Below are 288358 nucleotides of genomic sequence, written 5' to 3'. Positions count from 1 at the left end.
GAAGCCGCTAACGCAGCCATTTTTGCAACAAACTGGCAACTACACTTTAAAATTATTCATATACAATCATAATAATGGTTTTGAGGAAATCAACATGACCTTTTACTTATCTATACTTAATTTTCCAGAAACATAGATATGTTTATTTTGGCGATTGTGTTGTTAAACAAACACTGTTGACATTTTGCTATTAAATTGTGGACAAACCTTTTAAACCTCATTGAATGTCACTGAGAAGTTGCCCTCAAGCCTCGGTCTGAGTGACAACCTTCAACCTTTTGAACCTGATGAACAATTTAAACAAAATAATCCAGTTTCTCGCCGAGTGCTGTCTCAATCCTGACTCCAAGCCACTTGATGCCATCAGTACCTGTGAACAACGCTTGAAATCAGTGTCAGTTTAACCAAAGAGCTGAAGGTCACAGCAGGGAAGATGCTTCAGGGCAGATCAATTATCTTTTACATCATGGCAGTATGAGACTATTAAGATATTGTATCACTGTGTCAAGGGAGCATGATGAAGCGATAAATCACTCCTCCTTTGCAACCAGTGCATGTACATTTATTTGCATGTTTTATTCAGAAACTAACACGTTTTCCTGCTTAGGAATTTGACATCTTGGGCATTTGTTTCAGCCTTAGTCATCCTAAGAAAGAAAAAAAACTGCAGGTATTTTGTCAGGGTTTTCTTTTAAAGTACTTAATCCATAAATGCAGTCCTAATTATGCAACACAAGATGTCCCCCAGTGTGGATCAGAGGGCCAAACAAACCAAGGCCTCTGAAGTGATTGCCTGTAAATTGCAGTTTTGCAGTGCACCGTGTCTTGGGTGCCTTTCCTGAGCGGTAATTAGTGGGGTTAAAAAAAAAAATCAGTGACATGAAAAAGCCTACGCTAATTTGTGATTTAAGGGAGCTCTTTAAAAACAGTGTCTCAAATAGACACAGGCCTGTCTGTGCAGTCAGAAAGTCGGAAGGCTTAGTTATAGGTTTCCAGTACGAAATGTAATTTCCTCTGAAGAACAAACAGACTAAGGAACCGAAGGAGTCTTCTCTCTAGTGAGCTTTTTTTTCATGTGACATATTGAAGTCACATTGTCACAGCGCTACCAAGACAACTGCAGTAAGTCAGTAAGAAAAGGCTGACTGACACACGGGGAAGGAAAGACTGACATCCTTTAAAAGTGTCTGTACTGTCGGAAAAAGGTGTTACATCATTTGCTTTGCTTCGTCTGGGTGCAAAAGCACACAATCAAACACATCATACAATAAAATTCAATAAAAAATAATTATAGTTTTAGAATCCATTTATCAGCATTGTTAATAAACTGTGTGATGTTACCTGTGAGACGTTTGTATCAATCTTTTTCTTCCGCCCCAGCTGACAGAGCTGTGTAATAAGGCTCGTTTGCATTTACACATCAAAATCAATTCTCCTGATGAAAAACCCAGGAGAGGAGAGAGCACATGCTGCAAACCTGCCCCATTAAAATTTCATTTACTGCAGAGGTTCGGCACAAAAGGTTTGTAAACATCCTCACTTGTGCGGGGAGGCCGGTCTTTTGTTATGTTTAGGGCCGATGGAATAGGAACGATGAGCAGCCGCGGCAGTAATGGGAGAGAGAGCGGCTTTGTGCCTGAAATCATTCATGTGAAAATGAGATTAATGCTTTACTGCTGGACCGGTTTATTAACTGCTTTAACAGTAATTAAAATGTGTATTAAAGGTGCAGTATGTGAAAACTGTCCATCTGTTCAATTAATATTCAAAACAAATACGGGGGAGCATATCACAAGAGTAACTGCTAACTGCTGCTAACTGTAGCTGCCGTTAACAAGTTAGCCCTGTTAGCTGTTTAGTTTGCAGACTGGACTAGCTGGTTAGCATGCTAACTTCTGCAAAACAATACACAACAAAATATTTAGTGTATATCCTTGAAAAACGATGCAAGTTGGGTAGGTTGTTTTTCTACCTAAGCAATTGTTTTAAACGATTATAGATGCTCAAAGTTAGTGTAAATTAGGAAATAAAGAACTTTCGCCCGTTTGCCAGGTACCTGAATATTTCCTGAGAAAAACAAGTTAGTGATGGCGTTATCTAATTTGAATTTGGACCACGTAAGACCATGTGGACCCATTGTGTTTTCCAGCTAATAGGGGGAGTTACAGGTCATCCGCAGCCTTATTGTTGCATTAAACAATTTAGGTGAGAAAAATGAATAAATAATTCAGTGTGTGCTGACAGCTTAGGAAAAACATGCAGCGTATAATCTTTCAGAAGAGCCCAAAAACCATGCCTATACTGCAAATGGTTCAACAACAGCTCTGAATTTACTCTGGGCTGGACTAGGATAGGCGTTTTAGAATAAATTTACATACATTTTCAGGAATAGTAACAAGCAAAACTTAATATTACGAACAAAAAATAAAATTTCTGGAGGAAAAACTTGAGCAACCATTGTGCAGGAAAGTCTGCAGACATTATCACTGGTTGGTTTTTCATATAGAAATCTCTCCTTGTGCTGGTTCCTGCCCATCTGTGTGCACACAGTACATGTGTAAAAAATTAATATGGCCTGCACTCTCACAGTATTCTATGATAAAAAAAACACCCCTTTGGAAGCCATTATGTGCACATTTCCTTGAAAATTAACTGTAATAAATAGATATCCTAAGGAATTACAAAAAACATGTAGGAGAGGAGATGATGTACTGTGCTGCACAGTGTTGACATTGCGTAATTCATCCGTAGCCCTGTGACTTTCATTAGCAACTTTTCAGTAAACAGCTAACCACATGATAAAATGAGCTGGTCCTGCAGTGCTGTAAGTGCTGCCGGTGTTACATCCTTCAGCAGACATGCCTCGGGCGTGTTGGCCTGTCCATGACTCACGCCTGGGCTGTCAAAATGTCAACCAGTGTGATGAAATCGTCTGGAATTGATGTTATGCTGCATATAGAGGTGTCACAGAAGTAAGGGAAAAGGGTATGTAGCCAAATATGATCATGTAATTATAGGGAGACTGGCCGTTGACTGTTTAACACAAGAATTTGCACCAAAAACACTTTTAATTAACCATTTTATGGTCAACATCACAACTCTAAGAACAGCCATTTTAAGGCATCTAACAGTGCAGCTAGTGTAACTGGTTTAATGGTCATTACTCTTCTGAGAGCGATAGACTTTTAGAGTTATGTTCATAAAGCTTTGCTTTCTCTGCCCCATTCATAATTTATTCATATTTATCCTTCCTCATCCTTTTCTCCCAAAAGACCTCATTACGATCTTCACCTTTACTTTTATTACTGAAACGAAACAATTTGACTAAAACACTGCATTAATAATTAAAAAAATGACTCATGGGTGACGGCAGCAGAGCTCGAGGATGTAATTCACACACCGCAAGTACTCAACTTTTCAACGCAGAAAGAGTTACTCAAGATTCACTTTCACTTTTATTTTCCTCGGTTCACATCAGGAAACACTGTCCTGGATATTTAATTAACGGAGCGCAATTATTGTATTCTAATTCACGACTGAAAGAGTGTAGGAGCCAAAGGATTTGAGAAGGAAGTATGATAATTAAGTATTACATATTATAATTAGTCCTCACCTGCCTGTCTGGTAATAAGGACGATCCTGTATTACACAATAAATCAGCGCTGAATGCTTTTCATGGGCCATTTCGATCTTACGCAGGCCTGTCGGGTCCTATTGACTGTTGAATTGAGAAAGCGCCCCGCTGCTACAATAGTGATGCTAATAGTATTACAGTCCGGTATATAGAGAGCAAGCCTGCTATCATCCTGTTTCATGAATGCATAAACAACGGGGGCGCTTTATAATGACACCTGCATGTCATCATGTGTAACCGTACTTTCCATTCTTTGCTGCCTGTTCTCCTCTCTTGTCCAACACTACTTCACATGCAGTAATGACATTGGAGGGTACTTGCGGTGTTTATTAACTATCCAGCAACTAATGGATGGGCAGAGTTGGATTACCACATGGGAAAAGCAGGCAATGCAACAGAGCCTCAGAACAGCAGGGGCCCAAAAGCTCCAGGCGTGTAATGCATCAACTGTTTTTTGCTAATATACTGCACTAAAGGTGGGTCCTGCTTTGAAACTTAATCTCAGCGAAGAGGGGCTCTGTGTCAACACAGCTGAGGCAAGAAACATAGTCCACGTAAGTACACAAACACAGAAGCCTCAAGCTGCACAAGATCAATTTCATGCACCGTCGTGTTCTGAAAAGTGTCACCTGAGAATCCTAATGCAACACAAGCTCAATCTGCAGTCAGAGTGTTGCAGCCTGTGGGCACTACGGCATGAAACGACGAGAGAAAGCTGACCTCTTCTGTTTGGGTTCACTTCCATTCAGCCAACCACGGCTTACCAGTTTGATGCAGCTCTGGCTGAACGTGTCTGTATGCATTTGCATATTTATGACACTTTGTCACCTCTTCTCTTCTCTCCGTGTCTCTTTCTTTTTCTTTTCCCTCTGTGCAGTAGGAACACATTCCTCCACATATACCATGTGTGTATACATAAGGCTGCTGGTCCAGATAATATATCTGGACGTGTACAAAACACATTACTGACGTTTTGAGCATCTCACTCTCACAGGACGATGTTCCCTCTTGCCTCAAGACAGCCACCATCATCCCTGTGCCAAAAGTCTGCTGTGTCTAGACTTTACGACTACCGCCCTGTGGCACTCACCTCCATCCTGATTAAGTGTAAAACAAACTGGTTCTCCAGCACATCAAAGACGATTTCCCTGACAGCCTGGACCCTCGCCTGTATGCTTTCAGAACCAACAGATCCGTAGAGGATCTGTGCCATATCCACTGCCCTCCACTCAGTCTTCACACACCTTGAAAGTAACAGCTGCCTCAGAATGCTGTTTGACTTCAGCTCAGCATTCAATACAATCCTACCCATGAAACTGATTGAAAACTTAACACTCTGGGCTTGAACACCACACTCTGCAAATGGACATTAGACTTCCTCACAAGTAGACCCAAGACAGTTCAGATCGGCAGTCACACCTCCTCTACGTTAGCTCTCCACACCGGAGTTTCGTTTTACAACCCTGGTGTTGTCAGATGATAAATAAATGAACCTTGTAACCTTGTACTCCAGTCATGAGATCACTCTGATTATCTCTATATTGCCCCTTTAAGGGCTGACCATTGGTCCCTCCACCTGTGTGTAAGAGCGCAGGAATGAATATCTTTACTGAGGACACACGCTTGTGCCAATTAAACCAGGCGTTGTCATTTGCATACTTGCAAGGACCATGTCTTTGGTCTCAGAGTCAACAGCCTGATGTTGAGCAGGTAGTGTTCACCACGTTCACAATCTTAGTTAATGAAATGCATGCGGTACGTGTATCTGTTTACCAAACTGCATGGCAATCCAGTTATCGAGACATTTCACTTAAGACCACAAGTGACAACCTCATGGTGGCACGAGAGGAAGGATCAGGACAGGATCACTAAAATCCGGATCATGAATGTCTACACATTCCTGGCAATCCATCGAATAGTTGTTGAGATAATTAATTCTGGACAAAAGCAGTCGACAACCTGACATCAGCATCCCTAAAGCTTCACCGCCAGCACAGATAAAAATCAAGTTTAAATACCTTCACCCTGAGAGTCTCTAGCAGGTAAATCAAGCCGTGGGGATGGAGTGGGAATCGATAAAACTCAATAAGATCTTAATATAAAAATTGTGATGTTTATTTACATTTTTATTCCTGTTTATTACTGCTATTATCACAAATAGAACAGCACACGAGGGGGTTCTCGCTGGCTGTGCACAGCAGCATAAAGCACAATTTCTTGATGGAAAAAGCAGCAGTCGGTCAGCAGAGACAATGAAAGAGACATCAGAAGAAGCTGCCGGGAAGTTTGTGTTCCTAACAAAGTTTAAGGTGAAATTTATACAAGATACATAGAGACAAGATAATATATTTCAAGTTAGGGATAGATGGATGTTTGCTAATTAGTGAGGTCTTTTCTTTAGATCCTACATCAGACGATCAAAGACAGATCATGCAGAAACTCCTCAAAAGGAAAATAAAGCTGCCTCTTTTCTTCAACCAAATAATACAGTAAATTGAAAGTTATTAGCACGAGTGAGTGCATTTGACCACAGATGACCGCACGCAGACAAACTCCACTATTGTTCCTGGAATATCATCAAAGTCCGTCAGAAGTTTGGAGCCAAACATAAAGCTTGCCCCCCCCCGGCAAACATCAAAGCCCGGCGGAGGCTTTCATGCGGGGACATTACACCGCCACTCGCCTTTTGTTCATACATGTGCGTGCCCGTGATGAAAGGGGTGGCGCTGCTGCAGACAGGGACTGATCTGAGTCGTGCTTCCCCCCCCCCTCGCTGCCTGTAAACTCCTGTATCTTCATGGATCACTAAAATATTAATCAGGCCTCGAGCAACACCAGTAAGGCCACAAAAACACATACACACAGCGTCACATGTGAGTGCACACATGCACTCTGGACACACACACACATTGTTCAGAGCATGGGACTTGTATAATTTAGTGCTTCAGTGCTTTTGATATCTGGTGGCTGGATGGTTCACAGTGGAGCACTGAGCTTCAGTCACAGACATCACTTCCTCCCCAGGGACTGCAAAGGGAAACTGCAGACTACTGTTTTTCCTCTGCAGCTTACCGGAAGTCTATCATTCACACAAAAGACAGGGTCAGCTTTGGATCAGCGCGTTTCGCTTGGCTGTTCGATACACCGTCTGACATTACAGTTTTATGATCTGACCGGTAATTATTAGCACAATGGAGGCTGTCTGCCGTAACAAAGATAGATCTCAGCTCGTGGAGGCACGAGAAGCACAGGCGAGAGAGAGAGAGCAGATTTATGGAGCGCGATATTCTCATTTCGCTCGCAGCTGTTACACTTTCTGGGCTCGTGGTTTCCAAGACATGATTGAATTTGAATGTACACTGCCATACACAAAGGTCAGCGCCTGTTGTGTAAACATCTCATGTAAGCATTTTATCATCATGCATTGTTCAGCACCTACAGAGGCCCTTATATAGACCTATGGAGGAAACAACTTGACAGATTTTACATTTATGGTAACCCATTTTTTTCAAAAAGTCACAAAGAGGCCTCTTTTTTTCGCCTGAGTCTGGATGAAAGAATATGTGCACCGAGGAGGAACACATCGCTGGACAAGGAAGCAAGAAGAAGAAGAAAAAATATCAAGCAAAGTGCCAAAAAAGAAGATGCCAGCAGTTGTCAGGTTGGATGTTCTGAGCCGTGCTGAGCTGAGCCCACTAACTTTGAGCTCTGTCGCTGCACACGTCAGCTCATCCCAATCCAGGGTTTGTTATGAGGACAGCAGCAGGCACAGATTAAGATACTGTTCATGCCCTGCCTAGTTTTCACGGAGAGTTGGAGAAGTGCAGTCACACAAATCCTTGAACCTGTCAAATCAATACATGTATTTCTTTTTATGTTTCTCTGCAGCTGTGTTCTTTTCAGGGTACTATAATATCTGGATCAGAACAACACACAGCAGCAGCTAGAACCAATGGAACAATAAATAATGTAGATACTCTTCTAACACAAGTGTTAACCATAACAACTATTGATCCAGGTCCCCATTAACTAATTTTCCTCTGCTGGTGCTGAAGTTCCCACGGGAAACTGGATGGGATGTGCTAACAGCTGAATGAATTATTGAGGAGTCAGTTGGGCTAAATTCTGACCCAGTAAACCTGGCCGTAGCTGACTACTTTAACTTTGTCTTTTTTTGTAAATATATTGTCCTTTAGCCTACATTGCAATAAATCATTCCAGCAAACACTGACTGTAGGGCAGCATTTCAGTTGGGGATAAGGAGGTATTACACAACTTCAGCCTGACTGGGGTAAGCCCCTGCGAAAACACAAAGAGAGTATCATGAATGTGTACAATACGATGTGCTTCGGACTCAGATGAACATAAAGTAGTAGTAGTGATAAGAAGAGCATATAAACAAGCAGCACATACTGTAGTAAAACACGACCTTGAATGACACATATTGCAGGTATTGCACAACCAATGATAAGAAAACCATGAAGCTACTGATAATCTCCTGCCGCCTCAAGCAACATTATTTCATATTATTTTAATATTTCTGCAATCTAACCCAACACAGTACACACAGTAGAAATGTATAATTTATCTACTCACTCCGATGCAGATGGAAAATTGAGTGGAGCTTCACAGCAAAACCAGCGTTGCAGCATTCTCCTGAACAACTGAAGCAGCTGGGGACTCGTTTTAAAATGTAAAAAACAACTGAAAAAATATATATAAATGGCTCCATACAGTTTGTTCAGCGTGATCCAAGTTTATGGAGATCCCAAACTGATTTGAAAAGATATTATTTACACCCTAGACACGCGGTAGAGCCGGTGTTGCCACTTTGGACAGCATGGACGCTGACGCTTTTAGCTTAGCTTGGCTTTAAAAAAAGGGTAAACAACAACTTTGTCCAACCAGTTGGGAATATCTGGATTTCTGGAGACTTGGATTACATCGGACAAGCTGTACGGAGCCATTAGGGTTGATTTTTCCACGTTTTAAAACAAGTCCCCATCTACATCAGCTGTTCAGAAGAATGCTGCAACACTTTTTTCCCCCCTGTGAAGCTCCATAAATGTGTTGTGGACTAAAAAAAAAAAACTTGCACCTGACTTTCCATCAGCCTGAGGAGATAATGACTGAATTTTTTACTTATCCTTTAACTTCAGTGCTTATAAACATCGTTCATTTTGAGTGGGGAGCAGCACAAACACGGGCTGAATCATATAAACAAAACACGAATCCTCACAAAGTATGTGAAGTGTCAGGAGCGCACGGATCTTCGTGATGTCGTGTCGTGTCGTGTCCACCCACCCTCCCTGCACCTGTCTGTCCTCCCCCCCCGTCAATCTGTTTAATCGATCAGCCTTGGACGACCTGTGACACTAACTAGATTACCAATTCACACATCACTCGGCTCTCTGCAGGTCTAATGGGTCCTGACAGTAACAGAGCCTGAAGCCCTCCTCCCACGCTCCTTCTCCAGCCCACTCCTCTCTTTATCTAAGGCGCTCCTCCACTCCGATCCTCAGAGCAGCAGGCGTCCCGGTCAGCGCAGCTCTCTCCTGCCGCTGCGGAGAGGACGGGACTCGGTCGCCTTGTTGCCCACCACAGTTTCTTTGGATAACACCTTCCCATCGCCAACATGAGACTTATTTTGGTGTTTGTTGCGGTTGCGGCTTTGCTCACAGGTAGGTGAAAGAGAAAGAGTGCTGGGGATTTTTTTTTTCTCTCCCTTTCCTGCAAGAGTGCTGCAAGTTAGTGAGCGCAGTTCAGGACCACGGACAGAGACCGCTTTACTTAAAATACATGCAATCCCTCCAATGCAATGAGAAATCTTAACACTTTTTTTTCTTCTTTCTAATGCAGAAAATCTAGCGCTTCCAGTGGCAAAAGAAGGACAGAGAGAAGACGTGGTATGCTTTTAATTATGAAGTTTTAAAACAGCAGCTTGTGCAGAAATTGAAGCCAGAAAAACAGCAGGGATCAGCTTCATATTTAGGTTTTTTTTTTGTCTTGTTGCAGGTAACACGATGCTTGGTTGAAGTCTTGTCCAAAGCTCTCTCCAAACCGGACTCCCAGCTGGATCAGGAATGCAAAGAAATCCTCCAAGCAGGTTTGCAGCAGTGTGCATGGAGATAGTGAGCGAAGCATCTGTAGAGCGTTAAGGATGTTGTTGATGCAGCAAGACTATCTTGGCAATGATCTGGTGGCGTAGCGCTCTTAAGATCTTTATAGTTTTCATGTCACAGAGACTAATAAATACTCAGGAGACCCTTATCCTCCTTTACAGTACAGTACAGCAACTTTTATTGAGACCTAAATATCAAACAAGTGAGTCACAATTTTGATCTAGATGGGATTTGACCTAAAAGCTCAAGTCCAATAAGAAATCAATCCTTAGCTGTTCATAAGAGCTAGATTAAGTGGATCTTTACCCCCTTTTTGATCAAAAGAGCTACACGAAGTGGATCTTAACACCTCTTTTGATTATTCTTTTGTTCTGTCACAGGGGTTAAAAACGCTCCACTGGACAAGAAGACTACAGAGGGGACAGCGACTAATGGAGAGGTGGTCAGAGGTCACCCCGAGGGGACTGAGGCAAAGGGAGCAGACGTGAAAGACATCGAGGCTCTCCTGAAATCCGTTGAGGAAAAACGAGAAATCCCAGAAGACGAGCGCAGCCAAGAGTCCTGGAGTCTGGGTGACGAGAAGGAGAAGAGACACGACGACGAAGAGGATGAAGCAGAGCGGGAGAAGAGGAGCGGCTGGAGGCCTGGAAGACACCACCAACAACGGAAGCACAAACGAGGGGAAGAGGAAGAAGAAGAAGACAACGAGCGCAGTCAGGAGAGTTGGGGGCTAGAGAAGAGGAGATTAGGTGAAGAGGAAGAAGAGGAAGAAGACAAGGAGAAGAGGAACTGGAGACCCGGAAGATACCACCAAAGAAAACACAAACGAGATGAGGAAACTTTAGGAGATGAGAGGGAGGAGCCCGAGGAAGAACGTAGCCAAGAGTCCTGGGACATAGCCAAGAGGCATGGGAATGAGGGAAAGACCACGCATCGCTACCAACACAAGACAAAGCTTCACAAACGTGGCGAGGAGGATGAAGACGGCGAGCGAAGCCAGGAATATTGGGGTCTTGACGATGAGAGAGACAAGAGGGACTGGAGGGCTGGAAGGTACCACCAGAGGAGACACAAACGTGATGAAGAACTCGCAGAAGAAGCCAGGGAAGAACCAGATGAAGAACGCAGCCAGGAATCATGGGACTTTGATACTGGAAGAAACAAACGAGAGTGGAGGGCTGGTAGGTACCACCAGAGGAAACACAAACGTGATGAAGAGCTCTCAGAAGAACCAAGAGAAGAGCCCGATGAAGAACGCAGCCAGGAATCATGGGACTTTGATACTGGAAGAAACAAACGAGAGTGGAGGGCTGGAAGGTACCACCAGAGGAAACACAAACGTGATGAAGAGCTCTCAGAGGAAGCCAGAGAAGAGCCCGATGAAGAACGCAGCCAGGAATCATGGGACTTTGATACTGGAAGAGACAAAAGGGACTGGAGGGCCGGCAGGTACCACCAGAGGAGACACAAGCGTGATGAAGAGCTCTCCGAGGAAGCCAGAGAAGAACCTGATGAAGAACGCAGCCAGGAATCATGGGATTTTGATACTGGAAGAGACAAAAGAGACTGGAGGGCCGGCAGGTACCACCAGAGGAGACACAAGCGTGATGAAGAGCTCTCCGAGGAAGCCAGGGACGAACCGGATGAGGAACGCAGCCAGGAATATTGGGACTTTGATACTGGAAGAGACAAAAGAGAATGGAGGGCCGGCAGATACCACCAGAGGAGACACAAGCGTGACGAAGAGCTCTCCGAAGAAGCCAGAGAAGAACCAGACGAGGAACGCAGCCAGGAATATTGGGACTTTGATACTGGAAGAGACAAAAGAGAATGGAGGGCCGGCAGATACCACCAGAGGAAACACAAGCGTGACGAAGAGCTCTCAGAGGAACCCAGAGAAGAACCGGAAGAGGAACGCAGCCAGGAATCCTGGGGTTTGGACAAAAGAAACGGAAGAGAAGAGGAAGAAATAGAAAAGCGCTTATGGAAGCCAACACATAGATACCACCACAAAAAGAAATACCACAAGCGCAGCGGAGGCTCGTCAGAAGAAGAGGAAGAACAGAGGGGCGATTCAGGGGAATACGAAGAGGCGGCAAAGGACAGGACCGACGCTCTGAGGTACTCTATACTTTACCATATCTAACAACTTCTACTCTTCACTAGTTTGGTTGTATTCTGAAACCCGTTCAGTAACAAAAATGTACACAACAAGTGAAGAAAACCTTTGTAGATGTGCTGACATAGAAACAACTGGTACAACAGCATCTTCCTGGGGGCTGTTTTTCAGGTATCTGGCCGAGAAGCGCAATCCCTGGATTTTCAGAGGCTATTACCACCCTGCATGGTATAAAAGGGATTCAGATGAGAATGCTGCAACCTCAAATAAGGTAAGCAATATGATACACATGGTGCTTGTAGCTGTAGACTAGAGACTGGAAGAATCAACCTAACCATGCAGATTTAGGAAATATGATCTTGAAATCCAATTTTTCCTTTGGTAATTTGTGTATATCTCCTTAGCCTCTTTGCACATGTGTATGATGATATATCAATTAGTACTGACCCGACACCCTGAATTCTGCCTTTAATGTGTTCAGATGGACCAACTGGCCAAGTTGCTGAGCTACAAGATAAACCAGCTGGCAAACCACTCGAATCAAGAGGAGGCAAAGAGGAGCATGCAACAGAAAACACTCACTGCACAGGAGGTAAAAACTGATGATCGACACGAGGATCTATTTGTCATTTGTCATTTTCACTCTGTTAAACCTCTAACTAGACCACTGAACTGAATAGTCGATATGAGGGGGAATGCAATTCTGCTTGTTAGCAAAATCACCAAAATGCATCCCCCTCGTTAACCTGCCACCCCCTTCTCCATCCCCTAGTAGCAGAGGGAGCGCAGGGGCAGAGCGATTGTTTAGTTAAACATGTTAGTCTCGTCTGCCTGACCCACTGATCCTTTATCTGACTGAGGTTTGTGCAGAGTAGAATACATAACGTCGACCATAACTCTAAAATATCAGCAGCCTCATGGTGCAGTGTAATAATAAATCCTGTCCGTGATGCCGAAGTAGCAGACAGATTTATAATAACACCTTTTTCTCTCAGTCCTGCCCTCTGGTCAGTTTTGTCTTGGATCTATAATATCTTAAATACTCAATTTTATGCTATAATAATATATATACTCTGAAGAGGTGTGTCATCTTTATGATCAAAGTGACAAATAGCAAGGTGTAGTCATGGAAGAGCTCGAGGCATAGAGACACACTGCTGCCTGTAGTATTCCTGTAATGTTCCTATGAAATTTGAAAGTGCTGGTGAAAATACACAACCAGACCAAGCCGAGGCCAAAAAACACATGCAAATGTTAAAAACTACAGTCAGAATTCAAGAATCTGCGCTCAAAGATTCTTGAGAATAGATACATTTCTAAGTTTCATGTTTATTCTGCTGGTATTTCCATTTTTAAAAAAAAATCTTCCTCCATATATTCAGCTGACCCAGTAAAGCCATGAGGCACATCAAGCACCTCCACCACACTGGGGGGAAAAACAGCAGCAAGGCTCATTATGGAAATCTGTAGTCTACATGAAGATGTCAGGATTTAGCCTTCAGACCCACAGAGCAGGAGTGAATATGCATCAGTGCAAATGCACATCAAGAACTGTCCCTCACGAGCACGTCCCGATTACATGAAAACAAAATGGAGCCCGTGCAATCATGGGCAGTGACTCGTTTCTCAACTCTGGCACACATACAGTGAGTTTTACTGCCTTGCTCGAATCAGTTCTCCTTCGCAGCTCATCTTTCCAGCTCTCATTCTCTCCGCTTGTTTGTTTTTTCATTTGTGCCCTCCACACAAGCTTTTTTATGACTGCTGCAGTAATCACACCGAAGAACCTCATGATTATAGCCTCCCAGAGCAATCAAAGTCATAATATACCCATTGAAAGGAGAGCAATGGCCTGAAGAGACATAGTCTGAAGCAGAAAAACAAACCAGGAGGGAGGAGGCGGAGTGATTTATCCGTCCCGAAGGCTCCACAACTCAAGGAATAATAAAGAAATGTTTAACCCGAATTGCCAATTCAGCATATTTACACAGATTTTTGGGAGCAGCATGGGAAAACGAGGCTAATCTATAATTTAATCCCAATTTCTATTCCACACCTAGGGAATAACAGACTGTAACTGTTGGTATTTGGTTGCTGATGTGTAAATATTTCCTATTTTTCCAGGAGAAAGAGCTGCAGAACCTAGCGGCGATGGACATGGAGCTGCAGAAAATCGCTGCCAAATTGCATGACAACAATGCGTAACACTGGATGGACAGCATTTATTTTTGACTATCAGTGGATAAAAGCTGCTGTCTTACTGTATGTCTGCCAATTTAGTGTGCTTACAATGTTGAAAAAGACAAAAAAATAAGAAAAACCTTGGAGCCTTGCCAAAAACATTTTATCAACTTGTTTATCATGGTATTTGTGGTATTTTGATGTTATCAAATTAATCCGCATGGGAATGGTTTTGATGTTTATATATATACATTAAGAGAAACTATGAAAATAATATACATTTGAAACAAATGATTCATATAATTGTGTTCTGAAGAGTTTGTTCAATCTGCACTCAATAAAAAGGAGTTATTCTGGGACCAAACAATTTTCTCTTAAGTTATTTCTTGACAGGGAAAAAAAAGTGTTGCACACATCAGGTTGTTTAGTTTTTAGTTTTTTAATAGTGTGCAGATACAGATGCAACTGGATCATATAACAAATGGCACTTCCTGCAGGGATAATAACAAAAACAAGTTAGAACTGGATTAACTGCAAAAAATAAATGTTTCCCTCACCTGGTCTTGAGGCATAAAACACAAAAGCTGTCTCTTACTCTCAACACACAAAAGTTTATTTCAGCAGCTCCTTACATAACATGTACACCTAGGTCATACAGCCGAACTTACAGCTTACAGTTTACTCCTCAGCATCATGCCTTCACTGATCTAAATACACAAGACGGGGAGAAAATGTTCTGATGAATGCAAACCAGACACTCTGTCTCCCGTATTCCAGATGTGTCAACTCAGGTTAACAGAAAGAGAAGTTGATGCTGGAGGAAAAATCCCTATAAGCCACTGGTAATGTGCCCTTGATGCTTCAGTATTTCGTTCATCCTTCAGTGTCTGTCAGTTTCAGTCTCTTTGGTGCTGGTTCCTCGGCTCGCTGGGAGCCTGCAGGTTTGGCACGGTCCATGGCAACCGTTGTTCCTGAGAGGAGGTAGCCCCCGCCCCCGCTCATCAGCAGCAGAGGATGTGTCCTGTTAGGCAACACCTACAGACATGACACAGAAATACAGTCAGGAGACATTAACTCTACAGGAAGTGCTGGGGGAAAAATAACACATCGGTCCTGAGGGGAAGATCTCTGAGTATGCAAACACATTTTTTCAGTTGCTGCACAGTACATGGCTGTGAGAGAAGATAAAAAATGAGCAGTGAGAGAAAATAGTGGGAGTCTCTAATAATGGATCAAGGCAGAGACAGGTATCTAACTGCAAAGAATTGATGCTGCTCAGTGCAGAATACCGGCAACACGGTTCAGCCAATACAAAGTGAACTTAATTGACTTTCTTCCAGCAGTAAATGAAGTAATTACTTGGGGCTGAAACAATCAGTGGATTGATTAATCAGCAACAATTCTGATAATTGGTTTAATGGTTTAAGGCGAGCACAGATGCCAAACATTAGCTGGTTTCAGCTTCTAACTGCGACTATTTGCTGTTTTTCTAAGTTTTAAATAATTGCAAATTGGGGATATTGATGGTTAAACTACAGATGCTGGTCAGACACAGCAACTAATTACACCATCTCACCTTGAGATGAGGGAGTTTTGTCATGGCATTTATTTTTTAACACAATTGACATTTGAGAGACCAAAAGACAGACAGACGTTAATAAAAAATCTTTCAGAGCAATTTGGAAATGACTGTGATTTATGCCATTCCTTACTTTGCATTAAACCCACACTGATGAATCTTTCTGGCCGGCTGAACAAGGTGTGCCGATGCAGTGCCGCCTTATCAAGTTAATTTGGCAAACATGTTAGCAAAGAGTTGATAACAAGAGAACACAGAGCAACATTAGCATTTCTATGAAGCTGTGTCCGTGTTTACTCCCCATTTAGTCTCCAACTCCAGGGGAAAAATATCTGGCTCATTAGCTGCTAAATGCTCCGTTATATTCACCTGCAGGTAGTGTAAAGTGTATTGTTTTTGTATTTTTTCACTGAAAACAGCTGCCTGACACATATGAAAACAAAACTGATGAGAAAAGGAAGACGACAAGTCAATACAGGTAAGTTGTGGACCGAAAATCCAAAACAACGAGTTGAAAGACACCAAAACGAGACATGCAGATTTGGGTTATAAGTCTTCATGGGTTCGCTGTAAACGACACTTTTCAAATTACAAATAGTCAATCAATCCTTAATTTTGTTTGGGTTTGAGCATTGCTGGAAACACAACCTCGACAAAATATACGACAGAGATCTATTTGTTTTTAGAGATTCTAATGCGGAAATGTTTATATTATACCTTTAAATCTTACCTGATAATGTCTGAGCCAGGTGTCTGTGAGCCTGAGGCTGACCGCACCACCGTGTTCCTTGAGTTTAGTGTAGCACTCGATAAGAGGCTACAGAGATCGAGGGGGGAGAGATGAAAAAGGAGCGTTGAGAGGAGGACTGCAGAGTCAACAAGTCAACACACATAAACACACACACCGAGCACAATCATTTTTGCAACATAAGCACAACGGAGGTAATAAGTGAGGGACGTGATAGGCATTGTAACTCCTTGGCAGTGACAGGGATGTCCGCTGCAGTAATGCAATAGGGCCATTTCCCACTGGAACTCTGAGCAATAAAAACCTGTGTGCAGTGGCAGCTAATGAGGTATCTTTCTAAGACAACTAATAACGCTCATTCAGCGGGGAACATCAACAGTGTGGATGCCTGCTCTGCTTAATACAGACCATCATCGTTGATCTTACCTCTTTGTATTGGGAGTAGACTACAAAAGGCCTGGAAGGGGCGAGGAATGGGAGCAGGCCCATGAGGACTGGACACGGGTGAAAGCGACTGGCTATAACCAACCTGCATGTGAGAAACAAACAGATGATCAAACAAACCTGTCCAACAAGAAATCAATGTAAACCTAACACTTTGTTGTTGGAAATGTGTTGGTTGGCAGTATTGTAATTTATCTCATCAGCGATGCGAGTTATGAGCAGAAGGCTTCAGGATTTAGTACCTATTGTAGGCATTGATTTAATATTTTAAACAGCTGGATGAGAATCAGTAAAAGAGGTTGATTTAGGGCGGTCTGGAAAATTGTGTTCTGAGGTACTGTTTATGATATAGCTGCTATGATGTCGGAAAATCAATAGGCTAACCAGATCGATACTTGTGCTTCTGGCTCGGATGTCACCCTCACAACACTTCATCCATCAATCATAACAAAAGCTATAAAGCGATTCTTCATTTTATATGACGGGGAAACTGCAAAGCAATCGCTTTGTTCACCTTGAAAAGGGCACCACCATGTGCTAATCATCATCTGTGATGTCAGAGGATTTATTGTGACTTTTATGGACAGATTTTACAATAGTTTAGTCATTCATCAGTTTCTCATCCTTGTAGATCTATTTTAATTACTGTTGTTTACTATGGGCGCAATCCAGAACTGATATAGCAGAGACGGAGGAGAGAAGAGGCTGATGCTGAAGGTGGGGCACAGCGGTTGCACAGGAACAGAAATGTGAAAGCTGAAGCTGAATCTGACACCAACCCATCAGCATTCCTGCCTTCCAGCAGGGCAGCAGCGGCTGCCAGCTTCTTTCGTTTCTCCTCCAGCTTCACCAGTCTTTCCTGAGCCTAAAGAACAAAAACAAAATATAATAAATGACTCCTTCTTTCAGACTCAATTTTGATATTCCAGGCTGGCTTGTTCCTGTTACAAATACAGTATAAAGCCATGACAGTAAAACAAATACTGAAGATGACGTATGTACAGTTAGTAAATAGTGGGCATACTTTGGCTTCTCTGCGTTTCTCCTTCTCTTCTTTCTCCTGGTCATGGCTTCCATCAGCACCACTGCTCGTCTCCATGCTCTGCTCCTGTGGACTGCCCCGCTGCTCTGCCTCAGGCCTGTTTTGCCTCTCCTCTGCAGCCATGTTGGACTGTTTTACATCTGTAATGTTGAAGGACAGAATCTATATCAGAGGAAGGTCACAGAGTCATGATAAATTATTCATTTTATGTACTTCTGAATAAAAGCCTATGCACCTCCATTTAAGGTAAAAAAATATTGACAAAATGACAACCATCTTTTGCAAAACATTTGTGTAACCGGGAAATGTTTTGCTTTCTTTGGCATTTCGGCACCAGCCTGTAACTTCCTCTGGAAACAACAAGGCTATAAACATCTTGGAGACTTTCAATAATGAAAAAAGGCTAGCTCTACCAGTGCTGGGATCTTTGGCAGTGGTGTCCAGAGTGCCTGCCAGCAGAGCATTGACACGGCAGATGGGAAACCCATGCAGCATATCGTGAAAATGTGCAGGGAAGCCAAAGCTCTCCATACCCGCCCGGACAGGCTCGCCTCCTGGGTACATTTGGATCACTGAGCCATAGCCTGGATGAGGAGGAAAGAGTGGGTGATTACACAAAGGGCTGAGGAAAAAAAGGAAAATAGAAAAAGAAAATACACTCTTTGTATAGAACAAGCTAAAACCATTAAACATGGCAGAAGAGTTCACAGGACTGACGTACCCCCCATTCTCTCCATGACGGCTCCGAGCACGAGGCCAGCACAAGTATCAAACACCAGAACTTTGCTGCCAGCGTGGATGTTCGCCAGAGTCAACATCTGGGCGAGTGTGTCGTACCGCAGGTGGCTGCATCACACGAAAACATACACATCATCTTCTTCTACTCCATAAAAATACAACTTTCACAAACATTCTGTTAATCCATGTGCTGCCTCACCAGATCTTCCCTGGTTCCCGGCCGTGGTACATCATAGCAAGGATGCGACAGGACGGTCTTACAATCTTCACAGTATTTTCATACCTGGAAGGGCACAAGATGGGAACAACCGATAACATTAATTACAGCGCCCTACATTAATTTAAGTCTGCAAAGAGATTGTGGGTGTATCATCAAAAGTGACTCACTTCTTCTTTTTCTTCTTGATGTACTTATCCTGGGCGTACTCCGTCTTATCTTTGAACGTCGAGCTGTTATCTATGAGATGCTGGATGATTTCCTGTGGAGCGCATACACATGCTGTCACTAGTCTCTCTCCTGTTATACTTCAGCATTTTATCGGATGATTCAAAAAGATAAAGTTCCCATGACAGGACAAAAAACAACAATGCATTGGCCCATCTCTCAACACAATTAGTCTTCCCTTTCCAGCATGTGGCCCACTGGTTCCTACTAACGAAGTAAATCTCTTACAAAGGGTCACTTTTATTACTCAAACAGGACTTAACGGCGCATTTCTAGGGACTATTTTCAGCTGAGGATTAATAATAGTGAGTATTATTGGCCCCAGGGTAATAAAGGAACATAGCCCCAGTGCAATAATGTGGTTCATTTGTGTGTTTTTAGTAGTTTTTTGGCCTTGATGGACAATACTTGTCAGTAGGATCTATGCATTGTTGGATTTGCATGGAATATGATGACAATAACAAAAAAAACAATGAATCATAGATTATTGCCAGCATTATTCTTTCATAAACTTTCCCATTTATGTACGTAATTGCAAGATGACTGTGTACCTGACCCTTCAGACCTTGCTCTTTGAGGTCCTCAATGTTATCCCTGGTCAGTTTCTGGGATTTACCATCGTCTACAATGTTTCTGTTGTCTGTGCCCGCTTCTTTTGCATCTGGGAAAGGAAAGAGACGTAGAGAAGATAACTCAAAGTGAAAAATGAAACAGTAACAGGCTGTCAGTGGCCTTTCAGTTGGCTCACTGCATGCAGTCTGGAAATAAGAGAAATGCATCACACATCTAAATGCCTCTGGAGGCGCAGGAAGTGTCAGCTGTGTGACTCAAAACATGAATGGGACTGATCACAGCAGGTTGCACACCGGTGAAGCTGTCTGTGTTCTTGAGCTTCTGCGGCTGCAGGACCCCGGACACGATCTCAAATGTGGTGCTGTAAAAGTTTCCCACTGCTCCATCCAGGAAGAACCACTGCTTCTCAAAGATCACCTTCCTGTGAGTAGACAAGAGGGAAAATGTTTAGAGCCCTTCATTAGCCTCTGCAGGAGGTCCACTGTGTTAATGTCAGTGCCCAGACACAGAAATTATAATATATGAGAGGCATACAGTGGGACCTATGTGAAGCTAGTTAAAAGGTGTATTGCATGTACAGTTTCTGACTTACTTCTTCGGTTGAATCTGCACAGCTTTGAAGATATCTCCTCGTTTCAACACAACGTAGTCGCCTTGTTTAATCCTGTTCTGAGAGTCATCGTCTCCGTTGTCCGCCATTACAAAAGCAGATAAACCAGCTCGCAGGTTTGCTAAGAGCTGACTGTCAGCTCCGGAGAGTCTCCGCGGGCTCGTCGTCAACAAGGCACGGTTGAAAAAGGCACTTAACTACCCTGAAGTCACAGCAAAACACATGAAATTGCTGTTCCCACGTGTTAGCTTTCGTTTCCCTAGCTTCCTCAGGACGACTAAACGATCCCAGACTGTCGGAGCGCCCGGCTTCAACGTCGTCGTCTGTGATTGGTTGGGATGCGCGTCGCTGAGCTTGATGGCCAATGAACGCGACGTGCGATGACCGCGATGTAAAACAGTAGATTTCCGAATCATCGATTAAAGCGGACTCATCGGCAGATATACCTGCAGCAGAGAGGGGGCGCTAAAGCGAGGGAACCAATGAATATATATTGCTGTCTTATTATTTTATGCATGTTTTATAGGCTTCTAGGCTAAAACTGGGAAGTTGAGCTTTCCCTTATTTCATGTATGTGTGTATGAAATGTGCAGAGAGTATTCTCATTCTAGGTTTTATATTATTTGTGTCATTGAAACTCTTTTCTCATCATATTTCAGCATGTTTGCACATTTAATATCCCAGGATGACACATGTGACATCTTCACATAGGCTAGTGTATTCCTGTAAAGATCACACAGTCACAAAATATCACAAAATATACAAAGTGTTGAAGATTTTTTTATAAATTGAAACAAATCAGTGCCACATTTGATGATGATGACACGTTACTGAGCACTGCATTGTATTCAAGCTGGATTTTAGTATGTGTATGTAGTCATAAAAGAATAAATACACCGAGTCAGCCCAGCAACATGAAAGCTGATACTGCTGCTTTGCATTTCAACACTGTTAAAAGTTTAAAAGGGTGCGAACATGGCAGATGTGTGACTACGTCAACGCCCCGGCCTGGGTGGGTGCATCTCATTTCCCAGCATGGGCCCACAGTCTGGTGTTTTATAACTGCTTTTAAATGGTGTGCCAGCTCCACCTGCCCACCACTAGTGTACAGCAGTGTGGCAGTGAGGCGGCAGAAAGAGCACAAGAAAGCATCCTACACGGCACAAGACTCAGCAGGGTTTGGTCAAATTGAAATAAATGATGCAACCTGGGAGAAATCTGAAGTCACTAGAAGGTCTCGAGTACAATCAGACAGTAGGTCGTTCAGTCTTCAATCTTATTTTATACTGTAAAAATTCTATTAAACTCAGCTTTACTGTCATATTTAGTTGCTGCATTAAGCTTCATCAAAATAGTGACTGCAGGTTTAATATTTCAAATATCCTGAATTCAGTTCAGAACTCGGGCAGGTTGCAGTTTTATTTTACTGCTATTTAAATATAATTTAAGGGTTATGTACTCCCAATATGGAACAGATGTCAATACATAAAAAAAGACCAGTGGAGAGTAAAAAAATCAGCCTTTACAGCATCAGAATTGCAGCTGATCTGGAGCAGGTTTCCCAGCACTCAGAAGCTTTCAGTTTTTCCAAAAGCAGGCTGGAAGTCACATCAATCATGGATGAAGTCCTTCATGAATCCAAGACATGTTCAAAGGTTGCTGTATGTGCGTACCATACAGTATCTGTTACATTACGAAGCATCCCTGCCATTAACATGGACATAAAAAATTCCATGATTTCTGTCATTTGTGAAATTACATTTCATCACCATGAGCAGCAAAACAGATAAATGTAACAGTCAATGAAAACATTCATCTAATAAAAAAAGTGTGAAACAAGCTGTGAAATATAAAAAAAAAAAACTTTATTGATTTTTTACAAACATTTGTTCTGTTGGAAAAATCTTTTCACCTAAAAAAAAAAAGCTTAATTCTTACAAATATGTGCTCATTCCAAGTTTTCAAGAGAAAGGAAAATCTAGACTACATTGACAACATTATTTTCTTAGTGCAGTGTACATTGCTGTAACTGTTCACAGCAGGATATAGATGACAAAAATTATGCTATTGCTGTTGTTTGAGTGAAAAGTAGAAATTTCTCTGACCGTGATACAGCATTACAGTGTTCAGGGTTACCACTGCTACAGTAGGTTCATTCTGTGCTTTCACGCTGTAACATGTATGTAAATAAACAACAGATGTCCTTTTAAGAAGCACAGGCTTATATCTCCGCTCATTCTTGGCCTCCAGTGAGTTTGTGGAACAGGTCTTCGTCTAGCGTCTGGTTCTGGTCTTTGGATCTCGTGGAGAGGAAGATGTAACCTCCGATGAACTCGTGGACCACCTTGCAGTCGCAGCTCAAGCAGCAGAAGGCTATTGACACGTTCTGGTCGAACTCTATGGTCACCTGTAATTGCATAGAAAGGATTCATGTCTCTGAGGTAATGCTGACTGAGGAGACACCTGAAAAATCATCATCAATATGTGGCTCAACCATCACCTCACCTGTCTTATCTCCCAGTTAACATTCCACTGCTTCATGTTGGCAAACCTCCACGTGGTGACGGGCAGGCCGGTCGCTACGTCCAAACGAATCAGACGGTTGTACGAGATCCCCAGAATCTCGTCCTTCTTACCGCCTTTGAATCTGAAACACAAATAAAAGGACAACCTCCAAAATTACACGTTATAAAATATATTTAAACGTTCAAATATATATCACCAGTTGTATGTGTGTCATACCTCATTATTTGCACCGTACCTGACAATAAAGTAGTTCATACCGAACTCTGGAAGCGACTGCCAGGCCTGGATAAAGCGCATCTTGGCCTCCACTAGGGACAGCCGTGCTATGTTCTGATGGGCCTCCAGGATACGTGCTGTTAGCTTGAAACAGTCACCAGAGGCAGATTTAGCAAACATATTTAGTCATAACAGTGACGTGACTCTGATGGATGTTGGCAAAGTCTAGCATACTGCACGTAGCCCTTAAACAGACCTGTTTGGTCTTGTGCTTCTTGGCGTAGCGTGGGGAAACAAAACATTCAGCGTTCATCTCCATGGCGTCGAGGTCAGGAGCTGCCTGACCAGGAGGGGGCGCCAGGCTCTTCATCTGCAGGAAGGACTGGATGCTCTTCACTTCTGACTTGTACGAGCTGTAGGCCATCGTCTTGCCTTTGGAGGCCAGGATGCACGCAGCTTTCCACTTGGCGTATTGTGTCTCCTGCAGCAAAGGACATGACAGGACACAGTTACAGTAACATCCCAACACTTGTACAGGGAATTTAAAAAGAGGCGGGATTGCTGGGGACCAAGACGTGGGCCTTCTTACATTGTCACATCGGATGTACACCTCGTTCATCCCGTCAGCGACAGGTAGCAGGAGCTTGATGCCGAACTTCTTGTCTGTCACGTTGACATCGGGGACTACCTCACAACCTGGAGAGGAAGACACAGTGGTGATTTTAACCAAAGAAGTAGACACAACAGATCTGCCAATGTTATCACAGAATGAATCTAGAAATGCATTTTTGTCACCGACCTCGGAGGTGAAACTGCTCTATGGGTTCTCCGTTGGACGTCTCCTTGTTCTTGTAGTAGGAGATTGTGGTGTCCTTGAAAACAAACCAGTACTCTTTGTACGGCCGCAGTGTTAGTCTCTTCGGCCTGATTAGAGATTAAAAAAAGAGAAAACCATGTCATTGTTTTTTGCCTGAAATGCAGTTCATGACCTTATCTGAATAAAATACATTTTTCAAAAATAGCACAGGCTACTTATTGAATGTTTTTTCCTGTAATCAATTTTCAGATGACCTATAGGCCATTATACGTCTAAAAGTAACATGAATACACATAAAAAATCTGTATAGAGAACATATTTCGCTTGTCCCATAAATCACCTTCGAGGCTGCTACAAAATTGTCTTGCAAGCCACTAAATTAGGCTGATTTAAGGACACTAAACAGGCGAACGATTAAAGGTGTAAACATCAATTTCAGAGACAAATATTTGAGATTTTACTCCAGTTATTAGTGATCCTCATGTGATGACAATACAGGGTGAATAAAGTTGGGTTTACCTAAACAGACGGAGGGAATCTGCCAGCTCTGGAATGTCTGTAATGTCTTCCTGGGGGCGGGACAAACAACTGTCAATTATCCAGTGTCTTCTCCTGACATCACCATGTTAAGACATGCAATCATCGGAGGCCCACCTTAAAAAACAGGTGTTCTACTGTAACAGACCCGAAAACCCTTCAAATTACGGTTAACATCCACTCCAGTCCAAAAAATATGTTTACCAGAATTCTGTCCGTGAGTCCGCCTTCAAGTGTCACCTCCAAGTTGGACAGGGCGGCCTCTACTTCATCTATTTCGGGCTCGTTGGAGCGGTCCAGTGGTTCATTCGACACAGTCAGTTTACAAATGTGATACTGGGGGAGGGGTGGGAAAGGAAGCTATTAGTAATTAAAACATCAACGTGACTTTCATTATCGCGATGGTTAAATAGCTAGTTTCGCAAGCAACAAGCACGAGTCATTATGAAGTTCTCCGACATGACTTAAGAGGTTATGCAAGGCTGGCGTGAGTCAGAGGGAGGTTTGAGCACAGCCATGTGTGCCAGCCAATGTGTAGGTGAGCACAACACTGATCTGAATCACTGTCCCAACAGTTGCAAAATACAACTGCTGAGCGGATCAGACTGAAATTCAGACACAGAGAATGTCACAGCTGAAACTTTCCCACAGATATCAGGGTAATCATTCGTTCCTTAGAGCAAATCTGTCTGCTAAGGAGCTTTACTTCCTACCATACTGATTTTCCTGCTACTCAGTCTCTCTTCCTATTCCTATCTTTCTCTGTCCGTCCCTACGAGCCTCCCCTTCCAGTTTCCCCATGTCCTGACACGTCCTCGCATTGGATTAAGCCACCAAACCCCCCTCTCCCGAATGGATAATATTCTCGGCTCCACAAGACACACATAAACTGTACTTAAAACTAATTTTGGCCACATTAAACAGCCCCTTGGAGAACTGTGGTTGACGGTTGCTAGCCATTTTAAATCTTGATAATATACAATGAGTGCCATGAGTTAGTTTAGTTAAAAAATGCTTGCAAGTGCTAAAAATATAGCTTTTGGCTCAATATCTAACAGCTTTGAATGATGGAGTTTTATTATGCTGAGGATGCTGCTGTTAGCACTTGTCCAGAGATTACCAGTTACATTCATAATGGACTTTTGTAAAGTTATGATTAGGTGATACGGTGGCTTAGAGGTAAGCAGGAAAGTCTCACAGGGTTTTGAAATACCCCGCCTCCTTGGACAGGCTGACTGAGCTGATAAGAGGATATTTTAAAGACAGTTTTATTCATAGTATTTGTTCTGCAGTGCTGGAAGAAATGTACACGATGAAAATGCTTCTCTAAAAGTAAAAGTCCTGCGTTCAAAACCTTACTAAGATGTTTTTCTGATTAATATTTACGATGCATTAATGTTGCATTTTACTGCTGTAGATGTTGTATGGTTGAGTTCATTTAACTTCTTTATACTGGTGGGTAGTTTAATCTGTTTGTAGTGGAGCTGTAATGGTAGGACCACTTCCTGTATCTCTAGTCAATGCATTTTTCAGCTAAGCCGTGGGGTTTTAAATAGTTTATTTCAACTGAAAAAGATGAAATGATAATAATTTGCCAGACTGCCTCCGTTTACATGACTTAAAACCTAGCAATCGAGCTTCTTACCCTGAGCGTGATGTCAGAGGAAAATGGCCGCCGTATGAATATGGTCTATAGAGCCTTGTGAGTGCCTTTCTAGATCTAGAATAATGTGTCTGCTTAGCTGTGATGGCGCGTCGTTCACCTGTAACGAAGCAAACATCAGCATCTCCTCCTCAGTGCAGTCTATCTCCTCCAGCAGGATGGACCAGCGCGCTTGTTCATACAGTTGGGTTATTCTGACAGCGTCGTACTGAAACACAGATACAGAGGCACACTCGTATTTAATTCAAACCAAAGTCTGCCCTTTATGTTATTTCAGGGCGCTACAGGAAAAAAAGATACCTCACTTTTTTGGGTCTCTTACTTTAGGATTGAGGTCAAAGAAGACATTGTACTTGTAGCGCAGCAGTAGCTTGTCTTCATGCTGGATGTTCTGCTCCATGAGAGAACGAGACGAGTCCAACCACCTGTCAATCATAGCAACAACCGATCAGATGAGCTGTGGGTGGAAATATCGTCCAAATTATTAGGGTCTACATTTTTTTTTATCTACCCTGAATTGTTGATTGCTTTGTCAGTTAGTGAGAGCGGCTGGTACATCTTGGCTAACTCAGCAGGCGGCAGGTTTGGCAGGCATTCGGCTAGGGGGTTTTCTCCGAACCAAAGGCTCGTGGCGGACACCGGCATCCCGTTCTCTGGGTCATAGGTGGCCGTCATGGTCTTGCTGTACATTGGGCCTTGTGTGAGGAGAAAGGAAGATAAATTATTAAAATCAGATTTGTCAAAAAGGTAGTGTAGGAGGTGTGAGAGTAAAACAAAAAGAATAAAACCAAAAGAACATTTTCAAAGAAGAATCAACAGAGGAATTAAAAAGTTTGACAGGCTCATAAAAACAAAATAGCACATGGTGAAACTCAAAAGGTAATAACTGGGACGACATTAAAGGCAGAGATAAAAGGTCTTAAATTAGAGTGATTTTTAGGTTGATGTGGGATCCGAACTGGGTACTCGGTGTCAGAGCGAGAGAGTGAGTGTGAGGGAAACCTTGAAGAACACGGCAGCATACTGAACAATTCTTTCAGATCTCACTGATGAAAACTGTGGCCTGTCAGATCTCAGCAGCACTCCAATTAAATACGTCTCATTTCTTCTCCTCCTCATGCAGAGGTAACTCATGGAAATGACAAAGAAATCCCATCTAGGCTTGGACAATAATCTGAATTTATCGAATTTTTATACATTTTCTACCTGCCTAGATGAGAAAAGTCCAACCAACCCAATCAGCCCATAGCCCAAGTGCAGAAAACCAGAATCCTTAATTGGCCATAGTGTAATAGCTTAGAACAAACAACATGAGGAAGAAAATGTAAGTAACTGATGTATTAAAAACATGGCATTAATACATTTATCATTACAGTTATTATAATTTACATCATACTGACCCTGTTCACACTTTAAAATACGTATTGGGTAACTGGATCACAAGCGGAGAGTATAAACGACCACATGGTGATACAAAGCCACTGAATGAGGCTGATTTAAGGACACTACACTACTCCTTCACTAAAACCACTGCTAGGTTACACATTGCAAATAGTCGCTAATTAAATGTATAAAAATAAAATACAAAATACTGAGAAAATGTGTTTAATTAAAAGACAAGTAATAAATAGTTTATACATTTAAAAATAAATTCTATACAAACTAATATCTTTACATTTTAGCCATTTTGTAGCCTCGGTGTTGGTTGGATTTTGTTGGGCCAGTTGTTTCGTGTTATTTAGTTTATCATTCGAATAACTTGATGTCTACTTTATCTGTTCTTTTAACTCCTAATGTAGGATGCCACAAACAAAAACAAAAAGTCATGCATCAAATATCGTTCATAAAAGTAAATCAAATTCTATCTATCAAATAAATTAAATATATACTTTAATCCGTCAAATTAAACTAACTATGAATAAAATTGGACTTTTAACTGCGATTAGACGTCTTACCTTGCAATACCTCTTAGCAAGCACTCCAAACACAAAGCATCAATATTGCACCCAACAAATGTTATTATGGAGGCAGAAATTACAGCACAGCCAAGACGTGATTAATAACACTTCTTTTCATTATGTGACTGTTGGCCTCAATCTTCTGAGAGACGCCGCAGACTGCTTTCAAAACAAAATTAGGTGCTTCTGTGCTGTGAAATTTGATTTTAGCTCGATTGTTTCACCGTACCTGTGCCTCCTGGTCCCCCGCTAAGTAAATCGATGTCCCAGATGTCTTCTTGTGCTGAGTTCTTGTTCCTCTTCTTCTTCTTGGAGGGATCGTCCGGAGGCTTCAGCAGGGACAGTTCCTCTGATCTTCTGATGTCTGATGGAGTTAGCAGGAGACGGTGTGAGGGATCAGGAACAATATGGAAGGAAGGTTCGTTTGAAAGATCAAACGAGGATGTGTCCGTTTAAGACGCACTAAATCAGAACAAAAGCAGGAAGGACAAAAAGGAACACCGCAATCAGAAAAGGACTCACTGAGCACTCGACAGATCTCCGACACCGTCTTGAAGACCACGCTGGAGAAGCTGACGGTCATTTTGACGGTTTTCATATTGGGGAGCTGCAGCAGCAGGGGTTTGTGCTGGGGTGTGTAGCGCAGGTCAGCATCAGCCTGCGTGAGACATTAAGAGATAAGTTCACCCAAAGATGAAAAGTCTGTCATTGTCTACACACTCTACACACACTACACACAGCTTAAAAAAGGGTGTAAATAACGTCTTTTTAAATCAATTTGTTTATTTGTGAGTTTTTATTTATGCTATAAAACTCCAACTTCTGAAATTGCCGCAGTGCTCTGATTTAATCATATGAACCATACCTCTGTTCCTTTCTTAGGTTATTATGTTGATGTGGGTTATGACTTTTGTAATCTTAGCCAGGCGAGGAGGACTTCTCTGTCCCTTTATGTCAGCTTTATGCACATTTAGTACCACATGATAAATGTAAAAGTGACACATACAACGTAGGTGATGGATACAAAAATAGACAATAAGCCTATTGTTGGAGGGGAGTCTGCCACATAACATCCCACGGCTTTCGTACCCGTTTGTCCTGATCTTTTCCAACATGAATTTGGTCGTTATTGCTCTGTTAGCTGTAGAATATTCTTTGCACTTCTATATCTTTGGGCTTGAATTATAGACCCAAACAAAATAAATCAAATGATGGCTCTACCTCTCTTAAGGAGCTGCACACACACACACACAGAATTGAACTGCATTCAAATAGTTTTCGCCTTTGTTCCAATACTCTTCTTGGGACATTTTTAATTGTTTTATAATTATAACCTCTGACAGATGAGCATAATTTTACAAAATTGGATTAAATCACTTTGGCTGCTACATTTTACCTGAATTCCATACTTGTCCAACGTCCAATGGGTCTTGAGCAGCCAGCATTTCCTCTGTTCCCACCACAGGGCATGGTCTGACCAGTCCTGAGGAGCCTCTGCAGACACACAGATCAAGTAAATCATACTACAGCCACTATTACTGCCATGTTACTGTCCTATCTCAAGTTTAAAGGGTAGCTCTCACTCAAAGTTATGCACACAAACACTTCCTGTACCCACTGTCGTGTGGGCGGCTGAGCGTGATTAAAGTGGGGTTTTTATGAGTCTACCTGACATCATGTTTTGGTGCTGGGCTGGAATCCGTCTGTCGATGACAAGCGACTTAGTCATCTCACATGTCTCGCACTCTTTGAACCACCTTGCTAAAGTCGCCTTCGCATTATATTAGCTCTTCTGTTTTTATGGGCATCAGTAAAGAGATATCAGATGAGATCCCGGCTGAACTTTGGCCCCTCGGGCTACGCGAGCTGATGCATTGTGACGAAACAATGGCACCGCAGAGTAGAAAAATGCAGGGCAAACAAGGGTGTGGCTTGACTAAAAGACCTGTTGTGACGGCAGGGGGAGGTTGAGGCCCCGTAGTTAAAACAAAATGGAACGGATGTGCGCTTTCAACCAGGTAAACAAGCCACAAAGGAGTATTTAATTGGTAGAGGAAGAGAAAAGTAGCTGCAATGTGCAGAGGCAACTGAAATCTGTATTTTCTCATGGTTCCCTGTAGTTATAAACTCCTTCAAAGGGGTCACTACACGGGGTCAGCCCCCCTGAGACATTCTGAGGTTTAGTGCCTTGCCCAAGGGTACCGAAATGAGATGCTACACGCTGTTAATGCGATTCAGACAGTTCTGAGAAACTTACTGATCTTCTCCACCATCTTAAGCATGAGGCCTCCGATGTGCAAGTCCCCCTTCACCCTCAGCTTGAATTTCATGGACTCATCTAAATGTTTTTGGTCCACATGCACCGATAGCTCCCACGACGTTTCTCCATACTCTGCGGCTGTGATCATGGCCCTGTAAGAAAGAGACAAGAGGGGGAGACGGTGCACAGATTACGGACAGGATGCTCCAAAAATCGGCCATCGCAGAGGCAGAGACCTACTGCTATCTCTAATAAATGACATGGCAGGGGGGAATTTCACTAAAATATATTGTTGCTCTCTTTTGTTTGGAAGATTAGGAAACATCTGGGATGATAAGATGAGTCAGGGCGGATTAAGTGTTTCTCAACATCCTGTGGGAACATCCAAATTATCTCGGCTGGTAGTTAACAAACAAGGATCTCTCAGTGTTTATGTTCTGAGTGGCTCCAATGAGAGAGAAGGTTTTCACACCGCGTCTTTTCTGCAGCAACTCTGCAACGATACTGCAGCCCCTGAAGTATTCCTCTCAGCCTATACATTTTTAAACAAGATACCAGCGAACACACAGACTGGCAGATGCACTGGCTGGTAAAAAGAGACGCGACTGCAGTCGTAACGCAGCTTTATGGAAAGGCACAGATATGGTGGAGGGTTGCTGGGATTTTAATTATGAAAAAAGAGGGAATGGATGAAAGACAGGTAAGAAGAGCGGAGGAGGAGCAGGGAGGGGTACAGCTGAGGAATGTGTGACGAGCAGGGACACGACTCCGCTGCAGGAGAGACCGTGCAAAACAACAATCTCCACACACACTGCACCAGGCTTCCTTCACTCGCATCCCACCTCTGAAGTTGTGCTGCAAACAAAGAGACGCAAACATACACAAGCAACACATTGTCTAGACCGGGGCGATCAATAGAGATGTTTCATTTGTCCTGTGGCAGCCCAGTGGAAGTGTACACTGTGCGAAACTGTGTTGCCGCAAGGCTCGGTTTAATGAACACACTCTGCTTTCATTGTGCTGCTCCCCTCCCTGAGCAGCTGTAGGGTACGGTTAAAAAGTTTGAGCTTGCATATCTGCTGGCTTGTTGAGATGTGTTTTTTTAAGAGAGAGATATGAATTCACTCCGACAATGTTGCACAAAAACGTGATGGAAGGAGTGACGATGTGATTTGGGGTGGATTACAATATTTTCATACAGAATATGCAATATTTTAAAGATCTGTCATGTTTAAGCTCCTTAAAAAGTGGACGATGTGAATTGTATTTGGGGATTTTCATTCTTAACGTACAGATAAGCGTTCTGATTTTTTAAATTTCCAACCATAACTGCATGGAAAGAGTGTATTTATCCCTGGAGCAACTAGCAACTTAATGAAAAACACACCTACACACATAAGAGACAATGTCTAATAGCACTATTCATCTGTTCTTATTCATAGAGTCATTCTGATGAACAAAAAAAGAGACATAATGACAGTGATCCCTGTGACAAGACTACAGTATCAGGCCTTTGGTTGGAGCCATTAACACCACTGTAAAGCTGTATTATTAAGAGAAAACAGTACAGTGTCAGGCCCAGCTTTGGAGAACAGTAACAGCACAATAAAGCTCAAACAAATCAAACATTAACAGAGTTGCTGGGCCTACACTGTGCACAGTACAGCCACACAACAAGTCCCAACTGGACTCTCCTCATGATGTAAGCACAGAAGTCTGATTTACTCAAACCCATCTGCTGCTAATGACCCGTGAAACCCACAGTAACGTCAAAGTAAAGATATCTGAAGACAGCCTTACCTTCGTTCAACGTTGTCCGCAGGTGAGCTATATTCCTAGAAAATTTCTCGTGGAGAGGAATGAACCCGGAATGAGACTCCTGCGGGAATAAAACACGCCCAGTCACTTCAGACAGGTGTGGAGGAGGAGGTGGAGCAGCTCACACGACCCTCACCTGCGATGCTACCAGGCTAATGTGAGTTTGTGTTTGTGTGTCTTAATTGATCAAATGTCACAGAGCTGGTAAGTTGTAGTGAAATGTATTCAAATGACGACATTACAGCTGTCAGAGAAAACCTATAGTGGCCTCATGAGTACCCCAAAATTAAGCTAAGATAGCATAAGATAATGTTTATGCTATCTTAATGTAACATAGCAACTAGCTAATGTAACTTGGGAGGCATTAATTACTATTTTATATATGTATATATTTATGTATATAACTAAATACTATATATTTAGTTATATGTAACTAAATAGTAGTAAGCTAGCTGCTATGTTACATTAAGTTATCATAATGTTACAACACTTCAGGAGTGTTAGCATAAGCTAATGTTTATTGAAGGATCCAGAGTTTTTGTTTTTTTATTGACCCATACTGAGAATGAAGTGCCTTCCTAGATTGCTTGAATTTTCCTTAAAGAAAGTAACGAACAATACCTAATTAAACTAGCAGAAATAAACACAAGATGGCTCTGTATGTCAAAACACACAGTTACAATCTTTCAGATTAACTTCAGATACTTTCAAAGGCATATCAGGGTTGTTACTCCATTTTAAGTGGATGTAAAAAGACTGGCCTGCAACATGATGAATAATGGTTTACCTCAGATGAATCAGCCCACCTTCTTGATTGCCCACGCCTTGCCCAATGAGTAAATCAAGATGTGTCATCCCTCTTGTGTTTGTCTTTTTCACAATATGATATTGCCAGTTTATGAACCTACAATAATGCATCAGTAAACTTTGATGCCTAGCATTTTTATTGTTTGTACAGATGGTGTTCCTACGGACAAGCAGCCAGCCACTCTGAAGTGTAGCCAGTTTTGTATCTTTTAACATGTAGGTGTCTTTCTTCAGCAGCTTGTGCACGACTTGGACTTCTGTCACCGCTTGGTCATGGGGTGAGCCCATGTGTGAAGCCTGCCACCCCCTGGTTTGTATCTGTAAGATCATACAGTGTCTTGTTGCCTCGGCTGGTACTCGAGCAAAATACATAGTTATGACTAGATGTCGACAGCCTCATGTATTTAAATGGAAAACATCAATGAGATTTCATGATGCAGACAGAAGGTAAAGACTAAGTTACATTTTTAAGATAACTTTCTGTTTTTTAAATAAATGACATCCTCTGCCCACTTTCACCTTTAAATTGACTTAAAATGCAATGTATCAGTCATAGACTTTTGTCAGGCAAGTGCCTAAATTACATAAATTACTTTCTTTCACATGATTTAATTTTACGACGCACATCTCCACCGGGTGCGCATTAGCTCACACTCAATTTAATCTCCAATTTGTTTAAAAAGGAAAAATGGAGAGCGAAAAGAAGGTTTTACTCTTTGAAACGTCCATGATATTATGGCTGCCCCCTCTCAGTCACACAGTCCAAAAGTCTGTTATTTAAGTCTTGGTAGACGAATACATTTTTATTTGATTAGTCATTTTAAGGTCGTTTAATGGGCAATAAGCTATTAGTTATTAGTCATACTGGAAGTGGAAAATGATGTCATATCTCAGGCATCACAGTAATATTCAAAAATACTTTACTCTTTGTTCTGTTTGTGTTTAAGAGATCCCTCTGCATGATCGCAATGATCTGCAGAGATGCATTATTAAACAATTTGGTGCACTTTTCAGTTAAATCATCCAACTGATATGTAAAGGGGATCCTCGGACTGTTGGTGAACAGTTTACTCTTGAAGAGCCCTGTTGCTGCCACATAGTGGCGCCATTAGACCATACTGCAGCTGGAGGACAGAGAAACCTATGCTTTTTGAACCAGTTTTGAGAGAAAGGTGCTTCATGTCTTTGGCGTAGAAACGGGCCACTGTTTGCTGTAACTCTGTAGTTCTTTACATGTGTGTTTGGCATGGCACTGAGCCATAAAGGGGCTGTGATGGACAAATAGAAACAGGCAGGCACTGGAAACTAAAGCTTACACAATATAAAAATGCCCCTTAGAAGAACATGGTGATAACATCTCGGCGGATGTCTGGAGTGGTGTCTTCTTTTTGGATTGGATGATGTCACACTTTATTGATTAAGTGGGAAACTTGTGTCTTTATTTGTCCCATTCAGGGAAGCCAGATGCCAGAGTCAGCTGCAGGAGAACAGCCCTAGAATTGGTAAGGAGACTCAGCTGGGCTCTGCAGTTGAAGGACAGTTTCTTTGATCGCTCGATCATTTTGACCACACCCTACAGATTAAGTGTAATAAACATGCCTGTGAGCCCGTCGAAGCTCTCTGTTGCAGCTGAGTGTTTAGCGCTGGCACATGAGGTCGTCTTGAGTCCTTGTGTAAGAGAGGAAATGTAAATTCCATGACAAAAACAAACAAATAAACCCTGGCCCTCATAAACTGTGTCATTGGTGGACAGAGACATGGAAAATAACATCATCTGGACCTGTCAGGCCTGGATGGAGTACAGACAAAGTAACACCATGTCCATGTCATGACACCTGTGGTTCTAATGGCAACATAGTAAACACAGTCCAAGCTAAAGGAAGGGACAAATATCATCAGAGCTGTACTGCAGTGCCTGGGAGAATGATAAAATGTAGTCTTTGAGGAGTGATGAGGAGAGAGAAGGAAAAATTTTGGACTGTGGTTTTAGACACAATAAATTACATCGACTGCCTGAAGCGGGTCTGAACCTACTTGGAAGCGGGTGGGAAACAACATCTGTAGAAGCCTTCGCCGGCTTTCTGTATTTATGGAAAGAGAAACCTCCTGGTGACCTGGGAACACGCTTACCCAATTAGCAGCCTCGCCGACGGATCAAATGGAAGTGAAAACATTCACTGCCGTGACGGAGACGCATCACAATGCCCCATTCATGCTGCCGAGCCCCATGCTTTTGGGGTGAAGTGGTGTGTTTCGAGGGATGTAGTGGGAGTACTGAATGCAACAAGAAACTAACTTACCTCACCACCTTCTTTGACGTGTCGATGGAGGCCTCATTCATGACTTAATACGGCTTCGGAGGTAAACACCGTTCAAAGGTGTTGTTTTCATAAGGTTACCGACCACTGCTCACCTCGGCCTTCCACATCCCCTTCACCTCAGCCCCTACATCCCCTCGGACGCTCCCACCTCTACAACCCCACGAAACCTCGGCTCTTATCCTGAACTTGGACTGAGGGGGTCAGGAAGCCTGAGAAACGGCAGTGGAAGCTTTGGGAAACAAAAGCTACTCTGCCTTATGACCTGTAAAGTGTTACAGCTCTGATTCATTTTCACTCTTTGAGGTTATGCTTCAACAAATGATTATTTTCATTATGGATTAATCTGCAGATCAGTTTCAAGATTAATCGATTAATCATGTAGTCTGAACAATGTCAAAACATTTTGAAAACATACTTTCTCAGTTTCCTGGAGCCTAAAGTGATGTCTTGAAAGTCTCTACTTTGTCCAGCCAACAGTCCCGAACCCAAAGAATCTCATTTACTATCATAGAAGACAAAGAAAAGCAGCAAATCCTTGTGTTTCTTATTTTCTTTTCTGAAGAGAACAGATTTATTCTTAGGCCACTGACCTCCATAGCTGCCATGAAATTCCTCACCAGTTCAGATAGAAAAATAAAAGTCAAGAAAGGACAACCTGCACCTGGCAGGTTATTTGTTTTACAAATGTCAGTATAACAAGAAATTCTGCTGTGATGACAGCCAAGTAACCCAGGTGTGATGGTCAGAAGAGGATGTATGACTTAGAGGAAAGTGATTGACTAAATACAGGCTGTATGTGTTGATAACAGTGCCCGTATTTCTCTGAATATTACTGACCTTTCCTCAGATAGACTGTGCAGTCCTTGCACTGCAGCGAAGGCTCAGTATAAAGACTCTTTTATTTCTAAAATTAATTGTTTATTTATATGGGTGGAGCCATGGGTGCTTCAGTAAATGGCGTCTTACGTCCTCGCTTGTGGATGTTTCCATTGAAGCTTATAAAAATGCTACCAAGCCAGGGCTGATGCAATAAAAGTTCTCAATACAAAAAATGAAGTTTTTCACAAAATGATGAAGTTAAAACATGCAACAAAGTTCATGCATTTTCAATTAGCTTTAAACTTTCCACACAACACAGCCAAGACTGATATTCCCTTTTTTTTCTGTTCACCTCTGCCTGCATGGAAACATCTGATAGAAATAAAACTTTTCATGGTGTCAGGTCAGATAGCCATAAATACACGTTGTCAGCGCAGTGTGACCCTCACATCTAGAGGAGAGGCTGCTCTGAACTGCGGTTTGGAACAGGATATCACATGTTTAAATATTGCACTTCTTTCTGAAAAGTGGCTACTGTAAAACAACTTCCATTGCAGAGTATCGCTTTACCTGTCACCGGCAGTATTTCATCCCTTCGCTACCCAGAGACATAAAAGATATAGATGAACACAGCCATATGGATAGATGGTGATCATTCACCTCAGGCAGATTCCCTGCTAGTTCAAAATTGAAAGGAAGAAAAAAAAAACCTGATGAGTTCACTGTCCTTTTTGTTGGCAGAAGTTATAATGAAATGCTGTCCCTCAAGTCGAACTGTCTTTAGCTTTCCTTGTCAGTTTTAACAGGTGTGCATGAACGTTTGAAGCAGCTGCCATTTTTGTTCCTGTGTGAATATCAACGTGTTGAACAAATCCATATGCAGTGCTGTGACTTTTATGAGTTTTGTCAGAGCGCACAGAGACACAGTGGGAACACTGCCCATATTTTGTTCAAGATACAACACCGTTTTCTCTCGCAGGTCCTGTATGCAGAGAATGTCGGGTCTGGATGTGGCCACATGTAGGTGTTTAGACGCCATCTAGCCACGTCCTGTGCTGCAGAGCAACGTGGAAGAAACAACCCTTGACAGTGGCCTTGAAGTTGCCGTGACTAATCTCACAGGTACAGCGTAGGAGGAAGCGGGGCGTTGTGTTCCTTTCCTCCCCACATCAATTTGCCAACTGGTTGTGAATGGGTGCCATTTTGAAACATGCAAATGTGGGTAGCCTCTGCCTGTATCAGCTGATGCAGGTCAGTGTTGTTTTTGGCTGGGCCTTAAAGGCCCGAGGGGAGAAAAACGTACTGAGAGTTAGAAAAGGTCGCATAAACTCTAGCGGGATTACTTTACCAACACTTTCCATGGCTGAGATCCTGTGAATGGATCCATTGTGGGGTGGGTCTCTGCTCGCGGAAAGCAAACCCTGTCAGGATCCAGTTCATTAGCACCTAGTTTACTGTTTGAAGTTAGTTATTTATCCGGTGTCTAAAGGGGAACCCCGTTCAGACATATGCATGTGTGTCTGTGTGTATCCATGCGCAGGCATGTAATGTGTACTTGTACAAACGTACAGTACTCATAGGATCTACAGGGGGTTTCCAGAGCAAATTGCTCAAGAGCAAATAAAACTTTCCATGGCGCAATAAAATGTATGGAGAACGAACAGGAGGGACATTGGTGCTGCTCTGAAGGTGGGAAACAACCTTGAGAATTTGTTGAAAAAATATATACATAAGGGTTTGATATATATATGTTCTGACAGCCACTGACCTTGACTCTAAATAAAAAATAGCATCACAAGCATAGGAAGTTAGAAATGTTAAACAAAGTACAACTATATGACATTGTTATATTTTTCGAAAGTCACGCTTTTCTGAGAAACGATCAATGAGATTAGATTACATAATTGTAGCTTTTGAATATGAGATGGAATTGGTGTTAGTAAACAGTGCTTGAAACGCTGTTTACTTGTGGAATAACACCGAAGCAGCAGTGGTCCGTCCTCCTCTGAGTTATTCTACTGTATTTCAAACTATCAAGTTTGCCTGTGTGTTTTCTTTTTTCTTTTGTGATGTGTTTGTTCTTTGGAAGGCGTCCCTGGGCCTCTGGTCAGACAAAAGTGCCGCGTTGAGCAAAACCTCCACTCCACTTTTATGGTCTGTGTGGGCCGTCCTATTTGTACATGCTTAGAGCAAATTAGACCAGCAGCTGCGCATGGCCGTCCCATTCCATGTTGGCTTTTCATGATAAAAATATGCTTCGGTAAACCTCGCAGCTTGGATCCAGAAATACGCAGCCCGCTTCTTCTGGCACCGACACCTCTCCCTATTTACAATCAGCGCTTCCCTTTTCCGGCATGAAAAGAGAAAGACATAAAGAGACGGAGAGACAGAATAGAGGGGTGGGAGTAAATGAGAGGGGTGGAGAGAGAAAAAGAGAGGGAGGGGGTGCAGAAAAAAAAGAGAGGGACCACCTATGCAGATGTTTTCCACATGTAGAAGGAAAACAAGCTGCAGCAAGATGAGTATGAGGAGAGGGAAGAGAGAAGGCTGCACCTGTTGTGGGGTGATGATCTGGCCACGGGTGACATCAGCCCTCGTAACGTGTCATGCTGCTTGAGTCATTAACCAACTACAAGCCAGTGAAGGCTCTTTGTACTTATTTCAGAATGATATGCTCTCGATGTAGTTTGGAGATTTAAAGAAAAAAACAAAACATTTTTAATGTAGAGTGATTAAAGATCTTAGATTGTAAGCTACAAAATAAATTTAGCCTGTTTTGGTGTAATTATAATCTGTATGTTTCTCTAAAATCTTTAGAGTAGTACACTGAATTGAGATCACCTCTGTGTATCTGGACAGGACATTTACCGACATGAGGTGCACTTTACTTTTTTAATATTTAAATCAATATTACACACCTGCCCGCTTTCCACTGATCAGTCAAGTCTCCCTTCATGACTCGGGACAGTTGGGAAAAGCGGTGGGTAAATATAATTTCAGACAGTGTGACAGGAATAAGGAATAGTCCCCGCTCGGAATTGAGTTCTTAGGCTAATCATCCATGATTACGGCCTTGGAAGCCAAAACACACTCAATGTGAAAGAGGTTGTTTTCATCTGCATGCTACAGCAGCACGGCCGGCTGACAGAGTTACCTATTCTCCCGAGGGCTCTCACTCTCCTTCTGCCTCTGTTGGACCGGGCCTGCAGCAGGTCTCGTGGCCCTTGGGGACTGTCCTGGGAGACCTGGACAACATTGGCAGCATGCAGCTTAGAGGTGTCATTTCGCCGTGGTAAGCTATGGACAAAAGCATCTCTTGTTGTCGCAAGCTGTATGTGGTGCTGCTTTCCCAGCCCTGTGGAAAGGAAAGGACAGCCAATGACCAATGCCAAACAAACCTGCTCCAGCTCACCTGTGCAGTGAATGTGGAACTGAGTGACCCAGATCTGGATGGAAACCATTGCAAATATTTCCCAGCAAGGTCTGTGGAAGAAGCATTTAGCAGGGCCTCTCAGCAGGGAATTTAACTAACTGTAAATGACTCTGACTCCCTCCAGTTTGTGTCATCTGTTCCTGAGAAGTAGTAAACAGTCGGTTTGCCATCAAACCATCAGTGCATACCTCAACGCGATGCAAGGTGTGGATTGAAGTGTAATGAAAATTCAATGCCTGCCGCGATTTTGTGTTTATCTCACCTCCCGCTGAAGAATTTATTGCACGACAGAGTAAATAATGAGGATGACAATGTGATAAGAAGCAGAGTTGTTGTTGATGAGCAGTGAATCTGTTTATTGCCTTGTCTGTGCAGTGCTGCTGGCAAGTCAAACCTCTTTAGCCCAAACTACAGCTCAGTTTAGAAGCGTAAGCCATGCTGCAAATATTTGGCTTGGCCACAGAAATTGAATTATATTGGCACAGAAAGCCTAGAAATAAAAAACAGCAACCTTGGGAACAATTATGCAGAGTGAAACGTGGTTAAACCAAGTGCTACTGGTTTTCTTTTCCATCCAAGAGGGAAAAAAAGGAAAAGTCTAAGCAAAGTTTATCTCCCTTAATAAATATGTTGAAGCATATATCCTGGCAACGGAAGTAGAAGCTATAGCTCATTTTTGTAGTGTTGTATAGCTTCTTGGTGTTACATGCAGCCTTAAAAAATGAGCATATCTTCCAGCGAGTCCATTCAAGTGAACCCAAGGCTGTGGTGACTTGATGGTCCATTTCAACCACAGATAAAAAACCCAATAACAAACAGCATTTAATAGAGGTTTTGTCTGTTTTCTCAGAACATGTCATGCTCTGACAGTACAATAAATAGAATTTGAGATAAACAGCAATTATGTCTGCGTCCGCAATGAAATGATTAGAGGATGATTTATGCATCTGCTTAGATTGTCATTTCTTTTCTCTACTCACATTTATTGTACTGCGATAAAAGAGAGGCCAGCAGTATCGCAGGATATGGTTGATAACACAGATTACATTGCTATTACTCTATGTAATGGAATCATTCATTATAGTCGCACATTACTGCAATCTTGCATGTGGCAACTTTGTCGTGGCTCCGTAATGTTTTGCGCTGTTGAGTGTCCAATTTGATTAAATCGTCACCACCTCAAACAACCAACTGGCAAACAAGTAACTTCTTCTTTATTAGGAGAACCTCTGGACAGGATTCACAGGCTGAGTTGGAGAAATAAAGGATACACAACCATACAAATCAAACGTTGATGATATTATACCAACACTGTATGAGAAAATACTATAAACTCATTGTTGACTAGTTAGAATATAATAAACAGTATGTTTCTATGATGAACTTAAATGCGGTCGCTGGTGAATCTCCAAATACTAAAGGATAAATGCTAAACCCTTGTACAGAGATTTTAGGAGTCGTATTGTTTATTATTAGTATTATTCAGCTTGTCTCCCCACTTTTTCAGACCATTGCTTTTGTATTTTCCAATAACAATCTCATCTGTAAACAACTGTTTGAGTCTGCCAACTCTACTTGTAATGCTGCCCAAATAGAGACCAGAATTTTTCTTCAATATTATCTAACGATGGATTACATGAAATTGAAACGTCTAGAGTTAGATGTTTTTGGAAGGCTGATCTGCTGGCATTGAATTTAAGAATAATCCCAAGGACCGCTAAAGCATTGAGTGTTTCATTTGGATCACATTATGAATCCTTGAGCTCCACTCCCCCCTAACCACAGAAAATGGGGTTATTGGTTTTTATGATGGCCTCATCAGTCGGGCATTGACTGGGTCTTCGCTCATTAGCCATTGAAGCCCCACCTGCAGAACACAAGAAACACAAACTCCATTGCTCTCATTGACACAAACACTAATGCGGCTAGCCAGCTAACTAGCTAACCATCATGCAAACCTTTAAGCCAGCTTTGTTTGCTCACAGCTGAGGCTCAAAAGAAAGGCAGGACCGGTGCAGAAAAGGGCCAGCTTTGACAATTTTCACACAAAGGGAGCACTGTTGGCTAACAGTGAGCGGCCTGTTTCTGGGAGGTTTGCACTGTTCCTGGGGCCCATTTCATGGAACAGTTAGCAAGGCCAAAGGCAACCCATGGACTGGAGTGATAGTTAAGGCCTTCGGGGCCAAACCTGGGTCTGGCCCTCTGGCTCTACCCTCTGTCCCCCACCCAGTTCAGAGGCTTTAACAAAGCCGACTGGGGACGCTGGGTGCTGCAGGTGTCCGCTCATAAAGACCCACATCACATGGGCTGGTGGGCTGACTGACTGAGTTGGCATGTTTGGGTTATTTTTTTCCTCCTCACAGGTGTTGGGAAAATCAAGACAATAATGAAGGGACACACACTCAGTATAGGCTAGTTTATTAGTTGTAAAAATGATTTTGTGTTTTTATTTTTCACTTGTTTGATAAGCAGTCAGTGCTGTAGCATTCAGTCAGGTCATGCTGTTGATGTTTTTGTGTTACTATTACATGTCACAGATCTGTGTTTATTTATTAAGAATATAGTCAGCATCAGTGGTCTTGAGTGTCAAGGAAGGTGCGGTTGACTTATTCACGTTAGAGCAACAGTCCAGGCAATTATTAATTACCATTAAAAACCACCCCTCAGCTTAAACTGCCTGTACTTTCCATCCCTTGGACCTGGGCTTTGGCCAGATCATTAATTCCTTACTACCGCCCCTTCACATTGTCATTCTTTGACTGGATACTTCCTCCAGCTGCAAGGGCAATTGCAACAGCTATCGAAATGAACAGTCTCTGCCTTAGTTTGATTTAGCCTTAATGGGACGGACAGCCCAGAAATATGGCTTGCGTGGTGAGAAGGGGAAAGAGGAAGAAAGCATGCGAGTAAAGACGAGAGAGAGATTAATATCCAGGCTTCTCTCCTCCTGACCACAGAGTGGGCATAAAGAGCCCGGCGCCTCATTGATGTCAACCCTAGCTGTGCCTGTCCTGTAGTTTTCAGTTTGGTTTGGACAGAACAGGCGGCCTGGCCTACAGGGGTTGGGAGGACAGGGCCCAGGGTTTCCCACATCACTCAAGGGCCTCTGATAGGCGGTCACACAGGCTGGTAATGACAGGGGGAGAGATTTAGTATTAAAGTCTCCTCTGCTGCCTCCTCTGCTCCTGTCTGACGTCAGGCTGTTAAATACGGGGATGAGAGCATGGCATGGTGTATGGGGAAGGGAGTTAGACCTGTCTTAAGTATATGGCTTTGTGTGAGAGAAGCCTGGCTGGCTTCCCTTGGATTGTTGCTAAGGACACAAGCTGTATACAGCACAGGGGGAATTTAGGATCATAGTCAATCATTTAAGGGATTTGCATCTGCCATAAATATGAATTCAGTCAAGGTAAATGGTGATAAGATTGAAGGCGGAGGGAGTTCCATATACCAACATAGTGACTCATTCTAAGTGGTTTGTAATTCACTGGGTGGACTCTGGGTTAGCAATACAATAATGCCGGCCAAGACTACCAGTAAAATTATTCTTTGTAGTCCTGAGTTGTTCGGAAGTCCTGGCTCGCCATTTTTTCATATTTTTAACCACTATCCACATACAACACTGAGGGTTTTTCCCTGGTTATTTGTAGAGCATTCGAGTTCATGACTAATTAACTTGGAAAGGCAACTAGATGCCTGGATACTGTTTTGAAAATGTCATATACTCACAAGTAAAAGACCTCATTGTCTTTGCCAGTTTGCAAGTCAACCGTACAACCAATACCCAAAGCAGCGCAGCAACATTAAAGCAGCCGATTGCTGCACCTGCATCCACAGATCATCACACCATTGTGGCATTTAAAGAAAAGGCCTCAGTCAAACACGCCCCCTGACCTTCTCCAGCTAACATAAACTAATTAGGCTGGCTCTGAAAGGAATGGCCCGCCATTGGATTAATCAGCCTCCACAGATCTGGACCATGCAATTCTCCTCCGGCCAGCTCTCCCCACTAGAACCTCATTATCTCACGTTTTCAAAGGAGCGCCATGGCGAATAGCAGAAGGGACTGAAGGGATGGAGAAATGGAGGAGGTGGTGGTGCAGGAAGGGGCTTCCCCAGTTCCTCTCTTCTCACATCGGACTCAGAAAGGAAATGTCAAGCGTGAAGCTCTGAGAGTGGTCAGTACCGCTCAGTCCAGCAGGCAGCACAGAGGGGGCCTTTGTCCACCATCACTTAGCGCCAATTACAGCCCGTCAAAATAGTTTTTCTGCTGTGGGGCGACGTGTTAATGGGCCCGGAGTTGGGTGTGAGGAGCGACCTTGTCCACACACACCAACCAGGGGTCAGGGGTTAATAGGGCCCCTCTGATGTGGCGGATGAGATTTCTGCAACCTTTAGCTGGCGAGGGAATGCCGGGACAAAGCCTGTAGAATGTGATACAATTAGGCGGACAGCTACCCATCTTGAATGGAGTTGGTCCGTATGATGTGGGGATGGCTGCATTAGCCAGGAGCAGATGGGCAGCCGGACGCTAGCCAAACAGGTGCCGCGGAAGGTCAAAACCCCTCCCAAATGTGAAAGAGGGCCCAGGTGAGGACACAAACGCCAGCCAAACTCAGGGCTTTATTTGCAGCAATTAAAAATCCTGTTGAACAAATGACTCCTCTGGACACAATGAAGGTCTCTTTGTACTTGTGAAAAGGTCAGAGACCATCCAGTCTTCTGAAGCATTTCCCATCTCAATCCTGAACCCATGGAGCTGAAGCTTGGCTTAAACAGAGAACAGGGCCAATAAGCCTGCAGACCGCCCTCAGCCAAACTTGGAAGCTGTCTACTCTCCCATATGAGAAAGTGCACTTGGCACAATTGTCGTCTGACCTATAGTGTGTTTCCTGAGTAATCAGTGATTATCTGATATAAGATGAAAAAATGTCCTGGCAAAATTAAATGTTCATAACATTGAATAGTGCTACGTGTGCCTCGTCTGGGCATGTGAGCACAAAGCCAGGCCTCCGTTTACACCATAAGTGTGGGAACAGAACAAATGCCAAACTACCCATGGGCCCTTCGAAGGCCCACAACACTCTGCCAGAGAGAGCTGGAGTTTTTCAAAAAAATACCCTACACCACACTGAGCAAATCCAACCACATGCAAGCCTGTGGGAACTTGCGGATGACATCTATCCGCATATAAATATTCTCAAAATACTTTCTGGACTTTCTGGTGTGCAGATCGTTCCCCCCGAACCAATCCTCTTGGAAATAGTAGTGGTGATCTGGACCCCAGCTTCATCTACTTAATGTTGAAATAAAGGAGGTGATTGAACTCAGCCTCCAAATTGGATTTGTTTAATCTGCATCAAGTTTGAACATCCTGTGTAAACACAAGCGTGTGCAGATGCCGGAAACGCCACGGCTGGAAACGTAAATGCCCGTGGTTGACTTTGGCAGAGACTCAGAAGAGCAGAAGGGGGAATGGGGCATGAACAGAGGCTGGAGAACTTCCATTGTTACTAGAGGGTCAAAGGCTACTTCTTCAAGTGAAATGGTATAGATTAATTATGGGTGACACGGTGACGAGGTTTAAATAGAATTTTTATCATTTTGAATCATTAAAGATAAGCAAAATTCCTCAAATTGTTGTTGTTATTGTTATTATATAAAGTATATCTAGAGTGCTAGGTCTTATTAGACTCTGGGAACATAATCTGAAACTTCTCCCCATAACCTTTACAAGAAATTCTACTTTGGCAAATGATGTGGAAGCAAAATCGAATAAACACAAACATAATTAAGAGTTCATGTGTTCCAGTCAAACAACCCTTTGGTTAGACTCTCATTTCCTTAATAGCTTTGCAGCTGTATTTCACCCCTGCGTTAAGTCACAAATCATTGGCAACCAACGTTGTTTCTTTTGCCTTGTTTTCTCTCAGAGATAAGTGAGAATATGACTTTGCCTTGATAGGATTTATTTCCCTTACAGCAAAGGCAGCACCCCTTCAAGCCCAACTCATTAGGGAGTGTGTTTTGGGGAAGGGGGGAGGAGAAGTGAAGGTCACGAGAGGTTAATTCCAATCGCAATGCCTCCTTGAAGCAGCATGACAGCATGTCTCCTCTGCTCACAGATTGGATGAGTTCTTGGTGATCAGGCTGGCCTGATTACAACGTGTGGAAGATTGAGTCTCTCTCTAACACACACGCACACACACACACATGCATACACACACATGCATACACACACACGCACGCACACACTCACACACACTTTTCCTCCTCCTCCTGCATATGTATTGTGTTCATTATTTATTTGTACTATGTGTGCATGTTTGTTTACAGTGCTATACAATAAGTTTATTTGTGCAGAAATGGCTGTAACTAAAGGATTTGTGGTATTATCTCTGCCACAACAAAGACTTTTCCAATAAACCCAATTCCCAATTCTAAACCTAATTTGGATGTTTTGACAGTTTCACTGTTTTATGTGATTTATTACGTTAGATGTCTGGCAGGGATGATATGTGATTGTGCTGCCCTTGTTCCTGCTGTTGTCTTTTATTGTTTTCATCAACTCAAGCTGACGTTTTATGAGTTATCAAAGCACTACACCTTGATCTTGACGGAAGCAAAGAGAGCAAAGGGGAAGAATGAAAGAAAATCAGAAGAGATCAGAGGGACAAAAGGAGGGACCACAGAGTGGTGAAGACATAACAGCAAAGAAAAGAAAGAACGTTTGAGAAAAAGAGAGAAAGACTGTGAGACAAAATGAAAAATAAGAATGAAAGGAAGAAAAAAAGGAAACAAAGACAGGCGAGAAAGAGTGAGATGTGGGCCATTCATAAGCAGACTTCTCCAAGGGATCTCAGGCCAGCACACCTGCTACTATTCACTTCAGAGGAAATAGACACTCTGTGGAAGAGAGGCTCTTGGCCTCGGGACAAAACCGCTGCAGCGCCAAATTAGAAACAGGAAGGACTGTGGGTAAGGCTCAGATTAAAAACGCACTCCCCACATGGACTCAATATACTGCAGCCCTGATCCCGCTCTGGAAACCCAAAACCCAACTGCACTATTTTATGTCCCAGTCAACAGAACGCCCGCAGTTTGCACAGTGACAGTACAGAGATTCAGTCCAATGTCAACCCCTGAATGTTGGTAAACTGTGGCCATCTAAATGCTACCCATTCTAATGAGGAAAAGAAGTTTTATGTATACTTTATCAATTTCCGCAGTCTGTGGATACTTAATGATAGTGCTTCTTCACCAAGACTGCTTTGTCCTAAAGTCACGCCGGTATACTTTGTGTGAGTCCGGTCATGAGGATAATGTGGATGTCAAAGAAAACCAGAGTGGGCCCGGACCTTCCTTTTCTCTTGCAATGGCCCGCACAAGCTCACACTAAAGGAGAGGACGCAGCGCTGAGTTTCCCACAGAGAACCATTAGAACTGCTAATGTTGTCAACAGGCAGCTAGCAAGACCTAATGATCCATAACACACTCTTTCAAGGAGCAAAACTAGCAAGAGGTCTGTGAATGTACCAGAAAAGGAAATTAATATTGATATATATGACGGCTGCCTTCCTCGTGTGACCCTGCATTTCCTGCCTGTCCACGTGCGTACACATTCAATCTGAGGGAGAAGAGAGTAAAAAAAAAAAAAAAAAAAGTTGGTTTAGTAAAAAAAAAACAAAAAAAACATTACTTCTTACGGGCCAGGATAAAGGAAAAAAGTGTGCACTCATTCTCATACAATATTTCCATTTACTCATGGGCCTGTCCAAGTAATGTGTTCCCCTCAATCTATCATTTTCACTGCGGTCACTGATGGTAGAAAGGCCGACTGTAATTATTCCTACAGATATTGAGGACATCTAGAGGTTGTTTCTCCTCACTGGAAAACAGAACTACTCCTTTCTCATAAAGGTCAAGCTTTCATTACGTGTAGCTCAGTCAGGATACACAGAAGGATTCTTACCAGTAATTGAATGCACAGACACAAGGAGGCAACAAAAGGACATATTTATATCTAAGAAGGAGGCAAAGGAGAAAAAAAATCACAATAATCCATCTTTGGGACTGAGTCCATGTTCCATCTACCACTGTCCTCTTCCTCCCCCGTCTGTTTGATGTGCCTTTCCACTCAGAGCAAAGCTTTTGCCTCACGGAAGAGGTCATCACGAAAGCTATGAAGGGCGGCATTCACCGCAGGTCCGCTGACTGATGCTTGAGCCAGGCACGCTGATGGATGTACACACGTAAACACACACGCATGCATTACGCGCATTATGCCAGACGGGGAGTGTGCTTAGCAGCGCGGCTCCAAGAGGAAAACCTGCCATGACATCACCCAGGGGAGTGCAGGTGCAGGGCTGTGACAGGAAGTGAGTCACAGGAAGCTTGGTGAGGCAGACTTTGCCATGCCACTGACAGGCTGTGGGAGAGCGGGGTGAAGGAGTGTGACTTACACCTCCTAGCTGAGCTGGCTGGAGCCCTCAGGTTGTGGGACCTGCTCTTTATATAAACATGCTTCTCTCATCTCCCTGTGCAATCAGGTTGATGAAGAGTGCTTTTAAAATAACTGACGGGTACGGAAAAAGATTTTTTCCAATTGCCACTGGAGAAGCAGTGTTATAAAACAATATATAATATTTTCAGCTACTTTTTAACGATTGCACAATATTCAACATGTTATTACTCACTTTGGTGTAAAGCATTTGTACACAAGGCATCTGGTCAACAGGTTGTAATTGAGCATAGAGAATATTATTACCATCCAGCTGGTAATGTTTTCAGTTTGTGAGTCTGTGTGTGTCATTATTGCAAAATGTGCTCCTGATGATACCTTTTGTAGCAGAAACTAACACAGAAGCAGTTTTGAGTATTTCGCCAGGTGTTTATATTTGGAGTCGACTGATAAGGCTTTTTTCAGGGCCGATACCAATACTGATTATTAGAAATCAAGGAGACAAATTATATGTGGGACCGAAAATTTAAAACAAGCAGTGATGAAATAAACCTAAGTAGTAATTATTCAAGTACTGTTTTTAAGTACAATTTTCAGGTATTTTAGTAGGACTCAGGAGTACTTCAATTTTCTGTTACTTTTTACTTCCTTTCCACTACATTTATTTGATACATTCAGTTACTGGTTACTGTGCAGATTCAGATTATTCAGTGTTTATAAGCTATTAATTCTGACATGTTAACAATCAGAGCAATCTGACAGAAAAATTACAGATACTGATAATCGGAAAAATGCTGAATATCGGCATGATAATCGTCCAGGGCCGACAGTCTATCCACCCCTCGTCTATATTTCTATCTGTCTGTCCGTGGACACATCTTTGTTACCGTGATAGTGTCACAACTGTGTAAGATGCAGTCATGAAACTTTTGGTGATTGGTGTGGTACTCGGGTAATAGTGTAGTAATCACTACTGAGTGGGTCGGAATATGAACATGTTATTTTAACTTAAGTTAGTTTTATATAATTCCTACTCAGAATATTATATGGACTGGAAATATAAAAACAGCAGTACATGTTCAGCGGCTTGAGACTGTATGTATATAGATTTGACAATGAGCAAAATAAGTGTTTGCAAGCATTTCATCAGAATATTTCACAGGGATGGATGGATGGATGGATGGAGGGGATGGGAAGATGGAGGAGATGGATGGATAGAGGAGATGAGAAGATGGAGGAGATGGCTGGATGGAGGAGATGGTGCGTGTGTCCTTGACGATGGCAGTCCAGTGGTTTATACAAAGCTTATTACGCTAATGAGAAAAGTGTGGGGAATGGATTTGTCCCATACCACCCAGGCAAAGAGAGCCTGTTTCTCCTCTGGTGCACTGCATCTGGAAGTGGCCTCCTGGTAATCTGCTCTAAGTACAAAAGGTTCAGCACCAGCTTGTTCTCATAGACCACCAAGTGAGGCCCCGAACTCCATAACAGGTCTCCTTTCATAGCTGGGGATCAACTGATGCTTGGTGGACTGGGTCCCAGGCCTGGAGCTCCCCAAGGTGCCGCATCGACACTTTGCAACTCGGGACACTGATATTAGTGTAAGCATTCTGTAATCCCAAACCATGGAGACGTGTACCACGGTCATAAAGAAGTCAAACCTTCCTTATCTGTCTTATCTCCATTGCAACCAGCCAAGAGGGGGAGGAGGCTATGTTGTGTCACCCAGACAGCATTGCAGATGGGTTGTTGCCATCTACTGGTTAAGGACAAATAAAAGGTCATATGTTCATACAGTTATGAGTTCATCCAGCCTACAAAAAACATATTTGGAGACTACATGGAAGTTTTGTACTACTTGTGTACACTAGGTTGAAATATACGTGTTGTGTTTGAATGGAAAATAGGAGAAAAATATTTATTAAAACAAAAAAACTTGTCACAATCGTCTTGGATGGCACTAAGCCCAAGATGCAGCAATGATGCCCCTGCATAATAGTATCGGAAAACTTATTTTGCATGTGGGGAGTTGAACTATAATGGCTAAATCCCTTCAAATGGAAAGGTATCAGCTGATAGTTTGCTAGATCGGACATTCCTGTCGTTGTTTCCTTTGTAGATTTTGAACATTGTAACACGCAGATAGTGGAAAGGGGGGAGAAAGCTGCTTGAAATAGGAGCCCAATAGCAGGCCTACATCTGGTGAGCCAGACTGAATAATACAGACAGTGGTCATCAATTTTAAGACAAATATGCAGTGTGTTTTCTATCTCAGGTGATTAGGTAGAATGGTCAATATCCAGGCCATATGTGTGATACAAAAATAGAGATTTCTACGTGTATATATGAATGAGAGAGAGAGAGAGAGAGAGAGAGTGTGTGTGTGCTTGTGTGTGTGTGTTTCCGTTTCACACTGTAGCTATTTGGCATTATTCACTGTAAGCTTTTCGCCTGCTATCTGTCATCAGTTTTGAGCTTCCTTTTCTTTGTCAGCTCTGAACAAGAACATCACCGATTTGAAGTTGTATGCGTGGTAATGCGTGAGATTTACTGTGCCTGAGATTGACATTTATTTAACAGGCATGCTGGGGGATGTCATGTAGCTCCCTTTGATTGATCTCTTCACTTCCTGCTACAAAGATGGAGACCGCTCCCGTAACCACACAACCCCTTTCAAGCTCGGGGTGTAGGAGACGCCCTTCGGCAAGGTTCCAGGATCAGTCGGGTTCACCCCTCCCCCCAAACCTAACTGTAACCATCAGAGGAGTAAACACGACACTGACCTTAGATCAGTGTCTAGAGGCAAATCCATCCTAGAGCCTGTTTTAGAAGCCCATATGTGGTCCATATGGAACTCCTTCCTGTTTCCTCTGTGGAAAGTGCAAGGTACACATCCTGAAGTCCATTCCTATTTGATTACAGTATAAACGTTTAAAATAAAATGGAAAATGTATTATCTTATCCAATATTTTCTCTCACTCTACTTCATATTATTTCGTCTAATCAAAACAGTGAGAGAGAACAGGATAGGGAGAGTATTTCACACCGTGTCCAGATATCACAAGAAATGTGCAAGTTATTTACAGTCTTTGGATAAGAGATGAACAGCTCTGATGTTACAAGCTCGTTGCTCCTGCTGCTGCCCCCCATCGCCCATCGATAAAAAGTGTGTGGCTTGAGGTCTTTTCCATCCTCTAAGGTTTCATTACCTTGTTCTCAAGAGTATCATAATGGCAGACAGGCTTTTAACTCCACTATAGCTTAACTGCGAGACTATTCTACTGTGAGTATAAGGCTATATAATGGTCTCTTCCATTGAATCCCAGCCAGAGGTAATGATTTCAACATGTCACTCCAGGCAAACTGCGCTGTGATTGCATGGATGATTAGCTCTTACAGTAATGGTAGCAGCAGAACATATTTCAGGAGCAAGTAAGCGATTTTTTTTGCAGTGTTGCTGTCATTTCCTACATGCCTTTTTGTAATGTGAATGTACAAACACATTTGACAGTCAAAACTAGTGCATTTGTTTGGCTCACAGATATGTTTTTAACTCATGTGTGTTTGCATGTGCATTTATGTGCACGTGGAGAAATGAAAGGCTAAGATTGTATATATGTAAAAGTACTATCATGCGTGCAATCATGGAAAAGTAATTTCCATATTTGCTCTGCTCCTGAATCTGTGGACGCCCGTCTGTTTGATGTGTTCAGAGCTGCAGCACAGATGCCACAGTCTTAGCTATGCTGGACGTCATCTCACTGGCTGTTCTCAGAATTGAGAAAAAAAAAACACGATGTGCACCACCTCTAAAATTAGTGTGTGCAGCACATGAAGGAGAAAAGATCCAAAGTTAGAAAAGACTCTTAAGTGGCCAGTGTCTCTCTTCACTTCTCTACATTTTCGTGTCCCACCTTGGTACTGAGCCAGTTAAGATCTCCCATAGTGACTGAACCCTCTGTTTCATCAAAGATACACGGCACGCCACATACTTTCCAATTCTGGGCCAGCCAGAAATCTGGAAATCTGATTTTAAAACCCTTATGATTTGGGTTGTTTGGAGCTGCAGATAGTTTTGGTGTGGTTTTGCTGCGCACCAAACAAAACGAATGAGCCCTGCCACGCTAGTCGGTCCCAGCTTCCACTGTAATGCTCGTCAGTTGTGCGGCTGCTCTGTTGTGTGTTTGTGCGTAAACAAAGATGGCGAAGGACACCTTTAACAGATTTACCAGATGTTCATGGAGAAGGAAGGGGAAAATCTGTTTTTCGGAGAGTGACTTTGCAGAGGTCTGTGTAGCAGGTGAAGAGAATCCGTAGCCAAGAACACATATCTCACAGTTGTGCTTTTTATAACTAAATCATGGAATACGCAGTCACACACAGACAAAATTTTTAGCGATTCTTTCATGCCATAAAATAGATGGTTGGAGAGTCCATGTTCTGCATGAGCTGGATGAAAAATAATGGATTCTGAAACGCAAACATGTTCTCAGTCCCAACCAGTGGCTGACCACACTTGAAGTCGCTCGTCCACGATGACGTGATGAGCCTGGAAGTCAGTCCGTAATAGCAGAGATAATAGGTCCTTATTACTTTGACCCCTGACCCTGTTCTTAGTGAGATGTTTAGGAGTGGTCCCTGAGGAGCTGTCTGATACTAACGCGCCTCTAAAATGAGAAGCCCCAGAAGTCTGAGAAACAGTGGCCAACTCACAGTACAACTGGAAACCAATTCAGCTGGGATGGGGTGCAGGAGGGGAGTTTCAGCAGTGCTACCCATGTGTCACCCACCCTGGGAGCAGTATTTCCACCCAACCCAACGAAAGGTTTATGGACTTGAACTATAAAGGCAAACCACTAAATCTAACACTGTTTTAACACAGAAATTCCCCAAAAACTTTTTTGGGTTAGGCTTTTAGTGTTGATTTTGATCAAATGTTCATTAAGTGTGCCAGCAAAGTGACTTCCTCCTAAAGTCCATTAAAATTCTACTGCTACTGGCAGAGGTATGTGCAGCCCATGTGCGGGGTTGCGGTATGGTGGGGTCCACGGAGGAGAAATGGACACCAGATGGGACCAAGGGGGGTGGAGATGCGAGGTAAAATAAAATAACACATGCTGAAGATTGAAACTGAAATGTGGAAGGAGGGGGAGGAGAAACGTTTGTGTGTGTGTGTGTGTGTGTGTGTGTGTGTGTGTGTGTGTGTGTGTGTGTGTGCGTGTGCGTGTGTCAGGGTATAAAATAATTGGATAGTTGCATCATCTCGAGTAGACGGGTGCTTTACACCCTGAGAGGATAAGAATAGGTAAACAGATATGATCTGAGGCACATAAAAAAAAAGTGACATTTCAATGTTTTTTACTGCCTGTGAATAAAGTCTCACGGCTCCTTCTAAATGTTTTGATTTACATTTCCTATATAAGTAACAAGCGTATCTTTGTTCGATGCACATTTGTTTTTGAAGAGAGCCCACCAGGAAACCCTTGAATAGATGATTGAAAAAACAACCACGTTGGTTTTCCATGCAAGCGTACGCATGTGTCTGAGATTGAAAACCAACATTCCACGGTCCCAATGTGCGCTCACATAAAAAACATTCTATTTAGAGCATTTTGAGCTGCCTTGTGATCCCTCCAAACCCTTTCTAATGCAAACACAGCAGAAAACGCAGTCAGTCAAACTCCACAAAACTCTCCCTCTCTGTTTCTCTTCTCCCTCTCATTATCTGATCTGCTATTGTGGCTACACTATAAATTTTCATCTGTGTCTTTCTGGAGGAGCTTTAGTCATTTCAGTTTGGTCTAGATATCACGTTGTTTCCATTGAAAACATTGCATTATGAGGATATTGACTCAGGTGTTCATGCTTCCAACTGTCTTACTGCAACACATGATATATTTTGTTTTTTTTTCCAGCCAGCCATCCCCACTGTCTCTGTGAATAAAACATGACTCTTAAGCTGTTTTTGGTGTCAGTGTTCAGGTATTGTATGTTGCTGTTCATTATCTGCTGCTGTTGAGTAGTTTTGTCAAACATTCCTGTATTTTTCTTTTTTCTTCAGTGCCGAAAACATATCAGAGCCGTATGACTCAGAGACGACAAAGAAAGGCAGCCAAACTCTGAAGTGGGGAAGAATCTGTCTGAGCATGTGCAGTATGTGGACAGGTGCAGGTGTGTGTTTGTTTGTCTTTATTAATTAAAGTGCCAGTAGGCTCTTTTCTTGCGAATCTGTTGTTGTGTCTGTCTGCCACAGATTGCAGTCTTTTAGTCTCAAATCTCATTATAAAGTAAACCTTGTGCCCTGTCAGACTGTCCTCTGATGCCCTGCAGATCAACGTTTTCTCCTCTAATAATATCGGTTAGGAACAGAAAAAACAGGAGTTGGCTTGTAGACGAGCCTTCCCAGGGATCTTTGCAATAACATGTAATGCATGAAAACATGCTCTGGTGTTTTTCTAATCCTCCCATGGGAGTCTATCACATTTGTGAGCTTGTAACTTGTCACTCCCGTCCTATGACCCTACACCCTACTGCAGTTCATTACACCAGCAGCACCCTGACCCGGCTCTGTCAATTTCTTCTCTACGCTTCTGTTGTTGTTGGTTTCTAGTTACATTTACCAAAAGGGTTCAATGCTTGGTTTGCCATCAGAGTAGTGTGAGCTTCTTGTCATGTCTTCTATTTTCGCAGCTAATTTCTTTCAGAATTCGAAACTCTGTTATTCATGCCCGCCACACACGTTGGCCCCTGACAAAGACACATCAGCATTGGCTCGTTCACTGGAGTTGATCTCGGAAAATTGGAGTGACCACGTTTTTTTTCACGATAAATACACATTATTTATTTACAAATAAAGTGGTTATAATAGAAATAAATACAAAATAAAAATCTGAGCATTATACTTCATGTGGTATTGCACCCATTTTCGAAATGTACATCAGAAATACATTTTCAAAACCAGTAAAGGAATATTCCTCTGATTAAAATATTTATTTTTCCCAACTTTACGTAGACATAAATATATTCATATATAGTTTTTTTTTCTTCTTCCACAATAGCTCTGTTTTGTCTTTCTTTCATATAAATAAACGTCTTCATTGGGAAACCGGGTGTCCATAATAACCTCTGATGTCTCTTTCAGTCTCTCTTGCCCACTCTCCTTCTGTCAACAGCAATGTCAGTTTCTCACCGGCAGCCACATCCCTCCACCACCATATCCTGGTAGTTTTTCAGGATGACCTTCTCATATTCGTCCAGGTAGAGCAGGGAGATGGGGCTGAGGTCAGTGGGCACACAACAGGCTCTGGGGATGTTTGAGTTGACTGAGTTGACCAGCGTCTGAACAATGGCATGATTGGTAGAATTGAGGTGGTCTGCTAGGGGGAACGGACATTCCCCATGGCAATAAAAGGCGTGGTAGCCAGGGGGCGCCACTATCCACTCGTTCCACCCCACATCACTGAAGTCCACATACAGGGCATGCCTCTTGCAGCTGGCCTTGTGCTGGTGCTTCCTGCGTTGTTTGCGGAGCGCCGCCTGACGTTTTTCTCTTGTGTGGAGTACTGAGTCCCCACGGCCGTCATGGCCATACGTCACCAGCAAAGGCCGAGCCTGAGGCCACGAGTCCTGGTCCTGGTGCAGGGACCGGCTCACCCTGACGTGCCTACTTCGTCTCTGGGTATGCTCTCCATCCACCTTCCCATCCTCTGGATGAAGCACCTCCACCATGAAGCCATGGTTGTTGCCTTTCCCAGAGGTCCACTGAGATACAGCGGGGCTGACGTCAAAGCTCTCCCAGCGGCTCAAAGAGTCCTGCACTAGCCGTGTGTCCAGCAGTCGAGCCAGAGGCTCCCCACCATGAGTGGCAGGAGCTCCAAATAACTCAAAAATGTTGATACGATGGAAGCCACCAACATGGGCACTATCGCTGGTGCTGTTGTTTCTGGAGCTGTTGTTGTTGGGGGTTGCAGCTCCCATGACCTGATCCCTGTAGATACGTAGCTCTGCAGAGGTGATGAGCTCCTCATCAGGGATGGAAGTGAGGTTGAAGTAGAACTGCTGGGTTGTCTTGCCTTTCAGACTGGCCAGGGCCTCCATTGACTCTACAAGAGATAGCACAGAGACAAACAAAGTGTTAGAAGATTTTGAGTGTGAAATGCATGCTGAAAAAACAAAGAGCTTGTGCATGGTACAAGAATGAGACACAACATATATGATTAAAGTCTAGTTGGCTCCATTGGTTTGCTGTGAGCAGAGAAACATTGGCCAGGGATGGTTTCTCACATGCTTTCTCCAGCTCTATTTCTCTCACTCACACACATACAACCGCAGCCTTCTTTCTGTGCAGCCAGCCAAGCTGCCACGTGGTTATATTGGGCGGGTGTTTGCCATTGTCACACAGGCATAACATACACATCAACACTGTGCATGACTATTACTCACTATGCAAATTCTAACTACGTAATACTGTCATTAGTGTCATGCTCATAAATTTACCTGCTGAAATGTCAGAAGATGAAAGCAGAGCGCCGCCATCTATTGATAAGATCAGACACGCTAGATTGGCTGCCTTTGAATGGCACATTTGCCCTGAGAGGATTTGCTGCAGAGCACAATTCCCACAATAGGTGCACATGAAGAAAAGTTGTACCATATATTGAAATATCATTAAAGATCAGTAAGAACAAAGAGCAATATGGAAATCAATAGAAAATTGATTACCTTAAAGCTACCAAAAATGCCAACTGTTGCATTAACATTTACAGAGCCGGCCAGCTCTGATATACCACTTGTAAGTGTTGCAATCTGAGAAGTAATCATTCTTTCTTAAATTCATTACCAAGAAAAGACAAAGAATACTATTAATATCTTAAGTGCACAATGTTTGACATTGCATTATTAAATTAAAGTCTGGAGTCTGGAGATGCCATCGTCTCTAAAAGTGCATTTGAAACATCTATTATATTTGTCCTGAGGCATATGAAAGTCATCTATACAATACCAATGATCTTGATATATATATATCATTGGTATTTCCCTCTAAAGTGTAAAGTAAATGACAGAAATGTTAGTAAAAGCTGCAATTTTCTTTGAGGCAGCCCCGCTTTGAACTCTTACTTTATGAAGTTCATAGATGATGTATAGACACACGTTTTAATCTGTTTGGTGTGGTAAAATAAACACAAACTTTGAACTCTGCGCTGTTTCAAAGGAGGCATTTAGGAAATTCCACCATCTCATCCTAAACCTCCCTCCAGAGGCACAAAGACCTCAATTAGGCCTATCACTCCTCATTTGATGTGGGAAAGCCCCCTGTCTCTCGTTCCCTCTCCTCTGTCCCCAATCCCTCTTTCTTTCTTTCCTTCCTCAGCTCCCAAATCCCCTTCTCCCTCTGTTCTCTTAGCCTCAAATCCTCTTTTCTTTTTTTTCTCCTTCTCTGTCACTCCTTCTCTGTTTCTTTTCCGCAGCGGCGTTCTCACTCTCTCTGTCTTTCTCTCCTCCAGGAACGGCTGTGTGAACAAGTTGAGGCTTGTCAAAAACGTGTGAACCACAGATATGAGTGTATCAACATTCCTAATGTCTTTTTGCACCGCATGCCAAAACTTAAGATAAAGGCTAATGCCGGGTCATTCATCACAGACCTGTCTCTGGCAGCCACTTCCTGTGTAATAGTGGAAATGTTCTATTTGGCATGGAAAATGGTTATTTCTGAAAACTGATAGCAGTGAAACTAATTATCTTAGTGAAATTAATATCAGCAGGCAGATGTGATGAATGATTGTTGCTGTTTGCTTTGATGTGCTGCACTTACATCTGTAGATACATGCTTATTATATGGACTAGCCATCAATTGCACGTCTCCTGACATGGGAAGACTAACAACCCGGCAGCTCTGTTAGCATAGGATGAAAGAGCCAGGGGAGCATATGTAAACACAGTCTGAACACATTCGTAATGGCCGGTGGTGTCAAGGTGTGTGCTGGCCGGGTGCAGAGGTTTCCAGTAGTGGGCAGGAGGCAGTCACTCAGCTTGGCTGCCCAGGCCAGGCTTGTTTGTAGTGTGTCAGAGTAGCCACTGGGTGTCATTGCACTAGGCCTCTGGAGAGCACCCAAGCAACCACTCAACCACCCCTCTGACTCACCCCTGATGGAAACTTCCCCACTCAAACACTTAGGACTCTGTATAAGGACTCTGTGTAGAGCCCCTATGGACTCAGTCACTTGTATGTTGTAAAAACTGGAACATGGGCCAAAGGAACTCGAATGCTAGATACAGAGTTGCCATGTGTTTGAGAGTAAAAGTTACTTTTTTTGGTCATGCATAAATCATTTTAATATTCTGGCCAAATGCACCACTCTGTTGCCCAGCAGTCCAACCTCATATAAAAACAAAGTTATTTTTAAATTCCACCTGTTAGATTATTTTAGACAGTTTAAAATTAACCCACAGCATCTGTAACATCGAATAAACAACAAAGTGTACGACTGGTGAACTAATGCCCCTTTTCCAGGGTCTACGAACCTTCAGTGAGTGAGCCTTATTCATGTGAGCGGCACAAATGTTGCTTGGCAGTAAAATGAAATTAAACTGAAACACTGAATTCAACAATAAGCGCGTATCCAGCATATAAACTAAGTGAGCAATTATGGTGTTATTGGAATGTGCGTAATGGCGCACAGCGCGGAGAGAAGGGGTTGATTTGGAAAGAATAAGGAGCGCGGCCCCTCCTCTCCCCCCCGTACCAAGGACTAATTTCAGTCCTGTTAAAAATGACTCAGAATTCAGTCTGACACGATGACTTTGTCATAATGCGTGTTAGTCTAATGTCATGTCGTGTGTTATTGAAGTAACAGGGCGATGACTATCACCTGCGCAAAGGCACACCGCCCTTTATCCTGCTCCTGTGGTGCGTGTCTGGAAAAACTGTTTTCAGAGCCCACGCAAACACCATCAATTATTAAGAAACAAATTACCCCAGGGATACCACCGCCCCTTGATGTTTTTTGAAGCCTGTGACAGCTGCGCCAGGTCATGTTTGGTTAAAGGTTGCATCACTACTTGTACAAGATGTTGATTTAATTGTGCATGAGATGCTTGTTTGTAATTGTCTCACTGACTTTTGAAAAATCCCAAACATATTAAAGCGATACAAATAACTTGGACGCGTGTCACCTGTAAATGACTAACGCTCCATAAAACAGTGAAGACTCTGAAGTTCAGTCTTGACGCTCTGAGTCATGTTTAAATATAGGTTTGGGTTGTCTGAGGGAGCCCAGGAGCTCTCCGGCTGACAGGTAAAGGTATGTCACTAATACATACCTTCATGGTGAAAGCTTCTAATCGTGTTGGCCTTGCTGGCGGCTCTCTCTGCGTGCTTCCCCATGCTCTTGGGTCGTTTAGTGCTGTGGTCTCCGTTTGCTGAGTGCATGCGGTAAAGGTCCACCATGTACTGCGGCACCACGGCTTGCTTGCTCGGGGTCGGCCTGCGCCTCAGTCCAAACATATTGAGAAGCCGAAGCTCAAACTCGTTGAGGAAGCTCTCCGACTGCTGTGGGGTTTGCTTCCCAGATTCGCTGTACTTCCTCCGGCCGACCTCAGGGATAAGTCCCGTAGCACCTTCCAGCAACACCTGAGCGAGCAGCAGTACCATGAAAGAGCGGACCACGGCGACCATGATCAGTCAGTCCCTGTGGAGAAAGTTGGTTTTCTGTCAATACACTGGTGCTGAGGTATTGACATGTGGCAGACACAGCAGGGGCTTCACTGCAGCATTCCCCAAACTGTGTGTGTGATCCCCCCCATACAGTAGGAATGATTGAAGGGAGAGCAGGTTAAAAAGAGAAGACACCTCTTCACTTTGAAGCTGAACAAAAAAAAGGGGGGGTGGGCTGTGAGTAACAACCCTTCTGGCAATATAGCGTGTCTAAATGTAACAGAAGATTGATCTTAACATGAAGAGAAACATGAAGATATCAAGGTGAGGAAGTTGTGAAAGAGAAGCAAAAAAAAAAAAAAAAAAAGAAGGGGGAAGACAAATCAAAGACAGTTGTGGGGGAGGCTGCAGACATTAAGTCTCCAATTAGAAGAGATAAGAAATCATGTTTGGTGAAGTGATATGAGAAGACGTGCAAGTCTACGTGGGGCTGAAAGATCACAAGGAGCATGAAAGAATGTCAGGGAGAAGAGTTAGAAATGCAGAGCAGCGGCAGGAGAGGCAGTCAGACGCTGCTACAAGCGTCTATTTGCAGAGGCTTTGACGGTCATGTATAATCATAAGGGATAGAGTTACTTCAAGAGGCTCGCAGGTGTTAGATCTGACGTGCGTACCAGAAGCCAGATGTAGCCCGGGACAAGACATCAAAAAACATCAAAAACCTAAATATCATCGGAGCAGCACAGCCTCCAAAGAAACAACTTTTTCTTAAAACAGCATTTGTCTTCCTCGAGGTTCAAATGGGAACTTTTACGCACACACCCTATAAACATATATAGTGGGAGAACTGTCGATTCCCAGTTTGTAAAGTAAACGTTTCCCTCACGAAAAGATAATTTTCTACCTGTCGACATTATTAAGATTTGGCGCCTTTGTTAAAATAAAACACTTAAAACGTGCATCAGTTCTTATTTTTACCTGACGAGGAGGCGCTGTGTCCGGTCGTCGTTCCACCTTTGTGCTCCGATAAATTCCACATTAATTCGTGTTTAATCCACGCTGCTTCTCCTTGGGGGACCAAAGACAGCCCATGCCCTTCGCCGATCGCCTCTCGCACATATTCTCACCAGCTGCAAATTCGGGTTAAGTCTTGGTCAGCACGGAAAAGAAGAAGAAGGAGAAGGAGAAGAAGAAGGAAAAAAAAAATATGTTAAGTCTATGAGGAAGCGGGCTCGCGTAGGCAGGACCGATCTAAGTATAAAGCATCTTGGTTGAACATCTTCATAAAAAAAAGAGAGAGCAGTTCGCCGAGACAAAAAGTTGAGCGGAGCTGGCTTGAAGGGGAGATAAGCGCACTCAAGTGTCGCTCCTTGGACCTTGTTGCTTCGAGTTGGGGAGCGCGTCGCCTCTCCTCTGTGCGCCACAGCGTAGTGGTTGAATTGATTGGTGCCTTCTCTTCTCCCAGCCACTCTTTTTGTCGTACAGTGATGTCACCAAGGGGCTGTCAATCATTTGTCCACGATAAAGCACCTCCTGCGGACCTCTAACCCGGAGGCTCCAAACCTTTTCATGTCAAATAAACACACATTAGAGCCACGGACCCTCTTTTGATAAGATTTTCCCCTCCACAGGTAGATGTTTTGTTTTGTTCCAGGAGTTAAAACTATTAGAACATGCGCACAGTTTCCAATGTGAGAATAATCTTACAAATTTACATTATATTGAAATTAAATTATTCCACAAAATGCTGGAGACCCCCTCCTGAATGTTTTCAAACCATCCAGCATATATTTATATTCCCAAAAATCTCTATCCCCTATTACAAACAACTCTTTTCTCTTTGCATCTTTACACATCCTGGAAACTCACACCATTAAAATAGCTTAAAAAGTCAACATTTAAAAACCACACTGTTGCTTTTAGTTGTTGATTTTCCATACATAGGAATAGCAATCGTCTATTTACTTTAAAGTTTTTAAATAACATCAAAAAATGGCTTGTCGCACTCCCTATGTTGTGTAATATTTCCCGTGAATGTGACCGCAAAGAGCAGAAAACATGTCAACTCACGCTATTAATTGATCAAGGTGTTAATAGCCGGCTTAAACGTGTTTAGCTTTTGGATTAAGGGGCTGATAGATAATGGAACGACAATGTGTTGCTTTTGCGGTTTTAAAGGATTAGACCCTGTACATGTGTGTCTGACACCGGCGCTGATTTATCCATGCTTCATCCTGGATCAATCTTTTCATTTCATTCCAGTTCACAGCAGTTGATCAATATATGAGAGGCAGATTCAGGCTGCACACATTGCTCTCTCATATCTATGATACTGTGAGAGCCAAGTGAGAGAGTCTCATGAGACATCCATTTATCAAGAAGGCCATATTTTTTCACTTAGTTCAGCTAAAACTGGGCAAAACTTTCTCTTTAAGAGGCTGCTTTGGTCTGAAATGAAACGTGCACTTAATCTTCATGTACGTCAAATATTATGCATTTATGTTTGGAGAGTACCCGCTGTATTTGTACAGTACATGCTCTCAGTGGCACAAAAGTGTGAGAAAAACTTTTGCTGCATTGTTTTTTTTTAGCCTGTGGGGTGTAGTCAACAGCATTAACGTTTGGGTCATCTCCATAAGAAAAGCCCCCATTGATTCCCTCTAGTGACTTCCATTAGGTGATGATGGTGGGGCAGGCGGCTGTGTTTTGGCCAAAGCACCGGACCTGTTTTCTTCGCAGAGATGGCAATAGATTAAATCCCACAGAGATCACAAGATATCTTTGTCTCCTTCCAGGACAATAACATTTCATGAGGGATAATCCCAGATCATCCACTTAGCAATTAAAATACAGAGAGGCCCGTGGGTGCATGCCGTTACCTGAGTGGCAGTGTGTGCTGTTCCTTGGCCTTCCCCTCGCTGGATCCAAGCACTCATGATTTTACACTTTTTCGGTGGTAAATCTCTTTGTCTAATCTTTTTCCAATGAAGTTATTCCAGTCGGGTTCCTTTCATTCGTTTGTTCTTCCATTCACTCGTAAAGTCAAGGTGTGTGGAGAACATGTGCATTCATTCATAATACTTAGATCTGCTCTATTGTCATGTTAATCTGTTTGGCAGTGACAGTTAGGTCTCAGCTTTTTGCCAAAACACTACTTGGTGAGCGGAGTGCTCTAAAACCCAAACCAAGGTAAAAGCTGCTCGGCATTTAGATGCTTTAGATTTGGGGGATAAGGCCTCGCACAGTAAGCCGTGAGCATCTTTAATTACCCGAGTGAGAGGATTAGAAAAAGAGGGCTTTATCTGATGTTTTCTCCCTTTCTTTTTTCTTTCTGTATATATAAGTGTGTGCGGTGTGTATGAGTGGGCATATGAAGGTGTGTGTTTTGAGTGCACGTACATACACATCTTGGATTTGCCTTGGCGCAGCTTGTGTCAGGAATGTGTAGCCAAGGCTGTTGAGGGACTTCATCAGAGCGGTTTGAGATGATCATGCAGCTCTGATACCGTACATATCATTGTTTTGAGCCCGATACATCGCGCTTATCTAATCGCCGCCGCTGATCCAATTACCCTGCTGATTGAAAGGACAGCATCACAGAGCAATACGCTGGCAGCCAGAGAGGGCAGGTAGAGATATGCTATCTGCAGCACAAATGAACGACCTATGGAGGAGGGCTCTGAGAGGTTAAACTGTGACTCAGCCAGACAGCGACCACCACCATCACTGCAGTCATTATTTCCTTCCAGCAGGCATTTGTTTGTTCATGATAGCAGTAAATAGTCTCTGAAAGTTAAAGCATAAAACTCAAGGTCAAGACAGAGGTACTACACAGCCATCCGGCCCATTAGGACAGCGGTTTACAAACTTCTTTCAGGCAGTATTTCTAGATGTTCTGCTCTCTCAAACAACAGCTTATAGGAAGGGGAAATATTATTCAAGTGGAAATGCAGTTGTCAAAACAAGCGCATATGCTGCACAACGTTTCCCACACTTATGTTTAAGCTCAGTTCCATAATATTTCTGTAAGATATGTCATGCTCATTTTTTTTATGGTTGTGCAGCAGTGATTCAGTTTTCACAGATGCTGTTGCTACAGGAACTTAAAGCACCATTATGTGACTGTTTTACCACAAAGTAACAGCTTCAAAATCAATTCGATGGTGCCTCTTTCTTTTCCATTCCTGATCCTAAATGCCTGTTCTTGCACTAGCAGATACAGTCTCCTGCAAGAAGTACGAAATGCTTTACAGAACTACATCAAACACCATCGACTGTTGATCTTCAGCTAAGACGAAGCTAGCTCGGTATTCTTAGTAGATGCTTATCATTTTTCCAACCTATTACGCACTCAAGTGGGTCCCGTGAAATATGACAGCTACAGTAGCCTGGACAATAGCAATATACAGCTCTGAATTTGATGAATTCAATGTTTATCATACCACAAATGAAACAGTAATTAGAGGCCGCTGCAGGGAAGAGAAAGATCTTTATTGACTGATTAATTATGCCCTTTGTTTTCATGACTGAATAAACTAAATGACCTTAATGGACAACACAGTTTCATACCGTTTTACTTTTTGGCGGACCCTACCACCTTTCTAGCTCCAAACAGTGTTCTGGGGACCTTATCTTCCTCTGAGAACAGCTTGTTTATCCAGTTAATATAAAACAAAATTCAGACAAGGTTTTTTATTATGAAACACAAAGATCCTTGCCTATGTATTATATATTTTTGTAATCATTTTAAAAGTCAGATACCCTCGCTGGTATGTTCCATTCATCCTTCACCTTTGGGGGAAAATCATCTTCAGTAACCAAAAGAATAATATACAGTAAAACCACCATCATGTACTTTCCTTCAGCTAATAGATGTATCTTTTTCTTGTACGGAAACCCCCTTAAGGGAGAACAATGTGTAATACATAACACTTATACTTGCAAAAGTATAATGAATCTATTCAGGGGGAAATATTTGAGGTTATTTGAGGGAAATTAGGACAGAATGTGTTTTGTTGTTTTAATACGTAAATCCTGAGGAAGAGGAGAAGACATGGTTTATTGTCTTCTCGTACATGCTCATTTCTTTGCATGCCACAGTATGTGTACCGTGTGTGTGTCTGTGTGCGCATGTTGTGCTGGATGTGGACGGCGCGGCCTTCTCTTGTCATCACGTACATTCCAGGAGTCAGGGGGCAGACGAAGCCCTGAGATGACACTGCAGATCCAACTATTAGCCTTTCACCTGCTGTTAACAGCAACTTGGCTAGACACAGGGCCTGCATTCCTCTGCTTTGAGCCAGATGTAGTCTTAACACACAGTAACATACCTACAAGGAGATAATCTTCAGAGATGCGTGCTTGAAAACGAGGAGCGATCTGTTGCTGTGATTCACCTCTAATTCGACGCTTCGAGCAAAGCTGTCTTTTTAATTTGGAAAACCAGTAAAAACTTCATCAATCCACATGTGTCTGACAGCAGAAGCACGACTGGCGGGCTATGCCGAGCATGTGCACATGGTGCATGAAAGAGATTGTGGGGAAATGGGACACATTTCATATAGGTTGGTCCCAAAATGGAAACCCACCAAGGTCAGAGACGGCCAGCTAGAAAGCCAGAGTCAATATTTATGGATACTGAACATGTGGCACACTTCTCTACCCACTAATTTGAGCAACAAGTCCACCTCCAGATTATATGGCCTCGCTGAGATCACAAAAGAGGCTCCAAACCTTGCTCGCATGTTTCAAATATTGAGAAGCACGTTGAGGTTGGTCACTGACTAGAAGCTGTGCATAATTTAGCAAATTGGCACACTGTTTATTTGTTTGTGTTTTAATTTCCTGTGTAAACAGGGGAAAAGGGAGCTTTGATCAGGCAGTGAGGGCTGTTCCTTCTGTAGTTTGTAATTATCAGTATCATTGGTATATATATATCACTGTAATTATCATATTGTGAAATGACTTTTGGTCGGCTTTTTATGAAAACCAAAGGGGCAGAGTTCCATATTTAGATTCGAAATCATCTTGTTTTGTATCAGAAAACAAGTCACACATTGTCTTTTATTTATGAGGCACGTGTCTTTTGAAGTCGAAACCCATATTGTCGTTGTTTGTTCTCGCACATGCTAAACAGAGTGATGTCTGATGCCTCACGCTCCGGCTATATAACAGCGATAACACCGCACAGCTATAAAATCAGCGTGGAACATTTAGCTCCGTGCGGACCTCACACTTTAACAACTCACAATAGGAATCACATAAACACATGCTTCATTTAGTGAACTAGTTGGGATGAGAGGCAACTACTTCCATTTTAGAGGGAGAGAGAGAGAGAGAAAGAAGGAGACATAAATACAGGGATCTGCCCTTTGAATGCAGTTCCACTCATAAAGACACCATGCGTCACTCAATTATACGTCTGCATGATTAGAAGCTTGGGCTACATAAACAGCCAGCGTCAAGATTTACATTTTACCGCTTAAGCACAAGCAGCTGTTTACAGGCGAAGGAAGGAAGGCAAACACTTAGCAAGTATCTATACATGAGACGGGAATCGGGAGCTCGCACATCTTCAGCAAAGATGGTTCCAATTAATAGTTGTTTATGGAGATCTAATGCGATACGTGCGGGAATAGCTGATTGCTTTTTATGCTCTCAATGCTACTGCTTCTGGGTTTTAAACATGTTAATTAATATGTGTATGCAGCTGAGTTAAACAGTGTGGCAGTGTAAATTGAAGCCTTTTCCCGTGTAGTCGTTTAAAGGTTCAGGAAACCAAAAAGACAAATAGCAACATCCTGATAGAAGTGTTGTGACCTTCACAGGCAAACACAAACTGACAGCGTTTTCAATCACCGGCTGGATAAAATGAAAGAGCAACATTCTTCGTGTGCTTCATCTGCAGTGTCAAGCCATAAGCAATAAAAGGGCACTGTAGCTCCAAACGCTCTGCAACCATTTCAACAACACCTGATGAGATTAGACCTTTTGCATGACGTCAGAAATGGTTTGAATCTGGAGGTTTTATCATATGTGAGATACTGAGAAGGTTAGGCAGAGCATATCATTTAAGGTCAGTATGTTATGGCTAAATGAGGGCTTTTTTCGCATCACAGTAGGAGAAGATGTGTTTCGCTTTCTCTTTCTCCTCGTTACTGCCAATGAAGTGAAAATATCCCTAGTACACCCGATATCGGATAAAATAATCACATTTTTGGGGAGCATTTTACCATCTTTCAGCTTATTGTTCGGTTCGTTTTACCGCCCGCAACTTTACTGTTTTGATTCATTTTTATGGCTCTCATCAGTGTTGATTTCAGCAATTGCAGGCAGCTTTTCTCTGAGATGAAGTTCTGATGAACCCAGTGTAACCTCCTCTCTCAGCACTAACCAGCAACCAGACAAAGTTGACAACTACCTAGCGAGCAAAGTTGAGCATTTGGCTGCTAAATAGCAGGATATTTCACTAAGAAGCTGGAGGAGACCAAAACAGAGTGTATTTTCTACCTTTGTCAGATGGGTAGAAATACGGCTGAAATTGAATGTTAAAGTTGTTTCAAAACTGAAGCATGTATTTGAGGGATAAGTTTGCCCAGAAAATGAAAATTCGGTCATTATCTACTCACTCGCAAGCCGATGGAAAGTTTAAGGTTGAAGTTTTGTAGTTCACAAAATAATTTTGGGGCTATTTGAGCAAAACAGTGTTGCAGCATTACCCTAAACAACTGAAGCAGATGGAGACGTGCATTAAAATGTTAAAAAAAACAACAGAAGAAAACATTAAATGGCTCTTTACAGCTCAACCAGCATAATTCAAGTCTCTGGAAGCCCCTAAGATCTCAAATTGATTTGAAAAGACATTATTTACACCCTCAACGCGCAGCTACGGTAAAGATTTTGCCTTTAAAATGGGTATGAATAGCATCTTTTCAAATCTATTTGATTTTTGAAGAAAAGAAAAAAAGCCCCCATCTACTTCAGTTGTTTTGGAGAATGCTTTTGTGGACGACAAAACTTTCCATCTGCGTGAGTGTGAGTAGATAGTGACATAATATTTGGCTGAATTTATCCTTTAAAGTACAATTCGCTAACTAGATCGCTATATCAACTTAGAGGTCGATGATATGTCAGAGTTGTGTTCAAAGCTTTTTTCCGCTGACCCCAACTGACCAACAAAATCAGTTAATGCAGGTTTAAAGGCGAGATGAAAGAGACAGGAGCTGTTTGAAGCTAAGCTACACTGGTGTTGTTTGCAGATATAACAGCAGTAAATTACACGTTATCGCATGTTTGCTGTGCTGCTGTTAATGTTTTAGCCCAACTTTCTTTCAGTCATGAATACTGTGTTTTCTCTTTAAAGGCTCACCTCTAAGTAAGACAACAGAATAAATGTTATCCGTATTTGCTGACAAGGTGTGGTGAGCAAAAACTGTATTCATCTTTCGGTCTTTTTCTTTTCTTGCCCTTTATTTTAACACCTACACAGCTATTAGTCGCTCATTGCATTGCAGCTGCGGTGAACAAAAGCAATCCATGACACCTTTATTCAAATACATACAGCTGTAGCAAAATGCAAACACCGGCGTTCACATTGTTGAAGTTGGTCCGGAACAAACCCATATCATTGTCACATTTCATTATCATGGTGTCGTGCTGAGTCTGATCCCAGCCGTACAGCCCGGAGCGAGCAGAACAGCAGGGTTGTCTGACAGGGGGAGAGAGAAGGCTAGCAGGCTATAGGGAGGACCTGATTGTACTCTGGCATCCACAGAATGACATTATAGCTGTGTGGTTTCATGATAATAATAATCTTCAGAGCAGCTGTATAAACATTTAACTGACATCCACTCCCTGGGCATGCAGTATGTATCTTTAACTTCTACTAGGGCCAGTCTGATGCAACTATTCATATCTCCGCCCATCTTCTTCTCCCCCCCTTCTCTCTCTCTCTCTCTCTCTCTCTCTCTCTCTCTGTCTGCCTGAGATACATGATCCATGTTAGTATTTGCTGTAAATGTCAATGGAAAAATGAATGTTCACATCACATTAAGCTTTCAACGTTTGAAGGGAAAAGCACATCATGTTAGGAGAACGAGCTCGGCAGGGTGATTTACCGTGTGGACTCGCACAGAGCTGCGACAGTTGTCTTGTTTCATTCACTTTTTAAAAACTGGGAAACAGTTTTCAAGAAAATTTGGGACTCAACAGAGGCCAATAAATTTAGACAAACCCTTGCACTGGCCCCTCACAATGTAGCCTATTTCCTGGTAACATTTGTCTTAATTCGTGGCAGTTTGTGTAAATATTTATGTCACTAAACTAACTGTTCTGTATACAGTAAGCCCCCCAATCTTCCCTGGAATGTGATTTAATTGGCGGTTTCCTCTGTTTATCCTGTTTCATACGGTTATGGGCAAGTTTACTGTAATGAATAATCAGGTAGATAAAATGTGGCCTTAAATTAAAAGTCCCTCCTTAAAGGAAATCAAATGAAGGTTAATACCCGTTTCATGCCCCCTGTCTGTAATTCACATTCTCTCATCACATGCCAGATTACCATTATGTGTCATTTGTAATACAATAAACAGACTCCAGATGGCTTGGATTCTCTTGAATATACACAGAGCAACAGAAGCTATGGGGAGAGCTGCTGTATTTTTACTGTGTAGTCAGACAGCCAGGCCAGCTCTCTTTCAGAAGCTGGCATATTGTATCCTGAAAACGTGCTTACTCAGTCTCATAATGTGAGACAAGGAAATGAGGACGATGATTAAAAAAAGGTTCAGGGGTCTGAGATTAGCGTGTGTTTTGTCAGTTACAATAAGAGTAGATGACTAAGCCTGAACTAATGTAACCATATTGAGTAGTTTCTTTTCTGCACTGTTCTTCCTTGATATTTAACCGGCAGTGTAGTGAGCTATATCAAAGTAGTTTCCTTGTTCCTCACACATCTCTGACATGTTGCAGTGGTGCAGGCAGTGTAAACAAAAGGCAAGAAATGAGCGTTTTTTTCTGATCTCCCAATTCATCTTGGCTCCTGCCTTGTCATTGCACGCTGTGCTTTTTATATCCATACCGTGGAGCTCTGCCACGGCACCGCAAACAGACGTGTGTGAAGGCTGGTTCTTTTCCGAAACACACTTATAACATATGCATGACATATGAGATGTCAGCTGCATACTTACTTAAACACCTCTGTTATGATGGCTATCTCACATCCGACAGTGATTTATCTGTGATTATTTGGCCTCTCTGTGTTTGGGGCAGGGGACAAGGAAAAGACCACTCGTTCGGTTTATGCATGGATCATCGAGGAACACTGGGCCTCTTGTCAGTATGTCGAATTTTGCCCCAGAATGAAACATTATGTTTTTCTAACCTGGTTAAGTAATCACATTACCTAAGACTCCATAAAGTGGAACAAACAGTAGCATATAACCCTGACTTCGTTTTATGTGCCGTGAGTGACAGATTGGCTTTCATCAAAGAGGCAACCAAAGAAGTTATATAGTCATTTTGCTATGCTAAGAATACTAAATTGATCCTCATATGTAGAACATCTGGTGAAAAGCAATTTCCACCCAAGTGTTTTAGTATTTCCTCCTAATTAATTTCACATGTACATGACAAGAGTGGGCGGCCTCCCAGAACCCAGGCACAAAAGCCAGCTTTGTTTCACCTTAAGAAAATTCATCTATGGTTGCCGGTTAAGTTCTCGCTGCCGCTTTGACGCTTGAAATCAATGCTGAAAGCAGCATTTTGGAGAGAAAAGTCACATCTCAGTGGCATAGGGGGCTAAAGGTTTACATTTATGTTTGGTCAATTGGTGACTTGTGGATCGGGCGGCGCGTGTCAGGCAGAAGTGCGTTAAACAGGCGAGCGAGAGCAGGCACAGAGCCTGAAGAAGAGTGAGTGAGAAGTAAGTACTAAGCCACCAATCCAAGCCATAATGAAGGAGTGTGTGTTAAAAATGTAGAGTATTAGAGGCAGTTTTTGGATCCGTGGATGAAATTCTTGAAACTGCCTGTCTTGACTTAGAGCACCTTAAAGTAACAACTATGTCAAAGTGGTTGACAGAGAAATCCCCATTAAAATCACTTTTCAATTGATCTTCCAGATTTGAGTCAGCTTTACAAACAGCGCTGCCAAATATAACATCATGTCTTGGAGATGATCTCGAAGTAGATTAAGTAGTTTATATCATGTACATAACGACTGTCTGAGCGACAGGCGTCTCGGCCTGTGAAGGTGATTCTGTGAGACACAACACTTCTTGTTATTACTTGTCGGGATGACAAGTCAAAAGAGCTCCTTCAACATTGGTGTCGACAGATGAAAAAGTTGGCTTGATCAGATTAATCATTAAAGTGAGAGATATGAGCATACCGCAGCATTGTTTTTAACACCATCTTGATGCTGCTCAATCTGAGATGTCTGTTTGGATAGGGCGTCTGGGACCACCTGGATGAATCCAACTTTTGTTTGTCAAAACCGCACATTTCTCACCTGAAAGGTCTCTTCTTTACAACGGGTTTCCCCCCCTAGAGAGTCAGAGAGTCTGCTTTTCATCTACCCGAGCTCTTCATCTTGAGAGGAGATGTGATGCATGGCTACAGAAGAAATAACTGTCCAGAGGTTGCTCGCGGAGGTCTTGTCTGTACATAGGCGAACAAGAATGGGCGGTATTTACCCACACAGATGCAGAGGTGAGATACAAGCAGGTGTTTACAGGAATGTTTGAAGTTAAAGGGAGATGGTGTGTTGCGATTAGAGCCCTGAGTAAGTCGGACACTGTAGGTGTTTCTGCTTACAAGAGTCCTCATCCCTCCTTATCTTTTCATTTCTTCTTCCCATCTGCTATGCGTTTTGATAGCTAAGCTTGACTTTCAACTCAATTTGGCACTGGGGAAGCATGACATATTGCCATTCCGACCATATTCCTGCTATTTTATAGGACCGGTGACAGCAAAATAGCCGCTGTTTGCCTCCTGGGAAAGAATCCATCACACTAACCTCTCGATTCCTTGCTGTGTTTCTGTTTGTAGGATAAAGAGTTCGAGGATTTCTATTGTTCTGTAAGATCGCTTTTACCTCCTCTGTTTGCGGAGTTCAGCTGCTGCACCCAGCGCTGCGGCGGCCGCAGTGAAGAAGCCCTCCTTTCTATTGCAGCTTCAAAGCATTTTTCCCTGGGCGGCAGAGTTACAGGTTCTTTGTGGCATGGGTTATTTGTCAGAGGGTTTGGAGAGTGACTTGTTTCACTCTGTTCTCTGAAAAAAGGCCCGTGCGTGAGTGCTTGAGCAGTCTAAAGTTACAGCCATGAGCCCCAGTATTACAACCCGATGACTGACAGGAAAAATGGGGTGAGCTCTTTTGCTGGGCTCTAACAAAAACACCAATAAGAAGGAGAGGGAAACAACAGATTAGACTACTGATCTCAATCTGCTCTCCTTTGGTTATTGGGAAATAATAGCTCTGAAAAGGAAGTCATTTAAAAGGGCCTTTAATCAATTCCCCTTTGACGAGCAAGCGGCATGAAAGGCTTGAGCGAAAGGGAGAGCGTGCTTCTATAGTCTGAACGTTTCGGTGTGGGGGAAGTACGGGAGAGATGGGCTCTAATTTGTGTGCTCATGGTGTCCAGGCATCTCCAAAGCATTCGATCACCACCACAGCAGGCCTTGATGCCATGTGTGAGTGCAAATGCTTCCAAGGCTCCCTGGTGGTAAAATCACATTGCCAAAATGACCACCAACTCTAAATGAAACACTACCCCCTTTTTAAAAGGTCCCATTCAAAACCCAGTGGTTTTTTTTAAAAGGCGCATAAGGTAGCAATTTCCCTCAAATATGGCGTAGCCCAATAACTGCTGAAGTAACTGACACCATGTCAGGGCGAACGAAAGAATTTTTTTTTTTCACAATATGCGTGAAGCATTAGCTAGATCTAAGATAATAAAAAATGGTGGTAAGGAATGCTTTAATTGTATGAGTTGCACACAACTACATTCTTGCCATCACTGTAATTCTTCACCTCTTTTTGTTTTATAGAGTAGAAAGGTCCGTGTACAGAGTGAGCACTTTGTTCATTCCAAAGCATGCACAAATCTGTTTTAAGTTCAAGAGAGGAGGAACCCTTTAATTTAAACCCTAAAAATGAAGTCATTCATTCCCTGCTAAACTGCTCTGTGACCCATAAGGTTAGGTAAACAAGTGTCCCTTGCATTACTGTCAAAAAAGACCCAGCCCCTCGCTCTGCCGTGATGTAAACTCCCACTATCCTGTTATAGCTGCACGAGGAGAAACTGGAGGGATTGGCAAGAAGGGACGAAGAAATGTATTCATGTGGGCTTTTTTTAAAAATTTTGATGACAGAGGGAGGGAAAGTCAGTACCTGAGGCTGTTCTCAGGAAGGTGTCCTACAAGGAAAAACGTTGTCTTCTTCCAAAGCAGAAAACCGAGGAAGGGAGGACAGGCCACAATGCGCAGAGCCCAGCAGGCCTGCTCAGATCTATTACCAGCTCCAGCTCCAGCATGGGCTGGAATGTGAGGAATCCTACTGGGCTGGGGTTCTAGTGCAGGGGTCCAAACCTCACACTCATTTTCCCTTCACTTTTTAGTATTGTATTTGGATAGGTGATTGTAATGCAGCACGAACTACTACTATGGAGTGATAGTTCTGGGGATGGCTGCAGACAGAGTTGAGATATTGGTTTTACAAGAAACCTGTACTGAAACATCCTGAATATTGTAATATGTATTTTAAAGATTAAATAAAGAGACAAAGCACCTGTTTATTTAAAAAAAAAAAAAAAAAAAAATGAATGAACAGCAGCAGTTTTGGCATGACTAAGAATTCTACTCTGGATATTGCTAATGTGACACTAATTGCTTCTTAGCCTGTCAGAGGACAAGAGAGAGAAGAGACAGAAAGACAGAGGATGAGAGAAAAGGGGGAGAGAGAGTACCGGGTGCTGACTGAGGGCAGTAATGACTGCCAATGGAATGCCTATACCCATAATCCTCTCTGTCACCGCTGACAGATCCTCTTGACCTCTGAACTCCTGATGTAAGGAAGGGAAAAAAAGGAAGTCACAACTTAATAAAATTACCCGGTGGTTAGCGCTTGTTTCGGTGTGGCAGTTGTCTTTGGCTGATTCGACTGTTTACGTAGGTAAAAAATGTGTTCGCGACAATCTCAATATTCAATCTGAGAAGCTACGAGGTAGAGTTGAACCTTCTGCTGTTTTGGATATGCCCTTTGATTGTTGCTCTGCGCATGTGTTGGGTCAAAGGGCAAGAAATTTGTGACAAAATCAGTGAGTGTGAACACTGAGATACACGGAGGTGCTATATCACATATTCTAGCACTTTGAATCCAGATATTTCAGATAGCCATTTCTTCTCTGACATTGGCACTGCAGTGCTTTCCTGTGGTTTGCCTGCCAAATCACTCACACATTACACAAGTATCTGACAGTGTATGTGTGTGTGTGTGTGTGTGTGTTGGAGGCACACTGCGATCTATATTTCAGCAGGCGGGCTCGGTCTGAAGACGTGAGCCAAAGCTGTCAAAAGTTTGTCATCGATTCTCTCTGCCTTGTCATCAGTCTTATCTGATCGCACTGTGCTTCTCGCTCCATGCTCTCCTCCCTCGTGGCTAATGCAAACACAGAATCCCTGTGCTCAGGAAATTCTAGGGAGGGCCTACAGAGGGCCTCTTAAACAATTTGTGGGTTTCTGTGTAGTAGATGTGTGAATATATATATTTTCCTCGTGCTCTGCATACCAAGTTATAGTCATTTAACGTGATATAGGGCTGAAACTAATGATTATTTTCATTGGTTTTCTCGATTTTTTTATTAGATGTTTGGGCTATAAATTGTTATAATCTGTTGGTAAAAAATGTGGATCAGTGCTTCCCAGAGTCCAAGATGATGCCCTCAAATGTTTCAAACCCAAAAATATTCTGTTTATTGTCATAGAGGAGTGAAGAAACCAAAAAAAACCTCACATTTAAGAAGCTGAAATCAGAGAATGTTGACTTTTATTTTCTTAAAATATTACCTTAACCAATTATCTATTATCATAACAGGTGGTGATTAATTTAATAGTTGACAACTAATCGATTAATCCTTGCAGCTCTAAATAAATTAAAAATAAAAGTATTTGTTATGCAGCAGAATGGCGCCCACAGTGTCATATTAGAGGTATATTATTACTTTACTGTGCTCTCATACGCTATCAAACGTGCAATAAGCATAATTAATGTTAATCAAACAAGATTAAATGTGGCTTTTGTCGATCTATAAAAGCTGAAACTTTGTGAGATAAACTCAATAAACTGAATCATAGACAGACAGACCAACTTAGCTACATTAATAAACTGAAATTACATTAACACACACAGCACAAAGTGGTGCTTCTGGGGCTGAATGTAAAAGACACTGCTCAACCTGAAATTATAACTGTAGGCCAGTTTTGTGGATGTTAAGCAGAGTATTATAGTGAAACTCTTCCTGTTCCTCCTCCTCAATAGTTGCAGCTCTTACGTGATTTTATACTCTTTGTCATGTAATATTTGTCACTCCACTTTTTATGCAATCTTGATCATTTTAAAAATATTTCTTGAACAGAAAAAGAAATTTGTCATGTCTATTGCAGAATAGATACATGTGCTGCATTACATCACCTGTTTCTTGATTCATACAGTTTTGATGAGCCACATTAAGTCTAGTCACTCTTTATTTACATGTTCTCTACTAATATAATAGCTTCACATTCTTCTTCTATCATGTTTGACACTCAGTAGCATTGCCCTACCAACCCTGTGACTAAAGTGGGATATAACTCTTTTTCTTCTTCATCTGTAAACTCTGCAGCAGAGCAGCAACAGCTCCCATCTGCTGGGATGTAACAGTTTGCATGCAGGCGTACAGTATTACACTCGCACCGTGTGCATTTATTTATGAGGACAGTTGTGTCTTTATCATTCTTCTATGTTCATCCTACCGATCATACATGACTATAGGATGATATTATTGTGCACGGTTCTGTGTGTAAGCGTGTCATCATCATGTTTCTTCTCCTACTCTCTTCCTCCTCCTGAGTCTGCTGCACTGACAATTCGTTTGACAAACATGCAATCACCGTAGTTACAGACAGCCCCTTTAGTTAGGGTAGAGCTCAGTGTGAATTATGGTCGAGATGGAAACCTTTGAATTATGGGTAAGCTCTGAAGTGCCTCTTGTCCAGGGAAAGAAGAAGAGGAGGAGGAGGAGGAGGAGGAGGAGGAGGGATCTTTACAGACTTGCGCCACAGAAGAGTGCTGACAGAGGCCTGGCCCGGCAAACTGCAGCAGAACCAGAACAACAAGAGGCTAACCCAAACACGGACCAGTAGACCCGGAGAAACCCAGCCTGGGCAGGGTCAGACGGTGCATCTCACCGCGGACACAGTGAAGGAGGTTGACGGCGCGTAACCTCTCACCAGTCGATCCGCCATTTGCTCAAGCCAGCTCTGCGAACACACGCTTGGAAAACAGCATTGCCGGCATTCCTGCCTAATTGTACATTTGTCCTCTTTCAAAGGGAAGAAGTGTTAGGCCAGTTACAAAGAATCTTGGGATAGGGCGATAGGGCCAGCATCCGTCCCTAGCCTCCTGAGGGCTATTTAAAGGTACAGTAGGCTGTATTTTCCGCCGCACAGTGAGGCACCCACCCTTCCGCCTGGCTCCATATTGGAACCAGATGCTGCTGGATGCGAGGCCCCACTAATTTAAGTGGACAGGGCAGATGGAAGCGACTCGCCCTGCATGCATACCACCCCCTGTTGGCTTTCATGTGATGAAAAATCTCTGCAGTATGGCGGGGGAGGTCCACTCAGTGAAACACACATGCACTATACACACACACACGCACACATTAATACAGCATGAACACACATTGACAGACGCACATGCTCTTGTTCTTTCAGTAACCGTTGTACACAACCACAGAGACACAGAATCATAGCAACAAAACACACACACGCATGCACTCTGGAAGATACGTTGGGACTTTTTCAGAGAAAAGGGGATTATACACCATGAAATAGCAGGGTAATCCCGGAAATAATTTTGATGAAACTGAGCTGTGCTCCTTCCAAATGTCTATATTGACAAAAATACAGTCTGTGTCATAATTGAAAGCACAGAAAAGATACATTTTAGGATGGAGTCATTTTCCTAGATTTGATAAATTAATGTAAAAAAAACAAAAAAATCTGCACACTGCAAGCAAAGTTTGGACAGTCTCAGAAAATATGTGATATTGTTGGCAAGCACCGTACTTGAAATTTATATTACATTTCTTTCAAAATCTGAATAGGTCCAGAAAATTTGGGGCTAGCCTCAATAGAAAAACACCACCCACTAACTTACTTATTTCTCCTTCTTGTTTATACTCCAAACATTCAGCAAGTGCCGCAGCCTCCTCTCTCAGCCATGTGTTATGCTGAATATCCCCACGAGTTAGAGGAGAAGGACTAAAGCCCTGTCAGAAAAAAACGCTCATCACCTGGTAGGAAGACACTGATGCGGCGCTAAGCCTGCAACCCTATCCCGCCATAAATTACAACAGCACCTAGCAACCGTAAGAACTATTGTATCGTTCCTCGGAGTGTGCGTCCACGATTGTGTGCGTGTGTGCATGTGGTGTGAGTACATGCGTATATACGTACGTGTATGTCTGCATAAGAAATAGCCCTCCATAGTGTGTCCTTTGTCTGCCGAGGTGACAGGTAATTGAGTCAAAGAGGATGGAGGAATTATGGCTGGGAAGCAATTTGAAACGTTGCAAGGCTTTAGAGCCAAACCCTCACTGGTGGTTAATTGCTGTGTGACACAGACGCATGCAGCCCTTTTGCTGCGTGAAAGGAAAATGTAGTGCTTATATACATGAATGCTTTTTTTTTAAAAATAGGACATAGAAAAACTCAAATCCTTTTCATGTACATGAATAGTTTATACAAGAATAGTTTATCTAGTTTACTCTAGAAACTTTTTGTTTCTCTCTGCTCTTTTCTGTCATATATGATCTGGAATAACCACGGCATATGCATTAAGGTGACCAATCAACAAAGTTCCTCAGTTCTGACAGTCACTTGCACACACCCTTTGTCTCATCCCTCGGGATCATCTGGTGAATGTACACTAACTGTGAAGAGAAAACTTGCAGATTGGACAGGAAATTTCCTCTTTGATAGCGCGTGTTTGTTTAGCTGGACTCGGTTGACCTGTGTTGACCTATCTCCTCAAGCTCTGCGGTCCGCAGCCAGAGCCCTGCCTTGCACCCACAGCCATCCAGCAACAAAACAACATTTACTACGCTGCTTTATAACCCCACAAACGAAAGCATATTACAAATGTCTGTACATCGCATAGATTGATTTTCAGAACAAAGAGGGCTTGGTTGCTCTGAACTCAGGGAAGTAATTATATCTTTGGTCTCTCAAGTGCTCTTCAATCAGTGCTATACTTGAAGTTGATCTCCTCGGGTTCATCTATTTTTAGTATGTAGTATGACTAATTTTTGTCAAAAGATGAGGCAAAACTCGTCAGAATTTGGAAATACATCAGAGTAACGTGTTAAAGCTGTCTTGGTCTTGGTGATCCCGGCTTTCTGAGTTTTTGGCCATTGCCTGACCTTCAGGGCATTTTGATTTTTTGACAGCTCCGTTCAGTGCATATTAGATAAACATGTGTTGGGAATCCCCCGTCCAGGTGTACAGTAAATACGCCTATTCTGTGTGGAATTACTTGTGATTATCCGAACAAGATTCCTGCCCAAGCCCAACGCTGAGAAAATTAAGAAGGTGACTCATTCAGAATTTAATGCGCTGTGGCTGCTGAATCCTCGTGTTAAGGGTAAGGGCACCTTTCGATCCAAGAAATCCGAGCACAGCATTGACCCACGCACGCACACACACATATACATGCATTAAGGAACACACACAAACACAGAGGGGTTAAGGGGTTGCTTTGTTATCACGGAGGTGCCCTGTGGCTGTGATTAAGCGTTGTTTTCACTATCCCCCTGGTGTCCTAAAGCTTAGCTAGATGTCACAGCTATGGTAGGAATGCTCGAGCAGAGAGGCCAAGAAGGGGTCACAGCTAGGATGTAAACATCAACATTTTCTTTCTTGAAAGGATTTAGGCCCACTTGAAGGGAAAAAGCTCTACCACAGCACAAAGCCTGATCCCTAACTCCACACCTGGCCTTAGGCACAGACCTATGACCAGCTTACCTCCACCTAATCCTCCATTTAAAACCATTTGTGGGGCACAAAACTGACCTAAGATCAGCATCTTAGTGTGGCCTAAGCTTAGTCAGCACTGGGTTGTTGCTGCGTGTAGGGATTGGAAGAAGGACTTTAGCTCCAGATCGCTATCAGAGCAGACAGGAGTTTTACGCCCTCTCTGGAACTGTGCCATAGCGGGCCGTGCACAATAGACCCTTTGTGTATTGCTTGATTGGCAGATCTACTCATAACAAACACACTAAATGGTAAAGTCACAGTGGGAGGTGCAGGGGTCTTATGAATCCTGGTTTTCATTTAGACACAATGATGCCTTTTGCTTTGTCTCAAGATGACAGTTGTTAAAGGACAATTGGACAGTGTGTAACTTAAAGATGATTAGGGGAATGCCATATAGCCGAGCTACGACTCTGAAAACAATAAATGGCTGAAGAGACATAAAACATGTTTCTCTCTGTTTTATTTCCCTCCGGAAGAGAGCCCACTTCTCTCTTCCAGCTGTGTGTACATGGTTTGAATTAGCCCCTCCATCTCCCCAGAGGATGAGCTGTAATGATGCAAATTTAGGGCCCTTCTGACAAGACCTTGACACCTGATATGTTGGTCAACTCCCCGTTCCATGTTGGTTTTACCAATCCATAAATATTGACTCCGTAGGGACTGGTGTAAAGCAAAGAAAAAAGAAAAAAATGACAAAGAAAGACAGATTGGGTTAAATAGCCGGACTCAATTCTGTTGTAGTGTTACAGATCTGCAGCCCCATCTACTGTTGCGCCAGACAATAGGAGCAAAAGATGCCCAGAGGCACAGATGTCTGGGGTGAGTCTGTCTCTTAACCAAAGAAATATCCAGCTGCGAGGGAAGTGGTCAAAGGGAATGGCAATCGATTTTGGCCAGACATTTCTGACTTGTTTGTCATGTGTTGTTATTGTTCAGAACTACGCTGTAAAAACTCGATTTCAGTAGCTACATCTCTCTTTCTGTTTCTCCCTCATTTTCTTAGTCTCTCCCTCAAACATGTGACCGTGGTTATGCTAACACAGCATGGGATGTGAACCATTTTTAGGCTGCGGCCACAACCGTGGCATCTGCAACCCTTCCACCGGGCCTCATCTGGAAGTTGCAAAATCTGGATCCGTGTGGCGGATGGACATATTTAAGTAAATATTAAGAAAAGCAGGAGTTTTGTTTGCAAACCAAGCGTCTGATATTTCATGGCAACTTTAGTGAGTGTGTATTTAGTTTTTTCTTTGCTTGCAAGCACAATTATATAAATAAAACAACGCCATGACAGCTGCTACCATACAGACACCCTCATGCCTAACAGTGTGGCTGCCCGACAAAACAAAACCTGAACATTACTCCGTATCTGCATAGGCGTAAACTGCACAATTACTAGTATTTGTCAGCTGTTTTAAGTGGCTGTGTTGTTCCTTCTCTGATCATTCTGACATGCGGGTAATGAGTTCTTTCTGACAGAGTGAAACTGGCCCAGCTGCGGCTCTGCAGGTGAATGATGTCTTCTACTTCCTGGCTGTGAAAGGGCTCTGTGTGGTCCAAGTTTCTTTACATCATACCAAAAGGTGCACGCATCGGGGACCTGTCATCCGTGTTGCCATTTGATATTCAAGAATACTTAGTTGATTGTTGACATTACCAACTGACCTTTTTTTTGTTTTTAGTAGTGTGTGTGTGCGTGTGTGTGTGTGTGTGTGTATGCATGTTTAAAAGTGTGTGTGTAAAGCTTCTGTAGAGGTGTATAGTATCCACAGCTGTGAGGTAACTGCGCCCATAATCTGTCTCACCAGAACTGTGTAACCTGAGTTAGAGTGAGGTTAAGGGTCAGTTATTGAACTTGAATTACACTGGGAGAGGCCTCCCCCGGCCCCTCACCACCCCTCTCAGCCACCCTGTGGGGTTTGTTTGTTTTCTCTCCCAGTCTCTCCCAGAGCTTACCCAGTCCTCTGTAATGAGTATTTAATACACACCCTCAGACATGTTTACACTGCATGTAACAGCACTGGCCGTGTGATCTTGCAACACACTCAGACATGTGTGTCAAAGTATATGCTTGTGCATGTGTGTGTATGTATACATGCATGCATGCGTGTTCCCTTTCATTCCGACTCCCACCCTCTATTTTCCTCATTTCTGAAGTCTTTAGCCTGAGGGGAAGAACACCTGCCAGTTTTTTTCCCTCTTCAATCTCAGATAAGACAATAGAAGTAGTAGAGGTGTTTGGTTACACACAGCGAGGAATGAGACATATTAAAGCCTCCGCTGTCTCGCCCACAAGGTCGCTGCAACTCTCCAGGTGTGAATAATGTCAAGAAAACACATTTTTTGTGTCAGTGGAGTCAGGCTGGGGAGCAAAAGAGCTTCAGCGTTATGCTTTAAACTCATAATTTGACCTGAACCACAGGCCCTGGGCCCCCTCTGCAAGCTGTTAAGTTTTTAACATATCGTTTTTCACTGCACATGTTCCGTGTTATGTTAGTTACCAGGAATTTGGATTGAATGGACAATGAAGTTCCTGAACCTTGAGAGAAGGATTATTCTTAATCGTAAGCAGAGGAGAGCCACCAGGGAAACGTAAAGTTATGCCACAGCACTCTCTGTTGGTGAACGCGATGCACTGTCCCATTAGAAATCCTTGGAAGTCCCAGCACGGCTTTGGTCTTTTTATAGGCAAGAAACCACATCCCTGGTGTCTTTGAAGAGCTCGTATTCACTAAGTAGTAGTTAGGCCTGCCAGTACTTACTCACTATTTTATAAGTATGAGTGGTAGAGGAACTCTTTGAACTGAACCCATTTAGAATCCCAAGGCTGATGGTTTCATAATACAGAAGTAAATAGACTATAGTCACATAATTAGCAGGGATGCCCATGAATTACTGTTGAGGGTTTTCCCTTGCACAGGTGGATAATGATCACAGGATTTAATAACTGTCCCTGTAGTTCGTACTTTAAGTTGATTTTTGCACACATTCACACCTGGCTATAAACACACATCAGAATTCTTCTTGTGACACACACGTGGTCAGAGTCAGTGTGCACCAGAGGCTGTAGACACATACTCTGTCCAATTAATTATCAGAGGGGGGAAATTTTGCACTGAGCCATGCTGATGTCAGGTCTTTTAAACCACATCAAGAGCACACAGGAAAGAATTATATTCTGCCCATAAAATCTTCAATTATAGGCCAATTATAACCACATAAGTGTGACTTGAGCAGTGTCCAGGATTATAGAATATGAGGCTGCCACGTTAGACAGTTTACAAGGTTTTCAGTGACTCTAAGGTTCATATGAGAATGGGCAACATTTTTTATGTCTATACTTCATGGTTGTATTTCAATATCGTGTCATTAATAATTATAAATAAGGAATGCTCGATTGTAATCTTTATTTATTGATCCCAGGGGGAAATTCACAAGCTACCCAGCAGATAAATAAAGAAGTTAAGCCACCTTTACCAACTACATTTATGTGATGCACATATTATATTTTTTTTATTATGTGAGAAGGGATTATAACATTTCAATTCAGTTCAAACTTTCGTTTAAGCCTCGAAAATGATTCATGCAATGATGTGAAGATACGCAGAAATATATAAAATAAAAAACATTTCAATACTGAAAACAACCGTGAGAGTATTGATGTGAACACAAAAAATCAGAATCTCACACTCACCTTTCAGGTGCTCAGGTGATGGAGAAAGATAAGAGGACAGAAAAAGAGATAATTGTCAGTTGGATGAATGAACTCTGGATTACAAAATAATGAATATTATATGCATAAAGATAAGATTTAATTATTAAATTAGTGATAACATAGAGCTAAACAGGATTATCTTATGTAGGAGATAATTTTTAATTCAAGTCAGAAGCTCTTACTCGTGTTTTTCATTCACAGTGAACAGCCGTAGCTCAGGTGATGAAGAGAGATAAGAAAAGAGAAAAAAAAAGGTTAGTAATATGAATAATTCAGTATGCAGCTAGTTTAAAAATTGCTTTTTAAATATGTATCATCTGTAATAATTATTTTTCGTAATCTTGCCATTGCCATGTTTAAACTGTAGCCCAGAACAGACAAACCAAACAGTGGCTCTAGAAAAGGCCATTTGCGTTTTTTGTGTTTTTAGTGGCCACCGTAGAAGAGAGTGAGGCATGTGGTATTTCATTGGTTGCAATCTACAATCACACCACTAGATGCCACTAAATCCTACTCACTTAACCTTTAGTAAAGGGTTAGGCACCCCTGTTTTAGATTGTTATCAATGATTGCTCCAACAGGCGCCAAACTTCCTGTTTCTTCTGAAGTAGCCTGTTAACTCCCACAACAGCAAGTTTCCATTAAAATGTTAGATAAATATGTAATGTATATTTAAACAGGTGAACACTGACAGCAGTCTGTACAGAGATGAGCTTGAGATAAGGTGCCACCACGAGAGGATAAACCTTTTTGGTTTTTATAACATGTCCGTACCTGTGGCACCACCCTCAGGCCAAACAAAGAATCACAACGTTTTTTCTTAACTTCCTTCCTTCTGATATTTATTGTGAGTAATGATCATTACATCCTCCATCCTTTTGTTTGTCTTGTTAATCTAAAATGATGCTCAATTACTGACTGAAATAGTTTTATTTCACAGAACTGTTAACTGTTGATCTACATAACAAACAAAGGAGCATAATCAACCTTTTAAATGATAAATCATATCTACAGTAGGTATTGATAAATTAAATGTCTTAATTTCCTGTTAGCCTTGACATCATGTACCGTAGACCACTGTGACAACAAATGGTATCACAAATTGCACTGGCAGGGGACATCCAGAAGATGCTGCTCATGTATTACCTTGGTAGTTGGTGGTTCTGTTTGGGTTCATTGAGAGGACAATGCAGGCATCAACTTAAACAGACCCTTTGCCTTTCCCAGAGGCCGTGTTTATGTATTCATATACTGTAGTCCTCAATGTCACATCTCAAAGGCCTGATTCTAAAACAATTGCATTTTAAAATCATCAAAGGGATTTGACTGTGTGGTCGATAAAGAAATGTGTGTCATATCCTGTCACACCCAGCAAGCTCATTGGCAAAACACCACTGTATTGTTCTCACATTGAGCTGTGCCAACATAGAGGTCTGAATTTAGGAAGAAATTATCCTCATTTGAGCCACTAATGTTAATAATGGTTAGTTAGTTTAAACAGACATCTGGCCAAAATTGGTTTTACATAAATATATCCCCTGTAAACATCAAGCCTGCCTTGGCATCTTAAGCTGAATGACGCAAGTGAAATTAAAACACAGTTAATGGCATGCTGACTGTGCACCTTCAGAGAGATCTTGAGTTAATATTGATAATGAAAGCTCCAGCAGGCAGTCATTTGAGAACACTTGTTCCTCATCTTGTGCATGTAGAAACACTGCTGCACTGCTGTTCGTTCTCTCTTGTCGCTGCATATGAAGCAAATCACCCGTCTCACCTCCTCACCAATACCAGTTTAAAGGCCTGTTCATGGGGTGTGTGTTCTGCAACCTTAACTGGTCGACGGTCAGGATCAAGGTCAGTGCAGCGTGTTGGATATCTGGCGTGCGGACGACAGCGCCGTTGACCTCAAACTAATCTTGAATGCTACAGAGCCTTCGGGTCTTGTCTTGAATATAAAAAAGCTCATCAGCAAGTAGTCAGCCGACCGATGATGCTTCCTTCCATAAAAGTGGATGTTATCAATTTTGAACATGAGGATCACGCTTTTCGCTTGGCTATCTTCTCTCATGTAGAAATAAACTCAGAGATCCATCATCATTTACCATCATCTGGAAGTTGTGCAGATTTCGCTAAATTACTGTTTCATGAATATTAAGTATTCATGAAAGTCATCTCAGCTGTGACAATGCAGCACCAGTCTGGCAGGCAGTCACATCTGTCTGCGATCATCTCTAAGGGAAAACCTCTACAATCAGATAGATGAGGGCTGGAGAGTCCCTGTTATATAGTGCTCAATAAAAACTGAAATGGTGAGGACCTATCAATCTTCAGGTCCTGTCTTATAGGGATACCCAACATTTCACACTGCACAAAAAACTTTTAACATTTGGATTTTATTTTGAGTGGGAAAGGGTGCAGTCAGCAGTCATTCCCGGGTCAAATCACTCTGTAGTCGTCAGCTCCGATCGGCATTGATGGAAATGTGACACCCTGGTCACGCTAATTTTTGCCCCTTTTCCAGCGCGATTCTGGCTATTGATGCACCAGACAGTGGTGGGTAAATAGCCAGGAAATGTATTTATTGTTTTAACAGTCAATGGAGACAATGTGCGTCATTTGGTTGGCACTGAGATGGAAACACAGAGAGAAGAAAAAGATTTTAAAAAGTTAACCAACCAAAGCCTCCATGCTGCTTTCTAATGTTCCCTGTGTTCTGGCGCGTTCATGATGTTAAACGAGCCACACCAGAAAAAAGAAAAAAAACAGAAAGGCACACTTGTCTATCTGAAAGGAGTCAGTTTCCTTTTCTTAGGGTTTAAATAATGTTCCATGTCTAAGGGAGACAGGGGCATCTTGTCACTCATTCTCCATATCAAATCGAATAATAGATTCTTGTGCAGAAATTTACAATCAATAAATATGTATTTCTCACTGTAATATAGATTTATAAATGGTTGACTACAGAATGTGCATTTGTGACAAGTTGCCCCGTCACTGGGTAAGTAAATTGTCACATATTTTTCAACTAATAATAACATGTACATAAGTAAAGGCTTGCCACACTCGTTTTTTGCAGTTAAAAGTCTGATTTATCTAGATAGATGTTCTGAATACCAGGGCTCTATCAGTGTCAGTGCATGACAAAAGAGGAGCCCATGAAAGTGAATAAATGAACAAATAACAAATAAACAAATAGTCGTCTGTGGGTAAGAAAGATTGATAAGTCTATGGAGACCAAATGCAGTCTTACTAGAAAAACAAGTGTAAATAAATAGCATATTACAAAAAGCATATTTTTCAGCTCCAATTCAAAACAGAATAACAAACCAGACAAGCTCAGTATAGCTTACACTTTGTCACTGACACAGGCTACATAACCTAATCAGAGTCATCGGCATAGTTACAGTGCTGACGCAAATAAACTGTGACCCCTGCGGGACAAGCATCAGTTGCCCAATTGTTGCATTGGTTCTTGCTTTGCATGTTGTCTGTTGTGATGATTTGGCCTGAAAGCACCGAGACAACTTGGAATGACGTGTGCTAGTTCTAGCTATAAGACGGGCTAGCTTTAGTGTAGGACTTTGGTTTATATATCAAAATAAATAAATAAAACTCTACTCTGTTGAAAAACAATATAATTTAACATGCTTACTTATTAAAGTTGTATTACATAATAGGGCACTTTTCTGTAGGAAATGAAATAAATCTCTAGCTTTCTCTACTTTTCCTCTTCCAGGCGACAAGTAATAGCTCCAAAAGAGTGTTCCCCCTCCCCTGCCTCGGCTACTGCCGTCCAAGAACATGGTAAACCATAAATTATGACGTGTGTGTTGCTTTTGGTCTCCTAACAGAGGCGCATTCTGCTTTTTGAATAAATGCCTTCTTAACTCTAATTTCCGCCTCAAATCGTCCTGACGCATCACTGATTGCATTTTCTGTGGCAGCTTCCACATTTTATTCATTTCAACGAAAAAGGGGAAAAAGAAACACTCCACTCGCAGTTGGATGAATTCATTTGTAAAGCTCAGTGTGTGTCTGGATGAAGGTGTTAGGAAAGTGCTTTCATATACTGACAATCCAATTATATCTTCTTACTGTGGGCCTTTGTCTTTCATGCGAGATAGCTGTGTCTGATTTTGGAGTTAGTTGGAACCTCAAGGCTGATAGAAAGACGGATGGCAGATACCAAAGTCTGAGGCTTGAGGGATAACAATGAGTCATTTGCGGTATAAAAACATTTGTGTCTCCACATTAGTATGAGATTTTTTTGTGCTTTTGTGGTTCTTGCTTGAATAAGTGCTTCGACTTTGGAAATTTGACTCATCAGAAAATATTTTCTTTTAATGTGAAGAGTGATTTTTTTTAAATTTTCTCTCATGCCTTTGTATCTTTCCTCTCACTCTCTTGTATCCCTCTCTCACTCTCCGGAGCTGTCACCCAACTATGACTCTATTCAGGGCCTGGTCCCCAAACTGTCACTGTTAATCAATCATTAATGACAAGAGGCAAACTCAAACAAACTACAATTACAACTGACATGAAAAGTGCCAGTCACACTTTGACAGCTTTGACTAGTTTGACATGTCTGACGGTCAGCGCCGGGCCAGTGACTGACCACAAAGACCCACAGAGGGAAAACTGCTTAGAGGACTTGAACAGGCTGGAGTCCCTTTTTTGGCAGTGGCAGAAAATAAACAGTGTGGGTTGTACAAAGCCCGGAGGGACTCTATGTTTTATTTAATAAGAAAGTTGAATTCCAAAAAAGTCCTAAAGGCGATGACACACTCTTGACTCACAGAACTTTGACGAAGTTTAGTCATGAAGAAGTAAAAAGGCCCAAAGCCGCATGTGGGCACTGAAATGGAAATCATTGTCCATTCTGGCTGATGGGTGTCGACTGATTTCTTAAATTAAAGTTGCACCTGTTACCCTCCATACAATCATGAATATAATAGAACTGATTTGCCTTCTGATGAGGACGGATAGTTTACCTCAACATGGTGCCAAGATCGTAGCCGGGATTGAATAGATAACAAGGTTGTGTTTGCAAATGTAGCCACACTCAAAATATTTTTTTTTCACCTTTCACTCATGCTTATTCTTTCTCCCGTCATGATTACCTGAACATTTCACAGCCTTCTGGAAACACCAATTGAAGAATTCAATTGTGGTGGGCAAAATACAAAAGGGTATCTCCAACTAACTTTGTCACTCCCCACAAGAAGACATCTAGCTTATAACATCAGGGAGTGGGGAGTGACAGCAGTCGCTAATGATAGCATAGATTTCAGGTAATCTGTGTAGCAGGAGGTATGCAAGGAAGATGAATATGCGGAATAAAAAAGGTCATATCTCCGGTTCTGCTGTATAGATAGAAGTCTCTAGTGCACATGCTCTATGGGCCCCACAAAGCGGATCAGCTGGTCACTCCCTAAGCTAAGCTAGGTGCCTTTCTGTGAGGAGTGATGAGGTTTTCCATGTGAGCTGGCTGAGTGAAATCCCTATATTTCATTTTAGTCATTTGTTTTTGACTAAAAGCTGTCAATTCTAAAGATTTCTAGTATTAAAAATATCAGACTCACCCCTACAATCTCAACACAGGGCTCTTGTGGCTTGTGGTATTCTGCACACAAAGGAAAAATCATGATGAGATATGTGTATGTTGCAATTTAGACTTGAGGGTAGCATTTAGATTTTTCAATAACAACACCCAAACACAAAATTATACAGTTCATCACCCATGGAGAAAAACATTACCTTTTTGCAGGATGCATAAATAATAATTTCCCAAACCAGCAATAAGGAAACGTCACTGTGGCGCGCATGCACCTGCTCTGAATGTATGATCACTCAAAAGTTCTTCACTCCCTTAACGCCTCCATAATGGCTCGGACGCACGGCGGCGCTAGATCACTGTATCGATCCTGTCCCTGCATTGACTCGTCCAATATGAAACCAGACTGCAACTCATTCAAACCCCCCCCTTCTCTCACTCTCTCTCTCTCTCCCCCCCGTCTTCGCTTTTAGCTGCATGTCTCTCGGTCAGTCAGTCAGCCAGTTGTTAGTGGCCCCGGTCCGCTGCGCCTGCGTCCGCCTCCACAGCCTCTCCAAAGCCGAGACGCGCCACCGCCGCCGTCAATGCGGGCATGACATACTGGCAGCAGTAGTGTGGCTTCCGTCAGCCTGCTTTTAAGCAGATTACAGAAAGGAGCGGACGAGAAATAAGAGAGTGAAGTGACTCATTTCTGCCGCTGCCGTGCGTCGAGAAGAGTACATGAGTCAATGGCAGGGGCACAGCCTGGAGTTCATGCGCTGCAGCTCAAGCCGGTGTCCGTTCCCGAGAGCCTGAGAAAGGGCAACAAATTTATGAAATGGGATGATGTAAGTAACGACTTGAGAGACCGGCTGTGAATCTTCTTTATATTTCACTGGCGGATGATTTCTGCACGCTTTGTTTGCATGCATGTACCAGTAGGATGGTATTACACAATCTATAGACTACTAATGCAACAGTAGCCACTAGATTTAATTGTCAGTGGTGGAGACCGCGGCTGGCTGCATATGTCTGGTTAATGCTATGAAGAAATGCAGCAGCTATATATATATATATATATATATATATATATATATATATATATATATATATATATATGTATATGTGTATGTGTGTGTGTGTGTGTGTGTGTGTGTATGTGTGTATCGACATGTGCTTTGTTTACATTCCCCAATTTAGTGTGTCCGTGCGCGCGCGAGAGAGCGGCTGGCAGCTCCTGTGTGAGATCACTGCTCATTAAATCAAAGTAAACATTTGAATTAAGCTCGCCCCTCCCCCTTAACTGCAAACGTTTCTTTTCTTTTATCAATTAACTGCAATTAATTGGTGTATCCAGGGTCACCAGCAGGCTAGGGTTGAATATCGATTGTGCCTTTTTTTTTTTTTTTTTTGTGCTGTTTTGTTATCATCCGTGTGCCACTAACAGTCTGGCTTTAGTGACTTGACCTTGATTAAAATTGATTGCACGCTGCTGTGAAAACATAACAGTAGTAGCCTTTTTAAACAGGCTGCTATGGCGCACTGCACCTTCCCCACAAACAACAAATCAACACATGCCTGTGTGTAGGGAGAGAGAGAGACCATAAAGCTGTTGCATTTGAAATTGACTTTCAACTGAGTGACCTTATTTAACTTAATGGGTTATTTTCATCTCCTGTGCCGTCACCATAACAGCTCTCTGTATTCTGAAAAGGGACTTTCTCTGCTATTGGTTTCACACCTTTCTCCGCAGCCCGCCTCATTTGAATAACTGCATGCATGCCTCTGGTTTTCTCCAAACGTTTTATTGTTGTGCGCATTTGAATATGAGCACAGTCATGATTACTTTCATCCAGGGGATTGGGTTGCTCTTTTTTCCCCTCGGTGAAAATGTCACTACGTCTTGTGTGAAGGTGTTGATGGAGGAAGAATTGGAATCTGATTAAAGGAGCACTATGTAGTTTTGTCAGGATTTTAATCAGGAGAGAAAGAAACAAACTAAATCAACCAACTCTCTTTGTTTTCATGACTGAATAAAGTGAATAAACAAGCTGATCTTAAAGGACAACACAATTTCATACTGTTTTACTTTATATCTGGCGGACCCTGCCACCTTTCTAACTCCTAGCCTTATTTTCCTCTGAGAACAGCTTGTTTATTCGGTTATGGAATAAATAAATACTTCTGAGTTTGTATTATTACCTCATTATTATTGTAAATATTAAAAGTTCAACTATAGTTCTCCAAAACTACATAGTGCCCCTTTAAAGATCAAATTTTATGTAAATCTTATATTAGCAGAGGCACTAAGCCGAACTCTTATGACAGTATTATATGAGTGACATCTAAAAAAAAAAATGCACGTCACAGATACACTGTGAATTCATCGTGTTCACTGTGCTCAGGTGATTCAAGCACAGCACAGATGGCATCGGCGGCTGATGGTTATGAGAGTGTGAATGTGGTCACTACAGATGGCACAGAGGAAATTATGCACCCTTGTGGACCCACCACTCTGTCAATCATCAATCTCACGCTTAAATAAGAGAGCTTTGAGTTTCCTTAGCTAGTTATTACTAATGAGCGCTCACCCCTCCAGCTCTCGGGCTGGTATGTTGTGAGAGGGGGCAGTGCGAGGTCTGTTTCCCCTAACAGCCGTGTTTGTGTACTGTAGTTTGTACATGTGGGCCTATTTCCAGAAACCGAATGCCCACCAGGCCTTTCCTGTGAAAACACACACCCTGGACACACTGACGTGTGCAAAGATACTTTCTCTTGTTCATTTCCCGTGCACTCCTTCCTTCCTCTTTCCTCTCTGTATCATTCGTGGACAGAATCACCGAGGAGCACAGAGAGATAGTCGAGGGATTGTATAAAATAATTTCCTTCTTATCATGGATGTTGGGCTCCACTCTCAACACCAATTTGAATGTATATGAGCAGATATGAGCGAGATTTGGTCTCACTGCCGAACATTCAGTGCAGACGAAAAAAAAAGGTGTAAAGTTTTGTTTACTGTGTGAGGATGCTGTATGAACAAGAGCCAAAAGGTTTCTGGAGCAGACTGTCTGAAGTGGTGAAAAGAAGTGCTGAACAGTTCAACACACAGCGCTTGGTGGTTGACGGTTAAAAAAAGAATAGAATAGCAGTCAGAAAACCTCTCGAAATGTTTGTAAGAATCCTCCAAAGTCCCAGACCGCCTATGCACAGACGAGCGCATACACACCTTGTACTTTCGGACTGCTGCACTGGCTCACAAAATGCCTTGTTGTGGCTTAAAACATTGCATGGGTTGTGTCGTTCTTCATCAGTCAGTTCAAATGGCACATTCAGCACCCAGGAGGTGTCGTAATGCCGCTTTCTGTTAATAGAGAGTGGAGGATAGGCAAGCGTCCAAAGCCTCTAGGAAAGTGACCCTCTGTCTTAAAGATCACTGACAGCGACTGGCAAGATATGAAATATGTGAAATATGATGCTGTATCCTTGTAAATGGAGATTTTTTATAAGCTTACGCTTGTATCGGGCCCTTTCGGTGCGATGTATGCTGAATAAGATATTATCAGGCTCCACGGGGAGGCTAGAATCCCTTAAAAGTAGTCGAATATGTCATTATCATACAGAGCAGTAATATGCTGAGCTTGTCTCTAACACACCCCCTCCGGTAATAGCTCATGGTACAAACTCTTCACAAAAGAAAATGGCAACTTCTCCTGCCTGAGATCTGTTCCCTCAGGGTGTTTGCACTATCGCGAGTCAGTCACTAATCTCGCCTTAATTCAGCAAAAAGCAGGTCGTGCCGCCTAATGTCTTCCCCGCAAATAGTCAAATGACAATAAAAAGCACAAGCAGTAGCGCTCAGAGAATCACTGAGCTCTAATCCACGATGTTACACTGTAAGTACTTATGTTTTTCGAAAATGTGCCAGACCCAGGAGAAAATCTTCGCTAAGAGTCCATAATGGCTTAATGTGTTTGTAGTGGTGGCCGTGGAGAGTGCGGACATTAGGAAAGATGCCGCTGAAAATGACTGCTCTCACATCATTAGGCAGATTCCAACTGCTCCCAAGCCACCTTCTTTTCTTTCTTTCTTTCTTTCTTTCTTTCTTTCTTTCTTTCTTTCTTTCTTTCTTTCTGTCTTTCTGTCTTTCTGATTCAGTTTACTGGCGACACAATCAACTTACTGGAACACGATTAATACAGATCACTATCTTTTTCAAGCGTCAAGTTTTCAAGGGCTTACTGATGTCTTTGTGGGAGACGAGAAAGAGATATTAATATTGATATTAAAACAACTAAATTGGAGGAATTGGATTGCGGATTGTAACTTGAGTGGAGATCAGAGATATGGGGCTGCAGTTGGTATGAGATGATATATCTAAGGATGAGGCTTTTATCTTGCCCGCAGGCTATAACTCCTGTGCGAGCGTGCGTGTGTGTGTGTGTGTGTGTGTGTACTGCATGCGTTCATTGGTATGAGCTGCGTCTTTTGTCATTCAATCAAGCCTGCACAGATTGTGCAATCATGTGTACAAAACCCAAACGATTCCTCTAGTGTCCCTAATAGATTTCATGGGAATGGTGGGTTGCCATAGCAAAGGTTACTATTGCGAATGCTTCTGATGCGACATCGAACGAATCGGCCGCTTACTTCCCGCTCACCTACCTTTTTTCCTTCTCTTTCTGTCTGCCTTTTCAATTTCTCCTTGGGGTTCATGAAGGGCAGGATCTCAGTATTGGTCTCTAATGGAGCAGGTGGGCCAGGTTCCATAAACTGTGATTGTCTTTTTAAGACAGTATGAAATGATCTCAGAGTACGATCTTACCTAAGTCTCCCCTCAGACTCCTCCGCTACCCTTTCATGACACCCTATACTGGAAGTCACACGGGGTCGCGCTCAAATATGGCAGGCGTGCAGCAGATGCAGACCATTAGCTCAGTCTCCCATTGCAGTGATAGGGACATCATTAGAAGCCTCACGAAGACACTTTGAAGATTTTCTTGCTCTGCGCGGCAAATGCGGTTTCCATCTCTCTGATCTCACAGCCATGGCTGATTGAGGAGGACAATATGCTACTGTTCGGCTCAACCACGGCCACTGTGGACACAAAGCAAAGGCTCTTTCTTTTTATAGAAGCATCCAATAATATCTGCCGTTGCCATGTATGCCTCAGGGTCAAACTATGTGTGCGCGCATGTGTGTGTGTGAGGCTCGGAGCCGTCTGTATGTGGGAACTGTGGGAAAGCATTTGTCTGTTACAAGAGGGGGAAAATGAAAACATCAGCTGTGAATCAACCTGCAGTCATCTCAAATACACACACAAGCTGTTTGGTCATTTGTGGTGATGCCAGTTCATGGTGGGGAAAGTACCCTAGAAGGAAAGGATTGTGTACACGCTCACAACACAAACAGCACTTTTAATGTCATTTCGGATTCCGGCGTGCATGCAGTATTACAAAAACTGGGCTTTGATCCTGAGAAATGAATTAATTGGTTTTCCCAGAGCAAATTGTGCTGTACTCACAGAAGCACGCACTCATGTAAATACACAGACTCAGACGGGGATATGCAGACGTAAGCAGACACACACATTGACTCCAGATGTCTTTTTCTCTGTTCCCCTCCAGGATTCTACCACTGTGACCCCGGTGACTCTAACAGTCGACCCCAAAGGTTACTTCCTGTATTGGACCGACCAGAACAAGGTGAGTTACTGCATACCGACTCAACTGTTTTAGTGGCAGGACGCCTCGAAAGCCTGTACTTGAATAGCTCACCTGAAACTCTTATTGCAGTCCTAACCTTTTAATTCTTAGGATAAAAAATTACATACAAACCAGGTAGCCCAGATTTAAAGCTTATTAAGCAGCATGACAACACGCAGCGGTTTATACTCCTTTGAGCCCATCACATTAGCAGTAATCCTTCCCAGTTTTGAATCGTGAACATCAAATTAGCACAATGATATGCGGAAGATGATACAAGCTGTTCCACCTGGACAGTGTGCTTAGACATACAGTATTTGATTGTCCAACGCAGTGCACTGGCATATAGTTTGTTATATAATTTTACTCTGGCAAAAGTATCTGCATATTTCCCCCAGACCTGTCTGTGCCTGGAGCCACTGATGTGCTAATGCAGTAGTCTCATTGAAATGAACAAGGAAGCTTTAACTTTTCCGCGGTGCCATCGTCAGTCTGAATGCTCTTAGTGAATCGGGAAGGAAGTAAAAACCTAGACATTGGCATCCATCAACAGCACCAAGTACTTTCTGTTTCATTGTTGTCCATAGTGAAAATGAAAAATGCCTGTTTTTCTCGTTTTGTTTGGCGTGAATCCGAGTATCAACCGAGTGTGCATCTGTAGACACAATTGATAAAAATTAGAACGGGCCTTTGTGTTTACAGGCTTCATACAATTTAATCTTGCATCACAATGCGGGCCGTCTGTTAGAGAATTGATTTCTGTAATATTTGTATTGTGTCGCTACGGAATGGTACAGTGCTTCAGGCATATCAAAAACTGATATATTACCACTGCACAGGTATCATTTGTCCACACATTTCACAGACAGTTGCTTGAAGCTATCCAACTCAATCATGTACTACTGTAATTCTATGAGCCAGGACTCATTACCATCGCAAGTTTCACTATTATAATGCTGTGGTGACCATGTTAGCTGTTCCACTTGTCACAATCATCATAGTACACCAGTGATTTTTAATGAAGGACCAGAGGCTCTGTGGGGAGTTGGAAATGTCCTTAAATGTCCTGCCTTTGTTTTGCTGTCATATCATGTTTACATTACATGTTTATAACATGACTTTCATATCAGAAGGTGGAGGGGGTGGTGGTGGAGTTACAAGTGAGAAAGCTGCCAGTTGAGTGACAGTTGAGACTGCAACAACATTTGTAAACCTGACACCACTGGATACTTTTAAGGAGGCCTCGCGACAGTTTCAGCCTGCGACAAAACTGGGTGTTTTTAACAAGACCTCGGGACATCTCCAGCCTGTTTGTGGTAGCCACAGCAGGTATTTTAAGCCAAAACATGATCTTTAGCTAACCCTAACCAGGTGGCTCTTGTGCCTAAACCTAACCAGATCATGAGCACAGCCTTGTCACAATATAAAATAGAAAACTAAGCCTAAAGAAAAGTAAAGTTGCAACAAAAGGAAATGTCAAATTTCAACATGAGAAAATATATAAACAAATATATAGCAAGTACTTCAATTCAATAATAATAACAATTAAAAAACAGTATGTACAATATCCGTAATTTATATGAGATTGTCTACGTGTCATTCGTAGCCGTTGCCACTGACGCATCTTTCTGTCGTGATCTCAGTAGCACACCAGGGAGCCAGATTCTGAATTAAGCCGGTGAAAGAGCAGTGCTGGAGAAGAGACAGAAATCTGAACTGCTGCACCTGCAGTGCTTAACTTGACACCTGTGAGAATATTCCATAGTGCATTGTGCTGTTGTTCTCCTTCCCAGTTATGGCAAAGACTTTCATAACAACCCGGAAACAAGGTTGTGAAATTAAGATACTAGATGCTATCAGACTCATAACCTTGTCAAGCATGTGACTTCGTCTCAAGCCAACCTTGAAAGTATGTACATTATTTACAGAGCCTGGTCCTGTTTGGTGAAGTTGTTGTTTGCTTTTTCTTTTTTTTTGTACCCACAGCTTCAGTGCAAGTCAGCCTGTCTAGCTCCTCTATCCTTTAAAATCCAATCCAACTCCGAACAGCTCGACAGGCGTAATGTGTTCCTGTTCTATTTGTGTGTATAACTGTATCAGCAAAGGCAGTCAGAGGTAGACTAATTAATAGCTGCCATTGATTTTATGTTTGCCTAGATGAGGGTATTTCACTGCAGCCATAGCAGAGCACAGACAGGAGTGCTGACCGAGACTTTACCTCTGTGCACACACCTCGATACACACACGTACACATACAGGGTCATTTAGTAGTGTACCACTACTCCTGTTCGGTAAGAGAGACAGAGATTATGTTGGCAACCTGCTGCAAATTAATACACTCTATGTGGAGAAAGAGGAGATGTAGAGCTCTACTGAACAATCAATGAGATAAGAGACAGACGGACAGAAAAAAATAGAGAACCACCTCTAATGTCTGTCTGGCTCATGTGCGTGGAAAGGTGTATGTCTGTGGTCAGCGATAACAAGCACTGAGTGTGATTCACCAGTAAGAGAATTGAGAGAGGCTCTTTGGCATCAATTCGTCATTATTTCCTGCCTTTGTCATGAGGCGAGGATTTTGAATGATGAGACCCTTGTGCGTGTGTGTGTGTTTACGTGTGTGGGTGTCTGCTCTGTCTCTCAGCATTGAGAGCAGTCCCGCCGCACACATAATAACTCAGACTGATACCGAGCGCAGCCCCGGACGAAACTCTATTAGGGCATAAAAGACAGGCACCCGCTATATTCCTCAGTGCCACTGTCAACACAGATGTGTGTTTGCATGTGTTTATAAAAATGTCTTGTGTCATGTGCACATCTGTTCACCAGACCAATTTAAACATGCCATGATGCTGTGTCCAGTTGTTATGTGTGTTTGTTAGAGACTCGGCCTGATGGCCTGCAGAGTAAAAGCATTCCTCAGATTCTTCAGGAGCACAGCAGAACTGTACTGAGTGTGCCCACTGCGCTCACTTTCAAACACACATCGTCACTGATAAATACAGAGTTTACTGTTGGCCTTGGATCACTTTGACAGCACAGAAGCCTAATTTTATCTTTGAGGAGTTTTTTCCTCTAAGTCTATTCAATAAATAGCCTACATTTTTCTTAAAATGACTTACTGACTCTGTAAAATACCATTTTGAGGCTATTCAACGTGTGTCAGAGGTGAAGGCTGAAGTCACATGACTTTTCTGGAGTGTCGTGTATCTAATTTCTTTCGACTTTACTTTAAAAATCAAAACAGGACTTGCAGCTCTGCCTTCACTTTAACAATGAATTGTGCATTATGCTTTTTTTGTTTTTTTCCTTTCCTTTGGTGTGTTATATATGTTCTTGTGCAGGTAAAAGCTCTTGTAAGTTAAAATGGTCAAAGTCCGCAGCAACTGAAGCTCCTCTCTCCCACAGAAAACACTGCTCCTGAAACGCCTCGTCAGTAGTCCTGCCTTTAATTCTGTAACTTTGTGACATCACACTGCGTCACCATGTCACACAGTCGCAAAATTAATGCCAAGCGGCTAGTTTGGCACTTTAGATTCAGCTCTGTTGTTGTGAGCTGACCAATCAGAGCAGACTGGGTATTCGGAAGCAGGGGCCTTAAAGAGGACAGGAGGAGGGGGAGTGCAGTGCTGCAGCATGAGAAAACTGAACCAAAGCATGTAAACATATTCTCGTAGCAACCCAAAATAAAATGATGAACCTAAAAATGAGCACGTCTCCTTTAAAATGAAGAGCAAACCTGAAGACTTGAGGCTTGACTTTATGCTTACCTGACTTTGTATAGAGTATATTGGCGTGTGTGACTGAGACACTGAGACGAAGAGCGATAGGAGGACATTTCTGTTAATCCTGAGGTTTGGCTTTTCGATCTAGTCATGAGTTCGTCTGTCAGAGTCTGATCCAGCGGTGGATTCTAGCCATGTTTTAAGCTCATAAAGCCAGAGTTGAGTTTTGACAGCAGCAAAAAGTCAATGTCAGCTCTGTTTAGGCCTGATGTTCTTCGCCTCCTCTTTATAGATGGCCTTTTAGTTGATGACTCAAGACTTAAGGATTCCCCTCATTTAATCTTGATGCCTTTTTTTTTAGTCACAGTTAGTTTTCCTGAAAATATGGCCTCAACTTCAGTGAGATAGTATTCTGTAGAAGAACTTTAATAAGATACTTTCATTGATTCTTGATCGAGCCTGTCAGGGTCATCGAGGGGACTTAACAAACCGGAGCGGTTCATGAGACGAGCTAAGACGCCAAGGATCCAGAGATAAACTTAATTTGATTTTTTTCGCTTCCCTCCTCCTTCCACAGCTGGATGCTTGCCAAAACAGGAGTTTGAACAGTACCACTCTTGTTGAAGGTGGTTAGTATGTTTTGAGATAGTTGAAAGGCGTTACACAATCTCTCCTTTTTTTTTTTTTTCCTCTTTGGACAGAAACAGGTGCAAACTGTGATGCGAGCTCTGTCTCCATTTCTGCACATTGCTGTATTTTTAAACAGGCTGCTGATATGTAAACTCCTGCACTCGTAAATCTTCTGTGTTTGTATGTGTTTGGTTCAGAGTCCATTTGGCCGGCTTTTTTCTGTTTCTACGAGTGCTCTCCTTCACCTCGAAAGACCCGTTGTTTTGAATACACACATAAACACACGCACACGCACATTTAGACACAATGCGCACTTTCCCAGGAGGAGAAAATAGATTTGACAACAGCAGTGATAGTAAGTAGTAAAACAGAAATCATTGTAAATAAATGCCACCTTATGTTAACATATTACCATCCTACAATACATAAACAACTGCCTCTAAATGATGTTGGAGGAATTAACTGCATCTCTCAAGAGTATCACTGTGAATCGGCGAAAGTTAGTCTCACATTTCCATTAGCTATTAAATAACGCCTCTCTATTGTTGGGTAAGCATACAGGTGAGGCACTTTCCCTTTGTAGGAAAAGCACACACAGGTACAAGAAATTTGAATAATTGGATAGGTTCCTCGTTCAGAGCTTTGTAAAAACAAATAGGCAAGAGATGATATGAACATTTCTTGTCACGTTAATCCTGGCCAAAATAATTGTGACGATTCACGATATTATTCCGATAAAGAACAAAAATATGCTGAAAACTCTCCAAACTCTTGTCTTTTATTGCATCACAGATAGGACACACATCTTTCTTTGGTGAATATCCTTTTTAGAGAAAAACAATTTAACAATCTTAAATAATGTGATCATAAATCACACTGTCCCCCTTACGAAAGCCCTGGGTCGACTCTTAATTTCCCCGTGACAACAAGTTAAATTTAATTTGTTTTCTCGAGATCACAAGTTATTTATGGGTTAGGGTTGTTTTCCTGAGAGAACGAGATAATTTTCTTGAGATCGCGAGAAAACAAGCTTTGTTTAAGATAACGATATAAATGAATCCATTATAACAAGAAAACAACAGATTGTTCTCTGTTATCCCTCAAAGCATAATGTCTGTTAGATCAGCAGTGCCATGCCAGCATCTATACACGGCATCTTAACAAGGGCAGCAACTGATAACTGATAACTAAGCTGAAAATGTCAGATCAAGGAGTACCCATTATTAATGGTAAAAAGTAATTAAAAGTTAATTTGGTTTGCTTTGAAACTCCCAAACCCATCCCACAGAGCAGTGTGTATGTGATGGTCCACTCTTATGATAGTGACATAAACTAAGTTGGTTTTCTCGAGATTGCAAGAAAATAATCTCGTTATCTCGGGAAGGCAACACTTGATAACGACATTAATAAATTGATGATCTAGAGAAAATAAATATACCTCAGGTCGTTATATCGAAATAACATGTTTGACCCATGACCATGCTTCCCCCAGATTAACCCCCTGCATATATAAAAGATAAATACATGGTTTGAACCCCATTTCCCTGTCCTTCTTTACTTTGAAATCCACAGTATTGCCACATATTTCACTTAACTTTTCTGGGGGAGGCCAAGGTGACAAGTTTTCCCTTGTGGCAATTCAAAATAAATCACGGAGTCAATATAGGACTGTACCTTACCGAGCCAGATTCACGATTATACTGATAATGGAAATTGTCCGCGATCAATTTATCGCGTGTTTTCATCCTAATCCGCGATAAAATCTTATATCCTCTCATCGCTATGTTTCACTGACCTTAAAATGGGGAATTACATAGCTTTTGTTAAAAAAATAAATAATTTCCAACAATTTTGATTCAGTTTCAGTCATTTTTCTATATTTGTTTTGACAATTTATGGAGACAAAACGATGAATCAATTAATCTTGAAAGATTAATCGATAATGAAAACAATCGTTAGGTGCAGCTTTAAAGCATCTATAATGAGAGTATGATCTCCTACTCACTAAGGTTTAGCTTAGAAACGAGGAAATGGAAATAAATAGAAATAATCAACACCAGTGTGTCTCTGAGTTACTTGAAACAGTCCAACATTGTAGTGACATTACTCAACATTTCCACTCTTGACTACTTTACATATAACAGTAAACGGCGCCATTGAAGGACCCAGCTCATTTGAGTGTGCATGTCATGCTCCAAGTAACTAGCATGCATGAGCACGCCTAACTCAACACGCACACTGTTACATGTGTAGGCACCGGCGAACGGCAACATTCCTCTAATGTCCAGCCAGGAACAGGTGCATCTTTAGCAGGTTAAAAATAATTTTTACTCCTGTTGGTTGAGGCTGCTTTCAGTGGGAGGAGCTACTGAACACTGAGAGCTGGACTGACTCAGTCAAATTAACAGCCTTTTTGGTTTAGTTGCCATGCGACAGCACACACCTTGGAAATGTCACATTCTCTCTCAGCCCCCGCTCATATTCTGGAGAATGTTGCCGCTTTGAAACTGATATCATTGTTTCCGTGTGTGTGTGTGTGTGTGTGTGTGTGTGCATGTGTGTGTGTTCTCCTGAGCAGACTGGTTATAACAAAAGGTTAAATACATTCTCTCAGGAGATTTATGTTTCAGGAGCGTGCCAATTTCAGGACATTCACTGGACAAGCCCTCAGCATATGGCAGTGAATGATGTTCAGAGGTGAAAGGCAGTTCACCCCGGGCCAAAACCAGACTCGCGCTGTTGGCAGCTGGTGTGTGTGGGACATTTCTGAATGAGGCTCGAACTGACCTAATCCAGAGCATGAGTAAGGCTGTTTTGGGTTCATGTTAAACCCAATACACACTTTGATGCGCAAACACAAACACACACCCTCTTCTCTCCGTCATAGCAGAGTTCACACGTCTGTTTCCCCCAACGCAGCAATTTTCTGTGATTACCAAGGGCTGCTGCTCCTCCACCTCCGTCAGCGCTATGTGGTGGTGAGAGACGAGGCATAAATCTGCAGCCAATCTACTGAAAGTGAATTGTGACCTCTGCCAAGTTATAGCCTGGCACACAGACGCCCTATTTCATCTGGACCAGCACTGAGAGAAACAGACAGAGGGAAGAAAACAAGAAGAAGAAGATGAGGATGATCACGATGAGGAAAATTATTTATTTCATGTCGTCTTTGTTAGCTGTGGAATGGCATTAGTTCATTTACATAATGAGTAACTGTCATGCCACATTAGCATTTTTTGTGACATAATTTCATCCGACATTTCATTTTGATTGGTTTTTCAGAGATCAGACCGTTGCTGATGTAAAATTGCCGCACCATTGTTCAAAATAGCCAGCTGTGTTTCCAAACCACCCAACATGCGTGGCTTCACAATAATGATAGATGTGCAAAACGCATTATTAAAAATCCATAAAAAGGCAGAACTTGCAACTTTTTTTCTGATTTTAATGCATGGTATTATAACAGTGGATGTTATATTTCATTATGTGTGCAGTTTATCTTTTGTTGCACTTCCTTCTTCCAAATTGTCGAGCCCTTCAGTCAGCTGTTTTCGTCATTATACCTTTACATTGTTGAATATCTATTAGACTGTTTTACCATGATTTAGCTGCTGCCCAGTGGGACACTACCTTTGTCACGTATACTGTTAACAAGAGCTGACATCACACTACTGAATCCAGGAAATCAGATTCTGTATCATATTTCCTGAGTTTCACAGGCAGTTGTCAAAACAAGCGATCTCCAGGATTTTTTTCTTTTCACAGAAATATAGTTTCAGAGCTGCAGCGTACAGATGATCTGGTCAAGATCTGTGCTGTAGTCAAAAGTCTTGTAGCTTTACAGATCTGCCTTTGCAGCTGTCATGTTGCATCAACATGAAAGACTAAATTTAGGTCACCACGCCATGTTTCCACTGCATGGTGGTTGTTGATCGTACCTGGTACCTGCTACTATAACCTTGGTCGAGATTCCAAGTGAGCTCAGTGATACTAAACAGTGAAGTGAAAACACTGCAGACCACTGATTGGTCGGAGAGAATCGTCACAAGAATGGTCACTCGTGCAGCACAGACATCCTGCACATTGACCACCACTTTTCTATTCAGTCAACCCAGATAAAAAAAATGGCCGCCCATAAAACCACGCTGACACAGCATCAACGGACAAAGTGCTGATGTTCCTCTGTTTGGCTGCTATTAAAAGGAAAATATATCCTCCATTGTTCCTGTTTGTTTATGCTGAGTTGAAGGCAGCTTTACCTGGCATCGCTTTAACGATCAGCTAAGGAAGCCTGCCTACATTTAAAGTAGTTAACCGTAGTTAGCTAGCATCTGAATGTTGCCAAACTTTCTGAGAGATTGGACCAAGTGACTGACACATGCAGCACGCCACTTGTCATTTTGACAGATTAATTATCTGTACTATAACCAACCTGTCACACCACTTGAAATTTCTATTATGTGTCTTCGAGGCAAATATCAATCATTTCACAAGCAAAATGCTAATTATTAATAATAATAATAGATGCCCTGTTCGCCATATTACTCTCTCAAATACTGACATCCAGGTTCTATATCAATGTTCTGCCTAAAAAAGCAAGCTTTTTGCTATTTTTCCACATGAAATCTTTCCACTGAGGGTGAAATTGTTTAGATAAGGTGTTCAGACAGTCCCATTACCTGCAGCCGCCCGGAGAGGGTTAGGCTGTGCAATCAACACTGAATTGCTCCAGTGAAAGGTCACGGCAGGGTTATTGATATCGGCCTTAGATGCCGCTGTACTGAATCTTTATAGATGTTATATTTTGGTTTTCAGGAGCTCAACAAAATTTGCTGTCACTGTTGTCACTGCAGAACTTAAATATTATGACAGTTAATCCAGCCGCTCCATGCCATTTTATTCGGGAACGGCAAATGTTTTCCCGACAACGAAATGTAAAACAAGGATAACTTAAACTCTTCCAGCTTTTATTAGGTGACATGAACAGGCCTGGCTCGGAGCACCCGGCCTAAAATGTAAACCGTTGTCCTGTCTGCAGAACTGTAATGTAGAAAACTTTGCCCCGAAGAGTGAATCACTCTTTATCTGAGCTGAGAGTCAAAAGGTGTAAAGAGAAAAGCGGTAAAAGAAGAAAAGCGTTGCCAAACTCTTTTGGATTAGGAGTCCCTCGGTGACTTCACAAGGCTTTGTTTGCGCTTGAGTTAGCCCTGTTTTCCACTTTGAATTCTGATTAGGACTCCTTTTCCACTGCACTGTGCTGGTTCACAGGCCGACAAATACAAGCTCAAGCAGGCAAGCACACACACACACACAAATAACACCGAGGAGGAGGAGGAGGGACATGGTTCTGTTCATTTCCTCTCCTGAACGACTGGACAAAACATGGAGCCACAGATCCGGAAAGAGGGGCTTTTTGTCCGTGTAGAGCCCTTTGGCTGATTGAAGGCTCCGCTGGTGCCAACGCTGTTCAGTGTGAATCTCAGTGCCTCTGCAGAGTCTGCCAGGGTAACAGAGGCGACTTAGGGATGGCAGCAGCTCTGACTGGCCAGCTCAGGCACCCTGGATTTCAGTGATAAGCTTAATCAATCACATGGCTTATAGATAATGTTGATGATGTAGCAGCAGCAACTGAAGGAGAACAGTTACTGCCTATAGTCAGGAATAACATTAGTAGGATAACAAGCAACAAGAACAGCGCAGAAGTAATGCAATCCTACGCAATAACCCTGCAATAACTACTTCCTTCATGAGACTGCGTTAAGATGGTGTTGATTTGGTGATGGTGAAGACATTTCTCTTATTTTGTGCAATCTCTGGTCTTACTCCTTCAGTGTAGCAACCAACGCCTCAAAACTAAATGTTGACTTTGATCGCTCAGAGTGACGTTTAAAGGATAACACTGGTATAATTTTACTGCCCTCTTATCACTGTTATTATCTGCCCATGAAGAGTAAACCTGTTCTTGAAGCTACAGCTGTCTGGTCCCCCTGCATGAACGCATTACGTACTGTACATGAGGTCATAGACTGGGAGTTTTTCTCTTCCTTGTTAAACAACCACCATTGCCGATGAAATTATATCAGTGACATCGATATTATATTGTCATGATACCGTCTTGTTGTCTTTTCCTGGTTTTAAAAGCTGCATTACAGTAAAGTGAAGTAATTTTTTTAACTTCCTGTTCTACTTGTTCTAATACTTGTCTTTACCCACTTCGTCATTATAATCACATAACTGATGATTATTTATCAAATATCTTATTGTGTTAACGCTTTATGAACGTATCAGTAGTCATCCCCACAATACTTGCATTCATGCATTTATGAAGGATTTTAGAGGACATTTAAAATGTTGCGATATGCCCCCAGTCCTAATCTGATATGACTCAGGCAGAAATATTCATGGGTGAGGTAATATATTAAAGTTTTAATCATGTTACATTTTGTCACATTCACCGACTTCCTTCCTCTCTCTCTCTGACTCATCAGCTGTTGTTTCCCTGGAAGTTACAGCGACAGACGAGCAGCTGAAACACACCCTTAACTCGACTAGAATTAATGATTACTCTGGCTTTGAACATTCATTGTTTGAAAACGTTTGGGGTAGACAGCTTAACAGAAGATATAAAAAAGGTTATTTTTAGTCATTTTAATGTGGAAATGTTACATATTACTGTACATCTATAAAGGCTGTAATGTCTAACAGCCTGTAAACTGGCACAAAATTTATGTTAATCTCAATATTCAAGATTTATTTAGCACAGTCTGACGGTCCTGTGTTGTAACTGTGACTGAAGGAATTAAGGCTGTATTAGAGTAATTCATTATGGAGTAGATCTGAAGTTTATAGTAGTCGCAGATGATGTAATGACTTTTGAATAACAAAACATATCCTATTAAATGCTTACTGCAAGACTAAGTGCTTCTGTACAGTGTGACTTGCTGCCAACAGACAACAGCTCATATTTGCCCAATCAAGGGTTCTCTGTCCAACTGGCTGTTTAAAAATATGACAGCAGAGTGAAGAGGATGATTAAGCTTCTCATCGTCTCATGGGTCCAGGTATTTATAACATTTATGCCGGCCTATTTCTGGGGCTGCTTATTCAGAAATCTCTATTATGTTTCGATCGCTTTCATCTGACACGGTTCACACAGAATGCAGCCGACACTGAGCGCTCAGTATTTGTGCGACGGTCGGGGTTGCACGCAGTCACGGGAGTAAGAAAAAAAAGCAGAGCGGCAGAGGGAGCGGAGACTTACCTTGGATGAGGATGACTCAAATAATTACACTGCCTTTCTCTTAAGCCGCCTTGTTCCATTCACTTGAACATTGTCAAAAGAAACCCCTCTCTTCTTTCAAGTGCAAAAAATGCGAGGATGTCTGTCAAAGAGAGAGCCCTAATGAAATTTTGATGTGAAGCACTGAGATGTATGGTTAACAGTGATGGCGGTAAATTGACTTTTATCTGTGCTCAGTAGGCTGCTGTCAGCTAAAAGGTCTGCTTTCCATCCCCTTGTTTGTGTTCATTTCTGTCTCTGTCACCGGCATTACTTCTGTCTGTCTTGGTGCACTCTGTCATTATTGTCATTGGACATGCTGATTACCTCTTCATTATTAACCGCTCAGTTCATATATTGGTTTTGGTGCTATAATAAGAGGCAGTGCTCTAAGTGTAACCCCTATTTCACACCAGTAATTTTTTTTCTTGATGAAATTTCTGCGTTTTCATGTTTACCCAGCTGCTGTTAAAAATTAACTAAAATAAGAAGGAGTCTCTGTCCGTCTGCATGTATTTATGGCTGTCCTACATTTTTCTCAACAACTGTTCATCTGCTTGACATCACGCTTGGGGGGGTGTATTGTTGAGGACCCAAAGAAGGGCGGTTTGAGCGCATTAGATCTAGTTATTTAAACCCTTGACACTCGAGTTCATGCAACCACTCAAACGAGGTGGGTGCTTACAATAGCGTAGCAACTACAGCTAATTTAGGCTTAAAGAAAGGTGCAAATACCCTTTTTTGAAACCAAATTTGGGATCTCAGGGCTTTTGGAGACTTTGATTGAGCCAGATAAGCTGTACAGCCTATTTATTTTCACTTTTCAGTTGTTATTTTCCATTTTAAAACAAGTCCCAGTTTACTTCAGTTGTTAAGGAGACAGCTGCAACTCTGTTTTGCTCTGAAGCTTCAGAAATGTTTTGTGGACTAAACAGCTTTCCCACGTTACCATCCACTTGGTGGTGAGTAGATAATTACTGAATTTTCACTTTCGGCTGAACTTATCCTTTGATAGCTAATCTTTTTCAGCTCCCACCAGATTGTTTTTTCTTTTCTGATGCTGCGTGCAAGGAATAAAACTCAAATATTCATATATTCCATATACTTAGTTACACTATTCTCCATGGCAACTGTGCGTAACTTGATCGCAGGCAGTAAATAAGCCGAACCAAACGTGAACCTTGAACATTTAAACCTTTAGCATGAAATGTCAGAAATAAGGCTCTGTGGCTTACAGGCCCCCGGGCACACGGCTTTTTGCTCGAGTGTGGAGTTGTCAGTCTGACATAGCCATGATTTGAATAGATTTAAATGTGCAGCGGAGGCCAGGCTGCTGTTGTAGCTGTCAGTTAGATATTTGCATGGCAGCGACAGAACGGAGCTGTTGGTTGAGCTCTGCATCACAACACAGCTGAATCAGTCAGTGTCAGCTTGTTTATGCTTGTTTTTCTCCCCCTCAGCACCGGTCTGGCAGTGCCACCAAGCTGAACCAGTAAAGGGCTGCATGTAGGCAACAAGAGTCAGGGGGGAAAAAAATCACGTTAGGTTAAGACTAACCACTGTGACCGTTCAGGTACCGTTCAGTACTTACCTTTAATGCCTTATATTGGGTGCACTTGAACTCCCAAATGACGCCAGTGTTTGTGTTTTTCTGAACCCATTTACAGACAAAAGTGTCTGAATGAGTGCGCTCGAAGGCTGGGCCCAAAGTCTGACGTCATAGAGAGGGAGAAGATGCTATGAATTACACAGATGGGGGGCGAAGCACGCGCTTTTGGACGGTCTCTCCCTGAGGACATTTTGTGTCAGGATTGTGTTGCAATCATTCAAGCCTTAAAAGTCATTAAATCGTCTTAAATTTTAATTTAACTTAATTGCCACACATATGTTACATAATTGAATTTCTCCATCTTTGAATTTTTTGTCAAGATGAGTCAAGCACTTTTGCTTGAAAGTCCACATTTATGAAGTTACAAATATTTAAACCTACTACTGAACCTAGTACTGTCTTTTTACTTTAGAGTTGCACTTACCTGCTGGAAAATGTAGATTAACCTAACTCACTCTAACAACCATATTCCTACATGAAACCTACCACCGCACAGGAGCACTTATACATTTATGTCATTCTTGATCAAGAAAGAGATTATTCGTCCAAAAATTTGATTCAGATGATCTTGAACAGGTCTGAAAAAGAATTACATGTAGGCACCCTGTGTAAAAAAAAAATGCCATTGTGAACGATTTTGCCTGACTCACTCATGCGTTTCTTAATCAGATGATGGTCGGTCATCGACTGCTCTGGTGACTGCCAATAAAATGTGTAGATCAGTGGGGAGCTGTGGTTTGTATGTCGCCACGAAATGACCTGACATTTTGATCATGGAGGGGGGGGATCAGAAATCAGAGGTTACAGTCGGTCGCACTGGTCTATAGATCCCTGCTAACTGTAAGGCAGAGTGCAGTTATCACAGGTCAGACGGGATTAATTTGATCTCTCCGTCATCGATTTGCTCTATTAGTTTTAATTATGCCGAATCGATTACGGTAGAGAATTTATCGCGCAGACATTTAAACACTGATGCTTCAAGTAAACTGACATTTAGAATTTGTGAGGGCTGCGTTTTATGAGTCAACTGGTGCGCAGAGAGACAGACCGACTCTCTCTTTCTTGTTTCTTCTACCGTTCCCTTCCATCCACTTCAAACGCTTTCTAACCCAGCCCAGTTGCCATGACAATCCAATCCATGCAGCTTGTTTTCTGATGCTGCAAAGTACTCAAAAACCCCCCTGCTGCTGTGATTTGACTGCCATCGCTGTACCAAGCCAGGTGGCTGCTTTCCTCAGGGAGCCCTTTCAAATAAAGGCATTCAGCCAAAAGACTTTGAAGTCCCACTGTAGACAAGCTCTCAATAAGAGAACACACTTCCTTCCTGTTTCATCCCAGGCTTTGACGAGGGTAGCTTAGAGGGAGCGCAACCTCGTATTTGGTTTGTTGTGCTGCAGAAAAAGGAGAAAAATGACTTGTAACTTGTAATCCTCAGTCCAGCCCCCGTCCCCTCACCAAACCAGAACGTGCCACAGAGTTTTGGTTGCCAGATTTGAGGGAGCAGAATGAAATGTTCAAAAATGTGCGACCAAATGGCATCGCTGAAAGCTTGAAAGTCGATGACAGAGAAACACGCAGGACGGATCATACTCAATAGCAGGTTTAAAGACAGGAAGAGATACACAATCACACCGATGAGTAAGTAAAGTTTTACAGTTCAGCTCACTTACTTTTAACTGGTAGAAAATCAGGCGAACAAGAGATAATTATCCAAACTCCATGTAGAAAGGCTGATATTTATAACCCAGGAACTTCATGCTGCCCTCCATTCAATAATCAATCATTCATGTACTGTACTTAGTTACTTTACCGGAGTATTTTAGTCTCATAACACTTTCTACTTTCTACTCCACTACAGTACACATTACGTAACATTTTAAATGCAGGACTTTTACTTTTTACTTTGTGGCATTAGTACTTATGCTTAAGTAAATGATCTGTATACCTCCTCCACCACTGCTTAATGGACACAGTTTGATTCTTACTTTATTATTCTAAGTGCCGATTGTAGGCATCTGGACGTGATTCATCCAAGATGCTTCTTCACTTCTGACTAACCGGAGGGGAGTTGCAGGCTTGTAAACTCTGTGTGGGAGTGTCCTTACAGAGTCGTTAAGGACACGTGTGAGCTCAGAGTTTCAGAGTCCTTGGGGCCCTCGTGGGTTGCTAGGGCTAGGTGAGCCCAGGTGTGAATGGTTGTTAAGCTGTCTGCGGCGGGAACTCAGTACTGCATTGTAGTTGTGTAGTGATGAGTAATGTCGTAGGCCACCTCCTCCAGTTAGTTAGAACTGAAGAAGCCTGAAACACGTCCAGTTGGCTACGATACAGCACTTCTCTAGGATTACCATGAGCTGGATGACTGAAAACCGTCATGAACATCTTACTTATCTAATCATGGTAAAGCAAACTAAAACAAGATGAAACAAGACTTCATGAGAGTTAATGCAGTTTGATTCAAAGGCTTAATAGTGAGAGGATACACCTCTCTTTTGTCAAGCAGTTTGGCTTCTCTTTAATTTTTGGCTCTCTTATCTTTGACTGTGATGCGTGGGTCAGAAGTTCAACCAATAATGAAGTTCTCTCATACACTTTCTCGCCTCTTTCATCTACTTTGTTGCTGAGAACAGAAGGAGGAGAGTTGAAATTAAAAGAATATTGAAGTCGGAGTCACACGTCTTCAATTATTCCTCTCTTCTCTCCTCTGAGGAACGTCGCAAAAATCCACAAAAGGCAAAGTTAGCTTTGATGGCAAATCCGGGGATCGTTCTTTTTGTTATTTAAGAGTGTGAATACAAAAGCTCTTTCATGTCAACACTAGCAAAATTGCTATTTTTCATCTTCACAGTGGGGTGGCTGATGTTAAAAGTTAAATAAAACATCCTGTTAACAAGTCATTAACAGACAACACAAAGGAGCAGAATATTACATCGAGAATAACCATCAAACACTTTGAATAGAGAGGTGATTAACTAAAAGCACTTTTCTTTTTTGGTCTTCAAAGTGAGAGAAACAAAATGTTAGGATCTCAAAGTAAAAAGCACACAAATGCACCGTGTTTGACAGCCCTCCAGGCAATCAGCGTTATCAAGACGCTTTGCTGTCGTCATGCTGCATTCTTGCCAAATACAGGAAATATAGAACATTTTATCAGTGTGTAGATTGTCGAGCAGTCAACAAGATTATCAGTTTCCTGTTCAGGAATGCAGAAAGAGACTTCAAGTAGCCCGCTAGTATCACAATGCTAATGAGGAAATCACATGATAGGCTTCTTAAAGTGTCACTTTTTTGTCTCACATCATGCTTATTCACTCTCATAACACTGCACACAAGCACTCTGCATTAATTTATTAGTCCAGTTAATATATAAAGAGCCATCATTTGTCTTTCTACCCCCTCTCTCTTCCCCTTTTCCCCTGCCTCTCTAATGTTTCAAGCTGGTTTTTTCCATATTCACTGAAAGCCCTCGATAAATGTTGTTTAATTCATTTTGCTGGAGGAATCAGGGCAGTGGATGGCTCACACTCAAGTCCCATTTGCTAATAAGGCAATTACAGGCATTTTTGCTTTCCAATAATTCCCAGTGCTTCCTGCACATAAACCAATGACCAATTGCTCAGAAGAGGGTTTTAACTTCATTTCAAAGAGACAGATGTAGAGTGGTCAATGGGATAGATAATCACAGAGACCAAAGAGTATTTTTTTTTTTTTCCACAGACTGGTGTTGTTAATCATTTACAAGCCTGTTAGGAAGGGCTGCATATCTTGTGTTCACTCTCAGAAACCCCGACTTACACTTGCCCTGCATTCAGACAGCTCTCTTGGACCGACTCTGTCTTATTGATTGCTTTGATACGGACTAATCGTAATAAATAAATAAGATCTGATGTTTCAGAGCCATGTAATTCCCACCAGCTAGGGGTTTCTGGGTTTTCATGCCACCCTGCTGCTTTTCATTTTAAGCTGAATTCCTTTGTACTGTTGCAATTATCTGGCTGCTGTCTCTAGCTACAAATCGTCATGTCAGAAAGCTTATTAACAACACACTGAGGGACTCATTTTGGCCTTTATTGTGGATTAGTAACATCTCTACATAGACACATGTACAAACTGAGGAAGAGTTTTAAAAGAAATCCTTTGAAAACAAAATAAAGTGCAAGCAATGACATTTGTCACAACAGAAGGAACTACATTCTGAGCCACAACCTTCTTTGAGAGACTCTGTAAATGCTTTACTGGGCCATTTTGTCCACCACGACAGCATTTTACATTGCAGACATGACCCGTCACCCCAATGTTTTTTCACTGGTAAATAGTGCGTTTTCTGCCAAGCAATCACTCTGTTGTCCATCCCCGAATTTCCCTCCGACTCCCCTCTTCCTCTCGCTGTTCCATTTCCGCTCGAGCAACTAAGTGTGTCACAAATGTGGGTCAGTCGCCTTTCTTTCCCCAACTAAAGTCAATTCAATTTGGTGGAATGATAAGAAGGTATCAAATTTAAACTGCTTGGAGGTGCTCTGGGGCAAGTCAAGAAGCGCAGCAGGCTTCCATATTTAAAATACCAGCTCCTCTCCAAGAGCCTTCCTCGAGAGAGTTTCATGACGGGGAGAGAGAGAGGAGGAACAACACCACCGCCCATTAGAGGAGAGGAAGAGAGGGACGTGGAGAATTAGTTTCATCAGTACATTAGCAGAGGAGTTGAAGCGAGAGTGAAGGTGAAACCTTTTACACTGGTTTTCCCCACTGTCTCATTATGTCCTGTTATCCTGAGGCTCATATTGTCTTTGCGTCTGTATCAAACACTTTTAGGGACCTGCTGAAAAAACACACGGTGGTTTCTGTGATACAAAAGAGAATAAAAAGTCACTTTCATTCTCATTGGATTGTGAGAAGAGCCTGACAGATACATTGGCATGGCTGATAGTGTAGACTGATTCTCTGGCTGATTTGTGTGTTTTGTTCTCGATGATGCTGCCATCACTGAGGTGGAACAGTTGATCTGAACGCAGTTTGACTGACAGTGGAAGCAGAGATGTTTGTGTTGACCAGTTGGCAGTTAACTCCTCTGACAGATGAAGGTAGCCTGTGCTAATGCGAAAGTTATCACACTGATGGAAAGACACTAGTGTGAAAGTAATTGTCAAATCACAGGTGGAACTTGTTAAATGGTTTTGTTCTTCTTGTTTGGGGGATGTAATTACAGCCAAGTGTTTTCTTTTATTTATTTGATAGGGACAAAGCATATTAACATGCTGGTAACTAGCATTTTGATTAAACTAATTACAAACCAGGACAACAGGAGGACACGGGCAGCGAACACGGGTAAAACACAAGGAGAAAACAGGATCTGGGAACAGAAAACAAATGCAGAGAAACTCGCAAAAGAGAGAGAGGGGAAAAACACAGATTTAAATACACCATGGAAGGAAGACTAACAAGGGACAGGTGAAACTAACAGGGCAATGAGAAAATATGGCAAGACATGAAGTCTGAACCAGAACAAGACACATGAGGATAAAACCTACAAAATATAAAACAGGAAACAACTTAAAATAAAGCCCAAAACACAAGCAGGTAACAATATATCAAGTAATAGTCTGCAGATATACAATACACACACGAATAAGAACAAATACATGATACTGCGAATGCCTTTGTTTGCCAACACCAGAATGGATGCAGGCCTTACCTGAACCCCTATGAACTTGAAAAGCTCCACTCGCTGCTAGTAGCCCTCTTGAGGCTTGGCAACCAATCAAAAATGAAAACCTGTGATCATGTCATTTGTGATTAGTGGTTTCTTGGTTTGTGAGCACATGAAATACATCATTTAATAAAATCAGAAACAGGAAATTGTAACCTTTTGACTCGTATGTCTGTAAGTAAGTAAGATAACTGCTGCAGCAGTTAATAGCGCTGTGGTTACTTCTGCCTACAACCCAGGTTAGTCTAGACTAACTGAAGTTTATCGTGATGTATTGGTTAGAGCATGTAATATGGTGGTCAAGAAGTCGCAGTACAGAAATGTTCAAGATCATTTTTTGCTCATTTACAAACAGTGTTGCCATCACACATTTAGTTTTTTAGTTTCCTCTCCCTAAACCTCCCTCCACTATATTTAGTGTTTACTTTCACTAATCAAACTGCTCCAGTTGGAGACAGTACTGTGGAGGGAGAAGGAAGCATAACCAGTGTTTAAAGAAGGATCTCGGGGAAGAAGCAGAGAGAGGGAGGGAGAGACAGAGCTTTGCCTGCAGAAAGAAAGTGAAAAATGCATTTCTCTTAGCCACCCGCTTTGTCCTGACTTCAAAGAGCCAGCAGATTGCACTTAGGAGGTGTCCAAATGAGGTGATGTGAAAGATGAGAGCCAGAGCTGCACTGTATCTGCCACTGGCAGTGATTCTCAAAGGACTTCAGTGGAGAGCACACATAGGCACGCTGATCACTTTCAGCCTATAGACTTGAATGCGGAGACGTGTTTGAATGTACCTTTTGGCTGCTGCTTCAATGCCGAGAATTCAATTTGTATTATAGCATTGCAAAGACACGGTGAGTTGAAGAGGAATATAGGGATTTTTTCGCACTGATACCCGGAGGGAACAGTGTTTTTATAATCGAATGAAAACAATATTTGACATTGAAAAGTTGTGTGTGTGTGTGAGTGTGTATGCACTGCAGTGTCTGTTTGTGTCTTGTCTGGCCTTTAATTACTTTCATTCATCCTTTCTGGGGATTTTACGCATTTGTGTGAGTGTTTTTTTTCATTCCTGCATGTGTGCAAGTGTGTGTCGCTCGCAGCAGGCCTCTGACGGGGATCTCAGATGTTCCACTGTTGCAGATAAGAGCCATCCATGGAGTGCCTGGAGGAAGCTAAGCAGATAGAGGAGCAGACTTAAATGGTTTGGAGAAGTGAGGGTGGGAGAAGACGGAGAAAGGGACTGGGGGTTGGTTTTGTGTGTGTGTGTGTGTGTGTGTGTGTGTGGGTGTGTGTGGGTGTGTGCTGGTGGGGGATCAGACAAGACAAGATGTGAACCGTCATCCATCGACACGAGAGCTGCTGTCAAGAAGACAGAGGGAGGGAGCGAGGATGAGGGGGAACGGAGGGAGGCACATATCCAGGGAGGGGATAGGTGAGACAAGTGAGACAGAGAGGCGCATGTCCAAGACAAGACGGACAAGAGAGGACAGAGTAAGCGAGGGAAGGAGGAGGGGGGAGCGAGAGAATCCGGCCAGAAGCGTAACAAAGACGGAGTGAGAGAGAACAACAGAGGATGATGGACAGATGAGGGAAGCAGCTCTGCTTTCTCTGTCATCCCACTCAGTTCTGCTATCTATCAGAGAGGAGTACACTCCCTCCAGTATCCCTCACTACACTCCATCCATCACTGTGCCAGCGAGTGTGTGTGTGTTTGCGCGTGTGTGTCCGGGGTTTGATTGGTCTAGCACGCCCTGAGGAAAATGGCGACCGGCGTGAGCCAAAGAGCCGGTCATCACATCATCGCTCTCAGTCCTCAAGTGTTTATAATGACTGAGCACAGCAGACGCTGCAGATTGATGATAGAGAGGAGTTGGAGTTATACATGTGTGTGTGTGTGTGTGTATGCACAAACGTTTCTGCCTATGGAAGTGTGTTTATGCGTGTGTGTGTGTCACCTGGTGTATGTGTGAAAGCAAGAATGTGCGCGCTGATGTATAAAACAAAGCTTCCTGCAGCCTTTATCTCAGCATTGGTTGTTTTGTGGAGCGTGTCGGCTGCTGATAGCCACTATCAGCCTCAGCCACCGTCCTCCTCGCTCGGCCTCAGTAGCTTTTCTACTCCCTCACTCCTTCCTCGCCGCCTTTCCTCCTTTCCCCCCTCATTCCCTCTGACCTTTAATCTCTGCGTCCTGTCTCCATCTGTCTGACCATAAACTCAAACTGTCACTTATTTACAGCTTAACTCATGTTTTTATGACTTAAGTATACCTGATGCACTATAGCCTCATTCAACCCACTGAAAAAGCATGCTTAACTAAATGTTTGTGTGCGTGCCTTTTAAATAACAAGCGTTTAGTGGAATCAGAGTAGCTGCAATATAAATCTTATCGTTTTTCGAGGCACGCCTGGTGAATAAACTTATCCCGATTCTGAACTGACAGAATGATTAAGTTCCCTTAAGGTGCAAAAAATCCTACATACCGTAAGAGGATCTGTCCACAATCTCTCCAGCTCGTGTACACACAATCCTCCCGGCATTACATCACATGCTATAGAATTTGAGAAGGTCTGCAGCTACATTTCAAAAACCAACATTAAGTCAGTGGAAACTTGGCTCAGCAGCCTATGTTGTAATTGGTGTTTAAGAGGATTGAAATGGCAACCCACAACCAATACGATTTTACAGTAAAGTACATGGGACATGACTTGAAGGCTGCAACAGGGGAAGGTATATATATTGAGTGATATTTAGTGGCAGGGAACAAGTTATTAAGGGACCAATGTAGCAGCTATTTACAGTATTAAGCATACAGAGTGACAGGCTGAAGACAGAGCATGCAGACAGCAGCAGAGAAGAGAACAGATTCACACTTTGACAGCGATGATATGAATGGCTAAAGAAGGCCGTGGCATAATCTGGTTGGTTAAACTGAAAGAGTAAACACCTACAGCCAGCTGATTATGAGGGAGAAGAGGGAGAAAATGATATGTGAATGATGAGCAGCATGAAAATAGTCTTCCTGATTGAACTTGAACACCAAACTTCATTAGTTCAAAACACAAAACAAAACAAGCAAAACAACAAGTCACTCTGGATAATTGAATAATTGTTCCATTCATCAATCAAGCAATGATAAAAATGCACAGTCTGTCGTTAAAGGCTCTCCAATGTGAGTTTTTTCTGTTTTATATCACTGTAAACTGAATATCTTTGGTGTTTGGAGTGTTGGTTGGATAAAACAACTGGTATGGACAGTTTTTCAATGTTTTTTGACATTTCATAGACTAAACGAATAAAGGATAAACTAGATGATTAATCAATAACAAATCTGCAAATTGCGTATCGTGTTTATTCCGCCGATTCCCAACAGCCCCCTTTAATTCAATCAGGCCGAGTCTAAAATCCAAACAAATTTAAATTCGATATATTGCACCAATTGAACCAACCAGCCAACCAACAAATGGGTGTTATATAGTATTATAGTGCTACAATTGTAGAGCATGTCGACCATATTTTCTCACAACCACTCCAATGAATCTCTAACGGCATTCACATCCTTTTAATGATCAGAGCAAAATTGCAGGCGGATAAAACTGGAATGTGACTCATCACAGCTTTAAGATCCTCAAAAGCCTGATCGAGCCAATTTACATTAGTACCCAGCCATACAGTGGAGAAAAAAAAAACCATGATGCTGCAATATGTTGGCTGGAATTGGACTGCCTGGGTGAGACCTACGCATCTGCACACCTCATTTGTCTGTTGACTGAGATGGAGGACTGCACTCTTTTGAAAACCCAGATTTTTCCGCTGTAAAGGTTAGAGATGCTAGCCCCCTGTTTGAAGCGCCTCTCTGAGTGGAAACATGAACAGCCCATTCAGCTGCACATAGAAATTACATTTATGAAGAATTACATGTGAAGGCTTCGCCGCTTGAGCCAGTGTAGACTCCATTTTACAGATATGCGGTCTACCTTTGTACAACCAGATGCCATCGGGGGAAAATACACGACAGTGGTGGGGCGGATGCTCTTTCAATCCATTTCATTCACATTGTGAAGAGAAAATATCCTTTGTTGGTCATTTTTGTCAGAGCATTGATTTGTCTGGAGGTTATATTTCATTTTTTTTATGCTGCAGAGAATGACGGGGGAGAGCTGGAGACATGGAACAGGATGGATGGATGAAAAAATGGAGTGAATTAGCTGCTCAGTTTAAATAGGCCCTCAGGCAGCCTCGTGGCAATGCCAGACTCCAATTTGGCTCAAGGCTTTTTGTCGCATGCCATACCTCATTTCTCTCCCACTTTTGCTGTCACTCTACACTTTTTTTTCCTGCCTAATAAAGCATTTAATCCATGGAGATGACTTGAAACCTAATGGGGCCTCCTCTCAGTTTTTAGGAAACCATAGTGCAAGGTCTGCACGCATGTACAAAATGTCATTTTCTTCCCACATACAAGCTTTCTCCTCTTTTGTCTGACTGTCAGCATCTCTCTCTCTCCCTCTTTCTCCTTTGTCATCCACTTCAGGTGAGGAGGTTTGTGACTTTATCACAGTGGGGCTGTTACAGTCGCTCTATAGGAGCCCAAGAGTGGCGCAGCAGAGTGGATGTGACACTCCAACGACTTCAAGCACAGCTCTCCAAGCAGCATTTTAGCCCATAACAGTACATGTTCCCTAGCGGCAGAGTGGCGCTTGAAAGGCCACTTACAGGGACAGGCACAGCAGCTGCGTGGCTTTAGTGCGTTTTTGTTCAACATAAGTATTGGCTCTGTTGGTAGTTAGTGGAACACATCCATGTACCAGACTGCTCTGACCCTGAGTTAGTAGTCCTTTAAAATCACTTATTCGTAGAGAATGCAGCAGTCTAATTTGTTGCGCAACAGTTTCTTGAGCTTTGCATCACATAAAACCCCAAATTTCTCATCTATTTCATCTTTTTACTTCTCTTGCATTCTAAGTTATGCAGAGTCCAAAGAGTCCTGGGATACATAATAATCTTATTGTGGTTTATGAGATGGCATGAAGGGGTTAGAGGCCTTCTGACGTGTACCAGTACAGTCTGTGTGTGCATAGCCTGACAGTACTCCTTACTCCTTCTGCACCTCTGCAAACAGCTCTTCTCTGACAGTATTTTAGCCACCGTGCTGTGTGGAGGAAAACACTCGCAGCAGAATTAATGGGCCCTCCTTTTTTGAGGAATTTATAGGAAATGAAAAGAGTTTATTCACCCTCACAGCCTAAACTAACTTGATGCTTTTGCACGTTATCGACTCAAGACAAGCACATCATCAGTTAAAGACATTTTCATGCGAGTAGACCTGTTGTAATGGAGATGCAAAGTCAAACTGAGTCAAGCCAAGATAGTGAATGTTTATGGAAAAGCCCCACTGTGAGCAAACTTCAACTGACTGGCCAGCGACCTGACAAGGAAGTGAAGGGTTGTAGACGAAAAATCACGCAATGGAATTTTCGATTAAATGCTTGTTAGTGGATTAATGCAACCCAATAATCAGAATAAATGTTGGAAATGTACATACTGTATCTGAAAACCACAGATATGTTGAATTTCTTTATGCTGCAACTTATCGTTTCTGTATGTTCCGTTTTTTATTTTGTCTTGTGTGTCAACGCTGTGCTTATGCTCTGGTTAGGTTTAGGCACTTGGTTGGGGTTCGGAAAAGATCACGTTGTGGCTTAAAATACCGAGATTCATATTCACAAACAGGCTGGAGATGTCCCGTGGTCTTCTTGAAAATATCCAGTGGTCTCATGCGTGCAAATGAAATGTGGTCTCAAACTGTGGCCGCTGGCTTGACAACCTTCTAACCTAGCTGAAACTGTGGATGTGTCAGGATATTTGTACGGAGATGAACAAATCCTTGGTTTGCAAGAACATCAACTGCCAACATTTTGTCCTGGCGACCGCGCTGATTAATGATCGGTTTTATCTATTTTGTTTAGCGTTTCATTATTCCAAAAAATAATACTGCTGTACTGTTGGACATCACTATTGTTGCTATGATGGAGCACTGCTTAAAATTCAGTCCTTCACAAATGAAAGTGTGAATGTGCTGGCCCTGTTCAACAGACAAAACAGTCCTGTCTCAAACATCTCCCCCGATCATCGGCTCTGTGCGTATTCACCTCTCCCTCCCTCCTGCCCCTCGCTTTCTCGGTTGCTCAGCAGAGGCCCTGAGTCCTGTGGTGTGCACATCCATTTTGAAGCCAGAGGTTGTCAAGTGCGCTGTTGGCAAATGAGCAAGCTAACCTGTGGCTTTCAGTCTCCCCACTTGCACTTATCCTTTTCTCCATCTCTCCCGCCCATTCCGTGTTTCCTTAACATCCTCTCGCTTTTTCTCTCACGCCGGCACACCCCTCCTTCGCTTGTACCACTAAAGCTGTGACACATTACTGCTTCAAAGGGCAACAGAACACTCTGTTAGGAAAACCATCCAACCTGCCCAGATTCTGCAAACCCCATTGTAGATACTCTGTAATTTATTCAAAGCACCTTGTAACTGATGTTTTTCCCGGTTAGCCTCAAGTCAATTTGTATATCATATTTCATACAACAGTAAACGCAGTGTTCTTTCGAATTAATATATATTGGATGTACAAAGTGCCTGAAGCACGATGCACTTTTGACAACAAAATGACTCACACATCATTGATGAATTTCCTGCAAAGTTTTGTATAAACACCACCATCCTAAGTAGCTACTTTGGAAAAGGAATGGCTTTAATTTAAAGAGGAAGGCAGCATGATGCAGATGTCGCATGAACGGCGACAAGACAGCAGAGACATAGACAAACAAGAAAACAAAGCCCAGGGCCAGTGCATGTTAAGCATGTTCATTAATATCTGTAGTTTCTCTCCTGCTGGCCCTGCTTGCATCTAGGACGTGCCGTGGGTCTCAATAGGCTTAGGATCCCTGTGCGGTGTTATGATGCACACAATGCCCTGAGAGAGGGAGGGAAGTAAGAGAGAGAAAGACAGAGCGAGAGCCAGCGTGATAAATAAAGAGGGATGGCCGAAATGAAGAGATAAAGAACATGTGTCATAGGATATAAATGAGAGAAGTTATGGCCGGACTGCTAGACAGAAAGAAAGTGCTTTAATTAACAAACTGTGCAGCGTCTGCAATTCTAAATCCAAGTCAATATTAATAAAATGTCATCGACATCAAGTCTTATTTACATCTACACAACGAGTAAGGCCCTGCACACTGTAGAGAATGCTGACGCGGTTCTTCAGAGGTTACGGTAATGGCTACACGTGTAACGTCTGAGTCGCACACTGCGTGAGCAACTTGTCACCCATGCAGGCAGTTAGCTTTACCCTTAATGAGCCGGCTCTGTAGGTTAACACTTAACCAGTGACGCTGGACCAGCTTAGAGCTGTGTTGACTGTGCAGGGCTAGAGGGCACAAAAAAGCAGCCCATCAGCGAGCTGATTCCTGAAGCCCCACTGTTCCACCAGGCCCCCATGCGGAGCTCCATCTCTCTAAAGAGACTTCAAAGGCAGGCATTTGCTGAGCCGATGTAGGCGTTAACCTTTGACTCAGAGGCTCTCTCTGTGCAAACAGGGACGGACTAATTGATGCTACGCACTGCAGAAAAGGAATAACTTGTCCTTGTGGATTACTGCCATACAATAGAGTGCTTTAATTTCCGCCTCTTACATGGAGACAGACGGTGACTGGGCATCGACTGTAGCAAAGTGGCAACAATTCTTTAAGACCTATAGTGACCAGTGGTTTGTTTCCAGTGTGTTGGATTTGCTGTAGGGGCAAAAATTTTAAATAACATTCGTAATTATGTTTTCATTAGTGTATAATCACCTGAAACTAATCCCATTTTACACCAAAATTAGCACTTATATGCAGTTTTTTAGACCAAGTAGACCCTCTACAAATAGGCAATTAACTCCTTTCCCATTTCCCCTGAACAAGTTCACCTTTATGTTTTTTTTTTCTGGTGCGTCACATTCTTCATCACAAACGCGCTGGAAAAAACAGGGAACAGTAAAAAACAGCAGATCATATAGCTCATCAGACTACATCCAGGAGACAAGGATAACAATCTGAATTAGATACATCATTTTCTCCAGGGTTGATGACGGAAGTTGAGAAGAAGTGAGACATCTTGCTTCTTTCTTATCTCTCATGTCAAACTCAACGCCGACTGAGCGATGTTCGGGCGCTGCTTGAGCAGAGACGGATTGGAAAAGTATTAACAAACTGACGTCCTTAACTTCAATGCCCATCGCACTGTCGCACCAGACAAGGGGAGGAAATTAGCGTTTCCTCACCACAATTGATCTCAGCTGGAGCCGATAAATACCTGTGACTACCTGGGAGTAAATTCCAATTGTGCTCATTCACATTGAAGAGAAAAGGCAGATATTAGCTAGTGATTTTTGTCCAGTGTGAAAGGTATATGGTTGATGTGTTTTCAGTATCGTAAAAGTGAACATTTTATATCTATAGAAGGAGCAGGTCCTCTTCTACAGAGTCTGCCATCTTTCTACAGGAGGCCAAAACAGACAAACCAAACACTGGCTCTTGAGACGGCCTTTTAGCATGGCGGGTGAAAAGCTTGTGCCAAATAATAATGTCTTTCGGGCAATATGTTGTTTTTCAAAATTTAGGAAAATTATTTTAATTTCGATCGTGAGCATGATTAGATAGAACATGATATTATTTTTGGCGAGATTGCCCGCCCCTATATACCCTATACTAGCCTTATATTTAGTAATTAGAATAAGAAATAATCTCCGGTGACCACTAAGGTGGGTATGGATTTGTAGATAAGGAAGACTAGCCGGGTGCAATTTTCCACAAACCTCATGGCCTTGAGATGGTCAGATACCGGCATTGTGGCTGGAGATTGAGTCAGACCCCCGCCGGTCCTTGTCTCCCCAGATAATGCTGAGTGGACACACAGTTCACTCTGGTTAATTTTCCACCTCATGTCCTGGCTCCCTCTCAGAGAGATGGAGAGAGCGATAATCCGGACTGATAAAGGCATGTGGTGACTGAAGTAAGGCAGCAGGGGCCCTCTGTACAAAAGCATTTTGTGTGTATTTACCACTAACCACATTACTGACTGTTTAAAGGACAATGGGCTTGCAAATAAGCACCAAACATTAAATCGATATGCTGGTGGAAGTATAGTTAGACAGACGGATAAGCAGATGGGATGCACATCTGTGATGTGTGTCCACTTATAGATGGATACAGGCTGGAAATGCCAAGTTCAGATCATTGAAATCTGAAATTAAAATCTAGTAAGAAGGTTTCCATGTGTACATTGCTTCACAACATCTATAGTTTATCTTGGATTCTGTCCAACTTCATCTCTGCATCACAATAGTGTGATAAGAAAGGCTGGAGATGGAACAAGATGCTCTGACATGGCTTCCCACACTGCCGTATCAATAATGAATCAATGGTGGAGCCGAGGTTTTCACCGACCTAACATGCTGTTAGAGGGAGCCGTACTTAACTTTTTTCAGTTGAATCATAATGTTGACATTCATGGTGTTTTCACGGCTGTCTTCATTAGGCTGCCATGTTATTTCTCTTTGCCAGTTGGATACCACTCACACAGCTGAATCAAGCCAAGCTGCGGCAGGCAGGACATGGTGTATGAGTGGAGTGTTTTGCATCCAAGGAGTGTTGTTTTTCCCTGCCAGCAGTGACTCCAGTGGTGTGTGAGGCGCAGCTGAGGATCCGTCATGAAACACAGTCTGCACCTTTTTCCTTTTCTTCTCTCGTTTATGGCATGTCACACCAGACTGGTGTCAGATTTTATGAGATAATTCTCCAAAACCTATTTTGAGTATGTGCTTGTAAAGTGCTCATTCATGGAGGACATGAGTCAACATGGGAACTTCACACGTTTGTACTAATTCGAGCAAGACACTACAATGACACTCATTAAGGTTGCATCTGTCCGCAATGAATGACTCCCACATGGCATCCGGTATTGAGGCTAATGCGTGTCGCTTGGTCAAACACAAGCACGCGAGGCCTTCAGTCAGAGGTGGCAGGTTTGGATGTGGAAAGGGTTCCTGAAATGTTTTGCCGTCAATCCCGAAACTGCACCCATGGGCACAGAATGTCTTTGTGTTCAAAACTGACTTTGAAGCCTTTGAATTAGCACTTGGTTGACATTGATACTGATTTAGCTGTGCTTTTTCTTGTTTACAGGATACAGACCTTCTGGATATAGCGTACATAAAAGACGCAAGAAATGGCAAGTGCACCAAAACACCAAAGGTAAGCCCACAATTAAATTATTAAAGTGTACTTGCCCAGCCCATGGACTTGGATACACATTTAAAAAGACATTTATTTGGATGTTTTTTTGTCAGTTTAATATTCGGCATTGAATCGTGAACAATAGTCTGGGTATTGTTCTTGGTTTTGTCTGTTGAGGCTCTGGGGACACGATGAACAATGCACTGAAAGGACAGAGGAGGGCATTTTTTTGGCGATGATATGATTTGTCAGTGTTTATTTTTGCACAGAAACAAAAGTCATGAGTGGGTGTAAGCCCAGCCATGAATCAGACACTGTCTGCATCCTTCTAGCCAAGAACTCTGTTGTTATCAACAGGATTAAAATCGATTCAGGTGGTCGTAATGATAAGCATTAACCTGTGAGATTTGTACATGCTGACATGGGTGCAGTTGTTTGTATGGGAAGTGTAATTTTCTCATATACGACGTTCAGAACTTCGTGTTTTTAGTTATTTTGTGGTGTGTCAAATTCAATGTAAAGAATGCATCAGAAAACGAGAACAGTAAGTGATACTGTCACACCCAACCTCCCGAACCACCCCTGACTTGGACTTTTCTCGTTCTTTATACTACTGCACTAGAGGGTCACCTGCAGCATCAAATTCTGAACTTGCCTCTGACCAGGCTGCTGTATTTGATATGCTGGAAGTGAAAATTAAATGCGTAACACAGCATCGAGCCGGAAAAGGGGAGAAAAGTAGTGTGTCCACCCCAGTGTCATGTTTCCATCAGTACCACTTAGAGCTGAAGCTGATTTATACCTGAGTCTTCTGACTCATTTGACCTGGGAATGAATGCCAATTGTACCCTTTTCCACTGAAGACAAAAGCCAGATGTTGGTGGGTGTTAGTGTTTTTTTGTCCAGTGAGAAAGGGATTTAAGTATGTGACTGTATCAATGCGTGTTCACAACTCATCTGCATAGATTTAATATAATTTTTAGACAGTGATGTGACGACAGAAGCGAGGAAGCACAGAATCAAATGATACTCGACGGTGACAAACATGATTGGAATCCAAACCCTCACAGTAACAGTGCATGGATGATTTCCCAGGAAGGCATGCAAGTCCAGGGTATCCAAATTGCATTTTCACAGCTAATTAAAATGCTGTTGATTGTGAACGACGAGAGAAGAATTTGCACACACATTTTTCAATCTGGCACGCTGCAACTGTCAAGAATTTGGCTCATTCTGGGGGCGGTTACGAAGCCAAACTCAGTTCTGGGAGTTAAATTCCCATTTACCGAGCAATGATTGGAACAGTAACCCCTGCATTCTTATCCACTTTCTTATTATAAACCCCATATTATGACTCAATTTCATATATCTGTTGGATCTACTCGGTCTTGTGATGAGCTGCTGTTACACAGCAGCGGCAGTCTTCATCCGTTTGACTCGGTGCAGCAGGAGAAGCGAGTGGGGGTCGCGCACCGCTGCTCTGTCTGGGGAGTGAGTAATGACGGAATGAGTACAACAATAACACAGAGAGGGTTCATGCATTTCTAAACAGCTAACAGAGTGATGCTGACCAGGGAGGAGACACGACCACGTGACAGGTAAGACGGTCGAAGCATTGGAAATCCATTACTGGGAGATGGAGCGGTGATGCACCCTGGGCACTGTAATGGGAGCACCGGTCAGACACAGTGTCTGAAGAGTTGATGAGATGAGGAGAGGATGGGAGGGTGGGAGTGATGAAGATGCTGTGGTGAGAGAGAGGAGAAGGAAAAGCAAGGGGGGGAGTATTTTTTATGTAAGGTCGGGTAAAGGCGAGAGAAAAGGATGAAGGGAAGGGGCGGAAGCACATATAGATGATGTGAGGTCAGAAGAAGATGTCAGGCGAGAAGCACAGATCACACCAGACAGCGGTTTCTGAAAGTGGACAGCACTTTTCATGGTGTGCTTCTCAAGCATTTCTCCTTCACACTTCTTGAGGATCTTATCAGAGTGGTGGATCACTGTGCTGTTAACCTCACCTTGAGAGAAACGATGCACAAAAGCTGGAAGATTTTTTTTTTTCCAGTCAGACAGAAAAGCCTGCTGAAGATGATGGTATTGCTTTTGCAGAACACATAATTATGGTTTAGATAGGTAAAGAAATCGGGCATTAGTAGATACATATGAGACTCTAATTTAACAATTCAAGGTGCACAATGTGGTTTTGGGCAAGAAATTTTAATCAGAAGAGAAAGATTTTCATTGACTGATTTATTTTATGCTTAAACAAACTAAATAATTAAACTCTCTTCATTTCACATGGCTGAATAAACAAACTGACCTTTACTTTGTTCATATTTGACGGACCCTGCACCTACCTTAAACCACGAGTGCCGCTATAATCCCTGCGATCAATTTTCAAGCATAGATATCAAATATTTGCTGGTTCATAAAAGAAAGGATGTGCTGCTGTCCTGACGATTTGTTAGACTTTGAACTGTTGACTGATCAAAAGAAGCAATTCGAAGACGTCACTTTGAGCTCTAGAGACAAAACAATTAATTGATTGATCTTGAAAATAATGGTTAGTTTCAGCCCTGGATGGACTACCATACCAGCGTACAGTATGTACTGAAAGATACGCCATAATGACTGTCACAGCAAAGTAACATTTAAAACAGGTTTGAATAAACCATTGAAACCAATATCAATCAATACATTCTATCAGAGCTCTCTTGTCCAGGGTTGCATCTAAGTACGTAAGAGGGTAAAGGGAAGAGGAAACGGATCGACAGAGGAATTCCTTTTCTCATCTATCAACATTCATTCAAGTCACACTCTTGCTTTTATTGTCTTGTTGTTGCTGCTGTTGATTTTATATTTATACGCTCTCTGCTCTTTAAAGCTCGTGCTGCTCCTTCTGCTCTCACTCAAGAGCTCCCTGAGCAGCATTCATTCATTCATGCAAATTGCAGGAAACCAACACACTTAACCGACAAGACGAGATGTTGGACTCGGGCGACATGTCTGTAAAAAGCTTTAGAAGTGCTTTCATTGTGCTACTCAAGAGTACTGCGTCTCAGCCCAATATTGTCAAACTGAGATACAAACTGGAACAAACAGACCGGCTCGAAATGGGCTCCAGATGGAAAGGGTGGTTTCGGTTCGCCTCTTTCGAGCTCTTCTTCCTGCTTCAGTTGAGTTACTTCATATTGTCTTTGAGCAGCCTCTGTCGGAGCGTCATTAAGATTTGGAGCACGCCGCTGTGATCATGGGCTCGTCCGCCCTCTGATGAACTTATGTCACCCAGAGGCCCCCGGGCTCCACATACTCAGTTGTGATTCATACATTTTCACTGTGAAGACACACACACAAACAAAACACAAATACATCTGATTGAGAGGAAGCGCTTACTATCATTTGTACATCGCGTACCCTTACAACACGAAGTCCCACACGGGAGCACAAACAACCTTGCCGCCGTCGAGAATAACAAAGCACGACAAAGGCAATGTCCTTTGTTCCTCCGTGCTCAGGATGATGATGATAATTAGCATGTGTCTACCCCATCATCATTCAGACTGATTAGATTGGCCGCTTGTCAGAATGACAAGAGGCAACCTTTTGTTTGACGGGTGGCTCCAGAAATAAATCACAGACCCTTGGGTCTGGTGAGCAAAGCACAGCACTAATAATCCATCCACTTCATATACTCGCAAATAGCTGGTGGGTTTCCCATGTTCAACGCAGAGAACAGAGAGCACGAAGCTCCCGAAAGCATTTCTAAATTTGTTATTTTCACACGCTTCTGTGGTTACCAAGGAGTGTTCAAACTGTTGTGGCAATAAAAATTGGAGTCTTTCATTTTGGCAGTGGCACCAACAACTCCATCATAAGCTGGATGAACATGGATTTATTTTTTGTTTGTTTTTTTTGTCTATGGTTATGTTTTTGTTGTTTCGAACAGCAGCATTTTTATCACTTTTGCGGTCTTGAAACTAGGGTTTGTAATTTCATTTTAGAGGCAATTTTTGTTATATTTGTAGAAAGTAATCAATAAATCAAAGTCTCTCGCAAAAAATAAAGGGGAAAAAAATCAGATGTGTGTGGGTCTCGCAGGCCTGTAAGCCCATCCAATCTTTTATTTTTGCCCGTATGAAATAATTGAATGGCCTCCATGCCTGTCTACCTTCACACTGCCTGCCCACACGCACTGATCGGAGTCTTCCACAAGGCTAGGTGGATATATTGCTAAAGCTATAGCGAGCTAGTGGCACGAGAATGGCAGTGAAAGTGCAGCCGAAATGTCCAAATACTAACATGCTAGCTCGATAGCATGTGAGTGAGACGTGAGGTAGCCGGATACGGTTAGTGATGACAACGATGCTCTGCGCTCACAGTACGCAGCCTCTGAGCCGAAGAACGAGCTGCTGCAGCAATGACAGATTCGCTCGGCGGTTGAAGGGAAGTGGTGGGATAAAATGTAGCTTGCTCCTGCTGGTTTCCCCAATTATACCAAACCCAGCTTTAAATATGACAAAGGTATAATTAACAGACTCTCATCAGGTCTCACAAAACTTCTACATCTGTGGAGAGACATATGGCGAAGATTATTCATTCGAGAGCCACCTGACATTTCATGGAAATTGGCCTTCCATTGATATCGGTAATACCACCTTTTATTTATTGGAACCTATTCTAGTTAGATGAGATGTAGTGTGTATGCATTTATTCATACCTTCTATGCAGTATGGTAAAAAAAAATGGAAATGGTAGATAAATCAACCCAGATGACTGAGCCTACACTGGCACCAATTCATTCTCTTTTGAATATGTTTATTGTTTTACTCGCGTTAAGGCCCCTGGTCAGGCCCCACTGTTCCAAACCCTCCATTTATATCGTCTCTTTATTAAATCAGCAGATTAGCTTGTTCCTGCACAGCATGTTCTCTCTCCTCAGCACCAGCCAAACAGCTCAAGCCAACCACATCTGCGACCTGTTGTGTGCACTTTACCTTGCAACTAACTTCCACATAACTGTATTCAGATCAGATCCTTCATTCTGCCTCCTTCCACTCTGTGAGGGGCATATTGTCAAGACGTCCCTCTGCTTTCTGGAAGCGATCTGTCTCTGAATTGTTCTTTCTTAGCAGTACTGGCAAGAGGAAAATGTAATCAGCATCTCACCATGCTGCTTACTTTAGGTGACTGACAGACAGAATTACATGCTTTTTAGTCCGTCTCTCTGACGACTGAACTGTCTGTAAAATGTTCTGCTCACACTTCTGTGTAATTCAGTCTTGTAATATACATTTTAGACCTTTAAACCTTAAAGATTCAGTGTTTTACATCGTTATATTTTTAATATGGAGGTAAGACATCGAGCAGAGCGGCTGTTACGCTGCGGGAGGCCAGAATGTGCAGACAGAGTGATGTCTGATAATTCAGATATCCTTATCTTACCCCAGCGTGAGTCTGCCGTGTGCTCTGTGTTTATTTTGCTGTGTACATGTTAAACAAGACATGAGGATCATGTAGCTTCTCCATCTGTACATGCATGATCAGACAGAGGTACTGCTGACTGACATAATAATCACAGTCAGCTGAGATGGAACAAATTCTAGCTGCAGCGAGTGAAGAATTATTAAATTAATAACTATTTTGATAATTGATTTGAACTGAATTTCTTTTGAGGACGTCATCTTGAGCTTTAGGAAACACTGATCGACATTTTTCACCATTTTCTGATATTATATTGACAACAAATGATTGATTAATTGATGAAAACATTCGACAGATTGGTCAGCCATGAAAAAAAATGGGTAGTTTCAGCCCTGGAACAAATTGGTTTCTGGAGTGTCATCAAAGAGGATAGTCTACAAAGATCTGGGCCGTCTGGACTGATGCAGCCACTGTTATCAGCAGAGAAACACATGGAAATTACTGGAAAACAACCATAATCGTGCTGCTACAGTGTGCAGTTAAAACATCAAATGAAGGATGGTGCTAATTTTAAAAGATGGATAGTTTATTTCAGGCGCTGTAAATCAACAGCAACACTTCACTTAAAAAAAGCAGGTTCCTTTTCTGCTTTCTATGCTCCATGTTGTCTTGATAGTGAATAAATAAAGTAATAAATGAACTGAGGTCGGCGGCAGAATCAAAGCTTGGATGTTCATTTCCTCCTGGGCTATTTGCTCCTTCAGACTTTTATTGTGGGGCGAGAGGAAGTTGCCGCCAGCTCCGTTACAGTCTGAGCTCACAGAAGAGAGGGCTGCTGCTAAATACAGAGCAGCTTGTGTGTCCCCAGCAGTGTAACAGGATCCGGGAGAGGCCAGCAGGCCATTATCACCACCGCTCTGTCTGGCCAACAAAGTCGGCTAAAGCTCCATCTCCCACAGCAGTTAGTGCTAAACAGCTCCTCCGAGTGCGCAGCAGGCTACTGTGGGCTTTAGATCTGCCCTTGATCAATGCATATTCAAAGCAGCTGTGTTATGGTTGTGTTTGAGGCTGTGATTACATAGTTTAAAGAGTAATCATAAAAACAGGCATACAGCAGTGATGTCCTGGCATTTATTTTTGGAAAATGTGGAGCAGCACACAACCAAACTCTTTGTATTCTAACCGAAATTCAGAGCCAGATCCTGAGACGACATTTTTTGATGCCACATCACTGATACCATAACACCAAAGCAAACATTGATAGAACATTCTTAAAACACAACCGTAGAAGTGAGGAATGCTGTTTTCTGAGGCGCTCGAGGGTCTGGGCCAACGCAGCGGCGTTGTTTATTTCCATCATCGGTGCAGTCTGGTGCGTATCGATGAAGGCCGGGGTCACAGTATGTGCTCCGGCTGCAACAATCACAGCCCTTCAGATCTATCGATGTGAGAGTGGGCAAGGCCTTTTGTGTGACCCTGGACACAGCTGAAGCACACTCCCCGCATGACAAGATGAATAGCTGTGAAAGCATGGAAGCAGTAGGTAACATGAGTTCACTGACAGTGTGTAGCTGTTATGTACGCTGTAGACTCATTTTAAGTGCCTGCAGTTAAGTTTAAGTTAAAATTGCACCCTAAATACAGCTTATTAACATCTTTGATGAGTATTTAGGTGCATCCCACCGCCTCTGCTGTTGGTGGCATATTGTACATTGTGATGCCCGACATTTATAGCCATTGAAGTACATTTGAGCTGTGTGTGAGCTTATTGCCGAGCTGGTGATTGATTTATTTGTGTGTGCGTGTGTTTGGACTGCTATGTAGAGTTATTTTCAGTGATGTAATGATGCAATCATGAGCCTGGTGTGTAGACATAACAATATAGTATATGCCAACAGCATCCCAGAGAGACTAATTGAAATTCAAACCCCACTCTCACCTGCTGCAAGACTACACAGTCCCCCTGTAGTCAAAGAGAAATAATAGTTGATCCCCGCTTACAGGCTGACATGCAGGGATCAGTGCTAACCTATGAGATTTATGGTAGTCAGATGGATGTTGGCAGCGCACCGTGCTCTCACTGATAGGCTGTAGATTAGTGTCTCATGGCACTGTGTTGAAGTAGTGGACTTGAGACGGTTCGTGTTTTTGCAGCGTATTAATGATCAAATCCTTAAGAATGGCAATTGCACAAATGAGCACTGATGGTTTGAGGGATGAGCAGCTTAATGTAAAGGGAGACTTTAGGAGGACAATCAATGATAATGAGTCCCTCTGAAGGCATTTGTTAGAGAGGCTGAGAGACAGACAGAGAGAGGGAGTGAGTGTGAGAAATAGAGGGATTGAAGGCATAACGTTTTGTCTTGGTACCAGAAGAACGGATTTGTAATGCACTATATGGTTCAAGTATACAACACAATGTCGGATGCTTGCTGTCCACAGTGAATCTATTTAAATATGCATTCTGTTAAGTCATGTAAACAAACCACTTACCTCTCAGCTGTGTGCTGGAGATCGGAGTGGAGACTTAACCACTCAAGTAAAAGATGGGTAAGTGTTATACTGTTGTATTTAAATGACACACAAAATAGACAACAGAAGGGAGAGAATGTGTGTTTTCTTACCAGAAACTTCCCACCAGCTGGCACCTTATTTAGCTTTTTGCAGTAAAAGGAGATGGAGATGGTAGATAACTCCTCATTTCACCTTCACGGCCCTGAAGCTCAAATCGCTTCCAGAACAGCAAATAGAAAAACACATCTGCAAACTGGAAATCAAATTAGCAAATGTGAAAACACAACAACAAGGAGATCGCAACGGCAAAACATAAACCGCAACCACAAAGCAGAAAACACAACGTCGTTAACTTAGTAGTGACAACCATAACAACAATCGAATGGCTTCCTTTTAAACATACGGACTGTGCATCTGTCCAATCAGCAATGATTCCTGCTGATAGAAGGTACGTCGTGTACCTTTGCAGTGAAATCAAGCTGATTTTGTCGCTGACGCTTGCTCGTGCTGCAGGAAGTTGGGACACGGTGTTCAGCAAAAATGCCAAAGTTTCTCTGGTTCTAGCATCTTTCTATTGTCTTAGTTTTATGTGATAACTAAATACTTTATGGTTTAAAAGTGTTATCTGAAGACAAATGATTATTAATGACAAATTGATGTCTTTGATTTAACCTTTGGTAGTAAATGCTGTTTTTGTTTTTCTTGTATGATCCTTAATAGTGATGGCCATCTTTTGCAATTTTTTCCAAAATGCCTACATTAAAATGCAGTCTGAAATTGGCAAAATGTTTTCAGCAGCTTTCCATACTTTACAGCACACTGGAGCAAATGATTATTTTCATCATGAAGTAATCAAGTAATCTGCCAAATTTTGTATCAATGAATCAATTGTTTGTGGTGTAATCATTAAAAAATATGAGGGCTGCACATCCTGTGCTTCTTCAAAAGGAAAGTTTCCACTGAGTTAATGTAATATAATGTAATCGAATCATAGTTTTCCAGAGTCCAGAGAGACTTCAAATGTTTTGTCTGACCAACAGCAACAGAGCCAGTCACAAAGTTAGCTAACACAAACTACTAGTATTCACATTTGATCATCTAGAATCAGTGATTTTTTCTATGTTTGCCAAGAGAAAGGACTTGTAGTAACACATTATCAACATTGTTAACAGTTACACAGTTCAGCCTGTACCCAAAAGTATTGAGGTGTATTACAGAGCCACAGTCGTGGTTAGCAGCTGTTATTTTCTCAATTTCAAAGCATAAAACACACAATATCAAGACCTTCTGAAATGTCATGCTGAAAATGAATGTGACACTTTTATATTTGCTTTCCGATGGAAGAATGAGGAGCTGTGTCAGAATGCCCATGGGGTGCAGTTGAATAGACCCATACAGCACAATTAATTGAATCAAAATGGGGGGGAATTGTTTGTGGTAAATGTGAATGAATATAAGTGTGGCTCGTCCTTCCTCCCCAGCGGGCTCTGCTCAGAGACGTTTTAGTGCACGGAGGCATGAAACTGTCTGTCAGTTGACAGCGTCTGGAGAGAGAACTCCCACACACTCCCGTTTTAGACATGGTTCACGCACACATACACACAAGCAACACACGCCACCATACTCACGGCACTTGGCGTGGTATGGTGGTCGCTGAAATAAACATGACATCACTCTACCAGAGCTTGTATCACTCCCTCTTCTTAGTCAGTCTGGCTCTCTCTATCAGAGAGTCAATCCAGTCAATTTGTCAATGCCAATATGTGAAAAAAGAGATTGGATGCCGATAGTATTGCTCCTCATTTCTGCTTTCATCAAGGGCGATTGGGGCGGCAAATGGCAGGTGATTAAAGTGAATAGGTATATGGACTCATTGATTTTCATAAAATAAATTGCAGCACCATTTGTCGTCCGTCAAAGGCAAGCAATTGATCACCGTCACGCATCGATGCAACAGCAGACAGTCGGGAATGAGGAAGGGGGGCAGGGTTAAGAAAACGAAGAAGAGAAAAGGTCAGCATAATGGACCCAGATGGATTTGGGTTTGATTCCTCAGTCAATTACTTAGTTGATCCCTGCACACAGATGAATTCCCTCGGTCTGAAGCCGGCCATCTCATTATCGCTCTTGGAGAAATCGAAGGTGATGTTCGCTCTCTCTTTCGGAGTACCTCAAAAGCTGTCTCCGGTTCCTGGCTAACGTGAGACAGAGCTGCTGGACCAGGATGAATGAGGAAAAGGAATGACTGAATGAATGAACAGATGAAATAGAGACCGTAATGACGAACAGAGTGGCCTGTGTCGGTGCTGAGGGAGAGTTACCCAAGTGGGTCCAGAGATGACTATCTCTGTGAAAAGGCCAGAAGGAGCACAATGCGGCACCTGTGCAGGTAAGGTTCCCACCTTGTGCAGAACCTCACCTGGAATGTCTCCAAGAAATATACTCCACTATCATGAATTTGTGTAGAATCTTTCTTTTCTTTGTGTTATTTTAGCTTGGTAATGCAGAAAACAGGAGAGGGAACAGGGGATATGAGGTTTTGTTTGCTTGCTTCTTGGATCAGCCAAAACAGATAAGAATCATTTTTCACCCTAAGCTCCACAAACAAGCTGCACCATCCAATAATGTGAGACATTCACAGTCTTGTATTTGTTTCTCGGCTGTCCCTGTTATTGAATTTAGTTAAGTAAACTCTGTGTGCTGCACATTGTATCAAAGAAAATTCAAACAGAAGACCAAGCAATCGCAAAGTCTCATTAAATTACAAAGCAGTTCAGACACACAGCAGCAGGGGAGGGAAACAAAAACAAAAGCAGTAGTATTTAACAAAAAAAATGGCAGAACAAATAAATAGACTAAACACAAGATGCAAAATGACCCAAAGCAATCTAAAAAGTGACAAAACAAAATAATGTTTGTGTACAAGTACAAGTTATCAACGCGTAAACAAATGAATCGCTGGACTGTTGGCTCGTGATGACCCTTTTCTTAAGTCACTGTACTGGTGTCAGTCTATTCCTGTGGAACTTGGCACACGTCTCCAAGTCACTTGATGCCTGCAGTGAAATCAGCAGTGACATTTTGTTAACCCCGCAAAGGTCGTCCCAGTGGAAGTGGAGCTGATCAAATAAGAACCGGTCGAGGCGAGAACTCTCAGGCTGGAGAGCAGAGCTGCTGCCAGCGGAAAGTCAGCATTGGAGTTGCTGAAGAAAAATCGGTGTTCTCACAGACACCCATTTGTCTTTCATTTTACTTAGTACAGGCAGGGCCAGGCCAATCCACACTTACAGTCTAGATAGATAGATAGATGTATCCCCCATCCCGGTCAGATGAGCTCATGTACGCCTTCATGAACGCCTCCTGTCACAATTGATTTTAAAATGGATGTTTAGTAACACTACAGAACGTGGAAATTGTTAGGATAATATTTTTCACACAAATGAATATTCATTTTTTAGGGAACGTTGGTCAAGTTTGCATTTCTACTGCTACCACGTTGAGTAGCAGAAACTCGATCTTTAAACATTTATCCATGACTTTTAGCTAACTACTTCAACCATTTATCCATTACTTAAAGGTGCACTACTCAAATTTGTCACCTGTCAAGTTAATTCTCAAAACAAATTGGAGGGAGCGTATCACCATAATAACCGCTAACTGTAGCTGCCAATAGCTTATCTAGCTCAGTTAGCCGTGCAGCTAGTAGATTGGACTGCGAGCTCGGGACCAAGTTAGTGTTTACACCGCTAGCACAGGAGTTTGGGACTCCTTTTGGGGCTTGGGCTAGCTGGTTAGCACGCTAAATTCTGCAGATATCTCTGCAACACAATACCAAGACATCATAATGTCACCACTACGATTTATTTACATTCTGTTGATAATTTTAGTTATTATATATATTTTTTGTTTTCAGCTAAAGTTCTTACATATTGCCCCTTTAATGCTAACTATTTTAAATATGTATCCATTACTTTAAGCTCACTATTTTCAACAGTTTCCTTTATCCATTTTTAAATCGATAAATCCAGTCATCATTTCTACTTTTTCTACTGAGCTGAGCTACTCCACAATCCTTCCATGTACCCTGTGGTGATTGCAGATGTACCACCAGGGATACAGGAACCCTTGGCTGGTCATCACTGTTGTCAAGTTTAGCAACCATCATTCTAAAAAGTAACTCATTAAGCCTGCCTCGACAGGTGACTTCCTATACAATCAGTGGCTCATTGCGGTCCGACTATCGACTGATCTTGGTCTCCATTTAGCTGTTCTTCCATGTGGGACAATCAGTGTGCCAGTGTCAATATATTGAGCCAGTAGCTCTTTTTCAGCCATCAGGTAGGGATCTTAATGGTTTTTTTGCATGCTGATGTTTTACTACATTTGGGAGATGAACCGTGCACCTTATTAGGTTTATGTCACAGGTAAGCCATTCATTTGATATAGACTCTAAGGCTTTAAAATGAGATTGTGAGTGGAGGAGAAAACACATGTAATTAAATGCCACTGACCAGTGGAGAGTTTCAGTTCCCCCCCACACCGTCTTGTGGACACATAAGTTAACATACACGCATACCACGCACCAATATACAGCGCCCACCCTGCAGGTGAGTATGAAGCGTGAAGGGTTATGACCAGTTAGATAGGTCTGTTACCATGGAAACCATAAGGAGCGGAGGACGAACACGGAGCTAACAAGGCAAGAAAGGCTCCCTGACACACCGTAGCTCTCCCTTTGACAGGAGAGCGTAGGAACAATCACATCACCACTAATTAAGCCTCCTCTCATCTAGAAACATTCACACCTCTTCTCTTCTGCTCGCTTCTCTTACCAGTCTATTTTGGCTGAAAAAGCATACAGCATGTCTCTCCGTCAGTCTTGGGAGTTTGTTTAACTGCAGTAATTGGAGCAACATTTGCTGAGATCTGTTAGCTGTTCCAGACTTGTGATTCTCAAAGTGATTGAGGGACAAGAGTGAAAAAAACAACTTTTTTCTGCTCGAATGAACACTTGATTTTGTCTTATTATGTATCAAAACTTCCCCCAAAACAGAGTCTGTTGGCAGCATCTGCTCTTTAATCGAAACCCTGAAAACATGACGTTCAAGGCTCACTGTTCTGTGGTCCATAGAGATATGAATCTTCTCTGGCACAGCTACGGAACCAATTTCATGTTAATTCCTCTGAAAGATTTTCCGAATAATCTACCTTTTAAAAGTTTTTGAATGAAACGTTTCTCATAACTTTAATCTAAAACCATAATCTGCCTCACTTTGCTGATGATCACAAAGGCTAATGAAGCAGCACTAATGAAGCACCGTTAATGATCATTGATCATTTCAAACCGTAGATATCTCATTTTGGAAACAGACTGCAATTGCATAGTTAAATAAACATCCAGACAAGCCCGCGGGCAGAAGAGAGTTTCTCCTCTTTCCTCTCTAATTTGTTCGGATTTAATTGGGGTGATCAATATCTCCTTCGAGTTTTCCACCATACCGCTATCATCCATCTGTGCATAACAGATATGTGGCGAGCAGATCGTGGAGGACGGATGGGAGCGGTTCTTGGGAATTATGTTGATTGCCGCCTTGGTCACATTAATCAGCTGCTTACACCATTAGTCATATAGGTGAGACCAGTGGGCGTAGCGCACATGGGTGTGATCTTTTTGTGGCTTTATGTATAAATGCATGAGTTTGTGTGTCTGCGCCTATGTGTATTTAAGGGACCTCTCCAATGCCGACACATAAAGAGACGGGTGACCTTTCTCACCCGCTTCAACAATCTCTTCCAAGCACACAAGCACGCCAAAGACTTAATTGGTTTTCGATAGTAAACCTCAGGAGGGTTTGTAAAGAAAATGCCAGATCCGTAAAGCTGCTGCTCCAGAGACCGCAGAGCTTTCTTAAACTATTTCCTGTCCAATGGAGTAAACCAAATGGAGACAGAAGACACATTCACTTTTTCTTTTTTTCTTCTCTCTCAGTTTTCTCCATTGAATGATGATCCAAGTTTGGATCCGCCAACTGTGATCCTGTTTTTTCTTGAATGATTTCACTTTCTGTGCATTTGTTTCCACAGGAAGTTGTAGAACATTCACTGCAGCCATTTGTTTGGCCAGCGAACGTCCCCCCACATCCATTCTGGACACCACATGGTTTGCAGGCTGACAGACTGCAGGTTCAGATTCACAAGCGTAACACTTACCAGAGATGCTGACAACACTCTCTGGAAAAACATGTCAGATTTAAAAAGTATTGCAGCCTCGTGTGAAGTTTTAAAATAAAAAGTGAGCTCTATTTCCTTTTGTTATTCTTATTAACTTCATTACACTTTTGGCTACACTTCATTACCTTTCAAACAGTATCCTTTGTTTAACATTCACCGCTATGACTGGCAGATCCTTCCATTAACATCAGGAGAAGAAATATGTTCAGATAAAAGCATTCTGCATAAAAACAGGTGGAATTATTTTAACCCCCCGTGAAACATAATGTACAGCAATTCTCCAAAGCCGAGCTGTGCAACTCAGAGACCATTTGTTCCATGCTGCACAGTAGGAACTATTACTATCTAAAGCAACTGGCAGACATTCAGCTTGAGGAGGATATAATGAGTCCCTGCCAGTAAAGACGGTCATGTCTCTCTCTGCCGTTTGGTCCTGTGTACTGTATTGATGACATTTCCCTCCAGGACATTCATCCATATGCACTCACATTATTGCGAGGCAGTTGTAATTATGTCGGCCAACCATGATGACAGTTTTCATATGCACTACTTCAGGGTGGAAAAGAGCATGAATGTCTGATTTGATTTGTCGTAAATGTTTTGGCTTGGCACGGTTGGCTGACAATATTGGATCCGCACTAACTAAGCTCACAAATTCTTATTTTTGTCATGTTTCTGCTAACATTATATTGTGAAGAGTGTGTGTGTACCCAAAGGGTTGATATGAATGTCAGTTGTCAAGTTTCTGGAGTGGATAAGAACATTGACAAAGACAATGTTTATACCCTTCTAGCCTGTTTCCATAATTTGCTCTGTTTCTAATCCTGAAGGGCGGCCAAGAAACAAAGGCAGCAGACAGCGTCTCAAGTGAAAACTGAGGATTTAGATGTCTCTCTCTCTTTATGTCTCATACAGAAAAAATCCCGATGTTAGCAGCGAGTTACAAGTCAAAGGTCTCTCAGATAATCAGCTGTTTTTGATTGTCTGTCTTGTAACCAGGTGGCGGGGCAGTTTGTCCAGACAAGCCTCCTGGTCTGCCATGAGGAAACGGAGACCATCTAATTAAACTTGGAGGTGCCATAGGTGTTTGTTGTCGGGTACAGAACAAGCGTGCACTGATAATCATCTTTTATCAGAGATCGGTCACACAGAATCAGAGCCAATCAGATACGGAGGCTCGTTCCGCATTGAAGTGTTGATTTCGCCCATCATGTGTGTCATTAACACCGTGGCATCTTGAAATGGGGTGTCCCCAGATCACTGTCAACTCCAACATAGACCATAGGATTAGATGGCCGTTTGAATATTGTTAAATGTCCAAGAGCTTGTTTAAACATTCAGTAATCCTTTGTTGGCAGATCAGTGGATCACACAGATGCCATACCAAATGGGGCGTTATGCGATGGTGGTAGGTGACTGCTTGGTTGGTGGCTGGCATGGCCTTGCCCGGCAGATGGTCTGGGGATGTCGGGACAGCAGGCTCTCTGTGTGACGGTGTAGCTAATGATGGCAAAAGGCTAAATGATGACTAGAGACAGAGGATAAATCACAATTATCACTGCACGATGCTTACCGAGGATCGTCAAATGTTTGCAGAGGGATTTGGAGGCCCAATTAGGGTTGTTTATGCACAGAATTATGTCACCCAGTCACTTTTGCTCTCTGTGTGCGCAACAGTGGTATGTGAACTGGTTTGACAGCGTGGCGCTAAACAACTGTTTCCTCAGACTTTCTTTTGTGAAGGCCTGATTGACCCAGCATACCGTGCTGTCTGAAGCGTGCAAAATAATGAGCTGCGATTTGAGGAAGTCAAGATCTGCTGTGAGAATACAGGGCTGTAGATTTAATGATGGATTTTTTATCCTTTGAGGCTTATGTAAATGGCAGGCCTGTCTCAAGAGTGTTACTTTTATTATGTGAATTCACAATTTGAATTCACTGAGATGGTTTAAAGTCAAAGTAAAAAGAAAGGTCCAAGTGAATTCCTGTATCCTTGTGATTTCTTAATATTTTATATGAAAATCCATCTTATTTTTAATAATGCTGAAATATCCTCGAAGTCAGGGGCATGTATTTTACATTTCCAATCAAACATATTCAATCAAAAATCATTTACATCATATAAAACTGAACTTGACCATTAGCTTGTTGGTTGTTTCCAGCAGCTAGCCAGCTGATATCATGGGGCAGACTTCCAAGGACAGTCCAAAGAATATGATTGAGGTCTGATTAACCATTTCTCCCTCGTCCTTTGCCTCCTGATTGAACAATAGGGTTGAATAATGCACAGGTGGAGGCCAACAGTCCACTACTGCTCCATATCTCGCTACAGCTCTATATTTGCTAAGCCATCCAACTTGTGACTGATCCAATCAAATCTGAAATATCCCCCTTCAGATGTCACCTTATAGAAGACAAAAACTCCCATAACTTCCAGTCGCAATGAAGAAACCTGTAATGGAACTTGCCAATAGTTCAATGAGTGAATATGAAAAAGCTTTTTATCCAACAAGAACATGACCTTTCTTTTCTTCATTCAAGATACAAGATTGAAGAATCAATATATTCATTAAATACCACCAGACTTTAAACTGTAATTAAAGTTAATCCCTCAGCAAGAAACAAAAGTTATATTAATGAATAAATTAATCAGCAAGTCAGAATAAGAAAACCATTTTGTGATGGAGTTTGGAGGATGAGTTTAAGAGTATCACAGCCTGCTCTGTTATCTGGTGGTATGGCAGTGGTTACTTGTGTATCGCTTGCCAGACGGCAGCAGGGTGAACAGGACTTACACCCCTGTCTCCACTTCCATTTAGCCGTATTTTATTTGTTTGTTTTCCTGCAGTTCACAGTTACTATATCTTGTTGTGTAGAGGCCATATCATTACCCCGGCTGGCGGTGATTAAACCTAATTATCAGACGGTGTAAAAACAAAAACTGCTCATGATGCATGGGTAAAGTTTCCTGTCTCTGTACAACATCGTCTTATTTTAGAGGCTGGTACACTTGAGAATTGTAGCTTACAAGAATACATTTACTGTATTATTGTACAACCTGTGTGCGTCATTCATAGTAGCACCAACAGATCAGGACCGAGCTGGGATGAATAAAGCCAGGTCTCTGCGTACGTCTCCATCAGCAGAAAGACGAAGCACAGCCCCTTCTCTTCAGCTTCACTATTACTTTATACAGCATGTCAACTACTTCTGATGCTACACAGCCCTCCCCCCGCCGCCCCCCCTTTAGGACTGCAGGAATGTCCTCCAATAAACCTGATTGGTTCTGGTCGGAATTATTAAGGATGTCATTGGGGTTGGAATCTGCTTAGTGTCCTCTCCGCAGCGAGGAGCCCAGCATATTGGAGTGTTTTGTCAAGAAGGAAAGGAAGGGGGTATAAGTAAAAGATGGCAAGAATGGAAACAGCTAGAGGGGGAGGACATATGCTGCCTCCTCACAACAGCAGCAGTGGCAGAGCATCTACAGCCCGAAGGCTGCACCATGCCAACAGGGACTCGTATAAATTATTTACTCTTGGACCCCGTTGTGGACATTTCCCCTGCGGGGCCTCCCTCCGTGGGGCTTCTGGCTGTTGGAGGGCTGGAGAAGGGGGCCACAGGGAGGCCTGGAAATGGCCCTCTTTTTAGACACACAGGCTGATTTTGAACATTTGATTGGTTTCAATTTTGGGGGGCACAAATGATTTGGCATATCGCTTGCTTTGACAGTTCTTACATGGTTTTATGCTGCTAGCTTTTAATCCCCTCCTGATATCCCCCTCCACATGGAAGTACGAGTTCATGGTCACTTAGAGAATACAGCAGGTGGAAATTCCATGTGTAGCTCAGCGATGCATTAAAAATTTGACTATTTCTGCTTCATCTGTTTTTGCACGATCTAGGTTTATTAGTCTTTGCGTAGGTGTACATGCATCTGTGCCTTCTTACATGCCAGCGTGCATGCTATTGTTGCTTCCATGTGTGTTTGTACTGTACGTACTGGTTTGCTGTGAGCAGCTTTCAGCATTTTCCCTTCATTTTCCGGTCTGCCAAAGTCTGCTCCACACTAAATTAGAGCTTCTGTACGACTACAGGATAATTACTGTAGTTATGTACCTGCCAGTTTCCTGTGCCCTGGAGCTGTTTTTAGTGGCACTGTAACATTGCAACTTGATGGACAGCTTGAACAGAATGGAGTTCATCCACCTCAAACTGATGAGAGTGACTCACAGAGAGTAGGTGGGAGTAATGACCAGAATACCTGGGGCACGCTGAGATGGAGGAAGTGCGTTTAAGTGGCACAAGAGAGGAAAATAACAAACTTTGTGCAAGTTTTTGCTTTTATACAATTTTATGATGAAGGAAATGGTGCCAAATTGATTTTTTCTTTTGCCCATTACCTTTTACCCTCATAAGAATTCTTACAGTCTTTCACTTCTGAATTTCTCTTCCAGCCTTAACTGAATTTCATTTATTGGATTCAATGTTTCTAAGATGCCAGCGAACAATGTCACACTCAAAACCCTTTAGAAATCTGTGAGCCAAATTTTTGACATTTGCCAGCTTTATCTTTGGCAGTATATCATTTTCTTACATAACTCGACTAAACCGAGTATGCTGCGTGTTAGATTTTGCTGCTTGTTCTAATGAGAAGTGCTGAGCTGGTGAGTCACAGCGGTTGATTATTTTTCTCCTGCTGGAGTTCATGTGGTGTATCTGAGGTCAGCTCCTTCCTGTCTGTGCCTCTGCCTTCCTGTCTGCCCAATGTGAGCTCAGCCAGCGAGGGGAAGAGTGCACGCCAGGTAGACTACTTCCACCTCATCAAACTTGCCCCTTGCCCCTCTCTGTCTCTCCATCTTTCCTTCCCAATGATTCACACACAGCGTGAGTCGTCCTGTTGCCTCTTTTTTTTCTCTGTTTATTCTCTCACTCCTTCGTACTATCTCAACCTCAGACACCGACCCACTCTTAGTGTGTATGTGTGCACAGACGCAATTTTGTGAACGTATGTAAAATTTACAACCTCATTTGGCTAGTGCATTAAGAGTGTGTGCCCTTGTAACAGATTATTATGCAGGCTACATTTTCAGGAATTGAGGTGCAAAGGGACTCTCTGTCACAGAGATGGGGCTGGTCTCCTCTGTATAATTATCCTTATGTCCTGCCCTCCAAGCTTTTATGCTCCCTCTTAATCCATACTGGCAGTCTGCGTCCCTGCAGGTCTCTTATTCCCTGTTTTACTCCAGCATCTGCTCTGAAAGTCTGTTTTTTTGCCATTAATGGCAGTATAATCGTGTATTCTCTGGTGTCTTGTCCAGGTGTTGGTGTGAGTTATGGTTGGGTTTCTGTGAACATGCACATCAAGACTCTAAAAACGGCTTTTTATAATTAAGTCTAATATTCTCCTTGAAGTTTAGTGCAAAACATTTATTTTCTTCATAGTTTCCATTTTTGTATCTGCGTCTTCCTCTTCAAATTTTGTCTTGGACAGTAAAACCTTTGATACAACTGGAGGCCCCAAAATTCAAATGTCGCCTGACTGAAGGTATGATATGTAAGAATACTGCAGTAAAATGTCTAAGAACAACTGGACTTTTGTTTTTATACTGTATTTTGTTGAACAGCGTACTTACATTATCCAAAATGTTTCCAACGATGTTCAAACCCAAGTTTACTTGAGCCAACGGTACGTTTCATTTGGTCACCTGTCGGTATAACTTCCAGGAGAGATTCAGAGATTGATAAAGGAAGTCGGCCAGCGAGACTAAACATAACATGACATTTGTGCCTGAGTCACGTTAGAAAGATATTCATCCTCAGTGATGGCTGTTTAATGATGTGTTCACCTCCAGCGAAGAGAATTTTGGCCTTGTGTTACTTACGTGCTACTTATTTTCTGAGCCCTCCTCTTGTCAGTAAACGGCTCCGGATCAGAATCAGAATCCGATGTGACTCTGGGTGTTTATTCCTCCTGAAGGTCTGGTCCTGCACCCACATTCACCTGAGCTGGCCAGCTCTGATCAGCTGAGCACACAACACTTGTCTTTTGTTTTGTTTTGATAGAGAGACCCCTCTTGGCAGAAATTATATATATTGTGCACTTAAGAAACACAAACATATTTCTTTTTTTATCTTGAAACCTTTTTCTCGTTTTGCAAAAAGGAGGCTGTGATGCTTCTTTGCCTCAGACTTCCTTTAATATATTTCTCATCCTATATTTATACTTCTATTCAGCTCTTCATGATGATATTTATTATTAAAAATCTCACAGTCTCTTATGTGTCTTTTAAAGAACAAATGAGTTCTTCAGCGAAATAATTGTCCGTATTTATCCAGCAGGAACACATTGAAAGAACGTTTTGTATCTGTTAACAAACAATTAAAAAATATGTTTTGGAAGCGAGGAGATGCTTTCTGTGTCTGGTTCACTTATTTAAAACTCAACAGTGGCAATTTTCCACCACTAATTTGTTTTGTTTGCCATTAATATATTACTTTGCACAGGAGCACAGGAGGGACTGACTGTCATGGGGAGAGTCCCAAAGAAAAGATAAATAAGACTAGGGGAGGTATTTTTTGTAAAATAAAATATAAGCTTCACCTCCCTCCCCAAAGCAATCATCTCTACACAGCCTCCAAGTGTCATTTCTCATATGCTTTTCATGTTGCCTTGATGCCAGAGCAAAGCAGATTTCTCAGCAAGATTGTCCAATTTCCTTTTCGCATTTCTGGAGCATTATTCTCTTCAAAGCCCTGCGGTCATCATGTGCAGTCAATAGAGGCTCTTTTCTTGTTTTTTTATTTTTTTTAAGAGGTCATGTTGACCATAAAATGAGAAACATTTGTTCAGCATGCTGGATTATCATTGATTATTTGAAGAATAAGGAAGTGGTTTTGATCTTGATCCAGCAATTATTAAGCACTGTTATGGTGTTGTAATTGATGAGATATTTTCTTGTGGGAGGTGCAAACACAAAAGCAGACACACTTATTCCAGATCAGGAGATGAGTTACTGAAAAAAAAAAAACGCAGTGAATGAAACGTCAGAAGCAGTGAAAACTCCTTTGTGGCCCATTCTTTGTGACAGTGTCTTTCGGGTGACAGTTAAATCAGATGATTTAGTTATCGAGAGGGTATGCAGTCAGATGCTGTCAGAAATTCCTTGTGTTTCCAATGAAGACCCATTCTTCATAGGAAACTAAATGTGTTTCTTCTCACTGACACAGCAGCCCGAATGAGATGTCGAGAGCTTTTAAATGCGGGGTGGCAGACTGAATTAGGAGTTTCTGCCATTTTCTGGCCTGGGCTGCAGTCACGGCTGTCAACAGCTGTCAGACATCTGCAGCTTTATTCCATTATAACACTGTGATAGAGTGCAGGTGGCTTTTGTCTTCCTTTCAAAGTTCAGAATCTGTTCTTATATACTGTAGGTGGATGTCTTTGGTGTTTTAAGCCCAACAATCTTTGTTCTTAGATTTATAATCAAATCAACTACTTGGAGTTCACGATCTCATCAGAAAAATGTTGTTATTATCATCTTATCTTTGCATTGGAAATAAATGTGACAAAGACAAACGGCACAGTTATGCAAAACATTGATACACAACAGCGAGCTGCAGATATATTTATATATATATATTATATTGTCCAGTTGTTCAGAATGGTTACTGCCCCAGGCGTGAAAATTCAATAGATTGTTTTAGTATGCTGAGTGGAATTAAGAGTCGTGCTATGAAATTGTAAACGTTTCTGGACCGATACATCAAACACACCTCATTTTGTGAAACTCTTTCATATACATTTTTGCCTGGAGTGGAGAGTCCAGCTGCCCTGCAGGCAAACTGAAACTTTGACAGAAGTCCTGCTGTGCTGTAGAATGAAGTCTGATCAGTAAGAGGAATTACTGCAATAAGCTCTTGCAAGCTATGATTAGATCGCTCATGATAAAATGAGAAATAAGGTCGTTTTGTATCTGCTCTCTTAAGAAATGCACTCTCCACATTCCCTTAAAGTCTGTGATGCTCACTTCCACTCTGCATCATGGGATGATTACCATCGGGTGTGAACGTTAGCCCACTTCCCTAAGAAATGGAAATGGGTGCCTGTCAGCACAAGTTATTGCTGATGTGCTGGCATTTTGGAAATGGCGTGATATGCGCTCTCCGCCTCCCCTCTGTCCACCCCTCCGTCTTCTCGTTTCATGTCTCACCGCATCGGGGGTTAATGAAATGCCCCTATTGGAGAGCAGGAACGAGTGGATTGTTAAGTTCATATGAGCTTTCGGCCTCCTCCCACGCATTTTTCTCAACCTGTGCTTCGATGCGTGAGTGGCAACGACACATCACCACTGACAACTGTAATGCTGCGGAGAGCTAATGATGATCTAAAGCGGTGCTCTAATCACGTTGTCTAATCCACTCCTGAACCATTAAGCCCTTTTATCAAACACATGCAATTCAAAGGGAAAAAGGGAAATTATTTCTCTTTGCAGGGTTAATGTTCTCCTCTTGAAAAAATACACTTTACAGTACAGGCTACTCTGCATCCTTGAACTCACACACTGTGCTTACTGATGCTTCATTTATGGACAGTAGCCATTACAGCTGCATAACATGCAAGAAAGCCAGAAGGCTTCAAGGAAAATAGGTAGAATTTTATGAAATTAGCATCATTTCAGCACAAGCGACCCGTAGCAAATCTGTTTCCTAGTTTTGAGAAGGTCTTTTTTGGCTTGTGATCGCAGGGGTACACACACACGGTGCCAAATGTGTGCACACTTGGTTCCATACTGTGGTCAGTGATGCATCACCTGACAGCTGACTGATGAAGCGCTGACCTTTTACTCCAGGCCTTGTGGGCAATTCTCCGCCTCGTGAAACTGTGGTGGTCTGCTTCCACTGACACTTGAGTGCTCCAATGAATTATGACCATGTGGGAGAATAATAAAAAAGAAGCAGAGACACACAGACGAATGGGATGAGAGCAGGATGCAGATAGCGGCGGGAGAGATGGATGGCTCAGAATCAAAGACTCCCTCATGATCCCTCTCTCTGATTCCCTCGCACCTTCCGTCTCATCCTCCCCTGTTCTCATTTACGTTCTTTCATCGTGTGCAGTTGTTTGTGAGGGGTTTATCCGCGGCTTATCCTCACCATGCACTGTATGGTGGCTGAGTTTCACCACAAGCTAGAAAAATTAGGGAGGCAGTTTCCAACCTTTGGAAGTTTAAAATATGAAACTGCAGAGCTGTAATGGGAGCAGACAGCTCTCCCATCCATCTATGAAAGGCTGCTGCTATTGAGGCTGAATCAAACAGGCCGTTTGATCAGCAGAAAAGCTTTAAAGCTGAACTACATAGTGTCCCCCCTGTAGCACAAATGGTCCATACAGTAGTTTCCCTGCTGCGAGGGTGTAAAGTGTGATTTCTTTTCTCCGTGTGTGTGTGCATGCATGTGTTCGTGCATTCAGGGTTAGGGTTTAGCAGCATAAGTATTTAATTTGTCAAAAGTTTCCTGTCATTTCTGCACTGAGCATTTTTTTAAGTATCTTATTTTTTTCTGATGAAAGAAAATTGTTGAATTCTGCATCTGATACAATATATATGATGCCACCGTGCTGAGATCTTGTACATTTTGCTGTTAAAGTACATGTGGCATGTGCAGAATGTCATATGCAAGGAAATGTAAGCGTGAGAATAGATAAAAGCATCCCTTACAACCACAATCAGTACATACCTGTGTCTACTGGTGTCTGTGCGTGCGTGGATGATTACTAAGGTAATTTCCGGGAAACAGCTTCGGCTTGATGAGAAAGACGGGGCTCCTTCTCCTAATGGGATCAATGTTTCAGTGCTTTCTGTCGGTGTAAGTTATGATGTGGCTAATGTTTTAAACATGCTCTGCAGATGCAGCGTGACCCTCTTAAATAAATGACTGCATCGCCAGGAGAGGGAGTCGTCTGTAGGATTAGCTTTGCTGCAGGTGAAATGCTCTGTAGACGCTCATACCGGCTGATAAACATGAAAGCAAATAGACACACTTCAACAAACCCTTCACACAACAGTAGGGGGACATAAAGGTCATTGACTTAAAGGGAAATTTCACACCAAAATAAAATAAAATAAACACATCTCTTTTTATCCATCCCGATTGTTTTAGTTTGAGTCGCCGAGTTTTGGAGATATTGTCCGCAGGGATGTCTGCCTTCTCTTGAATATAATGGTACTCAATGGCACTCGGCCTCTGGAGCTCAAAGTGCCAAAAGAATACAAGAGCAATGTCTTTTTACAGAAATCATGACCTGTGTACCCAACATAATCCACAGACCTTGACTCCCCAGTGTAATTTCTCTCTCCTGTATTACTGTGCGGAAAGAAGCATGCATAACAGTGCACAATGTAAACGTTAATGGCGTCCGCATCGTCTGAGGTGTAACGTTAGCTAACTTAGTAAGCTAGCCTCTCGTACATGAGTAGATGAAGACGTTTTTTTCTCTGTGCGACGACACATCTACTCCCTCACATGGGTGCATGTAAACAACAAAAAACGCGCCTGCACAGTGTCTGTGTGGCAGAATGAGCGCGTCCTCCCCAGCTTGATATCCCATAATTTCCTTCCAAAGGCCCGAGGCATTTTTTTTGCTGCCCCACCAGCAGCATCTTGCCGCTCTGTTAGTTAACAAGGCTATCCAGCAGCAGGAGGATTGGTGCCCTGCTCGTAACCTGCACTTCTGCTCCGCAGTGTCACAGCTCCATACGTTAAAACTCGCTCCTCTGAATACCAACGTTTAAGCCTGGTAACTTTCGCTCCTCCGTTCGTGTGAGGTTATATTTATCTCTACCTGTGGTTCTCTGGGGTCGAGAGGATCGTAATATTGGGTGTTTTGTTATATGAAGGGATTAGGAATTCATGAGGACTATGTGAAAGTGTGAGGTCAGAAGAGGTAACACACAGCAGATGATGATAATATCTGACTGCATAGACCCGTTTTCAAAGGCCACATGATATAAACCATGTAATATTTAATATTTGAAACCAGAAACCTTGAAAATAATCTCTTAAACTCTGTGCGTTTTAAACATCCTTTCGTTTTTACAAGCGCAGACGTTTTAAAAAATGTAGCGTGAAGTGCAACAAACTGCACGACCTGGCAGGGTCACACAAAGTGCATACCAAAACCAAAATGGAATCGCTGCGCTGTAAACTGTGTGTCTGTGTGCAAGCTGGTGCATTACACAGAAAGAAAAAGCACCTTTGAAAGAACTATAACATCAATTTGTACACAAGCAGCGCCTTTCTTGAACGAGGCACTGTTCACTTATTAAAGCAGCTATCCATGACACTTAATCGATTATTTCAACTGCCCCAGCATATTCTTTTTATGGGAAACACTTCATAAAAACATTGAAATATTGCCACTACTGCTTGTCCACAATGCAAATGAGATGAAGCAACATCTGTTCTGCTTCTTTTCAAAGTGGATCTTATAACATCTGGCATCGTAGCAACCTGTGAAGTGTTGAGTGGCATTTGTGTAGGTAGTCGGGTCATCATCAATCATTCATATTGACATTTCCTTTGATCTAGTGTCCCCTGATCTGGTATGTACATGTGGCCATGTGTGCATTCACACGTGTGTGTCTTGATTTGTTTCCTACCTGAGCACAGTGTAATTCATGCGTGCTCTCGAGTGGATGTGTGTGCATTCGTGAGAGTCTAGACAGGTGCCGTGCTTCGGGTTTAATGACCTGAGGTGTGGCTGACTTCCCTTTGCCAATCTGAATCCTTTCCCTAGTGCCCAGCAGAGTGTGACACAGTTGCAGTCCATGGCTGGTGACAAGGTAGGGGCCTTGTGACAAACTAATACAGGAAGGGGAAGTCTGTTTATTTCCTCAGGCTGCGGCTCCACCTGAATGTTAAGTGACTGAGAAAAGTTCCCGTGCCGCCACGCCACAGCTGCTAACATGCAACTGTGTATGCCTGAATAAACACATGCAAACCTGAGCATGGATACACGGATACATGACATACATCGACACGCAGGCGCTGTATGAATAGTAGGTATTCACATCAGAGAACAGTGAATGTTTTTGACAGACGCTCTCAGTGGAATATGGTGTATTTTTGATCCTTAAACGTCCCATCAACCTAAATCCCAACCAGCCCCCACCCTTAGCTTGTTTGGCTCTAAATCTCCCATCTTCATGGTTACTGGGACCTCCGGCATCCCTCCAATGGCTCCCAGAATGCACTAGCACAAATTACATTTACTCACATGGCTGAGCCCGCCCCTCTCCTCTTCCGTTGGTCTCTTTTCATGGCTTTACTTCTCTTTCTCTACCCTCCCCCTCCTCCCCATCCTCCTCCTCTCCTCCTGTCCGGCAGGGCTCGCCTCCCTGACATCAGTTCGTTTCTCTTTGACTCGGTCTTTTCCCAACATAACTGCTGATGCCTCTCCAGCTGATATGATGTGAGTGCCTGCAGCTCAGCCCTGCACTGACTGTTTACAAAGAGATGAGCTGTGCGTTCAGCTAATGGCTGCAAGTAGCATCAAAACAGTATGAAATTGTATTGACGTTCAAGCGCTGTAATGTATGAAATATGCATCTTACTGTCGTCTCGTCTGTTCTCAGAAGCCTTTCATCTTCGCCGCTCTGCCAACGCGCCCCCTCAAAGAGCACTTGGAGCGCAGTGTGTTTTAGCAAATTGAAAGTGGCTTTTTATGGTTTGATTGATGGGGCCGTTGGTGTTCAGAATACATAACTGGACAGTGATGGATTCCCATTCAAATCAGCACTTTGCGTTCAATTGATTGGTGGTCGAGCTCAGGATGGTGTCACTCTAACCTGCCGAGTGAGAGTCATCTGCAAATCACACTACATTGGAAACATGTTATTTCTCAATGAGCAGTACTGTTAGTTATAAATCTCCTTCTTCTACCCTGGAAATGCTATTTTTTGAGAATGTAGCTTTCCAAGCTGCGAATGCTCATGTGAGAGGCAGGCAGACAGGCAGGCTGTCAGAGCGGGCAGATTCCACAATGGAGAAAATGTACTGCCTCGGAAAACTTCAGCGTGATAATAACGGGCGCCACTAAGCCACACAATTTGATTTGGGGGTGTGAGGGACGTGTAGAGGACATTTATCAGCGTGACACAGGACACAATGCTCTTTGTTTGACTGGTTAAATTAGTGGGAGCTCATTTGCTTTCACTGCAAAATCCTTTACAGGGCTTTTTTTGTTGTGTTAATTAAGCTGGAGCAACCATTTTGTATGCGGCTCGCGCACGGGCCACAAAGGAGAGAAAAAGATCATTGTTATTCCCGTCTTGCATCTCAGAGACACTGTAGTTTGTTTTTTTACTTGATTGGTACCAAAGATGAGCTACCGTAATATATATTTGCTTAAATTAGTTTGGTTTAGTTTTCCTCCGGCAATTACCCCCAATGAAAACAAATCCTTAAGAGTTTTTATGTTCTGTGTGAACTCAAGTGTTGCCAGCACCCGATATTTTGTTTCAGCCGACAACAGACTCATGTAACTTGATTTCTTCTCATGAATTCGCAGTATTTGTGAAAGCATTCATTCAAAATCCCTCTGTATAAAACAGTATACTCGCGGGATCTCCTCAGCAAAGTAAATCCACTGAGGGTTTTATAATGAAACATTTTGCCCTGTGATGTTATGCGTGCTCACAAGGTACTGCAGTGCGTTGGCTGCTTTTCTTCGTACCATCTTACACGGTTAAGCTGAAAATGTGATGAGACGGGAGGATGTTCTTTGAACTGAAAACAAGCTGGAAAGCAAGGTCTGAAAAGCATTAAGCTTTTAGGAGTTGGAGAGTCGTCGGCGGGTCACTGGTGGTAAATAAAATCATGAATCCCCTGCAGATATTTTGAGGTCTTTTGTGCTTTGTAACAGTAAAAGTCTACATATTAGACCAGTGAGTTAACCCATGTCATCCTTGTAATATCAGTTCATGCCCCCTTTAACTGGTTTACACTTAAAAATGTCTCCTATAACAGTGCTGCTTAACCCACCTTGTTCGCTGCTTTTGTAAAATGGAATCTGCAAGTCACACGGGGACCCACAGGGGCTGAAGTGTCTCACCTCGCCGCTCACACGCTGACTCAAGACAGCTGACCTCTCATTAATCACACAAATCGGCCATCAGACGAAGTGCAATCAGAAATATCTCTCACTTCCTCAACGAAAAAAAGCATTCCTTGTCTTTTTCCATGGCTGTTTTGTGTCATTTGCCTTCCCACTGAGGAAATTGCTGTTATGGTTTGCTGTTTTTTGGATGCGGGTTGGGCTGAACTGTATCCCACTGTTGTAAAGGTGTGGTGTTGACAGTGCGTATGCAGCTGGGTTACATGCTGGCATAAGATAAGTAGAAGGCGACATGCACACCACTTGCTTTGTGTCTTTTTTGTGGGGCAGGGAATCAAGTAGCCTGAAAAAATCCAGTTCGAAAGGAAAAAATCAATTCCTGCACACACTGCATTGATTTATTTAAAAAAGTTGACATTTCGGTCGAGTATAAAGTGACACAGTGCTTAAATAGAGTCCATAATTGCATGATAGTCCACAGCTGTGTTTTGGGAGGACAGGCCCACCAAAAACAACAAAGGAAAACCAACAAATTGCTCTTAGAAATGCAAACAAAGATGGTCCAGATGCCCTACATTTTTGCATAAACATCCCCTGACCACATTTTAGTGTTCTGGTATTGAGAGGGCTCAAATTTCGAGACAAGGTGTCAACTTAGAGGATGCTCTCCTGAAATGTGAGGAATATTGGATGACTCAGTTAGAGACTGTCACACCTTTGGGAGTGAATGAGAACCTTGATCTCAGGGTCTTCATATGAAATGTCCTGAGAAACAAACAAAACCTTGTTAAACAAAGTTTGTTCATAGATTTTTTTATAGATTGTGTGTTTATATAGTGTTTTTTACTACCTTGGTATAAACCATTTGACAAGGTTATGGATTTTTCTTTGGCCGTTTGTTGGCTTGTGGGAATGTTAAAAACGTACGGCCTCTTTTCCATTTGGATACTTTTTATATTTTTATTTTGTTGATTGATTTGAGCCCTTCAAAACTTTTAGTGGGCCTGTCTGTTTATAAATATTTTGTAAGTGTGTACTTGAATGGATTCAAAGTTGTAAGACCCAATGGGGCATTAACATGCTGTGGACTTGGGTGTATATACAACCTACTTGAAAAAACGTTTCCTTTTTACTGATATAAGAAGGATTATAAATATTATATGGTGTGACAGTTGTGAGAATCTTTAAGTAATGAGCTGCTGCATGTGATTATGGACATACCTCCAACAAAACTGTGGACTATCATGCAATTATGAGCTGTACAAAAGCACTGCGTCACTTTACGATCGGTATGTCTTATGAACGTAATATCGACTTGTTAATTAATCAATGCAGACATGATAAGTGTATGTGTAAATGGAGTTTTCATAGAAAAATGCACTGTATATCTTAACATGATGACTTTTATTGATTTTCTCAATTAGATCTTGGTGATGAGATTTTTTTTTCTTTCTCTCTTCAGGAAGCCAAGCTGCGGGAGCTTCTGGATGTCAGCACCCTGGCGGGGAAGATGGAGAACAGGATGCTGACAGTGGTGAGCGGCCCTGACATGGTCAACATCACCTATCTGAACTTCATGGCCTTCCAGGAGGAGACAGCAAAGGTAAATAATGATAACTTTGTATGAGGATACAACGAGCAGCTGTTAAATACTTTAACTGCTCAGTGTTTTAATTGAGGTGTTCCATTCATATCTGTGAGGTCAGTGTTTATGAAAGTATTTCCTGTAAGAGAGGTGGAAACGTTAAAAAAAATAAAAGGCAAAAAAGAAATTGTTTATTTGTTAAGACTGCAGAAATGAAAGCTAGAAAGAGCCGGTTGATCTCATGACACAAAGGTTAATTAAAACGATGAAAAGGCTGCGCAACAATAATGTGATCGGTATCTCAATTTCCATCCTTTTTTTTTTTGTTGCAGATAAATAGACGGAATTAAAACAAGTTTTAATTTATTCTCTGTTCAGTTATCATAAAGGCAATATCCCCAGTGTGTGTAAGGTCAGGCAACAGTGTGTTTTCTGAATTCAAACGTTATCATTATTCCCACAATTATGAAGTAATGTCAACACGTATTTCAAACACATGGCACCAAATTGCACCTGACTCTGTGTGTCCTTGTTTCATATTCTGCAGGAATGGGCGGAAGAGCTGTTCAACCTTGCGTCGAACCTCTTGGTACAGAACATGTCCAGAGAGGACTGCCTTGAGAAAGCGTACGTCACCCTACACCCACACACACACACACACACAAGCAGCAGACACAAAAAAAATTTAAATCCACCAACCCCGAGATAAATATGAAAATCAAGTCTAGCAGGAACAAAAAATGTCAGTCATCACAAGCATCGCATTAGGTGCAAACTGTATTTTACATAAACAGAAACAGCAGGAAACAGCAAATGAGGCATCTTCTCTTGTAAGAGGATTTAATGCCAAACAAGTGCACCAAGGGTTTACTTACAAATGAGGCAAAAACTCATTTGCAGCATGCACATAACTGCACTAAGTATGCAATGAAATACTCAGAGACATCTGCGTCCATACACCAGGGTGAATATTAGCTGTACTCTACTTCCAAACACACATAATCAGGAGGTAAGAAGTTGCTTTTCACAGCTCCACGAGGCAGCCTGAGGGTTCGCGCTTATAAAGGTCACTTCACCCCACATGGATGGAGAGAAAAAACAGGACAGGAAGGAAGCAGGAGGATAAATAAAACAGCTGGAAATATGTATCAGTTCATGAACCCGACTCTGTTGGCCTATTTGCTTCTGGGTGCTCACATGACAGCATGTGTGTGTGTGTGTGTGTGTGTGCATCCATATGGTGCTGCATTGGCGACATTATGGCGGACCAGCGTCTACTTAAAGAGGTCGGGGGTGGGGTGGGTTGCTGACCTGAACCTGTTATAGAGGTCGCCGTTTCATTCCAGCCTATTACATGAATCATCTCCGGGCCTCATCGATGCATCAGGCTTTTTGTCTGGTAAAAGAGTTTTTATCATCAATCGGCCTCGCAGCACGTCTGATCCTGTGTAATAACTGTGTCTAACAGCTCGCGGCGACACGTTTCTATTGATCCGAATGGAGCCCACACACTGATCTATGGATCGCCGCTGATTTATGTGTGCAGCGACTGACTGAGGCGAGCTCATGCAGAGCGAGCCTAAATATGAATCTGCCCTATTGTATTGAGAGAATACGCTGGGCTCGGCTTGGTGACAACTCCCAGCTGTCTGATGTTTATCAGTGAGCAGAAGCCATTATCTCGCACCCCTGAGGAGGCTAATTGACTTATGAGACAATAAAAGTGGCCATCGACCACACAGTACACAGAGCGTTGAATAGAATTGAACAGGGCAGGTTTCGCACTCACGCTGGTCGGGCGCGGCGGCAGTTGTTGTGCACCGCTCGGTGACAAATAAGTCGATTCTTTGTCATACTAGCTTTGTGATGGTCGTCTGCATGTGGTTGATTCTCATCACTTTAAACTGATATATATATATTTTTTTAGCGTAGAAGGGCAGCAACAGGACACAAAACAGGACCCAGCACGTCCTCAAACGGCTGCTCGCTACAAGATGTTCTTTTCAGATCAATGCAACAGAGCCGAGGCCACTCCCTACATTATGTTGCCTTGCGCGCCAATGATTCGGGTTAGCACGGCTTGTTTTACAATGTGATGACCTGTGATGATGCTTAAAACTGCAAATTTACCAGGTGTTGCTTTGCATTTCATCCCATGCCAGAAAAAGTAAGTGAGTGGATGTGCAGAAATAAGTAGGCAGAATGGAAACTGACCTCCTCGATTTACCAGAGAGGGAGGCTGGAGGCAGAGACAGAGAAAGAGAAAGTAAACCAGAAAAGGAAACAGATGCATCTGTTTTCCCCTACTCGTCTTAATGAATAATACAGGCAGGTGTAAGGCAGACGAGGGCACCAAGAAACACCTAGCCGTCCCCTCCTTCTCTCCTCTTCGACCTTATGTAGCTCCAGTGACGTCAACTGTTGTCAGCTAGCTTTCTCTGCCAACATTTTTCACTACATACTCCCTTCTTTACTAGAGACAAAAAAAAACACCTCAGACAAAACCCAGCCCGGCCCCCGTTAACCATTACAGTCATTGGTGACTTTGCCCATGGCAGCCGGCTTGCCCTACGAAGTGGACACCGTAATGGATATTAATTATTAGCCAGCAGCCACTTAAAGCCCGGCCTGTAATGATGGCTCCTGTTGCAGCTGAGCTATTTATAGCCCAGGCTGCGCTGCCTGTGCTGCTGCCGCTGCTGCTGCTGCTGCATGGCTCTGTGCTGCCAATGCAAGACTTCCAGGGATTAGCCATGACAAGAACCTGCTATTCAAACACAGCCAAATATTCATGGTGTGCTCGGAGACTTCTACACATGCAGTCAGCTGCTGTGAGACACCAGTGTGTATTTCACCACACTCGCTCATAGACATACATTGAAATTGGTACTGTACATGTACATCAAGCAGATTTACACACACACACACACACAATTACAATTCCACCAAACACGAACTGTACTACATGTTGTGTAAGGTGTTGTGCTCTGTCCAACGCAGATACACTCGGCTGAAGCTGCAGCTCAACCCTGAGGGGCGAATCCCTGTCAAGAAGTAAGTCTCTCTGACTCACTCATCTCTCCCTTGCCACCTCTCTGCTCTTTTGATCAGCTTCCTCTGCCTTCGCCCCGTTACTATGAGCATGTATGTGCTTCAGTCAACACACATTCTTTGAGTATACATGTGTGCATTTCTTAGCGTGTGTCGTCACAACACAACACTCCCTTTTTCTCTTACACGACTCAAGCTCTGCGGTAAAATGAGCTCCATTAATTCTACCACTATCCTTTCCTATGTCTGTAAAGAGTCCACCCTTATTTGTTTGTGCATGTGTGTGTGAGAAATAGCATGCCCTGACCCAGCCCCATTCATATCTGTCACAGTGTTTGATGTTTGTGAGAAATTTCTTCTTTTTTTTTGCGAATTACAGTTTCAATATCGCCCGTCTGGGAGTTTGTCATCTGCTCAGTAACAAATCCAACTCTCTCCACCGCCATTAGTCAAGTTGAGCTTTGAGGCAGCCAACAGTGAACTTCTGCGATAACCTCCCTCAGAGCCGCAGAGGAAAACAGTGGGTGTCAATGCAGAGAGGCAGAGAGACACTCCTTGCCGTTTAGGGAATTAACCTCCTAGCTGGGAGGACATGTCAGCTTGACTAATGTCAGCTTGACTCCGCTCTCCCACGGAGCATACAGTATGCGCTCATGGATGTGCACAGGCATACCTCTGCATGTAATTAAACAGGCGATGGCCTACGGAAACAAAGCTAAACAGCCAGCGGTAGCTTTGACGACGCTGGAGTTCATTGCAGTAAATCTCAGTTATTGTGTATATACACTGGAATAAAACAGGGAGGACGGGAGCCCAACCACACACAGACACTGTGTCACTCTGCACTCTAATAACTGATGAGACAGGATAGCAGAGAGAATCATGTATCTAAAGCTAAAAATAAATAAAAAAAACATTGTAATATCTGAAAAATAGTGTCACAAAGCTAAAAGGGATGTTTTTCTTAACTCATGACTTGAGTCATTGTGACTTGGGGTCGACTCATGTCACTGTTTTGATGAATTCCAGCTTGACTTCATTCTATAAAATAGCTTGTTTTGTTTTTCTGTGATGCATAAAGGGACTCAAACTCAGTTTTGCCATTGTAAAATGATTCAAGTCAATGAATCGTGACTTGACAGAAAATAAATGACTCGCAACTTGAGTTGGACTTGGAAGTTATAGATTTGTATCGTGACGTGACTTGTTTTTTGTTTAATTACATTTATTTCAATCAATGATTATAATACAATTTCAATTAATTGTCATACTTTTAGAGGTTAGATACGCTGGCCAATACCTCATCTTTTCTGTTTATATAAACCAGATACTGCAGATGAGACTGCAGCATCTTGAGGGGAAAAAGTGACTTGACCTGGGACTTAAATTGTCTTAACTATGGACTTGACCTGTCTGAGAAAAAATGACTTGTTACTTGCTCAAGACTTGGAACAAATGACTGGAGTCACAGTTTTTCAGGGAAAGTAATAACACCACAGTTAGTTTTGTGTTATGATGCTTGAAACATTATCTGCATGTCTTTTGTTTATATACACAAGAAAAACATCTAGACTTGTGACTGGTGATGTGTGCAGTAACAAGTAGTGTCTAAGAAATGAAATGATAGCGATAATTATATTGATAATTACGGTAACGATAAAGATAATGACACTGGAAACGATAATGGTCATTGTAATGGCAGTGAAAATGATAATGATAAGACGAAACGACAGCGACTTTATGTGCTCATATTTGTAAACGTGTTTGTGGTTATTTCATCTTTATAAAGACTTACAAACATTATCTCATTAGTTATGCACATATGGTGTTCCCATCTGGAGTTAGACAGTGTGAACAGCAGTGTGTTTAGTATTAAGGTTTTGTATATAGGCAGTATTCATTCGGTTAAAATAATAATTTTTACAGTGTGTACACATGTTGCACCTTTCTAGATCCACAGTATTTGTCAGTATGCACTTTTAAAGCAGTGAGGGTAGACAAAATAATAGAAAACACCTCACAGAAAGTTTAATCAACAGCTCTCTAGAATAGTTTCAACAAAAGATTATAACCTCCATGAATACAGAATTTATTTCAGGGCTTTTTTATGAGGCTGGATTAGTTTTAGCTAGGTGTACTGCTCTGTCTCTCTCTATTTTCCCTTAATCTGCATATAATACATTTACATTTTTCATCTTTTTCATTTTCTTTGTCTCATTTGCGTCTTTTAATCTGCAAGTTTCCCTGCAGTTTGTTGTTACATTCTCTAAACTCCCTCTTCAGTTTCTGTTTCATCTTTTTATCCTTCTCATCGTTTGATGATCCTTTTCACACGGGATATCTTCAATAACTAACTAAAAGTGATAAGTAAAAACGTCTCTGTCTGTGTGGCATTATCTGGGATTACTCATAAGGGTGTGTTTTTGTGTCCCCGCAGTATCTTCAGGATGTTCTCGGCAGACAGGAAGCGAGTGGAGACGGCCCTGGAAAACTGTAACCTCCCTTCTGGCAGAGTGAGACACCAAAACACTGAAGCTCCCTCTTTCTTCTGTCGTACTGTCTCCTCATATTTCCCTTCTGTCTCTGAACCTGGTGCCCCCTCTTCTCTTCTCCGCTTCTCTTTCTTATCTTCATCTCCGAGCTCTTTCTTCTTCTCCATCTATCCATCCATCCTTCAGTGTGTCCTCTCACTATTCAGCTTATTCTTTATCCTCCTGAAACAGCAGCTGATTGATGCTTTGCTCATTTGTGTGGAGTCGTATTTTCTGGATGTCTGCTTGACTTCCCACTCAGAACTGATTTAGCCTTGGTCGTAATGAAACAAATAGACCCAGTGGGAGCAATAGAGATGACAAAAGCTGTTTTATCTTTACCTCTCTGCAGATATCACTGGAGAGAAGCTGCCCCCTCATGCATTGAGGTGTAAACACTCCCCCAACACAGCAAACAAGTTCTGTACTCCAGCAGTGGCAAGCAATTTGCATGTTTGGAAGTGGGAAAAGGCTATTTAACGCAGTTCTGAACATATGCTGAAACATACGCACATACAGTCGAAGCAGACAACAAACACACACACACAGAAATGCAAACAGACACACACACAGAACAAACTATACATAATTAGCACAGGGAGCGGGAGCGGGAGGTAAAAACGTGTTGCCGTTTGAAGGTCTGGTGGGATTTGCTGTTGTTCCAGCACGCAAGTAATTACAGCTAAACGATAGTGCTGTTAATCCCTCAAACGCACACACTCACACACACAAAAGCGCATTCACTACGTAGCTCGCACCAAGGTCTTCAGAGTGAGTCACTGAGTTTTCGGCTGGGCTTGACCTGCATCCCCCCTCCCTCGTGCATCCTCCCTCATCTTCTTTTTCCCTCGCTGTTTGGTTCTGCTCTGTTTCTCGCTGGCACAGTGCTGCTGCCTTCTGCTCGGCGCGCTGTGTCTTTATCAGACCTGTTTGGCTCTGATAGCTCTATAAGGAGCCCTCGTGGCCACAGCTTCTTTTTTTTGTTTAAGTCTAGGTGCAAATTGCAGGCAGTCATCTTTTGTTAATTATTTCCTTTTGAAATGTATGCTTAGTGTAATCGCTTCCCGAGGGAGATTAGAAGTCGGGGTCAGCTTTAGAACAACGAGGAGCGTGAAAGACGTTCTTGCTCATAGGCACATCAGCACAACTTTTCCCTTTTAACAATTTTCCTGTATAAAGAATGTTCTGGAGGTGCAGGCCTGCTGTATGAGTCACCTCAGAATCAGTGTTGTATGCTGCACAGATTACAAAGCAGTTTATGTCAACTTGAGGACTATACAAATAAATTGGACTTACCTTGTGCACATAAACAGATAGCAAAGATAACAGACCCATATTGTGCGGTTATGAGGATTTGCTTAGTCCAACTTGAAGCACTTGTGCGCAAACCGCAAAAGTGAGGGTAGTGTGTAGGGGGTTCATTGTTGGACCACCTGCTAAATTAGGAATCATACTGTGTTGAAGGAAGACTATATATGATACGTAATATAATATATATATAATTCTGCACCAAGTTTTTCCCTCCTTGGAACAGCATGCTAGTACCAAAGAATTATTGCAGCTTCTCATTTGTTGTTTCACGGCTGAAGAGCGATTTAGGATAAGGACATATCAAAATGTTCTTGCGTTATGCTCCTTGTGTGCAAACTGTACATATAAGATGTGAAGTTCTTGCAATCACGAACCAAACTGAACATTTTTTTGTTTAAACAATAGAATCACCAGAATTTCAATGCCAGTACAAAAAATAATTGATGATAACCTAAAGATGCTTTCGATTTATAGTTCTTCCACAGTGTCTACCTACTAGGTCACTTGCTGCCCCATAATTTGTACCTTATATGTGACCGTGTTGCTGTTCTCTGCCGCAGAATGACTCCATCCCCCAGGAAGATTTCACTCCAGAGGTCTACAACATGTTTCTGAGCAACATCTGCGCCCGATCTGAGCTGGACCACATCTTCTCCGACGTGTAAGAGCCGTGTTTTTCCTCAGTGTGTTTGCCTGTCAGCAAGGAATCATCTTTTCAAACCCCAAACAACACAGTAATTCGCAGTTAAGAAGAAATGTTGAAACAATGTGAGAGTGATCATTTTTTTCCCTAGCCATCTGTTGCTTCCTTCAGTCAGGCAGCTAGATAATGGCTGCCAACCTCGAGCGGGCGGTATGGCTTTGTAGGTTTAAGACACCTGCTTTTACCCATTAGTTTCATCATAAACAGATAATTAGTACAGGAATGTGTGGGTAATGGTTGTGACTCCTCGATCCCGGCTGTGTGGCTCCTGCTGCTGCCGCCCCTCGGCCCCCAGAGGAACTCAGACCATCAGCCGAGGCAGCACGGCAGCATGACCGAGGCCACACCAAGTCATAGATCTTAATCACAGTTAAGTGAGACGGCACGAGAGCCAGGAGGATATGGAGATGATAATTCAGCGGAACAGGCTTAGATATGAAAGGCGTTTTAATCAAATCTCATAATTTACTCAACACAACATTTAATCCTCTGCTCCTTTGCGCTTCTGTTTCTCTCCCTCTCCACATCTCCTTGCCGGCGCTTTAATTGCCGCTCCTCCCCTCCATCATCTCCCCCTTAGTTTCATTTTCTCCTATTTTAATTTTTGAATTCCCGTTCTTCTGCCCACATCTCGCTTCGTAACCCCCCCGGCTTTTTTTTTCTTCTTCTCTCTTCTCAGGGGGGCCAAGAGTCGTCCATACCTCACGGTGGAGCAGATGACAGAGTTTATTAACATTAAACAGCGAGACCCTCGGCTGAACGAGATACTCTACCCTCCTCTCAAACCAGAGCAGGTCCAGTTGCTGGTGGACAAATATGAACCCAATGCTTCGCTTGCACAGAAAGGTCAGTGGCTCAAATGTCTGAGTACAAGCACAGGTACACCGTCATGCTTTTATGTACGCATAAACACACATGAGGAACATTTGAGCTTGACAGATGAGCTTTTTATACATTAAATAAGGTGCTCAAAAGTGCAGTTTTTTGTTTTGTAGTAAAAACCGTTTGGAAACAACAAAAACACTTGACCTGACCCAGACGTACCCTCCTGACCCTCCACTCCAGCCCCCACCACCAGAACATTTGGCAGGGCTGTTGTCATAGCATTGCTCAGAAAGTGAGGGGACATAGTGGGGTGCCAAGGAGAGGAATGTTAGAAGTCTGAACACACACCCACACACACACAAGTTTCACCCACTCCAAACACTGCCAAGCTTAACGGATATTCCCTGCCATTTTATTTACAAGAATAGGATTACTGAGTAGAATCCTTGAGTGGAGAGAGAAAGTGAAAAGACAGAGCGAGAGAAGGTTGTGTGTGTGTGTGTTTGTGCTTCAGGAGAGCTTGAACAAATAGCAAGTGGCAAATGGACTGCAGCAGAGATCTTATGTGGTGCTGTTCACACAAAAACTGCTCTTTAATGAAATTCAAAAATCTTCCGTTTGTCTCTGATACCACTTTTACACCACAATTAGCGTGTATCTGCAGGTTTTTAAAACGTGGATAAACCTAAAATTGGGAAGTTGACTTTTTCACGTTGGCTTTCTGTTTGTTTTTTTACTTTGTGTGTCACGTTATTCATCAAAAATGCGCTGGAAAAATAAGGAACAGTAGAAAGCAGCTTATATACCTCATCAGACTACATCCAGAAGACATTAAAACATGTTATAAAAAGTCGGAATAACATTATGAATTGGACGCAGGAGCTGATAACAGAAGCCTCTCTATCAAATTCAGCGCCGACCGAACGATGTTCAAGCGCTGCTCCGAAAGAGATGAATTAAAAAGTATTAACAAGCCAGCATCCTTAACTTAGCATAGCATAGCGCCCGAATATTAGCGTGTCCACCTGGTTGTTGTGTTTTCATCAGAGCCGGAGCCGATAAGTACCCATGACTAATGCAGAGTTAACTGAAGTGAGAGTAAATGCTGATTATACGCATTTACATTGAAGACCAAACCCAGATGTTGGCAGATATGAGTGTGTTTTGTGTCAAGTGTGAAAGTGGTATTTACATACAAAAGCGTATCTGATTAATACAATTTGCACGGACCAGTGATTTGAAGCGTAGTTATGGCGGCTTAGAAAGCTCCGTGCAGTGCAACTTAAAGCCATATTTTGATATTTTATTCGCTTTCTGGCAGAGAGCAAGAGGAGAAGTTTGATACCTCTCTCACATAAGTTTGTCTACTGTAAGGTTACAGCAGGTGCTTAGCTTAGCTTAGCTTAATTTAGCACAGAGAATGAAAAGAAGGGAACAGGTAGCGTGTCTCTGTTTGAAGCCCGCCTGCACATCTTAAGCTCTCCAATTAACATGGAATATGCTGTTTGTTTGTTTGTTTGTTTGTTTGTTTGTTTGTTTGTGTAAGTGTAAAAACAACACTTTGTTGTTTCATTGGGGGGGTTCATTGTGCTGGACTATTTATTGGCGGGAAGCAGTTGCCTGGCAACCGGTAGTAGTTTGTCAACTTTTGCCATTTCTGTATTTGCGGTCCCTGCAGTGGGTTTCTGTATTCTGCGTATGTGTTGTCAAATTGTTGAATGTGTGTCCAGATTTGCTAAATGCCACTTTGACAACACATATGTTTGTGTTCTGTCCATATGCATGTGTCACAGCCACTCTGTAGCACCGTAGGTAGCAGCAATAATCTGCCTGTTGTAACATAATATCCAAACAAAGAGCATGAATAAAATATAGAGACCATCATTTACACCACAAAAGTGCACGTGTAGAAGTTAATAAACAGGCAGTTTTAGAGGGGGTATCGGAGAAGCAGGAGTGGTGCAGCGTAACTCATTAACAGCCAAGATGGATGAGTGTAGGTGATCCAACACTCCTGAATGTGTTCTGCTTTCATGTCTTCTGAAGTGTCAGCGGACACAGAGCTGCCAAAACGTCCCACTTCAGATATTAGGCATCAAGGTCGGGCATGTGCCAATTCAAATCTGCTGGAAAGCATTTGATACAAGGCTGCCAAAATGGGTGACTTTCTTTACACCATGTTCTGTTTAATCTCAAACTATTTTGATAACCCAATAAAAAAATGTTAGAGATACTGACTCCATGTGTAATTGAGTTGCTTGTATCAGAGGTGTGAATGTTCACGGGCCACACGATCCGAGCTTTGTGACACATAGCTTTAGGACAGGGAACATCCTGAATCTGGCAAACATCAAGAACATGACTCGACTGTGCACAGATGTCTCAGAGCTGGACGGCAAAGTTGACACTGCGCCTCAATTCATGACTGTTATCTTATGAATGTGATGTTAGCCTAATGTTCACTCAACGTTTAATGCAAGAGAGTGATGTTGCAGCGATGACTTAACTTTTTAACTTGTAATAATTTTGTGTTTGCTGCGACCTCTGATCATGCCCTGTCTCACTGGTGCAGAATCCTTCATTTCCGCATTGCGATGCATCTTAGAATCAAGTCATTTCCACACCTTGAGATTATATTTACCCAGTGACAGTTTATTTCCTTCTTCATGTCCCAGAAAGCACCAAACACTGTAATACAGGGCCGCAGTAAGGACCACTCCTACTGTAAATGTTGTTCTTATCTCTGGACCTGAGTTAAAGACTAGATCTGTGTGATCAGCTCTCCAATCAATATTACATTTGCCACATGTTTTGTTCAGTGTCTCTCAGGCAGCAACAAAGAGCAGATGTTATATCTGCATACGGCTGTTTATCAAACACTTTTAAGTGTAAAGACGTGTACTAAAGAAGTTAAGTACGTGGGTGAATATATTTAAAAGTAACTTGAGAAAAACGTTCGGTTCTTCGGGCTGTTATTAAATAGAGAGCCTGTTTCAAAATTAAAAAATGCTAATCTATGGCGCCAGAAGCAGCTGTTTATCTAAAACCGTATTCAGTGTAGCATTATTATGCCGATCACATTTGCAAGTTTATTGCTAATCGCATTGAACTGAATTGACCTCAACTGACTCAAGCAGAGCACGAGTGCCTCTTTAATAAACCCTCCTGAGCAAAGTACTTTGTGCTTTTTTTTCCCAAACCTGTAACAAAATTAATCATAGGCGCCCAAATAATTAGTCAAACCACGTTGTAACACCCCGTTCGACCCCCTTGTGTTTGACTCTGATCACAGCGATGTGCTCGTAGTGTGATGTGGTGGTTTCAGCCTGTCCCCAGCTCTCTGGAAGCGTGCCCTTCTCCGTCCCAGTGACAGATTTCCCCATGTGAAGTATTTATCTAGCCGGAGGAAGTGTTGCCATCTGCTCTGCAGAGGGGTCCAGAGCTCCACATGCTACCTTCACACACACACACACACACACACACACACACTTTTTCCTCTCTCAAGGACACTCAAATGTGCACAGAGAAATCAACATTGGTTGGTTGTGCATAACAAGCATGTGCTTTTACTGTAGATTGCACTGAAAAAGCATCATGTGGATGCTTGTACACAGTCAGTCTGCATAAATGCATTCGCTTTAATTGGAGACAGTGGATAGGGTGCCTCAGGTCTGCCTCAAAATAGCCTGTGTAATCTAGTTACTTTCATTTTCTTCTCTGCTTACTCTCTTTGTCGCACTCTCCCTTCCTCTGCTTCCAGTGTGTCATACCTCTTGTTCATCTCTTCAGCGCTCTGTCATCGTCTTTGACTACTTCAGTCTGCGCTCGCTCAAACGGTCCGACATTGTTTGAATGCAGATGAATAAAATGCTAAATGAAACAAGACACTTATAGTCTCTTACATCCAGAGTGGGTGGTGGCGTATCATCGCATATTCATCTTCTGTGATTGTAGAGAGGAAGCTCTTTGTCAGATTCAGCCGGTTTGTGTCCACCCTCGTCTCACAGGTTATCATTAAATTGAGAATACATTTACACTGCCATTTCCTCTCAGCTCAACACAGTCCTTGAGTTTTTTTTACAGCCTTTTATACTTTCATACTAGAGCTTCCTTTTCTTTCTGATCCAACTTCGCCCTTCAACCGTCACCTTTTGAATAACACCTGTAGGCTCTCACTCAAGTGCACCTCTAATCCCAGCCATGTTAACACCATTTTTCCCTGTCTGACCTACAAATGTCTCGGGAACTGGGGAAACTCTGCGTCTATGTCTGTGCGAGTGTGATCGGCACAGTGGTTAGGCCTTAGCCTGGCACAGGGAGGTCCTGGCAGTCAGTAGGGAGTAAGACGCTGAGTGCGACTGAGCTCACATGTCACAGACAGCAGCCAGCCTTAATTAGTCCAGCAACTCTGCAGAGGGCGGCACCGCATTAATTAGCATAAAGTGGCCGGAGGGACCTGCTGCACCCGTCGAGCTTGCATCATTTAGCATATTTAGCATAACCTGAAATGAGTGTGTGTGTGTGTGTGGGTGTTGGAGGTAGTGAGTGTTATGGTAGCGCCTTGGGCGCTTGTTATACGTTGTACAAAATTGAATCCATGCAGGTGTGGTGTGTGATGTGTATGGTAATGTGTATGGAAATTTTTAATCTCGTGTCTGGATGACTGGAGATGTGAGCTTTTCTTCTGCTGCTTATGACTTATTTATTATTCGCGATCTCGAGCACATTCAGCGCAGACATGAGCTCGGTGATGACAGCTAAAAGGCAAAGCTTACCACAAGTGACCTTGACAAACAATCAAAACATGGATAGAACAACGTCAAGGGCGGGTACGCTTTGGCAGATCCCTATGTGACTTATTAGATCTTATAAGATCTAAGAAAATCACTTTTGTTTTGTAAAATATATGCGTTCATCCACCTAGACACCTTTAATATTTCTAATGAAGGCTAATCACTGACAGTATACACCGGCGGTAAAATATAAGAAAGCGAAACAGGCTCAGGCTTTAAGGATTAACTCTAAAGGCTTACAGCAAACAGTGAATCAGGATTCTGGTTAAATTAAACTACTAATGTAATCTCAATGCTATTTAGTGATAATGAACATTTTTGTCCTCCAACTGCTAGTTTGAAGACACCTGCAGTATAGGAAACACAAACATACACTAACAAGGCTCTTATTAGTTATGAAAGATTATATTGCAATTATTTCCAAAGATACTGTGATTGCAAAATGATTCACAGTTAGTGGGAATGATCATTTCCATAATTTTGCATGCATCACAATTTTAATTTTTACCAAAAAAACTGTTAAAATCATGATGGTGTGACATTTGTTGGGTCTGCACAAACAAACACGTTTCCTTTCATCTGGAGAACAACATGTGTCAGCCGGGACTGCAGTATATCATTAAAATGCTGTGTAACATACTGTTACACATCATTTCCTTTATTAAAAAACTGCAGCTTCCTGGCCACGTTGCAATTTCGATAATATTTCTATTGAATTGTGCAGCCCTAGCTGTTACCCATGCTGCATATACAAGAAATTGCAGCATAATGTGGCCCATAGTCATGTGGAACAATATGCTACACACAATGTTTTGATTCAAGTTAAAAGATGAGGCTGACAGTTTGTTGTTGTCAACAAAAGCTGTGAAAAGATCAAAACCAACAATGTGTTACACTGTAAAATCTGACAAAGGTACTTTGCTTAAAAAAACTGAGGAAACCGATTACCTCAAAATTACCAAAGTCCTCTCCGGGTACTCTGGCTTCCTCCCACAATCCAAAGACATGCAAAAAAAAAGCTAGGCTAATTGTTTACGCTAAATTGTTGAACTGGCGACTTATCGTGGGTGTACCCCGCTGTTGCCCAATGTCAGCTGGGATCAGCTCCAACCATAACTGTCATTTCTGCACACTCTGTTGACATTGTTACTTAATTTTCAGTTAAAGTTCTTACAGACTGCACCTTTAAAGACTGTAGATAATCTTCGAAAACAGCAGGGCTCTGTCGTTCCTACAAGACATCAGTCAAACAAGAGTAAGTCGTGCATTTGGATTAACACACATTCGGTGCATAGTGAGAAGTATATGGGATCAATTCAAAATAAAATACAGCACATAGCACAGAGGAATGAGCTATCAGGCTTCGGCTACAGAGACAACACTGGTCATTGGATAAATTCGTCATTGGTTTTGGTCTTTTCATGGATTTTTTTAACAGTAAGAAATATGCTTATCCTTGAACTCCTTAAGACTGGATTTGGAGTGAAGGTTCCTGTCTGGATCCAAAAAAGTTTTCCATTTTTAACAGAGAAATGCTGTGTTGTGTTTGTGCAGGTCAGATCTCGGTGGAAGGCTTTGCCAGGTATCTGAATGGAGAAGAGAACAGCATCATCCCACCTGAGAAGCTGGACCAGAGTGAAGACATGACCTTTCCCCTCTCCCACTATTTCATCAACTCCTCACACAACACATACCTCACAGGTACGCACACACATCTAAGGCAGTGTGTCTCTCTTTCTGTTTTGCACTCACATACTACCACTCAGCTCGATTTGACTCCTGACTGATAGCACACGCGCATCCTTTGTTCTTTTACACATGAGCAGATCACTCGTTCATTTAGGAATACAATTATGGTTGCACCGGTGAATACAGCCCGGTTTTATAGCTCGCGGGTCAGTCAATCAAACGCGGCGGTGCATACGAGGCCCCCTTTGCTGCTGTTACCTCTTCAAGAGGTTATCCAATCAAGTCGTACCATGAGACTCAATTCATTGATATTCATGAGTTAAATATTTCTTTAGACTGGTAGTCACAGTAACTGGCTCCTGGCAGTGCACAAGCATGGCAGGCACAATACAGAGGCCATTTTCTCTTCAATGGTTATTAGAAATTCATCTATTCAAATCTATTCTGGGGGGAACTGGAGAGCATTGAATCTTTCAAGTAGATCAAATTTCTCCAGCGATGGAAAAAAAAATGGAATTTCTGTAATAGGCCAAACTCACAGCCTGCGAACTGAAGAAAATGAGAAAAACAAACAACAGGTCCTTGATTCTCTCCTGATGGACGCTGGTTTTCTGTATGTGTTTTCAAAGTGACACACTGTGATATTATTACAGGAAACAGAGAGGTGCTACAGCAGTAGCCAATTTATGTTTCACAACTTTGTCCAAATGATCCACACAAGATAATAAGACCGACGGCAGGTTGCGCAACTTTTTCGTTCATGTTGGTGTATTTCCATCCGATCGATCTGCGATGAATTAATGCAGTGTTTTACATAACACAACACATGAATTCATTCAGTAGAGAAAGTGTTTGCTGTGGTTCACAAAATCAAAATAAGAGCAAGAAAGAGTGTGAGGAAGAATGAGAAACGGTATGAAAAGAAGGGAAGAAATGAATGATTCCACCTGAAGTGAGAACACAGATCTGCCTCTCACTTTGACACAGTTCCCACCGTGTTACAGGAAAAAAGCGTGCTGCTAATGTGAAGAGATAATTGTTTCGCTAATGGTGACAGGGTGATGAGATTTGCCTGCTTCAGATAACGACAATTCTATTGTTTTCACTGCATGCTAGCAACTAATGTGGTTAATGAGCTCTCGAAAAAACGTGGGAGGACGTGCTTTCGTAGGTTTCATGGCACTTTTGGGATCAGCGTAACAGTTACACGAAGTGGTGTTTGTGTGTGTGTGTTTGCTGCAGCCGGCCAGCTCGCGGGGAACTCTTCCGTCGAGATGTACAAGCAGGTTCTCCTGTCGGGGTGCCGCTGCATTGAACTGGACTGCTGGAAGGGTCGCACCACAGAAGAAGAACCCGTCATCACTCACGGCTTCACCATGACAACTGAAATCTCTTTCAAGGTAACACAAGGAGGGGGGAGTGATAGGGATATAGGCTAGGGGGTGGGGTTGAGGGTGGGGGAGTGTATTTTAATGGCTTTGTCTGCAGACAAAAAGAGGGGGGTTCTGGGTAAACAGACCTCTCAGACAGATGATGTAATCCACATGTTGTGCAGACGATACGCTCACTGCATCAAACACTGATTGGTATTTGGGTAGGGCCAACACCCACGAGCCTGTGTTTCAGCTACTTTGTGTTTTCAGATAGCTTTTTGTTTCCGGGCCTCGTCTTTATTCACAGTTAATCCTATTTAGTAAACATGATATTGGGATAGTGCACACTTTAGGGTTACTGGCAGCCACCTATGTGAACATCTGCATCTTCAAACATGTGCAGTCTTGCACAAAAAAGGAAACGCTTGTTTCAGGCTCAATAAAATAAAAGCATACTGAAAGAGAAACGTCCAGTATCTTAGATGCATTGACCTTCATTTTCATCTTTTTACTGTAGGTGGTTAATTTCATGTCTTTAAAGTTGTAATCCTTAAGATTCCACTCCTGGTTGGTTTGATGACACTGGTAAATTACTCCTTGAGCAGCTAATTTATCACAAATGCAATAAAAGAACAAGTGACATATCTGTTTACAGTGCAGCCTAACAAAGTCAGCTTGTTTTTAATAAAGAACTCAGTCATTAATAATTGCAGCCACAAATGATATTTATGCTGCACACTGAACAGCAGCACACAGTAAAGTTGCATTTTGTGTAATGTTTCACCCAATGTTTTGTTAAGTGCTTTTAATGTGAAGCAGTGGTAGAAGACAACGTCTCTTTTGCATTAGCAGTGTCTTAAAGTGTATTCAAGCTCCTCAGATGGCCTCTTATCCAGAGCTTTCAAGTCGTTCTTCCAACTTTTAATTTTTAACGCTTAAAGTGATTTTGTCCAAGACTTGTTGCTGTACAGTATATTCCCTAAAAGCACTAAAATATTGCTTTACGCAGCTTGTTGTCAGGGCAAATGCTAATAAATAACTAATCTGGGTCAATCTGAGTGGAGAGTAACTGAACATTACAACCAAATACCATACAGAGGAGCAAAACATTGATATGCTATACCTCAGTTAATATAAAGCCTAACATTTGCTTTTGTCTGCCATTTTTCTGCATATATAACATCAGAGTCTTGTACCAAAATGTCTTCATGATTGTCATACTACAGAACTGACGCAGTGTAAAGAGAGCAAACCGTATTAGTGAATCTGTTATCAATTAGATAAAATTGCGCTGGATTACATGCATGCATAATTTTCCTGTGAATCCCTTCTGCTTTGATAGGCAATCTGAATCCAGCACAGGAAAGATGGACTCTGCCACCACCAATACAAACAGCTATATAGAGAAGTAATAACTGAACGTAAATACGGTGACTGAAAATATAGTATCAGAAATGGGGTTTAATTTCATGAAGATTTTAAGGATTATAACTTGAATCATTTTATACAGCAGGGAATAAAACACACAGATGGAAAAACAGTCAGACACAGAAGATAAAAGTAAGTGGAGGAAAGCGAGTTGGATAAGAAGGGGAAAATGGGAAACACGAAAAGTGGGGCATGCATGCAGCAGATGGCAAATCGTAAGAGACAGGGACACACTGAATGGCCTTAAACTGAAGCGCTAAGGGGCGCTTAATTGAAGTCTCTAAAGATGACAAGACAAAGAGAAAAAAAACACATTTATTGGAAGAGAAGGGTGTGAAAGGACAGAATAGGTGTCAGGAGAGAAAGAAAGAGAGAGAGGAGGGCGGGCTGATTGATAGAGGAAATTTAGATCCAATGAGAGTAACAAAAGAAGTGGAACAAGCTTGATTGAATCAGCTGGAGAGTGAAATACAAAAAGAGAAGAGTCGTGAAAGAAAGCGGACGGGAGAGGGCTGCAGATGGAGAGGGTTGAGTAACAGATAAAGATTTTTATTGAAGGAGATGGAGCAAATGGAAATGAAGGCATTAACAGAGCCGTCGTTCAGTCGTTAATGATGCTGTAATTTGCTTAGACACCCGGTGGTTAGAAATCTGATACCAGAAGTTGAACTTTCATCACTTGAGTTGGGCAGTGACACCCCTTCCTGCCTCAGCTCTGTAAGCATATCCACACTTTTGTGTTCTGTTCTGCACACATATACATTTATATTACACTGATAATAGCATCTGATACACAGCCACATAATTCTCCCAGGATCGGTAGACTCAATTCACCATAATGCCATGCAGCCAGACAACATCTTGCATTGGGAGTAAGGCGGGGTGTAATTTATTTTTTCTGCACTACTGAGTCACTATCTTTTCTATCTTATCACTCCTGCTTTCTCCTACTGTTATTGATTTCAACATGTTCGGGCGTGTTCGCAGGCACTCTAGGAAATGTAGACAATGTCATGTCATTGTTAAAGGATTCTGGCTGCTATATGAGCTGGAGTGGGTTTTGAAATGCTTTATTCTCCCAATGACTTTACAGCAAATTATCAAATAAAACCAATGCTGACTTTCATTGTTAGTCTTCTCCAGTTGTGTGTATTCAACATAATGATGATGAACTTCATTTTCTTACTTTTACATATATAATGAAGTTAGCATGTTAGCCAGCTAGCACCTAGACACATTCATCCTGGTGATATGTTGCCCTTAATTGTTTGAATGTAACAGGTAGCCAATCCTTACGTACTGCACCTTTAATTATCTTTCAATTGGCGAATCTATTAATCGACTACTGGTTGCAGCGCTTAACCTGATTTATAGTTATATTATCTTTTTTTCTTTTCTTCTTGTGTTTTTAGGAGGTGATCGAGGCCATAGCAGAGTGTGCCTTCAAGACCTCGCCCTTCCCCATCATCCTGTCTTTTGAGAACCACGTGGACTCGTAAGTCATTTCAAATCAAGAGTGCAAAGCTCACAGTACAACTGTCGACCTTATCGATCAGTACTCACATCAATAGGCTCTACCAATCACTCATTTTGAAAGCTCCCATTGGTCGTTTTGTCCTTTAATGGCTCAGAAGGGGCTTCTTAGGAAAAACATACATATTCAGTGTGTATTGATACTTTGAGAAAGCATTACGATGTGTGTTGATGTGTGTGTCTGTGTTTGCTTTTTGTGTGTGTGACCACTCCCAGACCGAAGCAGCAGGCTAAGATGGCAGAGTACTGCCGGTCAATATTTGGAGACGCATTACTGACAGAACCTCTGGAGAAATATCTTGTGAGTACATAACAAGCTCATACACACACACACACACACGTGCTCTCACACACACACACACACACACACGTGCTCACACACACAGATATGTACGACATGGCCAGCAGCGAGGGATTCAGCAGATATCACCACACAGATGAGTGCACCATAGGGAGTGTCCTTGAACACTGCTGCCCAGCACGCTGCCCATACAGATGTACATTCAGGAGGCAAAAGGCCAAGACTTAGTGGAGTCAAAATATATATTCAGTCTTTTGTGCTCATACACTACTATTTCTCTCTATTTATGTCACTTTTTGTCCGCTCTCCATCTGTCTCGCAAACAGCAACTTATCGACATGCCCTCTCGCACCTGGCAGAAAGTGTTGTCACTGTTTTCCTCTTCCTGTCACTTCAGGCACGCTCTGAAAGTGGCCTCCTCATTCCAGTTTTTAGTCCCCTTTTCAATCACAGTCACACACATACCTGTGGCTGTTTGCGTGCCATGGAAGACAACTTTTAATGATTCGTCCCACCAGTCATTTTTATTCCCCTGCGTCACCTCCCCTGTTATCGTGGGAGAGACGGCGGGCGACAGCCATGTAAGATTAAACCGAAGTGTTTTACGCTGTAATCTAAACGCGGCTTTTCTTGGCAGCCCTTTATCTGTCTCTCCTCTGTTGCCATGGCTACCAGTCAAAAGCTTGCTTTGTCTCTTTGTGGCCAAACTCTGTTTTTTTTTTCCCCCCAAGGCGTCTTTGTGTGTAATGACGCAGGCGCTTGCGTGAGGCAAATGTCGACACTTGTCGCAACAAACTCTCACATGCTCGGGCACCTCTCGTAGTCCCACTCATGGAAAACATGGCCTAAGAACGATCCTGCACACATATGTACTTCAACAACAGCACTTACTCCTTGTGTGTTATTCACTGGGGATGTCTGGTCCCTGTTGGTATAACACTACAGAGCAGCTCAAGTTCCCAGCAGCTTTCTGACTGGATTTGACATTGAAGTATTATCAGCCTTTCGAAAGGAATGGCAGGGGGAAGGAGAAGGAGAGAGATACAAGGAGACAGACACCAAGGGAGAAGTTGGAGAGAGGGACAGAGAGAGAGGGAGAGAAAGTGCGGGTAAGGAATCAGATTTCTACCACTGAGCATGTAATAACTGGGAAAGGTGAGTGCAATGACAACCACTCCCCTCTGGCTTGGAGACAGCCGTGTATACAGCGCATCGAATGGGATATCGGCTCCGTCAGTCCATAGGGACGGGGCCAGATAGGCTAATATAGATAGATTGGTTCCAGCTGAGCCTAAGGTGAGAATAAAGAGGATTACAGTTTTCTTAGGAATTTAAGCTCCTCTTGTATCTCCACTCCATGGAAGTGTCATTCATGGTGAATAGGAGAGCTGGCTACAATGTTTGTTTTATTTTTTTTCCCCCCAATTAAACTGTTAACAGTCTGCTCTTTAACCAAAATAGATAGCTTCAATTACTTTAAAATTGGATTCAACATGTTTTCATGTTTTTATATGTCTCTCATCCCTGCCCTCATTATGCCGATGAAGGCTGCACTGCCAAAACATTTTCATTAAAACTACAGTTAAAAAAAAAAATCTGAAATGTCAAGAAATAAGGCTATTTTTCTTGCAGTTTTTTCTTAAATCTTGTCGAGGCTTAGTCTTAAGCTGCGGACGGAGCAGAATTGGCGAGGCGAGATGTACTCGCAGGCGGGATTGAGAGTAATGTGGGCAGAAGAGCAAACATAAGCTGTTGGAGCTACTGTGGCTAGCAGGCTAACAACAACATCCCACCAATTCAAGACGATACACCTTTGTTCACAGGCTCATCACTCTATTACCTTGCAGCATCCCTCCTCATCTTCTACAGAAAGAAAGAAATATAAACAATACTTACAAAAGGAAAGGTCTATCCTCCTTTTCTAAAAAAAAGGTTTGACAATGGATAGTCTTTCAAATGGCTCCTTTCACAGGTTTAAAGTTTAATAAAGGAAAACACATAGCTGACCTCAGATCAGTTACCTAAACGCACAGTACATAATTTCTGCCACTAGGGGTCTCTCAATCAAAACAAAACAAAAAACATACATATTATGTAGCGTGGGATCATGGGAGTTGCTGTTTTCATTGTTGCCGATGAAAATCACGAAATGACATGACTCAGGCAGAAATGTTCGCAGACGAGATAATGTTTTAAACTTTTATTCACGTTATATTTAGTCACGTTCACCCATTTCCTTCACTCTCTGACTCTCTCCCGTGAGTTTTAACGGCAGGTGACCGAATGAAACGCACCCATATCTTGAATAATTTAATGCAGAAATGTTACATTCTATATCTTTAAAAGTGTAAAAAATACTTATTTAAAAGTAAAAATCCTGCTTTCAAAATAGTGCTTCTGTATAAGTACAGACTAATTAAGAGTTCTCATTTTGCACAAAAGACTCCTGTGAGTGTAAAAGCAACATTATGTAGAAATGCCCCTCCCCATCCCCAGTGCACCACTGTCATAAATACAAATCCCAGGTCTGTAACAATTTGTCAGACGTGATGTAGGAACCACATGATTAATGTTGCTCCAGGGCCGATTAAACTGACTAATCACATTTTTGTAATGTCACAGCTTTGTGAAGCACATGGGAGAAGTTATCCTTTAAAACGTGTGTAACGCTGTGAAAGGGTTTTTATTGCCTAAGTGGGTTTTTTTTTCCCTAAACCTAACCAAACAGTGACAGAAAACTGGAAAGAAATGAAAAAATGTCACTCAGTGTAGAAATAATAAGTGAACAGCATAATATTTCCCAAGGGGGATATATAAACCCCAAACATCAGAGTAAGAGACCTGAACACTACCCATTCAGCCACAATAGGTCATAGTCTTAAGTTAAAGTGATGGTCCAGGCGTAACATTAATTATGATGTTCAATATCAGATTCACCGGAGAGAATAGACCTTGAATCTCTTTTTTAGAGCTTTTTGTGCCACTTCTTGTTCTGTTCGTGCCCTCTTCTTACTCCCTTATTACAACCGAGCAGAACGAGGTTGGGTAATTTGGGAATAAAAGCTTAATTGAATCCATCCAGGTAAACTGAAGTTTAATCAAATGTGTTTAGTGCTGTGCTTCTGAGTGCAGTTGCCAGCGCCATATCCAGTGTAGAACTGGTTTCCATTGTAGTGGAACTGTGTGAGTGAAGCCAAGGCCAACAGGACATCTAATCTTCATTTTATCCCTTCCCAACGACAACAACAGCAGGCAGGTGTAGATGGATGTGTGTGGCAGTAAACACAGGAAATGTTGGCTGAGGTTTGGTGTATGTTTCCTCTCTCTTGAGAGAAGTCAAGTAAAAGTAAGAAATGAAGTTTAAAGTTTGGTTATTTTTATGGTGGATGGGATGTACACTCCTTGGCAGTATGTGTGTGTACTCAACATCACTGCTGACTTTCTCAATAATGCATTATTAATATGCCTAAACACAGTCATCCAAAAGCAGTGTACCCCATAAATAAATCAGAGATCTGCCTACTTTCAGCCAGCACCCTTGAGAGAGTGAATGTATTTGTTTAACGCTCAGTTTCCCCCCAGGAAGCTGATTTTAATGTTAAAAGTGTAAACTTTTGAGGTGTAACATCAACAGAGTTTCTAATGCTCAGTGCCCATCCTCGCGATCACCAACAGGATCTACTCAGCCGAATCTTCTTTCTTAAAGTTCGAGAGGGATACAATATTTATTTTCTAAAACTGCCATGAATTTAGATTTGAAATGACTCACTCAAGCAAACAACTTCGGTATTTTCTTCCTTTGATAAGCCAATTTATCTCCCAAGTGTCTTAATGGAACAATTTTTCAGCCATACAGAAACATTTTGAAACTTTAAAAGTGTTGAAGTTGAAAAAGCCCACATTTCTCCCTCCTTCAACAGATCTTCCTCTCTTCCCATGTCTTCTTTTTTTAATTTCACTTCTCCATGTTCACTACTTTCTTCCCTCTCGTCCAGCTGGAGGCTGGTGTGCCGCTGCCCAGCCCGATGGAGCTGATGGGGAAGATTTTGGTGAAGAACAAGAAGAAACACCACAAGACGGACGGCAGCACCAAGAAGAAACTGTCGGAGCAGGTTTCCAACACCTACAGCGATTCTTCCAGTGTGTGTGAGCCGTCCTCCCCAAGTGCAGGTACAGCACACACACACACACCCTACATCCTACAGACGAGAGCCATCAAGTCACACTGGAACCGTTGAGTTATGATGTTTCAGATGTTAAATGTAGCCAAACCGTCTGGGTCCGTCTGCAACAAGGAGCCACAACTCTGTGCCGTCCAAAAAACGAACCAATGGAGCAAAACAGTGCTATTGTTTATCATTCATCATTTTCATGGCCCTCTCCATCAGCTGGAGGTATTATTGGCTGTTGCACACACTCCCTGTCAGCCGCACACACTGCACCGTCACTGGGGCGTCTTAAACGCAGGCCAGTAGTGGCCTTCAGTGTGTTGGTGGGTGTGTGCATGTGTCTGAGTGTACATTATACTGGTGAACTTTTATACATCTGAATTTATGGACTTCTATATTTTCACAGCTGCTCTCTGCTTTTAGTTTTCCCCAATCAGCCATATATGCTTTAGGTTTGACCACACTTGATATGTGTCCTTTGTATGTGCATGTATGTTTTCCTTTTTCTCTTGTTATTGTACATGTTTATACATTCAGTATATCACTCAGCTGTAAATTATCATAAACATTACGATCAATTACCTATAATTTTCTCCAGTAGCTCAGCTGAAAGCTTCACTCTCACCCTGACACACACTGCCCCCTGGTGGGAGAAAATAAGCCGCACATGTGTTTGACGAAAACTGTCAAAGATCATAGAGGCAATCCCAGATCAGTGAGGGGGTGGAGGTTTGGTTTTTGATGCGGGCACACTGAGGTTTGTCCCTCCACAGACAGACAGAAAAACTTATTTAGATGAATTTATAATAAACTTGATAATTTTCGTTTGCAGCACTTAAAGTTAATAGATCAACGTACTGTTTGTGGCTACAGCACAAGTTTTTCTTCACCTTTTTTTCTTAATATTAAAATGAATGTTAAACTTATTTTTATATTTGTCAACTAATTAAGCCATGGTAAATATATGAAATCAAAAATGTTGATTGTGTCATGTGTAGCCACATGTCTTAACAGTTTCCACAGCACATGTTGTGTTTTCATCTCTAACAGAAAAAAAAAATCTGCAGGGCTTCTCCAACTTCTGTGTAGTGCTGGAGGCCAGTCATTAGCTCGTGTTAATCTACTCCATTTCTAAACTTAGCTGCTGTTACTGTCGCACTCTTTATCGTGTCACATCCTTTGGGCTGTCGCAGAAAATCCTTCACAAAAGGTAAACCCAGAGAAATGAGGAGGGTCTCATTTTTCACATCATGTTACAGTCCACTCTCATACGGCCAATAAAAAAGGGATTAACACATGTAAATTGCTACAAATTGTTACATAGTGGCCCTTTAACTTACCAAGTATAATTGTTAGTCACTAATTGGACAATTCGACATACTACAGCAACACATTGTGGGTAGTTTTTGGAGTCCTGAGTCTGCAGAGCTGTCTGTCAGGCAAGTTCAACAAGCTGTAGTAATCAAAATTTTAGGGGCCGCCTGTGTGGCCTGCAAGCCAAACCTCAGGGCAAACAGAGATAACAAGGCAAACTCATCTTTCTGCTACCATCTAAGCTTTATTCTGTTGTGCGAGCTCAGTAACACATGAAGGCATCCTGGGGTAAAAAAGACACTGACATAGTATTTCTATGTTTAAAAGGGAGGAGAAGTTACAATATTAGGTATGTTACCTGTTATTTGATGCAGCACAAAGCTTCTCACTGACACGTATTGTCTTATCTCACCTGGTTATTGACAGTAGTTTGACCTTGACCTTGAAGGAAGCATTTGTTGCTGATGAGTTTGTTTTCTTCCACACAGGTTCAACCAAAGAGGAGATGGCAGACTCCTCGCAGCCTTCCGAGGGTGCCGAGCTCAGCCTGAGACCGCAGGGCAGAAAGTCTATCGGTGAGTCATACATAGTGCATGACCTCAGATTCTGAGGGAAATCATTAGCAGCGCTTCTCATCAGGCCGGCCGCAGAAGCTGTAGGTCACTTCGACCATTACTCCGCTAAAATTAATCTCCCCAGCTGGTGTGACCTCAGATTCAGTGGGAAATCTTTAGGAGATAGCTCATTATGTGGGCGCAGAGGATGGGTCAGCTCAACCAAAACAGTATTCAAATTAATTTCCTCAGTCCATAAGCTCTGTGGGTTTTGACCTATAAGTGTAAACCTCATTTGTGTCCCTGCTTTAGATATAATTGCGGCTACAGATCCTCGATAAATATTTGCTTAAAGGCTTTTAGCTTTCGGAAATGTCAATTAAACTGATTAAACTTTCATCATCATATTTAACTGTAACCGTATTTGTGACTCATGTTTCAGGCGAGGTGGAGGCGGAAAGTGAGGATGAAGACGACGATGATGACGACTGTAAAAAGGGCTCAATGGATGAGGTGTGTATCTCGCAAGTGACTCACTTCAAACAATCGAAATAATGAAGATTTACAGCTCAATGTACTAATTGCATGTCATGTACTGATGCTACCCCCTAGTGTGCATGTGTGGTAATGCATTTCATTCATACTTTGATTCTCAAAATTCCTGAACAACAAGTCTTTTGAGATTATTTTGGGCTCATGAAGCTTGTGAAACAATCTTCTCATTGTTTTCAAGGGATGTAAAAGAGCTTTTTTCAAGACATCGTGCTGTGTTAAATTTAGATATTTGCTTGTGTGTGTGTCTGTGTGTTTTCTTGTACAGGGTACAGCAGGCAGTGAGGCGTTTGCCACAGAAGAAATGTCCAACTTGGTCATCTACATCCAGCCAGTCAAGTTTAACAGCTTCGAAGCCTCTAAAAGTATGTACAGGGCTCACAAGGGTGCCGTAAATCCTTTAAAAGCACTTTAATGTGGTTGTTTTCAACGTTTGAAAAGGGCTTCGATTTTTTTATAAAGCGCTTGAAACTACTTCAAAATGAGTTCTTATATAAATGGAAACTTATTGCATCATTTCCATAGAAGAGCTATAAACATGTGTTTATGCAGCAATGATGTCTTCAGTCTGTCCTGTCCACTGGATCACTGTGATCCAAATATCACCATATGTGCCCACAGAGATCAATCGCAGCTTCCAGATGTCGTCCTTCGTGGAGACCAAAGCTTTGGAGCAGCTGACCAAATGTCCTGTAGAGTTTGTGGAGTATCCTTCTAACTTTTACTGGCGCATGTTTGTACTTAATGTGACTCACAGTGTTTCTTTTTCATTACTTCGCTCATCTTGTTAAGATATCAGCAATACTAGTACAATAAGATAATAGTGATATGTATCCAACTCGTGATTTTATCGTCAGTAATTCTCCTTTTGAAGTTATAGTACGTGTAGAATTTTTTGCAAGAGGCACTGAATAGTTGAACAGCCAACATCAATCAGAAGCACGGTGTTTCCCAGAACTGTTATGTGGATAATAAACAGATCAAGGTCCCTCTTAAATTCTTAAATCCAGTAACTTGTGCACTTTAGATAACCTGCCTCTGTGGTATTAAATGTTAGAAGTCACAAAACTTTCTAAAACTGTTCTGAAATCCCGGCTTGTGACTTAAGATAACCAGGCCTTCATTAGCATCTTTTAAATCTTCTCCTAAAACCTTCTTTTACAGGGAGGCATTTATGAATTCTTAAATAAGCTCTTGGTTTTTATCATTTTTCTTTGTTTTATCTTTTATCTGCTGTTCTTCATCTGTGCTGCTTTTATCTGCTGTTGTTTCTCTCTTTTCCTTTTCTGTGAAGCACTTTGTATCTTTGTTTAGAAAAGTACCAGAAACAGTACCAGTTGTACTTGATCCGAAAGATCCTTAACCAGCTCTGTTCAGGTACAACAAACTGCAGCTGAGCCGGATCTATCCTAAAGGTACCCGAGTGGATTCATCCAACTACAACCCTCAGCTCTTCTGGAACGCCGGCTGTCAGCTTGTGGCTCTCAACTTCCAAACCATTGGTGAGGGAGGATAGTGAAAGACATTTCTATCCTATTTATTTTAACTTAGCTGTTATTTAGCTTTAGTCAACTACAGTACATATATACAGTATGTTATTTCTTTTTTCCTTCAGTGTTGTTGACTCATTCAAGTAAACTTTTTCTTAATCTGTCCTCACTCCACAGATTTATCCATGCAGTTGAACCTGGGCATGTATGAATACAACGGGAAATGTGGCTACAGACTCAAACCAGAGTTCATGAGGCGGCCGGACAAACACTTTGACCCTTTCACTGAGAGCACAGTGGATGGGATAGTAGCCAACACGCTGTCTGTAAAGGTATGTGTTGGTCTTTTTGTGTCTGTGAAGCTCATGTCTCTCTCTCTGTGTTTTATCTTTTTTTTTTTCTGTCTGTCTCGCTCTGCTTCCTTCCTTCCAGATCATCTCAGGCCAGTTCCTGTCAGATAAGAAAGTGGGCACGTACGTGGAGATCGACATGTTCGGCTTACCGGTGGACACCAAGAGGAAAGCGTTCAAGACCAAGACATCACAGGGCAATGCTATCAACCCTGTCTGGGAAGAGGAAGCCATTGTGTTCAAGAAGGTCAGACCATGGCTTTGTGCCTGAACACATTGGTATCATTTGTGTTTGAACTCTTTCTTTTCAATCGATTGTACCAGCAGCGTGTAGATACATAAAAGTAAAATTGTCTGCAGTTCACATTAGCTTTTATTAAACCTTTACACAGTGCAGAGAACAAATGAACAGTTAAATCATTTGTAATGGCTGAATGTCATAAAGCCTGAAATAAAAAGAGACTGTTTCAATAAGGTTTAGTATCAACTTCATTTCATTTTGAATCAAATTTCTCTCAGTTGACTGCAGACAGTGTTGTAAGGAGTACCCAAAAGTCATACTTGAGTAGAAGTAAAGATATTATGTTAAAGCAACTTTATGTAACATTTTTACTTAAATTTAACAGCTTCAAAATCATTTTAATGGTAAAATGTCTTGTAATAGGATGAATGGTGTCTCTGTCTCAGCCACTCTGCCCCCCCATCACTTGTTTCTGCACTATTTTTAACACATAACATTGTTATGTGTTTTGTTTGTAGTTAGTACATACAGTACGTCTGACACATTGTTACACACCTGGGATTTGTATTTATGACAGTGATGTTGCACTCAGAAACTGTGGGGGGCGCCAGATTGCACAAAATGCACATTTCTACATAATGTTGCCTTAAAATATGACTTTGCTGAAAGTGAAAGTCACCCATATGAATAGTACTTGAGTAAAAGTCTTAAAGTATCTGATACTAAATGTATCTAAAGTAATTTTCTGTAACTAAATGTACTTCATAATAAAATGTTATCCCATCTGGATAATTATCAGATCTGGTATTCAGAATCAGTGTTATGTTTTGTTTAGTTTTGTTTTTTTCTCTGATTGCCAATAAGATAAATTACTTTAAAAATGCATTACTTCTGCTCTGATGCAGCATGCAACCTGCAAAGTAACTTGTCACTAAAGTTATCAAATAAGTGTTGTAAAAAGTACGGTATTTTTCTCCAAAATGTAGTGGAGTGGAAGTGTAAAGTAGCAGAAAATAGAAATACTCGAGTACAAGTATCTCATAATTGTATTTAAGTTCAGCACTTACAGTAAATATACTTACAGTAGTTACATTTCACCAATGATTGCGGGTGCTAATGCAAAAACTATTTCTGAGAATGCGCAGGTATTAATATGGGCATGTGTGTATGTATAGTATGCATACAAGGTGACAGTTAAAAAGCTTTCGTGGAATATACATTTTTAAATATTTTCTGTAGTAAATGTAGTAAAACAGTAATGTGATGCCATCCTGATGTGATAATGAGTGCATCTTATACATTTTCCTCAGGTTGTTCTGCCCACACTCGCTTCACTAAGGATAGCTGTGTATGAAGACGGAGGGAAGTTCATCGGCCACCGTATCATTCCTGTGTCAGCCATCCGTCCAGGTGACAGCTCTCATTGTCCACCATGATTTCAAACATCTTCAAGTCTGATGATTAAGTCACTTTTCTTTACAGTACATCATCAGAAATCATGAAAACATTAGGTTAATAGAAAGAAGGCAGAGACAGCACAAAACAGCTACGCGCAAGATGTCAGTTTCTGAACTTATGGACCCTCAATCTGACTCTCGCCCTGCAGGCTATCACTACATCAGTCTAAGGAACGAGAAGAACCAGGCCCTGACTTTGCCTGCTCTGTTTGTGTATGTAGAAGTAAAGGACTACGTCCCAGACACGTTTGCAGGTAAGTTGCAGGAGAACATATTCAAAATCTAAAAGTAAAATGTTTTCAGCCAGGAAACACTGCAGATTCAGAGACGTGCTCCTGTTACAAAAAGGCTGCTCTGTTTTTCTGCCTGCTCCTCAGACGTCATTGAAGCCTTGTCAAATCCCATCCGTTATGTCAACCTGATGGAGCAGAGAGCCAATCAGCTGGCTGCTCTCACTTTGGAGGAGGGAGGAGAGGAGGAGGGCGACAAAGAGGTGTGTGTGTGTATGCTCTTCTCCCCATCGTGTTTTTGTTTATTTGTGGAAAGCTAATCAGTTTCTAATTTAGCTGAGTGGTCCCTCAGCCAGCTGGCCGTTCTCGTCATCGTCGGGAAGCAAGCAGTTCCGAAATTGAAAACATACGCTACAGAGAATGAGAAGCTGCAGAGAGACTTCCCTTTCCTCGGCAAAAATCTATTAAGATGCAATTTAGAAATAAGCAGCATGAGGAGGTTTTTAATGTTCCCAAAAAGTAGTTTCAAACACACAGCCATCTAACAGCGCTGTTGTCATGAGAGGAGTGATTATGAACCACAGCTTGAGTCCAGCACAGATCCCCTACAGACGTCAGCACAGTTTGTTTTGGCCACTTTTCATTTCCAGTCGCTCCATGATAAACCGCACTGCACCCACAGCTGTAGCAGTGCTGTTGCTGTATTTTATCAAGCCTCTTCCAGCATCCACCTGCAGGCTGTGATTATAGGTTTCCTCTGGGGGGGGGAGGTCTGTCATTGTGACTCAGTGAACTTCCATTCTGCTGTGCTTTAAGGTTGATGCTTGTAGGGAGTGAGTTTTATATGCTAGATTTAAAAAATCAACGCCGATCCCCACCAAACACGCATGAAGTCATATGTGACATTCTTTAATGTGTGCCTGACATGGTTTCTGTTTAAAAAAAAAAAAAAAGGTATAACATTTTAATGAAAATCCTTGAAATATGGCAATTACAACTTCTCCTTCATTAAAAATTAAAAAATATATGAATATGTTAATATTTTTTAGCTTCTCCTTTGTTGTCTGAAGGCGGTTGACAAATTGCTTTAAGGTGCATTACCGCCACCTTCTGGATCAGGGGGTTAAATTTCACAACATAATGTCACACTAACAGGCGATAGAATGACACGCCCACACTGGCCCTGTTCAGACCTGGTATCACCATCTGTCCTGAGATCGGATCACAAGTGGACAGCTCCAAGTGCAGGTGTGAACACCCTCAAGATGCTCTGAGGACACATTTGAGATCCAGTCACTCAACACATTGAACCTGTAAAGGCAACATCCCAGACTCCTCTTGTTTTTAAGAGTTGCTGCTTGAGGAGAAACTTAACAAACTGTGGCTATGACAAATCCTAAATCATTGGTGCCTTATTGAAAACCTGTCTGTTTTCATGTCTAAAGTGCGTCGTACTGCCCAACAGCTGTTTGAACACAGTTACAACTGATTTAACCATTAACATCAAATTTGTTAAAGAATATAACCTCTTGCCGCGCTGGTTAGCTCAGTTGGTAGAGCAGGCCGTCCCATGCACCGATGCCTTGTCCTCGACGCAGCATCCCAGGGTTCAAGTCCAACCTATGGCCCTTCCCTGCTTGTCGTCTCCCCTCTCTCTCATCTATCTCATCCCGTTTCCTGTCACCTCTCTGAACTGTCCTGTAAAAATAAAGCCCAAAAGTGAGAGCCGATCACAAGAGGTAACTCAAGATTCAAGTCAGGACGCATTTAATGCCAGTTGTGATTTGACGGGCTTAAAGCTGTCCACCTGTGATCGGATCACTCAGGACAGACGGTAAAACCAAACGTGAACAGCCTCACTGTCTCACAACCCTGCCACTAATCGCCACAATGGCTGATATGGTCTGCGTACGGCATTACACATGTTTTTTTGGCCAAGCAGCTCAGACTGTTTTAACAAGTTATGGCTGCTTAAGAGGATGTCACTGTCTGCATCTCACACTAATGGGCCATCAACATTACCATAATAGCAGGAGAATGGTAACCTCATAAGTGGTGCGTGCGGGGTAAAATAGCAGCATCTAGTCACTTTAAATGCACTAAAGTACGGGGAGCCAAAGATTATTGTAGACACAATGCAGCAGGGAACTGACAAAGCATGATATCTGAGGAGAGATGTGGGGTAGATGTATGGTGCAAGGCAAGGCAGGACACAGGGTTATCTAGGGTTGTGAGAAGAAGGGACTGGAAAGAAACGGTGTCCCCGAGGGGCTTCTTTTATCTGATTTGCCAGCTGATACGATTGCCCTCGAGAATGGCCGACGGGGAGCTGCTTCATGCTGTGACCATGGCAACAGTCGCCAAAAGTGGTAGAGCAAGGAAAGGCAGAGCACAGTGTGAGGAGATGAATGCTTGAAGGAGGGAAAGATCTGGATACTGTGACTAGAGCCGAGATTATTTAAAATTACATTAACGTTTCAGAGATAAGAGAGACTCAGCGGAGCCGAAGGGGAAATTAAGATCTGCTGGATCAGGAAAGGGATGTTGAGAGTGGGTTACCAAAGCTATGTCTACAAACTATCATGCAGGACACAGGTACAACAAGAGAAAACAGATACCACCACTCGAGAATCGAATAAATCCTTTGTGAATGTGTTTTTTATTTAGGTTTTGAGGTGATGTGAGGAAGAAAAGCTTTTGTAAAATGATGCAATGTTTTTGTGTACGACTCTTTAACTGCACATTTTAGTAGCTGAAATGTATGATAATTTAAAATGCTCTATACAACATTTCTCTGCAGAGGAGTCGGTAGTTAGCACTGTATTTACAGATGTGTTGACTTGATTCATCCAAATGTTGAATCTTTGATGTGATGGGCAGGTGGAGGCAGGAAGTGATGCCCCCTCAGAATCTAAAGTGGACCAGAGGGTCACGCTGCCTGCAGAGAACGGACTGAGCCACACGCCCATTATCGCCCCGAAACCCCCGTCACTGGTCGGCCACCAGCCCCAGTCTGCAGGTACTGTACAGATAACCAGCAGCACAGTTTCACGAGCTGAGATGACAGTTGAAGTCTTTCGTAAACACACTGAAAGTTAGGTGTTACTTATTATGTTCAAACATCACAGTCGCTTCAGGTAACACTTCACTTCAAGTGTATTCTTAGACATTAAAATTGCTCAGTATGAAATATGCCTTTATTCTTAACTGTAAAAATGCACTGTACTTTGTCAAAGTGAATATTTAACACTGTTTTAATGTGTTGCAATTAATCCTCTGTTATCTTATAATAGACGCATAATGTATCTGCCACTGTCACATGACAACAGTTGAGGGTTGGGGATGAAAGCCTTAACTGAAAATATTTAAATCTGCCTCTAAGATTATATTAAAAATTACTGAGAGTATGTTTCCCTCTATCTTATGTTTAAAAGATCTGCTTTAACAAGGTTTATCTATATCAAAACAACATGTTGACATACTTTATTTTTTGCTGTAAATCAGTAAAAAGCTTCAAGATATTTATTATTAATTATACAGTTAACCTGCAGCTGAACATGTGAACTTGTCTTTGGCGACCAGGCTCATTGAAACCATCAGTGAAGACTGAGGACATCATTCAGAGCGTCCTCACTGGTGAGATTTATGTTTTCTTCATGAACACTTGCTCTTACAGTACTTGTGTGCTTATTAAATAGACACCTGGACTGACTGACTTTGGTGGTCTTGTACATGATACCTATTGGAATGAATTTAAGCATAATCCTGTGCCAAGAATATCGAGTAAATTGACTTTTGATTGATTTACTATTGATTTTAAATCAATAAAAGAGTTTTTGTAGCTCTTGAAATAGTTTTAATGACTTATTAAATTGGTATAATGTAGATGAATTGTTAATTTGCACATTTTTACCAGAAATCTACAATGTTTTTCTGTAGGAGGACCTTTTAGGTTTCAGATTTTAACAGTTAATAACTGATCTGCACTGACAGTAGACAATGTTTTAGTGATGTCCAGTTTGTCACTTTCTCTCTCGCTCACCTGTGTTTACCTTTTCCTCCATCCTCTCTTTAGAATTAGAGGCTCAGACGTTGGAGGAGCTGAAGCAACAGAAGGGCTTTGTCCGCGAGCAGAGGAAGCAGTACAAGGAGATGAAGGAGCTGGTCCGGAAACACCACCGCAAGACCAGCGAGCTGATCAAGGAGCACACGGCTCGCGTGTCCGAGCTGCAGAGCCAGCACCAGCGGCGGCGCTCCGCCCTGCAGAAGAGCCACAAACGAGACGGTAAGAAAAGGTAGGTAGCCCTCCTCTTCTCCGCTTCAAAGTGTCCCACCAGTTCACCTCCTTCCCATGAAATCTTTCCTTTTTAAGGGAATCCAACAAAAACACAGAGAATTGTTGTATATGTGTCACTTACAACTTGTCAAGCTGCCGAACTTATCCTTAGATAATTGAAAGTAATTCTGGAAATTAGTGTTTGAAGCAATAATACTTCAGGCAACTTCAGGGAAAGGAAATTCCAAGGACACATACAGGCGTGTGTATATATATATATGTATATATATATATATCTACATATATAAAGGTGGATGATTTTTCATTCCCTCCGTCCTTCTGTATTTACTCTTCTGTCTTCCATTGAACACATTGAAATACTGAAACTAAAATTCCACTGTTTTGTATCATATTGCTCCAAAACAAACACCACAGCACAGACAGAAGAGAAAGGCACTACGTGTAGAATAAGAATTAGTGGATAAGGCTTCTTCCAAGCCTCAGGGACCCGTTCAGGGCCCTCAGGAGTCCATCACACGCTGAAGAATCAGTACTCAGCAAAGATTACAGTCCTCTCAGCCAGTGTGGACCACAGAGGAGCACAGATAGCACAATTCCACCAAGTTACTTCAAGGTGCAAGATAAGAGGTCCTTCCTAAAGTTCGAAATAACTTCAAACATTAACATCAAGTGTGCAAACATTAACATCACTGTGCTGAAAAAAAAGACAGAGGTATCTCATTTTGTGGATGTTCCCTTTGTGTGTGTGTATGTGTGTGTGTGTGTGTGTCTGCAGTCGGTCCGAACACTCTCTGTCGGCCCTGGACCAGGAGCTGTGTGAGCTGGATCAGGAGAGCAGCCAGAGGCTCGCAGAGCTGAAGGAACAGCAGCAGCAACAGCTCCTCACACTGCGCCAGGAGCAGTACTACAGCGAAAAGTACCAGAAACGAGAACACATCAAGCAGGTGCTCACGAACACACACAACAACTCCTGGCACACCTTTGCCATATGAAGCGATGTAGATTTCAGAGTTTAAGACGTGCACCTGAATGCATCATGAAGTCCCTCTGAGTGTGTCAAACTTCAACAATAGAGGAGAGATGCATAGATACATTTATGGAAATAAACAACAGAAAACATGCCCACATTTGGAGATTGGCAGACACTGTTTCTGACTCACTTATATATATTCATATTTTATTAACCACATTAATTGTAGAAACTGTGCACTAGAGAAAACTGGGCACATTGTGTATCTGCGATTTAGGAATTTAGGAATAAAAATGCATGAACAGTAACAACACATAACACTCTCTCTACTCTCTGTATCAGTTAGCTCACCAACGACAGGGAAATAAGCCACCATTATAGGATCGCTGTAAATGATCTCCAGCTATACTGTATTCAGAGTCACTAACAATGTACTGATCACTAGGAAATTTAATGAAAAATAGTAATCATAACGTGGGCTGGGTCCAGATTGACTTGGTGTTGGAAAGTCCAGACTTTGAGAGTATGGAAAAAATACCACTTATATGGGCTTAAATAGCTTTAAATAACCCTTTTGCATTTTCTTGTGAAATTGCTTAATAATTGGCAAATTTGTGAGAATAGATATTTTTAGCAAAAACCACGCTGTTCCCCTAAGGTCCATAAAGTATTTTACAGTTATTGTTCAGTACATGCTGCACATATATGGATGAAAGACTCAAAGCTCCAGTTCTCATGTCAGATTTCCCATCATCTCTCTACATCTGTGTGCTGCCTATTTATGGTCACCAGACTTGTAGCTAATTTGTGCCGTCATTACAGTGAGCTGATTGATTACTGTGTAAAAACTTTCATTAAGTCATTTCCTTACATGCACATTCTCTGAATCTATAGTACCAGTTGGGGCAGTCAGTGTTCCCACACAAACAACATGTAGAAGCATACATAATATAAATAAACACACACTGTATGTAGCAGTCACACACATGTAGGAGCCTGCCCTGACTTGTGTTGGACTGGGTATAGTGCTGACTGTCCCCCGTTGTCCCGAAGCTCAGAAACGCTAACACAGACTAATCATGTCAGACAAGTGAATAAGTGAACGCTGCTATAAACTCACCAGGTAGAATATTACATCACTGTGCTGCCTGTGCACGTGTGCTGTCGTATCGTGTGGAAAAATAAATGGCTTCTGCTCCAGTACGCCTGCACAGCTGAGGTGTCAGAGAGGTTCATTCAAGCAAAAGAAAGCAAACATAATGGTGATTGTGTTTGTCCTCTGTTAAAAAATTAAAGCAGATGTTTCCTGTCTCTCTTTGTGTGTCACTCTCTAGCTGGTCGAGAAGCTGACCACTATCGCAGAGGAGTGCCAGAGTGCTCAGCTCAAAAAGCTTAGAGACATCTGTGAGAAGTAAGATTGCACTCAGCATACAGCATTGCGCACACACTCACAAACACAAAAGGTTCCTGTGTTTTCATCCTCTCTATCTCCATCTCACAACCTGTAGAGAAAAGAAGGATCTCAAGAAGAAGATGGACAAGAAACGGCAAGAGAAGATCAACGAAGCCAAATCTAAAGACAAGAATGTGACAGAAGAGTAAGTATCTGTATTTAAACATTAATAACTATAAGTAAACAGCACACGTTATGTGTTATATTTGTGTGACCACTAGATGTCACTAAATACTAAAAATTTAGCCCTGTTTGGACTGACTGTTGATAAAATTCTCCCCACAGAGAGAAGCTGGAGATCAACAGATCGTTTGTCAACGAGGTGGTGCAGTACATCAAACGGGTAAGAGAGTACATGGCTATGGAGAATGTGTAATCACTAGTTATCATCACCAAATCATATGCAAAAATAATTCAGATTTGTATGATTACACTACTACCTGCAGTAGTAAACATTTGTGGGTGCAGTATTATAATCGATGACATGCACAGACCTTATAGTATCTGTGTTTGTGTGGGTGTGTACGTGCAGTTGGAAGACGCGCAAAGTAAAAGACAGGAGAGACTACTGGAGAAGCACAAGGACATCCGCCAGCAAATCTTGGATGAGAGGCCAAAGGTAAGACAAGAAAATGTTAAACTCAAATGTGAATGAACTGTGAATGATTTGTGATCTGTTTTTGTCGATACTGTACACACACAGATATTTTCATTGATTCTGTCACACGCTTACCATCGCGCTTACATGGTCTGCTGCATGGCAGAGTTAAAGGTGCTCTCTGGAGTTATGGGAAGAAATTTTAATCAGAAGAGGATCTTAATTGACTGATTTTGTATTCCTAAACAAACAAAATAAACAAACTCTCTTCTCTTTCCTGACTGAATAAACAAACTGACAGTATCTTGGGGACCTTATTTTCCTCTGAGAACAGCTTGTTTATTCAGTTATGGAAGTTAATTACCTCATTAATATTGTAAATATTAAAATTCTGAGTTTGGATTTCTTCTCCAAAACTACATAGTGCTCCTTTAAGACCTTTATTTGGTTTATAGAGAGCAAATGTGTAGCTTTTACACAGATCTTTGGTCAGTATTTTGCTCTTTACATCATAGATGATTGAAACTGAAACATTACTTTGGTTAAATGTAAGTGAATTGTCCTTGAACTAAACTATATCTCTAACTGGACCGTGGATGCTCTTGTACACTGGAAAAGCCACTTCACAGAAATGCTATTTTCTAGGTAATTGTGTCTTATATGAAGTGTAGTGAGATAGTTTGACTAGATATTAGATAAATATACTTTGGAGTTTCTGCAGTGACACCACTGGGGGGCGGCCCGGTCCAGGTTTAGTGAGCTACAGCTCTGACACTGTAAGATGACCTCTTAATACAAAAATTAGAGTTTTTTCCACTTGCTGATATGGAAATATGTTGCCTTGGCTTTTAAAACCAATACCAGCAGTAAAAATAATGTCACCATGCAAGAGTAGTTTGGATTTGTAGTAATGATAACTGCCTTTTAACAAAGAGCTCCCTTGCTGCTGTTGTTAATTCGCTTCCTGGAGTCAGGACATCCTCCCATCATTCCACTCTTCTCATTACTACATACACATGGATTTTTTACCATGACAGCTTTTCCTGTATGAGTTGCACACTTCCCAACCTTTTCATTGTGACTGTCATTGTAGGGCGATTGTGCAGCTGAAGAGCATGGTAAGACCATCGTTTGCATCCCAGCACTCAGTATTAACACAGCATCAGCGTGGCCGCATTAATATGCAAGCTTTTATACACTTGGGCCGCTGACTGGCAACAAGTGAATGTGCATTGAATCTGTAATAGCTGAGACCTGCTGAGCATTACTACAATGCCGAATGCTGTTTGATTTATTGCAAATTTGTTGTGAATTCTTCTGCAGAGAACGACAAATACCGTGCGGATGTATTTCTGTATTATTAGGTGAAGTCTGCGTAGCATGGCAGCATAACAGGGGCAGCAGATTGGCCTGTGTATAGCGAGATCACAGCCCAGTTGGAGTGCTCAGATTTAATCCCACGTGTCATCCTTGAGCAAATTCCTTGATACCAGCCAGAGAGTGAAAGGAAGAACTATCAATAAGGTTTATTAAATCAACTCGATAAGATTATAAAGCATAAATGTATCAGCACTACAGTAACACAGAGTTTTGCACAAGGATCTCCGGACTGTATCAGGAGACGGACTGTAGCTGTCTCACATATTTGTAATCAGCAATCCTATTTAGAGCCCGACCGATGACCGATATCACAAATATATTAGTAATGGCACATATGATGTCTTCTATGTGTTGATATGAAAACTTATTTTTCAAGAGATTACAATGTTTAAAGCTGCAATATGTAAGAACTCTTTATCTGTCAAAATCATACTCAAAACAACTCTTAACATGTCGCTTACATATCGCTAAAGAAACAGCTAACTGCTGCTAACTATCGCTGTCATTGCCTAGTTAGCTCAGTTAGCCGTCCAGCTAGCAGTCCGGACTGGGAGCTGTGAGACCGGAGAAGTGTTGGTATTTTTTCCTCTAGTATAGTAGCTTTGGACTGGGACAGGCTGAGGCTAGCTGGTTAGCACGCTATATTTAGTAGATACCTCTGCATCACAATACACAGACGTCATAACGTCAAGACTGTTATTTTCCACATTCTGTTGATCATTTTAATTGATTTTTGAATGTTTTCAACTAAAATTCTTGCATATTGCACCTTTAAAAAGATGCTTTGGTTAACTTGAAGTCATTAAATTCCCAGTGAAGTATAATGTTCCAGTGCACTGATGTCATTTTAGACAAAAAAGCTTATCGTTAAACTGTAAAATATCCTGTCATCAATGCAAAAAACGTGTGACTGTAGGTTGATATATCAGTATTGCAATTTTGTACTCCCTGACATCATTTCAGCCCCAAAAATCGAGTACTGGTCAGGCTCTAATCCTGATTATGGACATGATTATGTCACAAATATAGTATCATGTTGTACAAGTAAATCCACTTAACACAAAGGCAGTAACAGTCTTTTTCTCTCTTGTTACAATTTTCTCTTCTCTTTCTCACTTTGACAAGATATTTTAATCTTGTCAAAACAGACCAGATTAATGCAGTACCGACCATATAACAGCACGCTGCCACTATAATCAAGATTACCCCTGCTGGCCTCAGACACACTCTGATATGAGCGTGTTTTCCTCTTGTTGTCAATGAAAGAGCACAGTGTACGTTTACCATATCTCATGAGGTACTGTTTTATAAAGACAGGCATAAATCAGAAGTGTTTCAGTTGGTGATGGTTGCATAGCCACCCACTCTCATAGTGACAGCTCCTTGTTCCTTTGAAACAACTTGAATCCAGTGTGGGAGGGTGCAGTATAGATATCCACCCCAACACCTCACGTACAGCAGGTCTGTCACACTCTCGCTCGAAACCGCAGTATGGAGAAATGAAGTAGTGACACTGAAATGCTGCTGATGATCGTCTGCTTGTCATGTAAATCCATCAGGTTATTGAGCTGCACTCCTGTCCAATCCAGTCCTGTGGTGATCCTCATCATTTTTTTAATAGTTGTTCGAGCATTCTTGTCAATAACACCAGAATTACAATGATTTCATAAGCCAGTAATTACTCAATATGAGCTGTATGAAACAGGATCATCAGGGTCTAATTAACATTAAATTAAGATGGTTTTCTCTGATGAGAGAAAGACATGCTGCTGTTTCCTTTTGCTGATCACTTCTTCACGTCTTCCAATCAGATCTCATCCTGTTAGCAATCATCGTTTCCCACAAAATCCCAACTGATTATCCATCAGCTGACCCCGCTGTCACAATCGCTTCTCTAAATCGACATCCGGACAGCGGCAAATTTGATTCGCCCGAGGAAGGCCATTACACAGTAATCAACCATCTCAGCGATATCTGTTCCAATGCAAAAAACAGTCATCTGTATGCAAATTATGCAAGAGATGTTAGAGGACACAACTCTGGAGACAGCTAACAGAGAATGCCTGCCAGGGTTATGTGTGTTTGTTAAAAAATGCAGGACGCTACCCTCAATGTTTGGAGCAGCAACCGTAATTAAAATCCCCCTCCAGCCAAAAGATTGTTTGTCTTCTTGTCCCTACAGTTGAATGTTTGAGTTTCACTGTGTAGAAAGATGTAGAAGTGTGTTTTTAAATTCACTGCTCGAAGAAAACAAACAGTGTAAAAGCCACAAGCTGTCAAAGACATTCAAGAAAGAAGGCAAGCAGGCTGTAATCATGAGTCCCCGCGGGGTGTCTGTCTTTTGTCAATAGTTCATACTCTAAAACACAGAGGCCATGACTATCCCTACCAGCCTCCGTCATAGTTGTTTTTTAATCTTTTATTGTGGCATGTTTCGGCTGCCCTGATTTCACGTTTCACTTCTTTTGTACTCTGTTTGACCTCATCAGGTAGTCGCCCCTCAATGGCCTTTTCTTTTAAAAGCATCTGAAGAGGGTTTATATAAACCATGGAGTCCAGACTTTAAACTGAAAGTTAATGGTGGTTCACAGACCATAAGCAGTAGCAGTAACACTTTATAATAACCATCATTAACTTCAGTTAATAGTTATTTCACTGTTGCAACTGGTGTTTGTGATACTTTGTGGTTAATAAATAGTGTTGTTCTATACTTTCTTTTGGATGGCCATTATAAAGTTGCATCTGATGTTAATAAATCTTTACAATTTGCTTCCTAAAGGATGAAATGCTTTATAAACCAACAGTGAAATAACTATTGACTCTTGACTAATTTTATTAATATGACTCTCGTAACACCTCCCAGTCAGTTCAATCAATATAGCCTTAGAAAGTAAGCTAACATGAGCCCAGTTCTTTACATAGATGCTTTGTACATCACCGCGCTCCCCAAGCAGCATTGACACTTTGGGTACATACAGCTGTGTGAAGTCTATTTCCATCCAGCTCGTTTCTAATAGCATGTGGAATTGTCCTTGAGCAAAACACTGAACCCAAAAACTGCTCCCAATGAGCAGATCATTGACCTTGCATAGCGGCTCTAATCTGTGTGTGTGTGTGTGTGTGTGTGTGTGTGTGTGTGTGTGTGTCTGTGTGTGTCTGTGTGTGTCTGTGTGTGTGAGTGATGAATATGAAGCATTGTGACGAACTTGGCTCCCCCAGTTAAAGCGCTTTGTGAATGCAGTTCATTCACCAAGGTTAAAACTGGCTATATCTGAGGCAAAAGGGGGATATTGTTGAATTCGCTGGCAGGAAACACTTTACTATGATTTAGTCCTTGGATGAATGTAAACAACAACAGGCTGACACATAAACATAGAAAGCGTGAGGACTAAAGGACAGGAAGTGGACCGCTCCAATGGGGGCTAATGGATGAGGGCGTAAATAACCAGGGCAGGGCCAATATAAAAATACTTTTGTTGTGTGTGTGTTTGGTGTGTGCATGCGTGTGTTAGTCTTTATGAATCAGGGAGAGGAAGATACAACATACTTTCTCTCTCGTGCAGTTCTGACCCAGTTTCTCCTTTGGGCTCAGAGCTGCCACTAATGGACAGCTATAACTATCCCTGGTTAGGACCCCGAGAGCTGAGCAGCCTGCTACAACGGTAGCTCTGTGTGTGTGTGTGTGTGTGTGTGTGTGTGTGTGTGTGTGTGTGTGTGTGTGTGTACATGCATGTGATATATCAACCTAAAAACTGGTACAATTACTCTGCTATGCAACTAACAGCTTCGTGGGTATCATTCCCAAACTGTTTGAAGACAAAGGGATGTAAAATGTGAGCGACTTGTTTCTTTAAGCTTTGACGTCAGCTGTCGGAAGTCTGAGCTTGTGAAAGCGGGAGGATCACGTAATACATCGATCGGGAAGGTTGAGAGAATAAGAGAGACGTGGTGAGGTTTGTCGTCACTCGCAGCATGTGCACTCAGGTGTCACTGTCCTGTTAATGATCCAATCAAAAAGCCCCCCAGGAGTCAGCAGTGCGATGGCGAACGCCACCCTATATCCTGGCATGTCGCTTCTTTTCATCTGCCACCTGGTCACATTGCCATATGTCGGCCTTTAATTATTCACACCTCATGTCGATCGTGATGATCTTTATATCGATTGTCAAAGCGCATTCCTCTTCTGAGACGTATAATTTGAGATAACAAGAAATAGCATTGGCTTGTTCACTTGAATGTGGCCTGTCCCGCATGTCCTGACTCCTCAGAGTGAGTGATGATGTCTGTTTTTGCTTGATTCATAGAGAGGCAGTTTTGAAACATTTTTCTTTGTCAAGGACTTTTTGTCTCCATGTAGCTTTGGCCTTAAGCGTTGTACATCCAACCTGTTCAAACATAGTCAGATTCTAACCCAAAAACAACAGATAAGATGGACGTCGAGTAAAAAAGGACTCCATCTCGCCTCCCCGAAGATTTCATGATTGGACTACACCAAAGGCTTACTACGCCGTGTTGTAATTCCTCCCGTTACACACACCTTTTTTGGCTGTGAAATAGAGTATGAAAGAGTGATATGGCAATATGTTTCACAACAGTGTGCGTTGGTGTATGTGCGAGTGGTGTGAATGTGCGTAACGTTGTGGCTGATTCTTTCTTACTTAGATGGGAAAAAAATGTGACGGTGTCTCCCCACTGCGAGCCTTGAACCATCACACGCACACACACGCACACACACACACACACGTTTGTTCGTTCCACAAACAGGAGTCCTGTGCGGTCGTCATGGAAACTCGGGTCCCCCTCCTCTCTCACCCACCCTCCCCACCTCTCTCATCCTCCTCTACCCTTCATGACTCTCTGCAATCTGTTAATTTGGAACTCGGTACTTATGACGCAATCCCAGGGACGGCTACTGAAGGTGGAGGAGAGGAGCAGGAGGGTGGGAGGGATGAAGAGAGGGTGAAGCAAACAGGTTGGAGGAGACATGGAGGTTTGGAGATGAAGAGAGAGGAGGCCACTCTCTCTCTCTCTCTCTCTTCCACTGTCTCTCCCTCTCACTGGTTGTTGTAGGGGTGGCCACTATGTTCCCTCATCACAGACTTTGATCTGCATCATCTCTGCCTGCCGGGTTTGCATCAATAATGCACTTATGCCGATACATGCACACACGCGCACACACACACACACACAATACCCACAGGGCACACAGAGACAGTGCAGTAAAATCCATTGTGTGTGTGTGAGAGAGTGCGCGTACATGTTGCACGCTTGGTTACTCTTCTGCTCTATTATGCTAGCTGCTATTTCAGATCAGTGCACGAGTGTTCATTATGTATGCCCACATGTGCTAATGAAGCTCTCCAGGGTTATGCTCTGTCTAAGGATATGCTCTGTCTACACTCCTCTGGAGAGGGTCCTCTCTATAGTGTGGCTTTGAGGTTTTCTGGCTTCAGCAGAAGCCACCTTTTTTTATAAGAGGTGGGAACAGCACAGAGACTGTGGCACCTGATTATGTGAGAGCAAAGAGAGCAGATGGAAATGGAAAAACGTCTGTTTTCCATGCCATTAAAGCTGCTTTGAATTGACAGTAAAGAGGGAGAGTGTGGCTGAATGTGAAAAGTGTTACAGTACAGTATGGTAGCCGGTACACTTTGGGCTACATATGCAAAGTTTGTTGCAGGATTTTAAGCACACGCAAAGCATAAACGTAAAACATTTGACAAAAAATAGAATTAGGAGAAATAAGACTGTTGAAGCAGACTTTCAGTCTATGCAAGTTTTAAAGGATAAAATCATCTGAAGGAAAGTCCGGAGAAGTCTCGTCGTCCACAAAACATTTCTGGAGCTTCATAGCAAAACAGCGTTGCAAACATTCTCCTCAACAACTCAACTAGTTGCTTTACAGCAGTAGGGTGTCGTTTTAAAACACTGGAAGAAGAGAAAAGTCAGGGGAATATATCATTTTTAAATGTATATGTTTACTTTGTTTGATATAATTAAAGAGAGGTAACATTGTCTTTGTTACAGCAAGCAGCCAGGTTTAAAGCCTGTAATAACCAATATTTAAATATTAACAATGGATCAAATGACTACGTGGAATGTGAAAGAGGTCACTCCCTCGTGTAACTCTACGCAGCATCTTTCAGCTCATTTTATTGTTTTTGTGGCCCACACCTTTACAGTTTTGGTTATATCACATCATATCAGCCTAATTTCCAGTAGTCCCAGACAGGTGTTTTGAGATAAAACGCTCTTTTAAACCCACTGTATGCGTCCTGCCCAGCACCAAATGGCAGAGACACAAAGTTAACAGTGAGAGCATTCTGATATTTCACTCAGGAGGTGATTGAACTCAAAACAGTACAAAAATGAGAGTGCATATTGGATTTAAATTCAATGCGCTTGCCAGAAACATGACTCGAAATGAATACTAATATTGTTCAGTGTGTGAGGCAGCTGTTTGCCATGTCAACTTATAAGGTGATAATAAATCCAGAAATGCATGTAAAAACAACCTAGCAGAAATGATACGTACTTATCACATTTAATTTCACAGTGAAGCACAAAATGTTTAATAAAACGCTTCATGTAGCATCTTTTAGTTAGCATCCACCAAGCACATTTCACAGCTAACCTTCCCTTTTGAACCAATCCTTTTAAGGGGAAACACTCGTTGCCGTACATGCATGGCAGAGGTATTCAGGAGCGTGTTTTTTAAATTCCTGGACCTGAAGACAGGAATCCAAGAAAAACTACTGCAAAGCAACAGCTGATTTATTTGAGAGGAGTCAGGAGAGGGCACTGACACACACACACACACACACACAACACAAACAGAAAGGAGAATGCAGCTTCTCGAGCGTGGCGGTCTTTTCTACCTCTCTCTTTTCATTCCCCTGCATTAGGCTGCCGCATTTCATTTTCATACTTAGGACCAATACAGTGGAAAGAATGTAAATGAAGGAATGGCGCTGACTGTCTGCGCTGCTTCTGCTCTCTCTCTTTCACACGTACACACACAAACTTACATGCATTGCACAACCAAGCTGCCTTTTTCTTCAGAAAGCCTGCAGTGCTGACAGGGTGGTGACCCTGTCTCATATCTTGGACATGGGTTCTTTGGTTTCGCCTAATTGGGCTGTGTTTGGATATGCAGTGTTTCTCAAGGTCACGACACACACCTATACAACCGCACAGTCTTTGGCTCTGCTTTGCTGGTTTTGAAGGAAGTCAGAAAAGGTACATATTTCCCTCACACCTCCCGATCGGGCCATACGACGAGGCACAGCTGAAACAGCCACGCGCTGTAGATGCGGAGCGGTGTGTTGCCGGTCGGAGGCTTTTTTTGCGGTGCTGCGGCAGGCGTTATGTCACGGCTCAAAGCAAAGAATTAATTTGGCTCTTTGGAGGCCTTCTCCGCTTCCCTTGATAGCTCCTCAAAATGAGGACAGCTGGTGAAGAAGGTCACTGAGTGCTGTATTTTAAGAAAGGCAGAAATGTGCGTGTGTGTGCGTGCGTGTGGTTTGTTGACAGATGACAGGTCTTCAGAGATGAGAGACAGATTTAAAAGCTGGCTGGACAACTGCTGCTCTTGGTTGGTGTCCAGACAGGAACTGGACCGCACACACATATATACTGTAAACATGCAACACGCACAAGAAAAGTAGCTTTTCAAACTTTTTTTGTCTTGGTTGTCTGGTGTTTTCAACCAGACCTGATGTAGTTTTAAACCATCACAGTTGACCTAATTACAGTTCGAAATTTCAAGAAAATTTACCAAAACTTGGCTCCACCAGCTCCAGGAAGCCTGAGGACTAAGTTTCACCGATGCCTTCACTCTATTTCCTGTCTCTTCACTGCCAAACTGATAAGATGTCAGATGGAAGCTGGCGATCACAAAGCCACAGATCAAGGAAAACTCTCAAAAGATTGCGGCACTAGCTGTCTGTTCTCAAATCCATCCATCTCTCTGTCATTCCTTCAGATTTTTCATAACTCAGACTGTCCCCTCGGTGAAGACAAAGTGCTGTCGTCATCGCTCAGCACCAAAACTCCAACAGACAGCCGTTGGTGTTCACTCCTGAGCTGTTGATTACACGCAGAGGACACACGAGCACACGCTCGCAAGATAGACACGTGCACAAGTCTTTTCTGAGAAGCTGCCTGGTGCCCCTGAGATTCCTCTGCCCCCTGCTCCCACCTCCTTCACATGTGCCAGGGTGCCATCAGATGGGAGAGAGATGACAGCTTTAATCAGAGGGTGTTTGTGCCTCAGCAGGCAGGGTAAAGGCAGGCTGCTGCACACACACACACACACATGCACACACACACACACACACACACACGGCGTGCAGACTGTCCCACCCCTAAGTAGGTCATGCGCAGTGCAGAGCAGGGAGAGAGAGAGAGAGAGACCGAGAGCTGTGGTGCATCTTTAGCCATCTGGTTATGATGTGCTGGATGTCCGCTCTGTGAGACCCACCGAGAGAGTGAGAAAGAAAGAAAGAAAGAGGAAGAAGAGGGGGAGAGAGGGAGAGGAAGAGAGAAGGTGACCTTCTCTGGATGCTGTGCGTGGTGGGGGCTCTGCTGTACCACGCACAACATGAAAAAGACACAAGTCAAGAGCTCCTTCATTTCCAACAAAGACAGACAGCGTCAAGCACAGCAGCTATTAGTGTTGTCTGGCTGAGTGAGTCTGAGCTTCTCTCGTGTTTTGCGTTTTAATTTTTTAGAGTACTCACTCCCAGTTTCACAACATAGTTAAGTTTCATGCTGAGATTTTAATATAAAGACAGGAACAGTGTTAAATACATGTGACAAAATGGAAAAAGAACCTGTGGATATGTTAAGAGAGTATGAATTGTAATGGAGATATGCATTGTACGAGGTGAATGAGTCGACTGGGCAACAGACTGTGAAACATGGGTCTTAAACTACTGACTATCAGACCGTTAATCATCCAACATCATTTCAACAGGCACTAACCATTTGACCTGTAGTCATAAAGACATAATATGAAACATTTATAAATGAGAATGTGTAAAAACGACTCACCCTTTGTTCTATATTTAATTGATGTGCGCACTTACATCATCCAAAATGTTTCCAACAACGGACGAATGCTAACGTTAGCTACTAGGTTATCAAATATGAGTGTGATATCTGAGGAAAATGGCCACCATGTGAAAATGGTCTATGGTGGTGGTTTGACAATGGAGACAACAAACTCCCATGATCCCACACTACTGACATCTCTTGATTGAGAGACCCCAGGTAGCAAAAATGACATACTGTGTGTTTAAGTAGGAGAACTCTACTTTTACTATTGGTTTAGTACGATACTAAAACAGTACTTTTTCAATGCCTTAGTTTTATGGACATTTTTTCAACCATTATTTATCAAAATATGCCAAACAAATTACAAGCCTAAGAATCTCAGAAAACGCTCAATGCCAAACTCGGATACTTGGCATTTTCAATACATTTCAATTAAAAATTCAAAAGCTGTTGAGGTTTGATACTCGTACTCATACGTGATCTAACATCCATCTAATTCCCTGTACAGCAATGCATCAAAGTGCTGTGAAGGCAAGTACTCTGTGACAATCAGGTCTTCTCATTTTGCTGTGCAGTGCTCTCAAATTAAATGGATGTGCCATCTCATAAAGTGAAGTGGGGAGGGCAGAGCATGGCAGTCCTTGACCTTCATTCCATCTCCTCTCCTCTGCTCTCACTCCTTCTTGAATGTGCTCGTGAATATTTCTCGAAAGGCTTCTCGCGGCCAGCTGTGATTTCCATGGCTGCCGTGTTAATTGGAGGCGCGATGTAGATTGATTCGTCCAAGAGAAATCAGCTTTGTGTTCAGTAGCTTTGTCTATCTGAAGTGTGTTCAGGAGTGTGTGTTTGTCTCAAACTTTATGCTGATGAATAGCATCAATATTGACCTTGGATTTTGCCCAGAGTGAGTCCGTAATGATGATGGTTTTTTTTTTTTTTTTCAGTTTTGAGTAAGAAGTTGGGTGAAAATCGAAGTAGGCCTGTATTCGATTAGCAAAGGCCTCTCAGACAAAATATTGATCCCAGATAAATGCTCTCAGAACTCGCAGGTATATTTTTCGATCTCTCATAATGCTGACGTGACTGTATCGAGCTGCCAGACTCTGACACCATTCATCTTAGCAGCTTTTCTTTTAATTACTGCTCTCCCGTGGGATCCAGGCGGGTAGTTAAACAGAGAAATCAGCATTACAGCAATTATTGGCTCACAATGAAATGAATACAATCTTGTCATCTGTAATCATTGGGGGCGTCTATGCCTGGGAGAAAACAGCTTCTCCTTTCTGTTTCTCCGTGAGGGGAGGGGGATGTGTGGCACTGACTGAGTTTACCTATTCAGTGCTAAAGTGAGTCTCTTGTGAGTTATGAAAATAAAGCAGAGTTCCTGTGAAAATTATCTTTAGCAACAGTCATGTGGGGGTAAAGCATATGCAAATACTGGTCAAAGTGGTGTTTGGAAATCTTTAAAGCTGCTGTAATCAGTATTTTGATTGCGTGTCATGTGATAAAGGTTGCTCAAAGTGAAAAACCAACAGATTTTTCATGCAAAGCTGGCAGTTTTCTGTAGCTCTCTGGAGTGTTTTAGCATCTTTCAGCCCTTTTTTGGTTATAGACAACAACAAAAACAACTGTCACCATCACTGTTCTCATCAGCATCATTTCCAAACTCTGCAGGCAGCTGTTTTTAGCTAAAAAGCTCAGATGACCACAGTGGAGCATTTAGCATTTAAGGAGTCATGGACAAACAAAGGATAACGTAGATTTGTTAGTTTCTTCCAATAAAAATGATTGATGCGGATGTTCCTGGACTCAATAGGTCCATGATATTTGGTTGCTTCTCTGCGTTTTCCATGGCAGGTTGTTTCATCTGTCATATCCTTCCTCGTCAACTTAGCAGCCTTTGTTTGTTCACTTAATTCTCTACTTTAACTGAGTTTATGCAAATAAGTGAGACTGGTTGGTCAACTTTCAAATCCGTGTGCGGTTTTATAGCCTTTATGTACACCGCAAACGTCAACTGATCCTGCTTTACATACAGTCCTACACATTCAACCCCCGGTGCTTCTAAGCACTAAAAGTTAAGTGATAATTAAGAGTCTTGCTCAAGGGAACAATGGCAGTTCTGTCGCTTGTGAAACCGGGGAAAGGATTACTTATTTGGTTTTGCCAACCTATTCAAGAATTAGATTTTTTTGTCATAGGTTAGTGTGGCCAGATGAATGAAACATTAGTCGTGTGACCATATTGACGCAATCTGCTCTGTCTTTTTTAACTAGGGCTGCAACTAATGATTATCTTCATCACTGATTAATCTGACAATTATTTTCACAATGAATCCATTTGTATGATAAAAGGTAAAAAAGAAATGTTCATCACAATTCCCCAGAGCCCAATGTGATGTCTTAAAATTGCTTGCTTTGTCTAACCAGCAGTCCAAATCTCAGTCTGTTCATCTACTATCATAAATGACAAAAAGTGGCAGCACATTGAGAACCTTGAGAATCAAGAACCTTGAACCAGCAAGTGTTCGAACTTTTTTGCTTTAAGAATGACTGAAATGATTGATCAATTATCAAAATAGCTGCCAATTACTTTTCTTAAACGGTGCAGTTCTGGAGAACGGATAGTTGTTTGTTCGTCAAATTCCGACGCTGTGGGTTGACTCTCGGGTCGGAGCCCCCAGCGTTGCTATTTGGCGACCTGGGGTTGAGACAAACATCTATCTTTCCTATTGCTTGCTGCAGCTTTCAATCGACTAATCGATAAATTGTCTAATCATGTAGCTCATTGATAACATCATCACAAGTACAACGTGTAACACAGTCAAAGTTAGAGATTTAATGATATAGTTGTATCTCTATTCCTCATGTAGGAATTCTTGGCTGATGTGTGTCTTCTTCCTCCACAGCTACAGAGCGATCTGGACCAGGAATACCAGGACAAGTTTCGGCGGCTACCCGTGGAGATCCAAGAGTTTGTTCAGGACAGCAGCAAGGCCAAGCTTAGCGACGACGGAGTCCACGGAAACCTTGTTGCCTCCTCGACAACGGAAAAGCTGAACCACAAGGCGTCGCAGTCAGAGGACGACACGGAGGAGGGCTCGTCGGAACGGGTCTACGACACGCCCCTTTAGAGATTTAACCTCGGCGCTTCTTTGCTTCACACTGGGACACTGATTGGTGGATGTGTTTGTGACCACAGATCTAGGATGAGACTGCCCCAACTTTGCTCCTAATTTTAACCAATGGGAGGATTAGATCAAATCTGAGCCTGAATTGGTGAGTAGAGGTCCTCTCTGCGTAGAGTGCAGTCTTGTCTGGAAAAACCGTTTCATGTAAATATTGACTTTTTGTGTATTTATATGTTCCCTTTATGTTGTCGTCTCTTTCGGTACGGCCACAGGACGTGTAACGAGGCACTAACTACTTGCAGGAAATAACTTACTTGAACTATTGCACAGAGAGAGTAGTTTCTTTTTATTATTTTTTATGATCATGATGTTGACAGTTGTGGTGGTCAGTGAGGTGTGTGGTGCCAAGGTGTTGAATTCACTTACAGTGGACATTGTCATTTAAGTGGAATCAACTCGTACTGTAAAGAAACCACTGCATATTCAGCCGTTGAAGCTTCCATCTTTATAAGATTTAGACTCACCCTTACGTATTTGCACTGAAGGCTCACGATGTAACTCTTTTACTTTAACCCAGAGGCACTGGTGGCTTGCTGGTTCTCGATTTTGTTCTCACAGAACTAAGCCTATGTGTTGCTGCTACTTTGTTTTAAAAACCCGTCATTTTTTTTAACCATTATTTGGTTTGTATGATATTTGGCATGGTAATATTATGCAGTGCTCTGTCATTCTTTTTTTTCTTTTTTTGACTTTTTAACAAGTTTGCATCGTTTGTGGGCAATTCTGCCGAGAGAGGAAGTGAAGGGAAAGTGTGTTGTACAGTATCTGCATGTAATTGAACAACTGTAAATGTTACAGTAGCTCTGTAGCAAAGATGTTTATTAATTGTAAATCTATTTTCTCTGAAACATTTAAACTAAACCTGCAAAACAGTGTGGACCCAGCGTGGCTCGATAAGTCGCTGTGGAGCAAGCTGAACCAGACTAAAACAAGTAACAACACACCGTTTTTCAGTAGCTGGCTTAAGTTAACAGGTCACACATTGTATTCTTAACCTTTGTTCAATGAAAACCAGGATATTCAAACAGAAGAAGAGGATCCTGCTGTAGTTTTATAGAAGTGGCCTTCCTCTTAACTGGTTCATTATGTACCTACAGTTCCCCAGTACACTGAGCAGATGCCACAGGCTATACATCAACCCACTGGCATTATTCTCAATATTCACCCCCAGCTGGTAGCCGTAGATTAAAGTGGGGAAATAGTTCAGTGAAACAGACCCCAAACCCTCAGTTTAAACATTAACCATGATCTAATGAATAACTGGACTATTTTCTCTCAAACCGTGCCCATTTGGTAACCACAAGGAAGTGTTTTTGACTTCCTAACTGTCCAGTGCCATTTTAACTCAACGGGTCATTTGATATCAAATCATATTTCAGCTGAAAAAAGAAAATAAGTAAATAAAAAGTTGAAAGTGAAGGATTACCTGACATGTAAGTACAAACTAACTTTTTAAAAAAAGACGATATTGATGTGAGAGTCCTGTGCCTTTGAATAGGTTTGCCTTGTTTGATGTTGAATGTGTGAAATTGCATCATTGTTTAAAAATTGCCATTATATTATATTCTATGAAGCTGTCTGATATTGAATAGGCCGTGTGCACTTTTTAAGTACAGTACCACTACTGAGTAATGCTTGTGATGAGCAGTATTTGACATGTGTCTCATAAGAAATGCGAGACATCCTTCTTTTTTCTTTTTTTTTTGTCTTGAACCACTTTATTTCCGCCCCGTCCCTCCTCCTACTCCTCCTCCTCCTCCTCATCAACTTACGTGTATGCACTCTGGAAATGTAAATGTATGTATGACCTAAAGGATAAAACATGAAGTTGATAAAAAAAAAATATATAGTAGTGTAAAGGGAAATTTGCCTGTAATTAAAATAAATGTGGCTATTATTGTACATTGCTGGCGTGGAGTTTTGTTTTGTTGTGTTTGTGTGTGTTACATTTTAAACTTTAATGTCTGTGTATGTGATGTGTTTAAGTATTGCTGTTGTTCATGCATTACATTTATTGTCTTTACTTTCTTAGCGTTTCCATCTCCCTCCTGTGTTGTCTCATCATTTTTTTATACCCAGTCCTTAATTGCAGGTTGTGTTTATTATGTTTGCCTTCAAATGTGTCACATGTCATCGTCTCGTCACGCTTTATTTTACCCGAAATAGAGATTTTAATGACAGTCTTTGTAACATAGCAAAGGCTGATAATAATGGTGTAGAAAGATACAATAGAGGGAAGATGTGAAACGATGATTCAAACCCCAGCTATGGAGAGTGTGTTTGGCAGCATCTGTGGGGCAAATGGGCATGAATGTATGTACTCTATGAATGTAGGTGAGTGTGTATGTATGGTATGTATGTCACATTCTGGGGCGGGGGGGGAGGAAGCAGGGGGGAACGCCTTGATGACCCACTTCCTATCATCTCCTAGGTAACAGTATCTTTGAAATAACCCCTAAGAGGAACGCGAATTCGAGCACTTCCGTGGCCGAATAACTCATCAGCAGTTGAAAAACTGAGAAGCGCTGAAATAATCCAGAATTGTGACTTTGTCCGAGTGAGAATATACAGTATGTGCATGTACGTGTTTGTTGGTGTGTTTGTATCACACATCCTGCGCCTTGAAAAAGTAATTTTAATCACTTTAATTAGGCGCCGGACTGTGTGAACGCTGTGCACAGAATGTCTGCAGCGACTACTTTCCTCTGAGCGTGACCAGTGATAACACATTTTTAATCTTCAGCACATTTTCCAAACAAAGCCCGTTGCTCATTGTGTGAGTGCTGGTGGCATGTGCGTGTTGTTTTCTGTGTGTGTGTGTCCTTGCAGCTTGCGTCCATGTGCTTCAGAGTGTGATTTTTCAGCTGTGAGGTGCTGCTGCTGGTGTGTGTGTGTGTGTGTGGGACAGCGTGTGTGTATGTGTGTTTTCCAGACTACATAAACACTGTGTCCTTCTCAGTCTCAGCTCCTCAGCAGAATCCCAACAGGCAACAGGAGATAAGACAAGCCCGGTCGCCCATAACAACCACCGTGACCATTCAGAGGCCTCCATGCATACCGGCAACTCGGAAGTGAGCTAATTAACCCTGAGTTCAGGACGGAAGGAGGGCGGCTTTTTAATAAGATTCTCTGGGTTATATAAACAGTGACGCCCTTCCAAACTCCCAGGAATATTATCACCCTGCGTCTGTCCATCTGCTGCGGGTATGAGGAAGAGGAGGAGGTGTCCTGTAACTGGGCTTTAATGAGGCGCACCAGGACAGCCGAAGAGGAGAGGACCACAGGGTGCTGCTTGGAAAGGTACAGTAAGCACACACATGCACATGCACAGATAGACACATAAACGCATGGAGATGCTGGAGTTGGAGCTACTTGAAAGGATCTTCACCGACAACTTCCAGTCCTTGGCCTTTAATCTAATCCCTCTCCACTTGGCCTTTAATATATAATGTACATCTCACCCAGTCTTAATCCTAAACCCATGACATAACTTTAAAGTAATGCTAACATTTAACCTTAGCACCTTAATCTATTCTCAATCCAAGTCTGATTGTAATGCTAACTTTACTATTCGTAAGGCCGTGACCTAAAACCTTAAAATGTCCTCTTTAGAGGGATGAGGAAGAGGACCACATCTGTTTTAGACTATTTTAGAAGGATTTTTTACATCAGTTTCCTTGTCATTGGAGGTACGACTCACTGTGTGAAAACAGCTGTATCATCTCTTCAATGGCTCTAGAGGAACTCTCGTAAGTCTGAGCAAATAACCTTGATGATGTCATCAGGGTTAATTTGCCCGATGATGTAATCAGGGTTATTTCAGGGTGTCGGAGACTGCACATTTTCAACACTATGCCTGTCTTACAAACTACAAACAGTGAGTTTGAAAAAGCTGGCTTTGGCATCGCAGTGAGGCTGTATTAAAACACTAATGAGTTGCATTATGGGAATTGTAGGATCCGTGGTTTTCAATACAACAAACTAAGTATCACTAAGATATTGCTGACTCTGCTGCATGTACTTTTACTATTCTTTTAAAATATTGTTTTTTGTCCCCTAACTTTATAGACAACCAATATTCAATTGTTGGAATAGCCCTTTAAAGGGTAACTCCACCATTTTTTTCACATTACAGTGAGTTTACAGGTCTTGTGGAGTACTAACTGCATGTGAGTAGTAGTTAAAAGCCTTTTGTGGCTCCAGAGGGAGCTGCATGTAATTGATAAATTGCCTCCAGTGATTTCACTGAGTGGCTCAGTTGCATTGTGGGTAATGTAGGCGCCAGGTTTTGCAATAGAAAAGGCGAAATCTCTGGATCTGCTGTAACGATTTTAATAATGTCTTTTCAAATTGTCCATAATGAGTCAAACAATGTTAAGGGTGCGCAATGCTAGACCAGTGGACTGCATTTCGAAACCTCGGCGCCTGCATTACCCACAAGGCCACTGAGTGACATCATTGGGCGAAGTTTATCAGATAACACGCAGCTTCCTCTGGAGATACAGAAGGCTTTATACTGCTTATTTATACAGGACTCCCCAAGACCCAACACAGGAGTTAGCCTTTGGTAGGGTTGCATTTAATTTCACTAGAGCTCCCCAAAGACCAGTCATCCCATTTTACAGGCACTTATATTTAATGTGTCCATCCCGCCAAAGAAAACACAACGTAATCCTTTAAAACTGACTTCATTTGAATTCATCTTAACATAATTCGGTTTATGAATTTTAAAAAAAACAACTCAAAATTGATTTCATAGAGAAAAAAAAAAAAACCCCTCTGTGCTCCATCCCTGTAAAATGACTAACATCACATGAAGTGAGGACATTGAAAGAAATGACACAAAGAGTGTTGTGCTCACTGCTGCGGTGTGAGTCAGACACACGCACACACACACACACACACACACACACACTGTGAATGAAAAGACAGCAGCATTACAGTGGCTGCACAAAGGGAGGAGGGGGCGGTGTTTGTCTGTATCAACGCACGGAGGCTACAGTAGTCAGCTGTTAAGAGGAGCAAGGGAGGATCTGGATCTGCTGGATGACTCACTCCCGTCAGCCACACTCTCATTCACTCGTTTTTTTTTTGCGCACACTCTCGTAACACACAACACACGCGCGCTCTCGGGCACGCGCAGGCACGTTTTTTTTTTTTTTTTTTGGAAGTGGAGGTGGGAGGGAGGGGGGCGCGCGCGCTGTACTTGTGCCGGAGAGGGGTTCCTCGTCGAAGGCGCATCAGGGCCGTTCATTCTCCACTGGAGGGCGAGTGGGTACAAGAGCACCGGGACACTCAGCGACACGGAGCAGACAGTCGGAGGGAGACGGGACAGAGGAGCAGCAGCAGCGGCTGGAAGACACAGACAGACAGAGACACACACAGAGAGAGAGAGAGAGAGAGAGAGAGAAAACCCCCTCGACCCCCGGACCCCTGCAAAGCATCATTTCTTTCCGGCGTTGGATTAAAAACCCGCCCCGACCTGCTCCAACACCGACAATCACGTAAGAAAAAAACCCACAGAAACGTCTCTGATAGCTGCTAACGGAACCGCCAGGAGTTATAGCCGTTTACCGACCGCTCCGTTCAACGCATGCTACCCTGTGTTGCATTCACGGCTCGCTGTTTGAGACAGGACACCTCCATTTATATATATATATATATATATATTTATATATAAAAAAGCTCCCATCACGCTAGCTTTTCAGACGCTTCACTGTTAAATCCTCTCGCTGCTCGCATCCCTCGGACATCACACATCCTCCCGTGTCCCTCTGTCACACACAGCTGGAGACAGTAGCCTCTGCTAGCTAGCTAACCAGACGCATTAAATACGGACCTCTTTTTTCCTTTTCTCTCTCTCTCTCTGTCTTTTTTTTTTTAAAGCAATTTGATATTTGTCGTCGCTTTGCTCGCAGCCGTGGCTACTACTCTCCCAGGTAAATACGACACGGCAGAGGAGTCGCCGCGGCTTGAAAACTTGATGAAATGCGGGGGGTTGTTGGGAGGCTAGCCAGCGGAGCTAGCTGCAGCGGGACAGATAAGAAGGCAGCCGGCCGATGACAGGCACCCTGCACAACTGCACAACTGCACTGTGGCCATAAAAGTCAGCAGACATAGCATTGCTTTTTGTCCCATATTTAAACATATATGTGTAACGTAATGTTTCTCCTGCATGGTCATATTTACATCCCGTCGTCCAGCTAAAATAATCTTAATATAATCTTAAATTAATCTGTTGAACTGGTGCATTCAAAGACTGCTGCTGCTTGCTGCTAGTCTGGATGAAGGGGAGCTGCTGCAGCTGCCGTGCATTGCATCCCTCAGACAAGCAAGGTGTCCTCTCCTCTCTGTCAGGATGAGCAGAAAGTACCAGGTTCTGCTCAAAAGCGACTTCTTTGTGTCTTTTTTTGGGTCTGTCTACAACGTCATGTCAGTGTTTAACCCATGAGAAGCAAGATTTTAGAGCGATATCAGATTTTTGTGTTGGATTTATCAGTATTTATGTTAATATTTGGTCTGTTGTCGGTGCATACAGTCCACTTGGATCAAGTGAATGGGTGGAAAAGATTGTGAACATTAGATATCGGTGTTGATACCTTGACATTGACTCTAGGTTGAATCAATGTCAGCGAGCTGTCTGGGACTTCCCGTAATTTCTATTAAGGGGAAGGTGGATCTAAAGTGTCTTTATATTCGATGCCGGTACAATGACAGCATCACTGACTTTGACATAGAGTCAGACGGCAGTTTCTGTTTTCCAAACCTGTTTTATCGCACACACCCAGAAGGAAGAGAGTGTTATTTGTTCAGGAATAACCTGTGGGTAACTCCGTAGGCTTATTTGCAGTGCAAACAGCCCATAATGTTTTATTTTGTTCAAGTTTTTCTTGTCTCGTCAGCCTTTTAAAAATGAATTGACGAGCAGGTGTAGATGGCGTCTTAACAAACTTGTTGCATCAGTTATTCCACCTGTTCACACCGACTTGCTCCGTCCACTTTTTGCAGAGGAACCCTCTTTGTGTAAAAATGCAGCACAGGTGTATTGCAGTGTTATTCGTCTGCTGTATCTAATCTCAGCAGGCTTTTCGGTCAGGGACGACACAGTGTGCCGGTGCCTATTATTGTGAAATTGCAAAAGGTTCTCCCCTGCCTTTCCTTCTAAAGCGTGTCCTCTGCTGCCCAGGAAAGATCATAACTATTATGTAAAGGAAAACAAATTCTGCTGTGGCGTATTGACACTGCCGCCTGAACGTTTCAGTGGTGATTACAGAGGCAAACATTACCCTCCCTCACACAATAACAATCCCGGACTGTGGAGCATTTTGATGAATAGAGGTGCACTAAGAAGCTTAAAGGCTAACTCAGGGTGTGCAGGTGTTTTATTATTTTCTTTTTTTTGGACAACATGACATTCTGAGTGTTACATCTTTGGTGCACTCAGTGGTCATTGCCTTTGATAGAAATATTTGGTTCTTTGTGTTTATTTTGTAAGAGGATGGCTGCATAACTGGGGCTTTAAAGGTGATCCAGATTAGTTTTTAGAGATGAACCAATGCCATTTTTTTCCTCCCGGATACCTGAACTTTGTGTATCGGTCGACACCAAGTACCAATCTGACACTAGTGCGGTACCTGAAGTTACATAAATTGCTTGCCATTTATGGATTTTGACTACTTGTGCAGTAAAAAAAAAAAAAACCTGTCAAGTTGCATACAGGTATACAGGATGCTGCTGGGAAATAGCACGGTCCTATTTCAAATAAATAGATTGGTGAATAGACTTGTGTACTCGCCAATACCAATTTCAGGTTGGTATTTTGAGAAAACTACAAAAATAGTTTTTGTAAAAACTGTGCTGCAGTCATGATTATCATCCACTAATATTAGTTTTAATGATTGGAGGAACAAAAATGACCTAAAACAACCATTCTTAGATTCTTAAATTGAATTTAATTTGGGTCTCGCTGATATATTATGATATTCTTTGTATAATTTGAAGATTGCGTGGCAAATTTTGATCCTCATGTAGCACTAAGAAATTACATATTGTCTTCAATCTTGCCAGTTTCTACCATACTGTTACTACCACGTACACAGCGGGCCTGGTTGCTGTTTAGCTCCAAACTGAGTGAGATCACCCGAGCGTGTCCAGCCTGAAATGTAAAGCATGTATGTGTGCTCTCTGCAATGCAGGCAGTGGGGTTGCGATTTAATTTACTGTTCAGAATTGGGTGTTCTGAAGCTACATTGCAGTATTTTTTCCAATATCTTTGTGCATTTATTCAGACAGGATAACAATATCTTTGCTTTGAGCCCCAGAGAGGCTCACAACACATCTAGCTGTCATCTCTCTGATGAAAAGAAAGCATATTTTGCAGAAGGAGGAAAGTAAAACAACGTCTCAAAGTCCTTCCACACACGAGCGTAGGATTTATTACAGTTTCAGGGTTTTACAGAAGTGACTGCAGTGTAGCCATAGATTAGGTTGATTAGGCTGTGAACTGTGTCTGACGCACACATCGCCCACTGTTATCTTTTGGGATGCTTGTATTTCTATGGCAAGCTAGAATGTAGCTGTAGGGTTTGATCCAAGTCAATGAAGTGAGAAAATGTCTTTTTCTCTGTTTGTGTGTTTTCACAGCGGCGTGCTTGCCAGCATCATATTGAATTGCTCAAAGGTTAGAGGTTTTTACTCTGCTGGGACTTAAGTTGGAATCAATCCCTGTGCCTGCCAGTTTACTGTACATCACGGCTGCTTGTTTTTCTTTGTCGAAGGCTGGCGATCTCCCTCACTCGTTTCCTCTCGCTATTTATTTTGCGCTGCTTCTTCTTATAATTACAAGGGTCTGGTCTTGATTAGCTTGGCTGTCTCCTGCTCCATCCCTGTGATAGAGCTATCAGGTTTTATATCGATGCACAGTTTTCTTCGCACAGCAGCGGTTGACGTTGCTGTCAGTCAACCCTCCTGGATGTTAAGGCCTCACAAAGAGACCTATGTATGTATGGAAGCGCAGACAGACAGCCAGACGGATTGATATGCCGACAGACAAGAAAGCCTGGCACTCCGGCTGACAGGCCCTGTGTTGTGGTAGTGTGTTGAAAGCATGTTGGATCCCATCCCTCGACATGTCTGCCTTTATTGTTCAAGTCTGACAAGCTAAAGCTGTTGTGAAGCCGTTTGTCGATATTGTGATTTACTTGATGTTATCCTTGGCAGGGGAGTAGCGGGATGTGGTATGTGCTCACCTCTCGGTGCGGTTCGTCTCAGCTCCTGCCCTTCCTACTTTTATAGCAGGGTTTTCGACCTCAGCCAAATAAGTCCAGATTCAGGCCTCTGTGATTTATGAAATTTTCTCCCCGTCTTACCGTATGTCCTTTTTTGTCTCTGCAGGCCAAGACATGAGCTTCTCCCGCTGAACGTTATTGATGCTGAACTGGTGAGTTTTGGCCGGTGGTCACTGCTGCAATGCACAATTCTTGTCATTTATGTTTCAGTCCCAGTTAGGTTTGGTCTAACAACAGCACTGCCGGCTAATACCATCTGGTAGCAATTAATGAAAGGGCTCTGTTCCCAGAATTTAGCATAACCTCTTCAATATTAGTTTCTTCTTTCCAGAGCAACCAGTTCATGATTGCATATTAATAGCTTAGTGTGCATTAAGTCAATTGAATTATGTGTTTGCATAATGTACAGTATATGAAGCATATGGCCTCATCCTGCCTGTAGGCCTACCTGACAAGTTATATCATCCGCCAGTGTTCAATCTAACATGCTTCTGAATGTATAAAAAACAACAACCACCAAGAGCCTGCAATCTAATATTTAGCACAGATATCCATCTGGCTATTATTTAGAGTTTTTGCTCCTCTGTCGTTGAGATCTTATTAGAGAATACAGATGCTTTTTCCTTCAGTGTTCAGCATCGCAAACAAGTTGCATCAAGAGCTGGAAACGATTGACATTTTATTGTATTTGCGCTGAATGATGGAAGCGAGAAGCCTAATTCTTTACCGTATCTTTCATACGTGACTGATGTGCGGCGCTCGCTGATCCACAGTCAGACATCACTCATTGATAAGCAGGTTGCGTGGCTGCTGCTGTTGCTGCTGCTGCTACTGTGTGCTCCCTCATGCCAAGCTAGAAACTGTAATGGGGCTGAGAGGTGATTGCTCTCTATAATATGTTCTATATTAATGATGTAATCAGTATTAATAATGTGATGTGTAGTATGACGGCTGTCTGGCTGGGCTGTAATTAATTTTCAGAGGATTTAAGTTTTATTTTTATAGATGAGGGAGGTATACATTTTCATCATCCCTAAATGATATTGCTTCATTTTGAGAATGACAAATGTAGATGAAGAGGACTTTGCCAGGAAAATACTATTGGGATGGAGCCATAGTTTTTTAAAACAGAGAAGATGATGGAATTTGTTTTCGAAAGGGGATGAAGGGTTGAATCCTACAAACGGTGATGTGCAGTTATTTTTTATGAAAAGAAAAAAAAGCATTGATACTATGGCAAAAATAAGGCATATAAAGAGACTTTAATGGAAGATGCTATTTGTACCCATGTGTCCGTAGCCAACAATGCTATCTTCACCTGAGCAGGGGTAGCTTGTGGCCATTGAAATGTGGTTTCAAAAACTAAAATGCTGTTCCTAGCTGCAGCAGTCATGCATCAGCATTATCTACACCAGCAGCAGAGTCAACATACCTACAGTATATCAACTCCTGCTGCAAATGTTTGCATGGATCCAGCTCCCTGAAACACTGTCCTACCCTCAGCTGCATTTTCAGCCCTTGACATTCATTGAAAATATGGATGTGACAGACAGTCACTCGAGGCTGCATCCAGGCAGAGGAGGTGTTGCTTTCAAAGAGCTGCATCTTTAAATGTAATCATGAAGTGGGAAGAAAATGGCCCCTCTAAAATCAAAAAACAAAACAGCTTCATCTAAATGTGCTGAAACAGCTTGGTTTGTAGCTTTAGTAGTGGTGTTTAAAACATTTAAATGTCTACATGTACTTCAGCCGCACTACCTAAGCTTGATTTGTGTAGTAGAAGAACATAATCTTTGTAGGATCAGGTATAACTAACAAGGTCACCCATGGTGAGCCCTCACCAAGCAAACCTTTTAAGATACTACATGAAGCACATTATCATCACGGATCATCCACTGGCCTGTGACACTGTACAAGGGCTCAGCAAATCCTAGCATTGCCCTCTGCTCTGCTCCCTGCGTTGATAAACTCCACTCTATCAGTCCCGATTCAAATACAACACTACCAATCAAAACCCAGCCCCAACCCTCACTGGTCCAGATGTTGTAGATTGATATGCGAGCACAGTGTCTGCTGCTTAAAGAAAGAGAGAGATCAATGATGAGAGCGCGTGTCTTCACTACAAGGGTAAGTGTGGCTGGAGGGTGTATATAATGACAGGGGTATTCTCTGCAGACTCTGAGCCAGCAGCAGAGAGAGAGGGAGCCGCTTCCTCTCACACCAACTGATGGGAGCTGCCGTCATCGAGTCAATATTTACTCTTCCTTAACAAAAAATTGGCAGGGTTAGCTTAGCTGATTCAGTAGCAGTCAGCGGGAGCATCCTGGTTTGTGTGAAAGAGGCTTCGAAGAGTAAAAACAACACTTCAGTGATAATAATTGTAGCTCGGCTACACGCGTGGCTCTAAAAATACATTGAAACCGAAGAGGAGAGCTATTACCCAGCCCTACTCTCTTTGTTTCTTCCCTCCTTCCAACCCCCCCCCCCCCCCTCTTCTCTTTTTAAATGCACACGCACTGGCGGTGTGCGCATTCACTTTACCCATGGCTCAATCCACTATGGGGATACATGTGAACGCAATTTGCACTTCCAATTAAACTGTCGACCTTCGCTCCAGAATGCAAAACTTGATTTTGCACCATCCTCTCCTGGATAGCTATTATTACCCAGCCAGCCCAATAATAGAGAGAAGAGGGCTTTACAATACACTGACGAGGATCATTGAAGTCAGCAAAAATAATTAGCGCTTTCATCACGCTGTCAATATTAGAGGGTGGGAATTAAGAAACCTTTAGGAACATGTATCTATCAATTGATTGTAAACTGTCTGTTTACTTACGGATTTATCTGTTTGATTAAAAGAGACCAAACCTCTAAGGTTTGGTATCACTGGTGATCAAGATTTGGTTTGGTCGTCCTTTGATGACCAGGTTGTGGTAAAGGCTTCGTTAGGTAGCGTGTGTGTTTTAGAGGGGGACTTATTCACATTAAGATACAGAGAGCAGTTTAAAAGAATAAGAACATAGCAGAATACATTTGGCTAGGGTTAGCCTAAAGCATGCTGCCGAGCCTCTAACACAGCTCCAACACATGACTCGCTCACCAGATCAGATGACTAGATAAACAGCAGGAATGTTGCTTCTTCCTCTTTCTTTTTTACAGCGCTGCTCTTGTCTGGCTGGGGGAAAAAAAGAAAGAACTTGTGTGTCTGTGTGTTTGTCTGTGTGTGTGTGTGCGTGCGCCAGCCCAGAAGTGCATCTTTAATAAGCCCACTACTGTACGAGATAACAAGTCCAAGAAATTATGTAACATTTAGCAGCTGAGCTTATCACTTATCCTGCTCAGCTAAGTTGAAATGCAGAATACAGAGCATTGTCTCTTTTTTTTTATTATTGACCTGCATAATCTAATGGCTGAAAGGGAATGTCTGGTTTTATGCAGATATCCCCGAGTGGAACAGCATGTACTATTTAAATACTTAATATTGGCCTAATTGGTCTTATCTGTTTTATGTATTGACAGACAAAGTACACTTTTAATGGTGTTTTTGTGGTGCGTTTTTATGAGTTTACAGCTCATAAATTAAAAACAATAAACTTCCTGAACTCTAGGACCGAAGGAAATAAACAATTTTTAGGCTGAGTGTAAACACACACCATCACAGACAAACAGTTCCCCCACATGGATATCCGACCAGTGCCAGATATTTGTCAAAGGCCCTTGGCCATTTTTCATCAGACACTTCTCGCATGTCATTTAAACAAACTTCAGGGCTTAGCACATGAATCCATTAGATGGCTATCATAACAAACTGTAGAAGTAATGTAAAGTTTAGAAAAGTGTCACAATCAAAGCACATCATAATAGGAGTGTTTTAAATCTTACTTTGGCAACTGACATTTTGTTTCCCTAAATGACACAATTATACCACACGAGGAAGAAAAGGAATACATCACATATTATATACAGTGTTTCTAAACTGCACTTGTTAAACCCAGAAGCTTCATCACACTTTGTCTCCATGCCCCTTTAGTCACTTAGGTCTCATAGAAAGCAATGAAGTTATCTTACTTGTCTTAAAATCTGCTCAATCATTTTGTTTATGCAGCCTCCGCTGAAGGGGATCAGTTATACAAGCTGCCAGAATTTGAATCAGCAATGGATGGGAAGAAAATTTGCATGACTAGATTCGTTGTAGTGCAACACAACAAAAGAAATTGTTGTAGTCATTTTCAAAATCAGGTCTAGAAATTCTGAAATCCTTTCAGACATGCGAAATTCATGAGGACAGTCTTGCATAGTCGAGCCTGAGATCAGGGCCTCGTTTATAAAACTGTTTGTAGGATTCACCTCGAAACATTGTATACGGACGAAACGCAGAAAGTGCACAAAAATATTCTGATTTATAGCAGTGCGCACACACGTCCTATGCCCGTTTCTCTTTATGAATTACAATTCACAAGAAATGTGGCACACCTTACACCCTTCGTGTAATGTCCATAGATGCCTATAAATACTTAAACACCCCTTATTATTATTAATTCGTTCTGAGTGCATTGAGATGATCATAGCATATGCAGAGAAAAAGGCAAAAAGACGTTTCGCACAGTATCAAAGCTTTGTGGTCGAGACAAGAAAAAAGATGCTTGGGTGGACACAATGTGGACATTACAAATGCAAAAAAGGCGTTGAGCCGCAGCATGTGGCCGACGCAGTCAGTGCTGCTGGCTCTGAAATTAAAAGTGGTTAGTCGTAAAAGTGGATGCATAACCTGACACATAATGTTTGTGCCAAGCTACTGGGAAATGAGGACAAGCAGCTCACCCCCTTGATGAAAAACTGGCAGGAATTAGCAGGGAATCCCTCCTGAGAGGAGCCGTGGTGGAGGGGGACACAGATGTGCAAGATGTGCACTGGATGACTCAAGTAGCCTATGTAATTTGTATTCCCTTGTTGAGAGTGAATCATACACATTCAAGTTGTGTTTAAATATTTATTTACACAAACACATTTTGTGGGGTTCTTGTGTAATGATAAATATCCTAGTTTGTGTTTATTAACCTACCCTAAATCATGTTTTTGTGTGCACTTCAGGGATTAAACAGGTGTTTTTGTTTATCCATTTTTAAGAAAGGCTTTTATCTGGTTTTGCAAATGAACTATTGGTTTATTTTACATAACAGTATTAATTTCAAGTGTTTTCTGGCATTTCATCCGTCTGCCATCTGAGCCTCAGTTTCTCATTTCTCCAGTTTATGTACATATGCATGAGTGAGAGTTTTTATTTTTTTTAAAAAGGCATACAACTTAATTTTGTGCACATGCAACGTTTATTAATGAGGCCTATGAACAATCTATAAAAATGTTTTCTTTATTCTTTTATTTCCTCAGAAATCTTCAAAGGCTCTGTCTCTGAGATGGAAAACCTTTTCTTAATGCCACTTGCTTAGAGAATGAATATCCAGCAAAACAGTTAAAATCCTGAGAATTGCAGCCCTGATTGATTTGGCTGTGGTTACTGTAATAACATCAAGTGTTGTCTAATACCACAGGTCCAGGAGCACTTTATTTAACTGCTACTTTTTCAGAAATACTGCAGAGGAGCAGCTGGTGTATCTGCTTACAGCACAGCCAAACAACAGCAGAGTACAGTTGAATGACTTGCTACCTTGCTGAAGAGTTGGAGGTGTTCAGCTCTTCATCTAAAAGCTTGCTGTGATCCGTCCTTCTGTTACTCTTTTGCAAAAATTAAAATTCATCGTGTGACAGAGAAAAGGCAGAAAATGACAGTTGCTTTGAAGGCACATCTTTAATGGTCAGCGCTAATACCAGTGACAAATACATTACGGTTCCTTTGATTTCTACAATAGACCTTAAAAGCCAATGTTTCACCGGTTCAATGCTTTTAATGTTAAAGCAAAAATATTCTGTTTGCATTAGAAGTAAGGCACAGCACTGGTTTGGTGATAGAAGAGTGAACAGTCAACAGTGAGGCTTATACCGATGACATAGATTACATGAATGCCTCGTTTCCTGTGAAGCCCCTTGTGCATAGGTCGGCAATTTGAATCCAGCACAGGAAATTGTGCAATTGTGTTCGCAACAATTAAAACCAACATACTGTATAGGGAGGTAATTGCAGAATGCAGTTGAATAGCTATCGCTGATAAAATGACGATCATAATTTGTATCAAATACTGAGTTTCAATCCGAGAGTCACAAACTAACGGAGAGAACAGAGAACGTTTTGCTTTCTTTATATCATTTATCCATCTCACCGCTGTTCTCGAACAAGGCCACATTCCCTCTCATACACCAGATGTTTGCAGAGGTTTCATCTATACAGTGCTCCGTGTCATTCAGGCGCAAATTATGCTGTATAATAGCTCTCAGTATTAGCTGAGGTTGAATGGTTTCCTATCATTGGTCATAAAGAACGTGTCACTGTAAGTGGCTTGGCACCCTGGACTCCATCACTGCTAATGTAATCCACTAATTAGCTGGTCGAAGGGGAGAAGTGCTCTCCCACCCAGTGTGTGTGGTGTGTGTGTGCACGGAGAGACCCAGACCTAATTTTGTCCTTGTTAAAGACAGTCGTCCGTCATTCTCCAAGGCAAAAGGAGTGTTGTTCGCTCTGTGCTCTCTATGAGTCACTAAGTAGAAAAGCTCTCCCTCTCACCTTTTCTCTCTGCCTGGGTTTCTACTCTCTCTGGCTGCCTCTCTCTCTTTGGCCCTCAGGGAGCTGGCTCCTGACAGCATCACAGAGAACAGGAAAAATTGAAACGTCAAAGTGTATGTGAAATGTTTTGGTGCGTGTGCATCTCTCTCTTTGTCTTCCTGCCTTCCTCTCCTCCACCATCGTTCTCTGCTTCTCTCAGGACGCCTCGCCTTTTGTCTTTACCTCCCATTTCAAATTTCACCAGTGTTCTAATGAAAGTGAAGTTTTCAAATCGTTCCTTCCGTTCAAGCCATTGCTGGTCTTCTGGATTGCGTATAATGTAGATATTTGGTAGATATTTAAAGGCATATTCTTATAATTTTTCACCGGCCACATTTCCCATGATAAGAATGAGGCAGAAAATATTACTATCATCATGAAATCACAAATCACAAAACCAGCAGTCAGAATAGCGTTCCGGTGAATTTTGGCAGAAACTGAAATGCTAAATGTTTCATCATTTTAAGGCCTTCTCTAAATGTTAGAGATCACTTCAGATAATAGGACCAGCTGGTGCTGCAGATTATGCAATATGTGTCCAAAAGTAGTGGCCCGCAGTATATTTATTTATTTTAGCCAAACAAACAACACATTTTATGACCCGGGCCACGAAGAAGCGAATTTGAGGACGGATACAGAATCACACAGAACTGTGACAGGCTGTTAAAACTCTTATGTAGAAGTTTTACATTTTAAAAATCCGGGAAAACATTTGGGGAAATCGTCTTCGTCACTTGCAGAGAGTCTGAAGAGAAGATTGATACCATTAGGAATACAAATATGTAAATAAGTCTCAGCTGGCAACATTGCAGTGATGAAAATACATAATGAGGGCTTAACGTTATGCAAAACATACAAATCTATTTTGATTATTTTTACAGAAATTCTGACTGCGATAGTCATGGTAATTTTTGCATTTAATTTTCCCTGAAAAATATTCAAACTTGTTGGTGATGATGTGGCTTTTGCTGGAGTCTGTACCAAACAAGCATGATTGCATGATGATGATGATGATGACAAGCACCGCTACACACAGTGCTTAATTTATAATTGTTTGTTGTAGGGGTGGGACAAAATATCAGCACAGCAGGGCTCTAATACTGACTTTTCACATTGGTTGCACTGGTGCATATAATATATCATATCACTTCCTCTTGTGATACCATTATTATTGGCAACAGATGTGCAAACATTTCTGTAGGCGCCCCTGAAGATTAGACTGACCAGAGTCACTAATTCATTAACTCCCCAGGGTGTAAACATCTGTAAAATTGATTTACACAGACTGAAAAGATTAGAGTGAGGCATAGCTGTATCCTTCCGTTAAACAGTTCAGCCTTTTGCCAGTTTATAAACATAGCACAAAAAGTAAGGAAATTTGTGTTTGGTAGATTATTTCGTTGTTGTAACAATGCTTCTTGGCAATAAATCTTATACCATTGGAAAGCCTGTTTATTTCCCTTTTAAATGGTGCCACATTTGTAAAGAACATGCATTTGTGGGATGAGCAGCAGAGCTGTGTATGTGGGTTGCGCCCATGAAAAGTTTGCCAAATCTTCTCTGCCAAACAGATTATTCTGCTATTGACTCTTGTTTGGTGTTGTTTGGTGGATTGGATGATTGAAGTCTGAAGAAACAAGACATATTGGCAATTTAACACTAAGCACTAAGACAAAACTCTGTTTGTACGTGGTGTCATGTCAAATTTCATGTCAAATTCTGTGAAACTGACACCACGATGCAGTGAATAACTACATAATTCCTGCACTTTGCTTTTTTGGGGATATTTTATATTCTTCAGTTTCTTCAATTCTTCAGTTGATGTTGTGATGTATCGTTAGATGATTGTCTCGCAATGTATCGATTATCGCAGGATTTCTGTATCGTGATACTATCATTTGAATTGTATTGTAGCTACTCTGTAGTTACTCTGTGATTCCCACCCCTGTTGGATATTGTAATTGGCCATATTGCGATTTCGTGTGCAGATCAAACAAACGAGATATAACGTGTTAGTAAGCTTAAAATATGGTAGAAGGCAGATTTTGTTACCCGTGTACAGAGCCAGGCTAGTTGTTTCTCCCTGTTTCCAGTCTCTATGTCAAGTTATGATAACTGGGAGCTGGTGGTAGCTTCATTTTTACAGAACAGACACCAGCGTGGCATCAACCTTCTCAACTGACTCAAAGTCAAACTACAGTGATGATTTACTTAGTTGTACTATACTATGTAATATCCAATATCGTTCAGGCAGTTCAATCATTCTTTAGTGTTCCTTTATGTCTAGCTTTGCTTTGAAATGAAGATACAGTGTTCAAGTAAACCTCCCTATTTTTAGGTCTCCCTGCTTCATTACTTTCCAGTCTGGTGACCCCACAATACTTTACTTTAACTCTCTCAGAAACCCCCATCGCCCTATGGGACACAGCTGCCTGATAAACAGGGGGCGGGGTTTTCTCAGAGTGCTCCTCCGTCAAGAGGGTTGGTGTTGTTTGATGTCCCCGTGACAGCGACTCTCGAAACAGCAATATAGAAAAGGAAAGACAGCTGACATCGGGGATGACATGAGAGTTGTCCTCTCAATACCCTGACAGGTGCGGTTCGTGGCAGCGAAGTAGCCAACAGTAAGTCCCGCAGAGAGCTGCGTGCCAGGCGATGGGCTGGGTCGATGTCCTGAGGCGGAGACATATGCTTTTAGCTCTTGATCCACCTGGTCATTCTCTTCACACCTAAACTAGCTTAGAACAGACATTTTGGTGTCCGTCACTCTTCTAGTCACCAGTTATTTACTTTTGACTGAATATATTCTAGGCGTTACAAGTACAGGTCACTTTTGTTCTATAACCACATTTTTCCTACATGTGTCTGTAAAGGTTTGTGTTATTTATAGCTTAGGCTATTCCAGGTTACATGGATAATGTCACTTCCCCTGCCATATCCCATTTTGTGATACCTGTGGGAGTGTGTGTGTGTGTGTGTGTGTGTGTGTGTGTGTGTGTGTGTGTGTGTGTGTGTGTGTGTGTGTGTGTGTGTGTGTGTGTGTGTGTGTGTGTGTGTGTGTGTGTGTGTGTGTGTGTGTGTGTGTGTGTGTGTGTGTGTGTGTGTGTGTGGTTGGCTGTGTTAACAGTGCTGTCCTTTTAATCAGCACCCCTGTGTGGTTCCCCTGTAGAGCTGTCGCTGGTTGAGTGATGATGATGATGGTGGAGCTGCCACTGTTTACACGGTTTAAATCCTCTTGCAGGCAGGGGTGAGATTACCAGCCTCTTACCTGTTGCCCTAATCAAAGGAATTATTACCGCACCGCTGTATGTTACTTAGAATAGCACCTTCTAAAAATAGGCACATGCTCTTAACACACACACAAAGGGTAGAAGGAGAGAGTCTATGTTGGATATTTTTGTATCTATCACTTTGATGGATGGAGGTTGCCAGGCAAAAGGCTATAGCCTAAACATTGCTGCTTTAAATAAAATTATAGCTGTGTTTACATGGACCGTAATATTCCATGAATGATCAGACGAGTAGCCCAATCAGAATAGAAATACATCATGTAACTACCTAAATCTGAATGAATTTTCAATCAGATCGAGAGGGCTGGTGTGTACCTTTCATAATCGGTTCATTAGGGAAATATCAGCGCCTAATCTGCTGATCTGAGTGCTTTGTCTGATCATTTCTCTCTGATTGGAGAGCATCCACACGGGCGGGTTCAAAACACGTGTACACTCTTATTTTACGATCACAGAGGCTGCTTTCAGTTATTTTAAACACATCTATGCATGCAGTAATATTTAATCAGCAAAACTAATAGCTGTAGTTATAAACTTGCCAAGGGAAACATAGTTAAACTTTAAGCTTCGCCAATGATGATTTTGGACTGTGAGTGTGCGCTTTTGTTGTGTAAAAGAGCACAGAACATAAATAAACATGAAATACCAACCGATCCTGTCGGCGAGTCAGGAGTTTTGAATAATCAATAACATTTATACACTGTTCCTCGTGCGCAGAGATACACGTAACGTTTCCGTTGCTAGAGAATCACTGCCGATAACTTAATTAATATTTTCCTCATTAAAGAAGCATTTCACCCACCTGCAACCCGCTATGAATCAGAATCATATTTTTTATGACCCGTCCTCCCTGATCCATGGACACGGAGTGATGCGCAGCAGCGAGCCTCCTCTCCTCAGTTAAGTATCAGTGTATTTTCACACATGCAGTCAAACAGTACTTGATTGGACAGATGATTGTGAAATAACAGGGCAGAAGGTCCAGCAGCTGAGGACCACATCCCTGTTCCTCAGCAAAGACAAGTGCCACTGTTTAGTATGAAGGTCTAGGTCCTGGCACACCCGGCTCCTAAAGGGCTATCAACTAAAAAGTCAAACACTTGCTGGTTCTAGCTCCCTAATTGTAAATATTTGCTGCACTTCTTTGTCATTTATGACAGTAAATGAAGTCTTTGGGTTTTGGACTGTTGGATGGACAAAAGAAGCAACTTGTAGACGTCCATTTGGCCGGAATAAACATTCAATCATGAAAATAATAATTTGTTGGAGCTCGCTACAAGCCAGCTGCTTGTGTGTATATGTATGTACTTTTAGTTTGTTTTCTGATGAGTTTATTTTATACTCAAAGAAAGAATGTGTGCATCCATCGTCTGTCTTTCCGTTATCTATTTACGGTAGCTGTCCATCTGTCCCTCTGGATCCTGCTGCTGTTTTCTCATCAAAATGCTCACAGGAACATAAAAACTGCTCTCTGCATACATGACATGGTTTCCCTTTTTTGGTGCAGAGTGCACCCACTGATCCTCTCCCCTGGCTGAACAGGCCTGTGAACAGCTTTCGGCCAGCGAGGCCACTTGACATGTAGAATATTTGATCCACATAAGCTGCCACTGTGGGAGAGGCTCATACACATGAGGAGAGAGAAAGAGAGATAGATGGATAAATGGGAGGCCGATGACTCCCAAGACAGAATGTAAGGAGCAGTGTCAATACTGAGTGGATCAATGGCAAATTACTCCTTGACGAAATATCGACTCCTAAAATCAGTTCCTGATTACTGATTGATTTTTTTTGTGTGTGTAATTCCCTCATGACGTAAATCATTTTCGGTTGATGAATGTTTTCAATAAATATGCTGCCCTTCATATTAATGATTAACGTTGGCTTCGAGGCACAGTTTGTTCATTTTACACCACTGTCAGATGATTACACACTGCATCTATTTATCCCCCAAAGAGAGCCTAATAAGTATCCAGTCGACCATACACTGTGTCACATAGGAATGGAAGTGGATGCTACTGTGTATGTTTTTAGCTCCTAGAAAATATAATGGCTTTTAAGGAAACAAAACAGTATAGAATCATGTTATTAGATTATTAGTAGTGATTCAATTGTGCTGACTACAATCTAAATAAGATGGTATTCTAACGAAGCTGTTAAGAACGCCTTTGAATTACAGTAAAGTGTTAGAATTTCATTTTAGCACTTAGCTGTAGTAATATATTTTTATGGTAAAGGTGGTATGTCTTTAATACTGCTTTGGTCCACATTTTGGAAAGAAGGGAAATGTGCTGAAACCGTTTTGACCTCAGGAAATTGCTATCCAGGAAATAAGCAAAAAGCTGGTGAATTACTGTCTGATGAAAATTGGCAAATGTTTCCAGGATAACATCTAGCATGGATGCTTAGCAGTGGGAAAGCTGTATTTGTTAAAAGTGTATTAAAAATTGTGGCTAGTCATTTGTAAACATGTTCAAAATGCTTTTGTAAACATCAGAAGATGCAAACCAACTATCAAGGGGAAAACAGCCACCAACTTAATTAGTGTTAGTGTTGATTTATTGGCTAGAACTTCAACGATAGCGATATATAACCGATTATATAAAGTTTCCAATAGCAGGCCGATAATTTATTAGTCCAATATACGTATGTTGTGCATCCCTAAAACATTAAGAATGATTAAAGTTAATGTAGGACATTGAGCTGAAAAGATATATTGTATGATGAGCCTTGAGAAACGGACCAATCGGGCCAGTCACAGGATACATTTTTTTTCCTCATCTTATAAAATCAACATTAATAAACGTGGATAATCTATCTTAAACTTAGATAGTCGTTGAAATCTATCCTGCAGAGTGATTGTATAAAGAAACAATTACCGCCCAAATTCCTGTTCTGCACTGGGCAAAGCAAGATGGGGCTGTGATGATGAGGTGAGGAGAGACACAAGCCATTTCACTGCTAAGCACAGGAAATGTTGAGGAATTTATCTTGTCTTCGCTGAGGACATAAGGATAGGAAACGGCTTGCCAAGTGGAGGATTATCCTCCTTTCCATCTATAGTTTTGTTCCTGTTTCGCTCCGTCTCTCTGTCTGTCGCTTTGACCCAATCTGTAGTTTACGTTCACATTTCAACCTTTTAGTAAACTGTCTTATCCTCAGTGACATACCTACCACTCGACGGCTACAGCAGAGCAGATGCGGAGGTGGTGCCGTTTGTCTAATTTGCCAGCTCATTTTTCGCTGCTCTCTCTGACGGAGGCAGCCTTTCTTAAGGGAAGCTGCTTCCTATTAAAACTTTATTAAGCAGAAGCCAGAGGAATGATTAAAATTCTGCACAAGCCAGTTAGGATGAAGAGCCTGATTACACCCCAGTGTGTGTTGTGCGTGCGAGCGCTTGTGTAGGGACGTGCTTGTTTGTGTGTCAGTGTCTCCCCTGAAGGCATCACGAGCATCTGTAATATCACTGTAAGTGTACAAGATGAGGCTGAATAATGGAGTCTTTGGATATCTGCAAATTACACTTCTCTAATTTATTTTTTTGTCTTTTTTTGTTTGTTCCTCACCCCACCCTCTCCTCTTTTCTCTATTGATTTCTTTTTAGAGTGGTCCAGTGCTGTCCTCCAGTGTTTCCCCTCCCCTCAGTTTTCTGTCCCTCTGTCCGTCACCTGGTAAGTACACTCAGATTCAACTCCCACATATACAATGCAGAGGCTTCCAGTGATGTTTAGTCCTTTACGTAACCATCAGTTTTCTGCCTGGCTTGAACTGCAAATTGATGTCACCTTTATGAAATAGAGCATAGTTTCCTTTTAATGTACATGTAAAGACAGTGAGTGAAGTCAGCAGTCTTTGTAGCACAGTAGACACACCTCTGATGAATGCAATGAGTATTAGTGTGTTTTTTTCCACACTAGTCCAACAGATGATGTCAGAAATCAAATTTTAATTCTTAACCGAATGGGATGAAGTCACATTTTTAACTATGTGGTAAGATTAGGAACTAGTATTGAACTGTTTCAATTGGTAAAACAGAAACTACGTCTCAACCACAGGTAATATTTCATGTTTTTGCTCTAACCCTACTTTAATAAATCTGGACGGGTATGGACAAAGGTGTCACTTTGTGTTGAAAAGTAGGGGGACATAAGGGCTCTGACGAAGAAAATACTTTTAATGGTACTTGTACTGGGTATAATGGGGGATTTGTGTGAAGTCCGAGAAGATACTTTTGGGGAAAATTGCATAATGGCACATCAAAGGGCTACCCAGAACAGACAATATGAAAAGACGCACAACGTTGAACAGACGTCATGCATACTTTTAAAGGTTAGAGAAACAAATCCTTCTTAAGAGTTCATGAATCAAGTTCAGCCAGTCATGACTCATTCTAAGCATGAGATTCATGCATTACATTCTGATTTCACCATCTATGCTTCTTACATCTGTTATCTAATGAACAACTTGAAGGGCACTCAGTGGAGCGCATACCTTTGCCAATGCCCAACATCCCCCTTTTGTAGTCACTCATAGACACCAGACACCTAAATATGCCTGATTTTTTTCCGACAAGATTGCCCACTGTGAAAGAAAGTGAGAAAAAATTCCTGAATCCGTCGGAATTATCCGGAATTGCACCAAAAGTTAATTGGCCGTATTCTGGGCCGAGACTTATCTTCCATCCAAGTTTCGTGGAAATGTCGTCAGTAGTTTTTGTGTAATCCTGCTGACAAACCAATGGACACGGGTGGAAACCTCCTTTGCAGAGGTAATGACAGTTTGACTGCACATGATGCAGGCTGTTTCTTAGCAATGTCCCCAGTGTCCTTAGCGTAAATGACACCTATGGGTTAAGGCTCCTCTTTGAATGATCATGGATCTCTGGATCTCATCAGATCTCTGTGACACACATGTTAATATCGCTAAACGAGTTGCTGTCTCACTGCATCGCCAGCTGGCCTTGCGGCAACCCCTCACCTGTTGCATGTCAATTCACTTCAGTTTAAATGATTATTTTTTCCTGGTGCTTCACATGAAAGGTAATGATGTCTAGGACACTTGACTTAAACACTCTGTTTACACTAGACATGGATAGATCTGATCTTGTTACATAAAAATCATCAGCTCTGTATTCATCTGTAACTACTCTAACAGGATGGATCCTAGTGCCAAGGACGCCTGTTGACAGGGTTTAGCTCTGAATGAAAACTATGTTGTGCAGAATGTTGTAATAGACAAGCATTTGTGACAGAAAGTTATCTTCTGTATTCAAAACGCAGAGAAGAGCTCAATTTTTACATGTTAAGATGAGCTAGCTCTAATATTTAATTCCAAGCTATCTGTTGTCGCCAATTACAGTGCTTGTTTACTAGAATCGAGGGACTTGGTGGATCTGTTTTTATGGCTGTGTGTGTACGTGTGTGCCCAGAGCTTTTAATGACTGGGGTAGATGCTCTCTGTTTAGATATGTGTATTCTCCAGTAAGGCCCGAGGGGGTGGTTGGGCTGGGTGGGCTAGTGTGTCCCTCAGCCTCTATAAATACACACTGGGATCCCATTCAGAGGCAGAAATGTGGCTGTCTGTGTGTGTGCGTGGTGTATGTGTGTGCGCGTCTTCGTGACGCCGCTGCAGCCAAACGAGCCAGAGGCTATTACTGCCCAGTAGGGTTGCTATGGAGACCAGTGGTGTCAGAGAGGAGCAACATCTGTGGGGTGTTTGTCAAGGCAGGTTTTCCTCTTTCTGTTTTTGTCTTCTCTCTTTTCCTCTGCCAGTGTAGTAGTCAAAAACTCACCGCCTGGGATAAGACCGATGTTGACTGAAGTTCTAGAGCCTGATGAAAAATCTCCAGTCTCTCGGCATTAGTGCTTTCAAACATTGGTAAACATGGCACTTGAATGTGGAGCTGATTTAAAAGCTGGCGATGGTTGAGCTGCCTGTGCTCAATCATGCTCACAGTAGGCCCTCAGGCTGTGTCAGTCAGCAGGGGACTCAGGGACTCTTTTCACTGGGCTTACGCCAGTGGAAAGCACACATTCTGGGGAAGCATTTAACCCCTGCCCCCTTCCTGCTCCCTTTCTCCACAGCTCCCCTCTCTATATGGACATGTTCTATTTCCACAGCTCCTTTCTCCTGGCTGCCTTATTGGCAGCTCAGCAGGGCACAAATTCCCTTTTAATAGGTACTTATTTGGGCAATAGGAGAAATCCCATATTTTTGAGAAACCCCTACTCCCTCCCCCCTGTCCTCCTCCTGCTGAGTTGTCTCAAACTCTCATGCCTCTATTAATCACTCATTTTCTCCTTCTATATTGCTGGGTTGTTCCTCATTCCTTTGTGCTGCCTTCTGAAATGGACAGGTGGAACGCTGCATCTTGGGTCAGCATTTCGGACGGGACGATGCTCTCCCTGAATGGAGTTTGTTTCATTGTGTATCCATTACTTTGAGACATTTTAATCCCCTTGAAGTGCTGTCACAGGTACCCTATGGTGCCAGTTTGCAGCAGCTTGCACAAACAGTGAACTTAGAGTTGATTGAGTTTATCTGAGGAAAATTTAATCCTTTTCAAATGAAATCCGGAGGCTTCTCACACACTTCACATAGGTCAACCAGAATATGTTGTGTGTGTGTATGTGTATCCACAGTATTTTTGACCATGTTTGGGCAAACCTGGCCCTTGAAGAGCCCTCAGCAGGGTATGTGTAGCTGGGCAAACCGAACCTTCGACCTCCTAATCTGGTCTAAATGAGACCGTCACACACGCAGCACAGTGCGGCACAGCGCAGAGCAGCACAGAGTGTGATGTAACATAGTAATCTTTGGATAATTTATGTATTTTTACTCTGCAGGCATCCCTCTGCAAAGGCCAGTTATCTAACATCCATGCCCAAATTAACAGACTCTTGCAGGTTGACCTGCACCTTCCTTCACCACCTCCAAGTGAAACATCAATCCATTTATGCCAAGATTAGATTTAGCCCTGAGTTAGATTCTGGTTGTGTCCTCACGTGACTTCAGGAATTTTAATATAGGGATCTTAATTAGCCAAAAGTATGACCACTTTTGCCATCGCAGGTGCAGGTTCTCTGGGCTTGTAGGTAAAGCAAAAAGGCCGGATGGCGGGGGAGCGGCAGGCGGAGCATTGAAGAGCTGCTCCAGAGGATGAGTGACACTGAGAGGAGCAGCAGAAGACCAGGACAGAGGCCGAAGGGGTCGTTGTGTTTGCTGGCGGGGCTGCCGCTTGTAGGCCGCCTTATCAGGCCACAAGAAAAGCAAATATTTACCTGAGTGAGTCACCAGCATTGTGTGAGTTACCAGTTTTTACAGGCTGTTCTTGTGAGAATTGTGGTGGGATCCATTGTAACACCTCTGACACTCTCTTCTGTTGTCAGTCACATTGCGATGACGCAGCCAAACTACACACCTGTTATGTGACTGTTCATGTGTCACTCGTAGCATGCTCCATTATCAAGGGGTATGATAGGTGTATTTGCTATGTGCTTTCAAGTTGCTTTGCATTTAATGCATATACATGAAGCTAGTGAGTATTTTACTATTGTTTTATCGCCCTGGCCTAAGCTACTCCTTATTGAAGAGTTGAAGCTGTAAACCTAATTTCTGCAAATAACAGAGCCAAATCTGGACCTAATGTTTGTGTTCAATGAAAATTATTTTATTTGATTGCCACTTTCTGAGCCAGAGTGAAACAAAAGAAAATAAGTTCACATCGCTCCTCTGTGCTTTTTTAAAAAATGTTCCCTATTTTCCCCCATGCTGTGTCCACACACTGTTTAAAATCAACTGCATGGACATTTAAGTCTTTCTAATACCGGTGTTCCGGTGTGACGTTTCTATTATTAACCAGACACGGATACCATCTCCTCACCATCACCTCATGAAAAATGGCCTTTTCCATATTCCATTTGGAGGCTTCAGTTACACATATTCATCACTGTGCAAAGACCGCACATTTCTGTCTGTATTTTAGACTCTTTTACCCATACAAAGCTGCTGAAAACTTTATTGTAACAGGGATTCCCCGAGTGATGTACAAGATTTTCCAGCTTTGTTGATAGTTTGTTCTCTGCCTGAAGCTTTAGTCCGGTATTGTTCCGCTCTCTTGTAATTTGTCCGTCCTAATTAACCTCATTTTCCTTGTGCATCAGTTTTACTAACAAATAAAAAGTAGTTGTGATACAGATAGACCCTCTGTTTACAGTTGACAGAGGAGGTTTCTTCCAGAGAACTGTGTCCCATGCAGTCGCTAATGCGTGAGCCTGGCCCCTGACTTGATTACGTCCAGGGAACTCCCTGACTAAGTGCCTTTTTAAACATTCACACACATACACGCACATGCACAAACACAGTCAAACATGCAGCGCTGTAAATACCTCTGATTAAGATTGCTGATAACCCGGGGACAGCCCTTACCCCCTCTCTCAGCTCCTTCCCTCCCTCACTCTCGTTCCCTCTGACAGGCCTCAGTGTTCCCTCAGTGAGGGTAGTCATTGGCCCTCAGGTCAGCACACTGCCTCTGACACATGCATACACACACACACTAATAACCACCATTTGGCAGAGGCTTTAGGTCATAATTTATGAGGTGGATGCTCCGTCCATTAGGCCATGTGTTAAATTCTTTGTGTAACTCAATTTGGCAGAGGCTGCATGTGGATGACTATATATAGAACTCTTTGAGAATGTGGATGTGTGTGTCCCAGTATGGGAACTAATTTACATCCTCCTCTGCTGTTCAGTAGGGATGAACCCTGGAAACTGACCCGACAAAGGTCTTGTGTTTGAACATGTGGGAGATCTGACTGCTGTATTTGAATGTGGGAACGTCTTATTCCTGTTGACATCTGGGCATGTGTTATGTATAATATTTGCACGTGTGTGGTTCAGTAAGTGCGTGTGTGTGCACGTATGTTCTGTCCGACCACAGTTCAGTCAGCGTTTGTGATTGAAAGACAGCCAGTTTCCATCCCAGGCTCAAGTTAATTATGTAACCCAGGACCGAGGAGCATGAGTGAGCAGGGTGATCCTCAACTATAAAAGGCAAAGAAGAGGGTAGCAGAGGGTCATTTGGCTTGGAAAAAGTCATTTTTCCTTTCAACAGCATAATACTTTCTCATCCAAAGTCCTAGAGAAACAAATGGTGATTACGGAATTGTGTACATATAACCCAAGAAAAGCATATATCAGCCAACAGACATAAGCATTTTTTCTTGCTTATTTCTATTAACTGGCAATTACTTTATATCTCTCTCCAACAACTCAGCATAGAGGACGCATTTTTTCATTAATGCGTGATCAGATTGTTGCTTGACTGGTCAACCTCAGAGACAAAAGTGTAAAGGTTTCAAAATAAACTTTAGCAGTCCTCTTAAGAAAAGTCAAACTTTTTCAGGCTTTGTTTTCTTGAGAAAGGCTTATGTGACCTGTTACACACACCAAAAGGTTAGAATTCTTAATAGGAGAAAGTTGGTTCATCAACATCATCTCTACCAAAATGAATGTTGCAGAATTTGTACTTTAAGAACAAGAGTATGGAGAGCTGTAACAAGCTGGCATCTGTTTTGAGTTACATGGACACTAAACAATCCTTAATCCTTGATTTTCCCATAATCTACTGAGTAAATTTCCCTCAAGTTGTGTGCCTTGCTCAAGGTTATTTTGGCACTTGGTGTTTTGAAGGAAACATCAGTGGGTTGCAATGGTTCTTCGGGACAAAATCAAACCTCTCAGGCAGTGGATGTCTTCTTTATAAAGAAGTCTCTCCTAAGTTAATTTCAGTGTTGGGGTAACGCGTTACAAAAGCAATTTGTTACAGTAACACATTATTTTTAGCAGTTGAGTTTATTGTTGTTTTTTTAATCCATCCACTGTGCATGACCATATTAATATAGGCTGTTGTGTGTTTAACACAACTAGTTATATGTAATATATTGCATTGTGAAAGTAACTTGCCCAACACTGGTTAATTTACAACAAACACAAGAAGTGCCATCAGTAATAAAGTGCACTTAAGTTTTCCTTGACGTCCACAAGGAGCCTGTAATAAGTTAACTGGAGGCAGGTTGGGTCCTGTTTATGAAGGAAGAAAAACTGCTGCTTGTTTATTTTTAAACCCCCTTTTTCATACACAGTTTGTTGATTCAATTTACAATCTTTCCATCACAGCCCTGCTTCAGCCTTCCCTGTTACTGACAACCTAATTTTTCCCATCATGCAAAGTTCCACTGTGAATCAACTTATTTTCATTGTGAACTTGATGGCATGCCACGTGGCACCCTATTGTGGGCTGTAAGTTGTCGCTGCTGTAGGAATCCTCTAAATAATAATGGCATACAGCCTTGTTAGAGACTCTGTGGGCTGACAGGGTTAAAGAAAACAAGTGTACACACACGAGCTGACACAAACAGGTGTGGATAAAGACAAACTAGGAGACACATGGACAGACATACGCTAGGATACACACAGACATACGCTAGGATACACACACAAAGTCACACACAGCTTGAGGGGCCATAGAAACCTCAGTTGACACCTCAGTGAGCAAAGTGGAGCCCAAATGTGGATCAATTGAAACGAGCGAAAAGGGAATTTCAGTAGTGATTAGTGGTTGGTCTCACCATTCAGCTTTTCCACTGACTCTCCTGCTTACTGTTTCCTCAGTCCCGCAGCTCTTCTTCTCAAATTGTTCAGAAAGTGTTCCCTGCGTGCCAGGATTTATGTAGTAACGTGTTGCCCACAAGTTGGCATGCTGTATCAGGCTAGAGTTGAGTTGAGGAGACGTGAAAGCAAGTGAAATCAGACATCTGACACATTTCACGCACACAGGATCTCCATCCTTGTTAAGGTAAGTACATGTTTGCTTAGCGATCACTGCCCCCTCTTACACCGCCCTGCTGTGTAATGACTAAATGAAATGTAAAAACAGAAGCAGGCCATTGTAACATTGATTTCACTGCCATATGTGCTGTTTGTTTAGAGAACAGAGGTCTTCTTAGAGTTATAAAAACACTGTATGCCTTGCTAAGGGCTCTCATTTAATTAAAGACTACTTTCATGCAGTGCAAACAGCAGCATTTTTATGGTATTGCTCTGTGTCTCACGGCATGAGCTGTGTGTAACAGATGTGTGCAGCATGTGCTGTATGGGCAAACATGAACCCTTCTGCTAACTGGATTCTGTCTGATAGGGGATAGAGCTAATCTAATTCAATAATTGGTAATGCAGTTAAACAAACCTGCCACCACCGCAATGTTGTAGTCTGTCAAAGACCTTCAATCGATGTCCCCTGAGAAGGGCAACCTGTTGAAGTTTGCTTCCAGGATATTGTGCATGTGCGTGTCTTCTTCTTTTTGTTCTGTGTATCCTGGTTGGTGGTTGTCTTGCCGGCGGTCATAACATAGACTGTTTAACTAAACCAGTTGGCCTGAGGTGTGTGCTTTTTTTTCCATCTTGCTTTCCCCCTGAGTGCAAATACTGGATACATGCTACAATATCATCGCTACAATACAAATACATACACAGTGCAGTGTTGCTCCCTCTGGCCTCTGGGTTTCCCATCATTTCCTCCCCTTTGCTCTCATCCTTGCCTCCCCCCTACTGATCCTACTCAGCACTGTTTCCCTGCAGGTGTGTGTACTCTATGTGAACGCTCTAGGGGCTTGGTTTTTCTCGGCAGGGACTTGTGCAAATATGACATGTTGGTATTTTTCAGACTTTCAAATGAGCTTCTTCTTTGGTACATTGTGCAAATGTGTTGAGGTGAGATGGACGTTCACGCAGTGCAGTAGAAACAGGCTCTGTGTTTACCTTTGTTAAATACTGTGTAGCATATTCACCAGGCTGCTGTAAAATAACCATACAGACATCTGCACCCATCAGATTGGTCAGGTATAAGTCTGTGTCCTGCTTTATGCATGACGTCCATAGAAAAACATGCGGTCCATTTAAAAATCCTGAGACAATTAATGCTTCACTCCCCTTTTTATTTTCATCCTCTTTTCCAAATCACGCCCTGTCTACTTCTTTCTTTCGTCTCATCTAAAAACAACAGCAGTAGGGAGCAGCCACATTCGTCATAGCTTTCTTTCCATATTGTCTGCCAATGTGCTGGTTAATTTTTAATTCCAAAGATGCAATTTTATTGGTAATATGATGTGATGCAGCAAAATTATGAATATAATTGTTTTATTAATGAGTCATGAAGCACGTAATAGTCAGAGAATTATTCTGGAAATTGTTTGTTGATGTCTTTCTCAAACATCTTCAACTATTGTTCAGTCACAGTTTGGTAGCAATGAAGTTTAAAGGTTCATGTTTTAGTCATCTTAAAAAGAAGAAAAACAAACTATTTTAGGTGGATGAATTGAGGAGTCTCACAGCCTGAGGAAAAAAGCTGCTCAGTAGCCGGCAATTTGGCAGCGGATACTTCTGTATCTTTTTCCAGATGGCAGCAGGGTGAACAGACTGTGGCTGGGATGGGTGTTGCCTTTTTGTATCCTTTGGGCTCTGTGCAGACATCTCACTTCACTGATATCACTGATGATCTGTAGATGGGTGCCAATGATGTTCTGGGCGGTTTTAATCGCCCGCTGTAGAGCCTTCCTGTCCTGGGCCGTGCACGAACCATGCCAGTTTATGATGTTTCCAGTCAGGATGCTCTCTATTGCCAAGAATTTGTTTTTCAGAATTTAACCTTCTTAAGTTTTCATAAGAAGTAGAGCCTTTCCTGTGCTTTTTTTTTTAAACAGGGTGGTGATTTGCGATGATCATTGTAGGTTCTCTGTGATGTTGATTACCAGGAACCTAAAGTTGTTCACCTGCCCCACCTCAGCAGCTCATACAGCTCATGATGCTGGTGTTGTCCACATACTCCACTATAGAGTCCTTTCGATGTCTGGGAGTGCAGTCATGGGTGCACAGTGTGAACAGCTTAGCACACAACCCTGGGGGACTCCGGTGTTGAGCACTAACATGGAGGAGGTGTGACTACCAATCCAAACTGTCTAGGGTCCGTTCGTGAGGGAGTCCAATATCCAGTTGCAGGGTGTTGTCGTCAAGCCCAGATTGAACAGGTGTGGGTTTCTTTCTTTCACTTTCACTTTCTCTCCCTCTATCCCTCCCTCTCTCTCCCCCTCGTGCTTTCTCTTTCTGGAATAAAGGAAAATCACGTCATTGTATTTGTTGATAATTATTAAGGCAAACTCCATGTAAAAAGATAGGGCAGGAGCCGCACTGCAGCAGCCTATGTGAACACAGACACGCGAGTGAGCAGCAGCAGCTCAGCAACACAGCCGCCACACAGTACAGATATCCAGTGTGTCCAGCCTGTTCCAGTATACTTTCACTAAAGCCCACAACAGTCTGCACAAAGCATTATGATACAGATTCATGTGTTGAAAAATGAACAGGTGGCCTAAAACAGGCAAACAAATGCATGGCATGCCATATTCGACTTTAGTGAGCCTTTGCCAGCGGACGTATTGTACAAACATATGCAATTCTTTGGAGACTTATCAAGTGCCATGCCAGAAGGGTTAGGGTTAGGGTAAACACTATGAGGGTTATAGGTCACATCCCACTATTTCTAACAATGCGTTTTGCTCCATGCACTGAGGTAAACAACCTGTTTCTGTCAACTGTCAAGGCTTGTAGAGAGAAGTTATATGTGGGAAATGATGATCTCCAGAGGAGTATGATGCATTGTGAAGCTAGCATCAGAATTAACATGCTCGTCATAATGCTATGCTGGATTTGGACTTGACACTTTATGAGTGTTGGTTTAAGTTTCATCACGCTTCAGAGAAGATCACAGGCTGCCGTTTTATATTAAGGGCAATTGGTGAGGTACACTATCAAACATATGAAGGTTCACATATTAGAAAAAAAATTGCTCTGAGTGGCAGTGGATTTGTTTTGGGTAGCAGAGAGCCGTTGTAGGTGAGTTGGTAGTGTGTCCTAAGATGGCTTCAGCCTCAAGGGCTGCTCTGACCCTAATAGTGAGAGGGAAAGATTAACGGTATTGCTGAAGAAGAGGCACATTAAGAAACAGTGTAGTCGACCACAAAGGAAAAGTTCTCTTTCTGTGCCTTCCAGCAGGCATGCAGGCAGGGATTCACATGTAATGAAGAGCATAATGCTTTTAGTATCTTCAGTCACATCTCTGTTTTGTTATACTTAACTAACAGAAGCACTTGTGTCTAGACTCATATGTCATGATCATTAGTTAGTGTGTTGATGAAGGTTCTCAGTCATCCAGGTCATGGTAATTCTAAGTGCTCAGTTCAGAACTGAAGAAGCTTCTTGGATGAGAGGTGAAACGTCTTCAAGAACCTGAAACAAGTCCAGTTGCCTATGATACAGCACTTAGAATCATTAGTTAGTAGTTTGGGGCATTATCCATGAAGAATGAGAGGAGCGGTGTGTCACGTGCCTTCATGGTTTATAGCAGCAAGATAAGCAAACATCCTAGACAAACAGATAAAATGACGCAATGACACTACAGAATATGTACAGTTAAGATTAGAGAGCCGGATGCAGCCTCGAGACAAAAATGTTATTGTATGTGTGCAGTAAAACAGACTTTTAAATAGACCAAGCGGGCGGAGACCAGACACTAGTGTTACAGCATGTTTGACTACCACACATACATGTCTTTTCTAAAACTGATCCAGCAGTTTTGGTGGAGCAGCAGCATTGAAAAACCTCACGCTACATTTCCATGTGTGCAGAGTATGTAGACAAAACCTAGCCGGTGTTTAAACAAAGCCGGATCTCATGACAATCCTCTAAGTTCCTAGAATCTGAGAGATGAGAGAATAGTATAATCAGGAAGTATGCAAATGGCTCCTTCCTTAGCACCATTACATTAACAGTTATTTGTGTCGAATCATTCATTTCAGTGCAGAATTTAAAGTAAGCCTTGAATTTACCGTTTGATTGTACAAAAAAGAGAATACAAGTTTGTCTGGACTGTGGTTGCATTTGTCTTTCACAAGATTAGAGAATTAAGTTGAAGTCACGATATCATGCTCTTTGTCATGTTCATACATTTTTTTGGGTGTCAAAATGTTTACATGCTTTAATGTTCAAAAACAAATTATTTCTCTCATACTAACCACTGCTGCAGTGCCTTTATTCACACCCTGTCTGCACGCTGTTGTGGGGCCTATCTGAGGGTAAAACCCCGCTGATCAGTTGTAGAAGAGAGTAGGTGGCAGCTGTCTGTGAAGCAGCAGGTTTCTTTCAGCTTTAAGTAGTTTTTATTAAACTTTCAAGGGTTTGTTTGAAACACCACAGGGCTGGCAAGGCTTTGCTTTTAGCTTAGCTGTGGTTTACGATTGAAGACAGCTTTAAACCTGTGTCGTCTGGGTCAAAGTCAAATGCATTGTCCTCAGAAGCTGCAGTTTAAACAGCACCTGTAGTTAAGTCTGAATCCAGTTGCTGTGAAATCACCCAAACTCCTGCAGAGCTCACTAAATTTGAGGTGGATTGCTGCAGACATGGTTTAAAGAAGGTTCACGGTCATAAAATTCAGTATCAGGACTTACAGAGCTGTTTTCACTTACTTGAACTGATTGGATCTCGTCTCAGATCTGTGTGGTTATATACACACTGCTCTTGAGTGACATGTAGGCTGGGACAACTGACTCCTTTATGTTCTTCTATGTCGCAAAGGTCCACCCACACAGAACCTGAAAAGAGGTCTAATGAGCCAGGCTAACTGAAAATATCTGTGCGTGAGTGTTTGCAGAAGGCTTTTAAACCCATCTCCTTTCTTCTAATCCTCACATCCTCTTCACTACTGAAGTAGCTTTACAATCTGATAGCAATTAGAGATGATACCTTTCACCTGGCCTCACCTGCTCATTAGTGTCATGGAAACAGCATGTGGGGGCAGGCATTTGGTTAACCAGAAACTATTTACTTTTAGAGAGGACAAACACATCCTCTCTGGAGGTAATAGAAACGCAGATATCTGGAAAAAAAAAAAAAGATCTTTTACTTTCTTCTTCAAGTGGTCATTGCTAAATAATCTTTTTCTACTTTAATTCTAGCCATGGACAGAAAAAACATGCAAACAATGATGGATAGTTAGGGTTTCAAACTAGCAGGGTAGTATTTATGTTGCAGTGGTGCTTCTGAGATAATGTTTTGATTTGCAAACTGACAGATGCTGGCTGTGGTCTGGAATAATGGGTGGCAAAACAGAATGATGCATGTTTGTTTATCTCAAGATTTCCCATTGCAAAGCACTTCTGGGAAAACTACCTTTTTTCATAACCACAGTCGGATGAGAAGTCAATATTTAGTTTAATGTCTCTGCTTACTACAGTGTTCCAAGGGATGTAGAGTGTAGTGGAGCAAAACGCAGAGATGAAATGGGGAGAAACGTCTTGCCAACTCTGTCAGCAAACCTAACCGCTCTGAAGGTCTGTTAAGCGCTTCACTGTAAAAACAGTTTGCATTGTGTTTAATTGCCTTGGGTTTTCTCCTGTTCTGTTGTATAATATTTTAACTGCCTAAAACCAATGCTGAGACTGTAAATTTAGGGTTTTTCAGAGAGTAAGGCCATACATGGTCAAACCATGAACACCTGGGCAATCACTGTCATGTTACATTATGAACACCGTCATATACATAACATCAATCTTTATGCTCTAACTCCAACCAGCTGCTCCTGATAAAAGTCTGACACTGAGCAAAGGAACAATGTTTTTCTTCAGTCTGAGGCTGCAAAAGAAGAAAATTATGTTGAATTGGAATTTGAATGCTTTGAATACTTTTCGTAAGGCATCGTTTTCTGTTCAGCTAATAGACGTTCAATACAGCTGTGGAATTCTTTGCCTAATAGATGTGATTTACAGCATTACACAAACAGCGTAGTGTTCCTGCCATCATCCTAATTAAGACCACATTCCAGGTCAGAGAAAATCACTAATGAACATCATATGGTATTTGTCTATTATTATATAATCGTACATTTTATTGTAATGTTACTGTTGGTGTTGTATCAAGTAGCCCATAAATCTTGAGTAAGTACACATCTGCTTTATTTGAAATTGAAGCTCCAGTGAACCTCTTAGGAATCTAGATCATTTTGAGATATTGCAGAGATGAAGTACTTTTATAAACCTTTGGAGATTTCCCATAACCAAATATCTTTTAGTAGGATTACCCAAATCTTCACTCAGATGGGTTAGAAGGGGTCAAATTTTAAGTGAAAGCACGATGACTGTAACACGAAAAACATCAGGTGCTGTGATATCAAGTGAGGCATGAAAGCAAGCTTGACTAAAGACGCCTGTGTTTTCTATCAAATTTTTCACTCGGTTGAACAGAGCTGCTAAATGTGTTATTTTTAATGTTGGAGACCTTTAATGCATAAACCACAACAGGTATTACGTAGAGGAGGTTTTTTTTGTCATGTTTCCAGTCGCGTCAGATGTGCCTGACTGTGTGTGTGTGTTGTTCACTTCTGTCCATCTGAGCCTGTCCCCAGTCAACCCTTCCACCACTGGCTGACTGATGTAGCTGTAGCCTAATTTTAGTTTATGAGGTGTGGGACCGCTGGGTGTTACCCTAGCTGCCATTTTAGATGAGGAGGCTGGGAACAGTCTGCCTCACGGGGCTCCTATCTGTCGTAATTATCTCATTGTCAGGGGTTGGACAAGGGGCTCGGACCTCACTCGCTTCCTTCAGCTTCCCTCGGCTCCTCACGTGCGCTCACACGTCCAAGAGCACGGAGGCCCGATATGGGCGCTGCCTTGGCCTTACAGAACCTCGGCATGCCGCACTGCTATTGGACGGATCTCATCCCGCTGAGGAAAATGTTATCTAATGCATACTGTTGAGAGTGGCAAGATCTAGGCTAACATCAGACAGGACTGCACAACCCAATTAGTCCAAATTAGATATGTGATTTGTCCTATCTGAATCGTTTTGGATCCGATTTAGGAAAATACAGCATTTCTTCCAGCTTTGGTTTAGTATTATTAAGCAGTCTAGACTGGGTGCAGTCTATTTACACCAGCCGTCTCTCTGTGGGTTGTGTTGTTGGAGCCCTGCTCGGCCTCAGTTCTTAATCTCCACAGGAAGTGTGCATCTGTGTTTTCAGTCCCTTGACAGGATGTGTGTGTCTGTGTTATGGTCCCCTGGTAGGACGCCGCAGATGGTGGAGGGCTGTGTTTGATGAGGTTTCGTACATCGCTTGAAGTATTGACCTGGCCCGGCTGCTGTGTCTCCTGTAGCTTAGTAGCTGTGAAGTATAGCAGACTACACTTTCAGGTCAGGATCCAAAAATAAGCTAAGCAACTTCGGGTACACTGATTGTGAAATTCTGGGCACGTGCCTGCACAAAATTGATGTGACAAAACAGATAAATATTGGCCGTTGCTGCTGGTGAATGTCATCTTATTTGCCGGCGAATATCGGCCGATACCAGTGTTCGGCTGATATATCGGTGCATCTCTAGAGAAAATAAAAGGAGTAGTAGTTCTAATTTTCTGCCGGGTCTACCCTCTGTGTCACGACTAATTGTACCTTTTAATGAACCTGCACATGGGGTGAGATTAGCTCTTATTAGCTGCTGTATAATTGCGCAGCCTTCGTGAATCGTTCTGTGTTTTCATAAAGACAGCCTACAGACATCTCAAAAGCCTTTATTCATCTGCATTTGTCATGCCGGGGGTGGACTGTAGCCCACCCAGCTAGTAGTTTTTTTGTATCCTCTGTTGATGTTGTCTCTGATCTGTGTTCCCCACATCAAAAGCAGACATCCCCCCCTACCCCGCCGCTGTACTCACCACCCTGTCCCCCGGCCTCTCCAGCCAGCTCCTGTCACACACAGCTGTTTCACTCGTCCATCTCTCCTGCCCACCACTGTTCTGTTTTATCTCTACGCTCCTCACGTCTCTCACCTCCTCGTATGTCTCGCTGCTTTTATTTTCTCTCCCCTCTCTCTCGGATCCGTCTCTCTCTCTCCCGTTCATTTTCCCTGTTCCTTTATCTTTCTCCTCACACTTACTTTCTTTCTCTATTTCTCCGTCTTTCTGTATCAGCCATCCTCTTTGTCATCTCACCCATCAATGTCCAGTTTCCCCCATGTTTATCCCCGGGAGGAAATGAGTGGTTTCTGCATGAAATGTGGAACTTCAATCTCTGCAAAACCTGAGTAATGGCAGGGTGCTTGCTCACACAGATGGATACACACACACACACTCATGCAGGCAGACATTTTCACCAATAAAACTAGTGGTGAAGACATTAACCTTCAGCACACCTATTTTTAGAGACTAAATCACAGCCTCGATGATAGGAAAGTACACGATTGTTGTGATTATGTGTTTTATGGGTTTCTCTGTGTATTAGACAATATGTATGCTGTCTGTAATTATTATGATGAAGGAGACTTAGCACTATAGACTGAAACACACAAAATCGAATCACACCTCAGAGTATTCCCATCATGACTGAATACCGGCTGAGCTCTAAGACTATACATAGTATGTCACGTTCTCAATTTTGCCTGACACATTTGAGGCTGACGTAAGGAGAGCCTATATTTGGTGGTGTCATCAACAATATTACAGTTTCCTGTCAGGGCCCCCCCCCCTCCCTCCCCTCCCTGAGATGAATATCTTGCGTGATGCTACACGTGCAGGTGTGTCACGTGAATCAGGCCTGACTCGCTTTTTGTGTTTGAAGAGGAGAACAGTGCACATCCAGACTGTTTAAGGCCAAGTAAGAGATAAAAGTAGACTTGGTGGAAAATTCCACCCTCCGATACTTTAACCGTCAGATATGCTCCACCTGTGTTCTGCAGGCCCACCCAGGGGTTGTCCTGTGATGATTTGGTACACGTTCCTGCAACCTGTCCTGCCCATTTATACTTCACAACTTCTACTGTACATATTACAATTGCAAGGCTCTGCATTATGGCTGGGTAGGGTTTGTATTCCTTCAAACATGAACTTGTCTTTTTGGGGAAAACATCGCACTGAAATACTGGGAGTCTGAATAAGGCATGTGTTTAAAAACGGCTTGTGCTTGAGATGCAAGATATTTATTAAACCTTCTGCTGTTGCGCTGCCAGTAATCGCATAATCAGGTGATTTAGGAGCCAAGAAAAATTAGATTGTATGACTGCAGTGATTGATTTTGTTTCTACTCTGTAGCCCCTTTATCTTGTCACTTAGTGGCTAATGGCTTAGTAATACATGATAAAAGTGTTTATACAGTATGTCAGAGGAAGAAACTTGGTTCATTATTATATTGCAAATATGGAAATCAACTGCTAAAAGCCAGACTCAGAGTAAAGCATAATTTATTCTGCCTAGATACATCCCTGCAGACCGCAACGACTGTGTTTGGTCTGTGTGGTAGCATCGTGTTTTCTAGCATCTCCTCTGTTGTTTAGAGGGTATTGTGACCTGTAGTTTTCCCAGTAAACACACCACCCTGTTTGGCTGTTTAAGTCATTCCTGACCAGTAGGTTGCTGCTCCTCTTGGGTTACTCATCATCTGGAGTCGCTCTTCGCTGCTGGAGTGTCTCTGGGCTGGAGAGAGCGGACAAGCCGGATATTCGAAGGGCGGGCTGCCTCTCCACGAGCAGCCCGTTGACAAATGCTGCCTTGCTGACATCAAGTAACGGTCAAGCTCAGTGTGTATGGAGAGGCACCCTCACTCTCCATCTGAACATTTTATATTAGCTCCTGTCTCTTTCCTGTTACCCTGTGTTCATTAGTATTCATTCTTTTCGGTGGAAACAAGAATAAGCGTTTATTACTTGTGGTCTGTGGACTTTCCGTATTTTGGGCCAATGGCTGAGATATGAAAGCTTGATAACGTCATTGATGTATCTGCTCTCGCCTTATATGTCAAACATCGTAGTTCTGCTCGTGTTTTTTAACCCAAAATAACCCAATCTTCCTGCATATCAGGTCTATTTACTGGTAAATTAATTTAATATTTCAGCGGAGGATATTTTTGGATGAGCCCCTGGAGGGCCAGGTACAGTAGCTGTGCTCAGTGAATTCAGCATCTCTTTGTGACTACAGGAAAAAGAAGACATATATTGTGTGGTTTTATGTGGCATGGGTTGTGTCCTTGAAACCTCCACAGGCCTTTACACCTGGCTGTTATAGATTTTGTGCTAACACTTTCTCTCTATCTGTCTTTTTCTCCTCTCAGGTTTGTGAGCAGCCATGACAAAGTCCTACGAATTTAACTGGCAGAAGCACCTGCCGGAGTTCATGCAGGAAGGCGCCTCCTTCGACAGGTTTGATGAGGTAAAAATGACACATTTTCTTGGATGCTTGGAGATGCTTTCTTGGCGGTTTTTATAAAGCGTGATAAATAAATAAAAATAGACCAGCGGCGAATGTAAAAATAAACAGCCCCTTAACCTGTTTATGCCAGCTTCGTGATCCATCATGACTTTCTCTGATGAAGTGAACATTTAAGTTTAATATCCTCGATGAGCGAATGAAGGTTTAGCCTGTGATGTAAGCTGTATGAGTTTGTCAATAACCTTGTTGATACTGACATAGGTTATTTGCTCTGTCCCATTATCATCCTTCAACCTTAATGACCATTCCCGGGTCAGTCATTAGCGTGCACTCTCTCTCTCTCTCTCACACACACATATAACATAGCAGAGGCGTCTCCTTTATAACCTAACACGTCATTGTTGTAATCAGAGCTCTGGCTGTAGGCAGGCCACATCGATCAGCCTCATTACGAAGCTTCGGCATGGCGACTGCTTGTCTGCAATGCATCCACTGAGAGTGTGTAAACGTGTTCGAGTCAAGTTAGTTTTTATTTAGACAGCCTGGCATCATGAATCTGCCTCAAGGGGCTTCTTTGTTTTTACATAGACCACTAATAATATTCTCCACTGGTCTATTGATTTATTATAAGTGGAAGTAGAGTTGGGTAGTATGATTGAAATCAGTAGAAAATATGGAATGATAAAGCTGAGACTTTATCAGAGATCCTGAGGTGCTCACAGTGCCACTGTTGTTTGAATGTTTAATACCAGTGTCACAATATTAAAATTGATTATGTGTACATCAGGATGTAAAATACAGTTACAAAGTGCTTTACAGAAGACAAAACGCTATAACATAATGAACTCCAACAGAAAAAAAACAAAATATTAAATTATTTATCACTTACAGCCACGAGAACTGTGTTTCCTGTCTATCCAATGTTAATATAATTAAAGATTTACACAATTATTTACCAATAACATTAGTGTCACCAAATATTCATCTTGCTTTGTGTACATCTATGTATCTGTATGTCTATGACCCTTTGTAAGTCTTCCTGTCTTTTTGCCCACGTTTCCTCTGACTAACTTAATCAGGACACTTAGCTAGGACATTTGCCGAGCAAAGGCAAAGTGTGTCACACACACACGCGCATGCACACACATACACACACACACATATACGCACACACACACCCATTGCACACATTAGGAAATCCCCTCAGTCCTCTCCATTTATGTGGGCATCAGTGGGAGGAGGAGGATCCCTCTTAGGCAAGGGAAGAAAACTTGAAAGCGCGTAGGGAAAAGCATCATCAGAATCCACAGCCATGTCAAAGTGAGCCATGAAACTGGGCCGGCATGCTTCTGAAGAAAGTCCTCAGTGTGTTGCTGCTGTGAATACAAGCCAGGCTCAGGCTGGACGGGGTTAGAACTGGCCTGAATCCTAATAAGGTCGACCTGTGTCAGTCACCTTAAAGGTTAGAATGTAGGATGTCAGCTGGAACGTACCACTTTGCAACTGATGAGTCCTCACTGATATCATACTTTCTTTCATCTGAAGCGGAGGACTGCAGCTAATGATTATTTTCATTATCAATTGATCTGCTAATTAAATTCATGATTAATGCTCATCACGAGCCCAAAATGACGTCTTCAGATTTCTTCTTTTGTCCATGATCATTCCAAAACCTGAAGACATTTACTGTCATAAACAATCACACACAAAGAAAACAGTGAATCCTTACGTTTAAGAAGTTGGAACCAGCAAATGTTTGACATTTTTGCTTGAAAAATGACTGAAATAGTGACAAAAACATATGGTAAATTCCCTCATTCAGTAACAAAGTGGGTTTTTGATTCTTAACTGCTGCCTAGTCGTTATTATGAACATAGGGTAGTAATGTCTTCCACTTACAAAACACTATCTTTCATTCTCTGTGTCTGTATGCAAGTAAGTGAATAGTTACTCTGTTGCCTGGCGAATACAAAGCCTCCAGGGGACATCTGCTTCGATTGAAATGACGTACGCCGAGTCCCCTCACAGACATAGACATGCTCTTTATCAGTCCCTCTCATACATGCACAAACACACACACACACGGGTACAAAAATATACTAAACAGCATGGACATTTTCCACAAAACATTGTACACTCAGTGAAACCCCCACTGAGTGACAGATGGTAGAGACAGGTCATGTGAAGGTGTGTTTTTATATGTGTGTTCCTACGTAGTTTTAAGTCCAATACAATGCTTTAAAGGGTGATTGTGTCTTATTTATAAATGTAATAAGATATTTTGACTACAAATTTTTGTGGTAAGGTTTTTAGTTTCTGCACTGTGTTCTTGTATCTTTCTAATTTTGCCTGTACATCACTTCTTATCTTATTTGTTATCATTGTGCTGTTGTCTTTCGTAACCTTTTGCTTAACTGGAGGAAGCTTTAAATGCTTTATAGATTTCCAATAATTCATCAGTTTTTGTCTTGGGAGTGAGATGTTTTAGATGAGTTTCCCCTCTCTGACAAGTACAGAGGCAGGAAGGTCAGCGGTCAATGAGATCCTCAGTCATCATTCATGCAAACAGCCTAAGGGCTTCCTCTCTCTCTCTGTGTGTGTGTGTGTGTGTGTGTGTGTGTGTGTGTGTGTGTGTGTGTGTGTGTGTGTGTGTGTGTGTGTGTGTGTGTGTGTGTGTGTGTGTGTGTGTGTGTGTGTGTGTGTGTGTGTGTGTGTGTGTGTCTGTGTGTGTGTGTGTGTCTGTGTCTGTGTCTGTGTGTGTGTTTCATTCATTGTCTCACTGATTGGTAATCAATCACTTAAGATCTGACTAATGTTTGGTTTCCATGGAGAGTGAACAGCCTCATATTGACAGGCGGTTGTGGAGGACGACAGAAGGAGGTCAGAATCGTGAGACCCTGAAACAAGAAAACACTCGTTTCTGTCGCTCGCTTGATAATTCATTCTAATTTTATAACTCCTACTCGGCATCAGTTATCAGTTCATAATAGTGGTTTGTTGAAATAGACTGATGGGAAAATACCAAAAAAAAAAAGATCCTTTCCATCCATGAAATAGACTTAACTGGAGAATATAGCTGTACCTGCTTGCTGTTCACATAAAGATTAGAAAATGGTAATACTTTGAAGTTGACTGAGAGGCAACATAAGCCTATTATACGTGCAGTGTGTGGGCATAAAAAAGAAACTTAGGATTGAAGGCATATAAGACATGGCTAAAATAAGAAAATAAGTGAAGTAGAAAGTGAGAGTAATGACTTTGCATTTTTTGCATTATCTATCATTATCTATGGTGTTTAATTCTGTAACTCTTTCACTGCTGAGTACCAGGCGGTCAGAAGAGACAGACGGTGCATTCCAGTACCCACTATGTAGTATTCCAGAAAAAGATTAAGCATGTCCCAATACATAGTATGTCAAGTGCAGTATGCCAAAAATACCAAGATGTCATACTGCATCTGATCGCATTTTTGCAGTGTGCCAGCCAGCATGCTTCTCTTGCTCTTCTGACCCACAATCTGCTGCACAGTGGAAGATACACCACATCGACTGAGCGGGCGAGAGAGCACAGACAGACGACAGCTCATTCAAGCTGCATTCCAGAGTGCAATCCTTGTCTTTCTACTTGAAATTTCACATTATGGACTGTAACAGATGTATGAGCACAAACAAGCACGATGTTATGATGAAGTATATTGTCGCAATCTTAGGCATACTGCGTGCAACAATATGTACTTTGTTGGACAGCTGCAGTGCGTACTCTCACTGTACAGTATATATTGGTTTTTGCTCCAGCTCAGGTGAATTAGTCTACAAACTGATGTTAATGAAAGCGTTGTTATTAATGAGGTATGAAAGCATTTTAGATAAATGAGAGGTTTTCTACGTAGGAGTTATTGTAAAGAAACATTATTTGGTTCTATAATAAAAGTAAAAGAAAAAGTAGGCGACTTGGAACGCAGCTCAAGTAGCAAGACCCTGGATGTGTCATGAGAAATGGATACAGTTTTGGAGGCAGAGACCTGTTCATTCCCGTGAAAGCTGCTCAGTGGTGCATGAAAACAAAAACATTTGACTTCGCAGGTGTGATATTTGATGCATACTAGAAGCTTCTGCCAGCCAAGCTGGGTAACTTCTGGTTTAGCCCCCAGCTAACTTGAATTTGGATAAAATAATTGACTCATCTACACCTTCCATGTGTTCTTGGATTGAATGGATCAAATTCTTAAAGGCAGAACAAGTCATTTCGCGGAGGATGTGACCCTCAAAAAACACTTATCAACCCTTTTCCAGACACATCTTTTGCAATATTAGCTATATGGGGAAAGTCTTTTTGGCCCCTGTGCATCACGTGATGTTGTAATTACACAGTTTGACCACAATGTCAAATTAACTTCAAAGCCTGCCGCTTGTCCTGGGGGCTTGGTCATGTCATGCAGCACTTCTTGTTTACATCCCCCAGCCAACGGCTCATGTTGATCTCGCTTGTTAAATGCTTGAGGGCATGTTTATGGATCAGTGTGTGTGCGTGTGCGTGGATGACTTGGTATGGATATGTGAGAGTGTGTGTTACATCACCTTGATGGTTAGTCATGTGGACTGAAATGAGTTTTTGTGTATGTGTTAAAGTTACGTTAGATCAATAAAGTTAATGCAGACATGGTAACATAAATCTTAAAACACATTTAGATGCTAATTGTTTAAAAGATTGTTGTGATGGACAAAGAGTGAAGGGGACAAAGAAGGGATCTACACACATACACGCACTTCCCCAGGCACTTACGAAAGAATGTACACATGTTGAGTTGGGGCTGGACTACCATAACCAGGGGTCTCCATCCATCCACATCCACCCAGAGATGGTTGGACCTTCAGCTAATTGTTCCTTTGCGTGAGGAGGGACTGAGTGTTCCCATAAACCTTTTAGCTTTACAAGCACAGGCCGTCTGATAGTATAAAACTAGCCTGGTGGATGTCCTTAACGGTCAGGGCTCATTTGGGGCCATCTCTTTCATAGAGTTGGCTTCACTATGTGCAACTGAAGCCTTTGTCAGTTCAAATGCAGATGAAAGAGAGTCAGGCTTTTAACTGCTTTTACAGCAGTCGTACTGTTTCCTAAATGGAAAAAAGGATTGTTCAGTTGTTTTTTATGGTTTTGGATGACATGATATAGCCCAATAAGACGCTGGCTTTGTCCTATTTTTGCATCGTGGAAGCGACATCCTGAAATAATATGTTGTGTGTGTGTGTCACACTGTTCCCTATTGTTTATATTAGAGTTGGAGTGACCCAGCAGCCATCTGCTATTCTATTTTTTCTCTCTTATGTTTTATCCTTCTCAGATGTGCGATTGGAGTGGGATGAAAAAAAAAAACACACACACACACTTTGTCACAGTCATTCATCAGCGCAATCACAGCTTCTAGCAGCTGACTGAATTGAGTCAAAAATGTTTGGGTAAGATAAGGGGCTAATGTTGGTAGATTTTCTGCTCCGACACCCCTGTTGAACTGAATACGGGTTGCTGCATGTCACACCCGAGCTGATATATGGAACATTAGCCTATGTGTGTGCAGTAGCATCACAGTAGCTAATGCACAGCAGTGTTCCAGCCGGACGATGTTTGCATTTAACAGTTCATGGCAATCACATTTATCTCACTCTGTGTTTGCCTTAGTAATAGGTTTCTTCTCCTTTGCACGCGATATGTGTATGAGTGAACATACTGAATGCATTTGCCCATACTTAATGTGTATGTTTTTGTGTGTGTGTGTGTCCTTAGGCCGACAGGTACATCTTAGAAAATGAATTAGAGCTACATCTGTTTGTCTGGTTGTGCAAGCCCCATGTGTGTCAAAGTGGTTGGCTTTTTTATGTCTTCCCACGTCACATAAAACCATGTGATTGATGAAGCCTCTTCTCTTATTAAAAAAATATTTCTCCCCCTCTGCAGGACCCGTATATCTTTGAGCCCAACTGTCAGATGCAGGTGGATGAGTTTGGCTTTTACATCACCTGGAAGAGCGAGGGAAAGGTATGACCTCCACCTCGTCATTTTTCTGTATTTTTATGTCAGGGTTTTTATCTTGCAGTGTTTGCAGAAATACTATTTTTCTGACACAAACCTTCCTTAGTCCCTGGAACCTGTAACACTTTTAGAAAAGCATAGCTTAGTGCACAGAATCATCATCATGACACTGTAAACATGAACTAATGTTCCAAGTGAAATTAATTTTTATTTAAAAGCAGCAGCCTGGGGCTATAACAAGTAGTTGCAGGCGGAGTTACTACACATCAAATAGTCTGGTACTATATGCAAAAATGTCAGCACTGTTTCATTCATTCATTGTCCGTTTTTATTGCTGGATCACAAACCACCATTCAAGGTGCAAACAGCCACCTACTGTATAGGTATTTGTAAATGCTGCTCTTAATAAGTCAACAAAAACAACTTGGTTTCATATAATTAGTTCTATTTACTGGCAAGAATTTCACTCGTACCAATTTATACTACTAATACTAATATACATTTCCCGATATTCGGCCAGTAATGTATTGATTTGATATATATTGTGCATCCCTATGACGTTTAAAACCTTTAGAAATCTCTGCTAATGCAATTAAAGGGACATATGGTTGATTTTGGTGTTAGGCTAGACCTTAGGCCCGACCCTGGATGTGTCATGAGAAATGGATACAGTTTCGGAGGCGGAGACCTGTTCATTCCTGTGAAAGCTGCTCGGTGGTGCATGAAAACAAAAACATTTGACTTTGCAGGTGTGATATTTGATGCCTACTAGAAGCTTCTGCCAGCCAAGCTGGGTAACTTCTAGTTTAGCCCCCAGCTAACTTGGATTTGAATTTGGATAAAATAATTGACTCATCTCAGTCATTTCGTGGGGGCTGTGACGCTCAAAAACATTTATCAACCCTTTTTCAGCCACGTCTTTTACAATATTAGCTATGGGGAAAGTCTTTTTGGCCCCTGTGCATCACGTGATGTTGTAATTACACAATTTGACCACAATGTCAAATTAACTTCAAAGCCTGCCGCTTGTCCTGGGGTCTTGGTCATGTCATGCAGCACTTCTTGTTTACATCCCCCATCTGCAAATGCAATTAAAGGGACACATAATTGATTTTAGTATTAGGCTAGCAACAAATCCCTAATTTTGACCTGGTGATTTTAGTGAATGCCAGTATTGTATTGATAGCCAAAGTCTGCCTGCAGGACTATCCGTTATTAATACCTGTTATACTGTGTGTTGTTGTTGGGGGTTGGATACTCTCCATCTGTCCCTGTCTTCTAAATTAAACTCCAAAATTGAACCAATTGGTGTCACAACAGCTAATCTGACGGCAATAAACAAAGGAGGAACTGTTATAGGTAGAAACTTGATTATGAGAAAGACGTGGTGTTTCTCATGACTTACGTTAATAACTGTCGTCAAACGCACCGCAACCTCGTCAGAGAAATTCTTTCAAACATCACACACAAAATGTTCTGTCTTGTTTGCTTAATCTTTTCCCTCGTCTCTCATTGTCTCTTTGTCACACTCTTCCCTCCACTTCCCTCTCCTCATCTTTCTGTGTATCGCTCCTGCAGGAAGGCCAGGTTCTCGAGTGTTCCCTCATCAACAGTATCCGTGTTGGTGCCGTCCCAAAGGTGAGGCCTCAGAAAAAGACAATTTCCTCACTCTCTGTTTCCACAACGTTCACGCTGTCTGCCCACCCCCGCAGCATTCAGTCTCTTGCTCCCACAGAGACACTCCCGGTACAATCTGATGAGACTGCCACGTCAGGCACGTTACTCATGCTGTAATTAGCCAAGGCTATTCTATCGATCGACTGACTCGATCTGGGACTCTCAGTTGAGCTCTCACTGCTGAGCTTCTCTCTCAACTACCAGATTCACCAAGGGCACTTGCAGAACATAAACATGAAATATTTAACTCATCAATATTTATACAAGCCTGGCTGGGTGTAACTGCAGGTTGTATCTGAAACTTTTTTTCTTTTAGCCCTGGTTTGTGGCCTATGACCCAGAGAGGAATAATGGCAAACTGTGCTTCCAGTCCTATTATGATGGGCTGTCAGACAACCACTGGTTTTAAGGAGTTCACACTTTGGGATCAAGAGCTTACAGGTATAAGACGTTCGGTCTCTGTCTCAAGGACTTTTCCTTATATTTTTTTAAAATAGGTAACTGGGGACTTATTACAGAAATGTCCTTAATATAAAATCCTATCTTATCTCATTTTTTAGGAGTTTTTTGGGGGAGACATATTGGATTTTGGGTATTACAGAAACATTTAGTCAAAAATACAGTCTTATGAAAGGATAGGAATATAGCTATTACAGATCTGTCCTAGCTGAAGTATTCCCTCAGTTAGGAATCCTAAGTTCGGATGGCACAGACCTTGTCCTAAATTCAAAATAACTGCCACTAACTTGGCAGGTCATATAGAAATGACAGTGAAGATGGGGAACGACATGAACACCAAAATATTATGACTGACAGGCTAATCAAAACTCATCAAAACTGCTGGAGAAGCTAACGCTGATGCTAACCTGTCGGAGGAGCTAAGAATAATGTTAGCCAGTTGGAGAAACTAACACTGACATTAGCCTTTTTCAGAAGCTAACACTGATTCTAGCCTGTTGGAGAAGCTGATCTTGTAATATACCAACCAGCAGCATTATTCTGTGTTCTCCGGTAACATGGAGCCAGATACACATAAACACAGAGCTGCATGGTTCCTCTGTACATTAAATATTGATTCATGCAGTTTAGCTTTGACAGTGAGACATTATGTCGTAGTATTTGGCATCATGCAGACCGGATGAATTATAAAAGATGTTATGAGAATACCCTTGTGGATGTGTGCGTGTAATTAGGATGCAAACCTGTCAAGCCGTTAAAAGTCAACAGCCTGACAGGAGACACTCGGGTGTGTACTGTGTGAATAACCATGACTAGGTTGTGTGTGTGTATTGTTGACAGCAGGAGGTGGTCTGTTTGCTAGGTCCTCTGTGTGGACTGTGTGTACATGTGTACGGGCACGTATACAGCTCCTCCTGTTTGTTCAAAGAATCCATACCGCTCTGTAAGAAGCAGACTAAGGACAAGTGATAGCAGGGCTTCTCCTCAGAGGCTAACGTGGTTATACAAGCCCTGAGAGCTGTTTCAGATAATCCAATGAGTGAGAATAGATGAATTGCATCAGAGGCTCACCAGCTTGGGTTTTTTAAATGGCCCAGCCTGTTGCCTGTTAGTGTTAATTGAGTCATATGAAAAAAATACATTACCGTCTTCCATAGTGACGATGGTGGCACACTGAAATGTCATGTCTGGCTGCACTGTGATGGGGACCAATGATTATTCTGCAGAGAATAACTAGGCTAACTGCAGGTCCTTAAATCTCAGAAATGTCATATCTAATGTCTTATAAAGTGCACATTAGTGTTATTAGTAGAATCCTTTTTTTAAGTGTTTTGATATAGATCGTTGTTTTCATTTTGCCCTAAATTGAAGCCGTATACATTTCTAAAACACAATTATGAGTATGAGCTCCATACCTTTTAAGCATATGATGCTGCTTTTCATATTTGTCAATAACTAAAACAAGCTGATGTGATTAAAAGATTATTGGTGGAAAGTATGGGGGGAAAAAGCATGCAAAACCCCATGACCTATTCAGTTTCACCAGTAGATGTAATTTGGACTCATACTGGGATCACTTTTATTTTTCTCTGATCACTAACTTTATTAGCCGGTTGTATCAAGCATGACCTGCATGCAAATTTAATTTAAGATTAAATTGGGGTTATTATAAGTCATTTTGGGTACTCAAGACTTCAATTTCCTATTGTGATTTCTCTTATATTGCTCAATTATATACAGCTCCCTCATTATATGTGCTCTTTCACAGTTCAAATTAGCCTGTTGTTGCTTATTTTTTTATTTTGGTTGTTAATTTGGTCTTACTGACAAAGAAGCATCGAAGACACTAAAGAAAACAAAAAAACTACACATGCACAGTGTTTATTACTGTCCAGTTAACATCCTATGTTCACATTTGAATTCATGGAAGTTACATAATGATACTAGACCGAGGTGTGAACCTCATTGATAGTCATCTCTGCTAACCTTCTCTGACCTTCTTCAGTAAAGTGGTGTCTGAAGTGTTGCTTTTTATACTGTTGAACACATCCAAGTCTGGATTCAATAGAACTCTTGAAGGTGCTACGATTTATTTTGATTTTAGTTTTGTAGTTCCTCCAAGACGGATATCCTGTGCATCCCTCTTAATCTGACATGGCGCCTTAAGTCTCCTATGCATACTTCAGCGTCCTAAGGCTTTTCCACAACAGCAATAAACACTTCAACACCCTTCTAAGCTCCTCTCCCATTGAATTCCCCTGTCACTGATCATTTACTGCAACAATACCGGAGTAGGCGATAAAAACCTCCCTAGATTTTTTTCATTTCTTCTCACTCTCTAAATTTCAGACATTACTTGACATCTGGACAGCACACACCAATTGCTTTAGGATATTTCTCCGCCTGTTTCTTTCTTCATCTCTTTTTGCCTGTCTGCTTTCTATCTTTCTCAGGACCCCAAGATCTTGTCATCATTCGAGGCCATTGGAAAGACAGAGGCAGACTTAGAGGGCTGCATCATCTGCATCTGCAGCGGCACAGACCTGGTCAACCTCAACTTCATGTTCATGGTGGCGGAGAACCCAGACACAGCAAGGGTAGATACATGGGACGCACTGTATTTCCACAGCTTGCTGCTTTGGCACTTCTGACTGGGGATGTGAAATGTCACAATAATACAGATAAAGAGCAGACCTTGAAAATGAGTTTGATGTTTTTCCATACCCAAGTCAGCGCAGTTTTGTATATTTTAAAAACATGTTTTGTTTTTGTTGTTTCGAGGTCAATTTCCCGAACATGTACTCAGAGCAAGGTTGCAAAAATACTTACCCTAGTTGCTCAACACACTCATATCTAAACATTTTCAGTTGTGTTCATACCCCTTTTCAATGACAGAGCAAAAGCAAATTGCCAGGTGAATGGTTCATATGCCAACTCCTACACAAAGCAGATCTGGCCTTGGTTCACTCTGATAAATAGACACATTTTGAATGACTCATTTCTCTCTGTCTCACCCAATCTCTATCTCTCTGTCCCTCCTGCACTTCTGCCTTTGCTGTTATTTTGTGATCCTTTTTGTCTACTCTCTCTCTTCTCTCTCTCTGTCTTTTTTCTTCCCACTCATCAGGGAAAAAGCTCTGTGAAAAATCAGACTGCCTCATTGAGTAGAAAAACACCTCTGCACCTTTCTCTTTATCACTGCCTCTCTCCCTCTTCCTCACTCATCACTTCAGTTTTGTTTGGGGCTCAGACAGATGACCCTCCCTCCCTCTCTCTCTTTTAATCTGCAGACATTATTATTGCTGACCCCTGCTGGCAAACCTCCAAACATTGAACACACCCTCTGTAGCCCAAAATACACAACTGTGTGAGCAGATTAGGTTTCAGTTTTCTGGAGCTGAATTGATCCAGATTTTGAAGAATGACACTACTCAGGTGAACTGAAAAAATGCATTGTCAGTGGTGGCACAATGGAAATGTTTTGAAGAATTTAAGCCAGTGTTGGTTATTATCCAAAGGAGAGTGTTGGCATTATTCTGTATTTTTTATTTTCCACAAATCCTATAAAAAAAAACCAAATCAAATCATCGGCTTCTTAAGTCTTTCAGACTTCCCTGCACTCTGCTTAAAGCCCCCCTTTACAGACTTAAACTTTTTAAAATGAGTCACAAATGTCTATTTTCACATATATAAAAAAAAAGCTAAGTAATTTACTGCAACAGCTGGGCACTGCAGTTTTGATAATACAGTACTCATTTGTTGGGGACTATTTTTAGCTGGAGATTAGTACACATTTGGCATGCTGGTAAGTATTTACAGCAGCAGGATGGTGTGTGTGTGTGTGTGTGTGTGTGTGTGTGTGTGTGGGTTTGACTCAAATAAGCTACAGGGACAGCAACAGTGTGGCTCATTTGTATGTTTTTAATAGATTTTGGACCACAGAGGAATAAGATAATTCAGGCTCCGGCTACACAGCCAATGCTTAATTAAAATTATCAATTCATTTTTGGCTTTGGTCTTTTTATGGAGTTTGTTCAATAATAAGCAATTAAGCAATTAGTTGTCAACTATTAAATTAGTCGCCTGAACTATTTTGATAATGAATTTATAAGTTTGAGTAATTTGTCAGGAAAATAATGTAAAATCCTCTGATTCCAGCTCCTTAAATGTGAATATTTTCAGTTTTTTTACTCCTCTGTGACAGTAAACTGAAAATCACTGGGTTGTGGACAAAACCAGACATTTGAGGTCATCTTCTTGGGCTTTGGGAAACACTAGTCGACATTTTTTACCATTTTCTGACATTTTATAGACCAAACAACTGATCGGTTCATCAAGAAAATAAACAACAATAATTGTTGGATACAGCACTGTTGAATATCAGCAGCCTTTGACCTTGTGACGAAAGTCAGGACGACTGTCTTAGATCACAGGAAGCTTTACAGCAAATAAAACCTGTGGAGACAAAAACAGTCAAAGTTCAGTTTGGTGACAAATCCAGTGCGGCCCAAAGGCTGAGCGGTAAATGAAAGCACGGGGCCAAAGCAAGAAAAGCACTTCGATAACTTAAAGTGAGTGTAAGTTTTCTTACCCTCAGGGCTGTCAATCCAGAATAAATGCCATACACATAGTTTTTGATATGAATTTACGCAGACTTACATCATCCACAATGTTCGTCTATGAACATTGTTAGTCAAAAGAGCCCAACGGCAGTGATGTAACACTACTAGAATGATTTAAAGTCACAGTACACCGCCAGCCCTGATGAAACTATTTTATATACATGTGTCCCCAGAATTCAAGATAACAACCAGGTTCAAACCAGACTGAACACACGTGCCTTGTGCCAGCACAGATCTGTTTTTTGCCACCACGGTGTTGGTGTTTATGCATTTCCCATGAGGGGGTGTTTTCGTGGCGATGGGTGTTTATAAATGATGTTTGCGCTCCAGAGAGCTCACTGCCACAGGGCTGCCAATGATATTCATGCAACAGCCTTGAGCGGGGAGGCCTGATGGCTCAAAACACAAACACACAAAGATGCAGGTACATGCCCTCCTCCCCCACAGTTTAAAACACATTTATTCTTTGTTAATTCTTTCCCCCTCTCCCCCCTTCTCTCTCAAAAGGAATCAAAAATGTTCAGATGATCATCCTCAGAGAGGACTGATGCAGTCAACAGTGATTATTGTGAAGTTGCAAGGTCTCCTCTATTTGTTTACTTGCAGCAGCTCACTCTGTTTATCACTGTGCGTATGTTTTCACATCTGTGTGTGTGTGTGTGTGTGTGTGTGTGTGTGTGTGTGTGTGTGTGTGTGTGTGTGTGTGTGTGTGTGTGTGTGTGTGTGTGTGTGTGTGTGTGTGTGTGTGAGAATTAAGAGGCAATTAATTTGCTGGAGTTTATTTCCCCTAAGACTCTGGCTTTTAAACTCAATGCACACTGGAGAAACCCTCTCAGCTGCTTTGTACTGTATACTGTATGTGGGCTTCGGTTTGGTCAGTGTGTTGAGAGTGCGTGTCCTGAGTGTGTGCGCCTGCTTGTTTGCAGAAATGGATCGAGGGTTTGAGGTCGGTGATTCACAACTTCAAGGCCAACAACGTCTGTCCGATGACCTGCCTCAAGAAACAGTAAGTGCATGCCTTTATTACCTAGATTTTGTGCTCTAAAAGAAATGTATGTCATATAACTTGGCCTTTCTCCAATCTGTGCTTTTCTCTGTGTTTTTATTTCCTTCTCTCGTTTAGTTGGATGAGAACGTGCTTCCTGACCAATGTGAATGGAAAGATTCCTGTTAGAGGGTAAGAGTAATCCGATGGGATATTGAGTCAACCTCATGCCATCCCATTTCACTCCAGTTTGTCTCACTCAACTTTTCTTCTCCTTCTTTTCTTCTCTTTTTCCCTCTTTTATAGCATCACTCGAACATTTGCATCAGGCAAGACAGAGAAGGGGATCTTCCAGTCTTTAAAGGATCTTGGCCTTCCCAGTGGAAAGGTCAGACAGCACTGTAGACTGTATTGGTTAGATGGATCATATATGACACTTTAATATGGAGGTTTAAAACCCTCGTGTTCAGTTTTCTGCTGGTTTTTGGTGAATGGTGAACTGAACGCGAGTGTCGTTAACTTCCCTGAAAGTTAACAGCGCTCACCCACTGTGTTTTGCAGCACCCGGCTAATGTATCTGGCAATTCAGACACAGCTACTGGCATTTTTGGAGCCAGTTCATATGAATATTTGAAGGAGTTTTCAAATATTCAGTCAATCAGTACAGATTCCACTGTATAAAAATCACATTTTTATGCAAATTGTGCCCAGTGGGTGTGAAAAAACAAGTCCAAAAGTCCGCCAAATCAGCAACAATTCTGATAGATAACATTGAGTTGAAGCATCCAATAAGTTGGCGGAAATATCTGCGAGTGAATGATGATCGCAAGAAATCATTAACAAAGCGTGAGACCGCGAGCCAACAGCCGCAATGTTTCAAACAAATGAAGTGATGAATATTTTTGCTTTCTTTTTACCCAGAAGCAATCTAGATTTACAGTGTGTTAGCAGTTAGCTGTGAAGGGTCCTGATTTTGTAAATAAACTACTATCAGAGTTTGGGAGCGTTTGTGTGACCAGAAGTGTGACCTTGCACAACGCTGCTCATGTTAACAAATGGCGTGTTTGTTTATCTTCCACAGAATGACGAGATCGAACCATCAGATTTCACATTTGACATTTTCTACGCGCTCACGCAGAAGATCTGCCCTCGCACAGACATAGAGGAACTCTTCAAGAAGATGTGAGTCGCATCTTCTTATTTTTATATATATATATATAAACCTGCCTGCCCCCTTCTTTGTGATTGTTTCCTTGTTCTTTTTTACCTCAAAATGAATAATAGAAGATCATAAATCCTCCAAATAAACAACTTAACAGAACCCCCCTTGCTTTATATTACATCTGTGTTACCCTGTCCCTAAATAGAACAATGATATCTACTGTTAAAATATTCCCCATGTGTGAGCGACTGCATCTTGTTAGAAATAATCAGGACAAAATATTTCTGCGCCTGCTGCACTAACTATGTCTGGACAGCCTAACCTGCTTCCACAGTTCAGTATTAATTATGAGTGATGATTAACATGTTATTACTAAAAGTGTAACATTTAAGTATGGTCCTCTTTTTTTAAAGACTGCTTTCTAATTTTAACTGACTGTGTGAATGACTGTGAGGGTGTCTTTTTTTTAAGGAGCTTAACACTTTGTTTTTTTTTTTCCTAATTAATTCCTTTGCAGCAATGGGAACAAAACTGATTATTTAACTGTAGACCAGTTAGTCAGCTTTCTGAATGAAGTAAGCTCTTTATCATTCATTAACTTCTCTGTGTATTTTGCTTGCCTGTGCCCCCTCTCTGCGACTCCTCCTCTCCTCACCCTCTCCCCCTATCGTCCCGCTCTGGGTAGAAGTTGCCCTCCAGCCCGGACTGCGCTCATTGAAACTCTTTTAATGAGGCAACCACAAATATTTCACTTCCAGTTCTGCCTGCGAGAGCAACTTCAACCAGTCTCCCCTATTCTGCATTCCCGCCCTCATCCCATTCCCCGTGTTCTCCCTGCCGCGGCTTGCCTTCCCCCGTGTCTGATTGGTGTTGCCATGGCAACGGGAGGGTAGAGGTTTCCGTCCTGTCGCTTCCCGCTCGGCTCATCTCGCTTCCTGCTGTCTGTTTTCTGTGGCCGTGCTTCCCGTGTGGCTGAATACCTGCTCAGTGCATGTGTGCTGCTCCATCACGCTTTGGTTAGATGAATTCCCGCCTGGCTTTGTGAGCGGTCAGTGGCGTTGCAATGATGGTTTGGTGCTGTTGTTTTGTTCGAGTAGAGCTGCTGTGATCCTCTCCAACACGTCCATGCTTTTGAGCAAACACCTCACCACCGCACCCGTTAGTGTGGCTCACAGTTTCATGTGAACATCTTAGAACTTAATCTTGTTTGTCACATCCTGTTCACACCTGAGTGCTCCCTATTCAGGACCACGATAATTCAGCAACCATTGATTTAAGGAAATGACAGTTGTTGATCTGAGCACTGTTGGTACTTTGTCCCATGTTGCATTACGTTGGTCCCTGTCCCGTGTGTCAGTGCAACATGTTTTTCCTACTAGATCCAGTTAGTTTGAAAATAAGTATACATGTAGACAATGTGTGCGTGGATCAATGTGTGCGTGTGTGCATGTGTGCTCCTCAGAATCAGCGTGACCCTCGGTTGAATGAGATCCTCTTCCCGTTCTACGACCCCAAGAGAGCCATGCAGATCATTGAGAAATACGAGAGAGACGACGAGCTGAAGAAGAAAGGTAAGAGAGAGGCGTGGAGGGGGGACACGAGGCAGAGAGATATTTTAGGTTGCTCTGCCATCTGCTTGTGTAGCCGTGGAACTACAGCATGTTACATGAGGTTGCTGGCACTTTTCTCTGCCAATATACAGTTGTAATACTTCTCATTCCCCCTGTTCTTATTATCATGATGGATGAAAAGTTAATGGGTAATGCTACTCCTGAACATAAATACTCATAGATCCAAAGCATTATCAAATGGTTAAACCTCTAAAAGTTACTAAACATCCTTCTGACAAAGTTGAATCCTCACTACAACAAAACCTACCAACATCTGATTTTCTATAGACTGGGCTTGGCATATGTTGCAGTTTTAGATTAACTGCCTGGCAGGTAGACCGTTCGAATGCTTAAAATTGAATGTCATATGTGAGTTTCTTTAATAAGTGATAAGCCTCCTGTAGCTGTTATCTCCTGTCTGGAACTGAAAAATTGTGAAAATGTCTAAACACAAGCAGTACGCACAGGTGATGAATCCATCCAGTGTAAACATTTAAAAGCCGTTTGTCAGGAAATCTGATAAATAACTGCATTGACTTGTTTAAACTTTACTGAAATTCATGAATACAAATGATTTGATTGTGTTCTGCCAGGCTTATAAATCTTCTTTGAATTTATAATAATAAATGCCCTTTTCTAGGAAGTCCATTGTAACCACCACTCCAAACACTGGTATTTACCTCGATCTTAATGACTCCTACCCCAGGTCAGATGTCCAGTGATGGGTTCTGCCGGTACCTGATGTCAGACGAAAACGCTCCAGTTTTCTTGGACCGGCTGGAGCTGTACCAGGAAATGGACCAGTCGCTGGCCCACTACTTCATCAGCTCCTCCCACAACACTTACCTGACAGGGCGACAGTTTGGAGGGAAGTCTTCAGTAGAGATGTACCGCCAGGTGCTGCTGTCTGGGTGCAGGTATGTACCATGTGTGTCATGGTCCGTTAAGATGGTGGATACATGAGAAAGTGTATACACTCATTGTGCTAACACACACTCAGACGACACAGACAATATTTATGTAGCTAAGATTAAGCTGTTCTCAATCCTACATGTAAAGTGTATTATAATGCTGTATGTCCTGTGTGCTGTCCCTCCTGTCAGATGTGTGGAGCTGGACTGCTGGGATGGGAAAGGGGAGGACCAGGAGCCCATCATCACTCATGGCAAAGCCATGTGCACAGACATCCTGTTCAAGGTGAGAGCACACACACAAACACACACACACAGCATGTTAGTACTGCTGTTGACTGCAACAGCTGCCTTTTTATGGCTTATTTCATATGGTATGTCTGCCACCTTGTGTTGACAGTAGGATATTACATATGTCCCAGCTTCTCCCTTCTTCTCTTTTTCATACTTGTCTTTTTCTCACCTTTCTTGTTCCTCCTCTTCCAACAGGATGTTATTCAAGCCATCAAGGAGACAGCATTTGTCACGTCAGATTACCCTGTTATTTTGTCCTTTGAAAACCATTGCAGGTATGTATAATCAAAAGTGTTAACGCACAATGATTTTGCTATTATTTTTTTTAATAGATACATGTACTTAATGCATTCTGTGTGTGTATATCACCAGTAAACCACAGCAGTACAAGATGGCCAAGTATTGTGAGGAGACTTTTGGTGACTTCCTCCTCAGGCAGCCTCTGGACAACTTCCCGGTAAATCTCCTCTTTCTGATTCACAATGTCTTTCAGAGTTTGTTTAATTTAGATGACAGTCATCGATATCTAAACATGTGATTATGTCCTCTTTGGCAGATTGAGTCCGGGCGCCCCTTACCCTCGCCGAACGACCTCAAATGTAAAATCCTCATCAAAAATAAACGCTTGAAACCTGAAGTTGAGCAGAGTATGTACACAACTCAGCCTGTTGACTTAATAAATCTCTCTTCATTACACTGTGTTATTTCTGTGATTAATGATGTGTGTATGTGTGTGTGTCATACAGAACAGCTAGAGGCCTTTAAGAAACACATGGAGGCAGGAGAGACCAACACCCCTGCCATCATTATGGGAGAGGAGAACGAAGAGGAAACAGATAACAGTCTACTAAATGATAGTGAGTGTGTGTGTGTGTGTGTGAGAGAGAGAGAGAGAGAGAGAGAGAGAGAGAGAGAGAGAGTCAGTATATACAACAACATGATGCCAAATCAAAGATCTTTTAAACAGTTGTGTCTGAAAAGCTTTGAATTTCAAAAAGCATGATGTCATGTCCACACCATTAAAAAAAATAAAAAGCTTGGTGCTTGTTGTTCAAATAAAGACTACATGCATCAAGTAATGACAAATATTAAAGTCTTGGAGAAAATCTGTGTTCCAAAAATAAATGTCTGTGTTATTGTGTTTGAACCTGCAGAAGAGAAGGTGACTGAGGAGAAGGATTTGAATTCAGAAGCTCCCAGCAGCCTGTCGGAGGCGACCAGTGAGAAAGAGACCAACAGTGTTTCCCAGACTAACACGGTTAGCTCGAAAAAAGAGGAGGAACGCAGCAACAGTATCAAGAAGGTGGGTTGTCACTTTGAGCATTGATTGGCCTCTGAAATATTGAAAATAACCATTAAACTGCAAACATCTTGGGCTAATTCCCTGAGTACATCGCTCTGCATAACTGCCTCAAAATGTGGATATTTTAAGGTTAAATACCTGTAAACTGAAAGAAATTTGAAACATGATACATGAAGGTGAAACTGAAAATTAACTTGTTGCATCATGTAGGAAAAACAGCTCCAAATAATGTAAGTACTGTATGTGCCTTTAGCATAAATAAATAGATTGCAATGTTGAGAGTAGAAGAAGCCTCGTTTCTGAACACACAGTACTGAGACAAAATAACAAATTAAACAAAAACTAAATTAAAACTTACGTTGTGTGGAATGTTTTTTTTCTTAAATGACTAATGTAGCTTTTCACTTTCAAATTACACGTGTTCGGTTATTTTTGACATTTAAAATTGGAAAAAACTGGATCCTTATGATTCATTCATCATCATTTAAAAACTGAAGTGCTGATTTAAATACTGAGAACGGTTTATCTGTCTGTTTCCAGGTGCCTGAAGATGAAGCGACAGAGATATCCGAAGCCACAGAAGCAACAGACGCCACAGATATCTCAGAAGCATCTGACCAAGACAATAACAAGAAGGCACGCACACAACTGCCACTACACTGTATCTCTCTCTCACTCATACGCACCTCATCACTTCTTAGTAAAAGCCAAACATCATGTCTGGGTTAGTACAAACATAAGTATTTGTGTATGTCTGTTTCTGTCCTGTACAGGGTGTGGAGGAGGCAGAAGACTCTGAAGAGGCTCTGATAGCTCAGTACACCTACGTAGGAGCCACTACTAACATCCACCCATATCTCTCAGCCATGGTCAACTACGCACAGCCCGTCAAGTTCCAGAGTTTTGATGTGGCAGAAGGTGAGCTTTGACTACATCCTTATGTGTTTTACAACTTTTTTAATTTGTTTATACTGTGAACCTGCAAGTGTCAGTCCCAAATTATCTCAGTGTTGTAAAAGCAAAATACTATAAACACTTTGCATTCCCTTTTTTTCTGTGTTTCAGAAAGGAACATCCACCATAACATGTCGTCTTTCAACGAGTCTGTTGGTCTGGGCTATCTGAAGACCAATGCCATCGAGTTCGTCAAGTATCCTTTGAGCTCATAGCCTAATTTGCTCTAAGATGACATGGAAACAAAAAATATAGATAATATACTGTAGATTTTGGCATATTTAAACATTAGTCGTGTTTCTGACTACTTCTCTTTTAGCTCTGTTTTATGCTTCTTAGCTGTTAAGTGCTCCACTGTGTTCACCAGCTTGTCGCTAACTGCGTGCTGAGCAGGTTTTTAGAGCTTCTTCACTGAAAACAGCTGCAGCTGAAAACAATGCTATGACAGTGATGAGAGTAGAGTTGTGGACCAAATGGTAAAACAATGAACTGAAACTCGTTATAAAGCCGAATGGATCTGCACATTTAGGTGATAATTCTCTGTAGGTTCATCACTACGAGCGACCCACTTCCCACTGTCACTTGTTAAACTTTTATTGTAAAAATATCAAGTACACCTGCCTGGATGTTTTATTATGATCAGCACTACTGAGCTCTCCACTGTTCTTCACAGTGAGAATGTTCCGCACGTGACTGAAAATATATACCTTTTTAATCAACTCTGAGTTTTAACTTAATAGATTGAGGTCACCTAAATGAGAGCTGAATGGCGGGTCAGAGCTGATGTTTTTCATATTTGTTTCCGCCCGGCTGTCGGAAAAGAACTGGAGGCCTCCAGAGGCCAGTGTGCCTTTGGACTGTGTGACTTGGCCTGATACACACATACACTTTGCCTCTCTCTATCTCCAGTGGGACTGCTTGACCCAAGCTGTTCACACTAAAAATAGTCCTGCAGTCTGTTGGACACACACGCGCACAAGCACTCGGATGCATAGCCACACATGTGCTGCGCACACATGCTCTCCCTCTTTTAAAAAAAAAAAAAATTCCTGAGCGTCAGTGCAGCTACAACAAGCGTCAGATGAGCCGGATCTACCCCAAAGGGGGCCGGGTGGACTCCAGTAATTACATGCCTCAGATCTTCTGGAACGCAGGCTGCCAGATGGTCTCACTCAACTTCCAGACCCCAGGTACCACAGCACACGACATGGGACCTCTGACCTCACACACACCCATATCAAGTACTGCACATACAGTAAATAAATATTAAAAGCACACATGCATACATAAATACAAGCACTCAATTAACCTTCAGATCTGCAGTGAACTTCTGACCTCACATTCATCATATTGAAAGCTTCTTGTGCATGTGTTGTCTGGATGAACATGGACCCACTAATCAACAAACCCTCACTCACCACAGTGTTCCACATGCAAACATCAAAATATACACATTGCAAGAACAAGAAAGACATTTTGACTTAATGGAGATTCAGTCTGGGTTGAAATGTTAGTTTAAAAGGTCAGTTCATCCAAATTAAAAAGCACATTTTCTGCCTTACTGTTAGTGATACTTAGCAATGCTGATATATTTGATTAAACACGTACATGTCGAGATCAGTAGTCTGCCCTCATTTGAGTGAGTCTTTAAAGAGAACTGTTTTTTTGAAGAAGTCTGTGCACATAAGGAGAGTGCTGAATTTTAATTTTTTTTGGAAACCATGCCGCTATTTCCAGTCACATTGTATGCTCTTTAAAAACAATGTCCAGTACATACTAGATCAGGCAAATAAAGCATTTTCACCAGATTTGTCATAAGAGTAAAACCTGCACCTCACTGGGTCAAGCACTGTCTTGCACAACCACACACACTCTGTGGAGATGTGACGAAAATTAGTTCTCAGTGGTTTGCAAGTCATTTTGCAGCATCAGGTTCTTCTACTCCGCTCAAACATTTCGTAGAATACACCTCTATGGAGTGAGGGACGCCTGTTGTAAAACAACTGCTGCCCCATGGCCACAGGCAAGAGGGGTCGGACCATATGGCCTGCTGGGAGCGAAGCATGTGCGAGGCTGGAGGGGGTGACACACAAGAGGCGGAGCTTCTCTGATGGAGGGAGAAATGATTAGCGGGGAGAGAGAGATGTACAAAGTCTCTCTCAGTCCTTTAGCAAAGACAAATCTCCACATAAACAGATGCAAACTAAATAGTCAAATGTTAAAGATTTAATGTGTGTGAGAAATGTGAACCTGATATGTGTGTGTCTCAGTCCCTAAACACCTCTGTGATTGTCTCTCTCAGATCTGGCCATGCAGTTGAACCAGGGGAAGTTTGAGTACAACGGCTCCTGCGGGTGAGAACAGCGCTCACTCCCGTCCTCAGCTCATTCCCATCCCTCCCTTCTCCGCCCCTCTCCAAAGCTCATCAATTAATGCATGTCACATCTCATTAGTGTTTGCCAGCGGCGACCGGAGCTACTGTCTGCCCCGAGAGCCGATGAGTGCTTTGGGGAAGCGAGCTCATCTTGCGCCGCCTTTGAGGCTCTCTGCAGTCATCTATCTCTTCCGCTCTCCATCTCCGTCTCCGTCCCTCGGCTCTAATACTGTCCCCGAGGGCAGAGATTTTACTGCTAATGCTGGAAATCTCATATGTGGGAAGATCAGGGCTTTTGCAGACACCCATCATTACTAATGTCACTCTGCGGCGCCCCCCGTTAACACACACACACACACACTCCCACACACAAAGCCTTACTTTCTTCTTATGTCAGATCCTTGAAGGAGTTTAATTGAAACAAAAAATGTCCTGAAAACATTATAGTGGTTTATTATTACGATTATGTATTTCATATTTTGAGCATTCATACATTAGATATAAAAGGTTTATTGATTTCTCTTGTGTGTGTGTGTGTTTGTCAGGTACCTGCTGAAGCCCGACTTCATGCGGCGGTCAGACAGGATGTTCGACCCTTTCTCAGAGACGCCAGTGGACGGTGTCATCGCTGCAACCTGCAGCGTACAGGTCAGGTCATGTGACACTTAAATCATGCTGTTAAATCCTACTTACAATATTTTATCACAAAACTATTATTAGTTAAGGTAAATATACTCATTCCATTTCAAGACTTGGTTGTCACAACATGGTCTGTGTTGTGCTGCTACAGGGAAGCGTTTAACTGATTAACCAATTTCGGGGACTTTATTGATGCAGATGATGCTTGATTATACTTCATACCTACTGCGTTGAGATCCAACCACAGTGAATAATGTACTGCTTAAATATTAGTCCTGTGAAATCCGTAAAGTATTCACAATTTTTCCATCTTTTTTACTGAAGGTGTTCTCCGGACAGTTCCTGTCGGATAAGAAAATCGGCACGTACGTTGAAGTGGACATGTACGGACTCCCGACGGACACCATCCGGAAGGAGTTCCGCACACGTATGGTGATGAACAACGGACTGAACCCAGCCTACAACGAGGAGCCCTTCGTCTTCAGAAAGGTAGCGAGAGCTAAGGGCAGGATAAAGGGTTTTTGGGGGAGGTGAGATGACGGTAACAGTGAGGTAGGAAGAGTGAGGTCGGATGCTACCTGCATGGTGATGAAAGCTGTGATATTTGAACAGTCGGAGGAAGAGGAAAGGGAGAGGACAGCCATGATGTTGGATGGAGGGAAAGGTCTCATTGGTAATTGAAGCCACTGGTTCTGTCCTTATGGCATGGAAAGAGAGAGGGCAGGATGGAGGGGAGGACAATGGGGAAAAAAGGCAATCGTAAGGTGGCAGTACAAGCAAGAGTAAAGAGAGATGAGGGAAAGGAAAAGTAACGACGATGAGATGGTTGTTAAAAATATGGAGACTGTTCAACAAAGAGGAAATAAACTGAATGATGTGGGAGAGAGAGAAGAATGACAAACCAAGACAGAGAGTGGGACAAGAGGAGGAGGAGGAACAAGGCAGCGAGTTCGCCTGTGCTTTGTTTGCAGAGAGAAAGAAAAGGGCAGAAAGAAGAAAAGAACAAATAAACAATTAGTGACGGAGGAAGAGAATGAAGGGGGAGAGATTGGTGATATAGAGAGAGAAAGGAAGAGAGAAGTGTGTGTAATAGTGCTGCTCTCAGCAGAATGAGGAGTCTCTCAGCCATGACTGTGACTCCAGCTTCCTAACACACACCATCAATCACAGCCTGCCGCAGTGCTGCTCTGCTCACACACACACACTCACACACACACACACACACACTCACACACAAACTTACACAGTGCTATCAAAGAGGGGCATCACAAGCAGAGCTGCTGGCAAGACTCGTTTCTCACATCTACACACACGTACTCAAATGCACACACAGACACAAATACCCTCAAAAGCTGCCACACCTTTTGCATGCATGCATACACAGCACTGTCAAGATGACTCAGAGCACACAATACACACTGGCATACAGTAAATCAGCGAGGCTACGTTTGCATACGCACACACACACACACACACACACACACAAGCGGGCGCCTCCGCCCATTCATCTCTAGTGAGTATTCTTCGGCCTTATCTCTTACCTTCCCCTTCGTCTAGGTATTAATCATCCTCCTCTCTCCGTTCACTTATCTCCACACACACAAGGCCAGTTAAGACTCTCACTCTCTCCTTTTTTCCAAGGTGTGCACACATAAGCTCATCCACAGACACAACTTACACACACACACACACATACATACATACATATATACAAGACACACTCCATTCCCTGGATGCGCACTAGCTGTGGAGATGGCCTTGTCAGTAGGAAGATACGCTGTGTGTTGCTGTGCTATCATGCCTTTTTCCTGTATCACACTGTGTCCGTCCCCTGATAGCGTCCCCTGCAGTTTCATCATTGACCTTCCTCCCTTAATGACGCCGTTTCTGCTTCGGCTTAAAAAAAAATAGACCATTTTACTGCAATGACTGTGAAAGAGTTTGTGATTTACCTACTTTTACACCAGAATGAGTTAAGCAGACTTCTCACAGTTGCACAGGGCTGATGCCTCTCCTAACTTTTATTGTCTTCATCACTTTTTGTCCTCACACCCCCTTTGCCTCCCCTGTTCCTCAACCCATCCCATTTTCCTTTTTTTCTGGCTCCTTCTCTCTCCCACCCTCCATTTCCTTTCGTCCCTCCCTCCTAGGTGATCCTACCGGATCTGGCAGTGCTGCGCATTGCCGTCTACGACGACAACAACAAGCTGATTGGCCAACGCATCCTGCCTCTGGACGGCCTGCAGGCTGGCTACCGCCACATCTCGCTGAGGAACGAGGGCAACAAGCCCCTGTCGTTGCCAACCATCTTCTGCCAAATCATCCTCAAGACCTACGTGCCGGACGGCTTCGGAGGTGAGGGGAACAGGAACACACACACACACATACATAAAACAAAATAGTTAATTTTGTAATTATTGTATGTGCTTTGATGTATAAATGCAGAATTACAAGTTAGTTTCATACTGACATACTTTTTTTTTTACTGCTCAGTTTATTTGTAGCTGATAATAAAGTTGTTTCTGTAGCCTGCAGGGAGGAGAGAAAAAAGGAAGGCTCCCGCTCACTTACACTCTGCCTCGGGTTGGTTTGAACATTCAGAGTAATGGCATGGCGCAAATGATGATGACAGTGAATCTGCAGTAATAGACAGTTTAGAAGAGGCAGAAGCATACAAATGAGCAGGACAATTGGAGACGTCATTAAATAAAGCCAAGGGGCTTCGCGCAGAGGAGCCATTACTGTAACCATTAACTTTGTCCTATAAGATCTGCTGCCAGAATCACTTCCCTACCAGACACACAGCACTGTACTACGAGCTCAAAAATAAAATCCTTTCCTGAGCAAACAGTGCTGTTTTCACAAGAAGTAAGATCACACCCCAGTCTGCACTAGTATCCGACAAAACATGTCAACAAGTCACTAAATTTAAGTTAACAAGTAACATTTATCTAAAACAATATTCAACGTTAACAAAAAAGTTTAGGATGGTTAACATGTGATTTAAATGTGTACATTTTAAATATTACATTAATCGGCTTGAATTTCTGGTGCCAACAGGCGCAGAAAAGCCACGTTTCATCTGTAGTCCACTAATCACGCATATCCATTGTCAGCATAGTGAGGCAGAAGTTAATCATGCAAAAGGAGGATAGCTTTTGTAATCTGTGTGAGCAGAATGAGATTTAATCCAACTTTGTTTAATGCCTTTCCTACTGCGAAATATCATTTTGGGTTCCCTGTATGATCCTAACAAATTCTTTCGTGTGTTTCAGCAATCGTGGATGCGCTGTCGGACCCAAAGAAGTTCTTGACCATTGCAGAAAAGAGAGCTGACCAGATGAAGGCGCTGGGGATTGACACGGTACACACAACAAACACACGCACCTGAAGCTTCAGTTTGAGTTTGAAGAATTGTACCTGATTAACAACCAGCATTAACTCACTCTGTACTCGGATATTTCTGCATTCATACAATAAAACCATCGTCCCTTCTCAGCTTAATGAATCGCTTCCCTCTCACAGAACGACATAGCGGACGTTCCCAGTGGAAGCTCAAAGAACGACAAGAAGGGAAAGGGTAAAGGAGACACTGTGAAGGCCAATGTGACACCGCAGGCCAGCTCGGACATGGCTCAGACCTCCAATGCTTCCCAAAATAACACAGCAGAAACCAAGAAGGGTATATACTGACTTAAAATATTCCCATTTAAGCACATTTACACTGTGTGGACACAGTTAAACCTCACTTTTCTCTGCCGTTTCAGATACTGCACTTGTGCCTAATGTCAGCATTGAAGACTTAAAACAAATGAAGGTAAGTAACCTCCTTCTTGACTCTAAGCACACTAACAAGGCTCCTACAGCTCAGTCTGTAAGACATATTCAATGCTGAACACCAAGTTAATAATAGGATAGTGTTATAACTACTGAATAATACAGTAAGGTAGTAGTACATAGTTAAAACAGCTACATAGCTACATTTACAGTGTATTTACAGTTTCGTAGATACTTTTTGCTTTCTCTTGGTAAAACTAAATGACTAGTCACCATTCTGTACCAATAATGATCTCATAATAATTTTGTTAAATACCTCATAGGCATTGCTACTGTACCTTGCTATTATGGTGCCCTATTCTCAGTGTTTTAAGGCTTTTTAACATGACCTGCACAAATTAACCAAACACAATTCTCTCCTCCTGCAGACGTACCTTAAACTGATTAAAAAGCAGCAGAAGGAGCTCACCACTTTAAAGAAGAAACACTCAAAGGTGGGTGATTGTTTTAGTGCCGACCTGTCTGCCGCTAATGCAAAGAGCCTGCTGCTTAGTCTGGACAGTCATTGATGCTCAGAAGGGACAGAAACGCAGCGAGGGGGGCGGCCTCCACCTTTCATGTGCCACTGACCACTGCTTCATCACTGTTTCACACACACACACACACACACACACACACACAATCTGTTTCGTAAGAAATTAGACTTGCTAAAGTTGCTTTTCCTTTGACCCGCTTACCATAGAAACCATGGAAGCTGCTGGCTCATTCACGGTGGCTGATTCATTATCACAGTATTCAGTCCTATTGCATAACGTGTATAATAGTACCATCCAGACCCATCTGTTGAGAGAATAAAGGCTGCTGGCTCATTACTGGATGTAGACAACAACAACATATGAATGTTTCCAACGTAATTATCATCACAGTTTCGTATCACAGCTGCATGTTTTGCTACGATTTCACAATTAGGCTTAATTCTTATATCTGCTCGTGGTGGAGCGGTGATACATTTCAAACTACACTTTCACAGCATAAACAAATACTTAACGTTTCCTTTTTTTAGGATCAAAATACAATGCAGAAAGCCCATTGCACCCAGGTGGACAAGTTGGTGTCTCAGCATGATAAGGAGAAGACAACCCTGGAGAAACTACTAGAGAAAGCCATCAAGAAGCGAGGGTGAGTAGCATGAAGAAACCTCTCTGTTAAAGCTACATAATAAAAGAAATAATTCAATGTCAAATAAAAAAATATAATTCCAAGGACTCAAATCAGGACTCGAATCAAACTTGACTTGCATGGTCTTAAATGGTCACTTGTATGCATGTGGTTTCCTCACAGGGAAAACAACTGCCAAGAGCTCAAGAAGGAGACGGAGGATAAAATCCAAACACTGGGTGCTGATCACAAAGTCAAGGTAACACAAAACTTCTAACTGCAAAACCTGCATCCTTTCCACAAAGCTGTTAGCCCGTGAAGATGACAAGTACCTCTGCTGTGTGCCTGTGACGTGTGTGTAGGTAAAGGACATCACGGCAGCGCACACTAAAGAGTGGTCAGAGCTGATCAGTAGTCACAGCAGCGAGGAGCAGGAGATGAAGGACAGCCACGTCACACAGCAGTGTGAACACCTCAAGAAACTCCTGACTACTGTCCAGGAGCAGCAGACCATGCAACTCAAACTCATCCACGAACGGTGAGGGGCAACTAAGAGTTATTTTTATTATCGATTTACCTTCAGATTATTTGATTTTAAAATGTCAAAAATTGTGAAAAATGCCGAACACAATCCATCCAGATTGCTTCTTCTGTCCAACCAAAAGACCAAAAATCGATTAACCGACTAATTGTTGCTCACAGTACATGTGACACAGTACTTGTACCACAATTTTTAGGCAGAGCAAAGAGATGCGCGCCAACCAGGCCAAGATGTCCATGGAAAACAGTAAAGCCATCAGCCAGGACAAGTCCATTAAAAACAAAGCCGAGAGAGAGAGGTGGGTCACACGTGTACAGTGTATGTGTTAGTAAGTTGACATAGCTGTTTAATTGTTATGTTGTTACTGTTCTGGCCCAGTTGTAAAACCACGGTCCTGCTCTGTTTTTGCTGTTTAGGAGAGTGCGAGAGTTAAACAGCAGCAACACCAAGAAGTTCCTGGATGAGAGGAAGAGGGTAAGATCTTTACTATTCACTCTCTCCCATTTTACTGCATAAAACTAATCTGTTAATACCATACATATTTGGACGTCCATTGCTGCTACAGGAGTTAATTTTAAGGTATAAATATAGGAAACATTTATATTTTCTAAGAAAAAATATGTCACAATAAAACATTTCCAGTGTGACAGAAAAGACCTCTTAGTAAAATCTTTGTTGTTAAGAAAGCAAAGCATGTCTGTGTTTGGTATCAATATAAAAAACACTCGTCAGGACCTTTTAAAATTGATGTTTTGCAGTCAACTCTATGTACCACAACCTGTCCTGTGTTGTACAGGCGTTTTCACCTAATGTTACTATGAGTCATGGCTTGAGAGTAAAATTGATAGAGGTTACTACTTATTCACTGTATTAAACAGTAAGTGAATGGTCATAATGTATCATTGTTGTCCCTGTGTGTCTGCAGCTGGCCATGAAGCATCAGAAGGAGATGGAGCAGCTAGAGAAAAACCAGAGAGAACAGTTGGAGAAACTGGAGAAGTTCAATGAGCAGGTACAGCGTTGAAGAAAAGAAAATGAACCTTACAGCAAGAATATTCACTGCTAATATACTGTTTAGAAGAAAGTACTAAATGTAGCTGGCGTGCATGCCATCAAACTTGCCATTAGCAGACTGTTGTTCTCCATCTCAAGTGCAGAAATATCCAACCACAACATTTATTACACAAACTTCCTGCATAAAGCAGAACACTTCTCAGTTTATGTTCCTCTGTGCTCCGCCAGCTTTTTAAGTGTAAATGAAACTCAAAGCCGGGGACTGGAGCAGTTCTCCGGCTGATTTGTTCCCCAGATAATGGCTGCAGTTTGTATCATTTGTGCTGTAAACTGTAATTAGTTTTGCAGGAAGTGTTCCACATTGCTGGCATCAGATTGCCTCGAGAGACTTAAGACAAACAGCAATGCTGGTCTCAAGGAATAAACACCAAGTCCATATTAAAGAATCAGAGTCTCAGCTCTCCTGTTGCACAACGTTTCTTCATGCAGTAACAACATACTGTAGCTTGACAGGACTGTATCTCTCTGCGTGTACATGTCGCCCATCTGTCCGTTTTATTTTGCCATCCTGCCACACTCAGTAACCTGTTACATGTCATACATGTATGCACATATTCATTTATTTTTAATATGATTTGCTTCTTCCGGCACAGCTTTTGAAATCACACCATGCAAACAAACAGGTTCAAGGTAGGCATCTCCATCTCACTCAACTCTTACCTTTCCATACCACTTGTCTGTCAGTGATCACGGTTCCTTCCATCCTTTTCCCTCCCACCACTCAGCCGCGTTACTCATTTATTTGTCGCAGCGGTTTTCTGCTGAGCCTGTTAAAATCTGCATTTTCCTGCCACTTAAATGACTGCTATAATGAGCAGTCTTGAGGTGAATCACCACTGAGTAAAGCAGGGGAGTAGCACACGACAGACCCTTCTCTGAATAGATTGTGAGATTAAAGAAAAGAAAGAAAGTGATTCATTTTTCTTTGTACTGTGAAATCCCATTCCCACATTTGTAGTGTGCAGCTCTCTGGGTGTCAGCAGTGCCAAATAGCAGCTTGAGTCATTTATCACCATGACTCACCAGCTATTACTAAGCAAAAAACAGCCAGCTCCCAACCTACCCGACTGTGCTTTCACTCCAGCTCATAATCATTTGCTTTCATAGTATGTGACATTGTCCCACTGCAGACATTTTATGGCAACCGTTACACATCACTCCTACTGAGCATGTGGTTCGTGTTACCTGAGAGGAAATGCACTCGACACAAGGGATCATCACTGGAGGAGAAACACATTTGTGTTTTATAACTAAGGATCAGACGTGCTCAATTCTAAAATTGGCAACAAAAAACAAAAAGGTGGATCCTCTGCAACCGTGCAGGAGAAGGGTTCATATCCTTTACTGAAAGTACCATTACATTACATTACTCCATTACAAGTAAAAGTCCTGCATGAAACAAGTGGTCAGTTGTTGAACCTTTTCTCTAATCTTTGATTTTGGTGAGTTATTGGATGTTTTGAACATTTATTGAAATGAATCTATGAGAAAACTCAGAGAAATCTGAAAAGTCTGACTCAGACTACACGCTGCTTTTTGTAAGACGTCTTGGAAACCTGTAGTTAAGTCTTCAACAATGTGTTGTATTTTAAAAGCTAGTTATATTATCAATCGTGTAAAACCTTGATGTTGTAAGTAACTAGTAACTAAAGCCGTCAAATAAACGTAGGATAGTAGAAAGTACAATACTTCCCCTCTAAAATGTAGTGGAGTAGATGGAAATACTCCCCAATATGTCCCCAAATATGTACCTATATACAGCACTTGAGTGAATGTACTTAGTTACTTTCCATCCCTGTACACATGTGCATTAAGTGTGAGGTTGTGGTTCTGTGTCTGTGTGTTTGACTGTTTTCTGCCTCCTCCCAGGCCAAGGACATGCAGCAGATGGTGAAGTTGGAGGAGGAGATGGACCGCAGACCTGCCACGGTGGTGTGAGCGACTGAGACCGAGACACAATCACCACACACACACACACACACACACACACACACACACACATACACACACACACACATGCAGGTGCAGAAAACACTCCACTGCGGATAGCCCTCCACGAACCCTGCCCACATCACTGTCTCTGTACTTTCGTCATGTTCACACACACAAACACACAGTAGCCCTCCCACACTCTTACCCCCGCCCCCCGCTAACTTTACACCACTGAGCCACTGGCGCTTCTCACTGATTGACAGGGAGTTTAACCACTTACGGAGAGAGGTAATGTTACCACGGAGACGAAGCAACAGAGTCAGACACACCCCCCTCCTCCACTGTATGTAGTTTTCTATCACTACATCCTACGGGCAACACAAGCTGCAGCTATTAGTGGACACACACACAGACACACACACAGCACATGCACAAACACCCACGGGAAGTGGATATCCGTTCCCCCTTTTGACTTGTTCGTTTTGTTTCTTTCTTTTTTTTTTTTAATCGGTACCAGATTAAACTCTCCAGAGACAGCGTGGAAGAGGGGGGAGGAGAAATATGTGTAAGATTTAATGTAAATTCAGCACAAAATGAATAAACTTTGTGAAATACACTGTATGCTACACACCAGTCCTGTCCTGAGCACTTTGTATGTGATAGGCCATCATAACAAATGTGGAAAATGTAGCAGTGCACTACTGTAGGTTTTCTGTATTTCAGTAAGAATGTATTTAAAAAAAAAGAAATCACTGTATGAAGGAGTGGCAAAACCTCCCTGTGTCAACTATCCAACAATGCAAGTTGTTTGACTTCACAAAGATGTTACTGACTTTTTTTCCTGTTCAGCCATGTTACAGCCCACTTATTATCTCGCTGAGTCAGAAAACTATAAAGGGATCACGATGGATTGATGTTCACTTTGATGGTTATGGCAGATTTTGTTTTAATCACTAGGAAATACCCGAGAGAGCTGCTGCCGCTTTTACTTGAAAATAACATTTATGTTCAAGTAAAAGTAAAGTACAGTGAATCATCACAAGTTTACACCTGAAAAAACTCACATTTTACATTCCTAATGTTGGGCTCAAGATCATGTATACTATGCAAAAAATAAATAAAGATAAACAACACATGATTCGCTCAAAGATTGAGATGTACAAAACACAGAAAATCAACGAAAATGATAAAGAAAACAAAAGAAGTTTGGGTAAAATACTTCACAGTAACAGTACCCAGAATGTGGTTGTTTTTTTATGTAGTGATAAAAATGATGCATTCCCTACAAACCAAGGCAAAGACACGAGTAGTTAATTGAAACTATAATAAAGTGGACACGTACCAATAAGTAAAAGGTTAAGCAGGATTAAAATGAGTCTTTGCATTAAGGAGTTTTGTACTTTGTACTCTTGTGAAAATTGTGCCAAATTTTAATACAGCGGCAGCATTTTAATTCTGCTGTAATACTTTTGCTTTAATTGGCCGGCCACTTCACTATCAGAGAGGAACTTTGTCAGACACGAGTCAAAGCCAGCTCGTCTCGTCAGTTTGCCGCTCATTAAGGCGTTGTTGAAGTGGAGTGCTCCCTTAATAGCTTCTTGACTGCAACCTCAGCTTGTAATCCTCATCATTCCCCCTTGCTGGCCTTTCGGTCAGACTGAATAATTACAGCAGATTTGTAACAAAGCCTGTGACATGGCTGCCACACACATTATCCACACCGGGGGGATTTCAGACAAGGGTCGACGTCCCAAAACAGGTTTCCCTCTAAACGTTACTGTCCGTGAGACCAACAGAGGGGTCGAGGAAGCACTACTGAACACAGCTCCGGTGACACTGCTGGACAAAAAAGGACCACTGCAGAGAAAGAAATGTGACTTGAAAATACTATTATTAAGTAATCCTGTGGGTACTGTAGTATTTGTGCACATATGATCATGCCAGGCGTTCACACTGCACGGCATACCATGAAAAAAAAACACAAAAAAAACGACCAAAATGGTAAAAAATCATAATAATATGATATGAAAACACACAAAAACATGGGGATGAAAGCACCTCTAGATGTTTTGGCCTTTTTAAAAGATTTTTTTTTTTCCATTGTTTTATTCTGCTGTAAACACACATTAAAGGGTAGACGGGATGTTTTTTGTATATACTGGAATGTATGTAGTTTAATTTTACTTTTCTGACTAATCGTCCTCCTCTGTCACACAAGGGCTCAGGGGATTAGAGTGGGTCTGTTGGATGTTGGGGAAAAAAGACATTTATCAACCACTGGGGTTTTTTCTCGTTCGTTCTTTTTCGTTTCTGTTTTTCCGGTCTGCCCTTTACTGCACCACACGACACAGTATAAAGCTCTCACCACATATCTAGTGCAGAGATAAACGAGTAAAAAAAGTGCTTTTAAATTTTATTCCATCGCTTTCAAATGTGCCACTCAGTGTCTGTTAGGAAGTTAAAATTATTTTACGAATGATAAAATGCCAAATTAAGGGGTTATTTATATGAAGATATATATATAAATAAATAAATATATATATTATATATATTAGATATAATGTGTAGTTTAAGATTATTATGTTTGTTAGAGGCTTTTTTGCACTAGTTGAATGTTTCTGTTGTGTGACTTCATGTAACCTCGGGCTCTAGTTTGTCAAGGAAAAAAAAAAGGCAGATTATTTTTGCAGAGCAACGTCACCGATTTGATTTCCTCAGTTTCTACTGTATCTCCTCTTTGTTTTCTATTTGAACTGTAGCTTGTCGACGAAACCATTCTGTGCGTGTTTTTGTATTTATATTGTATTGTTGAACTTAAAGCAATGAAAATACTGTTGTTATCCAGCTCCTTTAATACTGTTTTATAGTATGTGTACCAATAAATCCAGGTGTAAAATGGGACAGAAGCATGTGGCTCATTTGTGCTTTTGATCATCATCCTCTTCTTTGACTTCTCCGTTGTTATCATTTGTAAAGTCCGACCAATAATGGACTTTTTTGGGGCCAATACCGATATTGGGGAGGAAAAGTGTCATCTATATATCAACCAATATTTAATGTGGTTATCAAACACTTGTGATGGAGGCAGGATATTTAACAGTTTAACTTTATTGTCCAAGATGACATCAGAGCGAAAAACAAACTCCACTGAGAATTATAATTAATAATTCTACATTACTCTGAGTATTTTTTTCTTTGCATTATGTTCTGTTTGAATAAAGTTTTCATATCAATATAAGATCTGTCGGGCTCAAATAATTTGGCCGGTGTTTTGGGGCAGCAGGAGTATTTATATAAAGTGATTAAAAAGCTTCATGTACCTTAAGGACAGTTTCCCCTCACCTGGGGAGAGATTTATCAATGTATTACGGTGTGAGCAGTTTTCTTTCTATTTTATACAAGTCAGCAGAGATGGACAAGCATGAGTCTCTCATCCATAAGTAGATGCAGGTTTCCTTCTGCATGGTGACAAAATGAAGTCCAGTATAAAGAATCAGTTCACAGCAAAGTCTGTGGATCATGATTTCTGGAAAGAGACATCACAGGCTTCATATTTGAGAGACACACACAGGATCTCTTTGGTCAATATCTCCAAAACTTGGCAACACCCACCAAAACAATCCAGATGTTTAAACAGCACCACAGGTAAGAGGGACATGTGCATTTTTTGATTTTGTGGTGAGCTGCCCCTTTAAACACACCACAGATGAGAATTCATCTTTGACTCATTAAAGCGTTATTCTGATGCTGACAACAGGAAAGGTCTCGCGGGGTCACACTGTCTGCAGGCCACATTTATTGTTACCAGCGGGATTGCGCAGCGCGCGCGTGCACACAGCAGCCCCGCACTTAATTTCCCACACAATGGCCCCCGCAGTCTAATCACAATCAACAAGTGCGGGATGAATTCATATCCATGATGCGCTCTTGATACGCAGGCGGCTCCGGCGCTGCAGCTCTAATTGTCATTATAAGAGATGTATTTCCATCAGAAAGGAGAACAAAGCGCGCGTATTATGTTTGCGTTGCCCGGCAACTCGGCGGCTTCCCCCTTCACTATAAAACAGAGCTGATGGGTTTGTTTTGTCAGCATCCGTCTGGAGGAGAGCATCCAGACCCGCTCCATCCTGTGGAGAGGATGACATCTCCCTGATGAGTGTTTGACCCACTTCAGAGTCATGCTCAAGGCTCAGGGGAAGTCCAGCGGGCGAACAGGCACCAAGATCCTCCTGGAGGCGATGTCCAAGGATAAAGTCCACCTGGCCAGGTTCGTTCTGGACGCGCTGGATGGAGAAATCGTGGACTCGAGAACAGAGGGCGCACAGACCCCCCTCATCTCTTCAATCCTGCTGCCCGACAGCCACACTCGGTGTAAGTTTGTGGAGCTTCTGCTGCAGAGAGGAGCCAACGTGAACTGTCAGGACGGCGACGGGCGCACGGCGCTCAGCTACGCCTGTGAGAGAGGCTACCTGGATGTGGTGAAGATCCTGGTCCGAACCGGCGCGGACCCGGAGATCGTGGACGCCTGGGGGAACACCGCGCTGATGTACGCCGCAGTGGAAGGTCACTCGCCTGTGGTTGAGTTTCTGGTGAGAGCTTTCAAGAGGCTGGGTCTCCAGATACACAGGCAGAATAAAGTTGGCAACTCTGCGGTGGAGGTGGCGAAGTTTCTGGGCCACACAAAGTGCATCTTTGCGCTCACTAACAACTCCAAGAAGGGCCGCGAGGCTGAGGGAGGCGCGCAGCCACGACTTCATCTGGGATGCGGTGATGTAGGTGAAGTTGGACATTTAGTGAACAAACTTGAGTCGTGTCATCATGCAGATTGCCAATTAGTTCAAAGCTGCACTTGGAGACTGAGGCCGCGGATGAAGCCAAGTCGGCTGCCATCGATGGGCTCTATAGATGAGTTTGACAGAGAGAATGACGGCTGCTCCTCACCTACACAGGAGCTCGTCTTCTCCGGAGTCCTGACCCCTAAACCCCCACCGCGGTTTCCCGACCAATCTCCAAACTCTAAGCATCCTAAACCCGGCGAAAGGCTGAGCATCTCTGATGATCACCTCCCCCCTCTTATACAGAGCTGTGAGCCTCAAAAATCTAGTTTCTTCTCACCCAGACCCAGCAGACCCAAACCCAGCGCGCCCTCTGCCCTGGGCATCCTACTGACTCCCATTCATGCCAACAAAAGTGAGAATAACCCAGAGACAGAAAAATCAAAAATCCCAGATTTCGGTGTGCGCAGATTTCACGACAGCTACTATCAGAAAAGATGTAGCCTGCCGACCAGCATCCTCAGCCCCACTCCTCCGGAGCGCACACTGGTGCCTTTGCGTAAATCCAGAACCGTGATGAGGCGCGAAGCGTCTCCCTGCAAGGCTGATCCTCTTCAGGTTACAGCGCCAGCTGCAGCTACTTCAACCACGACCTTCTCGGTGTTGAGCAACAAACTCCTGCGTCGATTCACCTCCCCGGAGTTTAAAAAGGACGTGAAAGAGTTGGAGGAGGCTCCTGTGTCGACTTCAGGGCGGATGCCGCGATCTGAAACTTTTCCTCAGAGCGTTAAACATCCCCAGGTGGGCAGCAAAGCCAGCATCGACAGCATCAGCTCCGTCAAGTGCGAGTTTGACTTCCAGTTCAAAAAGACAAACTTTTAAAAAACTACAGTGCGTCATGCGTAAAGGGAGTTTATATCTACCTACTTATCTTAAAAATATCACGTTACTTTTAGACCTAGTTACATCATAGATCATCTGTTACTGACTCTTTTCTACATTCCCCTCCAACGTGTATCTTGAGATCTTTCAATACTTTTTCCTGCGAGTGATCAGCGCATCCAACAGCGTCGACGTCTAATGTTCTATAATAGAGCCGCTCTGCAAAACTTTCTCCTATTTGACATCCGGACGTTATAAACTGAAGGACAGAGGCAGTAAAAACGAGCCTAAAGCCTTTAACTATGGCTAATTAACCCCCAAAAATCAGCAGCAATTCAAAGAACTCTGCGTAAACTACGTGCGTAAACGTCAGCACCTGCCCAGTTGGATGCAGCTCCAGAGTGAGACGCAGTGTCTAACTTTCAGTGTGAGTGGTTGCTCCTGTGTTCAGCTGCTTTTGCCACTCCTTTTGGGGGCGGGCGGGGGTTGTACTGAAGGTGAAAGGGGGATGTGCAATCATTTATAAATAAATTAACACTCAGCATTTACTTGTGTGTGCTACAGCCTTTCATGAATCTCTGTATCTTTCACTAAATGTTCTCTTACCGACTCTAAAAGCTGCTAACAGTGAATAAAATCTCACTTTGTGAAATGAACATGGTGTCCTGTGTTGGATGAGTGTGTGATCACGATTCTCAAAAAAGGATCAGTTTGTCTGTCTGCATGTCTTCACTGCAATTTGGGTGGAATCCTGCCCGGCAGGTCATTGAACGCAACATTTACTCTGCTCTTAAATGTCATTAGTGTGAGGGTGATTAGTCTGAAAATCACAGTCAGGCTAACATGTGTCTTAACTTCTGAAACACTTCTTAATAAACATCTCATTACATCCTCCAACATGACGTTTGTATTCGTAGAAATAAATGTCACAAGAATCTCGATTAATCGAATAACAGACACAAAGGAGGATTTCAAGTCTCCACATAAGATGCAGCACAAACTCTCAGCTGCAACCTTGCAGAAGTGGAGTTTGGGAGAGGGAGGGCGGGAGGGTGAGGGAGGGAGGGAGGGGGTGTTGTCGGCAGTTTCCCTCCAGACATACATCATTTCAGCCCAACCTACAGCTGCTGCCACAGGGATGGAGACTACAGCATTGCGGGAATAACACAGACTGCATGCCGAGTGCTTTTCTCACAAAAGAGGCAGAATTCAGTTGACGGAGTTTTTTTCCTCTCAGCAAGGATCATTATTTCTGACGTTAATGATGCGCAGACGGGGCTCGGTCCTGCAGCTGTCACTGGGTTGAAACCTGTCAACCTTGGAGAGGGGAGGTCGGTGTGGAGACAGACAGAACTCCTCGGAGCCGGCTGCTTCTGCACCGCAGACCGGATCTCACGTCCAACCTGGACACTTTTTTTTTTTTCCTTTTTGCTGCATTCGCGATGATCTGAGCGTGACTTCTGGGCGCTGAGTAGAGGCATCCCTCCTCTTTCTCTCTCTCTCTCTCTCTCTCTCTCTCTCTCTCTCGCTCTCTCTCTCTCCTCTTCCTCCCCTCTTTCTCTCCCGCCTCCCCTCTCTGCCTCTCTTTCTCTCCTTTCTTTCCGTGGGTTCAGCACAGGCTGCCCAGTCAGTCAGCCCCCTTTTTGTTTTTTCCAGCGCTGGGGAAGCTGATAACGATGGGACGAACCGGTTTCAGCACCACGGAGAGCGCCCGACTTCTGCTGCTCGGTGTGTTTGGTAAGAGAGAGTGTGTGTGTTTGTCGTGACTGCTCGCTGCAGTCAGTGTGTGTGTGTGTGTGTGCGCGCGCGTACGTGTCCGTGCGTGAATGCGCGTGCACCCTCTGCGCTTGTTTAGCTATGACAGATGTATGGATGTATGTGTCTTCACCGCACATCACCTGTGTCTCCTCCATGCGTGGATATAAAAGTCGTGCGGACACGATCAGAGTTGCAGTTGGTCACTTTCTGACGTTGTTTAGACCGCAGCCAGTCGCGTGCTGTTGCTCCCCTGATACAGAAGATTTCAGGCTCCACCGTCTCAACCTGATTTTGACTTTGCCGTGAGGAAACAGAGGTGACGTGACAGTGATCTAAAAATGTGAGAGACCTTCCGCTAAACTCAAGAGGAGATCATTAAGCCTCTGTTTCTGCTGATTCTGCATGTTTTGGTATACGTGTGATCGTGTGTGTGTCTGTGTGTACGTGTGTATGTCTGCGTGTGTGTGTGTGTGTGTGTGTGTGTGTGTGTGTGTGCCCCCCACCCCATCTGTTACCCTTTTTCTATTCTGTGGTCAGGTGTGCTGGCGCTGTCCGTGGTGCTGGCGGAGCAGGAGGGGGAGAACCTGTCCGGTCTGTCCAACAACCCAGACAAAGCCATCTTCGCGGTCCGTGAGAACGGCACGACATGTCTGATGGTGGAGTTCGCCGTGAAATTCCTCGTGCCATATGACGTGCTCGCTCTCAACGGGATAGACGTAAGGAATCCCCTCGTGTATTTCAATATGTATTAAAAAAAAAAAACATTTTTAAAACATGAAACGTTTGGCTGTTTGAAGCGTAAAGCTGCATAAAATACGGCTCCGTTTTGGAGACATTTTTTGGGTTGTGCGTAAAGGTGGCTGCAGCGCTATAAAAATGTTGTTTTACACGCAAAATATTCTTCAATTTATTCAAATGGACTGTTTTTATTGTAATCAATAAAGAACATGTATTTTGAGAACATTAGACTTGTATGTGGAAGCTGCTCTTGTAGTGTGTAGTCGTGCGTAAAATGCTGACGTCGCATTGGACCTTTCATCAAGAAACGAAAACAAGGAGAGCTTTTATCGATATCAAACTCTTTTTTTTTATCATTAAATGCACTTTTCTTTGTTTCTGTTGCTAGTAACATCTCATTCAAATAATCTTACCTGCATTCTGGATATGTTTGTTACACTACAAGTTCGTGCGTAAAAATGGGTAGACATGCTAAAACAAAAAACACTCCACAATCCCTATGTGTCAACTTTTTTTTTTCACGCGTTTGTTGGATCTTTTCGCAGCTGATCACCGAGCAGGCGTCGTTCACTCTGCCCCGGAATGCAGAAATCGAGGGTAAATGTGGGACCACGGAATCTGAGATCCACATATCCTGGAAGAACAAAGCCTACACCCTCCGCATCTACTTCTCAAAGGTGGGCGAGAAAGCGTCATAGAACACGGAAATCACGCACATACTGTATCATCATGTGCAATTAAAAAAAAAAAAAAGTCTGAATCATCTCCTGGGAAAATCAAGGCGCCCACACAATTTACAGTCACCTGGAATCTTCATCTGTGTTGAGCGATTTCACAAAATTTATGCCAGATTTTGTCTGTTTGTCCTTTGAATCATGTAGCGGGATCATGACATCATTTCACTAATGCACTGAGTTAAAGGAAAATATCTTATTTAAAAGGAAATTATCTCACTTATTATGAGAATATATTAAAAGGGACATATTTAGCTGGGTGTAGGGCCAACCAGCCCCCTCTGTGCGCTGGAAAAGCCCACTTTTGACGCATGTGTGTGTGTCTCTCTGCGTGTTGCAGGAGTTCCGTGACAAGGGCACTGAGGTGTGGAAGATTAGCAAGGTCCAGTTCGTCTACGACACCTCGGAGACATCGCATTTCATCAACGCATACAACCGTGAGTCTCCCGCCGGTCGAGCCTGTGTTGTGTCACAGTAGCTACTCAGCACATTTCCATCCATCCATCCATCCAACGCAAAAACGTGCTCTCATTCATCTCACGTCTGCGTTCAGCTGGAAATCAAAGAGTTGATTCATGCATGGATTTATGATTTTTCGCCCACTTGTATAGAAAAGAGCTTTCACCGGCTTTATTACAGATTTTAGATGGAGCTGGGTAAGTTTCAGCTGGAAAATGCGCCCTTTAATATACAAATTGTATTGTGAAGCAAAACGAGTGCACTTCCAATAAACTTAAGAATAAAAATATAACTTCTTTCATAAGTTTTAATAATTCTATCTTCAACTTGATGGATTGAAATTTGTATTTTCTTTTATTTTGAAGGACTTGACCTCTTCAAAATCATCAAATTTAGGAATCTGCATTCATCTTTTTTCCACACAGGCCAACATGGATGTCGATCACGCACACACCCACGCATCTTAAACCTAGTTACATCATCATCATGCCTCCATCCTTACGTCGTAGTTTCCTTCGTGACTCTGTCTCTCTGTCTCTCTCCAGCTGGGAAGCACACAGCCAGCACGCACCGCCTGTCGGCCCTGGTCACCCCCGCCGGGCGCTCCTTTGTGTGCCTGGCGCAGCAGACCCTCACCCTGATCTCCAGTGACCACCAGAAGGGCGTCACCGTGTCCATGTACGACATCCAGATCCAGCCCTTCGACATCGCCTCTGACTTCATGTTCAGTGAACGTAAGAAAAAAACACAAACACCCTTTCTGAGACGCACCAACATGAAGTCTGCCACACTGCCACTGCTTTCTGAAGCACATTATGAGAAAACAGAGATGGTGATCGTGATGAGAACTCCTGGGGGGTGTTTTTAACTTTACATCTACCTCTCTCTCTGACTCACACACACTCACACACACACATACACACCTCTCTGGGGGGTTATTGCTGCAGTATGAGCTGCAGAGATGGAGAGAGGGTAACAAAGAGGGGGTGGGAGAGAGATGCAAAGAGAGGAAGAAAGAGAGAGGAAGAAGGAGAAGGGGGTGGGGGGTCATCAGGACTTTATGAGTGCAGTTATATCCCTGCCCTCAATGCAGCTTTTATAGACATGCTCGGTGTACCTGGGCGTCCTCTGAAAGCCAATCACCTTGGAAGAATCATTGGCTCTGAGCTGCTGTAAACTAGGCTGTGCTATGCTTCGCTGCCTCCCTCCATAGTGTACATTAACTGCTGTCCACAGGGAGAAACAGCTCCCAACTTTAAAACCCCACATGCACACACTGTACTGTGCAGCCAGTTGTGGTTTTTTAGGCGTCCTCCTTTCCCTCCTTTACAGACACCCATGTGTGAAAGATGTGTGTGCATGCTAACGTGCCTTTAACTGAGAAACAGCAGAGGAGAGAAAACTGTGTGTGACTAACTGTTTAACTGCAAGAGAGAAGAAACATCTGTGGATTAAATGTGTCATTGAGTGAATAAAAACCAAAGGAACAGTCACTGCTGTGTGAACACACTGATGCTACCTCCATTTATATCACACATCTATGCACACATACACACATCCATCGGCCTGACTAAACCTGCAAGGGTCCACGATGAGTAGGCCCGTCACAAAAACTACTTTTGTTGGACGATTTATTGTCCCAGAAATAATTGTGATGAACAATAATATTGTAATTTTAAGCCCATAAATAAATTAAACAAACCACACAACCAAAATAATAAATAAAATGGGCTCGTAGACTCTGTTAACAAAAAGTGCATGTTCACACAATGGGCCGTGTTGAGGTCAGCAAACAGGGTCAAGATCATGTACGTACACACACACACTCCACCTTTATCAAAAGATTGCAGCCTCTGCAGTTTGGACATTGCCCTTGGCCATACTGCAATTTTGATCATATTTTGATTGTTCTCTGATCTATTGATCATTTCAGTCAGTTTTTAAGCATAAAATCCCGAAACATTCACGGGGTTCAGCTTCTCTATTGTGAATAACTGCTGCTTTATTTGATCCCAAACAATGTAAACACGGTATATTTGGATGTTGGACCTCTGGTCAGACAAAACAATACATCTGGAGACATCACTCTGAGCTTTAGAGAATGATGAGCTGCATTTTCACTATTTTGTACATTTTAGACTAAACACTTTAAAATAAATCAACTGTCAGACCAAACAATAATGAAAGTTATTGTTTGTTTTAGACATAATTTATAAATAATAGCATTATATGATCAAGACACAGTTCCACTGAAAGGTATGAGAAGGTCAAGGGTCTTTTTGGACCCTTGTCAGTCATGTTCAGTCACCTCACCATGCTGAATTGTGTTCGTTTATTCCCTCAGCCCACAAGTGCATCACCGACCAGCGGGAGCGTCTGGAGGAGACTCTCCCCCTCATCCTGGGCTTCATCCTGGCCCTCATAATCGTCATCACGCTCACCGTCTACCACTTCCACCTGAAGCTGACGGCGACCCAGCCCCAGCTCCCCAGAGATCGCTCCATGTACAAGAACATGTAGTCGGCGGCAGCAGCACGGCGGCGGCGGCTCCCCTCAGCTCTCTCCAAAGCTAACCTGACAAAAGACTTGTCTCCTCGATGTCCCAGGCCTAACACCACCGAGGAAAAAGTGCCACATGATGGACTGAATCCATGACGGAGAAATGTGTGTCGCCTTGTACCGTAGGCCCACTGGAACCACTGGAAGTTAATGGGACAGCTTGGGGCCTAGCATGGATGTAGTTGGAGGGTAAATCCACCAAAATCTAATTTACCCGGCTGCTGAATTGAATCTTAATGACATAAATTCATAGTCAACATCACAGTGATTAAATTCTAAAGAAAATAAAAACACACATTTATGCTTTAATGAAAATATAACAGATTTTTTGGGGTCAGATTGTTTGTTGTTTGCCTTCTGAGAAATCACCAACTTGGGGTTATATTACCTGTTTTCTCCCCACCTCACCGGGATCTGGTTCGTCACTTCAGCCATTTTTAATCCAACTTCTCTTTGAGAGAAATTAGCCCGAGCTTCTGCTGTCATTCGTCAACAGTTTGTCGTCTTTTCTCTTTCTCTCTCTGAAACTGCTGCTAAATTATTTCAGTACCTACTGTCGATTCTGTGTTTGCTAATCTTTTTCTGTTCAGAGAATCCCCTTTTATTTTTTCCCTGTTTTTTGAATGCAGCCATAGTGTTTTCACAGTGGACAAGTCTTGTAAGTGTGTGCAGTGCAGTGG

General features: G+C 42.2%; 7 protein-coding genes across 7 annotated transcripts; 4 read left to right on the top strand and 3 right to left on the bottom strand.

The window, feature by feature from the left end:
* The first annotated feature begins 9269 nt into the window (after positions 1-9269).
* On the top strand, positions 9270-14080 carry chgb (chromogranin B). The gene is made up of 8 exons (XM_073492388.1): positions 9270-9315; positions 9494-9540; positions 9650-9740; positions 10137-10855; positions 11117-11877; positions 12047-12146; positions 12357-12467; positions 14000-14080. Exons 1-8 carry the CDS (start codon positions 9270-9272, stop codon positions 14078-14080), a joined length of 1956 nt encoding a protein of 651 aa, XP_073348489.1.
* A 565-nt stretch (positions 14081-14645) lies between these two features.
* On the bottom strand, positions 14646-20514 carry trmt6 (tRNA methyltransferase 6 non-catalytic subunit). Its single transcript, XM_073493551.1, has 12 exons — positions 20218-20514; positions 19919-20046; positions 19604-19713; positions 18995-19086; positions 18807-18890; positions 18591-18715; positions 18283-18453; positions 17852-18009; positions 17607-17692; positions 16810-16912; positions 16366-16452; positions 14646-15091 (listed from the first exon to the last, which is right to left on the bottom strand). The coding sequence occupies exons 1-12, from the start codon at positions 20322-20324 to the stop codon at positions 14930-14932; spliced, it is 1413 nt and encodes a 470-aa protein (XP_073349652.1). The 5' UTR covers positions 20325-20514; the 3' UTR covers positions 14646-14929.
* Positions 20515-22165: 1651 nt separating this feature from the next.
* fermt1 (FERM domain containing kindlin 1) lies at positions 22166-32077 on the bottom strand. The gene is made up of 16 exons (XM_073493002.1): positions 32013-32077; positions 30210-30364; positions 29349-29446; positions 28475-28610; positions 28182-28316; positions 26506-26689; positions 26317-26419; positions 26095-26202; positions 24536-24667; positions 24314-24363; positions 23777-23901; positions 23567-23673; positions 23234-23458; positions 22997-23121; positions 22741-22882; positions 22166-22642 (listed from the first exon to the last, which is right to left on the bottom strand). Exons 2-16 carry the CDS (start codon positions 30358-30360, stop codon positions 22469-22471), a joined length of 1995 nt encoding a protein of 664 aa, XP_073349103.1. The 5' UTR covers positions 30361-30364; positions 32013-32077; the 3' UTR covers positions 22166-22468.
* Positions 32078-54690: 22613 nt separating this feature from the next.
* bmp2b (bone morphogenetic protein 2b) lies at positions 54691-60922 on the bottom strand. The gene is made up of 3 exons (XM_073493537.1): positions 60503-60922; positions 59191-59558; positions 54691-55973 (listed from the first exon to the last, which is right to left on the bottom strand). Exons 2-3 carry the CDS (start codon positions 59543-59545, stop codon positions 55057-55059), a joined length of 1272 nt encoding a protein of 423 aa, XP_073349638.1. The 5' UTR covers positions 59546-59558; positions 60503-60922; the 3' UTR covers positions 54691-55056.
* A 27894-nt stretch (positions 60923-88816) lies between these two features.
* Positions 88817-205545, top strand: plcb1l (phospholipase C beta 1-like). The gene is made up of 32 exons (XM_073492844.1): positions 88817-88915; positions 93692-93769; positions 122926-122994; positions 152718-152858; positions 153388-153467; positions 155841-155894; positions 158329-158404; positions 160294-160394; positions 161116-161282; positions 167609-167755; positions 168986-169143; positions 171957-172039; positions 172294-172378; positions 176374-176548; positions 178858-178928; positions 179236-179332; positions 179589-179673; positions 180345-180469; positions 180635-180789; positions 180890-181054; positions 182359-182458; positions 182655-182759; positions 182883-182998; positions 185616-185754; positions 186318-186371; positions 186811-187030; positions 187808-187976; positions 189337-189413; positions 189511-189600; positions 189741-189798; positions 189988-190074; positions 203399-205545. Exons 1-32 carry the CDS (start codon positions 88817-88819, stop codon positions 203621-203623), a joined length of 3651 nt encoding a protein of 1216 aa, XP_073348945.1. The 3' UTR covers positions 203624-205545.
* A 3568-nt stretch (positions 205546-209113) lies between these two features.
* LOC141017550 (1-phosphatidylinositol 4,5-bisphosphate phosphodiesterase beta-4-like) lies at positions 209114-278656 on the top strand. The gene is made up of 40 exons (XM_073492241.1): positions 209114-209184; positions 213074-213119; positions 226580-226646; positions 244177-244274; positions 250227-250307; positions 251880-251939; positions 254891-255034; positions 257986-258065; positions 258183-258236; positions 258351-258432; positions 259126-259226; positions 259724-259781; positions 260669-260777; positions 261523-261733; positions 261920-262013; positions 262217-262296; positions 262394-262478; positions 262578-262668; positions 262768-262878; positions 263176-263324; positions 263865-263960; positions 264098-264242; positions 264390-264474; positions 265344-265468; positions 266581-266632; positions 267198-267300; positions 267616-267780; positions 269442-269646; positions 270567-270655; positions 270817-270973; positions 271059-271108; positions 271497-271562; positions 272132-272247; positions 272410-272485; positions 272589-272764; positions 272964-273065; positions 273184-273241; positions 273693-273779; positions 274435-274471; positions 275711-278656. Exons 4-40 carry the CDS (start codon positions 244191-244193, stop codon positions 275785-275787), a joined length of 3741 nt encoding a protein of 1246 aa, XP_073348342.1. The 5' UTR covers positions 209114-209184; positions 213074-213119; positions 226580-226646; positions 244177-244190; the 3' UTR covers positions 275788-278656.
* Positions 278657-283106: 4450 nt separating this feature from the next.
* lamp5 (lysosomal associated membrane protein family member 5) lies at positions 283107-287639 on the top strand. The gene is made up of 6 exons (XM_073492263.1): positions 283107-283167; positions 283726-283904; positions 284472-284603; positions 285001-285097; positions 285665-285853; positions 287464-287639. Exons 1-6 carry the CDS (start codon positions 283107-283109, stop codon positions 287637-287639), a joined length of 834 nt encoding a protein of 277 aa, XP_073348364.1.
* The last annotated feature ends 719 nt before the right edge of the window (positions 287640-288358 follow it).

The sequence above is a fragment of the Pagrus major genome, chromosome 22, assembly GCF_040436345.1.
Source record: "Pagrus major chromosome 22, Pma_NU_1.0".
In the NCBI taxonomy this organism is placed as follows: Eukaryota; Metazoa; Chordata; class Actinopteri; order Spariformes; family Sparidae; genus Pagrus; species Pagrus major.
This window is presented reverse-complemented; position numbering and strand designations above follow the sequence as displayed.

Coding starts and splice junctions, on each gene's coding strand:
- chgb (XM_073492388.1), top strand. CDS start 9,270: ATGAGACTTATTTTGGTGTTTGTTGCGGTTGCGGCTTTGCTCACAG. Junction 9,541..9,649: donor AAGGACAGAGAGAAGACGTG/GTATGCTTTTAA, acceptor GTCTTGTTGCAG/GTAACACGATGCTTGGTTGA. Junction 10,856..11,116: donor ATGAAGAACTCGCAGAAGAA/GCCAGGGAAGAA, acceptor GAGCTCTCAGAG/GAAGCCAGAGAAGAGCCCGA.
- trmt6 (XM_073493551.1), bottom strand. CDS start 20,324: ATGGCGGACAACGGAGACGATGACTCTCAGAACAGGATTAAACAAGGC. Junction 20,047..20,217: donor GTGCAGATTCAACCGAAGAA/GTAAGTCAGAAA, acceptor GTCTACTCACAG/GAAGGTGATCTTTGAGAAGC. Junction 19,714..19,918: donor GAACACAGACAGCTTCACCG/GTGTGCAACCTG, acceptor TTCCTTTCCCAG/ATGCAAAAGAAGCGGGCACA.
- fermt1 (XM_073493002.1), bottom strand. CDS start 30,360: ATGATCACAGCCGCAGAGTATGGAGAAACGTCGTGGGAGCTATCGGTG. Junction 26,420..26,505: donor AAAGCAATCAACAATTCAGG/GTAGATAAAAAA, acceptor TATGATTGACAG/GTGGTTGGACTCGTCTCGTT. Junction 22,643..22,740: donor TTAACTGGGAGATAAGACAG/GTGAGGTGATGG, acceptor ATGCAATTACAG/GTGACCATAGAGTTCGACCA.
- bmp2b (XM_073493537.1), bottom strand. CDS start 59,545: ATGGTCGCCGTGGTCCGCTCTTTCATGGTACTGCTGCTCGCTCAGGTG. Junction 55,974..59,190: donor TAGAAGCTTTCACCATGAAG/GTATGTATTAGT, acceptor TATCTCTTGTAG/AGTCAATGGAGGCCCTGGCC.
- plcb1l (XM_073492844.1), top strand. CDS start 88,817: ATGGCAGGGGCACAGCCTGGAGTTCATGCGCTGCAGCTCAAGCCGGTG. Junction 167,756..168,985: donor ACACAACACATACCTCACAG/GTACGCACACAC, acceptor TGTTTGCTGCAG/CCGGCCAGCTCGCGGGGAAC. Junction 185,755..186,317: donor CCACCAGCCCCAGTCTGCAG/GTACTGTACAGA, acceptor TTTGGCGACCAG/GCTCATTGAAACCATCAGTG.
- LOC141017550 (XM_073492241.1), top strand. CDS start 244,191: ATGACAAAGTCCTACGAATTTAACTGGCAGAAGCACCTGCCGGAGTTC. Junction 258,433..259,125: donor TTGGCCTTCCCAGTGGAAAG/GTCAGACAGCAC, acceptor TATCTTCCACAG/AATGACGAGATCGAACCATC. Junction 262,479..262,577: donor AGCCTCTGGACAACTTCCCG/GTAAATCTCCTC, acceptor CCTCTTTGGCAG/ATTGAGTCCGGGCGCCCCTT.
- lamp5 (XM_073492263.1), top strand. CDS start 283,107: ATGGGACGAACCGGTTTCAGCACCACGGAGAGCGCCCGACTTCTGCTG. Junction 283,168..283,725: donor TCTGCTGCTCGGTGTGTTTG/GTAAGAGAGAGT, acceptor TTCTGTGGTCAG/GTGTGCTGGCGCTGTCCGTG. Junction 283,905..284,471: donor TCGCTCTCAACGGGATAGAC/GTAAGGAATCCC, acceptor ATCTTTTCGCAG/CTGATCACCGAGCAGGCGTC.